This window comes from Aotus nancymaae, unplaced genomic scaffold, assembly GCF_030222135.1.
Source record: "Aotus nancymaae isolate 86718 unplaced genomic scaffold, 86718_ANA_hifiasm-v0.15.2.pri h1tg000040l, whole genome shotgun sequence".
In the NCBI taxonomy this organism is placed as follows: domain Eukaryota; kingdom Metazoa; phylum Chordata; class Mammalia; order Primates; family Aotidae; genus Aotus; species Aotus nancymaae.
In genome coordinates this window covers 78529025-78772817 of record NW_026988454.1, presented here as the reverse complement: position 1 = coordinate 78772817, position 243793 = coordinate 78529025, and the positions used below count along the sequence as shown (strand labels likewise).

General features: G+C 40.2%; 2 long non-coding RNA genes across 2 annotated transcripts; both read left to right on the top strand.

Annotated features, from left to right (window-relative positions):
• The first annotated feature begins 1904 nt into the window (after positions 1–1904).
• Positions 1905–134143, top strand: LOC105711490 (uncharacterized). Its single transcript, XR_001106017.1, has 6 exons — positions 1905–2012; positions 2151–2302; positions 5330–5331; positions 132257–132386; positions 133128–133237; positions 134070–134143. It is a non-coding gene; the product is annotated as an uncharacterized LOC105711490 (long non-coding RNA).
• Positions 134144–215768: 81625 nt separating this feature from the next.
• LOC105711511 (uncharacterized) lies at positions 215769–223328 on the top strand. Its single transcript, XR_001106027.2, has 3 exons — positions 215769–215873; positions 217895–218063; positions 223196–223328. It is a non-coding gene; the product is annotated as an uncharacterized LOC105711511 (long non-coding RNA).
• The last annotated feature ends 20465 nt before the right edge of the window (positions 223329–243793 follow it).

The window sequence follows — 243793 nt, the reverse complement described above, 5'->3', positions numbered from 1 at the left end:
TCTCGGCTCACTGCAACCTCCACCTCCCGGGTTCAAGCAATTCTCCTGCCTCAGCCTCCCGAGTAGCTGGGACTACAGACATGTGCCACCACACCCAGCTAATTTTTATTTTATTTAATTATCCTGTTGGCCATGATGGTCTCAATCTCTTGACCTCGTGATCTGCCCGCCTCAGCCTCCCAAAGTGCTGGGATTACAGGTGTGAGCCACTGCGCCCGGCTATCATTTTCTTTTTTCAAGGCTTTTGATTCTATTAATAGCAGTAAGGCCATTCCACAATTTTTAGACATAACTGCTCCCATACTTTTCAAGTATCATAGCCATTGCATATCTCATTGCCTCACCTTCTAGCTCCACTTAATTAATTTCAGGTGAAAGACAGTACTTGCGATATCATTGCATCTAGGAGTTTCCACCCCACTTACCACCAATGCTGGAAACTCTATTGCTTTCCGATCTCTGAGTAATCTAGCAGCAAAATCTCATCCTAAAGGTCTGCTCTCTAGGGTCACCTCTTGGTACCAACTGTCTGAGTGATAGGCAGGATTCTAAGATGATTCCCCAATGACTCTTGCTTTTGTATAATCCTCTTCCCTTCAAGTGTGAGGGTGGAATGTGTATGTTACATTATATGGCCAAAGGGATTTTGTTAATATGATTAAGATTCCAAGTCAGTGGACCTTAAGATAGGGTGATTATCCAGGTGGGCCTGAACTGATCATGTCAGTCATTTAAATCTGGGTCTAGGGGTCAGACACTGAGAGGTAAGAGAGATTTGTTTTGTTTTGTTTTTTTGAGATGGAGCTTCACTCTTGTTGCCTGGGCTGGAGTGCAATGGTGTAATCTCTGCTCACTGTAATCTCCATCTCCCGGGTCCAAGAGATTCTCCTGCCTCAGCCTCCTGGGTAGCTGGGATTACAGGTGTCCATCATCATGCCTGCCTAATTTTTTGTATTTTTTTTTTTTTGTACAGACAGGGTTTCACTATGTTGGCCAAGCTGGTCTCGATCTTCTGACCTCAGACGATCCACCCACCTCGGGCTCTCAAAGTGCTGGGATTACAGGCATGAGCCACCATGCCCGGCTGAGGTAAGAGCAATCTGAAGCACAAGAATGATTCAATGTGCCATTGCTGGCGCTGGCTGTGAAGATGGAGGGGGTCATGTGACAAAGAATGCAGGTAGCCTCTAGGGGCTGAGAACAGGCCCCAGCTGACAGCCAGCAAGGAAATGGGAACCTCTACCTTATAACTGCAAGGTATCGAATTCTACCCAAACCAGGTGAGCTTGGAAGAGGATTCTGAACTCCTGATGAGAACACAACTCAGCCTACACCTTGATTTCAGTCTTATATGAACCTAAGCTATAAACCCAACTGCACTGGGGTAGACTGACCTACAGAATTGTCACCTGATTAATACACAGGGATTGTTTTCAGCAACAAAGTTTGTGGTCATGTGTTACACAGCAATAAGAAAATGAATATATTCTGAGCTTTTGTTGCTTGGAAAGCAGTGCCTGAGGCCAAGGCTTGTGTACTATAATTTATTAGGGAGTGCAATTCCCTAGCAGGGATCAGGAATAAGGGAAAAGTAGAGTGAGGCAGGGAAGGAGGGAAATGCAATTGGAGGATGGCTATTAAGAGCAACTGATCCCTTGATCTTGGGAAACTGTTATTGAAAGAGATATATATGATTGCTTCTCGGGACAGTCCTACGATGTGTTAAAGGGAGAATTATTTGCTGGCTCCTGTTTCTCTTTGGTCAAAGAATCTTCCCAGTGAGTGTTAATCCCCCTGTACTCCTGGAAAGTACATATGCAGGAACTGCTTGTTCTATGGGGTCTCATACCCAGCATCAACAGGAAAGCTGCAGGACAGGGTGTCAGGGGTGTGGTGTGCATGGAGTGAGGTGCTTTTGGCACGCACTAAGTAAGGCTGGTTGAAATTTACACCGAGTTGGCTGCCACAGTACGGGCTAAGCTGGAACAAGAGGTCAGAGGCCACAGAGAAAGGTAAGGCAGAGAGGATCTAAAGAGGCAAATAACAGTTGACTCTTATGTCAGAATGGTCTGTTGCTGTTTGTGGAGAAGGCTGAAGAAGTGGTTAAAATTTTATTATATTTTGCTTTGACCTAATACTTTCTTTGACAGAGATCACCAACTGCAGTTGCGAAATCCATCATGATATTTGCTGTAAACAGGATATCTAATTCAGCTGGAGTATCTCCATAAGGATTGCTCTAGGCCTCTTTGGGGATCTTCAGTTTCCCAGAGCAAGCTCTTCACTGTCAACTCTTTTCTGAGTGAGCGTGATGGCTTTCTCTTGGAATTTTTATTTTTTCCAAACCTGGTTTCATGATTTTTAAATTTCCTATAGTGTTAGATTTGGAATGTCTGAAGAGTTAGATACAACCTTTGATCTATAAGGCATCCTCCAAGAGTAAACATAGATTTGTAATATCAACCCTTTTAAGTTCAAATTATGCGGTTTTTGCCTGTGCTTGCTTTGAAGAGTCTCCATTTCCCCCTTAGTCTCCGTGCCCAGCAAAGGAATAAACATTCTTCTTGTGGTTGTTATTATTATCAAAGAGAAAACATTTTCCAGATGTCTGTCTGCAGATTTCCCCTCATGTTTTCTTGGCTAGAACAGTATCACCTTTTTACTCCTAGCTGCAAGAGAGGCTATGAATGGCAGTATCCAGCATTTTCATAGCCTCTTATTGGAGCTGGGTTCTGTGAAGAACAGGAAAGGACTGGCTGTAGGAAAGGCAACCCAGCAACTTCCCTTCCTGCCTTGTTAATTTCAATCAGCCTTATTTCCCTGAGACTTTACCCTAGTTACCAAGACTAAGACTAGAGAGAATGGATCTTCTCAACCATACATTTACGGACCAATTACAGGACAGGTGATTTCTATTAATGGTTCATCTCATCTGTTATGTGTTGATTCCTACTAGGGTCAGTCTCAGAGGGTGACCTTACTGCATGTTTGGGGGTACCTTTCTCTCCCCTAAACATTGATTAAGAGGGGTCACAAGGCTGGGCACAGTGGCTCACACCTGTAATCCCAGTACTTTGGGAGGCCGAGGCGGGTGGATCACCTGAGGTCAGGAGTTCGACACCATCCTGGTTAACATGGTGAAACTCCATTTTTACTAAAAATACAAAAAATCAGCCAGGCATGGTGATGCTAACCTGTAATCCCAGCTACTCAGGAGGCTGAGGCAGGAGAATCACTCGAACCCAGTTATTGCACTCCAGCTTGGGCAACAAGAGCGAAACTCTGTCTCAAAAAAGGAAAAAAATGATAGGGGTCACAAATCTGACCTACACAATTTTAAAACAGCTTTGAGTTTGAGGTTTTATTGTGTTTTGAGTTTGAAACCCCAGACACTTTTCATATTTGTTACTTGTTTGACTCATGAAGCATTTGAGCTTATAACTTCTGGGAAAGAAATCAACTGCAAATTCAGTGGGTTAATTGCATATGCGGGAATACAGATTAATATTCCAGAATAGAGACATTTACTCCTTAAAGCACCAAATGTTTCTAATTTTAATTTTCTAGAATACGTGTCTTTCCCCTCTTGTTTCTCCTCTACATGGAGAGATTTTACAGAAATATTTAAGTCAGACATTTCCATTATGGTTTTTCACTTCTTCCTTCTGTCCTTGCATCTATGGTTTCCTCTTTCATTGCTGCATCATCTGCTTTGGCTTTAGAAAAAGGATCACTGAACTTGAAGGAATTTTGTCTAAAATAAAAGTGGCATCTGACTTGTGGATTTCTTTGTTTCCCAACGGTGTCTGTCTAGGATAGCTGCTAAGTGAGCTATGTCTGTGCTTGATTTCACCACTGTCTGGAAGAGACTCTCCTTGGGAAGACCCAAGGAAGAGGGAAAGCTTTGAGAACTTCGAATCAGCAGCCTCTATTTCTAATTTTATCCCCTTATTTGATGAAGGCCTAGAGAAACTTTGTCACACAGGCAGTTAGTGGAAGAGGTGGGAGGGACCTCAGGTCTTTGGTTATTCCATGCATGTGAAGATAAGCCTCTTTGGGCTGCTGTTGCTGTTTCTCCCTCATCAAGTAGAAGACCCATAGGAAAAAGGCAGGATTTTGTCTTATTCACAGCCACATTCACAGCACCCTAAATGCACATATTGGGTACTCAGGAATGATTGGATGACTGAATACTGTATTTTCCAGGTTCCTGGCTTTTTGGTATATTCTTACTGTTATTGTATTCTTCTGAATTGGGTTTCGTTGTGAGGGCATACTTGTGCGGAGCAAAGGACTATCAAAATTAAAGCCTAGGCAAATGAGTATCTTTGTATGTTATTGCCATATCAGGACAGAATTCAAGGAGCAGAATATGGGTGTGTTGATCTGAACCTGAACAAACCTGGAGAATCATACTACGGAGTAGAAGAAGAGACAAGAAAAGAACACTAGGGCAAGAAGATGTCTTAGCAGGACAGGGGAGTCAAGGCATTTTTGTAGAGCAATCCCAATGAGAAAATATTTTCTCACTGGAGATGCGACAGGGTGAGAACATTCTCTCCACTCTTTATCTTTCCCTGTGGAAGAACTTCAGGTAGAGTTACACTCTTGGCCTTTCTCCATCCCTGGAAGGAAAAACTGGGCATGCTCTATAGAGCCTCTTCTTTCCTCTCTTAAAGACCCTCCAGCCTATTCTGCTCTCTGTCATGTTTTAAGGGGCCTGCCCTTGAGAAACAGGCTTGTGGTGGGCCTTGTCTTAAGTCAGAGGTAAAATCATGCAAGCCTGCTGTGGCCACTAATCAATGCCATGTTCTATCCATGCCCTTATTGGTAACCAAATTGATGTTCTTTTTTTTTTTTGAAATGGACTCTCACTCTGTTGCCTAGGCTGGAGTGCAGTAGCGCAGTCTCTGCTCACTGCAACCTCTGCCTCCTGGGTTCAAGTGATTCTCCTGCCTCAGCCTCCCAAGTAGCTGGGGCTACAAATGCCTGTCAGCATGCCTGGCTAATTTTTGTATTTTTATTAGAGATGGGGTTTCACCATATTGGTCAGGCTGGTCTCAGACTCCTGACCTCAGGTGATCCACCTGCCTGGGCCTCCCAAAGTGCTGGATTACAGGCGTGAGCCACCGCACCCGGCAGAATTTCTTAAAATCCCTTAAAACTTTTCAGTGTATGTTTTGGCTGCTCTCCTTGTTGTCTGAGAAGCTGGAATTTCTTGTTTTAAGACAGAATTATGGTAATTATTACCATTTATTGAGAACAGGTCAGGGATCATGCTAAACATTTTATGAATATTATGTTGTTCTATCATTTGAGCAATACTAAGAAGTAGATATCATTATCACCCCATTTTGTAGATAAAGGAGCAGTTTTAGAAGGTTAGGAATTTTTCCACATTCAGCATGGCTAGTAAGCAGTGGAGCCAGGTTTTGAGCCCGCTGTTTTCTGATTCTTACTTCTGTTCTTAGCTACCAGCCTATAATGTCTCCCACAGCTATTCAAGTAAAGAACTGCGAAAAGAGAAAAATGTTTTGGATGAAGGAAAGAAAGCTCTGCAAAAGACAATGTGGGCTAAGATAGGGTATTCTCAGGCAAGAAAGATTGTCTTCTAGAACCCACTGGTCCAATTTGTAGGAATATACTGTTTGCAATTATTTCAAGGATGAGCCTTCTGTAAAAGAAAGCTTTAGGCTTATATTCATATCCAGGGAACAGTTTAGGTTTCAGGACGATTTCCTTCTTTTTACCGCATATCCCCCGATCCTCTTTTTTTCTTTTTTCTTTTTTTTTTGCCTCCATAATCTTTTGTCTGGTGTTGGTCCTCAGTGAGCAACCCTAGCTGACTTGTACTAGTTCTCTGTGCCTTTGAACACTTTGTAAAACCTTACTGTGACGAAGTTTCTCCATTTGAAACATGTAGAAAGATTGTTAATACTTCCTTATGGCAGTGTGAGTTAAGAATAATTATATACATTTTTCAGCATACTTTGAAGGTATGTGATTAGGTGCTAAAATTTGTGTTTGTACAGATTTAAGTATTTTTGTAGCACATATCCATTTAAATTTAAGGAGTATTTTTATTTTTCTAATGGGTTCTTTAAAATGTTTTAGAATCAGTTGCGTAATACTGACAAGTGGAATCTTCTGAATGAATCTCAACTCTAATTTCCCTTTCCCATGATTGTAAAATGTGGGACATTTGTAATAGTCTTTGCTGATTCAGTTTCCTTGGGGGAGGGATTGGTTTCATCATTTCAAAACATCCTAACAAAACTCCAGCCGATACACTTGCGGTAACTTGCAAACTAAGGTCGTTGCCCAGGGATGGGGCAGGGATCACAGGCACAGGCAGGAGGGGAAGGGTTGTAGTGTTGGGAAATGCTACCTAGAGGCTGCCAAAGATGGACCAGGTGGGAAAACTGCACAGCGATTCACATACCTTGAGCAAACCCAGCAGGCAGTAGGAAACAATAAAGAAGGAGGAATCCTCTGCAGGAATTGGGCATGAAATTTTTAAAAATAAAAAAAACAAAAAAACAAAAAAAGGAGGAATCCTCTCCAGGTACGGGATGAAGGATGGGTAAAAGCAAGACTGGGATGATTGGTTAATAAAGATTTGAACTTCCATCTGGATTCTTGTTTTCCTGCTTTGTTCAATAAAGTGAGTATTAAGCCTCTGATGAGCATGGAGAGGTCCAGTGGAAAGCAGTGAGTCACTCCTGGGAGCCGTGACGAAGGTCATCTTTGAGACAGTAGGAACCTGGGAGGTGCAATCATGATCCTGTAGAGAATTACAAGTTTTGCCACTGCCCTGCACCTCCTCAACCCTTGGCTTTCTATGGTATTGCTCTGGAGTCCAGCTAGTGTCACCAAATGATTAGTCTTGTTTTTTGTTAACCTTTATCCTAACCTTCAAGTCTGCTGAAGCAAAGATTTGTTTAAGGCTAGAGGCAAAAACATAAAAGTCCTCTCAACCTCCCAAATACCATTTAGCTTTTCTAAAATATTTGAATGTGACTGAGTAGTTGTACAGCAACTGAAAGCTTCCCATCACAACTCCCACCTCCTCTCCCTTCTGTTCTCCCTGGACCCAGTAGTTTAACTTCCTGGGTAAGAACTTACTGAGATTTATTTTCACAAAGTCATAGCATTTAACTGGTAGTTTGTTCTAGCTTTTTGAGCATCTGCTAATATGTGATGGGAGATCTTAAATTCAACATACTCATTTTTAATGAATGTCAAATAGGAACTAATCTATCATGATTACATTATTTATTCTCTAGGAGGGACAGCAATTTGTTATGTAGAGTAAGTACATCCCTCTCGTGATAAAGAAATAGATGACAGATGAGCAGGGTTTTTTTGTTTTGTTCGTTTTTCTCAGGAAACCAAGAGATCTTGGGCTTTGGATCTTTTCTTTTTCCTCTTCTAATTTTTTTATCATCACAATTTGCCTGGATTTATCTGAGTTGCCCTTCAGAATTATTTTTTTATCAAAATGTAAGTAGGAATTTAAAAATTAAAGAGAAAACAAAATGATGTGGTTCTGAATAAAAATGAGGAAGAGCTGAATGTGGTGGGGTTAGCAGGGCTGTGTAGCTGACCCCTGTAGGTAAGTGCTGTTGACAGAAATACAATGTGAGACACATATAGAATTTTAAATTATATAGCAGCCACGTTAAAAATGTAAATGAAATAGGTGAACTTGACTTGAATAATACATTTTCTTTAACGCAATATATCTCAAATATTATTTCAACGTGTAATCAATATAAAACTATTAACAAGGTATTTGACATTGTTTTTGTACTGTCTTCGAAATTTGATGTGTATCTTCCATGTACAGTGTAATCTCAATTTGGACTAGCTACATTTCAGATCTCAACATTCACAAGTTGCTAATGACCCCCATATTGGATCCCCTAACTCTGGGAAATTATCAATTCCCTTCCATGATGGTATTTCACTGGATTTGCTTTGGAACTCAGAGCCTGGATCTCTTATGAAAAGCCAGACTTTGCTTGTATATTTTAAAAGCAAACTGTTGGTTTCCTTCTTAACTTTAATCTTCATTTCCTCTTGGCTCAACACCCTTGGAATAATATTCTAGAAACCCATACTGCGTGAAAGGGTTTAGGGAAACTGGATTGTGTCAGGGAAAGGTTCAAAGCCAGGCTCCCTAAATGGATGCCTCTCTGTTTAGACTGGACATTTCTTTCTCATGTGGGAGGTCCTCCAGCTGGTCTACTGTAGAAAAACAATGTTTATAATGTAAGAAAGTCTATGCTTTAGTTCCTAGTCTGAGCACAATAATTCACATTGGATCGTTAATAGAAAAAATAACACTTTCACACTTTATTCTTCAAAAGCAGTATTCGCTTCCCACATAAAGTTGCACTTTACTGGTAGTGTCAATGGTGTGGAATGAAGGCTCCTCTTCCTGTGAGAGTTGATGGACTGATCTAACAGGAGTTAGACCACAGGGTCTTCACTGCACCCAACTGTTCAGAATTCAGGAAAGTGGGGAATCTCTGACTCTCTGGATCCATTTCCTTTTCTGAACTTTAAACTTCTAGGCAGGGAGCCCTAAGTGTTTCTTCTTCTTCTTCTTCTTCTTCTTTTTTTTTTTTTTTTAAGACGGAGTTTCACCATGTTGGTCAGGCTGGTTTTGAACTCCTGACCTCAGGTGATCTGCCCGCCTTGGCCTCCAAAGTGCTTGGATTACAGGCGTGAGCCACCACGCCTGGTGTGTTTCTTCTTTTACCCCCACCCTCATCCCAGGTATAAGATGCTTGTTCCAAATTCTTGAGCACCTGTTGATCACCTAGAGTGTAATTTCTGCAGCTTGGCAGGCAGCTATGCTGGAGGTGAATGAGCCCTTAAAGTCCAAAGATCTCATTTCTTTTTTTTTTTTTTTTTGAGACAGAGTTTCACTCTTGCTGCCCAGGGTAGAGTGCAATGGCACAGTCTCAGTTTACTGCAACCTCTGCCTCCTGGGTTCAAGTAATTTTCCTGCCTCAGCCTTCTGAGGTAGCTGGGATTACAGGTGCTGCCACCACACTCGGCTACTTTTTATTTTGTTTGTTTGTTTTGTTTTGTTATTTTTGGTAGAGATGGGGTTTCACCATGTTGGTCAGGCTGGTCTCAAACTCCTGACCTCAGGTGATCAGCTTGCCTTGGCCTCCCAAAGTGCTGGGATTACAGGCATGAGCCACTGTGCCTGGTCCAAAGATCTAATTTCTGTCATGTCTTTACTGCATGTTCTGTGCAAGTAACTTGATCTCTTTAAGCTTTTGTTTCTTTTTTCTCTTTTTAATTAAAACTTTTTTTTTGAGCTGGAGTCTTGCTCGGTTGCCCAGGCTGGAATGCAGTGGCATGATCTTAGCTCATTGCAACCTCCGCCTCCCGGGTTCAAGCGATTCTCGTGCTTCAGTCTCCCTGAGTAGCTAGGATTACAGGCATGTGCCACCACGCCTGGCTAAGTTTTGTATTTTTGGTAGAGACAGGGTTTCGCCATGTTGGCCAGGCTGGTTTTGAACTCCTGACTCAGGTGATCTGCCTGTCTTGGCCTCCCAAAGTGCTGGGATTACAGCTGTGAGCCACTGTGCCCAGCCTAAGCTTTTGTTTCTATATTTGTAGAGTGGTAGGAATGATGCTTATGTCACAGGCTATTGGGAGGATTAAATGAGGTGATGTGTGTGAAAGCATTTTGGAATCTGTAAAACTGTACACACTTCAGTTATCAATAGTATTCTGGTGAGGTTGCAAGATATACTCTGCTGAATTCCCTGGCTATTTCAACTCTTTTTTAAGCTTGTGGAGGTGCTTAATCCCACCCTATTCTGAATCTCAGCTCTGCCAGATTTGTTCACTCCTTTGCCAACTGTCTGGTTCCATAATCCTTGTTAAGTGGACAGTGGGCCACATGATCACACACCTATCCACACTGAGGGCTGGGGCAGACACCTAACCCAAGCTGGGGCATGTAACTTTTTTCTATCTGGGTATGGAAATTGGGACCAAGGGAGTTTATTAATCACTTAAATTGTCCAACTTGGGCAACATAGTGAGACCATGTCTCTACAAAAATAAAAAATAAAAAATTAGCTAGATAACAGTGGTGTGCACCTGTAGTCCCAGCTACTCGGGAGGCTGAGGTGAAAGGATCGCTTGAGCCCAGAAGGTCGAGGCTGCAGTGAGCCAGGATTGCACCAACAGAGCAAGGCACTGTCTTAAAGAAAACAGAAATAGACTGGGTGCGGTGGCTCATGCCTATGATCCCAGCACTTTGGGAGGCTGAGGCAGGTGGATCACTGGAGGTCGGGAGTTTGAGACCAGCCTGACCAACATGGAGAAACCCCGTCTCTACTAAAAATACAAAACTAGCCAGGTGTGGTGGTGCATGCCTGTAATCCCAGCTACTCAGGAGGCTGAGGCAGAAGAATCAATTGAACACAGGAGGCGGAGGTTGCAGTGAGCTGAGATCGTGCCATTGTACTCCAGCCTGGGTAACAAGAGCAAAACTTCATCTCAAAAAAAAAAAAAAAAAAGAAAAAGCAGAAACTTGAATTTGAAAGGTTTAGAATTCCAGTTCTCAAAATGTGGTCCATGGACCCCTGGGAATCCCGAGACTCTTTCATGGGGTCTAAGAAGTCAAAACTATTTTGATAACAATGCTAAGAGGATATTTGCCTTTTTTTAAAAGAGTACTTTTTCACATATGGAATAACAGCAGTGATGGGGAATACTGCTGGCATCTTAGCACGAATCAAGGCAATAGCACTTACTGTAGTTGTTACATTCCTCACTACCATGCACTCACAGCAGGAAAAAATAAGGAAAAAAGAAAAGCAAAAGCCAGTGTTACTTAATGTCCTTGATGAAGCAGTAAAAAGAATTAATTTCATTAAAACTTGACTTTTGGGTACTTGTCTTTTCCACATTCTGTGTGATGAAATGGAAAAAATGCATACAGCATGTCTACTGTATGCTGAAGTAGGCAATTGTCTGGGAAAATCACTTATGTGATTGCTTCAGTTGTGAACTAAAGCAAATGGCTTTTCTTCAAGGAGTACCATTATTACTTGACTGTACAAACTATGATTTCTCAAACCCAGGTATTTGGCAGACATTTTCTTTAAAATGAACCAAGTTATCCTGTCACTTCAAGAAAACCAACTACATTTTTTTTGTGTGTGTGTGCCAATGTTAGAATCTGAGTTTCCAAATGAAAGCTAGAATTTTGTAAAACTTGTATCTGTCAGTGTGAGCTTGATTGCTTTTCAATACTTAAAGACTTTTCTGATGGGATCAGTGGTGATATCAACAAATGAGATTTAAAATATATATTTGTATAAAATGTGTCAGCATTAGGAAGATAAGATGTATAACTCAGTGAACCAATATTTTACAATGACAAATGTACAGGTTAAAGATCTAATCAAAATGCAAGACAGACTAATGGATTTTAATGTTATGGTAAGACAATTTCTTTTCTTTTTTCTTTTTTTTTTTTTTAATAGATACAGGGTTTCACCATGTTGGCCAGGATGGTCTCCATCTCTTGACCTCGTGATCCACCCATCTTGACCTCCCAAAGTGCTGGAATTACAGGCGTGAGCCACCACACCCAGCCAGACAATTTCTTTTATTTGTATTTTTATTTATTTATTTATTTATTTTTGAGACTGAGTTTTGCTCTTGTTGCCCAGGCTGGAGTGCAATGGTATGATCTTGGCTCACTGCAACCTCTGCCTCCCAGGTTCAAGCAATTTTCCTGCCTCGGCCTCCCAAGTAGCTGGGATTACAAGCATGCACCAGCACACCCAGCTAATTTTGTATTTTTTTTTTTTTTTTTTTTTTAGTAGATACAGGATTTCACCATGTTGGTAAGGCTGGTCTTGAACTCCTGACCTCAAGTGATCCACCTGCCTTGGCCTCCCAAAGTGCTGGGATTATAGGCATGAACCACCGTGCCTGGCTCAAACAATATCTTTCATACAAATTCAGAGTCCACATTGCAATTAAACTTTAAGAAACTACCACATGTTGAGTTTTGGTGTATTATCAAAGATTATCCATAACTATGTGAAAAGTCTTTTAAAATACTTTACTCTTTTTAAGCTACATGTCTCTGTGAAACTACATTTTCTTTATATACTTCAACCAAAATAATATATCACAACAGATTGAATGCAGAAGCAGATATAGGAAGTAAATTGTTATTTATTAAGCAAGCCACTAAAGGGATTTGCAAAAAATGTCAAAAAATTTCATTGTTATCACTAGAATTTTTTGTTTGTTTTGGAAAAACAAATCAGATGTGGGCAGCTATGTTTGGCTCATGTATGTACAAGTGAAGAGAGGATGCTAGTATTTTGAGAGTGAGAGAGAAGAGAGAGAAGTGCAGAGAGCAGCAGAGAGGAGAGAACATGTGGAGAGAGAGAAAAAAAGTAGGCTTTGGTTCCTAGTTTTTGTACCTGGTTCTTGTCTCTCTTGAGGCCTGGCTGTGTTGCCCAATTTAGAGTCCTAGGAGATTTCCATGTATTTTTCCAATAAACTCTCTTATTTAAAAGGGATGTAAATCTATATATTTTTTATCTTTAAAATTAAAAAAAAATTTGTTTTGAGGCAAAGTCGTTCTGTTGTTCAGGCTGGAGTGCAATGGCTTGATCTCAGCTCACTGCAACCCCGCCTCCTGGGTTCAAGCGATTCTCCTGCCTCAGCCTCCTGAGTAGCTGGGATCACAGGCGTGTGCCACCATGCCTGGCTAATTTTTGTATTTTTAGGAGAGAAAATGTTTCACCATGTTGGCCATGCTGGTCTTGAACTTCTGACCTCAAGTGATCTACCCACCTCAGCCTCTCAAAGTGCTGAGATTACAGGTGTGAGCCACCGCAGCTGGCCTCTTTTCTTCCCTGTTTGGCTTGCTGTTCCTGAAGGGTAGAGACTCTTGATTACTTCAGACCTCACCATGCCTAGTCTCTACTCAATCTTCAGTAGCTGAAGAGTGAGTGAGTAGCTCTGCCTGAGGGAGCTGAGGAAGGCATCCCGAAGGATGAGCAGGCATTTGTCAGGCAGATGACGGGGAAAACATCCTAAGGAACAAGCTTGCGTGAGTTCAGGAGCCTGCTTAGCCCTTGTGGGTGTGGTCATGTTTAAGGACAAAGGAGGCATGATTAATGCAGTGGCATTCACTTTTGCCCTGGGGGTTATGTGAGCGGAGAGACTATCTCACAAACGAATGCCAAGGCCACTTCTCTGGGTCTTTGGGTTAATGCCAGCCCTGTTAGGGACTATCCAGTGAATTAAAAAGGCCCTGCAAACCCCAGGCCAGGGTTGGGAAGCAGTGTTAGTAGCACCTGGGGGACTGGGGATGACTCATCTCACAGATATCATTAACCCCCATTCATTCACTCATTAATGGAGAAACAAGAGCAGGAATTTTGCAGAGGGACAGTTCTAGACTGAAGTCCATCTCTGACTAACTGGCTGAGTGACCTTAAACAGGCATCTAACTTTTTTGAGCCTCCATTTCTTTACCATTTCTGTAAAATGGTAATCATAACACTTACCTTGGAGGCTTGTTGTAAGAGTTAAATATGATCATATACATTAAGCATCTTATATAGTAACTGGTACAGCTTGGAGACGAATGCATGCTAATTCCCTTCCTTCTTTTCTACAAACATTTAGAGGAGCTACTGACTACAAGGCATTATGCCAGGAAGGGAGGAAACAAAGGTGAATCCACTGTACACAGATTGTGTCCTCTGGGAACCTGAAGCCCACTCTCGCCCCGCCACCCGTATTGGAGGAGAGAAAGTAAATGGTAAGTGCACAGGTAGTTATAACACAAGACAGAGTGTGAGGTGCTGTGAGAGAGGTGGAACCAAGATTGCAACGGGAAGGCCATGTCTATGCCCATGTGTCTGTGTGTGAACTGACCTTCTTCATGGTTGGCAGTGCCCCTTACTGGATTAAAGCATGTTCTATTTTGCTTGTTACATGTTGGTGTCTCTAATTTGGATGTTAAAAGAAAAAAGAACACAAAGGACTTTTTGCTTCGAGAGGGGTAGTCTATCAAAATTACCCAATACCATCCCTGACCTAGGGATGAGGACACACCTGGCTCCCCCGATCTTTGCGGGAGAGTCAAAGCCTCTTGGGGGCCCATCAGGTCCAGGTGCAGCAGTAGCTGGCTCTTTGAATCAGCGATATTAATCTGCTTTGTTTTATCTGCAGTGTCACAAAGTTTAGTTGAATGATCTAATAGAAAGTACAAACTGGCTGGGCACGGTGGCTCATGCCTGTAATCCTAGCACTTTGGGAGGCTGAGATAGGAAGATTGCCTGAGCTCAGGAGTTCGAGACCAGCTGGGCAACATGGTGAAACCCCGTCTCTACTAAAATACAAAAGAAATTAGCTGAGTGTGGTGATGCGCGCCTGTAGTCCCAGCTACTCAGGAGGCTGAGGCAGGAGAGTTGCTTGAACCCAGGAGGCAGAGGTTGCAGTGAGCTAAGATGGTGTCACTGCACTCCACCTAGGTGACAGAGCAAGACTCTGTCTCTAAAAAAAAAAAAAAGTCCAAACCACAGTCTGAGTCTGAGAATAATTGGGAGGAATCCCCTGCTGTCATACACCGGGAATCAGAGCGGTGAATCCTGCACTTGCAGGGCCCCGAGGCTCTAAAAGCACCATTTTCCCAGTTGGAAGCATATATTCTGCAAAGGTTTTTCTCCAGGCAGCGCTACAGCCTCCTCTTCTGGCACCACAGAGACTGTTGTTTCTGTCAGGATTTCTGGCACCATCAGAGGTGAAAAGGAACAGGACCAGCTATGCTTCCTTGAGCAGGGTGGGTCTTCTGGGCAGCACCTTGGTGAGAATACACACCACTGAGCAGCCCAGGCTAGTGCTGATTAGGTGAAGGGTGGGCGGCCAGAAGGACAGATTCTGTGTGTGTGTGTGTATGTGTGTGTGTGAAGCATAACTCAATGCTTCATCTCCCCTGCCTACATTACGTTCACACTTCGTGAATCTGACAACCTGTGGGTTTGGGCTGGATTTGCAGCTTTATTAGGCATTGCAGCAACTGAACAGGCTTTTCTTCTTCTTCCTTTTTTTTGAAACTCCAGCTTCCCCTAGCTAGTGTTAAAATTTTCAGGCTTTTCTTTTCTTAGCCCCCCCTCCCCTTTGTAAAAGTTGTGAAATATGATACAGTGATTGACAAGATTAGAGAATAAATGTACAGAATGTAGCAGAATGAAGGGAATACCCCGGTGACCATCACTCTGGTCAAGAACACAGCATCTCTAGCTCCCAGAACACATCCCTCCTCCATACGCCCCTTCCCAGTGTCATACTCCTTCTCCACCCCGATTTTACTTTTTTTTTCCATTTAAAGATATTTATGTATATATTTTTTATTTTTTTATTTTTGAGTGGAGCTTTGCTCTTTTTGCCCAGGCTGGAGTGCAATGGCATGATCTCAGCTCACTGCAACCTCCGCCTCTTGGGTTCAAGTGATTCTCCTGCCTCAGCCTCCTGAGTAGAGTAGCTGGGATTACAGGTATGTACCACCACGCCCACCTAATTAAATATTTTTAGTAGAGACAGAGTTTCACCATGTTGGCCAGACTGGTCATGAACTCCTGACCTAGGGTGATTCACCCACCTCAGCCTTCCAAAGTGCTGGGATTATAGGCATGAGCCACCACACCTGGCCTTGAATTTTTTTATACAGTTAAAATGCGTGGCCATTTTTGAGAATAAATACACAAAATATGGACTGTTGATGAAAAATATATCACCCATGATTTTTCCTTACCCAGGGTCATGTTAACATTTTGTGGAATATCCTACAACACATTTAAGTGTTGTATGTTTATGCTTTCTATAATTAAAAATGGACCACACGAGAAATTTTCTCAATACTATTTGGTGAAAATATTTGCATTTCCATATAGCTCTGCTGCAAGGTATTTGGTGAGATCCAAATCCCGGGTGTGCTGCTAGAAACCATTTTTATAAATAATGTTGTAATGAACAGGTTTGTGTATATCTTGAAGTACTTGACTGATAATTTCCTTAAGATCAAAAGGAAATTCCTGGATCAACCAGCATGAATTTTTATGAGACATTTAATTTACATTGCCAAATTGCTAGATGAGTGCATTTATATAAATTTCAAAACATGGCTAAATTAGAGTGTTTCTTTGTGAATACTTAGGTAGCAAAGGTAATGGAAATGATGAAGCAATCCACCCTCCTACTAGAATTGTGCGAGAATGCCTCTTTTCCTACATGTTTGCTAACGTTGGATATTATTTTTCTTCATGGAAAGTCTTTCGTTTCTTCTGAAGGCGTGAAGCCCTTATCGTTCCTGATTTTAATGTAATTGTTTCTTTGCATCTCTTATGCTTTTGCTGCTTAACTATTCACTTAGAAACACTATAGTCTTTCTGTCATTATTTAGCATTTATTATTTTATCCCTGGCTTCTTTCATCCATTATTATGCCTGTTAAATACACCCGTGTGGTCATATGGAGCTGTGTCATGTCCATTTTCAGGGATATATATTATTCTATTGTTAGAACACACAGCAGTGTATTCATTCTATTGTTGTTGGACATTTTAGCTGTTTCTAGCTTTTGACTCCTATCAAGAATGCTGCTGAGAACCTTCTTACAGAGGTCTCCTATGCACAAGCTCTTTTTAAAAGGAAAGCTGTGATTCCACTTTATGTGACTGGGAATTGGAGCCTTTGGCAACAGTGAGATGCAGGGATCTGTGTACTCAGGATCTGCTCCAGCCCATTTCTTGCCTGCCACAGTGTATGTGGTTGGGGCCAGAGGTCATTCTTATTAAAATTCTCCCTAAAAATCAAGGCAGAAAGAAGCAAGAACTTTCTGGGCAAGATAAAGGGGACAACTTGAAAGGGTACTGAATGGGAGATCAAAGAGCCCTTCATGCTGCTGGCTTTTGATGTTAGCATGAACTGCACACACTGCGGTCATTAATTAACTCGTGTTCAGAGCTTGCTGCATTCCCCCACCTACAGTCTCCTAATCAACAACCCTCCACTCAAGGCCAACATCATCATTATCAAGTTCTGGGACTTGGAGTGAGGGTGCCTTTGGCTGCTGTGGGCACTCGGTGCTACTGGAACAGCCCTGGGGAAGAGCTTTGAAGCACACTTACAGAGGCTGTAAAATCAGAGAAAGCTGGGACTGGAAGTCCTGCCTACTGGATCATTGTAGACAGACTCCATGACTGTTTACAGCCTTGTTGGAGAAAGTGGAGTTTCAATGAAAAATAAGTGGTGCTTGTTTTCATTCCATGTAGTTGGTAATCAGGGCATGTTCAGGGAAGAATCCCTGTTCTTCTCCTATTCATACTCCCCTTTGTCTTCCTCGGCTCCATGCCTCTTGTTTTAGAAATTAATTTATCAGTGGCTTATGCCTGTAATCCCAGCATTTTTGGGAAGCCAACGTTGGTGAATCACCTGAGGTCGGAAGTTCGAGACTGGCCTGACAAACATGGAGAAACCCTGTCTCTACTAAAAATACAAAATTAGCTGGGCATGGTGGCACATGCCTGTAATTCCAGCTACTTGGGAGGCTGAGGCAGGAGAATCGTTTGAACCTAGGAAGCAGAGGTTGCAGTGAGTCGAGATCGCGTCATTGGACTCTAGCCTGAGCAACAGAGTGAAATGTCGTCTCAAAAAAAAAAATTAATTTATCTATGTAGCTTTGGGGAATACATATACATATCTCTCTAATGAGTCTTTGACAGAGGTGCCAATACAGCCATAAATGTAACAAGGGAAAGCAGAGGACTGAAAGTTGGGAAAGGAAACATGGAAAAAGATGGGTGTCGACATGTAAAATTAATCTATGGTGACAGAGGCAAGACAAGTGGCATCAAATGGGAAGGAACACTAGGGAATGTTTTGGGGGAGCCAGAATATTTTAAATCTTGATCTTGATGGCCGTTATATGCATAAATTCATTTAGTGTGCACATAGACCTTTGCACTTTACTAAATGTAAGTTATACATAAAAAATGAAGTCTGCAAGGGAGTTTCGCTTTCACTGGCCATCTGTACTTTTACCCTCAGCTTCCTCCTTTATAGTACAGGTGTTATACGTATTCCACAGACACGTGGAATACACAATGATGATGCTATGAGTTTTACTTTCAACAGTAATATGTATTTTAGAGAAAATGAGAGAATAAAGATTGTTTTTTATATTTACCCATATTGCTACCATTTGTGAAGAACGTTTTGGGAAATCCAAATTTCCAGCTGCTATCATTTCCTGTTAGCCTGAAAACCTTTCTTAAGCATTCCTTGTGGTACAGACAACAAACACTGTCAGTTTTCATTTATAAGAAAATGTCTTTATTCTGCCTTCAGTCTTGAAGGGTCTTTTACCTACATATAGAATCTTAGTTCTAGGTTTTACATTTTTCCTTTTGCACCTTAAAAATATTTTACACTTGACTGGGCACGGTGGCTCACATCTGTAATCCTAGCACTTTGGGAGGCCAAAGTGGGCAGATCATCTGAGGTGAAGAGTTCAAGACAAGCCTGACCAGCACGGTGAAACCCTGTCTCTACTAAAAATACAAAATTAGCCGGGCATAGTGGCGGGTGCCTGTAAACCCAGCGACTCTACTCGGGAGGCTGAGGGAGTAGAATCACTTGAACCTGGGAGGTGGAGGTTGCAGTGAGCCGAGATTGTGCCATTGCACTCCAGCCTGGGCGAAAAGAGTGAAACTCCGTTTCAAAAAAAAAAAAAAATTATTCTCTTCTGGCTTTTTTTTTTTCCTGATGAGAAATCAGCTATCATCTATATCATGTTTTCCTGTATATAATGAGTCCTTTACTCTGATGCTTTCAGGATTTTCTTTATATCTTTGAGTTTCAGCAGTTTGGCTAAGATGTGCATAGGTATAGTTTTCATGTATTTATCCTGCTTGGGGTTTACTGAGTCTGTAAATGTGTGTCCAGGTTTCGTAATTTTTCAGTCATTATTTCCTCAAAAATTTTTTATGCCCCATTCCTTCTCTATTCTCTTCCTCTGGGACTATAATTGTGTATATGTTATATCTGTTATTCTTTGTTTTCTCACAAGTCCTGAGGCTCTCCTCTTTTTCTGTTTTTATTTACATTTTTAAATTTATTTTTTAGACAAAGTTTCACTCTTGTTGCCCAGGGTGGAGTGCAGTGGCATGATCTCGGCTCACTGCAACCTCCACCTCCCGGGTTCAAGCGATTCTCTTGCCTCAGCCTCCCAAGTAGCTGGGATTAGAGGCATGTGCCACCATGTCCAGCTAATTTTATATTTTTAGCAGAGATGGGGTTCATCATGTTGGCCAGGTTAGTTTCGAACTCCTGACTTCAGGTGATCCGTCTGCCTTGGCCTCCCAAAATGTTGGGATTACAGGCATGAGCCCACTGCGCCTGAACTGTTTCTTTTTTTAGATTGGGTAATTCTTTTGCTCTATCTTCACATTTACTGACTATTTCCTTTGTCATTTCCAATTCATTGTTAAGCCCATCAGTGAGTTTTTAAAAATTGCAGATATTATATTTTGTAATTCTAGTATTTTCATTTGGTTCTTTTGTTTTCTATTTCTCTGTTGTGATTTTCTTTCTGCTCATTTTTTATGAGTATATTTCATTTATATATTTGAGCATAATCATAATGGCTGCTTTAAAAGCTTTGTTTCTTAATTCCAACATATAATTCATCTTGGGGGTCTCTATTGATTGTCATTTTTCTTGTATATGAGTCATATTTTTCCATTTTTTTATGTCTTGTAATTTTGGATTGTGTTGTACATATTGTCACTGATACATTGTAGAGACTCTGGATTCTCTTGTGTTACTCTGAAGAGTATTAAGTTTGTGTTTTAGCAGGAAATTAACCCAGTTGATTTCAATTTCTAAAGTCTTTTTCCCTATGGTGTGTAGCAACTGAAATCTGTTTAGTTCTTTTAGCTTTAGCTAGGCTTCTTGGTATCTATCCAACATACGTGTATTTTAGAGGCTGGCCAGAGATTTGGGCAGAGTTTATATGTAGAATTGAAGTCTCTCTTCTGTGGCTCTTTCCTTTCCACTGTTTCTCCTTTTACTTTTTTGCTGTTATGTCTCTGAATTTTGTCTTCTGATTTCTTAGCTGGTAAGGTTTCTGTGCAAATTTTAGCCACCTTCTTGTGGGACCAATTGGGAGTACTCTCAGACAAAGAAACAGAAAAAGTTGACAACTATATAGTGCCTTAGTGCCTTTTTTTTTTTTTGAGACAGAGTCTCACTGTGTTGCCCAGGCTGGAAGTGCAGTGGCATGATCATAGCTCTCTGTAATCTTGAACTCCTAGGCTCAAGTGATCCTCCTGCCTCAGCCTCCCAAGTAGCTGGGACTACAGGTGCATGCTGCCACACCTGGATAATTTTTTTATTCTTTTATATTTTGAGGGGAGACAGGGTCTTTCTATGTTTCCCAAGCTGGTCTCAAAATTCTGACCTCAAGCCATCCTCCTGCCTTGGGCTTCCAAAGCACTGGGATTATAGGCACATTGAGCTTGGCCATCTTCCTCTAAATATTGCCACCTCTAGTTTTGCCTGCTTTTAGATACTCTCATGGCTTCAGATTTGTGTGTGTGTGTGTGTGTGTGTGTGTGTGAGACAGAGAGAGAGCGTGTGTGTATGTGTGTGTGTGTGTGTGTATGTTTTCCAGGGTTTATAATTGTTACTTTGGGAGGATTGGTGTATTATGAGCTACTCTGCCATTTCTAGAAATGGAACCTTGTCATCTAATCTTGCTCAGTGATTCTATGGTTTGCTTTTAAAATTTGTTTTGTTAAAATAATATGGTAAAGCCACTGATAAGAAATACATCAGGAGCGCTTCCAGTGTTTAAAGAATTGTTCATAGTAATGATAAAATAATTATTTTAAAATCATGATTGTAAGAAATTTGTTCTAGTTACAAGGACCTATGGATAATGTTTCTCTGAAAATTGGGTAGTTTCTACAGACAAGAAACTTTAAAATAACTAAAACATTTTAATGAACTTTAGTTATTTTTTCTATTTCCATGGAAAAATGAAAACTCTTCTTATTTTGCCCATTTCTAAACTTCATCCTGCAGAATCCTCCTTATATTAATTTGTTCAAAGTGTGGGTGCTGAAATAGATTATAAAGTTTTTAGAAACTGTGGCAAAAGAGTAGAGTTGGGTGGAAAAAAATAGAGAATTTTTATTGCTTTATGACATGATCTTGGAAGGATACTCTTTGTCTTTATTTTTGGTGCAGACCAGAAATAAAATGTTTAAGAATTTTTCAAAAATCCCATTCTAGCTTTCTCTACATTATGTAACACCGTCCCATAGAAACTGTAGATTCATCATTCCATTTGATTGATTAGCATTTCGGTCCTCATGGACCACTAGGGTTAGTGCCGTTGTTGGGAAACAGGGAGAGAAGATGCTGACATACTTCGTGGCTCTGCTCAGTAATGAATCCTGATTTGCTAAGGCTCCCCAACTTTTTCTGTATTTTAAAATATAGAAAATGAGCAGCGTCCTGGTATTTTTACTGTGGTTAAACTTGCTTGGGTGACAAAGATTTGTGGCCAACTCTAAGCCTATATCCTGACAAACGACTGACCCAGGAGAAGCTACAAGTTGTGGACTTGCCATTATGAAAAGCATCTAACAAAAATGTGAATCTTTTGTCTTTATGACAAAGATAAAAATCATAAATAAACATTTTATTATTAGAGCTGAACATGAACATTTTAATTGGCTTATCAGTGTGTACTTTGTTAGGCTGCTGATTACAACTTTTTTCAAAATGTTGTTCTGATTTATATAATTTTGGGTTGATGTTTTGTTGCATTCCCTTAGTAAAGTTAAGCAAAGATACTGCATTTTAGTTGTTATATTTTAAATATTTTAGAGGGAAGAGGAATCTAAATATTTCTTTATGAAGCTTATGGGAAAGAGCTTTAGAGTAAAAAATAAACGAAGAAAAAAAAAGTCTTCAGGTTGGGCACAGTGGTTCACACCTGTAATCCCAGCACTTTGGGAGGCTGAGTTGGGCAGATCACGAAGTCAGGAGATCAAGACCATCCTGGCTAACACAGTGAAACCCAGTCTCTACTAAAAATATAAATAATTAGCTGAGTGTGGTGGCATGTGCCTGTAGTCCCAGTTACTTGGGAGGCTGAGGCAGGAGAATTGCTTGAACCCGGGAAGCAGAGGTTGCAGTGAGCTGGGATCACACCACTGTACTCCAGCCTGGAGACAGAGTGAGACGCCGTCTCAAAAAAAAGAGTCTTCAAATTGAGTGATCATAACTTTTGAAAAACCTGGGTTATTTCCTGGCTTTTTATTATAGTATGTTAGGACTCAGACCCTTGGTCAAGGTTTGGCAGGATATAGAGGCAGTCGGACCTGGATAAAACTTACTGTGGCCACATAAGATGATGTCTTCTCTTTCTGCCTTCTCACTTATGCAAACATATTGCCTCTTATAAAAGACTTGTTATATGTGGCCACCTGGCATGTGCTTTAAGAAAATGCTTTTCGGTTTCATTTTATAAGAAAATACTGGCATTGGATAAAGAAAATTAAATAGCTTATGTATTTTATATTCTCAGCAAAATATATGAAATGAGGGTTAAGAAAGTCAGAGATAAGCCAGAGAGCAGGGGTCAGGGTTCCACTTCCTTGATTACTTCTTATTTTATATGAGAATTGATGGGACCTCCAGGACTACACAAGAAATTTTAATCCATGTCTTGTTTATGTCCTTATTTTCTGTCAATTTGGAGCAAAGATGAAATTTAATAGCATAAAACTGGCTTTCCTAGTAACCAGTTAGAAAGCTTTTTTTTTTTTTAACCAAAAGGAAAGTTTCACTTAAGGCTTCAAGAAACAAATCTTTATGTCAAGGAACAAAATAAAAGTTTGGGAATGGGCCAGGCGTGGTGGCTCATGCCTATAATGGCAGCACTTTGGGAGGCTGAGGTGGGTGGATCACCCGAGGTCAGGAGTTCGAGACCAGCCTGGCCAGCATATAGTGAAATCTCATATCTACTAGAAAATACAAAAAGCAGCTGGGCGTGGTGGCTCCCGTCTGTAGTCCCAGCTACTTGGGTAGCTGAGGCAGGAGAACGGCTTGAACCCGGGAGGTGGAGGTTGCAGTGAGCCAAGATCGTGCCACTGCACTCCAGTCTGGGTGACAGAGCGAGACTTCGTCTCTCAAAAAACACCCTCCATAACCTCTCAGTGAGACCAATCCTTTCTAAACCACCACATGGACAGAGGGTAACCTCAGATTTCCTTCTCAAGCTGTACCCAGAACACTTGTGTGGCCCAGTAACTATCTTAGTGGGGTAGTTACTTAACACGTTTTCCAGTGGGGTAGGGACACCTAGGATACAAAATTTAAATCATTACTTGTAGGACTAATTCTTCAAGCACAAGAAAAGATTCATCTTTAGTGGCTGTGGGCACAGATATGCTAAGTAACAAAAAATAATAAAAACAGTTAACATTTTGAACACTCACTGTATCAGGCATTATGCTAAGCATTTATTATAGTGTCCCATGAAACTCTCATATCCCATGAGTAAGTATCATTGTTATGCCTGTTTAAAATGGGGACACTGGCAGGTGTGGTGGTTCACGCCTGTAATCCCAGCACTTTGGGAGGCCGAAGTGCATGGATTACTTGAGGTCAGGAGTTCGAGAGTAGCCTGACCAACATGAAGAAACCCTATCTCTATTAAAAATACAAAATTAGCTGTGCATGGTGGTACACACCTGTAATCCCAGCTACTCGGGAGGCTGAGGCAGGAGAATTGCTTGAACCTGGAAGGCAGAGGTTGCAGTGAGCTGAGATCATGCCATTGCACTCCAGCCTGGGTAACAAGAATGAAACTCCGTGGGAAAAAAAAAAAAAAAAAGGACACTGACACTGATGCCTAAAGGACTTGCCTGAGGTCATGTAGCTAATTTGTGGAGGAGCCAAGTATTAATTCACCCTTCCACAAAGCTTTTCAGTAACTGCCATATCCTATTTATTAATCCAATTTATCAAATTCAGTTGATTCATAGATTAATCAAATTAATCAAAATAGTATGATTAATGTAGCAAGTGAAACTGGTTGTGTTAGTTAATATGGAGGCAGAAAGAAGCTACTCCTATAAAATCAAGATACTTTAAGTGTTTTCTTACATGCTGATGGTAGGCAATCTTTAATGTAGCAGTTCTCAAAATGTGGTCTGGAGACCCTTGGAGGAAAACTCTTTTAGGTACATGTGTGGTCAAACCTATTTTTTTTTTTCTTTCTTTTTTTTTTTTTGAGACAGAGGCTCACTCTGCTGCCCAGGCTAGAGTGTAGTGGTGTGATTTCAGCTCACTGCAACCTCCACCTCCTAGGTTCAAGCAATTCTCCTGCCTCAGCCTCCTGAGTAGCTGGGATCACAAGCATGTGCCACCATGCCTGGCTAATTTTTGTATTTTTAATAGAGATGGAGTTTCACCATGTTGGCCAGGCTGGTCTCGAACTCCTGACCTCAGGTGATCCGCCTGCCTTGGCCTCCCAAAGTGCTGGGATTACAGGTGTGAGCCACTGCCCAGCCTATAACGTCATCTTGAAAGATACATTTCTCAGTGGGAGGTAGCTGTGAAACCTCTGTACACATTTTCTTGGTATGGGAGACACCTTTTGGATGACAATGCTTCTCATAGTGACTGGACCTTGGTGGACATGTTTGGCCCTGTGCACTGTTAGTTGGAGCAGAGTACAAAGTGAGCCAATTAGATTCTCACGCCCAGGAATCTGATGCTAGGATTCAGTGATGGCTAGTAACTCTTTACAGCTGGAACGGAGGTGGTGAAAACTCAAGCAGTAGGGGAGCACTCACAGAAAGATGGTGTGAAAAGACAGAAGGAAGAAGCAAATGCACTGAGAAAAACAAGGCACGGAGAGGGAACACTGTCTAGGTTCCCAGGGGCTCTCCACGTCATTTTCTGAAGCCTGGCTGCCTTCATGAGTTTTGTGAGTTATCCCTGCGATCTTAGAAAAAGTTCTTCCTTCCAAATAAGCTAGCTCAAGTTGATTTTTATTGTCAACCAAACAATAACTAAGACACTCAGTTTCTGAAAAGCTGAAATTATTGTGGAGGCTGGACATGTTTCTCTTGTTTAAAAGTGCAACTGAAAATATCCTAGAAAAAATTGAAAATAATTTGTTAAAAGAGAAGGAACAGGGATATTAATAAGGAGACAGATCAAGCCATCCCTACTTGAAATTTTAGCAGTGTTTAGAGCTATCACTGGCTTCAGAAGGACAAGCAAAACCTGGTAGGTGGGCAGTTTGCCAATGGAACATAGGAGAGTCTGTCTTTTATTGCCTTACCTAATTACGTAGAGTCACTACTTTGTTGCATTGGAATGTGGGTGTGTGAATACACATCATGTACAGATCTTCTGGCCTAACCACCTCATTTTAGTATCACCATTTTAGTTTTTACTGAATTCTGCACGGCCGTCCACATCCGTCATGTTCCCAAGTATATTCCTAAGGACTTAGAGCAATGTCTGGGACAGTGTGGACACTCAGTAAATAGTTGCCGAACAAATACATGATTGTTTTAAATAATCGTGGAAGAAGTTTACTAGATCAAATGTTGTGTGAGCTAAAATCTTATTAAAGTTTTATTTTGATTTGTGTTTATAAAGTTCAAATTTGAAATACAATTTTCACTGTTATAAAAGTTTTTTTTTCTCTCATCAGCAGCTCTTTTCTAGCAAGTTTTCCTCTCTCCTCTCTCTGTCTCTCTTACACCATCTGAAGTCTTGTTGAAGGAAGCAGTATGGCACAATCTCGGCTCACTGCAACCTCTACCTCCTGGGTTTAAGCAGTTCTCTGTCTCAGGCTCCCCAGTAGCTGGGATTACAGGCGCCCACGACTGCACCCAGCTCATTTTTGTAGTTTTAGTAGAGACAGGGTTTCACCATCTTGAAACCTGGTCTTGAACTCCTGACCTCGTGATCCACCTGCCGTGGCTTCCCAAAGTGCTGGGATTACAGGCGTGAGCCACTGCGCCCAACCTCAGACTAATTCTTACAGAGTTTTCTTTTTTTTAATGCCTGGGTTCCGTGTAGTTTCCTAGTGATAAGATGCCATCATTGCTTACATGTAAAGTAGCAGAAAATTAAGACAGAAGAGACAATTGAAACCAGATCATAGAGAGATTTCAGGTCCTTGTTGAAGAGTTTGGGCTTTATCTGGTGAACATTAGAATGCCCAGAAGAGTATTCTAAGTTCTTCCTCTCTATGAGCTCTTCTTGTCTGGAGAAATGCGGCTTTCGAGAGGATTAATAAGATCTCAGTGTGCAGAATGGATTGGAAACCAAGAACCAGTGGCCAAGGAGGCCAGTGAAGGTCTATTACTGTGGTGTGGATATGGAGTGATACAGACAATGAATAGTTTCTTCTGACTGTGACTGTTGTAAAAGGTTGTTGGCGATTCTTCTTCTATCTTGAGAGTACAAAAAAAGAAGTATTATGCTTCCCTTAAGACCCCTGTGGGCTGAGCATAGTGTAGGCAAGATATGTAAGAACTTAAAAGCTGTTGTAATTACAGAGTTTCTGCGTTGGTGAGGGCTTCATGCCTCCATGCTATCATTACTGTTTTCCATCAAGCTGGAATGCCCTCATCCTCATTCTCCCCCACCTAAAATCCTTCTTATTCTTCAGGTCCTTTTCCTTACAGTCACCTTCCCTAATCTGCTAATTCTCATTAAGTCTTCATCCTCTAGGCCTGCCACAGAAATCGTTTCTCCAATAGTCCTTTACTCCGCTGTGCCTCATATAATATCCATCTCTCACTAGAATGTGGGCTCCAAAAGAAAAGGGACCACGGTGGACCCGACTTTGTGTTCCCCACAGATCCATGGCTTTGCACTTAGATGAGGATGAATTTTGCATAGCATGTACTGTGAGGCATGTTTCTGAAATGAAGGTGGGGTTTTGCCTATGTTCTTGGTAGCTGAGAAACCATTAGATGAAGTATTTTATTTATGCACAGTTGGTCACAACATTGCCAAAATGTAAAGCATTGCAGTTAAAGGTGTGAAAATCATATACTCTGTGTTCAACACCTACTAGTCTCCAACCTACTGGGCAGCCTTGAATGACTTCCGTGGCTATTCTCTTTTCTGAATGTTAACGGAACACCAAGATTATAGGGTAAACGTTTAAATGAGTGCTTTGGAGCCGTATCCCACCTATTCAAGCTCCCTGCTTCTTTGGGACGTAAAATGACATGTAATTTCACTGTATGGGACTAGCATGGTTTACAGTAAATGGTGTGCATGATTTGGAAAGGTTCATTAGTCAGATCTAACAACTTGACTACACCCTTCAAAGCATGACTAAGACTCAGGGAAATGAATTGGTACACAGGAGTGGGTTCATGACTCAGATGGTATAAGTGCCTTTTACAAGTTTTTAGCAGAGGAAAGGGAGCAACAGCGGTAATGACTCTCGACTTGGGTTTACACAGTCTTTCATGTAAGTATTGTGCCTTAAAGCACTTTGCCCCTCCAACACAATCACCTGCCATTTAAATACACCTGCCCCTTCTGGGTGGAGTGGAAATGAATGTAGACTCTCATATGAGGTTGGCTACACAGCAGAAACCTGTTACTATACTCATTTGTCTCTTGGATTCAGAGATCCTAACTCTTTTTTTTTTTTTTTTTTTTTGATATGGAGTTTCACTCTTGTTGCCCAGGCTGGAGTGCAATGGCACTATCTCAGCTCACGGCAATCTCTGCCTCCCAGGTTCAAGCGCTTCTCCTGCCTCAGCCTTCTGAGTAGCTGAGATTACAGGTGTGCACTACCACACCTAGCTAATTTTTCTATTTTTAGTAGAGATGAGGTTGGTTTCACTATGTTGGTCAGGCTGGTCTCGAACTCCTGATCTCAGGTGATCTGCCCGCCTTGGCCTCCCTAAGTGCTGGGATCCTAGGCGTGAACCACCACTCCTGGCCTGATCCTAACTTTTTATAAAGGATGAGGAAAATGGCATTGTGCAACACTATCCAATTATTTTTTTAACTTGTTTCCCAGGGCTTGACAAATCTGAAAGAGAAAAGACTCCTAAATAGCAAGGCTGAAATTGGAACACCCTGATGGTTGGAGGCAGACTAGAGTTTAAAATTTCCTCCTATCTCAAGGAAAGGAGAGGAGGGGAAGGTCTACTTTCTGTTTCTCCTGCCTTCTGTGGGAGAACTGGGCCTCCTCCTTTGTTCTCAAATCTGGGTTGTTTGGGGGAAGCAGACTATAGATGAGCCCAGAAAATCCCACTGTGGACTGTTTCTTGGAAGCAGTTAACGTCTGGTGCTCTCAACTATCTCACTATCATAAACACGATGGTTGTGAGCAGTTAGGTTTGTCTGTGGGAACAGAATAGGAGGTTGAGGGAACAGATGTCGACCTTCTCTCTGCAACTTGACAAAGGTGGTGTTGCCTTATAGTGAGAAGACCCTCAGCGTTCATTTGGTTCATTTCAGCCTAAACACTACTTTGTCCTCAGTTTAACAGAACAAATGGAACCACTGCTACTGCTTTTCAAGAGCCATTACTGCTGGGATCCTAATTTAAAGTATATGCAAATGATTTTTCCCCTCCCGCTTTATTGAGGTAAAATTTACCAATAAAAATTGTATGTTTAAAGTGTACAGTGTGATGATTCGATATACATATACATTGTGAAATGATCACCATATCAAGCTAATTAATGACACCTTACACAATTGCTGGTTTTTTTTGTGTGAAGAGAATACTTAAGGTCTACTTTCAGAAAATTTTAAGTATACGTACAGTATTATTAACTCTAGTCATCATGCTGTTCATTAAATCCACATAACTTATTCATCTTGTATTTGAAAGTTTGTACTCTTTGATATATTCAAACTGTTGATTCCAGAATGCTGTAAATAATTTATGGAAGACATTAACAAATAAGGTCACTATCTTATTCTAAACATTATTAGTTTATCTATTCATGAATGTATTCATTCAAGAAGCATTTTTTAAGGACCTACTGTGTGACCAATACTCTTCTAGGTGCTGGGGATACACTAGAGAACGCAAAGATTTAGCTCATATGAACCTTGAAATGCAGATTAGAAATCAAAGGCAGATGAACGATAGTCTAGTCTGACTTCTTATTTTACAAATGGGGAATCTGAGCCCCCCATCCTTTGGGAATTGTAATTATGGATAAGAAACAGTAAGGTGGGCAGCACACAGGTGGCTTGGGGAACGCAGCCGATAACAAAGTACAGGAAGGAGTCAAACTAAAGAATCATCTCCTTTAGACTGAGTCTAGTTTAGAATCAATAGGGAGCATCTCCTCTTACCTGTAATGCCACCAAGTCCTTTTGCACAGCAGAAAGAGACAAATTGTATGTTGATGCTAATACTAATAGTTGGCTTGTTTGTTTGTTTTTGAGACACAATTTCACTTTGTTGCCCAGGCTGTAGTGCAGTGGTGTGATCTTGGCTCACTGCAACCTCTGCCTCCCAGGTTCAAGCGATTCTCCTGCCTCAGACTCCCAAGTAGCAGGGATTACACGCACACGCCACCACGCAACAAAGTGAAACTGTATCTCAAAAACCAACCAACCAACCAACAAACTAACTATATATATGTATGTATATATATACTCTCTCTCTATATATAATTTGAGCATTAGTATTAGCATCAACATACAATTTGCCCCTTTCTGCTGTGAAAAAGAGCTTGGTGGCATTACAGATAAGAGGAGATGCTTCCTATTGATTCTAAAGTTGGCTCAGTCTAAAGGAAATGATTCATCAGTTTGACTCCTTCCTGTACTAGATTTTTGTATTTTTAGTAGCGATGGGGTTTCACCATGTTGGCTAGGCTGGTCTAGAATTCCTGACCTCAGGTGATCCACTCACCTTGGCCTTCCAAAGTGCTGGGATTACAGCTGTGAGCCACCATGCCCGGCCTCAAATCATATTTCAATAGCGTCTATTAAGTTGTTACTAGAAATATAGCTAAGTGCTTTTATCTGTATTATTTTATTTAATCTTCAACCATCCTATGGAATTATAATCCTCATTTCACAGCTGGGGCACTGAGTCTAAGAGACTTTCAACAATCTGGCAAATGCATTCTGAAGTCATGCTGTGGAGGCAGGGTTTCCAGTGCTAAGTCCTGTGCTGTTGGCACTGCATCCTGTGGTACAGTACTCCTGCCGCCCAGACATTGATCAATTCATTGTCTTGACAGCTTTTCAGGGCATGGCACTTTGAGAGGCACTATAACAACTCAGATCTCAAAAAAACAGAACCTCCTTCCAATAACCTGAGAATTGCAATACAGTCTGATAAATGCCTTGGCATGGATATGCCAAGGGTGTAGGGGGCTTAGAGGAGGCTCCTTGCCTGTCTGGAGATAGTCAGAGAAAACTTTCTGAAGGAAGTGATGCTTGAAGCAGTTGAGACAGAACAGGGACTGCTCTTAGGGGCCTCTGGGCACCTAAGCATGGAAATAGGGGACAATCTTGAGTTTCTTCAAGGAACAATTCAGGCACCTAGCTAGTCCTAAGAAGTAAGTGAGCAACTTGATAAGCAAGAAGGTAATAGTAGCTTAAAACAATAGACAAGTAAGTTAGAATCACAGATGTTTTGTTCCTTACAGAAACTAAAGATAACATCTTAGCATATGTCCCTGAGTTGTTTTCAGAAACCCAGATCCCCACCCAATGGATACCCTGGCATGGAGGCATCAGATAAGGGAAGACTGAGGACTGAACCCTGACTGCTGTTAGTTCTTGGTTCTAAATTTCTTCTTGAGGTACCTGGAGGAGATCATGCCTCCTGGCCAGACCTAACATTCCTTCCTACCGATCCCAGATTTTCAGACAAAACTTCATCTCCTGAACCAACTGCAAATCAGAAAACCTTTGAATCCACATTATGACCCGTGTGCCTCCTCACTTCAAGGTATCCTGCTGTTTTAGGTCAAACCAAGTGTAACCTCCATGTATTGATTTATGCTTTTGCTTGTAACTTTAAAAACCCTTACTTGTATGCCATCAGGGAATTGAAGCATTAGTTGTCTGATTCTCCTTGCTTGGCGCTCTGCAATAAATGCCTCATTTTCTCTCATTGCAATCCTGATGTCAGTGCCTGGCTTTGCTGCACCGGGCAAGTGGACCCCAGTTTGGTTTTATAACACAGTTGCCAAGTAAGAAGTAGCCAGGTAAAGAACGGGTGGTGCAGGATGGCACAGGCAGAGATACCAGTGTGGGTAAAGGCATAGAGTTTTCAGCAAGTACAGTGCAATTAGAGAACTGTGAGTAGCACAGCGAGTGGGAAGCCCAGGGCATGAAGAAGATCAATGCAGAATCGATTTTCAGTGAGAGGACTGTTGAAAACCATGCTTTCAAATTAGTTTCATGGCCCGAAAGATTTTTTTTTTTTCATGACAACATAGCTGCCCTCAATTCAGAGTTTAGGATTGCCCATTTTCTGGCTCCTCTGAAGAATGTGTCTGATAGTGTCTGGTTATAAGATTCCCCAGTAGCATCAGAAAACCTTACACTAGATTCATCAACAATCAATTGTTGCCAGAGCCTCAGATCTCTTCCTGGGGCTTTTCTGATCTTTTGGAAAGTTTTGCTTTGGAGTTGCAAGAAAGAAAACTGAACCCTCTATGAAGTGGCAGCAAGCTGATTTCTAACAGAAAGTTTATGATCAATGACTTATTGACACATATGCCTCAAAAGCAGTATTTGTTTGTTTGATGTTTTCTATTATTCACCATGGCCTATTCCTTTAGGACTCATGATGTCCAAAATGTATTCTAAAATATGCATAATTGAGCTTTTCAAACCTTCTAAAGCAGCGGGGGATGCTGAATCTTTGCATCTACCCAAGTGGATAAACCAGACTATAGAAGCCAACTTTGCTGCATCTGAAGAATGCATTCAGACTTAACCCTAGCAGTGGAAGCATTAACCCAATTTTGGCTCTCTGATTTCAACTTTAGGAATATTTTTATAAGAAAAATGTTTTTTAATATATATGTATATTTTTGATTTTTTTTTTAAAGAGACATATTCTCACTTTGTTGCCCAGGCTGGAGGGCAGAGGTATTTTCATAGCTCACTGTAACCTCGAACTCCTTGGCTCAAGCGATCCTCCTGCCTCAGCCATCTGAGAAGCTAGGCCTACAGGAATGTACCACCATGCCTGGAAAAACAAAACAAACAAACAAAAAAACCTGTAGAGACACTGTCTCCCTGTATTTCCCAGGCTGGTCTCAAACTCCTGGTGTCAAGTGATCCTCCTGCTTCGGCCTCCCAAAGCACTGGGGTTACAGGTGTGAGCCACCGTGCCTGGCCTCTACTACAAAGCTTTCATACTTGATCCCTATCTCAGCCGGACAGTGGGTAAATGAGTAAAAATCTGTGGGCTTGGCACAGTGGCTTATGCGTATAATCCCAGCGCTTTGGGAGGCCGAGGTGGGTGGATCATGAGGTCAGGAGTTCGAGACCAGCCCGATCAACATGGTGAAACCCCATCTCTACTAAAAATACAAAAAAATTAGCCAGGCGTGGTGGCACATGCCTGTAATCCCAGCTATTTAGGAGGCTGAGGCAGGAGAATCACAGGAACCAGGGAGGTGGAGGTTGCAGTGAGCCCAGATCACGCCATTGCACTCCAGCCTGGGCAACTGAGAGAGACTCCGTCTCAAACAAACAAAACAAAAAACCCAAAAACTCTGTTAGGAAAGAATGAAAACCTGCATTAGTCATTAGTGTTGACCCACATACTTTCGCTTAGACTCTTCTGGTTGCACTGAGATGCAGAAAACTTGAACAGAAGCACTTCCAGAGCTTCTCAGGAAGGTGGAAGGGAGACTAAAATGACTGCTGGGCCATCCACTCATTTCCTTTTATGACCCATAGAGGCACTTGCCTGACAGGTCTTCATAGAAAATAGTTTATCGAGCAGGTGCCAGGAGGTAGACCATCTTAACTGGTCCTAGTCATATAGGAGGGAGGTTTCGCTGTTTTTGTTATGGCTTTCTTCTTGTATTTTTGATACTTGCATTGGGTGACTATGGGGACTGCATATACAGGCACATGTTCTCTGCATTTTGGTTATGTTTCTGCTGCATAGTTGCATAATTCCAGAAGTATTCCTTTAAACCCTCATTGCCTGGATTCTTTCAACTGAAAGATGAGGATAATATAATGGAGTCATTTTACAGGATTAATTTTAAAAGGTCAAACTAAAATCATTCTTTAGGTGAGGGACATTCTTGGGTTGGAGCAGCTTTGCTGTCAGTCCTGCGTTCTTTTATTACTGAGGTGCTGTTTCCTTTATCTTCTTGTCCTTAAAACACGTGTTCAGTATATCAGCGAGGATTAAGTTAGCCTACCTATGACATAAAACCCCAAATAACAGAAGATTAAATAAGACAGGATTTAATTTTTCTATCATGTAAATAAAGTCTCAAAGTAGGCAGTGAGGCTCCACAGGCATCCGGAACACAGGGCGTTGTCTTCTTTCTATCTCACTCTTTATTTATTATTTTATTTTTAAATTTTATTTTATTTTATTTATTATTATTATTATTTGAGATGGAGTCTCACTCTGTCACCTAGGCTGGAGTGCAGTGGCATGATCTTGGCTCATTGCAACCTCTGCCTCCCAGGTTTAAGCAATTATTCTGCCTCAGCCTCCTGAGTAGCTGGGACTACAGGTGCCCGCTACCACTCCCAGCTATTTTTTGTATTTTTAGTAAAGATGGGTTTCACCATGTTGGCCAGGTTGGCCCCAGTCTCCTGACCTCGTGATCTACCTGCCTTGGCCTCCCAAAGTGCTGGGGTTACAGGCATGAACCACTGCGCCCAGCTCTATCCCACTCGGTCTAGTCCATGATTTTCATTCTCGAAATCGCCTCAGAATCCAAGATGGCTGCTGGTGGACTGGAATCATAACTGTGATGCAGGCCAGAAACAAGAGGAAAGGCAGAAGGGCAAAAAAGATTCTACCCTACTGAGAATTCCCACAAAGCAGGATTCCCAGAAGTCCCAAATGATTCTTCCACTTTGTTTCATTGGCAGAAAGTAGACATGTGATCATACTCAGTCGCTAGAGGTCCTGGGTATGTGGCTTTTAGCTGTCTACTTTGCCATCCCAAAAATAATACTAAGCAGGGAGGGGAAGAAATGTATGCAGGGATAGGGAACTAGCACTCTTTACTGTAGTCTATTCCTATTCAGGAGACTGAGGCAGGAGAATCACTTCCCAGGAGGCGGAGGTTGCAGTGAGCCAAGATCATGCCACTGCACTCCAGCCTGGTGACAGAGTGAGACTCTGTCTCAAAAAAAAAAAATAATAATAATAACTTGTGTTGGCCGGGCACAGTGGCTCACGCCTGTAATGCCAGCACTTTGGGAGGCCGAGGCAGGTGGATCATGAGGTCAGGAGTTCAAGACCAGCCTGGCCAAGATGTTGAAACCCCGTCTCTACTCAAAATACAAAAATTAACTGGGTGCGGTGGCATGTGCCTGTAATCCCAGCTACTCAGGAGGCGGAGGCAAGAGAATCGCTTGAACCTGGGAGACAGAGGTTGCAGTGAGCCAAGATTGCGCCATTGCCCTCCAGCCTGGGTGACAGAGTGAGACTCCGACTCAAAAAAAAAAAAAATAACCTGTGTAAATCTTTGTGAGTGAGTGGCTTTTTATTGCAAGAAATAATTATGGAGGGCACACGAAGAATATAAGGCCTGTGGGTTTGGCTTACTTCTTCAAAGTGCCCTGGTGAATGTAAGGAAAGAAAATAACAGTCTCAAGCTTTAAATTCTCTGCTCAGTAGTTGACAAGAATACCAAGAAATTTTTAACATTATTCTAGAAGAATTTTAAAAATCTTCTATAGCAAAGGATTTATATAGCTGAAAATCATACCCAGAGTCTAATCCTGTGAGTTGCTGAATTATGATATAGGTTGAATTCAGTCTTGCCCACTCTCTCAAGTAAACATAAGGGAACTGATAGGGAAGAGTAGGACCCGTAGGATTTGAATGTGGACAGTTGGGATGAGCTGATGACTGAGAACCCCAAACTCATAAACTTTACTTTTAGTACCAATTACTATATTGTTCAAGATTCTTAATTGTAGGCAACAGAATGCACATTGGCTAATAGGGCATGACCTAGAAGTTGCACTACTTATGCTCACATCCCATTTGCCATAACTCAGTCACATGAACACACCTAGTTGCAAGGCATTGTGGGAAAGGTCTTTAGCTAGATAGCTGTGTACCCAAATAAAACTTCTATTACTGTAGAAAGAGAGAATGAATACTGGGGAGGCAATGATGTTTCTGTTAACTAGCTGAGGAATGCAGGAAGAGGAATGAGTTAAGATGGGAAGCTGTGAGGATGAAGAAAATAAGTTTGGCTTAGGTAGTGTTAAGTTAAAATGCTTGTGAGACATCTAGTATGACATGTTCAGTAAGATGGTTAGGGAAAAGGAATCTTGTCTAGAGACAGTTTAGAATAAGCAAAGAAGAGCAATGTTTGAGACAGAAGTGGAGGAAGAGGGGTCTCTGGAAGAAACCAGGAAAGAGCAGACAGGGAAGTAGGAGGAGATTTAGGAGAAGGCAGTGTCTTAGAAGGCTCTTGACTTTTTAATGAAGCTTAATGAAGGAGACTGTTATTAAAAATTACATGCTGCTAAGAAGACAAGTGGGAAACTGAGGAAAGGTCATTTGATTTGTCCATTGTTCATTCAGTGGAGTGGTGGGGAGCTGAAGACAAATTATAGTGTGCTTAGTTGTGGATAGGAGGTGAAGCGGAGGTGTGAAGGGTAGAGAGGCAGCTAGAATAGGGCAGCAGGTCTGTTGAAAGAAAGCTAATTTTGGCCACAGGAACTATTGATCGTGCCTGTAGGCTGACAGCGTAGATCTAGGGTAGGATAGATTAAAATGCAGAGAAGAGGGGGGAAACTATTGGTGTGATATTTGTGGGGTGGATGGGGTGATATAAAGACACAGTGGGATGGGTCATTGAGAGGAGTAAGGGTGCTTCTTTGGGACAAGAAGGAAGATAACAATTGGTAAAGGAAATGAAGATATGTTGAAAACTTGCAAAGAAACTTGACAAGTATTTCGGGTAATTTCTACTATGATTCAAATTGTAGAGGTTGGTGCTATGCATTTTCAGTGTTTGTTAGGCACTCAGATATACATGGAGACCTAGGTTTAAGCAGCTCAATTCCCCAGCATAAGCTCCAGCTTTGAGCTAAGGATGATCTTCAGTCTTGAAGCTCTGCAAGCAGGATATTTATAAAACGAGAGGCTAGGGACATCTCAGAACAAATTCCAGTATGTACAAAAGGGCAGAAGCAGCAGCAATGAGTGTTTTTCAGGAGGCATCTTGGCTTATCAGACTGTAGCAGCTGGTCCTCAGAGGGCTTTGAGTGTGAGGGACCCGCCGACCCTGAGGCTCTTCAGGGAGACACAGTAAGGAAAAAATGGAGATCCTCCCAACAAATAATCTCAGCAATGGATTAAATTTGTTAAATGGAACTTAAAATTTTTCTGGTGTGGATGGTAAAATAATTATTGGAGGCCATCAGAGGGTTTCTATGACTCACTGTTTAATGATTTCCAGTAGGATTACAAAGGATTTAAAAGTAAGCTTGAAGCTATTGAGAACAAATAGTGTGCCAAGAATATCAGAGTGGTTTGGGTTTTGGACTCTATGAAAACTGTATTGTTAATTTAGAAAAAAAAAAAAAAACCCACATTGGATTCCTAAGGCTCTGAAAGTCTGTTATTTTCCTAATGTTATTTGTCTTGTCTCAGCAAGATATTTGACATTTCAGAAAAATGCTAAGCAGAGAGAGATAGCTGTTTAAAATCTTGTTGACCAGATCATTTCAGAAGAGTTTTGCAGAGTCGAGAAGGAAAAACTTGTAGAGATTTGGGTGAGCTGCTGAGTAGATGGGTGAAAAAAGCAGAGTAAGGTGTAAGGAAAGGAACAGAAATGGCCGCCCTTACCCCAAACCCCTGATGCACAAATTTCTTTTTCCTAAAAGGGCCATAATTATTTCCCTCTCTAAATCCATGACCCTTTGCAATGTAACTGCAGCTACTCCCGTGCAAAGATGATGTCTATGTCCTTGACCCTTGAATTTGGCTGAACTTGTGACATGCTTTGGCCAATAGAATGCTAGGGAAGTGAACTAAGCCATTTTTGTGCTTAGTCCTCAAGGGACCTTATGTATTTCTGCTCTTCCTCTTGGAACTATGCTGAACCATCTAAGAACAAGTCTAGGCTAGCTGGTGAGATGATGATGGGTCAGATATCCCTGCAGCCTTTGCTGACCACCTTAGCCTCAGAAATAGAACCACCTAGCTAGGAGCAGCATGACTGTAACCCAGTTGAGTCTAACCAAAATTGCTGACCAATCCATAGAACTATGAACTAAATAAATGGCTGTTGTTTGAAGCCACTAAGATTTGGAATGGTTATTACATACTGAAAGCTAACTAATACACAACTTTAGGCTTGGTAAGGTGATGATGTAGGGGAAGAGTACAGAAGACGAGAGATGGAACTTGGGAAGGCATGCCACCATGAATGTGCTCCAGTATAAATGCGGAAGCAAGATTAAAATTGACTGCAGAACTGTGGAGCAATTCCTGTAACTGTGTCTCCAGGCTTCTCCCTCCTCCTTCTTCTAGTATCAGTGCCCTCTCTTCCTCCAGCACACATAATGAACTGTATACTGTTCAATCAATCTGCCTCTTTAGATGGGCCCGTGTTTGGGTTTATTTCAGGGATACCAAAAAAGAAAAAGAAAGAAAGAAAACAAGACAAAAGGCTGCTGTTTCAAGCAATCTTTTTTTCTGGATGGCTTTCTGAAGTTTGTGGTCAAGTTATAACTCAGTAAGAAGCTAGTGGCTCAGCAGCTTAGGCGGTAGTAGGTACTTTTAATTGTTCATCAGTATTTATTTGGGAAATTTTGTTTGTTTTTTCTAGTCTTTTATCAGAGACTCAATTTATGCCACTCAAATCCTTCCAAGGCAATTCATGATTCTTTGAAAGAAACAGGCTTTCTCTTACCCATTTTTCTGCTCAGCGTATTTTATAAAAATTATTGAAACACTTTTGGAAGCTTAAGGTCCATCTCCCTCCCTTTGTTAACCAGGAACTTTGCGGGAGACAGTGCTGATGTGAAGTGCTTTCTTTCCAACTACCCCATCAACCAGAGGTTCTGAAGGCTCCTCCCGAGAATGGGGCTTCCTGCTCCTCTTGATATCCTTATTAGAGGCCATTGTGGGAAACAGAAGCTCTGTGGAGCCTTTCATCCCATGAGTTAAGATGGGAAGCTGTGAGGAGGAAGAAAGTAAGTTTGGCTTGAGAGGTGTTAAGTTAAAATGCTTGTGAGACATCTACTATGACATGTTCAGTAAGATGGTTAGGGAAAAGGAATCTTGCCCAGGGAGGGTTTAATATAAGCAAAGAAGACCAATATTTGAGGATGAAGAGGAGGCCTCAAAGCCCCAACAAAACCCAGGTAGTCAAAGTGCAGCACTGGCATTTTCTTTTTTTGTTTTTTTTTTTGAGACAGAGTCTCACTCTCGCCCAGGCTGGAGTGCGATGGCACAATCTCGGCTCACTGAAACCTTCGCCTCCCTGGTTCAAGCAATTCTCCTGCCTCAGCCTCCTGAGTAGCTGGGATTATAGGCATGCACTACCATGCCCAGCTAATTTTTGTATTTTTAGTAGATGCAGGGTTTCACCATGTCTGTCAGGCTGGTCTCAAACTCTTGACCTTGTGATCTACCCGCCTCGGTCTCCCAAAGTGCTGGGATTATAGGCGTGAGCCACCACGCCCGGCCCAACATTGGCATTTTCAAAGCACTCTGCCGTCAATTGGTTAAGTTATAACAGGGCTTTGGGAATTAGATATGTCTTTGCCCCACTTTTTCTCATTTGAAGATGTTTGTTAAGATGGAGGCCAGATAGGGTGGCTCATGCCTATGATCCCAGCACTTTGAGAGGTGAGGAGGGTGGGTCATGGGATCAAGAGATTGAGACCAACCTGGCCAACATGGTGAAGCCCTGTCTCTACTTAAAATACAAAAAATTAGCTGGGCGTGGTGGCGGTTGCCTGTAGTCTCAGCTACTCGGGAGGCTGAGGCAGGAGAATCGCTTGAATCCGGGAGGCAGAGGTTGCAGTGAGCCAAGGTCATATCACTGCACTCCAGCCTGGTGACAGAGCAAGACTCCATCTGAAAAAAAAAAAAAAAAAAGAAGATAGATGGAGGGAGAATATCTGCCTCTCAGAGCTTACGTGGGTGAGGTGGCAAGCCATGGTGGGAAGAGCATGGGTTTTACAGTTGGACAGTCTGGGGTGGAGTCCTGGCTGCTCCTCATCGGGGATATAACTTTAGGCAAATTACTCAACCTCTCTGAGATGCAGATTCCTGATGTGTAAGGGGGGACTTACACATTTTAGAGAGTTATGTGAGATTTTAAAACAGATTATATGTGTATGTAAACATGTGAGTACATGATATATGTATACATAACAAATGGTAACTGCTGTCATTGTGAACAATAATGCAAGGGGCTTGAATCTTCTGTGAAGATACATCATAGTTTTCTGTATTACTCACGCAAAACCAGCTTGAGCCCTAGTCCTAGAGAGCACATTGCTGCGCCTTTCCCATTTCCCAATCCCATCTACAGTTATGATGAATGATCCCCTCCCATTTCCTCCTTCTTTGCTTTGGGTGAGGGGTTTCTTCTCTCTCACTCTTGCCAAGGAACCCTTTCTCCATTCCTGATTCAGGCAATCCGTTATCATGGCGTCCATTGGTTTTCTTGGTTTCCACTTCACTGGGGACAGGCCTGACTTTTAGAACTCAAAAAGTGAAGAAATCCTCTCTTCCTGGCCACTCTTTTTTTTTTCTTTTTGCTTCTTTCCTCCCTTCCTTCCTCCCTCCCTCCCTCCCTCCCTCCCTTCCTTCCTTCTGTCCTCTCTCTTTCTCTTTCTTTCTTTCTTTTTTTGAGACAGGGTCTCACTCTCTCACCCACGCTGGAGTGCAGTGGAGGGATCTCGGCTTACTGCAACTTCCACCTCCCAGGCTCAAGGGAAACTCCTGCTTCAGCCTCCTGAGTAGTTGGGATTACAGGCTCATGCCACCATGTACAGCTAATTTTTATATTTTTTGTAGTGATAGGGTTTCATCATGTAACCCGTTGCTCAAACTCCTGGGCTCAAGCGATCTACCTGCCTCAGCCTTCCGAAGTGCTGGAACTAGAGGCATGAGCCAGTGTGAGACCCTGAAAATCACTCTTACTGCTATGAGCACATAACTTGCTTCGCTGACGTTGAAAAGTTGTGCAAGTCTTCCCAATCTTTCCTACAGTGTGGCATGCAGAGAAAGGAATAATATTTTTAGACAAACTTGGGTAACAGATGAAGTTACTTATGGATAGAGGTCTGTCTAGCTGCCCTGAGGACTCAACACTGTTCAGGGCACATTTCTAAGGTCGGCTGGGTGTTGCTGACCATGAGTAGCTTCATTCAGCAGATTTTTATTTCTCACTGTGCTAGCCCTAGTTATATAATGATGGACAGAATTCACTTCCTGTCCCCCAGGAGCTGTATTTCCTTAGTACACATGTTAACAGAAATGTTGAGGTGGCAAAATGTAGTAGAAAGAAATTGGTGTTTGTGGAATCTGTCAGTCTTGGGCTTAATTCTGGTTCACCCATTTGCTAGCTAATGTGAACTCAAGCAAATTACTGAACTTATGTTATTTTTAGTTTAGTTTTTTTTTTTGTTTTTTGACAGAGCCTTACTCTGTTACCCAAGCTGGAGTGCAGTGGCACGATCTTGGCTCACTGCAACCTCCGTCTCCTGGGTTCAAGTGATTTTCCTGCCTCAGCCTCCCAAGTAGCTGGGACTTCAGGTGTGAGCCAGCACACCCAGCTAATTTTTCTATTTTTAGTAGAGACAGGATTTTGCCATATTGGCCAGGCTGGTCTTGAACTCCTGACCTTAAGTGATCTGCTTGCCTTGGTCTCCCAAAGTGCTGAGATTACAGGCATGAGCTACTGTGCTTGGCCAAATTTCTTATTTAGTAAAATGGAGGCTATAAATCTTCCTGCAGGCTTGAAGGTAGGGAAGAGGAGGAGTTTAAAGAGAAATGTTAATTTTCATTCCTGTTTGTAAATGGGACATTTATCTGCAAATAGCCAGTTGAGTTCTTTCCAAAAATGGCTGAACACATTCTGAAGGCCTAGGACAATTTTCATCTTGACTGTATTAGAATATAAATGGATATCACCTCTGACTCCAATTCAGAGAAATATTTGTTATTACCTACTAGAATTATAGATTTCCTCATTCACTTATTAATACAAATAACTATTGCATTATATGTCAAGATGGTGTGCTCGGCTTTGAGAATATCATAGTTTGTGTTAAAGTAGGGTCTCCACAGACCAGCTAATCAGCTGGACAACCAAGAGCCAGAACTCAGCTGTTCAATTTTCTCACCTTGTGCTTTCCCCAAGTTGTGCTATGATGCTATTCATTACAGGAGACGAAAGGATAAATAAAATACACCCCTGCACTTTTGCGAACTGAGAACCTGACCAAGTTAAGGTTTTTAAGCAACTTTACTTTGATGAATTAGTCAGCAGCACTAACTTCTCTAGTATTAGGGAGGGTTTTTTCTGCATATCTCAAGTTAAAATTAATAATATTATGAATTTGGAATGACCCTAAATATTTCCCCGAATTTTAAAATAAATTAATCTGACTTCCAGTTGCAAATGGGCAGATTGTCTCTCCCAGGGCTTGGTATTCTTACTGTCCATCTGTTTCTCTATCTCTCTGCACACACAGACGTAAACACAGACACACTTGAGCTAGTGCTAAAGGTCATATACAAAACGTTTGCAGTGAGAAGAGGAAAAATAGATAAAATACATGTGTTTTGTTTTTTTAGCCTACTATCTTGAAGGCCAGTTCTTTAAGAGAAATTCACTGATTTGCTTAGTCAAAGAATTCTAAAAGTTTTGTAGTTTGCTCAAGATCTATGTGAAACAAATCCTCTTTCTGTTCTGTTCAAGGTAGAGATTTTATTTACAGTAACAATTTGCCTGAAGTCAGATAGAACTAATAGAAGCATAAGTCTTTAACTTGCAAACTGTTCTTTTATAGATAATAACTGGTGTTTATATATGAAAACTTAGGACTTTCTCTATATTTTCATAGTCAGACAAATAAACTGAATATATAATATCTTCCCCAAGAGAAAATAAGGTGGTTTTTGGTTTCTTATGGTCTCAGATGAAGTAAGATAGCATGAGACCAAAAGCTATATAGATCTTATCTTTTCTACAAATTGATGAAGGCTCAAGTGAGATAATTCTTAATTTATATGAGGTTTACATAGAAAATAATGTCTTGGTTTTCTCTTCTTTCAAATGTGGACAAGCTAATTAAATGTGTTGTGTAAGACATTTAAAACAATGTTTGGCAGATATTAAATATTCAATAAATATTAGCTATTATGAGAAAATATTTTCAAAAGTACAAATCTTTATACAAATAAAAGATACTATTTTATGGATAATCGCTATTGAGGAAAGGTCTTATACATTTTACGATGTTTTATATCACACATCTTTCAGTGATGAATGAAGTGAAATGACAGTCATTGTGGCCACCTTTGCAACAGAGATACTAGTTTCTCAGTTGGCTTCTAAGAACCAACATTACTTTTTTGCACATATGATAAGAAATAAGTTTGGAACAAATAGTTGATGGTATTATGAGTGGTATGTAATTTCAAAGGCACAGGTGTAGAAAAACAAAATAATTCAAAGTCAGCTTGGTTTCTAAGGTTTCTCTTGCTTTTGTCTTACCATCCAGTGTGTCCCCTGCTTTAGCCAGAGGCCAAGAGTGCTGATAAATGGAAGCAGGTTTATTGGCCCATCTTCAGACACGGGGCCATAAAGGAAAAAATCCAATGTAGAGAAATTATAATTATTTTAAATTTATTTTTAATTAATTAATTTATTTTTAAAGATGGGGTTTCACCATGATGGCCAGGCTGGTCGTGAACTCCTGACCTCAGGTGATCCACCCACCTCGGCCTCCCAAAGTGCTAGGATTACAGGCGTGAGCCACCGCGCCCGGCCAATTATTTTTTAAATGCATGAATGTTTTAGTATGTCATGCAACATAATTCTTGGATTAAAAAAAAATCCAGAAGGTTGAGGCAGAATAGTATTTTGTGGTGTTTGTGTGTATTTAAGGGTGGAGTGGGTGGGTGACAGAGAGTATGGAGACTCATGGATTTCAGACACATATGAACAGGACTGCTTTCCCAGGGCCGATGGACATTTGACAGATTGGTAAATATCATTGTACTGAAATGTATTCAGTCAAAGCATTTGTGAAAAGGAAAATGAAATAATTCCAAAAAAATAAAAGAAGTATATATTTAAAGTTTGGGAGCTTCTAATTAACTTCAGGGAGTCTAAGGGATTTCTTAGGCAAAAAAAAAGAATTAGATAACTACAGTTTGTCATAGCTGTGTAAAATAACATTGAGGCTGGGCGCGGTGGCTCAAACCTGTAATCCCAGCACTTTGGGAGGCTGAGGTGGGTGAATCACTTGAGGTCAAGAGTTTGGGACCAGCCTGACCAACATGGTGAAATCCTGTCTCTACTAAAAACACAAAAATTAGCCAGGTGTGGTGGCACGTGCCTGTAGTCCCAGTTACTTGGGAGGCTGAGGCTGGAGAATCGCTTGAACCTGGGAGGCGGAAGTTGCAGTGAGCCGAGATCGCGCCACGGCACTCCAGCCTTGGAGCCAAAGCTAGATTCCATCTCAAAAAAACAAAAACAAAAACAAACCAACATTGAGTTTCAGCAATGGAAAACCAAATTGGTACAAAATTCTTCTTCACCATCGTCATCATCATCATCAACTGTGTTATCACATTAAGGGTGAGGTTCTTTCCTAGGTTGTTTCTTGGCTGTTTCCAGTTCCTTCCCTTATTTTCTCTCTCCTTTAGAGGACATCTCTTTGGATGTCACAAAGTCACAATAAGAGGAAACTGGAGAGAGAAGAGGAAGAGAGAAAGAGTGAGCTCAACAGTTTCTAGAGCCTTGAGAAAAGCTTTGGAGATGTTTCTGTCAGGCTTAGTGCACTCATGAGAGTTGAACAAGTTTTGTGATTATGTCTGTTACAGTGAGATCTGAACTACACTTAACCTCCATTGTCTCCTCAGACACAGTGAGCTCTGCATAGATATTTTTTAGTGGATTAAGCAAGGAGTCACAATTGTTTGAATTCATAGTGTGAATAAAAATGAAACTTCTGCAATTCAGGGCAAGTTGAACTTGAAAGACCTGAAGAAGTTATCTCACTCTAAGATTCAGCCATCAGACAGCACTCCCTAAATTGTTTCCAGTGTTAGGAGTCAGAAAACGACTTCAAGTACCAGTTTAACTGTGAAGTGACCTTGTTACCTTGTCAAGTCTCTGCTTCCTCCCTGTAAAATGAGAAGTTTAGATTAGGTTGGTACTCTTCCAGCTCTCATATTCTGTGGGATTCTATGAAGCATGAGTTCCACCACCCTTGCCTGATGGAGAGAGAGTCATAGAAATAGAGCTTCTTCACTGATATTCAAAGGCATTCATGAAAGTGTATCGCTCCTGAGCTTGGATTGGACTATAAATACTAAAAGTAGAGAGCAGATTTTTCTCTTTGCTATATGTACCTTGGTCCCTGACCCTTGGAACAACCTCATTAATCTCTTCTTTATTATTTGAGAGCTTTGAGTGTCCCTCAGTGTATGTTACCAGGCTCTTGTTCTCATGTTTTAAATGTGGTATTGTACACTTTGTGAGAATAACGAATAGAGGAAATACATGAAGTGTATGGATAGGAAGTGGTTTCCTTAGCAACGGTTGCAATAAACAAAATATATCACATAATGTGGATTTTCCCCTACTTTGATTACTCCCAAATTTAGTCCCTAGCCTATACTTCATCTTTTCTTTTATACTGTAAGACAATACAGAATCATGCACTCTCTCTTCTTTTTTTAAGACTAGTCACATGCAGTAGTGAGATGGAAGAAAGCGTAGAACAAGGAGTTTGATCTGTGACTGTGAACAGTCAATTGAGATAACTCACTACCTTTGGACCAACCTATCTTAAGAATCGATTATAATTTGGAGGATAAACTGGGATTCCACATATGTTCATCACACAGAGGGGCCTTCACTGCTGTTTGGGTGCTGTATTAAATCACATGTATTTATCTGGCTTACTTCTTCCTTGGAATTGTTCAGAAATCTGAATGACCTGTAAAAGTTGTTTTCCTTTACCTTTTCTGGACTTCTATGCCCTTAGGCCTATTCCTTTAACGTCATTTTGAAATACAAACATCCAAAACCATAGAAACCACAGTGTGTAAATGTTGAGAAAATCAGATGTTTATTTGGAGCCATAAGGACTAGGGGAGAATGTGAGTCTTACTGTCATTTTATAAAGTAATTGCTAGCCCCTGGCTGCCCACTTTGATCTCTTTTTCAAGCAAACCTTCTGCAATATGAGATAACTATTTTAACTTTTTACTTTTGGGGGATGGAGAGGAGAATTAGCACAACTTGCTAGAATTAGTTTGCTAAGTCTATAAAGCTCCAATAATAGGCCGGGCACCATGGCTCACATCTGTAATCTCAGCACTTTGGGAGGCCTGGGCAGGTGGATCACCTAGGGTTGGGAATTTGAGGCAAGCGGGGCCAACATGATGAAACCCCGTCTCTACTAAAAATACAAAAATTAGCTGGGTGTGGTGGTGTATGCCTGTAATTCCAGCTACTTGGGAGGCTGAGGTAGGAGAATCTCTTGAACCCGGGAGGCAGAGGTTGCAGTGAGCTCAGATTGTGCTACTGCATGCCAGTGTGGGCGACAGAGCGAGACTCTGTCTCAAAAAAATAAAATCAAATAACATAATGTTCTGCTATGATTTGGCATTGCCTAAGCTTGCCCTTCTTCAAATTAATTTAGTAAGAAACCAGAAGAGTTCCCAAGAACATTCTGGTTGAAGTTTGAACATTCTGATTGAAGATTCTGAGGATAGTCTCTCCTGCGTAATTGCTTCAGGAATGAGAGCACAGTAGACTGAGAAAAGCAATATTCCTGGTATATTCTGGGCAGTTATCCACCAAATAATATCGATCCTGATTATTTTCTTAATTTTTACCTTCTAAACTGCATAAGAGACAGAAGTCATGAAATAATTTTTTGTTTGTTTGTTTTTTTAGTAGAGATGGGGTTTCACCATGTTGGCCAGGCTGATCCCGAACTCCTGACCTCAAGTGATCTGCTTGCCTTGGCCTCCCAAAGAGCTGGGATTACAGGCATGAGCCACTGCACCCAGCCCATGAAACAATTTTAATGGCATTTCCTTAACCATTATCTTCTTTTAAGACATCATTACTAATGAACTGCACATGACCTCCTTCCTTCTGGAGAAGGAAGCTTCCTGTCACCATCCCATGCTTCTGTGCAGGAGAAGGGAAACACACTTGACCTCCATTGACAATGCATGCGTTTCTTTGGTCCAGGGAATGGAGATGTGCAACTTTCTTTCCCACTCCTATAGAGTGCTCTGAATTTTTTGTTTCTTTTTTTTTTTGAGATAGTCTCTCTCTCTGTCATCCTGGCTGGAGTGCATTGACATGAACACGGCCCACTGCAGCCTCCCAAGCTCAAGCAATCCTCCTACCGCAGCCTCTTGAGTAGCTGGGACTACAGGCACGCACCACCATGCCTGGCTAATTTTTAATTTTTTTCTAGAGACAGGATTTCAGTATGTTGCCCAGGCTGGTCTCAAACTCCTGGGCACAAGCAATCCTGCCATGGTCTTCCAAAGTGCTGGGATTATAGTGGCTGAAATTTTTAATAACAGTAAAACAATTGGTGGCCACAAAGCAGAAAAAGAGAAACAAGTTGGAGGCTGAAGGGTGATGTCTCTGATTTTCTGGAGTGGTAGAGAAATGGTCAGGTGAAATAGCAACTCAATACCAAATGGAAACCAAATAAAGAGAGGCTTCCAATTTTGGGTCTTAGGTGCACCCACAGCTGAGGTCTGTGGTGAGAGGAGATGGGGATTGTGAAGGATGGTATTGCCTGGTGATAGAGGCCAGAGTAAAAATGAGAAGTGTGATCATAAGACTGGCTAGAGGGAGGCTGGGCGCGGTGGCTCACGCCTGTAATCCCAGAACTTTGGGAGGCCGAGGCGGGCGGATCATGAGGTCAGGAGATCGAGACCATCCTGGCTAATATGGTGAGACCCGTCTCTACTAAAAATACAAAAAGTTAGCCACGTGTGGTGGTACATACCTGTGGTCCCAGCTACTCAGGAGGCTGAGGCAGGAGAATCGCTTGAACCCAGGAGGTGGAGGTTGCAGTGAGCCGAGATTGCGTCACTACACTCCAGCCTGAGTGACAGAGTAAGACTCCATCTTTTTTTTTTTTGAGACGGAGTTTCACTCTTGTTACCCAGGCTGGAGTGCAATGGCGCGATCTCGGCTCACCGCAACCTCCGTCTCCTGGGTTCAGGCAATTCTCCTGCCTCAACCTCCTGAGTAGCTGGGATTACAGGCACGCACCACTATGCCCAGCTAATTTTTTGTATTAGTAGAGACGGGGTTTCACCATGTTGACCAGGATGGTCTCGATCTCTTGACCTCGTGATCCACCCGCCTCGGCCTCCCAAAGTGCTGGGATTACAGGCTTGAGCCACCGCGCCCGGCCTGAGACTCCATCTTAAAAAAAAAAAGACTGGCTAGAGGGTTCTGACATCACCCCCCTTGATCATCATTTACTGGTGGTATCTTTGGGAGCTTCTAAGGTCCATGGAGTAGCCCAAACAAGCATTGACAGTGAAGCCCTGTAGTCTTCAACATCATATAATTATTGGGCATTGCATCACAGGAACTGCAATGTGAATTGAACAAAGACCCATTGCAGGAGTGCGAAAGAGCAAATAATGATGACCTGTTTCCTCATAACTGCCTGCCTTACCTTTAATGTGCTCCTCCATGCCCTTGTTCCCCAGTCCGCGGCCTATGGTCTGAAGTAGAAATGTTTTCTGTATTTATTCTGTCTGGTACTATTTCCTCTGAGATTGACAGATAGTTCAAATTTCATTTTGAGCTATGCCTAAAGGATAAAAAGTCCACCCCTACTTCTTTCCTTTCATATTTATATCTTCTTTCTTCCTCTTTTTTTCCCCTCTCCTCTCTTCCTGGTATCTTTTTACATTTGCTAGGTCCAATTTCCCCTTCCCTACTTATTTTATCCTGTATCTCAGTTTCCTTTCACTTCCTTATCTATTTTGTGGGGAAGATGATTTACTTTGTGCAAGGGTATATAACTTGATTTCTGACATTCAAGAATCCCTTTCCCTGCCCATTTTTGACTTTAAAAGTGTTCAAAGAAGATGATTTCAGATAAAAAGTTGAGACAATTTATCTATCAAAATAAAAGTCTCCCAGATACTTTGCTTCGATTAATTACTAGGTCTTTTCTGTCTTGCGTATTTGCACAGAGAAAGAATTCTTTTGGCCTAGATGCTGGGTTACTGCCATAATAAGAGGGACTTCTATCCCCATCACTCCATTGAAGGGGCTTTTGTCAAGGCTACCTGTGACCTCTACATTGCCAACTTTGATGTCTTCTGTGTCCTCTCACTGACCTCTCTCCAGGGTTGCCTCACTTGTCTTCTCTCCTTTCTGCTGCTGGCCACTTCTGCTTCCTGGCTTACACTTCCTCCTTTCTCTGTTTCAAATGCCTGTGCCCTAGAGTCAGACTCAGGCTTCTTCTTTATCCAAATTCTCTCCTTAAGGATCTTATCTTTAAATATCACTTATATCTTGACGACTTCCTCCTCCTCCTCCTTCTTCTTCTTCTCATTCTTCTTCTTCTTTTCCTTCCTACTTCTCTTCTTCTTCCTCCTTTTCCTCCCCTTCCTCCTTCTCCTCCCCCTTTTCTTCCTCTTCCTCCCGTTTTTCCTCCTCCTCCTCATCTTTCCTCTTCTTTCCTCCCCCACTCCTCCTTCTCCTCCTTCTCTTCCTCTTTCTCTTCTTCTGAGACAGGGTCTCACTCTGTCACCCAGGCTAGAGTGCAGTGATGCAATCACAGCTCACTGCAGCCTCAAACTCGAGGGCTCAGGTGATCTTCTCACTTCGGCCTCCCGAAGTGCTGAGATCACAGGCCTGATCCACTGCACCTGGCCTTGAAGACTTCTAAGTATAAATCAATAGCCCTAACAAAAAGAGATCTTGTGCAGACAGCTCCTGACATCTCCTCCTGAATGCACGTAGCAAACTGTGTCATGACCAACACAAACAGAAATGATTCTCACTGCCACCCCCTCCAAACATGTCTTTCTCAGCCTAATTCTGGTAAGTGGTATCACCGTCCACTTAGTCGCTCAGTCAAAAGTCACACTCCACACCCACCTCTAATCTGTTACCATTTATACTTGTAAAATAAATTGGAAATTTTATTTATCTATTTATTTATTTATTTTTGAGACAGAGTTTCACTCCCACCACCCAGGCTGGAGTGCAGTGGTGCAATCTTGGCTTCCTGCAACCTCTGCCTCCTGGGCTCAGGTGATCGTGCTGCCTCAGACTCTTGAGTATTTGGGACTACAGGGGCCCACCACCATGCCTAGATTTTTTTGTGTGTTTTGTAGAGATGGAGTTTCTCTACATTGCTCAGGCTGGTCTTGAACTCTTGGGTTCAGGTGATCTGCTTGCTTCAGCCTCCCAAACAAAGTGCTGAGACTACAGGCTTGAGCTGCCACACCTGGCCCCATTCCTTTTTTACAACTCTACTGCTATCACCCTTGTCCATGCAACTATATTTTATGGCCTGTAAGACTGCAGTCGTTTCCAGAGAAGTTTCCTTGTTTCTACTGCTGTGTTTACTGTGGTATGTTCTCCACACAGCAGCCAGAATAATATTCAAAAATGTAAATCAGATTGCATCATTCCCTTTCTTAATAACCTCTAGTACTGCTCCTATGCCTGCTCCCCCACCCCATAAAACCCTCTTGTTTGCATTCTATTTTTATTTTTTTGAGATAGAGTCTTGCTCTGTCGCCCAGGCTGGAGTGCTGTGGAGCGATCTGGGCTCACTGCAGCCTCTGCCTCTTGGGTTCAAGCAATTCTCCTGTCTCAGCCTCCCAAGTAGTTGGGATTACAGATGCATGCCACCATGCCCAGCTAATTTTTGTATTTTAGTAGAGATGGGGTTTCACCATGCTGCCCAGGCTGGTTTTGAACTCCTGAGCTCAGGCAATCCACCTGCCTCGGGCTCCCAAAGTGCTAGGATTACAGGTATGAGCGACTGCCGCCTGGCCTTCCTTGCATTCTTTAGTGCATTTCTTCCACTATAGTATTGACCTCCTGAGAAACTCAAGCCTCTTTATGCTATCTGGTTTCTTTCCCACAGATAAAATAAGAACAAAAATATTTATGAATCTGAAAATTCTTTAAAGTATTTATTACTGTACAGGAGGTAGAAAACTTCCTAGGTAAACTCTCCTTTAAAAAAAACAAAAAACAAAAAACAACCCAAAGACTGGAACTTCAGGTACCAGTCGTGGTGTCTGGTTTTCTACAATCTGATGAAGGATACTGAAGAGAGTGAAAAAAATAGTATAGATTTGGGGAGAAAGAAATGAATTCGTGGGGGAATAAAATGGGAAAGTAAAACACAGTGGGGCAGGGGGAGTGAAAAAGAGAAGGACCCAGGATAAATATTTTCCTTGCTTTATAATTCATATTATAGTAAAATTAAACAAATTGAGTGTCGAAAAATAATAAAATGATATTAATTAGCATCATATTAATTATACGATTTCTCTCTGAATTTATATAATCTTTCTGCAAAGAGCTCAAAATGGCTTAAAAAGCTCTAATGATATTATATTATTGAGCAATATGTCTGTAATAGACATTAATGATATGGTATTAAACCAATCCACAGAGCTTTCTAAAGGTACAGTAGGCTAATATAACACCAGAAACCTAATTGCTACTCTCAGAATTTAGAATTGAAATTAGCTTAATGATAGGAAATTTTTTAATAGAAAAAGCTATCCACAAACAATTGCTATCCTCATGTCATTTTTCAGTGTAAGGAAAATTTAAAAAATCAATAAAAACAAGACGATTACTCAGACCTTGTTACATAGATATCGCTGTTAAATGTCCTCCTTTTCTAAATAACCTATTGTGTGGTTTTCAGAGCCTTTTATAAGTCAGCCACTAGAGAGCAAACTTCTTCTTTTTATCAGGCTGTAGTTTTATTTAAAAGAAAAAACACACCACATATATATTGGGAATCTCACGATGACACATTATCTCAGACTGTAAAATCTGATAATGTAGCTTTTAGAGGCCTGGGGCAGTGGGCATAGGGGATGAAGTGGGAAATTTTAAGGCTGTGTATATTAAAAACACAAGAAAGAACAAGATAAGATGTTGTAATGTTGAACTACCTTCCTGGAGTGAAAATGAAACCTTCTGCTAATGGAGCATGAAGTCTTACGTTTCATCCCACGTAATAAAATATGATAGGCATTGTTTGGTCTGACAGGCATCTTGGGCCATTTTCCAGACTAGGGTCTCCAGGGAGCTCAAAGACATGATACTGTTTCTAGGTGAAATGTAGATAAATTACATTGTCAGCTACCTCTGCTGCCTTTAGTTCCAGAGGCTCTAGTCACACAAAAGAAAGCTGCCAGTTCCAGAACACTCTCATCTAGTGGACTGACCCCCCACTATTGACATCCTTTCTAAAGGTCAGGATGGTATCCAGAACGTCGGTATCCAGGCAGATCAATCTGCTAAAGGGTACCAGGGAACAGAAGGATTTATTGCACTTAGAAATTCCAATTTTTCAGGCCCCAGAGCGTCTCAGCCAGCTTTTTGGCCAAGAATGGGAGATACTCAGCTAGGTAAACCACTTTCTCTTCTGGTGGCCTGTTGGCAATTGGCCCTGTTCTCACGACCCTAGGGTTTCATGACTCAACAAAGTTGTCAGAATCAAGTTTCATCTCTGTTATTTGGGCTTTGGGATATTTGAGAGTTTATAGTTTGGAATTTGTACTTTTGGGGTATTTCAAAACAATAATATTGGGTTGGTGCAAAAGTTAATTGTGGATTTTGCCATTACTTTACACCAACCTAATATTAAGAGCTGTAGGTAGATTATAAAAGATATCCAAGAAAGGAGATTTCAAAACCTTCCAAGGGAATACTTTCCAGGGTTTATTGACTATTCCAGTTAGGTTATTTTTCTCTTCTCTTTTTTTTTTTTTTGGAGACACAGGCTCACTTTGTCACCCAGGCTGGAGTGCAGTGGTGTGATCTCAGCTCACTGCAACGTCTGCCTCCCAGGTTCAAGAGATTCTCCTGCCTCAGACTCCTGAGTAGTGGGATTACAGGCGCCTGCCACCATGCCTGGCTAATTTTTGTATTTTTAGTAGAGGCAGGGGTTTCACTGTGACCTCAGGTGATTCACCCGCCTTGGCCTTCCAAAGTGCTGAGGTTACAGGCGTGAACCACCGTGCCCGGCCAGGTTATTTTTCTTTTGTTGAATTGGCTTGTATGAAATTGTCAATATTTGAACAATTTGGCTTATAAAAATGGCCATATTACAGGGTTCAACCTAATACTTAATGCTACAGGGCCTTCTGTGAAGAGGTCTCATACAGGCATTGTTCACCATTTCATAATCAATCAACAATCATTGCCTGCCCGCTAAGCGCTCAGCACAATGTCAATGCAACTCAACAAAGATGTATTATTGACTCTCTGCAAGGTGCTTCGGTGAGTACTGCAGCAAACATTAAGGTCAGCCAGATAAGGTCCTGTCTTTACAGAGCTTATGTCCCAGTGAGAGAAGGTAAAATTAATCACTTGGGCAGTGTAATGTTTTCTACAGTTAAAATGCTGTGGTGGTATGAAAGAGGATGAGATTCATTCTTGACTGGGGGAATCCAGGAAGGTTCATTGCTGGGACGGCACCTGCATGGCAAGGCTGACACTTTACATGGAAGAGGTACTCATTGAATTGGGACATGAAGGATGCCTAAGATTACTCGTATAATTTCCTGTCAAATGTCTGTAGCGGTGGTTGTTGTTACCAGTAGATGGTAAAATTTCTGAGGGCAGTGGTCTCTCTGTAATCACATGGCACCTAGCACAGAGTTAGAGACTCCACTGTACACTGCCAAGTCAGTGCAGTATAGCAGGTAAGACACTTGGCCTGAGTCCAGGCTGCTGCATCACTAGCTGTGTGACCTTGAGCAATGTATTCAACTTCTCTGTGCCACAGTGTCTTCATCTATGAAATGTGGGTACATAATAGCACCTATTTATGTTCTCCTTTGGAAATCAGACATGACTGGGCATTTCCACAGTTCTGTAGGGGAGCCCAACTAAATTCTTTTCATGGACACACAAGGAGCCCCCAAGGAAAGAACTCGAGCTAAACTTAAGGAAGAGGGTATCAGGCTGGCATGTCTGGCTCTGCCTGGAAGCTCCAGGGAAGAAGGAGAGGCAAGACACAGCATCTGTCACTTTGGCCCAGTTCTGTGTCTTGGTTCCTGCAGTGGTGTGTGTGTGTGTGTGTGTGTGTGTGTGTGTGTGTGTTAGAGATATTTCACCTAAATATCTCTAAGACCCCAAGGGTCTCAGCAGAATTGCTTTTATAGCCCTAGATAGATTGTAGCCCAGGATGGGTGTACGGCAGAGATTTTGGAGGATTGACAGGGCCACAGGTCAAAACTGTCACATCCAGGTCCCAGGGCTTCTGATAGGTGTCAGAGGTCCCTGGCAGAACACTCCAGAGAGGATTGTTCATGAGGACATTGAAGGCAGGCTTTCAGAACACCCAGGAATTTTGGGTGGGTGGGACTTCTCTGCAGAAGAGGAGTCTCTTCTGCAGGCAGGGAGAAAATCAGCATAAGAAAGGTTACGACCTAATGCTACCCAATTTGTATCCTTCAGTTTGCTGTGGTCTGGGGCACATCAGAATCCTGACTTCAATTTGGCAATTTCCATTATAACTGAAGGTCTGGAAAGTTCTTAAAAAGTTTACTTCCTGCCTAAGAAAGTAGTATATCTTATTGTGGGTAGTAAAACAGAAAGAAAAACATGAAAAGTGAGATTAAAATCACCATTAGTTTATCATACAATGAGATTTACTTTTGATATATTTTTAAAAGGTATTTTAACGTATTTCCATTTAGTTTTTTTTTTTTTTTTTTTTGAGACAGAGTCTTGCTCTGTTGCCCAGGCTGGAGTGCAATGGTGAGATCTCTGCTCACTGCAACCTCTGCCTTCTGGTTTCAAGCGATTCTCCTGCCTAAGCCTCCTGAGTAGCTGGGAATACAGGCCCATGTCACCATGTCTGGCCAATTTTGGCATTTTTAGTAGAGACAGGGTTTTGCTGTGTTAGCAAGGCTGGTCTCGAACTCCTGGACTCAAGTGATTGGCCTCCCAAAGTGTTGGGATTACAGGCGTGAGACACCATACTTGGTTAGATTTTTTTTTTTTTTTTTTTTTGAGATGGATCGGATTCTCGCTCTGTTATCCAGGCTGGAGTACAGTGACATGATCTCAGCTCACTGCAAACCTCCACCTCCCAGGATCAAGCAATTCTCATGTCTCAGCCTCCCAAGTAGCTGGGATCACACGCATGCACCACCATGCCTAGTTAATTTTTTTGTATTTTAAAAAGAGACAGGGTTTCACCATGTTGGCCAGGCTGGTCTCGAACTCCTGACCCCAAGTAATCTGCCTGCCTTGGTCTCCCAAAGTGCTGTGATTACAGGTATAAGCCCAAAGTGTTGGGATTACAGGCATGAGCCATCAAGCCCTATCACTGGTTAGATTTTAAACTAACAGGAAAGATGCATATTTGGAATTTGCTAAATTTATCTAAATAGCTATATTGGCTATAAAAATTTTACCCATTTTTATTCTCCCTTTTTCACTTAATATCCTATTTTGAATATTTTCCTATATTATTAACTGTTATTGAAAATATTATTTAACATACATATTCCATATGGGTTACTCTAATTTTTTAAAGTAATTTTTATTAAGGTATATTATGCAAATATTGCATGCAAACATTCCACAAATGAAATAGTGCTAAATGGCATAGAAACAGAATGAACGATGCTTTCTCTACGCATTTTCACCTGCTTTGTCCTTGTCTCAAGAGGAGCTACTTTCAGGTTTCACTAGCAGCTTCTTTTGAAATTTGCCTCCATATTTAAAAATATGATTAATATCCTATTATTTCTTCATTTACCAAGTTTAGTACCTATAGTGAGAACTTCTGCTCACTTTTACCTTCTTTTCTTTCTTGAATCTTCCTGATGTAATTATGTTTTAATTTTTAGCTAAGTACATATTCAGTATGTTCATGATTATTACTTTGTGAATATTGTTCACTGTCAACCTCTAAGTGATATACTATGATTATATTTTCTTCTGCATTTTTAATTTTTTCTTGGAGTTAATAATTGCCATTTTTTGCTTGCTTAAATTTCTTTGATGCACAATGTCTCCCTACTTTCTAACAGCTCTGTAAAATGACTCTACATCATTTTCTACACAGTCAAATCTGTCATATAATTTCTCAGTTCTATTTTGTTGTGTAAAATTCTTTCTGAAGCCCTCTGACCTCCTGCTCCATTCTGGACTTGTTCTCCCTAGGCCAGGTATCTCTAGATTTTTAAATGATGGGCTGTTATCAATTATTTTAAAAAGCACATGCCTCCAATATTTGTATTATTAATGTTTATAAAATATATCCTTTTTCTGTAATAAAGTAGAATGCACATTGTGAAACACGAACAAAATTAGAAATTTTAAAAGGCTGACATATTCATCTTGACTTTAGATAATCTGATGAAAAAAAGGCTGACATAAAAATAAACTTTAAAAGATATTACTTCCTTCTTGTACCCCAGTGGTTGTCTTTCACTCACTGTGGTGGGAGACCAATGCTCTAGGCTTCCTCACACTGACCGTCTTGGGATTTTCCTTTGCCGTCAATCTAGAACTTCCTTTAGCATATTTTTTGTATTATTTCTAGGATTTAATGTTTCCTTCTTAGTTCTCACCCTCATTTTGTTAGAGCACACCCTCTAGTAGCTTTGTAAGAAAAAGTTTGAGGGAGGCAAATTTCTGAGATATTGCCTGTCTAAAATATCTTTATTTTTAGAAGAATAAAAATAAAAGTAACGGATTGGAAGAAAATATTTATGAAACACATATCTGATAAAAGACTTGTATTCAAAATATACAAAGAGCTTTTAAAACTCAACAATAAAAAACCCAAACAACCCAATTTAAAATGGGCAAAATATCTGAACAGATATCTCATCAAAGAAGAAGATATTGTATACAGGTGTCAAATAAGCATATGAAGCTTGACATTGCATGTCCTCAGGGAATTGCAAATTAAAACAAGAATGAAGCTGGGTGCAGTGACTTATGCTGGTAATCCTGCACTTTGAGAGGTTGAGGCAGGCGGATCATTTGAACCCAGGCGTTTGAGGCCAGCCTGGCAACATGGCAAAACCCCATCACTACAAAACACAAAAAAATTAGCCAGGCATGGTGGTGCTCTCCTGTAGTCCCAGCTACTCAGGAGGCTGAGGTGGGAGGATCACCTGAGGCTGGGAGACAGAGGCTGCAGTGAGCTTACATTGTGCCACTGCACTCCAACCTGGGTGACAGAGTGAGACTCTGTCTCAAGCAAAAACAAAAACAAGAAAAAAAAAATGAGATACTACTACACACCTATTAGAACCTGAAAATTTGAAACACTGACACCATTAAATGCTGTTGATGGAGTAGAGCAACAGGAACTCCGATTCATTGCTAGTTGGAATGCAAAACAGTACAGCCACTTTGGAGAACAGTTTGGTAATTTTTTACAAAAGTAAATATAGTATTACTCTACAATTCAGCAGTCATGCTCATTGGTATTTACTCAAATGAGTTGAAGATTTATATCCACTCAAAAAAACTACATATGAATATTTATAGAAGCTTTATTCGTAATTGCCAAAACTTGGAAGCAATCAAGATGCCCTTCAATAGCTGAATGAATAAACATACTGTGGAACATCTATACAGTAAAATGTTATTTAGCAATAAAAAGAGGTGAGCTATCAAGTCAAGAAAAGCCATAGAGGAAATGTAGATGCATGTTGCTAAGTGAAAAAAGCTAGTCTGAAAAGACAATACACTGTGTGCTTCCATCTATATGATATTCTGGAAAAGGCAAAACTATAGAGACAGTAAAAGCATCAGTGATTGTCAGGGGTTCAAGAGAAAGAGAGAGAGGGCTGAAAAGGTGGAACGTGGGAGTTTTAGGCAGTGAAACTACTCTGTATGATACCATGATAGTGGATTCATTTGATTATACATTTATCAAAACCCGTAGAAGTGTACAACACAGAGAGTGAACCCTAATATAAATTATGGACTTTAGTAAATAATAATAATTTAAATAATTTTAGTAAATAATTCATTCATCAGTTGTAACTAATGTATCGTACCAATGTGAGATATCAATAATGGAACAAACTGTGGCAGAAGGTGGGGGAAAAGGGTAGGGAAAGGGATGTATGGGCCTTAATTTCTGTTCAATTTTTCTGTAAACCTCATAGTGCTCTAAAAATAATGTCTATTAATTTTATCTTTATATTGCATGAATAATATGATTGGGCAGAGAATTTGAGACTGAAATAATTTTTGTGCAAAACTTTTGAGACATTACTCCATTTCCTTCTAAATTTGTGTTGCTGATAGAAATCTTGTGCCATTTTAAGGTGTGATTCATAGTATAACCTGTTCTCTCTCACATCCATTCACTAGACCTTTTCAAAGTCTTCTATTTTTAGTGTTTTGAATGTTTGTAGTGATGCAGCACTATCTTTCATTAAATGACTTTTTAATCTGAAGACTCATGACTAGTAGTCCTAGAAAGCATATGATGTCTTTGATAATTTCCTTCTATTGTTTTCTGCTTTCTTGCCTATTAATTTAGACCTTTGAATTAATTTTCTAATTATCTTTTTTTAATGCCAATCTCTTTGTGTGTTTATTTGCTTTTTTGTTGTTGTTGAATTCTTTGTCCTTTCCTAGACCTTATTTTCCAGTCCCTCAATTGAGTTTGTCCTTTTTGCTATCATCTTTTTTTCTCTGAAGCTATTAATGGTAGTATGTTTGAAATTTTCTTCTTCTCTCAGCATTGTTTCACTTTCCTATGTACCATTCCCCTCACCTACCCCGCTCCCCCATTGTTTATTTTTTTTTTTATCTTACATTGGAGGCTTTCCTCAAATTTCTGGTACAAAAGGATCTCCCTATTTATAGTTAGGAATAAAGCACTAAAAAGCTGATTGGAAGCTGTGTGTGCATGTGTGGGGCTGGTTGCTGTGGAACAATTGATGAGCATAGAGCTTTCGAATTGAACTCCTTATATGTTAGCATCTATTGGTGTCTTCAGTTTCATTGTCTTCAGGGAAGGATACTCACCATCTCCTGCCTGGCATGTAGATTGGCTGCTTGTGCTCTGGAATTGTCAGTGAAAAATCCAGGATGCAGATTTTCACTTGGTCCCTCTGTTCTCAGTATAGTACTGCGTCTCTACCCTCCTTTTTGCCCAGTTTCTTAAGCCTGAAGACTTTCTGGTTCAATTTCTCTGTATACTATAGGGTAAAGAAGGGGTAGCTACCTGACCATCCAGAATAAAAATGAGAAGCTAATTTAGGAGTAACTTAATTGCTCTTTATATATAGTTATCAATGAATCCTCATCTTCAGCTCATTGGTTCATACCTGTCCTCAAAGGTGTCTAGTTCTCCTATTTTCTGAGCTCTTCCAAGGTTCTGTGCACCAAATCACCACTCCATTAATGTTAGTTATTATTACTATTAGTATTGTTGTTGTAATTTATTGCCATACACTGTAGATATTTTGGTTTGACCTTCTTTTCTCCCTGCAAGGTTTTTATCATGTTCCTCTTTTTAATCTTTATTTATAAAAGGCTGAGATCTAGTTGTTGTGGTAGGCAGAAAAATGGTCCCCCAAAAGATATCCAGGTCAAAATCCTAGAATATGTGAATATTATCTTATTTGGGAAATATGTCTGCAGATGTGACTAAATTAATGATTTTGAGATTAGGAGATTGCCTTGGCTTACCTAGGTAGTCCCTAAATGCCACCACAAGTATCCTTATACAAGAGGCACACAGAGTAGAAGACAGATAGGAGGAGAAGGAGACAATGTGTCCACAGAGGTAGAGATTGGAATGATGCCACCACAAGCCAAGGTAGGGCTGAAGCCACTAGATGCCAGTGAAGCAAAGTGTGGGTTCTCTCCTAGAGTCTGTAGAGGGAGGCAACCCTGCCAACACCTTATTTTGGACTTCTGGCCTAGAGAATTGTAACAGAATTCTTTTTTTTTTTTTTTTTGCAGATGGAGTCTTGCTCTATTGCCCAGGTTGGAGTGCAGTGGCTTGATCTCAGCTCACTGCAACCTCCACCCCCAAGGTTCTAGTGATTCTCCAGCCTCAGCCTCCTGAGTAGCTGGGATTACAAGCATGAGTCACCATGCCTGGCTAATTTTTGTATTTTTAGTAGAGATGAGGTTTCACCATGTTGGCCAAGCTGGTCTTGGACTCCTGGCCTGAAGTGATCTGCCCGCCTCATCCTCCCAAAGTGCTGGGATTACTGGTGTGAGCCACTGCACTTGGCCCCAGTTCTTTTTTAAGCCACCTAGTTTTGGTAATTTGTTACAGAGTCCTAAGAAATGAATACAAATCACCATCTAGTTTTGTCAGAGATGGGATTTATGTTTCAGTTTTATGTTCTTTTGGTTGTTATGAAAAGGGAGCACTTATTGTTCGTCTTGAAACCAGAAGTAATATATCATACATTTCTTCAATTTTTGAACATTTTGGTTGCTTTTAGTCTTTACTATGATGACTCACAGAGAACATTCCAGTGATGGAGAACTTAAAAAAATACTAGTTGCTTGTATTTATTACTCAATAGGTCTTCTTTTTTTTTCTTGAGGAGTCTTACTCTTGTCACTCTGGCTGGAGTGCAGTGGTGCAATCTAGGCTCACTGTAATCTCCACCTCTGGGGTTCAAGCAATTCTCCTGCCTCAGTTCCCAAGTAGCTGGGATTATAGGTGTGCACCACTATGTCCAGCTAATTTTTGTATTTTTAGTAGAGACAGGGTTTCACCATGTTGACCAGGCTGGTCTCGAACTCCTGACCTCAGGTAATCTGCCCGCTTTGGCCTCCCAAGGTGTTGGGATCACAGACGTGAGCCAACATGCCTGGCCTAGGTCTTCTTTTTATATCCTTTATTTAAGTTTCTGATTATTTCCTTTAAATGGTTAATAGAAGGTACACAATAACTTTACAAATCAAAGGGTCCTATCTTAGTTTTAATGTCTGTTGATAAAAAGCTTGCCTGAAAGTTTTGTTGTTGTTGCTTTAATGGGAGAGTCTTATTATTACTCAAATCAGTCTCCAAAAATCTGGAAGCCTAGGGTTTTTCAAGGACAGTTTAGCAGGTGGGGGGCCAAGGATTGGGGAGTACTGATTGGTTGGGTTGGAGATGAAATCACAGCAGGTGGAGCTGTCCACTTGTGCTGTGTCAGTTCCTGGATAGGGGCCACAGGACTGCTTGAGGGGTCTGGGTGGAGCCATTCAGTCATCAGAAATACAAAAACCTGAAAAAACTATGAAAGTGACATTATTTGCAGGAATACTTGGGGAAAAATGTATTTATATACCCACTAGAGGTATGTCAATGCCAGTTTAACCCAGATTTACCAACAATGAAAATTATTGAAATAGCTGCTAATATAATACATAAGAAGAACATCTTATTTTAGTTTGCAGTTTTTTTTTTTTTTTTTGAGACAGAGTTTCACTCTTGTTGCCCAGGCTGGAGAGCAATGGTGTGATCTCCACCTCCTGGGTTCAAGCGATTCTCCTGCCTCAGCCTCCTGAGTAGCTGGGATTACAGGTGGTGCCACCACGCCCAGCTAATTTTTGTATTTGTAGTAGAGATGGGGTTTCACCATGTTGGCCAGGATGATCTTGCTCTGTTGACCTCCTGATCCACCTGCGTGGGCCTCCCAAAATGCTGGGATTACAGGTGTGAGCCACTGTGCCCGGCCTTGGTCAAGGTTTTAATATCTTCCTTGTTAATTTATAAGTCAAGAACATCAACATTTTGTCATATTAGTCTCAGACATTTCATAGTTTTATTATTTGCCTCGGAATTTTTTGGTGACACTTTAGGATGTGTAGAAATTTAATATTTTTGCTTAGTCTAATCTATTAATATTTCCCTTTGTGATTTCTTCCATTGTTTCATTCTTAGAAAGTTTTGCCCTAAACAGGTATAGAATTTTGTTTTAATGATCTAAATTATTACATTTATTTTTGGAACTTATTTTGGTATCTGATGCAAGTTGTCAATCTAACTCTCCTCCCATTATAATAACAAATTGCCCTAAACCATTTATGGAGTAAGTCTTTCTTTTTCCCAGTGATTTGTGCTGTTATTTTATATTAAATTATAACATACACTGATGTCTATTTGTAAAGGAACAAAAGATAATGTAGCAAATACAATTTTACTTACTATCCAGCAATAAAAGCTGTAACATCTTAAACAATTTATATTTAAAGATTAAAAAAAAAATCAGAAGGCAGAGAAGGCAAGGAAACAGATTCATCCAGAGCCTCCTGAAGAAGCAGCCCTGTGGATACCTGGATTTTTTGCTCAGTAGAACGCTTTTCTGATTCCCGAACTCCAAAACTAGTGCTGATTGAATTGGCTTCTCACAGTATTTTTCAAGGCTGGAACAGACAATGGCACTGCAGAATCTTACATACTGTACAGAAGAAATCTACAAACATTCGACAAGGGGAGGATTTAGTTCCATTAGATGGGCTTCCTGACGTAATCGCAAAGGAGACTTGGGCTACAGAAAATTCATAGAAATGCTGGAATGCTCATGGAAATTTTATGCCTTGCCTATTTCTCTCCACCCACCCACCCATCCACCCATCTACCCATCCATCTATCCATCCATCCATCCATCCATCCATCCATCCATCGACTTATAGTCTGACAGCTATAAAAGAGGTCATATGGATTATCAGATGGCAGCAACATTCTTTAGTGCCTAACTGGTAAATTTCTCTGTTGCTCAGCAAACCTCTGGAGAACGTGCAAGTCCCGTATGCTTAGTCTTCGCTCTCAAGTTGACATAGTACCTTTACTGTGCTATTTATGTGACTGCCTAGCTTTGTGAGTCTACTATTTATTAATGAGAATAAATGGCTTTCTCTGTTGTATGGAAAAAAAAATCACTAGTAATGTTTAAGATATATATTATTTTCTGTTCCCCAGAAGCCAGTTGTATATATTTTATGGGTATCCAATCTATGTTTTATATCTTTGCTTATTGCGAGTAGATGTATTTGTAAAGAATTGTGTTTTTCAAAATAACCTACGTTACTGGTATTATAATTTTAGTAACGTAACACAACTATTGACTAGTTAATCCTTTTCCCCATTAATTTTGACCACGTGTACTAATTTCCCATATATACGTAGGTCTCTTTCTGTACTTTCTATGCCGCTTCCTTAACCCATTTATCCATCTTTGTGCCAATATCCCACTGTCTTAATTACTATGGCTCTGTAATAAATCTTGTTACCTAGCAGGGAAGAGTTCTTTCCTCAGAATTATCTTGGCTTTTCTTAGACCTCTAATTTTCTATACAAATTTAGGATTTATCTTGTCACATGAAAAGTCTTGCTAGGATTTTGATTGGACTTGAATTATGTTTGTAGATTAATTTGGAGGAGAATTATCTTTTCAGTACTGACTCTTTCCATCATATATCTACCCATTTAGTTTTTTTACATATCTGGTTTTTAAATATTATTTTCTTTTTAAAAGTGAATTAAAGCTAATTAATTTTAAATTATCTATATTGTAGAACTAAAATAAAATTTACTAATACTATACTCTTGCAGTTTAGTTACAAATGAAAATAAAACTTGTTAAGTAAAAACAAAACGGAAAATAGAAAAAAGTTTTATGAAAAAATATAGCTATCCACAATAACAGCTAAACAAAGAATATTTTGGGGGTTTTTATCTTACTGAACTTGCTGATTACTTATGAAATTAATTAAAATTTGGAATCACTGGCTAGAAATGTACACAATATACACAGGAGTCACTGGGGCTTTCATATCATCAATATCCATCAGGGTTCATACTTCTAATTGCCTTTTTCTTTTTGGATTTGGATCCACATAAGTACACATATTATTATTGGCTGAAATATCTCTTAAGTTTTTGTTTTATTTTATTTTAGTCTATAGGTTTCCCCTCCAGCTTTCCTTTTTTTCTTTCTAATTTACATTTGTTGAAGAAACCAGGTTGTTTGTCCTGTATAGTTTTCAGCCTGGATTTTGCTGATTGCATCCCAAGCATGTTATTTAACATGCTCATCTGCCCCCTGTACATCCTGTTAATTAGTAGTTAAATCAGAAGATTTGACACAATTCATCTTCGGCTACCTGGGCAAGGCGCGTTCATAGGTGGCATTGTGTTAGGAGCCCTATAATATCTGCTGTGTCTCTTTGTGACATTATTATTTGTTGGTATCAAATGTCTAGACCTATTAATTCATTAGGGATTGGAGAATGCTGATATTCTAATCCTGTCTTTTTTGTTAGCTAGAATATTTTTTTTGTCTGATTGTTAACTAAATAGTTTCATAGAGAGAGATTCACCCTCATCCACTTTTGGTTATCCATTGATACAACTCATATAGGAAAGGGGATACATGCTTGATTTTTTCCCCTTTATTGACCAATTCTCTAAATAAAATTTGGTTCCTTAGCATTCTTCAATAGGATTTGTTTTCTTCTGTTTTTTCCCCCACAGTATGTTAGTAAACTCATAGATTTAAGAATTTTTAATGTTTCAATATGTTGCCATTATTATCCTCATTGATGCTCAAAATTTCCTCTCTTTGGCCAGTAGGAGCCTCTTCAGGTATATTCCTGGGTCCTTCGGACACTCCGATAGTCTTCGATAACATTCTTGCTATCTGTATTGACAAGATGTTTCAGGACCAATTTCTATCTTTCTTGTTTCAGACCTGGAATCAAATATTTATCCAAAGAGCCCTGGTTCACTTTAGTGTAAAATTATATTTGGAGATAAAAATATGGTGTTAGGATATTCATTGCCACTGAAGTAATCATTATTTTGGGCATTTTCAGTGGACAGACCTAGGAAATATAGAAAGAAAGAAAGAAAGCCAGGGGTGGTGGCACGTGCCTGTAGTCTCAGCTATTCAGAGACTGAGGCAGGCAGATCCCTTGAGCCCAGGAGTTCTGAGCTATAGTGCTCTATGCCAACTGGGGGTCCAGACACTAAGTCTGGCATTAATATGGTAACCTCCTGGGAGCAGGGGACCACCAGGTTGCCTAAGGAGGGGTGAACTAGCCCAGGTTGGAAATGGAGCAGGTCAAAATGCTGGTGCTGATCAGTAGTGGGATTGCGCCTGTGAAGAGCCACTGCACTCCATTCTGGGCAACGTAGCGAGAACCCGTATCTAGAAAAAAAAAAAAGAGAAAGAAAGAGGTTGGATCTGAGAGAGATAAAATTAGTACCTCGTAATGATATTTCCAATTCAAAACCAGGAAAACAGATCTGATCTGACATCTATACTGTAGATATACATCTATAGTGAAATATCTTCACTATATTTTTATATTAACCCTCCTTTTCATTTCATTGGCATCATAATAACCAGGCCCTTAACATCCTATACTTGAATAATAAGATATTTTTCTAACTGGTTTTCTTCTATCTTGACCTCCCTGCCTCCAAGCCATTCTATATTTCATAACTAGATAATCTTAGAATACCTATTTGACCCTGTTATTTCCCCATTCATAAAAAATCTTTGGTATTTCTTACTGTCCAAATAATAAAATCCATATTTCTCATCCTGTTCAATGATCCCTACCAACTACTTTGGTCTTATCAACCATCCTTCTGACTCTTCTATGCAAACTTATACCTTCAATTAACCTACCGTGTAAACACAATTTTCATATTTTTCTTTCATATCTTTGCATAAGCAATTTCACTTCCTAAAATGTGCTTTTCTTTTTACATCTAAATTATATCAGTTTTCAAGACTGTTATAAAAACAGGACTGGCTGGATCCATTACCTAATATTTGGTTCCCATCCAAAATTTGATTTGAATGTCAAGATCGATGATGCCACATACTTACCAAGAGGGTAGAAAAGGTTCATTACTCACGTAATGAGGCTTTGCATGGAAAGCTAGCAAGGCTCCCAAGCTAGTCCAAAAATGCATTGAGAGAGCAGGGAAGGTAGACTGACTTGGATTTTATTGTGATTAGGGAGTGGGGTTGGTTTTAAGGTTCACACATAGGCTGGGGCTTGTGTGGTTTGAATTTACTGCCAACAGCAAAGGAGGTGTTTCTCTGGGCAAGCCAAGTTTCTTGTCGGCTTGCCCAGATGTGGGGCAGGAGAGGTATAGGAGGGGACTGAAAGCTCTCAGCAGTCAAACATTAACAATAGAGTCAGACTACTTATTATTAAGACCCAGTCCAAATCCCACTGACTTTCCTAGTTGTCGGTCATCATTCTTTCTTTTGAATTCCAGCATTCAGCATTTGCTGCCTCATCTTATTATTTACCTTTCTCTATATTCAACTGTGGAAATAAATTTAATGACTTTAGAGTCATACCTCCATGGGGTGAATCCAAGTTTTATAGGTCCTGAGGCTTAAACATTTTGGAGTGTGGCATAAACACTCCACATTTTCATAAAGTTTCTCTTTATGACAAAGAATATGAAATAGGTACCAGGCTTTGAAAGGAGCTGTGTTTGCGAGAGCCCTGAAGCTTTAGCTTCGTTAACTTTATGGGAAATCTGCTTCTGCATTCCTCTTTTGCATTGAAAATTAAATTTTTTTACATGCGGTAAAATTGACTTTTAGTGGTTACAGTTCTATGAGTTTTTGCACATGCATACATAGGTTCTTGTAACCACTATGACTGACTGTGCAGAGCATGGTTCAACACAGCAAAGAACCCCTTGTGTTGCCACTCTGTGTCAAGATTCTCCCAATACCTTCTTGTATATTTTGAATCCTCCACCAGATTTTATTAGGTTGGTGCAAAAGTAATTGTGGTTTTTGCCATTACTTTTAAATTGCAAAAACTGCAATTGCTTTTGCACCAACCTAAATAACATCATGAAAATAGCAGCTTTATTATAGTGTATTTCTCTAGCACAGTGCTCTATAGGCAGTGGGCACCATGTAAAAGCCAATTGTTGTTGATGATAATGAGGATAAAGATGGCGTTTTGTTTTACAGTAAGATAAATGTCTTGTAATGAATAACGATGTTAAGTATATTCTGATAAAGATTAGATAAGAAGCTTTCAATTAAATGAAAAAATTCACAAAATTAAAAATATTACCATGTTTTGTTTGAGATCCTCAGTGATGAAGTTTGTAAAATTCAACTGATTTTAGATGCCTACTTTTGCTTGACATTTGGCTTAATTGTCACAGCATCATGCCTTGAACATGTAGATGTTCAATAAATACTTGGCGATTTAAATTGGTGAGCTACTATAATCGCCTCAATTAGAAATTACTGAGGCTAAACTCCAAGTAGCATTAAAAAAACACACACCTTTTTAAATGAAGCAAGTTGAGAAGGGAGAAGAAAAGGTCTTTTGCTGAGATATAAATTGAGATATTAAATAACTCCTGGATAGCCTCAATGCCCCAGTACCCAAAACGATTTTATAGAATTCAGATGGGATCAATTTTCACCAAGCTCGTCTGCAGTGGATGTATACCTGACTTACTGACTACTGCTAGACCTTAAATCGCCGCTACTAGACTTTAAATTTTCACTTAATGTGAAATTGAAAATGATTTTCCAAACAAGAAAAGGAGGAATTGAGATGCTCTTCTCATTTCCTTAATGCCTAATGATGAATTGTTTTCAAATATCACTGTATACCTGACCTTCACAGGAAATAATTGTACTGTGGCTGGCTCATTGCAGAGCAAGGAAAGGGTCATACAACTGAGCATTCCAGATAAAAGTCCAATTAAGCTCAAAATAGTTCCTCGCAGAGTAAAGAAAAAAGGTTAAGAAGGCATAGGCTTTAGCTCCCGATTGCATCTTCTTTCTTTGTGATTAATTATATTAACCAAAAATTAGCCTAAAGAGACTGAGGTCAGAAGTTCTGGTTCCTTCTGTCTTCCTGCCTCTCACCTGAAAGTCTTACTGTCAGAGTCTTGTCAACAACCAGGTGGTTTGCTTGTTTAACCGGAAAACAAACAGAAGTGCTGTGAAACTTTCAAGAAAAAGCGGTCTTAGCAGCAGCTGGCAGCCAGCCAACATAGAGTTCTCTAGAGAATCAAAGACATTTTCATCCCCATCAATAGGCCTAGGGATTTGAAACAGTGTGATCATTCCCAGAAGCGGAGCACAGGTTTACAAAATGCTGTCTTTAGTGATAGTGCCATATAATATCTTTTAAAGCTGGTTAACGGTTGCTTTATTCACCTTTATGCGAAAGATTTATCTGCATAGACCAGACTTCCAGCTATGGATTATTGTCCATTGTGTCTAAAAATGATAAGACTAGTTACTTCTTACGTTCAGCCCTTGTGAGGAATTAGGTGGCCATTCCTTTGCCTCTTTGGTTTTACTCTCCTTAATTCCCAGGCATTTACAATCATCCAAATTGGGTTTGATTAGCATAAGCTAGATTTCCCACAAGAGTCTCCTAATACATTTCTTCTGCAGTCAAGTCCCACTAGGACGCAGTAAGCTCCTCTTGTTCATCCAGTGTGTCATTCAAATAGATACCAAAGAGAGATGCATAAGATCATTGGCACGTGATGATGACAAAGGAGTGAGGTTGCAGCATGAGGCTCAGAAACCAGCGCAGGAACAGTAAAGAGAATGGTAAGTTGAGCCAGCAGAGCTCTGCTACTGCTGCTAAGATCCATGCTCTTAGCCACTGTTTAGAAACAGAAATTGATACTGAGGGAGTTGTGGTTTGTTTTTTTTTTTTGAGACGGAGTCTCGCTCTTATTGCCAGGCTAGAGTGCAATGGTGCGATCTTGGCTCACTGCAACCTCTGCCTCCCAGGTTCAAACGATTCTCCTGCCTCAGCCTCCCGAGTATCTGGGATTACAGGCATGTGCCACCACGCCTGGCTAATTTTTATGTTTTTGTAGAAACAGGGTTTCCCCATGTTGGGTAGGCTGGTCTCGGAACTCCTGACCTCAGGTGATTTGCCCACCTTGGCCTCCCAAAGTACTGGGATTACAGGCGTGAGCCACTGCACCTGGCCTGTGATTTTTTTTTTAAGAACAAAATTTCTGTAAAATTTATAAAATAAGGGAAGATTTTATCACATTATTACAATGAATCTCATGGCTGTCCAAGGATGGGGACTGCAGGGTGAAGAAGATTCTCTTTCAAGCATTACATGTTTTTTTTTTCTCTCTCATGGTGTCTCTTTGTGTGTGTGTGTGTGTGTGTTTTGTGATTTTTGCCTGAGAGCTGCTTATTCTTTTTTTTTTTTTTTTTTTTGAGATGGAGTTTCGCTCTTGTTACCCAGGCCCGAGTGCAATGGCGCGATCTCGGCTCACCGCAACCTCCGCCTCCTGGGTTCAGGCAATTCTCCTGCCTCAGCCTCCTGAGTAGCTGGGATTACAGGCACGCGCCACCGTGCCCAGCTAAGTTTTTGTATTTTTTTTTAGTAGAGACGGGGTTTCACCATGTTGACCAGGATGGTCTTGATCTCTTGACCTCGTGATCCACTCGCCTCGGCCTCCCAAAGTGCTGGGATTACAGGCGTGAGCCACCGCACCCGGCCAGAGCTGCTTATTCTTTTGGAACTTTATCTGTAGAATCCTTTTGAGACCTAGGTTGAAGTGAGACTGCCAAGCCAGGCACTCTAGGAATTATATTCTGTGCTTAAGATATTTCAGACTAGACAGACAGCATTTGGATTGCAAGCCATGTGAGGACTAGCTTGTGGTTCTGAATACACATAGGAGATAATTTAACCCTTTGCTCAGCACTGAGATCAAGAGAGACATAATTCCTTGCTGCTAACTTCTGTAGATCAGGGTCTGTTTTTCAATTACTTAAGCACTGGAGGTATAGACCTCTGGGCTCCAATATTATGTGGCGGTCATTATTCGATTACCCATCTTGGGGCCGGGCATGGTAGCTCACGCCTGTAATCCCAGCACTTTGGGAGGCCGAGGCGGGTGGATCACTTGAGGTCAGGAGTTTGAGACCAGCCTGGTCAACATGGTGAAACCCTATCTCTAAAAAAAAAATTTTAAAAAAAGATTACCCATCTTGGGTGGGTCCCCATAGCTCTGTGCAACCCCTCAAAGCAGAAGCTCAGATCCTTCAGGAATTTGCAGAAACTTTCAGGATCAAAGCCAGCTTTGGAGTTCACTTACCAGTCAGGGTTCCTGATCTGATCTTATTTTGGCAACTAAAGAATCCTTTATTTTATGCCAGCTCATTGATGCATTTAAGTCATTTCTAAAAATATTAGGTGACATTTTAGTTGTCTCATCTGGGGAGTTTGGAAGCTCAAGAATTAATCTTCCAGTGTCTCTTATATAAACATCTCTCTGTGCTCCTTCTCTGCTAGGTCAGCTGATCCTATTTAGTCAGTTCCCAGCCTTCCAGAATTCCAGCTTACTGTGGCTTTCCATGACTAAGGCCTCTTTGATTCTGACTCTACTTCAGTTTCTACTTTCACTGCCATTTGCCCCTGTCACTCCGACTCCCAAATGAAAATTAAGAGAGGAATCGAATTTTCAAGTGGAGCCATTCAGGTTCATAGGTCCTTGGTTACTGCTGTTATGTCAGTGTGTAGACTGGGTTCAGTCAAGTGTGGTCAGTGGGTGTGGGTGTGTTTAGGGGTGAAGGAATGGTAGGGCCATGTGCTAAAAACATGGCCACCATTCCTTAACAGGGCTGTGGGCAGGTTGTTTCTCATAGAGGAGGGTATGGGAACGAACCATAAAACATTTCTAGTACAAAAATCTTTCAGAACATCTTTAAGAACAATACTCCTTCTCCCCTGCCTTAGAAAGCACACAAACACACCAAAAATAGTTGGATGAGATCCAAGGTAGCGAGGGTTCCTATTAAATTCTTCCCCACGATGGTGAGATGAATGGTTATTGTGAGGTGGTACCATGATAGCCAAAGGAGAATCCTGCATTAGGACTTAGTTATCAGTGGCTATGGCCCTTAAGCTCAATTCTCTGCTTATGCCATGTTAAAGATTATTATTGCAGTTACTACATGAAAATCACAATAGACTCAACAAAAACAGCTTAGGAACGACAGTAGCAACTTTTATTTATTTATTTTTATTTTTTATTATACTTTAAGTTCTGGGGTACATGTGCAGAATGCACAAGTTTGTTACATAGGCATACACGTGCCATGTGGTTTGCTGCTTCCATCCCCCTGTCATCTACATTAGGTATTTCTTCTCATGTTAGCCCTCCCCAACACCCCCCTTGCTATCCCTCCCCTACTGCCTCCACCCCCACTACAGGCTCCAGTGTGCGACGTTCCCCTCCCTATGTCCATGTGTTCTCATTGTTCAACACCCACTCATGAGTGAGAACATGCGATGTTTGGTTTTCTGTTCTTGTGTCAGTTTGCTGAGGATGATGGTTTCCAGCTTCATCCATGTCCCTGCAAAGGACATGAACTCATCCTTTTTTATGGCTGCATAGTATTCCATGGTGTATATGTGCCACATTTTCTTTTTCCAGTCTATCATTGATGAGCATTTGGGTTGGTGCCAATTTATTAAAAACTCAATTTTAAATGTTACCAAATGCCCAAGAGATCATTTAAAATACAGATTTGTATTTTCCCATTAGTGCAATCATTGAATAAAGTTGGGTACAGTGCTGACCCCTTCTTTTCCTCAAGCTACGGTTACTTTGCAGCTAACCTTCTTGAAAACATTGTCCATAAGCACTGCCTCCACTTTTCCACCTCCTATTTTCTCCTTAATTTACTCTAACTTGTATCACAACCATTAACACTACACAGAAACTTCATGGGAACAGAGAGCTTGTCTGTTTTATGCATTAGAGTAGCTCTAGCGTTAAAGAGAGTGTCTAACACATAATGTTTTCAATAAATATTTGTTAAATAAATAAGTGCAATGGAATGCTAACACCTATTAAAATGATAATACTGATGGAGTTTTAATCATATGGGGAAATATTTAGGATAAAATGCTGAACAGGAAAAAGGATAGAGAAATATATATTTCATATGATCTCAATGATTAAAATGCATGGAAAAAAGACTGGAAGGAAATACGCTAAAATGTTAATAGTGGTTTTCCGAAGTGGGATTGGAAATGATGATCTTTTCTTTTTGCGTACTTTTTACCAATTGTCAAACTTTAATATGGGTAGCTTTTATAATTAAGCAAAAATCATAACCAAGCACCAACATAAAGCACATGGCATTGTATTTCAAAGTACCTTACTTTCAAGCTCAAAGGACAAATATTGTTGTACCATAGTACTTTCAAGCTCAAAGAACAAATATTGTTGAAGATACTGTACCATATGAGATCACATTTGCTAAGTGTAGATTGTTCAGATGATAATAGATATTGTTACCTATCATGTAGTTTTTTCAGTCTCATCTTTCCAATCATGTAACAACCACCTTGCCACAAAACCCACAAGAGCAAACCATTTATTGGGTGGTTACTGTGTGAGGCACACGCATTGTCTCATTAAACCATCACACTAATCCTCCGAGGGAAGATGGTTATTACAGTATTACCGATTTTCAGATGAGAAAACTGAGACATAGAGTGTGCATGGAACTTGCCAAGGGTCACGCTGCTAGTAAATGGTCCATATCAGGGGCAGTTATTAATTGGGGATCTGGGAACCTTTGGCTTTTATTGATTAACACTTTCCAGAGTAATTTATCCTGTGCACAGAAGCAAGATGCTAGACACACAGTCTACAAATGTTAGCCAGGAACCTGCCATTGTAGCAATTTTCAACGACTGCTGCACACATTGCTGTAGGTGTGTTATTTTCCCACTGTGGTTGGCAGAAGTAAAACAAGAATTTATGGCTGGTTTGCATCAGGGTGGGTATGGGGCTAAAGTGAAAAGTACCTAGTGAAAATAATTTGGAGATGTGTTGTCATTGTTGAAAAATGTATAAAAGCAAAGAATGTTCCATCGAAAAAATATGCTTTAGAAAATCTGTACTTCACATAGATAAATGGGAGCCACATAGGCTGAACTGGGCCAGCACACTGCGTGTTGGCTGCTGGGAGGGCCAGGTGTGTGGGAGGACAGGATGCATAGCAGCAGTAGACGTGGCCCTTGGCTTCAACAGTCTCTGGGTATGCCATTAGAAAATAAAAGGACTTTCCTTTTTTTTTTCAATCGAGAAAGTTACATGCACATGGTTAAAAATGTACAAAAGAGAATACAGTGAAAAATCATCTCCAACCCACAACCCTCATTTTCTCTTCCCAGAGACAACCATTGTTACCAATTTCTTGAGTGTTCTTCCAGAATTTTTTTTTTTTTTTTGAGATGGAGTCTTGCTCTGTTGCCCAGGCGGGAGTGCAGTGGCGTAATCTCGGCTCACTGCAAACTCCACCTCCCAGGTTCAAGCAGTTTTCTTGCTGTAGCCTCCCAAGTAGCTGAGATTACAGGCACCTACCACCATACCTGACTAATTGTTTTGTATTTTTAGTAGAGACAGGGATTCACCATGTTGAACCTGGTTCAAAACACCAGGTTTTGAACTCCCGACCTCAAGTGATCTGCTCACCTTGGCCTCCCAAAGTGCTAGGATTACAGGCATTGCCACTGTGTCTGGCTTCTTCTAGAAATATTTTAAAGATAAAAATACATATTCAATATATGTGTGTATGCACTTTGGCATCAAATTACACTTATCTCCCTTCTTCCCTCTTAATATGTCTTAGCAGAGTTGCCATATGTAGTTGCACACAGGCACTTGGTTGAGGGAAGAATGGAAGCTAAAATTGAGTAAACTGTGTTCTCTGGCAGGGCCTGGGCCTGCCTGGAAGAGGGCACTTTTTCTCAATTTGCACAAAGATACCATCTTAGGCTCTGGAGTGTGTCCATATCAGCATATAGAGATCTACTCTACTCTTTTTCATTACTGCAGAATATTTTGTTGTAGTGAACAAGCAATATGTTAGCTAGTTTCCTATTGGTGCACATTTAGATTCTTTCTAATTTTTTCCTCTTAGGTAAAAAATGTCCCTGTCTAAACATTTTTGTGTACCTGTGTGAGCCTGTCTGAGTAGTAAGTTTGGGGACATCATTTCTGAGATTCTGAAACAGGTGGTTTCAAATGAGAAAGAATATACATTGCTTTTTAAAAGATTTGAACTTCAGAGTTATTTTTCTTTAATTTTTATGAACACTATTTCATTCATTCATTTATTCATTCATTTGAGACAGAGTCTTGCGCTCTATCACCCTGGCTGGAGTGCAGTGGCACGATCTCAGCTCATTGCAACCTCCACCTCCTGGGTTCAAGTCATTCTCCTGCCTCAGCCTCCTAAGTAGCTGGGATTACAGGTGCTCGCCACTACCATGCCCAGCTAATTTTTTTTTTTTTTTTTTTTTTTTTTTTTGTATTTTTAGTAGAGACAGGGTTTCTCCATGTTTTCCAGGCTGGTCTGGAACTACTGAGGTGATCCAGCCACCTCAGCCTCCCAAAGTGTTGGGATTACAAGCATGAGCCATTGTGCCTGGCCTAAACACTATTTTATTTAGTTAATTAATTAATTTATTAATTAACTATTTTTTGGGGATGGAGTTTTTGCTCTCTTGCCCAGGCCGGAGTGCAATCGTGCAGTCTCAGCTCACTGCAAACTTTGCCTCCTGGGTTTGAGTGATTCTCCTGCCTCAGCCTCCTGAGAAGTTGAGATTATAGTCACCTGCCACCAGTCCTGGCTAATTTTTGTATTTTTAGTAGAGCTGAGGTTTCACCATGTGGTCAGGCTGGTCTCAGACTCCTGACCTCAGGTAATCCACCACTTCGGCCTCCCAAAGTGCTAGGATTACAGGCGTGAGACACTGTGACTAGGAATGCCATTTCACTGTGGCAGGAATGACTAGGGCCCATGAGAAGAAAGCAAACACTTCCCGTAGTAGCTGGAAGTCAGCTATCAATCCATTTCTTCTCCTGGGCCCTAGTCATTCACAATGATGCCATTCTTCTTAGAGCTGTCCTTCCTGCTCCCAGAATTTCTGTATCAGCAGGGCCTAGACTTGAGCAACGCTCTCCCTTGTTCTTGGGGAAGTTCTTGTTCACTGAAATTCCGAAGACTAAGAATTTCCCAACTGATTTCCATGAAAAAGTGTGGTTCGTTGTCACACCTCTGAAGGCCTTGGCTTTCCTGCTATTAAATGTCAATAACTCTCTGACTCTCCAAAATACAGAGAGAGTATAATGCTGAAGCAAAGAGATTTACATGAAATAATTTTTATTCTTAGAGACAATATAGTATAGTAAATAGGGCAGGGCCTATAGAATCAACAGACTAGGGATCAGAATGCTCGATCAGCCATGCTTGATCATGGATGTGTGAAAAGCAATTTGCACATAGCAGGCAGTCAGTAACTGAAGTTGATAAAGATGATGACGATCATGATCATAATAATGAGGCACTCAATGTGAATGAATAAGGAAATAGAAACATGGTGGGCCTTGTGCTGGGTGTTCCATAGAGGTTAACTGATGTTCACACTGTGTGGATAAGTGTCATATCTCCATTTTAAACACAAGGCCATAGAAGTGGAAAAACTTGTTCAAAGATTTGCAGCTACTAAGGAGAAGGGCTGGTATATAATCCATGCTCCTCCACGTGCCCATTGATCTTCCTTCCCTAGATATACATACTAATTTTTTTAAAAAGGGAAGTAAGCAATGTTTTCATGGGTTCTAAATAGTGAGTTATATAGGTTCACTCTTTCTGCTTTGTAAAGACCATTTTTTTCCAGCCATTCTTTTTTCTTTTTTTTTTGAGACAGGGTTTCACTCTGTCACTCAGGTTGAAGTACAGTGGTGCCATCTTGGTTCACTACAACCTCAACCTCCTGGACTCCAGTGATCCTCCCACCTCAGCCACTGAGTAGCTGGGACTACAGGCACACACCACCAAGCCCGGCTAATTTTTGTATTTTTTTATAGAGATGGAATTTCATCATCTTGCTCAGGCTGGTCCTGAACTCCTGGGCTCAAGCGATCTTTTTTCCTTAGCCTCCCAAAGTGCTAGGAATACAGGTGTGAGCCACTGTGCCAAGCCAACTTATATAAAACATTAGAATTTTAAGACTAGCTTTTGCTCAGTAACAATATAAAAGATGGATTGTTAGGCCAACAGATTTACTAACAAAAAGGCTCAAGTATCTGGAAAATTAGTAAAGAAGTCGTCATGAAGAAACCTTTGATCCACAATTCTATAAAAATGTATTTTCGCAATGAAGAGGTGCTTTGCTGATCTCTACAGCCTTAAATATTTTACTTGTATTATATATTTTTCTTAGTGTGTATTTCAGCTTTAAAGAAACTTTTCTGTATTCTTTATCCTCTGCATTAATCTTTCCACTTATGAAATACATCAGGTTCTTAATTCCTTTCTCCATTGGTAAACCAGAATCTAGACAGCTTATTTCTCTTATCTCGTTCCAACTCTATGGTGGTAGATTTTCCTGTTTCTTATCTTCTTTTTTTTGAGAAATATAACTTGTACCAACAAACAACATTTTGGAGTAGGAGGAAGGAAGATAAGATAGCCTTGCAGGAAATGAGACCATGAAGCTTTGCCTGTTTGGAAAGCTACAAGTGGAGGTTGTTGCATGGCCGACAGAGGCCTGCTCTCTGACCTGGACCATTGGTTCTAAATATCCTTATAATGAGGATTGAAGGAATCACTTGATGAATGCTGCTGTTCAAAATGGGCAAATGTCCTCATTTACTCTTTTTTTTTTTTGAGACAGAGTCTCTGTTGCCCAGGCTGGACTGTAGGGGCATGATCTTGGCTTGCTGCAGCCTCCACCTCCCGGGTTCAAGTGATTTTCCTGCCTCAGCCTCCCAAGTAGCTGAGATTACAGGAGTGCACCACCACATCTGGCTAATTTTTGTATTTTTTGTAGAGACAGGGTTTCACCATGTTGCCCAGGATGGTCTAGAACTCCTGACATCAAGTGAACCACCCACCTCGGCCTCCCTAAGTGCTGGGATTACAGGCATGAGCCACCATGCCCAGCCCCTCATTTACTGTTTGTAAACAACATCTTTCATCTTTTTAGCTGGATCTACTCATGTTAAAAGTCAGGCTAAAGGATGAAATTTAATATTTTTGTGCTATCTATTGTAAGGTTTAACTTTCAGTGCAACTTGATGCTGTTTAAACTCTGAGTGAAAGTTATTCACAGGCTGGGCATGGTGGCTCATGCCTATAATCTCAGTACTTTGGGAGGCCAAGGAGGGTGGATCACCTGAGGTCAGGAGTTCAAGACCAGTCTGGCCAACATGGTGAAACCTTGTCTCTACTAAAAGTACAATAATTAGCTGGGCATGGTGGCACATGCCTGTAATTCCAGCTACTTGGGAGGCTGAGACAGGAGAATTACTTGAACCCAGGAGGCGGAGGTTTCAGTGAGCCAAGATCATGCCATTGCACTCTAGCCTGGGCAATGTGAGCAAAACTCAGTCTCAAAAAAAAAAAAAAAAAAAAAGAAAGAAAGAACAAAAGTTATTTACATACACCCAAGATAATCATTTCTGAGATGCTCATAAGACATGGTATAAGGTGGGTGTGGCAGCTAAAGGAAGGATCCAAGTCTATTGTGGATAGGGTTGCCAGCTAAAATATAGGACAACTGATAAAATACAGGATAAAATTTGAATTTCAGATAAACAATGAATATTTTTAAAAAGGGTATGTCCCATGCAATATTCAGGATATACTAGTAAGTGATTTATTATTTATCTGAAATACAAATTAAACTGGTATCCTGTATTTTAATTTGCTAATTCTGGCAACTCTAATCATGGGAGACTGACATATGAATAAATCATCACATGACAGTGGGTAAATGCTGTGATAGGGGCACACAAAAACATTCCAGCAGTTATTTCTGTGGTGTTTGCAGAGAAGAAACTCTGGTTGGGTTGGTATGCAACAAGATTAAAAAACAAAACAACAACCAAACTCTGGTAGGGGATGATGGGGCAGCCTGACCAAAGGACACATCTCTAGGCTGGCAGATTGGAGAACAGGATCCTCACAGTTCCCTGGTCTTTGATCCATGGGGAAAATGAAGCGGGGATTTGTGAAAATGCTTTGTAATTCTATATGTACATTAATTAAAATTCTTCCCACTCTAGCTCCTGCCTCCAAAGATGGTCACCCTCAAGAAAAGCATTGATGTTGACATTTTCGGTGCCTACTGGATCAAGCATTTATCTGGACAGTTTAGTTTCCATGTCCTTTTATCTCTAGCTATCAGAAAATGGCAAACACTTACTTGCCAATTTATTTATTTAACTGCAAATCAATGGCAAATTAACTGTAAATAAATTTGCCATTGATTTGTAGTTATTTTTTCAATAACTATAGTGTTAAAAAACAGTATTCTTGCTCACCTAGGAAGGATAGAGGGAAATGCAAGGAACAAATGGTGCAAAATAATTAAAGAGACTCGTGCTCTGGATCAACCTGCTGTGTGTATGTGTGTGCTTGAGTGTGTGTGTGGGCGACGTCGGGAGTGGGGGTGGTAGGTAGCAGTAGAAATAGGGGCTGGAACTAGGAGAACCAAGAACCAAATACTCACATAAAAGCTGTGTTATTTCAAGCAATGTTAAAAAGAACCAAAGTCTAGCACAGTCAAATACCTGGAATTTACTTTCATAGGATTTGACCTTAATCTTTACGTGTTAAGAAAGTGGTGTGAAGGCTGGGCACAGTGGCTCACACCTGTAATCCCAGCACTTTGGGAAGCCAAGGAGGCTAGATTACTTGAGCCCAGGAGTTTAAGACCAGCCTGGGAAACATGGTGAAACCTTATCTCTACAAAAAATACAAAAATTAGCCAGGCTTAATGGTGTGTGACTTTTGTCCCAGCTATTTGGGATGCTGAGGTGGGAGGATCACTTGAGCCTGGAGAGGTTGAGGGTGCAGTGAGTCGTGATTGTGCCACTGCCCTCCAGCCTTGGCAACAGAGTGATACCCTGTCTCAAGAGAGAGAAATTGAGAGAGAAGAGTAAGTTTCATCCAGCAAAGTTACCTGGCAAAGGTGTGTTTGAGTTCTGTCTTGAAGGCCTAGAATTTGAGTGGGCACAAAGGATGAAAAGGGCATTGCCCACAGGGAGAAGCATGTTTTTTAGAAGAGTGTTTTAATGTGTTATGTGTGCATTTGTGTGCAGCAGGACTGATGGGGATGGTCAGCATGAAGGTTAGAGGGTGAGAAAATTCAAGAGGACTTAGAGTTGGCAGTGGAAAGGTTATTTGTTAATATGTTAACTGAGTAGATTTCAGACTCAATGAGAAAACCAAAGGAATTTATCTCACTGAATAGGAAAATGGATACGTGCAAATTTCTGGGGCATGCCTATAAAAGTAGGGCAAAGCAATGGTTTGAGATAACATCTTGGATAACTCAAGGGTTGTCCCACTTTTGACTGAATTACTCAGGAATTCAGAAAATTGCTTCACAGAAGTTGTGTTCTTGCAATCATATTCTGCCACGGGCTTCCAGCAGGTGGTATATTAGGAAAAATATTTACATAAAAAAGATAAAGAGTCATTTTATTTTCCTCCTAATGCACATTCTACCTTAATTGCCTTATGGAAAAATTCTGTTTGCTTGGCCCTCTTTCTTGCACGGAAATATAGATCATGACCATTGGAAAATGGAACTGCAGTCTTCTGCCACAGCAGGAAAACATGTTGTTGGGTTGGGTGTTTCATTAAAGGTTTCTACAGAAGCTGAATATCTTTATTTAAAATTCACAGGAATGCCTCAGGCCAAGATCCTAAAAAAATGAGAATTATTGACCTGGAATCTCCTTGGTTCTCTCTCTGTTGCTCTTTTTCTTTGCCTTTTCTTATCTTGCTGATTATTTTACTGTGGTTCTGTACAGCCATAGAATTCTCTGCTAGTCTACTACTTTTAACCACTCTCGACTCAGTATCAGAGTGATGAATTGTTTGTTTTTTTCTTTTCTTGTGGAGATGAGGAAGGGTAGAAGATTTATACCTAAATATTCTTTTTTCTGATTTAAAAAGGAACAATGGTCTTGAATTCCCAGGAAAAGATAATTTGGAGAATCCAGACCAGAACAAGTGTTCCAATGGAGATGTTTTCTTTGCATGCTGATTTCTTTCTTGTAGGTTATCTTTTTATTGCAGAACCACAGAGGTTGGCGGGGTCTCCAGAGGATGTCTAAGATGAATCACTGCCTCAGGCAGGCACAGACCAAAGAGTGATGTGAAGTTAGATTCTGGGCCCAAACAACCATTCCAGAAAGAGCTCTATGAACTTTCATTATTAATAAATAAAATGATTCTGAGATGTTCTGCTAAGTTTTATGGTCAACTTTTTTTTTTTTTGAGACAGAGTTTTGTTCTTGTTGCTCAGGCTAGAGTGCAACGGCACGATCTTGGCTCACGGCAACCTCTGCCTCCCTCGTTCAAGCGATTCTCCTGCCTCAGCCTCCTGAGTAGCTGAGATTACAGGTATGCGCTACCATACCCAGCTAATTTTATATTGTTAGTAGAGACAGGGTTTCTCCATGTTGGTCAGGCTGATCTTGAACTGCTGACCTCAGGTGATCCACCTGCCTCGGCCTCCCAAAGTGCTACGAGCCACCGTGCCTGGCCTTAATAGTCAACGTTTATGGCCAGTTACTAAATTACCACTAAAAGCTTATCATAGGTCCATTTCTAAAGATGCATATTATCTAACAGGGTGGTGGTTCTTATTCACATTCCACTTTCGCACTTAAAATAGATAAAACACATATCCATGTTCCCAAAGGTTTGCATCTGTAGTAGAGTTAAAATTGCATATATACATTTTTCTATAACTTTGTTAGTCTTAGTGTTGAATACCAAACTTGTCTTTATACAGGCAAAACACACCTAAAGTTGTAAGCACTGTCTGGCCATTAAAACTGTAAGCACTTCTATTGACAGACCCAAATAATTGAGGAGAAATTACTTTGGGGAACTTTATTACCTCTTTCCATTTTCTTTTCATAAGGAAATAGTTCCCTGTGTCCAATTTGATTATAGGGAAAAAATGATGAAGTTGGCCTCAGACATCCCTGGCTTCCTCCTTTTGCCAGGCTCTTACAAAATACTCTAGACTATGTGGCATAAACAACAGACATTTATTCCTCATAACTCTGGAGGCTGGGAAGTCCAAAATCAAGGTGCTGGCATATTTCGTTTCAATAAGCACCTTCTTCCTAGACTACAGGCAGTCACCTTTTTGCTATGTCCTCACGTGGCAGAAAGACAGAGACCAAGCTCCATGGTGTCTCTTATTATTATAAGGATACTAATTACATCACAAGAGCCCCATTCATGACCTCATCTAAACTCAATTATCTCCCAAAGGTCCTGGCTCCAAATACCATCACACTGGGGATTAGGGCTTCAGCATATAATTTTGTGAGGACAAAATTCAGTCATATCATATAGAATACAATACTATTATAACTGCACAAATTTTAAGTACAGAGCTCAATAAATTTTTGCAAAGTAAACAGACTTGTATAACCAATGTCTAGATCAAGAAACAGAGTATCACCAGCACCCAGGAGCCTTCCTTCCCTGCCCAACAGTATCACTATTCTGACTTATTGACACCATCGATTGGTTTTGCCTGTTTTTGTACTTTTGAATATTCTGTGCAGAATATTTATGGCAGCACTCTTTACAATAGCTTAAAGGCGGAAACAATTTTGGTGAACATGCATCCCCATTTCTGTTGGGTACAGACCTAGAATTGGGATGGTGGAGTCATCAGGTATGTGTATGCTCAGCTTCACTAGATACTGCCAGTTTTCCAAATTGGACCGATTTAAACCCCCATGTGTTTGTGAGTGCTTATTGTTCCACACCTTCACCAATGTTTTGTATCATCAGTCTTTTTCATTTTAGCCATTCTAGTGGTATGTAATTGTATCACATGTGCTTTAATTTGTGCTTCTTTGGTGACTAATGAAGTTGAGCATCTTTTCCTATTTTTAAAATTACTGGTGCTTTTAATTAGGATACCATGACTTCTAAACAGCTCCACCCTACTTTGTGTCATCTGAAGGATTAAGCTGTGCATTGTAATTCAAGCTTTCATCTTTCATTTCGGTGATTCTCTATGGTGCTTGGACTGACATTGAGCCACGGAAAATTATGCTTTGGTCTGGCCTTTGACCATTTAGGTGTTAAACCATATTTTGATAAGTAATGAATGAAAATATGTAGACTAGACTTGAATCTCTCGAGAAAATTAGCTCTAATTCTGTCTCCTTTATCTACACAACATGTAGATCAACCCTTAGTAGAAGAACTACCTCCCAGGCTGGTTCCTCACAGATCCATGCAAGGTTATTTGAACCTGGTGCTTCTCTGAGTCCTGTCAAATAGACAGTTTGATGATTTGTCCTTGTGTCTTCACAGGAATTAATGTTAAAGGATGAGTTATAATTGTCGCTCTCATGTGTCTTCCTCCTTTTCCTGAAGCTGTCAGGGCAGTGGGACTCTATACTGACAGGAGGTTGGAACATTAGTTGCCTTAACATCACCATTTCCAAGGTTCTCCCTCTCAGATAATCTTGCCTCTTTTAAGTTGTATCTGTTTAAAAATTCCAAGCTTTTCAGATGGTCAACATCCTCTTGATGCTGGTCAGTTTGCTGTGGTCCACCAATGGAGTTGATTATGAAATTCAAGGTAAGGATGCTGGCTTTTGGGAGGTGTCCCCAAGTATCTGCTTGGTAATCTTATGGAATGATGTATTATAATTTCTCTCAAAAGGAGTCACTCTAATAATACATTGTTCAGGGAACTTTGAGTTCATTTAAAAATGATGCATAAGAACCACTGTGAACTTTAGAAACTACATGTTCTGGAAACTATCTGTAGAGTTTCCTTAAGAAGTATGTTATTTGCTATGCTTTTTAGTTGGTATATCTTTTTTTAAGAATATTGATCCTAATATATTTTTAAAACTTGCAGATTTAGACTTATCTCTGAGTTTTGTACTTAGATTTGCTATCACACTGTCCTTGGTTTTAACATTCAAGAGAAAATCACATTGAACAACACAATCTCCCTCTACCAGGTAGTTTTTTGGACATCCAGGATTTGAAAAGGTGCTTCACTTTGATTAGAAGTGTGTTCTGTTATTCTCTATTAACCAAGCACCAGATAATTATTAGGAATCTTCTAGGGGTGGGTGAGCCTTTCACGGGTGGCTGATTCATTTTGGGATCCCTGCCCAGAAGGTCATTAAGAAATGTTAGCCAGTGAAGAACTGGGCACCTGCTCTGCTTGACATGAATCAAGACAACTTTATTTCTCTTGAGCCAAACAAACAAATGAAACCCTCTCCCCAACCTTCAACAAAACAACAATGGAGGGAGAAGTTTGCCTGCCAAGCAGTCTAGGCTTGAACCAACTGCTGCTCAGTAAACACCATTCCCTGGAGGCTGTCTCTGCCCACCCTCTGATTCTCTTGACCCGTCTTGTTCCACAGTAGACAGCAGGTTTGCTATTGGAGCTCTGTTTGATCTTCTGTCACTAACTTATACCTGTGGTTAATTTTGATTGTCCTGCTGCTTGAGATACTTGTGTTCAGCTGTGGCTGTCACATGCTTGCTAGAGGTAATGGAAAGACATGGCATTCAGTGATATTTATCAATGTGTATTCGGAGATCTGAGATTTTTAGGTAAAAAACTCAAGCAACAGTCAACTTTTGTGAGATGAATAAATGTGGTAATTTAGACGTTTATAAGCTACTGTAAATCTTTTCTGCATAATACTTTAAAACATTGTTTTTAGATTTTCTTTCTTTCCATAACTCCTGAATACTTGGACATAATTGATTTTCAGTGATTACCCATAGCTTCTCCAGCTTATATAAAGTGTCATCTCAAATCACATTTTCCAATTTTAAAGAACCAAAATTCACATTTTGATGTAATTTGTCATTAGCTAAGACAAATCTTGGGTTTCTTTTCTGTTTTTGTTTTTCCTTTATAGACCACATTGGAAGTTTTCACTTGGACGTTCATATGTTATTTTCTCAGAGGACTTTGTCAGTATGCAGGAGACAAGTTAGTTTGCCTTGAGAGTATCTCTCAGTTACTACAGTGCAGGAGAGGGGCATGCTGGCTAACCCATGGCCCCTTGCTAGTCATTCTTAAACTTTAGTGTGCATCAGAGGTACCTGGGGATCTTGTCGTAGAATATAATTCTTGGGTCCCACTTCTGGAGATCCTGATTTAGTAGGACTGAGATCTATCTATATATTGTTGTGATCTATATTTTTTAAGCAAGCATTGCAATACCTTTATGTGCTTACTACAGAATCACATTGTATGAAATACAGACCCAGGGCTTCTTATTATACCACGAGGAAAGTTGCTGAAGCAGGTAAGAAGACTGGTCATGACAAACTCCGTTCATATCATAATTAAGAGAAAGGATGCCTCTCTATATCTAAAGTTCTAACTATATGTCCTACGCTGGGTTCCCTAGGAGCAGAGCCTAAGACAGGCAACATATTTATTGCAGGGGTCTTAGAAGAAAGGGAGTAAGGGAAGTGGGCGAGGGCAGGACAAGGAGCTAAGCAAGGCTGTGGTCTCAGTTGGAGGCTGGCTTTAGCTTGATTCCATGGGGAGCACTGGGGCATGAATTCCACCACACAGACCTTGAGGAAAGTCAATCAGACTTTTGTATCCCATGTCAGTCACTGATTACAAGCTGCTCTGGGATGGAGGGGGATGTAACCTCATGGATGAGGTGACCCCCATTCTGCACAGGGCAGCTCCCCTGGGAGGAAGCCTCTGGAGCCACTAGCAGCCAACACTCACTGCAGCTGGGGGATGGGTGCACCAGCCAGATGGAGGGGCCCTATGAGGGGCACCATGAGCATTCATTATAACATGACAACATGGAGTCATGTGGGAGGCTTTTCACAATGTGGCTCCTGTTCTCAGTCCCTCTGACTGCTCTTGCTGTAGTAATTTACTTAATAAGCTTGCTGTTATTATGATTCTTTTTATAATTGCAAGGGAAAATATGGACAGCACACATACTTGGCTTTTTTCTTTGTCATATTTTTCTTTGTGTGCTTTAGTAAGGATTGTCATCCTGCAGCAAAGTGTAGAAAATATGGCAACCTCCTTTGTCAATTTTGTTTCCTAATCTCAATGAGAGGAACAATGACTTAACTATTGAATTATGGATCCTCAGGCTGTAATGAAATCTTAATGTGTTTGACTCAAAACTTCATTTGCAGATGATTCTGTCTCATGCTTCTTGTAATGATATTGCTTGCGGGGGAGTTCCCTTGTTTAGGACCTTCAATGAGAAATTTGATGTTCTGGAAACGATTGAACTGGTTGTCATTGGTTACTTGGCTTTATTAAATAAAGCAGACTCTTAAATTGTGTTCTGTGGAACACTGGTGTCTTTTGCGCTGTGTTCTACAAAAACAAGTTCTAAGCTCGAATATTTTTGGTGGCATTCTGCATGTGATATTCCCCTCTTGGAGATTCACAAAGCACTTTGGCCCATGAAAGACTAAATATTCTGCAGGAATAAAAGTTCTTCCCTTTGTTTAACTGATTATTTTTTAAATCTATTTGCTCATGGAAGAGCTTCCTGTCATGGCTGCCTCTGTTTTTTTTTTTTTTTTCCTCAGAATATACGTTACCATCTCACAGAACACAGTTTGAGGAATACTGATATAAAACCTCATTCCTCATCATGTGTTACCAGAGCATTGGTAAGCAACAAAGAACTAGTTCCACCCTTTTACCTTGTAAACCCAGCCCTTGCCATCTTACATGCAAGGCAAGTGCAAAGCAGATTTGGGGACTGGGCAGTCTCTGGAGGACAAGGACAAGTTATTTGTTTTCTATGCGGAAGGGGCCATAAAAACAGTAACATACTTAATGAGGCCTCACTGTAGATATATTAGTCTCCATAAAACATCTTATTCAGCTTAACCTACAATTACTTAATGGACAGAGAGTTTTACAAACAGCTGGTCTCCAGTCTCAAATGTTTATTAAGTGTCTGTTTCTTTTGGAGTGACTTTTCTAAGGAGAGTCATGCAAGATTAAAACGATAGAATATTAAAAATTCAGCCAAGACACACCAGGGCTACCCTGATGATAACAACTGTGGTGTAATGTTTCTGAATTTATATGGATTCCCATGTTCTCAGTAAAAGATAGCCTGCCATTTCCCAACGTTCTTTCATTAAAAAATTATTTGGACCATCATGGGTATTTGGCATTTCCTTTTTGCATAAGACATATCCTCTGTGAGTTGTGTTTTTCTAAGAAATGTCGAGTTGTAAAAGATAGAAGTGAATGAATATTTATTTATTTTATACAGCACTTTGAAGTTTACAGAAAACTCCCCCTCTATCATTTCTGTACTTACAAAAATCAAAAGTTGTTTATTACAAAATAACTTGTTACAGAAACGAGTTATTTGTTTTCTTATTTGTACTTAGAAAAATCCCGTGAAAATGGCAGTATTTCAAGCACCAAGCACCACAAAAATCCCAACTGTCCCTCATCCAGCAATGTAAAACCGGATACCTACACAGAGATTTGCAGCAATAAAAAGCAAGGCTTTTATTGCAGGGCACCAAGCAAGGAGAACCAGGCAGCTGAATGCTCAAATCTTAACCTCCCTGATGGCTTGCAGGCCAGGATTTTTAAAAGCAGGAGTAAATTACAAGAAAGCAGAAGTTACAGGCAAAATTATTAGTCAATACCTGGAGATTACATATTGGTTTAAACATACTGGTTAAAGGGTGGGATAGAGAGGACATAGGTAGGCTTACAAGTCATAGGTAGATTCAGAGACTTTCTGATTTGTGATTGGTTAGGAAAGAAAAGCTTTGTTGTAAAATTTGAGGTCAATAAAAGAATGTTAACTGGCTACAGGCAGTGACCTTTTCCAAGCCCCCCAGGAAGTAACTTAGAATAAAGAATGATGGTTAAAGTTTAGACTTGACTTCCCCATATCTGAGGTCTGTGTGCCAGGGTCCTTCGGTGGGAGTCCCCAGATGAGGTCTGAGTTTCTGAAAGACAACTCGGGAACATATGCTAAAATGTTATCTTTGGGTTCTATAGGGAAAGCAAGTATATCTGGGACTCTTAACTTTTTTTAGGTGTTGTTTTAGACTACTCTTCCCTTCTTGTTTAACAAGTTATTTATTTACTTTTGGGACTAGTTAGGGGCCCAGAATATTTTTCGAAGGAATTCAGGACTTTTCTTGATTTCCATGGTTTGGTTCCACAGGACCCTAAAAAATAGATCCCTGCCCCATCTCACAAGGACTCCTGTAAGGCTGGCCAGAGCAGCCTTACAGATTTCAGAAGCTTAATTGTTATTCACTTTGGTCAGTATCTTAAGTGACAGGCTTTCCTGGGTTTTTCTTTTTGCATCGTAAGAACATTCTAGAAGCGAATCACAAGACTTTCCTTCCTTGCCCTTATTTCCCTCCTGCTTACTTATGCTCTACCAGCTTAGCATCCAGACCCAGCCACAGCTTCCTTTTCTGCTACCTGATCCATTGCTTAGCAATAGTTACCTCTTGGGTCATGGGAGGGTGGTAAGTCTCGTGTGTGTGCATGAGTATGTGTACACATGTAAAAGCTGGTGGGGAGTGAAGTAGTCAGAGGCCATGTTTAGACAGAGTCCTGTATTCTCTGCTGAGGAATATGGATTTTCTCTATTAGGAAGCCCAAGGAATCTAGGACCATGGATCCTTTAGATAATGTAGGAAATAGTCTGAAAACACAGGAAGGTGTTTCATGAACATGGCAGACAGATGGTGAGGTCTGGAAAAGGGGCATAGATGAGGTAATAGAAAGGACAGGCCCTATTTGAATGAGATTTCTGAGGCAGAATAAACTGGGCAAGGTAGAAAGCAAGACACAGGAACTAAAGATATCTATGCGTGTTCTCGGGTGGACTCTAGTCCACCCAAAGAGTGGGAAGAGAAGAATGGGGAGAGAAATGAGTTGGTGGGGTAGGGCAGGGAGAGTCAAAAAGATAAAGTCACTTTAAGGAGATGCTAAGTTTGAAGTGACATGTTTAGAAAGCAGTTTAAAATACTAGTCTGAATTACAGTGAAAAAGAGCAAAACCTGAGATTTAGATCTGGCACTAAATAGCATATAAAGACCTGAGCATGGATGAGTGCATCCAGGAAGACTGGTGCCAGAATACATCATCCACACAACTCTGGTGTGTTGGAAATGTCACATGTCTTTATGACTTATAAATCAACTTCACTTCATGCTGAGCACCCCTTTTTTTGTCTAGGGAACACTTAATTTCATTGATTTGCGTTTACCCTCCTTTTATGTGGTGCGGAGTCTTCAGAGTGCAGATTGGTGGTCTGGTCTTTGGTCATCCATATATGGAGGTTACTGCTAAAGCTGCCACCACCCTCCTGGGTTCCTTCTTCTCTGCCATCGCTACACCATGTGAGGCTGCCTGTGGTTTTGTCTGCCTGGCATACGCTCCACCCAGCCTTCTCACTTGGGGTTTTGCTGTTAACGTTGTAGACCGAAAAGGAGCATGGGCTTCTCTGGGACCCTTTGGCATGTCTCTTCTCCTTCCTCCCTCCTCTCATGCAGGGACATCTCTTGTTAGTCTGGAAAAGGCAGAGAGGGAAGAAAGGATGAAGCCCCCATCGTATTCTCACATTGGCTCCCATTTTCTCCCCAAACCACCAAGTTTTCTTAAGGGCTAAACCTTGTTTTTCAGGGAAATAAAAGCCAGATGGATTTGCTGGCTATTGCTGGCTTTGCCCCTGATGGATGCTTCCTGAGATTATGGAGTATCAAGACTGACACTGGCTTGAAGTGGAGGAAGGAAATAAATTCAGGGAGGAAAAAGACTAATATCTGAAAATATGATCTAGCCATAGAATTAAAGTAAGAAGAGCAGGCGAGCAGGCCTGTGGGCTTCAGAGTGTGGATCCAAGAAGGAGCAGAAAGGTGGCAGCAAGGGTAGAAGCCAGAAAGCTCCTAGAGAACGACAAAAGCACCATCCTGAGGATGCCAAGGCACAGGCAGGGTCCCACATGAGATGCAATGGGATGGGAACTGAATGTGCCGGAGGGGAGCAGAGCCTGGTGTCTTAAAGTATGTCTATGGCCTAGTCTGTGGTTGAGAGGTCAGACTGGGTTCAGATGGAGTCACCTCTATCTTGTGGGTGATTATGTCATGACACAAAGTGTTTTCCTCATCTTACCTCTCTTACCTGTTTCTCTAATATCTCCCACCCTGAACTACAAGTCCCTTGTGGGCAGAACAATGCCCTGTGCATTCTTATACCCTCAGCCCTTAGCACAATGTCTGATGCATAGTGGATTCATAATTTAGAAGTAATGAATGACTATAGGCCAAGGTTTTCCAAGAAGGTCAACATTTTATCTGCCTAGCAATAGGGCTGAAGTTAACCAAGATCTCAGAAGAATTTCCATCTAGTTCTGTGCTAGACTGTGGCAAGAACTCTGCGGCCCTTGCACTTAGGCCTAGTTAGTAATCTGGTTTCCGGTGATAAAGGTGGTTAGCAACATTGGTAGTGGAGTGAAAGATAGGGTTTGGACATTTGCTTCTTTTCTCCCTTCACTTGTACCTTAATGCAGACATTGGGGTCATAATATTTTGGAAATACTTTAACTCATGGATGCAATTCAGAAATAAAATCAATTCAGGCCAGGAACTGTGACTCAGGCCTGGCACTGTGACTCAGGCCTGTAATCCCAGCACTTTGGGAGGCCAAGGCAGGCGGATCACTTGAGGTCAGGAGTTCAAGACCAGCCTACCCAACATGGTGAAACTCTATCTCTACTAAAAATACAAAAATTAGCTGGGTGTGGTGGCACATGCCTGTAATACCAGTTACTCGGGAGGCTGAGGCACGAGAATCACTTGAATCCGGGAAGCGGAAGTTGCAGTGAGTGGAGATTGTACCACTGCACTCCAGCCTGGGTGACAGAGTGAGACCCTGTCACAAACAAACAAGCAAACGAACAAACAAACAAACAATTTATCACTGCACAAAGCACTATGAGAAATGCACACTGCACAAGGCACTGTGAGAGATACTGCTGTAAAAAGAAAAGGAATACAGATACAAGGCCTTGTTTTTTAAAAAACTCCCGGTTAGGAAGTTAAGACAAGTTAGTAAATAGCTATAATTCATAGAAAAATAAAAATGCAAGTGTTGAAAAAATAAAGGAATGTGGGAGACAGGGTTTCTACTTAATTAAAACTATAGATTATTTAGAATTTCCCATTTATTAGTTATCTCAATTAAAAGTTATTTCACAGCCAGGCGTGGTGGCTCACGCCTGTAATCCAAGCACTTTGGAGGCCAAGACGGGTGGATCACCTGAGGTTGGGAGTTCAAAACCAGCCTGACCAACATGGTGAAACCCTATCTATCTTTAAAAAAAAAAAAGTTGTTTCACTGAATCTTCCAAGGCAGAAAGACACTTAATTTGTATATTATACTTATCTTTTGCAAAAAATCTTGAAAGCACAAAATAAGAAAATTTTGGGTGGAGTCTACGTTATGGCAATGGCTTATTTCCCAACAAAAAAAGGTTTAAGAAGGAAAGAGAATATTTTTGAAAAAGAGCCAGATTCACCGTTTCCATTTATGGAGAAGTATATGATTTTTGCCAAGGAATTACACACGGCAGACTGAATCCTTTTTTAGCTTCTATATCAAAGTTGGAGAAATACACAGTTTGGAATTATTTCAGCTGTGTTTGAAGTTGCTCAGGGATCCTTGGGTGAAAGGTGGTGTGTAAATCCAAATAAATATTCTTGTTATTCCATTATTGTTGTGATGAGTCATGTTGTCAGGAACGCAGACTGCTGGAATCAAACTGCGAGCACGAAAGGGAATGTGCAGTCACCTAAAGATTGTATATCACAGCTGTAAACACCCAAAAGAACTTCTGGCAGAGAATCATCAGCTGTAAATTTACAACCCGCACAGGCATCCCAGCTGTGTTGGGAAAAAAACAATCTCCTGAAAATATGTTATTCTAAACGTTTGGCTTCTAAGAGAATCTTACTTACGTATTTTTAGTAAGCACGGGGGTAGAAAGGGGTTGAAAAGGAAGGAGGGGATCTCAAAAGCACTTTGAAGAACCTGTCGATTTTTCTTTGTTTTCCTCCTCTCCTCCAACATGACATTTTCAGCTTCCTTATAAAGCTAGCCCTTTGGGTTGAAATAGCTAGTGAAGTCATTTTTATTGAGCACTAGCTGGGCACTTGGGCTAGGGCTGGTGCTTTGGGGACTTTAGATGTTTAAGGTTTGGTCCTTGCCATTTTGGAATGTTGAGCTAAAAGAAAAAGACCACCCTATGGAAAAGCATAAGGGCCCTTCCTCAGAAAAGGATCAGTGATTAAATGCTGGACATGTGGTTTGGAGTATCTGGGCTGGAGAGGTCAGGGCAGTGGCACAAATGAGGGCTCCCCAGTGTCTTAGAAACTGAAATGACCTTTAAGGGGAAAATTCTCCTTGTCTATCGTGACAACAGAACCACCAGAGGAGGGGAAGAGGCACAGAAGTGCTGCTCTGGCCTCCAGGAAGTGATGGGAAGGGTCTATACACAAGGAAGCAGTTCCCCACTTGAAGGCATACAATGTTAGAGGGATTCCAAGGTGGGGCTGTCTTTGGTCTGAGCACCCTATAGAGTTCTTAGTGAATTCGCTCTTGTGATTTTTGCTTGTACCTTCCCTTCCATAGCCCATAGGCAGAAGTTCAGTGGGGAGGCTGAGAGGTGAGAACAGTTTTAAGGGATAGCCTGTGTGTGGTGAAAGGGGTGGCACTCCTTCCCCTTATTTGTTTTGCCAAAGTATATGCATTGAGGCTTTAAATGAAAAACTATTCTGTCCCATCCCACCCAACCACAAGTCCTAACCCTAGAGGTAACCATCATGAATCTGTCTCTTGTTTTCATTTGCTTCATTTTTGTGTACCTACTGCCATTTTCCCACAAATGCCTCCAATGTCTCTGTCACACATGCGTATTAATATTTTCCATATATGCAAACAAATCCACTCTGCTGTTTCCCCTTAAAAATGTTTCTCCTGGAGCTCTTTATTATTTCTCCCTAATCTGTATGCATTGCTCTATTTTTGAACCTCACATGCATCTCTTTTGACATAAATCCCTTGGGGGGGTGTGTGTGTGTGTGTGTGTGGTTTTTCTTTTTGGTTCCAATGTCTTCCTTTCACGGTTTGCTAGAATAGTTTACTCTTCAGCAGCCTCCTAAAAAGTAACATAAGAAAGTAAAATTTCTGAGATCTGAACACCTGAAAATGTCTTTATTATACAATAAAACTTGACTGATAGGTTGAATATAGAATTTCATTTGGAAAATCATTTTTTCTCAGAATTATGAAGTCATTGCTGCATTTTTTTCTACTTTACATAATTGCTGTTGAGAAGTCTGATGCTATTTTGATTCATAATTTCTTGTAGGTGTCCTGTTTTCCTCTGTGGAAGCTTAAAATATTTTTTTCTTTTCTTTTTTTTTTTTTTTTGAGACGGAGTTTCGCTCTTGTTACCCAGGCTGGAGTGCAATGGTGCGATCTCGGCTCACCGCAACCTCTGCCTCCTGGGTTCAGGCGATTCTCCTGCCTCAGCCTCCTGAGTAGCTGGGATTACAGGCATGTGCCACCATGCCCAGCTAATTTTTTGTATTTTTAGTAGAGACGGGGTTTCACCATGTTGACCAGGATGGTCTCGATCTCTTGACCTCGTGATCCACCCTCCTCAGCCTCCCAAAGTGCTGGGATTACAGGCTTGAGCCACTGCACCCGGCCAAAATATTTTTTTCTTTATTCTTAATATTTTCAAATTTCACAACAATGTGCTTCAGGGGCAGGAAGGTGTGATCCGTGTTGTCATAGGAGTCATGGCCAACGTTCCTATAACAAAAGATGGGTTAACAAGAAAAAAGCGTAAAAAATGTATTTAATCAAAGTTTTATGTGACAGAGGAACTTTCCGAAATGAAGACCGAAAGACCCAGAGAAAACTGTTTTTATGCTTAGGTTCAATGAAGAATAGACAGCTGTGTAGAAGTGGGATTGGACAACAGTATAAGGTCTGATGGTAACACACTGGGGGGATCCCCTCAAAGTCTGTCTGCTCAGATACTTCTTGGTTTCTCTGGGTAGCATTCCTTCCCCATTGGTATGAGGTGGCACCCCTCTGGAATGAGGGTCTTCAAGGGAGAAGAGGGAGGGAGAGTGAACTTTCTAGGTTTTATGGCTTGCTTTGGGAGAGGGAAGGTCTAGTTTCTATGATTTGCCATGGGGAAGAGGAATTGTGGCTTCTATGACTCATTTCAGGGGAGAAAGATGGGAAGAAGGCAAAAGGGCACAAGGAGGGCAGAGAGATCTTGCTTTGGAGGCCTTCCCACCTCCTTCAGTTCAAAGTACTCAGTAGGCTGAGCTGCCATACTTTGGGGTATGGTGTTATGAGTTCCCATGGTGCCTTGGGATTGATCTTTTAAATTTTATTATGATCAACCATTTTAATTTACAGACTTGTGTTCTCTAGTTCTGGAAATTTTGTTATGAGAAAATTATGTCATTTATAATTTCCTACTGTTTTTTTCTGTTTTGTTTTTCTAGAGCTCCTATTAGTCAGATTTAGGGCCCTTGGATTGATTTTTTAATTTTCTTACCTTTCTCTCCATTTGTCCCTCTCTTTATCAGTTTGCTCCTTTTCCTCTCTAATTTCTTCACTTTATTTCCCAACTTGTTCATTCTTGCTATTATGTTTTCAATTTCTAAGAACTCTTTATATTGTTCTGATTCCCCTCCCCAATCCCACCCCAACATATACCCTTTAACTCTTTACAACATCCTGGTCTTGTTTCAAGGATTGCATAACTTTGCCTGTCTTTCTGAGGATATTATTTGTGGTTTCTGTATGGATTACCACGCTTTCCTATCTTCTATTTGCCTATTTTGGTCCCTCTCCTATTGAGAGACCTTCCTCAAATGTCTGATCACCCTAGGCTGTCCATTCAGATTTAGAGTGCCACTTTCAAATGTGGATGAGGGCTCTGTGTGTACTGGGTCATGTGTGTGTAAGAGGACGGGGTTGCAGACTCCTGGACCTTCCTGTGTAGATTCTGGTGGTCAGAAAGTCAGGCTTGACGCTGGAGACCTAATTATTCCCCCCACCAATATCTGAGGAGTTTTTTGCTCTTATTTGCTTTTGCTGTTGACATTTTTTGGGTTTGTTATTTGTTTCCAGCTTTTCACTTTCTCTAGGAAAAGATCATTGCATTTCTTGCCTGGGGAGTTAAGCCTGGAGGGTGGTTTACTGGAATCAGTTGGAAAAAGAGATTGGGGAGTTTGACGCTTCACAAGTTAACCTCCCCATTTGCACTCATGTCTACCTTCCTCCTCCGACATAGAATGTGGTGACCGCTGAGACTTGGGATCAGTTTCCCCAGGAAAGAATCCTCTGGTTTGTGTGTGGAGGGTAGGTAGGGAGTAATACAGGGAAGGTATAGTTGGCTGGTTGCAAGGAGTGCGAGAATGATGGAAGATTCTCATCAGGTTGTGGGTAGGCTTGGCCCCATGTGTGGTGGTCTGCTCTGAGATGCCGTCCTGCCTCTTCTGATAATTTGCACCCTATGTCATGGATTTACTGCAGTTCTGTGCAGTAGGTGCTCTTGTTTCTTTTTAGTATTCCCCCCTCTTATTTTTTAGCAACCTGTATGTATGTTTCTCCTCCTTACTGAATCAAAACCATACTTCCATTCCTTTGTCATTTTTCAAACATTTGTTGAAATCTCTGCTCTGCTAATGTCTTCTCAACTGGTCATTTTTCTTGTGGGCTAAAATCTTTTAAATTCCTTTATTTTCGGTTGATGGAGTTTAGGACACTGTCAACGTATGCATCAGTCTGGCATGTTTAAACTGCTTTACTGCATGTGGAAGACCTTGCCTGACTCATGTTCTGTGAAAGAGCCCAAGTTCCTGCTCATTTCCAAACTAGCTGTGTGACCTTGAGTAAGGTACTGCAACACACTGGGCTTTCAGTTTCTCACTTGTAAAGGCAGCAGTAAAAATCTGTATACAGCAAAGCGAGTGCCTGTCTTGCTAATCTCGTGTTGCTATGTGGCTGAAATAAGATTGGGTATGTGAGAATGCTCTGGAAAAAACAAAGGTGGGATGAAAATGAAAGGCATCATGAGTAAAGCTAAAAAACAGAATCTTTTTACAAATGGCAAAGAGCCCCCTTCTCCCTGATATCTTGGCTTCCTCTACGTTGGTGTGAGCAGCATATGGATGAGGGGGTTCAGCTCAAAACTTTCTACTTGTTTTGATCCAAATTCCTTTTCTTTCACATCAGTACAACTCATCTTAGCATGACTTTTGGGTTCATCCCCTCTATCACTCTTGGGTACCTCAAGGAAAGTATCGTCTGTGTCTAGTGTGGTTTTTTTTTTTTTTGGTCTCAGTTTGAGACCTCTCAAAATTTTTCTATTTAATTGCAGATTTATGTTCTAACACTGCAAATCCATGTCCTCCTACATTGTCTGTTGGGTTATATTACTTGTATAAATCCAGAAAAGCAGCAGAGAGAAATAAAAATGAAATGTGAAGCACAGTCATAATTTTGTAACATAAATTGTAACTTGCTGGCGTCTGTGGCATTATTAGACTATACCCTCACAATAAATTATCGTAAGCATAAAATGGTAAACCATAAAGGTCTACAACAAATACAAGGCATTGTTACTATCATTGTTCATCTCTCTGGGCTCATGATGAAGTGAAATTGTTTGCTCGTCATGAAGTGAGTTGTTAAGAATTTCAGCTCTGCCATGGTGGCATAAGCGCTCTATATCCCGTCCCTCCAACTGATTGCAACTAAATCTTCAGGATAAAATTAAACAACAACAACAGCAGCTACTCAAGGGCTCTGAAAAGCATTATATGTAGTTGAAGGAAGCAATCACCCACATAGTATATTGAGGAGGGACCCCAAATGCAGCCCTACTGACGGAAATCTCCAGACTTTCTGTCCCGTGCCTGAAAATATGACTCGGAGGTTAACTTTCAAGAAAGAGTGTTAAATATAAGAAGACAAAATAGAAATACTCTCTGGAATGTTAACATCCTTGTCTTCCCCTATTAATATTTCATCATGTGTTAGTTCAACAGAGGGAACCTGAATCCTGTGATCCAACCCAGATATGGGCTCCACTTTGTCGGTTTTATGGATCAAACACCAAATAGGATCCTGTTTTATGCATCTAGCTGGGAAATGCAACAAGATTTAAAAGTCTTAGAAGTAATATTCTTCAATCACAAGTTGGTAATATAGCTTCATCAAAGTGGCCATTTCCTGCTGAAAATAAAAAAAAATATTTTCTGTGGGCTTTTAAAATAAAAATACTATTTTACACTCTTGATATTCCATCCCAGGAAGTTAGACGTTTTCTCCATTAAAAGAGAAAATTTAAAGAACCCTAGAACTTCCATAGTGTACATAAGAATTAAAATGTTCCTTATGTCTAGGAATATTATTTTATGCTTTTATAAATCCAAATGGTTTTATGCCCTCTCTACATTAAAACATATGATATCAATAAATGTTTTCAATCTTTGTCTCATATCAGAAAATGTTGAGGTGGGTTTTATTACTTATTATACTCATTGAATAGAATTTTGTTTTCCTATTGGTGTTTTAAAAAGCAAAAAAGGGCTGGTCTAACTTTCAAGAGTCATTGTAATTCACCATATCAATAAGCTAAAGAAGAAAAATCATATAATCTTATCAGTTAGCATGGAAAAAGCATTTGACAAAATTCAACACCCATTCATGATTTTTTAAAAACCTCTCAGCAAAGTAGTAATAGAGGGAAACTTCCTCAACTAAAGAACATCTACAAAAAACCTAAAGCAATGGACAGTGTGGTTGAGTGGGCAGTGCCGTTTTGCCAGGGGAGTAGTGAGCTGGCATTGCAGGAGCGAGGGGTGGGGTGGGGGTAGAGAAAGCACTGACCATTACTGGAGGAGACACTAAAAATGGAAAGCAGAACATTGAAACGGTGATTATGTTTGGTCAAAGTCACAACTGATTCAAAATTGTGGTTTGTTACTGCTAAATCCATCTTGTGAAGAAGTGTTTATTCCGTTGAAGGAAGCCTTAGACCTAATCTAAGTAAAGCGGAATTGTGAATGCCACCTGGACATAGCATTGTTGTGATACTGGTGTTGCCCTCTGGCCTGGACATGACAAATTATGTTGATAAGCCCATGAAACAGAAGGGCCAGTCTCCTAGGTCTATCCAAACTGGCTTTTCAGGATTGATTTGACCCAAGAATTCTGCTTGTATTGTCAGTATTTACATGTTAACTTAAGATAGTGAAGATTACATATGCAATGTATAACATTGATACCAGCAGAGTGATCTGACGGTGTTCAATTACGATATGTCTGATACACCTAAGTTTTTCTACTCTATGGCTTCTCTTACAGACACTGTTGCATGTTTTCCCCGGATTTCCCTGAATATCTCTCGTGGTCTAGCCTTCTAAAATCTCATCCTCATTGGACAAGAGATACGTTTTTAACTCAAAAGCTCTACTTATTAGGAACCACATCTTACATGAGAATAAACTTCAAACCTTATTTATCTTCTTTGATGTGGTTCATATACTGACTCCAAAATACTGCTGTGTGATGACCAAAGGATGCTTCATAAAAATCAATTATAATATGTTTTACAGCAGGGTAGACTCCTTTAATATATCTTGTTTGTAGTATTGCTTCAAATACACAGGGAATGTTGACATTACTAGATTTTTAGGAGATCTGTCAAAATAGAAGCATTAGGACCATAAGTGGGGCAAAAATTTCCTTTTCTATTGTAGAGATCAATTATGTTGCAAGAGGAAAGAATAAATAACTTTTTCCTGCCTTCTTCAAATACAAGGAAACAGAATCCCAACTCTACATATTCCTTGGGAATTCTCGGCATGTCAAATTTCAAGGCTTTTGTTTTATTTGTGCTCCACCATCACTATCAAAATTTTGTCCTCAATATCCCTGAGTATGAGATTGGCTGCAATACGTTGGAGCTAGGCTCTCTGGCTGCTCATGTTCTCAAAGTGGCAAGCAATTTTGCTTTCTTCTTTGCTGTCATTTTACTTAAGGCAACCTTTAAAAATATATGTTAGTCTTACTTTAGACATTAGGTACTGAGATCAGAAACTGAACTTACTACTAAAGGGCTTATTTAACCAGAAGGACTGTGGCTATCACTGATTTAAATCTGATACTCTCTCACAGACACACCAGATGTTTTATATACCAAATCATCCATTGGTGTTGAAACCTAGATCTTACTGACATCCAAATATTGCTATTGCAAGTGTTGAAATACTCCCAAGTTTAACATGTGTAAGGAAACCAAACCTTTTCTCCAGATAAAACTAAGCAATCTCAAACTATCCAAAGGGGTATGATTTATTTCAGGGATTGCAAATGTGTGGTAAGGCATTAAAAAAACACCATATGACATGAGGTGTTTAGGTTATGCTTAACATGTTTATTTTCAGAGGTTCAAACATCATTAATCCATGACAGGTGTGGGGTCTATGATTTGAAACAATTGTATGTCAAGCTATTCATATCACTTCTTAAGTGATGACTTCATTCTTCCCAGTTACCATATGTCCTAACCATGCAAATGAGAAGGAAAAGAACATCTGGTGGACCATTGTTGTCTCGCCTGTCGTGCAGGACATGTGGTATTGCACGTGCCTCTCATCAGGCTCTTTTGGGACGCCAGCATAGTGGATGGTTTCATATTTTACACAGCTGGTGCTTTTAGGACATACCATCAATCTTAGCTCAGTAGCATCCTTACACCTTTGGGTTTTTATTGGGCTTTTGGCGATGAATCCTTTTTCTGGATTATGCAAACTTCTCTCCTGGAGCTTCAAGTGAGAGTAGCATATTTTTGTAACAGCATTCTGTATAATTTGACTTCAAATTATACAGAACGTATAGTTTTGGGGTAGAAATGTGGCCTAGGAAGAGAAACTTTTCTGGAAATTTTCCGTTAGGATATCTATATCTCAGTGTTAATACTGACTTTATTTTAGCAGTGTTGGAATGAATTCACTAAGCTTTTTGCATCTTTATTTATTGTAAAATAGCCACCAAATAATCATCCTGGCATTGTGTTAATCATTGATGGAGGCTATAAAACCCATGAATGATATTATTTATATGCAAATCACCCCCTTTTAGGCTCCGTGTTTTAGGGATAGTTTATTTTAAAATGCATAATTTGAGAATTACAGCATAAATTTGGTAACATTTGTTTACTGTGATACCTCCCATTTGGCCAATTTGGTCCTATTCTGACTTGCCCAGGGATCTGACAACAAATCCGGGTGTCATGAGATGGTTATATTTTCTTGGGCTCAGTGCCCCATTCTTTGCTACTGCTAAATCCATCTTGTAGAAAAGTGTTTATTCAGTTGAAGGAAGCCTTAGTCCTAATCTAAGTAAAGCATACAGAACACCAGGACACAATCAATATCCCTGGACTTACATATTTGTTATTCTTCTGAACTCAGAACAATTTTATTGCTCATTTTTTTCCCAAGCCTGTGTGTTTCTTGAACAGTGCTCAAGTAAAATTATTTTTACAATGTGAGGAATAAGTACAGTGAGAACTTTCATTTTAGATGCAGATTCAGACACAAATATGGATGCATATAAGTAGACGGAAACCAAAAAATTAAAAGTGAGTAACAATCCAGATTTTTAGGATGTGTAAATAATGGCTAATATAAATACAGAATGCATTTTTTTCATTATTTTTTCCCCATTGGTATTTACATGATGGAACAAAAAGAGTTCTTTTTTTCTTTTTTCCCCCTGCATAATAAATTCTTTAAGAAGTTGTGAGAACTGAATTGTATTTTCTTCAGCCTCTGAATGCCAACTGGCACACTGGGGACAGTTTAATAATAAATAATAACAAATACTGGGTTTATTGACTCTTGAACCCTTGAATCAATCAATTAATCATGATACTATGGCAAGATCAAAGGGGTAAAATTCTAAAACTGACTGCAAGATGCAAATGAATAAATCTCCCAGCAGGAATAATTGCAAACCATTTTGATCAAATAAAAAATGATGATCAATTATGCTCTTTAGGGTCCAATAACTTAGGTTTATTTAAGTGCTGTAAAGTACATCCCTCCAGGATCTAATGAGCTCCTAAATATCACTTGTTAGGATAAAACATCATAGTCCAATCATTCTAATCACTGAAGCCACGGATTCAGAGTGGTGAGTACTACTTTATCACAATTTCCCTTAAAAATGTCCCTTTGCAATGTACTGTTTGGATATTTCAATAAGTATTACAATCAGGCCAGTTTCTCCTGTTTGCCTTGAAATTAACTCTCCTTTTTCCTAGCAGTTTCTCCTGTTTGCCTTGAAATTAACTCTCCTTTTTCCTAGTCCCCAACCATTGGTTACTAAAGTAAGAAATCTTACATGAACATTTTGATCAATCTACAAGAAGCAATGTAGTTGGTACTAAGAAAAACAATGAGACACCAGACAGAGAAAAAAACCTCAAGTCAGAGCTTGCAATATACAGCAATAATACCCCACTCTAATAACCTGCCCAAGGATCTCCCACATGGCCACAGGGCTCCAGAAGAATAACTGCTGGAGATTATGCTGGCTGTAATAAATTTGTTTTCTGGGTTTACTTGTGTACCTTTTGAGGAGTGTACCAGATGTTTAGTCGACTCCCGGGGTAGACTTTCTCAAGTCCTGAGAGGCTGATGACCAGAGAACCCTGGTGAATTTTGCCAGAAGATGTAGTCTTTCCAACAGGCTGCTTAGAAGACAAGCAGCATCCATAGCAAGATAGTTTCTTTAGGATAATTGAGATGCTGTCTTCAGAAAATCTATTGTCTCTATGATTCTGGGATTGTCTGATTGTAAATTGGGAAATCCCCAAGGCCTCAGGAAGTCAGTATTCAGAGTTGAGATCTGAACCTTGTGTTCTGAATACAAGTAAGGACTAGATTGAATTCATTTGTTCATTCATTCATACAACAAATACTTGCTAAACATCTACTATGTGCTAGTTACCACAGATTTAAAAAGGCATAGAATCTGATCATTGTACTTAAAAATTCACAGAACTGTTACCAAAACACCAGGGGTCTTATCTAGGTCCTGCTGCTCACTGCACAGAAAGTCAATCACTGAGACAATAAGTATTGCCAGGAAAGAAGACTTTAATCAGATGCTACAGCAGAGGAGATGGAAAATCAGTCTCAAATCCATTTCCCTGACTGACTAAAATTAGGGACTTACATAGCAGGAGAAAAATGTATGGGAAAGCAGGAGTTTGGGAGGGGTAAGGAAGAGAAGTTAGTCAAGAGGAAGCAGGTGGTCAGTTAGACAATCATGATGGGTGAGAAGTCTGGTGTCTCATTGTCCAGATACAGTGTTCTAGTAAGTTTCAGCTCGTTTATACTATCTGGGAGGCCTGATGGTTAGTTTTCTGAGAAAGGAACTTATATAAGACAAATATAACTTTCTCAAGTTTTAAAACTGGGATGACTGATTTGTATGTTTATTCAAAGAAACTATAAACATCAGTTCTCAGGAACTATTGGGCTGGTTTCAGAAACATTTCTTAAGAGTTGAGTGATGTTTTCACCTCCATTATTTCCTTAATCAATTGACTATCCTGTGAAAGATATATGTTATTTTAAGATACACACAGTATGGTTCAGAGAAACCACAGTGGTCTGCCTGAGGTCCTTTAGTTAGCATCAGAACATGGACTTAACAGAATTCTCCTCCTTCTCCATCTGGTGTTCTTTTTTCTAAATCATAGCATATATGGCCCCTGTGAGTTTCTTCTATAAATTAAGGCAGAGAGACTACAGTATTTTGTCAAATTCTTTTCTCTGTCTCTAAAATAAAGAAATCTATGTTTTAAACATAACCAGAGTTTGGACACAAATAATTAGATAGGACTTTAATTTTAGCGATTCATCAACACCTTGGGACTTTGGTAAACCAGTTGGCAAAATACCTTCACAATCCTGAGGCCCCTCGATTCTGGTGTCAGTTTTATCCCTCAGGGCTTCCTGGTGTTAGTCTTCTATGACCTCCCGGAACAGCCATTAGGAGGTGGGTCTGGTGCTAAAGACCCTTTGTCCCCTCCTTTTATAGTTTGTCCCTTCCAGTGTTTGTTTTCTAAAGGCCCTTGCACAGGGTCACTGTGACTAAGTGGTGCATTGATAGTGCTTGCTAGGAATCTCCTAGCCCTTCTCTTCCTGAGCTGTCAGTATTACAGCTCTCGTCCTCATGGGTTCCTCAAAAAGTGTCCCAAGATGCTGGGAGAACAGAATCTTCTAGAATAGACACCACCTAACCCCTTGGTAGGTTGGATCATATCCCCTTAAAACTTCAAATGTCAAAGCCGTAACCCCGAGTACCTCAGAATATGACCTTATTTGGAAATAGAGCCATTATAATTCCTAGAGTCATTACAAGTCATACCACAGTATGACTTCATCCTAACTTATCTAGTTATAATTGTAATGACAGTAGGATGTGCCTTTAATCCAATATGATTAGTGTCCTTGTAAAAAGGGAAAACCTGGACTTACCTACACACCCAGAGAGAATGCCATGTGAAGATGAAGGCAGAGCTTAGGGTGCAGCAGCAAAAGCCAATGAGAATTCCAGCAAATCCAGAAGCTAGGAGACAGGTGTGGAATTGGTTCTTCCTTATAGCCTCAGAGTGAACCAACCCTACTGACATCTTGGTTTTGGACTTTTGGCTTCTAGCTGTGAGACAATACATTTCTGTTGTTTAAGCTACCCAGTCTGTGGTTCCACAATGGCAGCACTAGCAAATGAATACACCCCTGATACAATAGGACTGGCTGGAAAGAAAGGCATCTCTTGAGCTCAGGATGACATCCCTCTTAATTCTCACTCTTAATAGAATGCACGCTCATTCCTTTCTAGATGGGGCTATGAGTCTTCGAGTGACCGAATAGTTCTGCCAGTTGTCCAAAACCTTATGTAAATGACCTGGACATTGGCCATTACTTCCTCTCATACGTGTTCCTAAGGGCCTGCACATAGTGTTCCCTGGGGGGCCTTTCTCTTATACTCTTTGACCCCACAGGCCTTCGGCTACTTGAGTTTCTAATGGTGATTGTGCAAGTCTCAGTGCCCTTCTCATTATTGGCGAAAGAAGGACATACTTTAATTTGCAAAAACTCTGTTACTAATTAAGATGCTACTTTCCTTCCTCCTGAAAAATACCAGTGAGTGCCCTTTGTCTCCCTTCCAAACTGAGTCCATGTTCCTTTCCTTCATACCTGCTCATTCATTCATTCATTCATCTATCAACTGTTTATCAAAGACCAACTATATGTTGTCCACATAAAGAAGTAAACTGTTGACCTGTCCCTGAAGAACTCAAAGTCTAGTGGGAGAGACACTCAAACTCTAGTGGGAGAGTAAGTTACGGGGGGAACTGTTCTGTAACAAGCCCATGGTAGGGTGTTTACTAGATTAGGCCAGAGCCAAAAGCATGAGTGTTCTCAAGAGAAAGCTTTTGGAAGTCTTCATGGAGGAAGTGACTCTTGAAGAATGAGAACAGATTGCTGGCATTTGGAGAAAAGGCAGGATGAAGACTCGGGATGGGGAAGGGATCCTAGGTAGAGGTGACAAGTGGAAGGTCCATTTTTTTTTTTTTTTTTTTTTTTAACCTGGCTCTGGCTAGAGTGTATGTAGAAGGCACATAAGCATTTGGCAAGAGATGGGGCTCAAAAGCAAGGTTGGGAATTGATAGTGGATGCTTTTCTATACTTTGAGTGGAGCTTGCTATAATAAGAAGCCACTGATAGTATTTATGATTTGAAGTGATAGAATCAGGTTTGTTATTTAAAACAATTGCTCTGGTGGCAGAGTGACATATGATTTAGTGGGGACAGAGAGGACTAGAGGTCATAGACAAGTAGGGAGGCTGTATTTCTTGAATCAAAAATTAGAACAAGTTCAACAAGTACTAATGTGGTTACAGACACAACAGAACAGAGCATTTAAAATTGAGGTCATTTAGAAACATTTACAGAAGCTCTAGCTCAGGGCTATGCAGGAAAGAGAGAATGACAGTGTAAACCAGGGCAGTATCAATTAGAATGGAGAGAAAGGGAGGCACTGATGAATTTAAAAGGACAGAGTAGGTGACATATTTATTATGGGAGTAAAGAAGAAACAGGAATCAAAGGTGGCTTCCAGATATTTTATTTGTCCATAAAGATAATAATGGCAGGTGGAGATACTAAGATAAGGAAAAAAACAGAGTAACACATTTCCTGAGAATGCTAAAGTGTTCAGTTTTGGAAATACAGAGTTTGATGTATTCATAATGGTTATCTAGAAAGAGATATCTAAAGGCAGTTGAAAATATTTGATAGGATCTCAGAAGAGATATTTAAATATAATAATTATCATAACAAAATATCAACAATTTATTGAACTCTTATGACATGCTAAAGACATGTTCACACTGCTGTGTGCATTATTTCATTTCGTTCCTTCAACAATCCTGTGAAGTGTTCATTTTATAGATGGCAAAACAAACAGCCACACAGACAGTAGGTGAGTTGGGAGTCCAATGGAGTCTGCCCAACCTCAAAGCCTATGTGAGAACCTCCCTTCTTTGCCACCACTGCATGCGTGTCTGTGAAGATGTCAGCTAGACAAGGCCATGCAGTGCTGTGCAGGAAAGGAAATCTATAAATGTCTGCTAAATAACTGAATGAGGCTCTGGATACCACCTAGGTTTGCTAGCCATAAAGAAAGGGTTGGACATTTGACTCAAGGAGAGCTGCAAATAACAGACACCACTAATACAGAAAAAGGATATAACAGAACAGTCAGCTGCTACTACATGGAGTGGGAGACACAACAGCCTTCTCCCTGCTGGAAGGACAACTTTCCCGGCCCCCATGCCCTACAGAAGCCTCCACTGAAGATGGTTCCACCTAACTGGGGTGAGGATTCCTTAGGGCATTGAGACCTCTGAGGCTCCCATTGCAATTCTCATGAGGTGGTGTGTACTCTGTTGACCATACCTCAGCTGTCCAGAAGATGGGCCACAGCCTGCCTGTCTCCAGGAAAGCAATATTTAATGACCCCAACACTTTTCTGGAGAATGGGAAGATTGAAAGTTGATTTTCCAGACCACTTTTCCTGGTGAGGGGGCAATCCTGGTATAATCCCCCAGAAGGCCCAAGATTTACATCTCCCTCACATCTGATACTATTAGGTACTCCCCTGCCCATCTGGGCCGATGGAATTAAACACACCATACCAAGTCTCTTGAAAAGGGCCTATTTACTAGGGATGCAATGGACAATAAAAAAGAAGAAAATACTGGAACTAATTTTTGCCATTCCTCTAATCTCCCACCTATGACATGAAGGTGCCATGAACTCACTCCCTGGACATCTTTGATCCTCAGGGGTATAGGTGGTAATATACATGCTGTTAAATTCTTCCACTGCTTGCTCAAGGGACTAGTGAAGGGTGCAAGTTAATCTCTATGTGTTATCTGAATAGGCAGACTTAGATGCACATTGTGGTAACTCTCTCTTGGGACTTAGATTCAACCTTTTAAGGATCTTTCCCCTGACTTCCATTTTCAAGATATGGGTCCTGGAAGTTGCTCTGTCAGAAAAGAATGCTTTCTTCTTACAAACTTATTTACTCTCAAGGTCCATTTGTTAGAAGTGCACATGCATTTTCTTTTCATTTAATTGCTTTTCATGCTTGCCAACTTGCAGCTTAGGATGGCTTTGAATGCAGCCCAAAACAAATTTGTAAAATTTCTTAAAACATTATGAGTTTTTTTGTGATTTCTTTTTTTAACTCATCAGATAGTGTTAGTATATTTTATGTGTGGCCCAAGACAGTTCTTTTTCTTCTAATGTATCCCAGGAAAGCCAAAAGATTATATACCTCTGCTTTATATAGTCTAAGAGCTGACTACTAAAAGTGGACCCCCAGACAGAAGCATCACCATTACCTAGGAACTTTTTCAAGATGCAGAATTTTGAGATCCACTTCAGACCTACTAAATCAGAACGTGCCTTTTAAAAAGATCTCAGAGGTTTAGCTTGCACCTTAACATTTGACAAGCTATCGGTTTAGAGAATCCAAGTTCAGTAATATGAGAAATTAGAACATCCTGGTCATCAGGAATGACAAAAAGAGCTCATTAACTTTTGTTTACTTATTAGATTTCCTGTCCATGAAACACATGAATATATGTTTCCCCATCCTCACCTTTCAAGACCAAATAATCACTATCAGAACTTTCTGAAGCCCTCTGTGCAAGCAAATAACTAGAAATTAGGTTTGCAGTGTGAGGATGTGAATTGGATATCCAGACTTGTTTCTGATTCAAATAGATCAAATGTATGTATCTGAAATCCTACAGAGGTTACCAAGTTCTTAAAAACCTATGGCAGATTCTCTCTGAAAAGAAAAAAAGCATGTTTTTGGTTAAGCAACTAAAATCAATGGAATTATTCAAAACAAATAAACATGATCTTTCTGGTTCCAGCTACACTTATAGGATTTGAGATGTGGATCATCAACATCTGAGAAACCAAGATCAACCAATTAAACTATGAGTGAATAAGCAAAGAAAACAAGTAGACACCAGGCTGAGTGCCACTACAAAGTAAAGGAGGTAGGAGGGTGAACACTACAAGATGCAAAGTGTCAAACACTGAGTGGATTGACAAGAAAAGTGAGTTCCACGTGGGTTGATTTTCCAAGTGGGTTTAAGACTGAGATCTTGCTATATTTCTGCATAGATGACAAAGAATCAAGGTGACTAAAATTCTAAAGAAACTAGAAGCCAGCATTAGAATCTTAAAGTTTGTGCTTTTCACAGCTTAATCTAGATTTACATAACAGGAAGACTGGAAGTTTGGAGTTTCGTTCTGATACTAAGGATCTGATACTGAATAAGTTACTGTGTTGCCACCAGGAGAAAAGCTTCCCTTCTGAAAGTCATTTTTTCTCACACAGAATAATGTCAAACCTAAAGACATTCACATAAATGTCAGTGTTGCCAAGAAAATTTCTTAAAAGATGGGAATACCTTTGTGATTTTTGTGTTTTGATGAATCTGTTGTTAAGAATGTGCCTTAAAATGGCTGGATGCAGCAGCTCACACCTGTAATCTCTGTACTTTGGGAGGCCGAGGTGGGTGGATTGTTTGAGGTCAGAAGTTTGAGACCAGCCTGGGCAATATAGTGAAACCTCATATTTACCAAAAATACAAAAAATGTAGCTGGACATGATGGCATGTTCCTGTAGACCCAGCTACTCAGAAGGCTGAGGTGGGAGAATGGCTTGGGCCTGGGACATTGAGGTTGGAATGAGCCAAGATCATGCCAATGTAACTCCAGCCTGGGTGACAGAGTGAAGCCCTGTCTAAAAAAAAAAAAAAAAAAAGTTCCTTAAAGAATATAAAATCTTTCAAAATTCTGGATCGAGAATGATTTTTACAATCTATTCACTTTTGGGAGAAAGGAATTGAGGTCTTATAAAAAATTTAGGTTTGTATAACTAAAGTTAGCTTTGAAATAAAAGCTGACGTTGGGGAACTTTGTGACCTGTAGCTTTGACGTACAGTTACCACTTTCTCTTCTGGACTGTCTAGTTTAACAGCACGATCTTTTACAAGAACGATACTCACGGAAGCAGTAGAAACTGTAGCACTCACAGGCCACTTTGATTGAATAGGTGTTTTTATTTTAATTCAGTAAGTAAATTAAGATTAGAATTTTTGCTGTGAGCAATGTTTGTCTTGCTACAATAGGGGTGTAATAGGTTATGTGTGAGATCTCGTGCTTCTTTTAAAGAAGGATATTTCTTTACAAAGCCCCATTTAAATATTTTTTATTTTTCTGACCTTTGTACTCATTCCAGGCTAAAAGAGAATTCCATAACTGAATAATTGTAACATATTTCAAACAGCTTTGAACTATAATTATTAATATTATCTCTTAATTCCACAGATGATTACTTTTGCTTTGAATCATGCTGACCTGGGATTTATTTTTTTCTTCAATTAAATTAACTAAAATAGACTTTACAATCAGAAAGACACTAGCATACAAGTACAGATTACATATATTGCCTAAAAAGTCCACAACATGTGCCTGTATGTCAAAATTTCTTTGAGGAAATAGTTACTTGAGCCTAGAAATTTCTGGTATTTATGATTCTCAATCTTTGAGGAATAGGTATTTATAGCCATTGGAGTCATTCATTTACTTTTGGTGAAAATAACTGAAAACTCTTGAATAATTTTGTGATCTAGGGTCATGGTCCCCACATTTCAGTGTATGTATCAGTCAGGGTCCAGGCTGGAGACAGAATCAACACAGTAATTAGAACATAGAAAGTTTAATATAAAGGATTATTAACTACTAATGGGGCATCACTATGAAGGGGTAAAAAGAACTCAAAAATAAAACCAAACCAATAGAGAGAGATCCAAGATGGCCGATTAGGAGGAACTCGCGATTGCAGCTCCGAGAGAAAGCGCAGAGGGTGAGTGGACGCCGCATTTCCAGATGGATATTTACTGCCCACAGACCAGGAGATCCACAGGGGGTAGAGCACCACAGGTTGCCAGTGCTGTTGGCTTGAGTGGCGCGGCCGCTAGGCTTGCACCCTGAGGCAGGGAGCAGCGACTCCTTCTGCAGAGTGAGTGCGACCGAGTCCCCTGTAAGCCAGCAAGGGGAGCTGAAACAGGGAGTCAAGCCAGGAGATTCCCCGGGCAAAAACGCGCCACGAATCTCAGAGCCGCCACTTCAGCTGACTCAACAGCTCACTGGGCAGCAGATTTTTACTGCCCACAGACCAGGAGATTCACAGGCGGAAGAGCCCCACGGGTCGCCAGTGCGGCTGGTTTGACTGGTGCAGCCGCTCGGCCTGCACCCTGAGGCAGGGGCAGTGGCTCCTCCTGCAGAGTGAGACTGAGTCCCCTGTAAGCTAGCAAGGGGAACTGAAACAGGGAGTCAAGCCAGGAGATTCCAGAGCAAAGAAAGCGCCACAGGAAACACAACTGAACCTGGGATGGTCCAGCTCTGTGGGGGAGGGATGTCCTCCATTAGGACACACCCCGCAGTTCCCAGGGCAATTTGCCATAACCAAGGTAACCCGCCACTACAGAGACTCCGTCACTACAGGGGCGGGCCAACATAGCGGAAGCAGTTCTAACTACACCCATATAAACAGGACTGCAGGGAAGTTCACAAGGAAGCTGGGCGGAGCTCAGCGAAGCAGCTCAGCGAAGCCTCTGCAGGCTGAGTGTGACTAGGCTGCCACCTTGTGGGCAGGGAAAGCAACAACAAGACAGCGGAAAATCATAAAGCCCTAAATCCCTGGGACAGAACACTGGGAGGGAAGAAAAACGGGGTTTATGAGTTCTGCTGCTGCAGACTTAAAATTACCAAAATTAGAAAGACAGCAACTACAAAGTCGATAGGCAGATAAATCCACAAAGATGGGAAGAAACCAGCGCAAAAAGGATGAAAACACCCAAAATCAGAACACTTCTCCTCCTACAAGGGAGCACAACTCCCCACCAGCAAGGGAACAAGACTGGATGGAGAAGAGTGTGATGAAATGACAGAATCAGCTTTCGGAAAGTGGATAATAAGAAACTTTCGTGAGCTAAAAGAACATGTTCTAACCCAATGCAAAGAAACTAAGAACCTTGAAAAAAGACTTGACGAAATGCTAACAAGAATGGACAACTTAGGAATATGAGTGAATTGATGGAGCTGAAAAACACAACACGAGAACTTCGTGAAGTATGCACAAGTTTCAACAGCCGAATTGACCAAGCAGAAGAAAGGATATCAGAGGTAGAAGATCAACTCAATGAAATAAAATGAGAAGGCAAGATTAGAGAAAACAGGGTAAAAAGGAATGAACAAAGCCAACAAGAAATATGGGACTATGTGAAAAGACCTAATCTACGTTTGATAGGGGTACCTGAATGTGACGAAGAGAATGCATCCAAGCTGGAAAATACTCTCCAGGATATTATCCAGGAAAACTTCCCCAACCTAGCAAGGCAGGCCAATATTCAAGTCCAGGAAATACAGAGAACACCACAAAGATATTCCCCTAGAAGAGCAACACCGAGGCACATAATCATCAGATTCACCAGGGTTGAAATGAAGGAGAAAATACTAAGGGCAGCCAGAGAGAAAGGTCGGGTTACCCACAAAGGGAAGCCCATCAGACTCACAGCAGATCTCTCAGCAGAAACCCTACAGGCCAGAAGAGAGTGGGGGCCGATATTCAACATCCTTAAAGAAAAGAACTTTCAACCCAGAATTTCATATCCAGCCAAACTAAGCTTCATAAGTGAAGGAAAAATAAAATCCTTTGTGAACAAGCAAGAACTCAGAGATTTCATCACCACCAGACCAGCTTTACAAGAGCTCCTGAAGGAGGCACTACACATAGAAAAGAACAACCAGAACCAGCCACTCCAAAAACACACAAAATGGTAAAGAGCATCAACACAATGAAGAATCTGCATCAACCAATGGGCAAAACAGCCAGCTAGCATCAAAATGACAGGATCAAATTCACACATAACAATATTAACCCTAAATGTAAACGGACTAAATGCCCCAATCAAAAGACACAGACTGGCAAATTGGATAAAAAGCCAAAACCCATCAGTGTGCTGTATCCAGGAAACCCACCTCACATGCAAGGATACACAAAGACTGAAAATAAAGGGATGGAGGAAGATTTACCAAGCAAACGGAGAGCAAAAAAAAGCAGGAGTTGCAATTCTCATCTCTGATAAAATAGACTTTAAAGCAACAAAGATCAAAAGAGACAAAGAAGGACATTACATAATGGTAAAAGGATCAATGCAACAAGAAAAGCTAACGATCCTAAATATATATGCACCTAATACAGGAGCACCCAAATACATAAGGAAAGTTCTTAAAGAATTACAAGGAGACCTAGACTCCCACACAATAATAGTGGGAGACTTCAACACCCCATTGTCAATATTAGACAGATCAACGAGACAGAAAATTAACAAGGATATCCAGGACTTGAACTCGGACCTGGAACAAGCAAACCTAATAGACGTTTACAGAACTCTCCAGCCCAAATCCACAGAATATACATTCTTCTCAGCACCACATCACACCTACTCTAAAATTGACCACATAATTGGAAGTAAATCACTCCTCAGCAAATGCAAAAGAATGGAAAGCATAACAAACAGTCTCTCAGACCACAGTGCAATCAAGTTAGAACTCAGAATTCAGAAACCAACCCAGAACCGCACAGCTTCATGGAAAATGAACAACTTTCTCCTGAATGTAGACTGGATAAACACTGAAATGAAGGCAGAAATAAAGATGTTCTTCAAAACCAACGAGAACGAAGACACCACATACCAGAATCTCTGGGACACATTTAAAGCAGTCTCTAGAGGAAAATATATAGCAATAAGTGCCCACATGAGAAGCAAGGAGAGAACTAAAATTGACACCCTATCATCAAAATTGAAAGAGCTAGAGGAGCAAGATCAAAAAACTCAAAACCTAGCAGAAGACAAGAAATAACTAAGATCAAAGCAGAATTGAAGGAGATAGAGAAACGAAAAACCCTACAAAAAATCAATAAATCCAGGAGCTGGTTTTTTGAAAAGATCAACAAAATAGACAGACCACTAGCCAGACTAATAAAAAAGAAAAGAGAGAATAACCAAATAGATGCAATAAAAAATGATAAAGGGGATATCACCACAGATTCCACAGAAATTCAAACCATCATCAGAGATTATTACATGCAACTCTATGCACATAAACTAGAAAACTGGGAAGAAATGGATAAATTCCTGGACAGTTGCCTCCTCCCAAGCCTAAACCAGGAAGAAGTCGAAACCCTGAATAGACCAATAACAAGGGCTGAAGTCGAGGCAGCAATTAAGAGCCTACCACCCAAAAAAAGCCCAGGTCCAGATGGATTCACAGCCGAATTCTACCAGACATACAAAGAGGAACTGGTACCATTCCTACTGAAACTATTCCAAATAATCCAAAAAGAGGGAATCCTTCCCAAATAATTTTATGAGACCAACATCATCCTAATACCAAAACCCGGCAGAGACTCAACAAAAAAAGAAAACTACAGGCCAATATCCATGATGAACATAGATGCAAAAATCTTCAATAAAATACTGGCAAGCCGATTGCAACAGCACATCAAAAAGCTTATCCACCATGATCAAGTAGGATTCATCCCGGGGATGCAAGGATGATTCAATATACGCAAGTCTATAAATGTAATTCACCACATAAACAGAACCAAAGACAAAAACCACATGATTATCTCAATTGATGCAGAGAAGGCCTTCGACAAAATTCAACAGCACTTTATGCTAAAAACTCTCAATAACTAGGTATCGATGGAACGTATCTCAAAATAATAAAAGCTATTTACGACAAACCAACAGCCAATATCATACTGAATGGGCAAAAACTGGAAGCATTCCCTTTGAAATCTGGCACTAGACAAGGATGCCCTCTCTCACCACTCCTATTCAATATAGTATTGGAAGTTCTAGCCAGAGCAATCAGGCAAGAAAAGGAAATAAAGGGTATTCAATTAGGAAAGGAGGAAGTCAAATTGTCTCTATTTGCAGACAACATGATTGTATATCTAGAAGACCCTATCGTCTCAGCCCAAAATCTCCTGAAACTGATAAGCAACTTCAGCAAAGTCTCAGGATACAAAATCAATGTGCAAAAATCACAAGCATTCCTATACACCAATAACAGACTTAAAGAGAGCCAAATCAAGAACAAACTGCCATTCACAATTGCTACAAAGAGAATAAAATACCTAGGAATACAACTAACAAGGAACGTAAAGGACCTCTTCAAGGAGAACTACAAACCACTGCTCAACGAAATAAGAGAGGACAGAAACAGATGGAGAAACATTCCATGTTCATGGTTAGGAAGAATCAATATCGTGAAAATTGCCATACTGCCCAAAGTAATTTACAGATTCAATGCTATCCCCATCAAGCTACCAATGACCTTCTTCACAGAACTGGAAAAAACCACCTTAAACTTCATATAGAACCAAAAGAGAGCCAGCAAAGCCAAGTCAATTCTAAGCAAAAAGAACAAAGCGGGAGGCATCACACTACTGGACATCAAACTATACTACAAGGCTACAGTAATCAAAACAGCATGGTACTGGTACCAAAACAGAGATATAGACCAATGGAACAGAACAGAGGCGTCGGAGGCGGCACAACATATCTACAACCACCCGATCTTTGACAAACCCGACAAAAACAAGCAATGGGGAAAGGAATCCCTGTTCAATAAGTGGTGTTGGGAAAACTCGCTAGCCATATACAGAAAGCAGAAACTCGACCCCTTCCTGACACCTTACACTAAAATTGACTCCAGATGGATTAAAAACTTAAACATAAGATCTAACACCATAAAAGCCCTAGAAGAAAACCTAGGCAAAACCATTCAGGACATAGGCGTAGGCAAGGACTTTATGACCAAAACACCAAAAGCATTGGCAACAAAAGCCAAAATAGACAAATGGGACCTGATCAAACTCCACAGCTTCTGCACGGCGAAAGAAACAGTCAATAGAGTGAATCGGCAGCCAACAGAATGGGAAAAAATTTTTGCAGCCTACCTGTCTGACAAAGGGCTGATATCCAGAATTTACAACGAGCTAAAACAGATTTACAAGAAAAAAACAAACAAGCCCATTCAAAAATGGGCGAAGGATATGAACAGGTACTTTACAAAAGAAGACATACAGGAGGCCAACAAGCATATGAAAAAATGCTCATCATCACTGATCATTAGGGAAATGCAAATCAAAACTACATTGAGATACCATCTCACGCCAGTTAGAATGGCGATCATTAAAAAATCTGGAGACAACAGATGCTGGAGAGGATGTGGAGAAATAGGAACACTTTTACACTGTTGGTGGGAGTGTAAATTAGTTCAACCATTGTGGAAAACAGTGTGGCGATTCCTCAAGGACCTAGACATAGAAATTCCATTTGACCCAGCAATCCCATTACTGGGTATATATCCAAAGGATTATAAATCATTCTACTATAAGGACACATGCACATGAATGTTCATTGCAGCACAGTTTACAATAGTAAAGTCCTGGAACCAACCCAAATGCCCATCGATGATAGACTGGACAGGAAAAATGTGGCACATATACACCATGGAATATCATGCAGCCATCAAAAACGATGAGTTCGCGTCCTTTGTAGGGACATGGATGAACCTGGAAACCATCATTCTCAGCAAACTGACACAAGAACACAAAATCAAACACCACATGTTCTCACTCATAGGTGGGTGTTGAACAATGAGAACACATGGACACAGGGAGGGGAGCACTATACACTGGGGTCTGTTGGGGGGGAGTGGGCGGGACAAAGGGTGTTGGGGAGTTGGGGAGGGATAGCATGGGGAGAAACGCCAGATATAGGTGAAGGGGAGGAAGGCAGCAAATCACACTGCCACGTGTGCACCTATGCAACAACCTTGCATGATTTACACATGTACCCCAAAACCTAAAATAAAAAAATAAAAAAAATTAAAATACTATTTCAAATTAAAAAAAAAAAAATGTGTGTGGCACCTTCTCCCCCTTCTCTCCTGCCTGGCAATGTGACGTGCCTGCTCCCCCTTCAGCTTCCGCCATGATTGTGAATTTTCTGAGGCTTGGCCAAGCAGATGTCAGCATCATGTTTCCTGTACAGCCTGCTGAACAGTGAGCCAATTAAACCTCTTTTCTTTATAAATTAAAAAAAAAAAAACCAAACCAATGTAAGGAGCAGCCACTCTTGCTAGGGTTAAAGTAGAGTATGATACATAGGGAATGAACAGTTTGAAAGATACTCCTTTCTCCACTATTACCACAGCTGAGAAGCCTCTTTGGAGAGGACATAATCGAGGCCTACTGGATGGTGAGAAGGTCACTGAGGTGCCACAGCCGAGGGAGTGGGCTGAGTGTTTTAGGCAAGAGCATCTGCAAAGACCTTGAGGCAGCTTAAGAACTTACATTCATATAAGCATTAGAGAACACTTAGACTGCTTCACTGACATCTAGCTTTTAAGGGGAACTTTTATAGATGTTGCAATAATAGGAAAAATGTCTTACATTTGTGTAAAATTTTACACAGAAGGTTTCGTATGTTTTCTCATTCAAAACTGACAGGCCTAGATACTTTGATATGCTCTCTCTCATTATTTCCTAGGGATTAAGGCCAAATTTCTCAGAATGACTTATATGCTTTCAGAACATGGATCCAACATATTTCTCTGGACTCATTTCTCATCTGTTCTTATGCTCTGGTTTCTAAAAGCTGTAAGAGACACTTTTCCTCGATCTCCATTTAAATCCCTTATTGGATTTAAGTATGCTTTTTGTAAAACATACTAACAGATGTCTCCAGCCTGCAAAATATACTCAGCTAGCAGGACACTCTCCAGTATGCCCTAAACTTCTACTTATACCACTTGGAGTTGTACGCTTAAAAGAATGAGGGGTGTGCTTGTGTGTTTCCAAATCTGTTTATTTTTGTTAAACCTATTATAATTCCAAAATTTAAAGGAAATATAAAGCACTAAAATATTAGTGCAAAAAGAGACTATAAGAAATAAAACTGAGACTTTCTGGTTCCAGCAAACTCACAAAGCAATCTGAAAATTCTCCTCTAATAGCTTTTACACATACAAGATGAAATACAATAAAAATTTTTAGAAATGTACAACTGTTTATAAGAAAACGGAAACCGCCAGTTCCTGGGGATAGAGAGGAAACTATAAATCAAAGAAGTATGAATCTGAACTGATGCTAAACCATCCCTGAAGATTGGGGCAGGAGAACTTTCAAGCTTGCAAGGGAAAAGAAAGGAGGACTGGTCCTATATAGGCAGTGGGTTTGAAATAAAACCCTTGTATAATGCCTGGATTTTGAAAGACCGTACCTTCTGTGTAAAGATGGACCAGAAAACAATCTGTACACCCACACAGGAGATGATGAGAAAGCTTATCCATCTGTGGGTGAAGAAAAAAGAACAGGAAAATTTCTTAGAACCTGAGACTCAATGAAATTATGATATCCACATAGTCTGGGCACCCTTAATCCAGGAAGTTCAATAAAAATTGTGAGCTGATGATGTCCCTAGGATACAGTACAGAAGCAAATGTAAAATCACTTTGGAGGACCATATCTTCACCCCTGCAGCAGAGGATTTCAACAGAATAAAACTTGCTAAAGATGAGCTCACAAGCCACGATTACAATATAAGTGAGGAAACAACATATCACAATTGAGAGCCACCTAGCACAATAAATAGAATTAATTTCACAAACTTTCAGATAATAGAAAGCAAAAGTGGAAATAATAAAATAAGTACATACATTTAAAACAATAACAAGTGTTATAAAAAAGCATTAAAATGGCCAGGTGCAGTGGCTCACACCTGTAATCCCAGCACTTTGGGAGGCCAAGGCGGGTGGATCACCTGAGGTCAGGAGTTCAAGACCAGCCTGGCCAACATGGCAAAAACCCGTTTCTACTAAAAAAATACAAAAATTAGCCAGGTGTAGTGGTGCATGCCTGTAATCCCAGCTACTCAGTGGGGCTGAGGCAGGGAGAATTGCTTGAATCCCAAAGGTGGAGGTTGCAGTGAGCTGAGATTGTGCCACTGCACTCCAGCCTGGGTGACAGATCAACACTCCATCTCAAAAAAAAAAAAAAAAGCATTAAAATAAAGAAAGTAAGATACAATGAAAAGATCAGACATTTGCAAATGAATCAAGTATCAATGGCCACTATAATCACTGTTAAAAACAAAGCCAATGGTTGAGTTGCTGGGTGCCTACAGCTGTGTCAGCTATCAAACCCCTAAAAGGCAAATTCTGCTTTCTTTTGCCATTTTTATGTACTTTACATGGTGTGACTGACTATAACAGGGGTGTAAAGATTATTCCAAATATAATATGTTATTGAGGTTTGAAAAGCTTAGTTCTATAGGTGCCAGGAGCCACACCTCAGGGTGCGTGCTAACTGTAGAAGGGAGAAATCCCTTCCCTGTCATCGAATGCAGTAGCATTGGAAAAGCTGAAGAGATTCATGGTCACTTGGGTTGTTGTACCATGGCTAGTATTATGATGATAACAAGACTTTAATTGATAAAGACAGTGGAGACCCAAGACTATTGATTCACCTACAATGAGAGAATGACGGTGGAGAGTGTGACCTGTGCTGTGTCCGAACTAGCTCTGCAATTTGGAAAAAGGATTGAAGCTCCAAGTGCCAAATCTCATCCCGTTGTAATTGTTGTTTGGAGAAGTTTTTGAGAAAGAACCTCAGCTGTTTTACATGGAGACTTCAGGGATTCTAGTACAATACAGTGTTCAAGCAGTTGGCTTTTCCTTAGAACATACACAGAGTTTCTTTTAAAAGTCGATTATAAGTTTATAGCACTGAATGAGGTGTCATATATTTACTTGTCATTCTCAAAGGACACTGGCCAAGAAGTTAAATGTAAATTACATAAGTTACCTATGGTGCTGAGACAAGAAACTTCAAATACAAGTATAAATGAGAAATTTAGAAATAGTGAAGATGAAATTAGAAGGTATGAGGTAGGTCTAGTAAGAGTTCCAGAAAGAGAAAATAAGAATAATAATGAAGAGGCAGTCCTCAAAGATATAATGGCTGAGGATTTTCCAAAATTTATATCAATTTATCCTGTTTCTTATATGAAGAACATGAGTTGAAAGCATAATGAATACAAGACAGAATAAATAATACAGAAGTAAATCTATAAGCAGACACGTTATAGTGAAACTAAACAACAAAGAAAACAAGGAAATTTTACAAACAACTAATAAGAGAAATCAGCTTACAAAAGGAATCAACCATCAAATGAATGGCAGACTTTTTAATATCAACAACTGAAGCCTGAAGCCAGTAGATTAATATATGAAATAATGAAAGAAAATATTTGTGATCTAGAATTATAAGGCTAAATTTTCATTCAAAGGTGAGGACCCAGAGATTTTTAGAAAAACAAGGTGGGGTGAGTCTAGCATTCATAGAGCTTCCCCACAGGAACTTACAAAGAATTATACTTCAACAAGAAGGAAACTCAACTAAAAGGAAGAAGTGGGGAGCAAAGAAGAATTGGTGACCCAATAAATTCCTGAAATGTGAATAAATGTAAAAAAACTTGAACAATAATGATGTTGAAGATAAATTGTGGAGGGAGCTTAAAAGCAAGATAGAATTTAAATACTGGACAAAACCATGTAAGACTGAAGAAGATATGAGAGTTAAATTATTTCAAGTTTGGCCAGGTGCAGTGGCTCATGCCTGTAATCCTAGCACTTTGAGAGGCTGAGGCAGGCAAATCACTTGAGCCCAAGAGTTCAAGACCAGTCTAGGCAACCTGACAAAACTCCATCTCTACAAAAAATACAAAAATTAGCCAGGCATGGTGGCATGCACCTATAGTCCCAGCTACTCAGGAAGCTGAAGTGGGAGGATCACCTGAGCTGGAAGGTCGAGACTGTGGTGAACCGTGATTGTGCCATTGCACTCCAGCTTGGGTGACAGAATGACATCCTGTCTCAAATAAATAAATAAATAAATAGCTGGGCTCAGTGGCTCACGCCTATACTCCCAGCACTTTGGGAGGCTGAGGTGGGAGGATCACTTGAGGTCAGGAGTTCAAGACCAGCCTGGCCAACATGATGAAACTCTGTCTCTACTAAAAATACAAAAATTAGCTGGGCATGGTTTGTGCATGCCTGTAGACCCAACTATTTAGGAAGCTGAGGCAGAGGAATTGCTTAAACTCAAGAGGCAGAGGTTGCAGTGAGCCGAGATCATGCCACCGCACTCCAGCCTGGACAATAGAGTTAGATTCTCTCTCAACAAATAAAAAATTCCAAGTTGCTTGCTATGTTTGGGAAAAGCTAAGAAATATTGATTAATTTTATAATTTGTTAAGTCCAATATACATTAAGGAATTTAAGTGTAATAATTAAAAATAGCAACAGGTGGTATAATTTCCAAACCAATAAAAAAATAAAATAACTAATTTGACAAAAATTTAAACAGGAATTTTTTTGCAAATATCAAGTCACTGAATGGTTGTTCTCCCTTAATATTGTAGTCATTTTTATATATTAAATATTCCTGTATTCATGAGATAATCATATTTGATCACTGTCATATATTTTATATTTATCTATATTCAAAAGTGAGAATAACCTATATTTTTTATTCAGATACTCTAATTTACTATCAAAATTTTATTAATCTCAAAAAATACTTGGGAGCTTGCTTCTCTTTTTATGATATTGGGGATATACAAGTCTTGAATCAAATTGAATTGAATTGCTAAAGTCTTTTAGCAATGTTTTGAATAGAACAAAACTTCTTTAATTGATAAAAGTATTTAACAAAAATGTATAGTGAATATTATACCTATCAGAGAAGCATTCTGGGTAAGAACAAGAAAAAAATACTATCTATTCTTGCTCATATTAAGCATTGTATTTGAAGTCTTATTGCAATAAGAGAATAAAAAGATTGATTGGCACATATCATTGTTAGCAAATTATGAGTGTCTATACAGAAAATACAAGACTTGAAAAACTATTAGAATTTATCAATAAGGCAAGCAATACTGCTTGCTTCATCAACAGTATCAAAACATCCAAAGTAGTCCGTTTATCCCAGCAGGGAATAATTAGAAAGTATAATTTCAAAAATATATTATTTATAATAGCAAGAAACATTCTTAGTTACCTAAGAATAAATCCAACAAGAGTTGTGTGTAAAGCTTTTAGGAAGAGAATAATAAATTTAATGAAAAGAAAAGAGACACAAATGCATGGAAAACCATATGTTTCTGGATGAATAGATTTGGTATCATAAATTATTCTCTAATTAATATTTGTATTCAATATGAATAAAGTCAAAGTTTATGCAGGATTTTTCAGGGAAATTGATAATCTGCCAGTGGATCTTAGCTTGCTGGGCTCCGTGGGGGTGGGATCCGCTGAGCTAGACCACTTGGCTCCCTGGCTTCAGCCCTTTCCAGGGAGTGAATGGTTCTGTCTCTCTGGCATTCCGGGTGCCACTGGGGTATGAAAAAAAAAAACTGCAGCTAGCTTGGTGTCTGCCCAAATGGCCACTCAGTTTTGTGCTTGAAACTCTGGGCCCCGGTGGTGTAGGCACCCAAGGGAATCTCCTGGTCTGCAGGTTACAAAGACTATGGGAAAAGCATCGTGTCTGTGCCAGAGTGCACCATTCCTGACGGCATAGTCCCTCACAGCTTCCCTTGGCTAGGCTAGGGAGTTCCCCGACCCCTTGTGCTTCCTGGATGAGGTGATGCCCTAACCCTGCTTTAGCTTGCCCTCCATGGGCTGCACCCACTGTCTAACCAGTCCCAATGAGATGAGCTGGGTACCTCAGTTGGAAATGCAGAAATCACCTGCCTTCTGCATTGATCTCACTGGAAGCTGCAGACTGGAGCTGTTCCTATTCGACCATCTTGCCAGTCACCCCCAAAATACTTTTATCTATAAAAAACTGAGAAAAAAGGGGTCCCTTTAGCAGAAATCATCTTCAGTTTTCAAAAGTCCGTTGTATACTCCTGGCACCTCAAATCAGTCTCTATTTACTGAGTATCTTCATCTGTAGAGAAATTAGGGTAAAGAGGGCTGCAGCTCCTGTTAGGAAAATATGCAAATATATCCTGCCAACATCTAAGAAATACTGGAAGACCTGAATTTTGCATGCAAGACCTGAATTTTGCATACATTCTTTACCTCTTTTAAGGCAGGGACTGTAAATTACCCTTCTTCTTTTGGCTACCACTTTGTCAAGCAACTCTGTTTTGGCCAATTCTGGTCTAATATTCATGATAAAGATACACCCTGTGTGTCTAGATGAGACTTCACATCCTAAGGTACATGGATTGATGAGATGGCCTTACTAACTGAAATAAGATTTTTCACAATTTATGCATCATAAGTGGCATTAATTGAACTCAAAAAAGAAATCAAGGGGATTCATGACTGTAGATTTATAAATTTTCTTCTTTCTGCATTTAAATTATACTGGCATTTTAATTGCATTGTAATTGCACTTTAATTGCATGTATTTGTATAAATTAAAAAATAATTAGAACTCTGCAGCTCAGTGGAAAACTAATTTATGCATATAGACCTTTAAAGATGTACACTTGGAGACTGATTTTATAGTTCTCACTATGTTAGGCACTTTAAAATTGTCCTCATGGAAAGGTGTAGAGTTATCTAGATTGATGGCCTTCATACTCCTTTCTGGGACTGAGACAGCAAGACAGACAGAGCTGGAGCTTGAATGGAGAGCATCGCTTGGTATGCATGGGACTCCTGGCTTGCATAGTCTTTTAAATATTAAAATGTCTTTAATATCTATACATATTTTCTAGTTTAGCCCTAGGAAGTTTCTTGGCTCTGATTGCATGTGGGTGGAAAGGATAGAGGATGAATCACTACATTAGGGCAACCAATGAAAAGTATTTCTGACACAGGTTATTATGGCAAAGTGTATGTGTGTGTAGGGGCCATTCATTCAACAAACATTTATTGAATGCCTACTGGGTGTCTGGCACCTCTGAGATATGGCCCCACCCTGTTTCATAGGCCGTTTACCCAAGCTATTTGAATTTTCCAGCCTTCGTTTTTAAATGTTTAAATTTTTTTTAGAGACAGAATCTTGCTATGTTGCCCAGGATGATCTTAAATTCTTGGCCTCAAGAAATCCTCCTGCCTCAGCCTCCCAAAGTAGTGGGATTATAGGCATGAGTCACCACACTCAGCCCAGTCTTCATTTTTGTCTCCTCACTCAGTATCTTCTTAGCTTTCATTGGAAACCTGAGCATCATATAATCTTGGCAAACTGTGGGTTGGGCTCGCCTGTATCCTGATTCTCTACTTCTTCAGAATATGCTCTTCCCTTCATCTACCCATTATTCCAGACAGTGCTTAGTGGCAGGTTTACTTTTTAAAAATTGCATTTTTATCTTTTTGGAAAGGAAAAAATTAAGAAGCTTTATTACTAAGAGTGTACTACTCCCTTGTCTTGAAATTACGGCACTAAACACTTTAGCAAGCAAGAGGATCCAGCATAAGTTTTCTGTCCTCTCTTATCCCAGGGCCTGTGCTGGAGCTATTACCTCTGCCTGCCGTTCTGGGTACTCCTTCTACACACATGACCTTCATTCTATCTCTCCCCAGAAAACTTCCTGGGTACCCCATGTGGAATTACCCATTCCCTCTCTCTTGCTCCTATAGTACATTCTGCATCCTTCTCTTTTGTAATACTAAGAATTATATTCTGTGCATTCCTGAGGATTGAGGACCATGTCTTATTTATTTTTGAACCACCTGAATGCCCCAAATGTGAGACTTCATCTCTTTTTTTTTTTGAGATGGAGTCTAGTCTCACTTTGTCACCCAGTTTGGAGTACAGTGGCAGGATCTTGGTTCACTGCAAACTCCATCTCCCAGATTCAAGTGATTCTCTTGCCTCAGCCTCCTGAGTATCTGGGATTACAGGCACCTGCCAACATGCCCAGCTAATTTTTGTGTTATTAGTAGAGACAGGGTTTCACCATGTTGGCCAGGCTGGTCTCGAACTCCTGACCTCAGGTGATCCACTTGCCTCAGCCTCCTAAGGTGCTTGGATTACTGACATGAGACACCACGTCTCTTATAGATATAACCCGAGTCTGGGATTCAAAGGGCAAATATTTTCAGTATGTGTGTGTATGTGCGCATGGATGTGTGTGTGTATGTTGATCAATTACAATTTTCTATTAAAATCCTCAAGAGTTGTTTTTATTGTGTGAAAACACATTCAGCATTCTCGAGAATTTTTAGGCTCTGCTCTGGGTTGTGGCTGGGTTCTCTGGCCTTATTCTTTTATAAAGGTGATTTTTGCAAAAGGCAACTCATCAGGTCTTAAATCATTCTGCAGGCAGGTAGTGTCCCAGGCTTTGGAAGCAGGGCCCTCTCTAAGAGGCATATGATGGAGAAGGAAATGAAGAGAACATATATCTCCTCTGGGCATTATCTTTAGTGTGTCCTGGAGAGAAGAACATCCAAGAAGGAATACTTTTTATTCAAACCAGGCAAAATTTATGCAAGAGTCCTCTGTCCGTTGCTAACACCTAGTCAGAGTAGAGTGGCCTCTAGGCTCCTGCCAATTAGACCTTGGACTGGGCCTTATTTAGACACAGTTGTTTCCAGGAAATACAGCACTTACCTTTGGCTTAGCCAAATACATGAGTTAAAGTAGTGCTGGCTACTGTTACAAATGTTAATAGATCCCAAGATCTATCTCAGATGCAACAGAAGTTTATTTATTGCTAAGGTAGCAGTCCAAAGCAGAGGTTCCTTGTTGTTGGGTGTCTTTTTTATGAAATGATTCTGGCTCCGGCTTCCCGCATCCTGTGGCTCTGTCAACTGCTAGGGGTTGGCATCTTCTGCATCTAACTGGTCGACGGGAAAGAGGGAGTGATGGCACAAGAATTGCTTAAAAGCCTTTGACCAGAAATGACACACATCATTTCTGTTCACATTATATTGTCTCTAGATGCAAGAGGGTTAGGAAAGTAGTCCTTGATTCGGCAGCTGCTTCCCAGATGCCAGAGACAACTCACAACTCTGTACCATAAAAGAGGGATTCTGAATTTTGGGTTTGATTAGCCACCGAGATTGCTTTGCCACTTTTCTTGCATCATTTATCATGCAGTGGCCCGGATGTCGATCTTTCATCGAATGGTTTTCTGCTGCTCACTGCACACCATTCATCTCAGTGCTGTTGAAACACCGAAGCAACCTTTGCTTCCCATTAGATAATTGGTAGGTGTCAATAACATGCTCCTGAAACCAGAGAGTTACCTGACTTCCCTAACAGGGTGTGGCTCATCTGTTCCACTACCATGTGCTCAGACCCTTTATTGGAAGAGGAGCATGCAGATGAGCAGGTGCAAGAGCCAGGGAGAGTGCTTTTGGGCTCTGGCCCCATGGTAGTGTCTAGGGGTGGGTGCCTGCAACTCCCGAAGCCCCAGTGGATGTGTTACAGTGCTCTTTTAGCTCTGCCATCCACATATGGCTTAAGTGTTTACCAGCCCAGTGCCCTTTTGGTACCCAGGTTCTTGTCCGGTGTCCAGGATGAATCAGGTCACACCAACAAATTGAAGGATGGTAAATGTAGGAGATTTTATTGCTCAAATCAGTCTCCCCCAAAACTTGGGAGTTGGGGTTTTTAGGGATAATTTGGTGGGGAGGGGAGTCCAAAAGTGGGGAGTGCTGATTGGTCAGGTGGGAAGTGAAATCATAAAGAAGTCAAAGGCATCCTCTAGTGCTGAGTCAGTTCCTGGGTCAGGGCCACAAGACCGGAAGAGCCAGTTTATTGATCTGGGTGGTGCAGCTGATCCATCAAGTACAGAGTCTGCAAAATATCTTAAGCAATGATCTTAGGTTTTACAGTAGTGATGTTATCCCCAGGAGCAATTTGGAGAGGTTCATAATCTTGCGCCTCCAGCTGCTTGACTCCTAAAGCATAATTTCTAATCTTGTGGCTAATTTGTTAGTCCTGCAAAGGCTGTCTAGTCCACTGGCTAGAAGGGGGTTTATTTCAGAAAGGGGTGTTATCATCTTTGTTTCAAAGTTAACTGTAAACTAAGTTCTTCTCAAACTTAGTTTGGCTATGCCTAGGAATAAACAAGGACAATTTGGAGGTTAAAAGCAAGATGGAGTCGGTTAGATCATAATTGTCTCAGTTATGAATTTTGCAGAGGTTTGTTAGGCCCCTGACCCTAATCTCTTTCTCCTTGGTCTCTTCAGGCATCCTCTTTTACAGCTGTTGGACGTCACAGCTTATAGCCTACCTTGGAGTTAAAACATGTTTTATTTGATTGAATTTCAAGGTTTTCTTGCAAAAGGGAAGTGTTACATGTTACAGAAAAGAAAACATTTCATAAGAATTTTACTGAGCAAGTACCATGTACTGTGTACCATGAAAGGAACTTTGAGAAATAGGAAGGCACATTCATTATGGTCTCTGCTTAGCAAGAACTACTAATCACCCAGGAAATAAAAAATAGTATAGTGAGTAACAAGGCACTAGGATATAAACCACAAATTAGCTGAATTGAGGGAGATATCTTTGTTAAGTGTCCTTCCTGACAGTCTTCCTTGCCATCTTTCATTTGATAAAATACAAAACTAAGGCTGCATTTTGCTTACCCTTTCCAAGACCAGTTATTTTAGTTTTAAAAAAGAGAAAATTTTAAACTGTTGTTGTTACTTTATCCTTTAACTTTAAAAAGAGTGTCCATTTTTTCCAAATCTTAGAAATTGTACCCACATTTAAGTTGGACTTAAAATTTTTCTAGGATTAGAAATATTAGAAATATTTATATAATTCTTGCTCATTGTAAAGACATAAACAGCATTAACATGTTTAGAGTGAAAGCAAGTTTTTCTTCTATGTGCCTGAGACTAGAATGCAACCACTGTTATCAGAGACTCCTCCACTTCCAGAGGCATTCTGTGAGCTACATGCTGGGCATTTCATTGTTTTTCTTCCAACTTCTTCCTTTCCATTTGTTAGACCAGTAGTTCTCAAGTTTTATTCTACAAAACAAACACTAGAGGAATTTCTTAGAAATGCAGATTTCCTAGTACTTTTCCCAGAAATTCTGATTCAGTGGGCTTGGGTGAGTTCCAGGAATCTGTGTGAGTGACTGACCAGGTGATGCTAAAGCACGCACCCTACTTGGAGACACTGTTTTGGAAAATAATTAGGGTCTTACTGCCCTGAAGATGAATCTGGTTGAGATATAGGAATCTCTTATAATGCCATGTCTACTTTTCCAATATTTGACCTTTACCGGGGCCACCTTCCCTTTGGTCTCCATGGTGACGCACAGAGGTCTTCCACATGTAATTAGTTGAAGGATCTTGATTTGTTCCATCACCTCTCACTGACTGTTCCAGTGCTGCACTGGAGTGTTATTAGCACGGCTGAGAAAACTCAATTTGTTTTCTTTCTTCCTCCACTCGTATGATTCTAGTTAACACTGATTTTCTTATATCTCCAAGGAATAAGTAACAGTTGCAAAACTGCAGACTTTTGAGAGATGACAGTAACTTAGACATTGTTTCAGCCAGTCTTTAGATAGGGAGACTGAGGCCCAGAGAAGTTAAGAAACTTGCCCAAGATCACAAAATAAATTAATGGCAGAGTTGAATAGAAACTTAGTTTACTAATTCTACATCTGGTGCTTTTCTTCTTATTTTAGTGGCAGCTAAAATCTCAGGGTCCCTGAACATTATTCAAACTGTTCACCTGCCACCTTGAAATACGTCCTCTGTTCCCTGTCTCCCCAGATCTCTCGTGGGCCACACCAGCCCTGGTTGGTTCTCTTGCTCAGTGCAGTGATGGGGTGAATTATTGCTGCATTCTTGAACATAGCAAAACTCATCTACTTGAACCTCAGGTCACCAAATATAAAGCAATTTTGAACTGAAGGGGTTGTGGATACTTTAAGTCTCTGTGGGAACACAGGCACTCACAATTCTTATTCTCAGCTTCCTCAAACAAAGACCCAAGGAACAGTCCTCATTACTTTTCAGAGGTTGGGGGAGGGTTAAGGTCAGGAAAAGGTTGCTGAGTTTACAGTCTCATCCTGTTTCCCTCCTCCTATTGACAAGTCATCAGGATGGTTTATAGATTACTGCCTTACTTTAAGGTCTGTTTGTTGATGTTTGGAGACATTTATCCAATCTCAAGAAACTCAAGGGACCTGATTTCAACTTTAAATTATATATTATCTATATTTGGAATGGAATGGGCAATTTTAATGGGAAAAAAAGTATCAGTCAGGCCAAGGAAGAGGAGGGCTTTGATTTACTGTGTTGAAATCATCATTGATTTGAAAATGTTAAAATTCCTATGAATTTAATATTTTAACCTGAATATGATTCTTAACAACCCTCTTTCCAAATTGTATTCTTCTATTTTTTTTAGCCTTTGGTGAAATACAAACTTACTGTACCATGCATTGATAATGTCCCCAGAGGTTAGCTGGGAGAAATATCACTGTGTCCTTGGAGAGCTTGTCTGTCCTGATGCGAACAAAGACTCTACGGAAAAAAACGTTCAGTTCCTGAAATAATTACAGTAACTTCAGAAAGGAAATTAAGTTCTATTGAAAGACATATTTAGTAGAATAGTGACTTCTACATATTTAAAATTTAGATACTATATTCAGGAAAAGGAAATTTACCAGTGTTTTTGGATATAAATGATGAGAAATTAATTAGTATTTGCAAGCCTGTAAGCACAATAGAGTTTTGTGCTTATGTAATTAGAGCTGTTGGTGAATCACTCTAATGTCACAACTGATAGCCATAGTCCTTCAAAGGGGTATGCACAGTAAGCCTGATCATAGGTACAGACATGAAGACAACGTAATTCATTTTATCTATTGTAACACGTAGCAGTTAATTACCTTCCCTTTAACTTAGGCTGTGAAATTATGCTATTTAGTTTATGTGCATTATTCTTGGAATTCTGCATTCCTGAGAAAAGGAATGTCAAAGGTTGTGTTAGCTGTGCAGTGAGGCAGCACAGCATGTCCAGGCACTTACTCAGGTTGAAACCCTGCTACACACATCTGCTGTCATTACCCTATGCATCTGTGCGATAATTTTTAAGAACCAAAACTGTACATTGCTATTTTTAGTCTACTTATTTTCTGTTGGGGGTGATGGTCATTATTCTGACATTTTGTTGCATATATGCCCATCCTCTGCTCCCCCCACATCAAAATAGATGTTTTCCTACCTACTACACAATCTCGCTGGGCTCAACTTGCATTTAGTTCTCTGGGGAGAGTTAATAATTTTATTTTCAAAAGGTCACTTGCTGACACACAACCTATAAAATAGTTAGCTACCCCAGATTCTTTTCACTCATTCCTCAAATACTCAGTTGAGTTTGGTCTTTTTAATTCACTACTGTAAGTCCATTGCCTCTAGGAATTTCAATATTGCATTACAGCATAACAAACTATCCAATATCACTAATGGCCTATTTAGGAATGAAATGCTTTTTTTTCCCCTGGTTTTAAGCAATTTCTAATTTTGAAGGGGATCAGACACCGTCTACAAGGATAGAGTTAATAGCTCCCTGAAGGGACACATCACTAGCCAGGTCATAAAAATCATGCATGCTTTGCTCTTTCAGCAATAAGGCAAGAGGAAAACAAATACGTCTATTTTCCCTCTGCATTACCTTCGTGGTCTGAAGATGTTTGAAAAATTAAAGTCATTATATTATTATTATTATTGCCATTTTTTACAATGTGTCTGAAATATGGATTTTTATTCATGTTTATTTATATCTGTTATTTATCTATTAATGTCCTTTCCTCAAGAATTTACTCTCTAAGATGTCTTCTTTCAAAATCATATCCCAAACAGAATGCAAGTGCTGGGATGGATATAGTAAGATATACCATTTGAGAATTTGCCAGGCAAAACTGTTAAGTGGAAAATTCAGGCAAAAGAACTAGTTAGTGAGGGAAGAAATCACTCAACATATTTATTTTGGCTGCTGACATCCATCAGATTTGTGAGATAATAGCTTTAATTCCTTGTGATAAAACACACCAATCCTCCCCGATTTCTGTATTGCAAATGTGCCCCAGTTTAACTAAGACAAAATCAATCTAAACGCAGTGCATTTGCTTTGTCATTGTAAATGGTGCTTGGGTAATGAGCACCTCAGGGATGGATGTGAGAGAACACAGCAGTAAGGAGGAAAGAGGAGTGGGTGGGCTAAGGGCAGGGTTTATGATCCAACCCAGAAAGCAGAACGAGGGAAGACACTGAGAAAACATATTCGAAGAGAGAGCCAGACAGTGAGGTGCAGAAGACTCAATAGAACTGGACTTAAAGTGGGGAGGGGGAAAGATGTCATAAAGGTGTTTAGGAAGCTCTCCCTCTGAGGCTGCAGGCACAGGGAGAGGTGTCTATTATTAGGTGGCTGCAGGGAAGCACCTTGGATTCAAATCCAAAGTCTTCAACTGAAACCCAGGCAGATTGGGAAAGGACTTAATTGTTCTTAAGAGGAAAGGAACTAGTGTTTTTTGAGCTCTTCCAAATGGGCCTGGCCTTCCACAGATGTCATCTCATTTAATTCCGCACAGCATCCTTATGAAGTAAATTACAATAATAATAGCTAACATCTTTTACATGCTTAGTATGTGCCTGGCACAACACACTAAGTGCTTGTTTTGCATTGCCTCTTTCTAACAGCCCTTTGTAATTAAGGAAATGATTTGAAGATGGGGGTAATTTACTAAAGGAATTTAAATCCAAATATGTTTGGATCCAGGAGCTGGAATTGACATCCAAATATGTTTGATCCAAAGCCCAGACTTTCTGGTATACCATGATGCTTCCTCAGTGAGTGTGAAAACCAATGGAGATGGATAGAGAGCCAGGTTAAGTGTCAATTTGTGACAAATTGTATCTGGTGGGTGAGCTGAGTGCCCGCCCTTTACTTGGATAGGCCATGCCTTTTTCTAAATCTCTCAGAATGAAGTCAAGATTATGGTCAAAAGAAGTTTTTAGGGTGAGGATTTCCATGACTTATGCAGGAGCAAGAACAACGAGTGGAAATACAGCCAGGCCCATCCCTAGGTTACCATCTAGTGATGCATAACCAAACATACAAAAACGAAAGACTCCAGACCCTCAAGTCTTTGAGCTGCAGTAATGAAAGGAATCTCAGGAGAATATGAGAAGACATAATCAGATGATACTTTGGAAACTGTTATTTCATTCAGCATCCCACACTGCCTCTGGGCTTCACAACTGCCACTTAGAGAGGAGATAATTCTGCTTTGTAACTGTCGCCAAATGTGAGGAGAGAAGGTCTTCCTGGAGAATGTCTTTCTCTTGAACTCGAAGGTGGATCTGCTCTCCCCATAGCCTCCACAGGCTACTGCAGCAGTATTTGGAGATATGGCCTCCAAATACTGCTGGAGGAAAGGTCAAAGAAGCCAAAAACCAGGGGATCAGTAGCTATAGCAACACAGTCCTCTTTCCCACCATAGATGCCTGTGGGATCAAGAAAAACTTTCATCACTGGATTTTCTTGGCTTCTGATGATCCTGGATGTGGTTGTGGTGTGTCTGAGTGTGATTATTTTGAAATTTGAGGTTTAGAACCAGCTACCACCAAGTATGCTCAGTGGGTGGCATTGCTTGTGTTCTTTCAGACATAAATGGGAGATGTGAACTCAGAAAGAAGCTTTTGTATCTAAAATACAGTATTTTATGATTAAATTATAATTTTTATAAATGAACCTTAGTATCATTAAGCTATATTATCTCCTGGCTTTCAGCTAGAATTTTGTGATGTGCTTTTTAAAAAAAACCTGCCATACATGAAGTCTATAAAATGAACTTGCTAAATACTGAACTTCACACAACTTTTTTCTCTTCAAAATGCCCCAAACTTCATGCTATACTTTTAATTTATGATAAAGACTTTATTATATGCTATGATGGAAAGAAGAGAGTGGCATATGAGTTAAGACTTCTGGTTATCTGAGCTTCAGTTCAAGTTAATTTCCCAAACTGCAAGCTGTACCTGATGCCCTGTCTGCTACATGAGGTACAAAACCACAAGTGCCCCCTAAGGAATTATTTAAAAGTAAGGAATTTCAACAACTCCTTGGGACAGAGCACATAAGAAGAGGACATAAAAATCAGCTCCCATTTCAAAGTGAGTGTTGAAAAACCAAAACACACTAAAACACATCCTGAAACCATGCAAGAAAACAAAGTTCCAACTCAGAAATAATTAGGATGGAAAATAAACATGTCCTGGCTAAAGCAAATGGCTGGGTTGGCAGAGGAGGGGAGTGAACAGCTGTCCAGCTGTTAGAGGTGTTTAGGAAAATGTGCACAGTAGGACTATGCCCTTGAAGCTGGGCCAGACTTTAGGTTCTTAAGTAGAGATTGTCTCCTGTGGCATAATTTTTTGATTAGGATTCAAAAATGGAGCAAAATATTATTTTGGAGGACAAAAGAAAAACCAGCCCCTAGAATTATCCATGTGGTAAAGTGTCAGATACCATGGCTTAGACAATAACAGGAATTTTCTGTTTTGCCACTTTCAGACTTAATTTTCTTCTTCTTTTGAATCAAGAGGAATTACAAAAACCTTTTATATCAGATTTGCAAATACCAATAAATTACCCACCCCTACTTTTTTCTTTATCAGCTTGCCCTTTTGACAGCCTGCACAAAGTAAAATGAATAAATTCAGCACATTTTCCTGTTCACCAAGCATAAATTATTACTAACTGTGGTGAGAGGCTATTTGAAAAGCTGTTTTATTTGAGAGAGGATGTTTCTTTTATCTATAAATGATTCTGTTTGAAATCAAAGTAGATATTGTCTTATCTTTGCGACCTCAGGAAACTGAACTATGACATATTTCCATTCTAAAGAGGGCAATGAGAGGATGCAGGCATAAGTTAAATAAACTCGACTAATCTATTCCTGTTCTTGGTTCAGATTCCCAGTTTTTGAAATACTAGGAGAATTACCATAGCATTAGTATGTGATATGACACCATTGCATGTTATCTGGGGTGTATTATAACTGGCAGGCTTCAGCTCTGGGTGGAGGGATTGGACTTAGGGGTGAACTCAGAAATCCCTTCCAAGTGAAATGCATTACGTGTCTCTCATACGATGGCCCTTTAGTAATGGGCTGTTGCTCTATAATTTTTGCTGGTCTTTCAGCTTGTATGCATTAAGTCCTGATTTCTATCAAAGAAGCTCTGTGATTCTCACACCTGAAAGCATTGTAGCAATTTGATGAAGTATGAGTTTGAAGTAGCACTGACAAAATATATATCTACCAAATGATTATAGCTTTTATTCAGTGACAAACAGCATGGAATTCATAGATAGTTTTTATGCAGTAGCACATTTATTCTGTCCTCATTTCATTTGATGCCTGTCTTCTGCCTTTCGACCTAATAAATTGGGCATCGAACCATGAAGCTGGCATTTAGCATTAACGTGTTATGTTGTACCGCTTACCATTTTGCTATTTCCTTGATTGATTTTTCTTTCTTTCTTTTAATTTATTTATTTTTTATTTTGGAGGAGTAAAATGATTTCAGGCTCAATGATTTCTGAAAATGAACATTTTTAATAAAGCAGCTCTGGACTGTGACTCTAACTATTAGGGCACTGGCATTAAAGAAAAGAGATTGGACATTTTGAACCTTGTGTGGTAAGGCAAAAAAATAACACTGAATCAAAGTGCCTTGGCTCTGAGCAGGGCTGACTCATAACCTTGGCTCTCCAATTCAGAAGGAAGCAGTGCTTTGGGGGGACTGAATCACCGGCCCAGGCGGCACGTGCATGAAGTTGAGCAGTGAGACCAACTGCTCGACAAGCCATGTTGGTTGTTCTCTCAGTGAAGAGAAAAGCGTGTGAAAATTGCTCATTCTCATACGTTAGGCCTTAAAATAGTCTGCACTGTTGATCCGTTTTGAGAAATGTGCAACCAGTTTTCTTAGCTCACTTGGGTGAAAGTTCAAATAACCAAAACCCTGTGTGGTAGAAACACATTTGAAATATAAAACTTTAGGGTCAACTTTGACTACTTTTCCTTTCCTGCCTGGAAAGAATTTGTTTAGTCACCCCATCTTTGTCCCTGAAATGCTTCTTATGGAAGCAACACCATGACCCTTGTTACTTCTCACCTCATCAATGTCATGGCCTTTAAAGGGCATGAAGGGGTTAGGATTCCTCAGTTGCAAGCAACAGAAACCAATTCTAGCTAATAAAATGGAATTACTGGGAGGACACAGACTCGGCAGGAGGACGGACAGTTGGTCTGCCCAGAGGAACAGGGCACTATGCAAGGCCAGGAAGCAGGAAGCGTAGCATCTGCTTCATACAGGTTGAGTCTGGCTGGGGCCAGGACAACTACGGTCATTTCTTCTAACTTTCTATCATTGGTTTATAGTGTCCAAATGACACTTTTTGTCCCTGAATGGAAAGAAGGAAAATCTGATCCTATGGCTTACTATACTCCAGGAATTATCATCCCACTAAGACCACACATGGTGGAAAGAGGTAATTATCAAAAAGGAAACTGGAGGGGCATGGGGAGGTGAGAAAGGAAGCTGGGTGACAATTGTCTGTGAGGAGACATTATTCCTCCTCCAACTTTTCATCTCTCCAACTCATTTCAGTTCAATTCAACAAACATTAAGTTTCAACTCTGCACAAGACATTGTGTAGAAAAGAGGTTGTCTACACTTTGCTGCCAGTCATGTTGCATTTAGTGGGGCCATGCACGCTTATGGCTTTTCATTGAGGAGTGGAGATGAAGGGTTGCCACATCTGGCATTCCATCACTGAAACTTTTAGTAGAGCTGTGAGCCATGTGAGGCCTTTGACCTCTTCTACATTTCCCACCTGCTCCTCTCTGGTGTTCTTTCTCCTTCTAAGGCTCACTACTCCCTCTGCGTCCCTTTGTGTCTTAGCCTTACTCTTAGCTATCTGCCAAACAATATCACTAAGATGTTAGCTGGAAACAGGCATGAGGGATCTTATTGGGGTGCTAGAAATGTTCTAAACATGAATTATGGTCATGGTTACACAACTCAGTAAATTTACTAAAAGCCAGTACATTTTACATTTAAAACAGGTGAATTTTATGGCAAGCAAACTATATTTCAACAGTTGCTAAAAAGATGTTAAGTGATGATCAAAGGCCAGAAAAGGCACTTGTTTGGTTGGAAAAGACTTTCAGAAAGGAAAGAGTAAATTTAGAGTGGTGGAATGATGACAGGAGTGTTTGATAAGCCAGCCTAGGGCACCAATGGTCCAGGATTGCAGAAAACCAAAGCTCAGGAGCAGCCCAACTAGTGACTGCTTGATTATCGCCATCACTTTGCTTCAGGAACCTTGGGGCTCAATGGGGGCTCCCAAGGAGTACCCAGATGCTGGTCCATGAGCTGAGACTCGGCACCTCACTACGGTAGCTCTCCTAAAGACAGGCTGAGAGCAAGACTGCTGTTCCATGACCTCCCTTTTCTTCCCAATTTCTCCCCCTTCGTCTTTGGAAGTTCAACTGATGGAAGTGGATAATATCATACAATTTGAACTTTATTATTATTCTGTATTTTTCTTTTATTTTTTTCTTGTTGAATCTTATTCAAGTTTAGTGTCCTGATCTACAAAGGTAGGAACTCTTCCTATTTCTTTGGCATCTCCCACACCATCTACAGTTGTGTTAGGACCTTAAAAGTATCCTTCTATTCTCTGCTAGCCTCCCTAGATTTCACTGAGCTGTGATTTGTGGGAGGAGAATATTTATTGGCCCCTGTGCCACGTCTTAATGGAGGATGGAACTTCTGCTGTCTTCCCAAATACAGGTGTATTGGAATCAACCCTTCTTCCTGACACTTTCTCTAATCTCCCTCTTGCTCCTCCTCTTTGGTGAATGAATGTGTAATGCAAATGGTCAAAGATTGATATTTCTTTTGGATAATTATAAAAGCATAGGAGTATGTACCTCCACAGAGAATGGACATATGTCTCTCTCTCTAAAAAAAGAAAGAAAGAAAAAAAAAAGGTGGGCTCCACCTCTTCTTCCTTCATTGCCTGCCTCATGTATCAGTTAAAAGGGCCATCTTGTCTTTGCTTTCTATACCAAAGTAGGCTCTTCCTATATTGATGGTACTGATGAGGGGAGACAGGGATTTTCACTTTCTGTTCTAGCTTTTCTACCTACAACTAGGGGACTACTCAGGTCTCCCCTTTTCCATCAGTCTATCTGTCCTCGATCTGAGATAGGAGATATGTAGCCAAACCTCATTCTCCAGTCTAGCAGTTCTCAGGAAGCTTAAACCTTGGGCAGAGGTGTATTTAGATAGTTGCTTAGTCTGTTATAAGGCCAATATTTGAATTTTTGTTCAGATGTCTGTTTGGGCATGTCTGCTTTACTGGCCACAGCAATGGAGGGGAAGGAGAGTGAGTGGAAGTTTGGGAGCCCAGGCACTACCTTAAACCCCTAACATAAGATAAGTCCAATATCCAACATTGGGTTAACCAGATTTTTGTGTAATTTTAGTTGAGACTGCCCTATATCAAGTAGTAATGGTCTGTGTGGGCATCGGTGCATTCTGTATGTGTGTGTGATAGAGTTTTTGCTCCATGGCTATACAGAGTCACAGTAGGGTGAGATTCTCAACTAGGTTATCAAAACTGTAGACCCTAAAGCCTGCATTGAGTTTAGAGTCAATTTGTGCAAGACTTGCTAAGAAGCTTCTGAGTTTGGCTGGGCGCAGTGCTCAATGCTTGTAATCCCAGCACTTTGGGAAGGCAAGGTGGGCAGATCTCCTGAGATCAGGCCTTCGAGGCCAGCCTGGTGAATATAGCAAAACTCCATCCTTACTAAAAATACAAAAAATTAGCTAGGCGTGGTGATGCAAACCTATAATCCCAGCTACTCAGGAAGCTGAGGCAGGAGAATTGCTTGAACCTGGGAGGCAATTGCAGTGAATTGAGATTGTGCCACTGCATCCTGCCTGGATGACAGAGTGATACTCCATCTAAAAAATAATACTTATAAAAAAGAAGCTTCTAAGTTTGTATCCATCTTTATTATTCATCTCCCTCCAAATCCTCTTGGCCAGTCTCAGTCATTGCTGAGCTCGCACTTACCCTGTGGCAAAGCCTACATTTGCAATGTGTTTCACTTCCTGGTTTTCCTCCAAAACACGTTAGTGACATGTTAGCAGCATAGTGCTGGAAGAAAGTAGACCCTAAGTTAGTTACTATCCTTTTTAGAGGTGAAGGATGCATTTCAGCATACAGCCTCATGCACATAGCTATATCTCAAAATCGGCATTTTGTCCCAAAGGTCACCCCCACAACACCTTCACACACCTAATTCTTCAAAATACAGCTGGCACCTCTCTAGCTTAGTGGTTTTGTGTCTCTCACTAATTATTCCCTATATGGGAAACATTTCTCCCTTTCTCCCTTCCTGGTGGCAGCCACACAGAGAACTGAGATTGTTCAAGATCCCTGTGAGGGCCTCCTCAAGTCCGTGCCTGCTCCCCAACCCAGATGGTTCCATGTGGAAAAGAGATAAAGAGTGGGGACAGAAAGGGGCCCCCAGTGTGCCTTTAAAGCAGGAAACACATTACTGGGTTTTCTTGGCTGCCTGGCTGAGTGAGCTGTTTATTTCTATGAATAAAACTCCATATTCATTGCAAAAGTATAACAACACCGAATAATAATATACTGTAAGAAAGACTGTGTCGTCTAAGGATGCCATTGCTCAGCTCAGGCTTCTGTTTTTCTGACATCAAGTAACAAAATGCACCCTCTCCTTTTTGCCCCCTTCTCCCATGGTGGTGAATGAGCTTTGAAACCTTTTTGATTCTGAATAAGCAGCAGAATGAAAGGGTCTTCATTTAAAATAGGGAGGCTGAGCCAGCTTGCTTTCTCTCCAGCTTCCTCCGTGAGCTTAGCAGCCGACCTTTTGGCTCAGCGACGGGCCTGCTAGTTAAATGCAACCACTGAACAATCACTTTACAGGATTTCCACCTTATTAAAAATCGAGTGTGGCCACCAGGGATTCCAGCATAAAGGTAATAAAAGAGCACCTAATAAAAACTTTAAAACGTGTTAAAACACACACATTCCAAGACTGGTAGGTAGAGCGATCTTTAACCTCCACTAACCCCTGAAGACTAGGATTCAAGAACCCGAGATAAAAAAATGAAACTAGAGCTACAGAATTGGAATTAGAGGACACTTTCAAACCCTAAACTTTCTTTTTTTTTCCTCCAAAAAAATTGTTTCCTAAATGGTGGAACACTCATGCTGACTGCATTGTTTATACCTCATTTATACTTTCTCTATTTCAAAATGTGGGCACTAGTTATATAAATCTGTAAAAAAATGAAAACATTTGAACATTTGATGACAAAACCATGTTTTCTAATTTTGATTAATGAATTAAGATTTACATGGAGAAAAATCAGTGTCAACCTCTATAACCTTGGATGACATATATCTTACGTCAGAGCACAGGCACAGTTTCTCTGTCACTATCCTCACCTGCTAATAAAGAAAATATATAAAAAGTAAATTTTCTGAGCACTTGCTGACATTGTCTTTTTGCTATTCCTCTTAGTTTTTTCTTAGGTAACTTCAGAAGGGATCTGGTTTTAAATTTAATGGAACATGTAGATGTTCTCCAGTGCTGACGTATAAGTGATTTTTCTTCTTGTCATTCAGCTTGTGCACGTTTGCATTTTCCTCTGGAAAAGCAATCCTGGTTCCCCTCATAGGGAACACAGTGAGACTGTGAGTGCCATATTTATTAGATTCATTTCTGAATGTGAGTAGAGTTAGAAAGAGGGCAATGCAGAGGATATGGAATTATCCTCTCATTGGCCAGTGGTGACTAGCAGCTGTAGCAGAACAGCTAGGAGTTGGATTCTAGAAGCCAAATTTTCCTTATAAGGTGGTAGGATGTGATGGGGAAGGCCTAGAACCAGCAGGCAGCTGATCCAGCTTGTTCTGCTTCTTCTGTTAACAACTTGTTTAGCTTTAGACAAGACATGGCACACCTTTCTCCCTCAGCCTTGAGGGACATTTCATCTGCAAAATGGGTGCATATGTGTGTGTGGAGGATTGGGGGTGGGTAGGTAATCTCTAAACTCTGAGCTTTCACACTCTGATTATTTGATTATATGGAATCAGAACAATTTGAAAGGCCCTCCTAGGATTTGCTACTTCATTGCCTTGTGTTATAGCAATTTTACCAAAAGCACTCGGGATAAAGGCAACCTGGTCTAAATCAATGCTAAAATAACTCATTTAGGGAGTGCTTTCTCTGTGGGTTTCCAACAAATGTAACTAGGATAAAGATCTTCAATCTTTTCTGTCCAGAGGATGGGGAAGAGGACTCCCCTTGCTGAAAAAAATAGATTGTGCCCTGTAAATTATGCCCTAATAAAGGCAAGCGGCTGTGCGGGGTTTTACTCACCATTGTATTCTGAACACTTAGCAAGGTGCCTATAGGCACTGAATGAATATCTGTTGAATGAATGAATAAAGGAAACATTCATCAGGGTCTATGTGTGACTAAGGATTTTAAAGAGATATCTGATTTTTAATGGGGCAATTTTTCATGCTAGGAAAGCTCAATGGACACAATTTATAAGTGTGGGTAAGGCTTAGGGAAGAACAGATAAAGGAAAGAAATTACACTGCTTTGAACAATAATATGGTTCTGTCTTTATTGTGAGTTAAGACTGAGTGGGGAAAATATTTCTCTTATGCACCATTGGTTTAGGGCGTTAGACTTTCTGAGAATGCTGACCAACAGGGATAGGTGTGTCTTCAGCTTATCTCTTGAAGATAACTAAATCAAGAGTCAACATCCATCTAGTGTTCTGCTGCAGGACTTAAGTGTCAAAACCAGAACACACTCCTTGGGATGTGGAGTTGATAGGGACAGGAGGCAGAGAAATTTTGGGCAGAAAAGGGTGAGGCCCTTACCAGGGGGCCCCACCCTCAAGCCTGAAACAGTGGCCCAAAGTGAAAACTTTACATCCCCATTTTCTCGCTTGAATGTTGTCTTTTCCAAAACCACCCCTGGTCCTCCCTGCCTCCCATCCTGTATCCACAGAATCCCCAGGCTTCACTGGCAGAGAGCAGAGAAGGGGAGAGAGGAGAAGAAGCTGAACGTTAGAGAATGTGATTTGATGTAGAGAGAACCAGCTTGACTTCAGAGAAATGACTTGACAGAGAAATTGCTTCAGAAGATCACCTTCCCACTCCATCCCACTTTCAGCTCCCCTTCCCACTGAGAGCCACTTTCATTGGCAACGACATCCTCTGCATTTACCACCCTTCAATTCATTTGTGTGACCTAATTTTTCCTGGACATTGAACAAGAGCTCGAGTTCCATGGGTGGGGGCTCTAAAGGCTGTCACACTGACCCTCTGCCATCACTGAAGGAGAGCAACCACCTCATGGGGAAAGGCAATGGGCCCACTGAGCTGTTTAACACTTACGCTGCCTGCAGGTGGCAAAGCTAAAATAGCACTGTAACACATGCCCTCTGGGGCTTTGGGGGTTGTGGTTACTCCCCCCAGATGCTGTTGCAGGCCCACATGGAATTTTGCTCCTGCCAGCACCCCAAAGCACTCCCTCTGGCTCCAGCACCCCCTCATCTGCATGCTTTCCCTCCCACAAGGGATTGAGAGCTGCAAGCTAAGTGAGGCCCACAAAGAGGTCAGGGCAAATTCCCTGTTTCAGTGTCAGGCCATTGTGATCTATTATCCTCAACGCCTCTGGTTCTTACTCCAGACTGAGAATCTCAGACCTGGGAATTGTACTGCTGCAGAGGAGGTAGATATCATAAATAGAGAGGGGTTTCTCAAAAGGTAGTCAGAGAGGAGTGCAGGTTAGAAGGAAGTTGCTCTTGAAGACATGAGGACATGGGACCCAAGTTAGGATCTGAGATTTTCTGAGGTGGCTTTTATGAAGGATTTAACTTCTGGGGTATTTTTCTTTTGGAACATAAAAAATTTACATTTAATGCAAGGTTAAAAACTTTCTTTCCTTTCTGTTGAAACTTCCCTTAATTATTTTAACCGTTTAGGAGATTCTGATAGTTTCACTTCTCTTGCCTTTTTAGGCACTTAAAAGAACTAGAAAATAATATATAAGGGTGTTTTTATTTTAGAGAGACCTGCCATACTTACTTTTATTTTTTGTCAAGGAAGCAGAATCCCAGAAACTAAACTTAGGTACCCAGGAAGGTCCTGGGGAAGCCAAATTATGCAGCTGAGTCACTGTGCCAAAAGACCACCTCGGTTTGCCTTCGTTATGATAATACTTCTTTGAAATGAATGTCTTTAATGGGGCTCACCAAATTTTTGAGCATTTAACATTTTCATCATGTAATCAATAGCATAAATGTGGAAAAAGCAGCTTGGCTTTGTCAAGGACCATGTTAGCTCAAATAGTTTGTATTACAATAGGACCATTATTATTTGCCCAGACAACCTTGAATGCTTCTTTGCGGTAATTGGTTAGTCAATTGGACAAGAATTATCAGCAACAAAAGTAGCACAGAAATATAAAGATCACACATTTGTTCTCATTTCCAGAGGAAACATTTTGGAAGACAGATTTTCTGGAGTGTCTTTTTTTCCCTGGTCTCTAAATTCATTACCTAGTCCTGAATTCTATGATCGCTGTTACTTACTCATAGATCGTGATGACTCGGAAAGGAGTAGCTGCCAGTCTAGAAAACTCTGCTTTTACCTGGTAAGCCAAAGACCACAGGATGCTGGAAGCTTTAAAGTGCTATTCAGGCAGGAAAATAAAAGTTAAGTCAGGCCTAGACACTCATAGTTGGTTTTTCAGTCTGCAAAACCATTCTTCCATAATTACTGAAGCCAGAAGTTGTTTAAACTAGAAAAAAATTTAAATTTTTTCTTCATTTTTATTGTTGTTATTATTAAGATAGCTTTTTATTCTTTTAGAAGATAATACAGCCACATCTCAGTAGCTTAATTTGGATAATTTTTTTTAAAGGGTTGAATTACCACATTTTGTTTATAATTATAAGGATCAATGGCTGCTTCAGGCCCCTGTAAAGCCAAGAGTCCATTTGCTGAGAAATAGAAACAGAAAACTAAGCTGATTTGCCTGGAGAACTTCCACGGGCTAATGGTTTGAGAGAGGTTTTATCTCTCTAACGAGGGTAATATTAAAATTAGGTGGGTTCAAGAGGTTTTATTTTTGCAGTATTTGAACTAAATATATATAGACATCTGCAAATGCCAATCATATGACTTATGTGGGCACAATAAGTTGTTTGTGCTAACACATATGCTGACAGCATTTGTTTTATGCACCTGCTTCTTCTCCAGTTCCAGTTTGCTTCGATCTTTTGATTTTGTTTTAATGTGCAGGCGTCTGCTGAAGTGTAACCACTTATAGAGCATCTGGGCTTGTATGGGTTTTCAAACTGAATCCACGTTTTAACAGTTTCTCACCTCTCTATCTGGATTAGAAAATAACCGACATCATGGTAAGCAATATTAATCGTTCTTTCACATTCCAAAGTGTTTACATTTGCTTTTTAGTTATAATCCTCAATTTGGAGTTTGGCTCCTTGCTTTGTCTCAGGTTCCCTTGGGCCTTACAATAATGCTTATCATTTGCATAGCACTTTTAAAACCCCTTTCAATTGTTAATTAATTAATTCATAAAATATCCTTTCACAATCTCCATTTAATGCATAAATAAGCAAACTGAGCCAAACAGAGGTTAAATGACTAGGCCAGAACCGGATGTGGGTTTGGCTAAGTCCTTTCATTAATTTTTTAAAAATTTCCAGAAAGGAAGACACATTTTAATTCAAGGGCTCACCAAAATTTGCAACTTCAGCATCATCCTATAGGGTCCGCTCACAAATTTGGATAATCTGGGGAAATACTTGCTTTAGTATAGTGTTAGGTCTTCCAGTGGAAATGAGATGTCCTGGGTAACATCTTAAGATCATGGGATCCACTACGATCTACAGGCTCAGGCCAAGCCTTTGAAAAGGATGAGCTCTCCAGCCTTTTCTTAAAATTAAGCTGTTTTTTGATGTTTTCTGAAATGTAAGAATTACTGCCCTGGAATGCAATATTGCTTTGGATAGTACAAATACAAAAATAAGATAGAAAAGGCTTTTCTTACTAAATGCCCAAGAAAAGTGTGCTTTTTCTGCTCCTTGTCACTCTTGGGATCTACTGGGCACCTTTAGCATCTGGTGTACTGCAAGACTTCAGTAAAGACCTGCTTACTTGGCTGTTACCCTGAGTTCAGAATAGCATCTAAGCTGAGAAGAAAAGCTCCTGCTCTAGAAAAAGAGTAAAGGAAAGATAGAAAACAGAGAGCTGGTTGAGAAGGTGTCTGTCTGGGGGAAATGGATGGGGGAGAAGGGGCAATCCACCAGAGAGTAGTGATTACTTCTGAAATGGTCACTAGGTTTCCTGTACCCAAGTGCCATGAAAGCAACTAAATGGGATATTATCTCAGTTTCCTAGGGCTACTGTAACAAATTACCATAAACAGGGGGTTTCAAGCAACAGAAACTGATTCTTTCACAGTTCTGGAGGCAAGAAGTCCAGAATCAAGATGTCAGCAGGGTTGGTTCTCTTTGCAGGCTCAGAGGGAGAATTCATCCCATGCCTTTCTCCAAGCATCTGATGGCTGCTGGTCGCCATTGGCGTTCCTTGGCTTGCACCTGCATAGCTACAGTCTCTGCCTGCATCTTCTCATGGCCAACATCTCCCCGCGTCTCTGTGTCTCAAACGTCCCTCTTCTTTCTCTTTCAAAGACACCAGTCATTGAGTTTAGAGCTCTCACTAAATCTAGGATGACTCATCTTTCTTAACCTTAATTATATTTGCAGAGAGCTTATTTTCAAATGAAGTCTTACTCATCCGTCCTAGAGATTAGAACTTGGGTATATCCTTTTGGACACACAATTCAACCCACTACAGATACCATTTCTCTAACCTCGGGTCTGGGGAGAAGCTGAAATAGTGACTCGGGTCTACTGCACCCTTGGGTTTCCAGACGGAGATGGCTAGTGAGTGTTTCTGGGGATACCTGACACATGCTTCCTTCAGCCTCTCTTCATCCAGCTCGAGGGAGGAGTTGCTCTGCAGCCCCAAGTGTCCCCACTGTATCTGGTGTCTATGGGAGAAAGTCTGCTTTCTGGGTGGCAGAGACAGCCTGCATGCCATGCATATGAACAGGCAGACAGTTGCCCTTTCTCCTGGCCCTGATCCTAATGATGATTCCTTAGGCATCTGGGAGAGAAGGGTAGCTCTATAACTCCTGGGTTCATGAACATTGTAAATGGGAGATATCTCTGCTCATGGTAATACATGGGAGACAAATTTGGGTACTCTAGCAGTGTCTTTGTGCTGACCCGATCCTCTTGTTCTCTCCCCAAACACCCCAAATTTTCTCTTTAGGGGTCTCCACAATCTTCTCATCACCTAAGTTAGTAACCTGATGTATCATCCTGGATGTTCCCTCTGTCTCACCTGTTATACCGAATCAGCCCCTGGATCATATTGATTCTCCGGCTTTCCATTTCCTCATCCAGTCTTTCCTTTTCATCCTCATCAGCTCTCTTCTCTTTCAGGCCACCATCAGCATCTCCTGAACTACTAACCTTAGCTGCTTTTCTGGTTTGTGTTCCTTCAATTAATTCTTTCCTCCAATCTTACCTGCTACTCTGCTGTGATATTGACACTTCTATCAATTTTTAGGTACTCTCCTACTTTAAATCTTCTGCTGGTCTCTGTGACTGATAACACCCAAACTCTCTAGCAGGCCACAAACCTCTTCATGATCTGATGCATGACAGATACAGTTGGACTGCTGGGTCTGCTGACAGTGCTGCAGACATGACTTCTGCTAAAAGAACCCCTGGGTGCCACAGTTGTGAGGCAGGTGCTACGGTACATAGCAGACCTCTTCACCCAGCCCAGTGCTTACCAAACCCACACACCAAGATGCTAACAACCAATCAGCAATACTCAAGAGAGTTTACTTTTTAAATACAGAGTGTGGACTCTTGGCTTTAAAAAACCTATCTTGTTTCTTCTTCTCCTGAAACCTCGTCTCCCAGAGCCTAGATAGACTCTGTGCTGGACTCAGTTTCCTGCTTGGCAGTAAAAATCTTTTCCCCTGAGTATTCCGTCATTGGCTCTTTAATTTTTAAACAAACAAACAAAAAAACCCTCCATCTCTAAAGCCTCGTATTTCCTCCAAAGTCCTCTGTATTCTAACCATTCCAGACTTCTTAGAATTCCCCGAATAGCCATGCTTTGATCCCTCCATGCACTGTTCATGGTGTTTCCTCTTCTGGGAACACCAAATGCCCTGTGTTCACCTGACTGTCCTTCCAGCTTCAGTGTTTGGTCTGCTGATTCTCTTAGGCAGGCCTCGGAGCTCTTTTTTTTGGCATTCCCATAGCAATCTAGTAAATGATAATAGAACTTAGTGTACATATCCAACACCAAAATAGAGCTTTTAAAACCGTGGGTCAACATCTTATTAGTGGGTGGTGAAGTCAATTTAAAAAGTAAAATAGAACATAAAGTATCAGAGTATATTGCATATAGTAAGAGTCTGGTATGTGAACTTTTGCTTCTGCTGGTGTTGTTGCTGGGTGGTGTGCGTGTGTGTGTGTGTGCACGTGCATGTTTGTGTGTGTGTCTGGGGGTGTTTGTTATTGTGGGTGATGGGCACTAGACTGTGGGACACTTTAGTGCCAGGATCTTGCCTCAATCATCTTTGTATGCCTGGGACTCAGCCCACGGTTGGCATAGTGTTGACAGCAAATGTTGAGTGAATGGAAGAATCAGTACAAATGTGACAGTACTGTAAAAGGTCCTCAACATGTTCTCAGGAGGCCAAGAAGGGTGATTGGCAAAACACTGAGAATTGCAAAACCCATTTGCTAATCCTGCCCATGTTTATAAATAATCAAAGCCAGAGGTTTGGAATAAGTCAAGCCCATGTCTTCTGCAGATACGGACTCAGATTCAGCTAATACTTAGTTAGCATCTACTTCTTTGCCACATGCTATCTTATTTAGTCTTACAAAAAAAACTGCAGTCCTGATTTTTCCTTTTTTGGTTCTGAAACGAAGGCACAGAGAGGGTTAAATGTTGCTTTAAGCAAGAAATGTGCTTGAATTTACATCTTTTATCAGTTAGATAAGTGTTCTTTTATGTAGGGAGATGTGCAAGTCAAGAGTGTACCAGCTTCTGGGGGGCTGTGGAGGAGAGTTGGGGAGGACCAGGGCAGCACAGGACCCACACTCGGTGATAGCTCAAAGGAAACAGCCACACAGAGAAGAAAAACATTAGCATATATTTGTGACAAAGACTCATAAGGCCTGTGAAGAAGTGATTTGAATAGGCACGTCAAAGGTCCATTAACCAAAAAGCAGAAGACACAACTCTCTACGTGTGACAGGAAGTATTTGTCATACAGTTGTACTGTCACGGATGGGAGCCACCAGCAGCTGTTGTGTGCTGTGTGCACATTAACCACACAATCATGGAGATTGATCTGGGAGCCTGGTCCCTGCCCTGTTCCCCTGTCAGCCTTCACCTGTCTGCTCCCTCCTCCATCATCCCTACTCCACTGTACACTCACCCCTGCCCTGGCCCACCTCCTCTTCCATCTGGATGCCTCAGAGCAGATGTGGACAGAGCCATATGGAACATATGGCTCTGTCTAATGCTGTTATGCTTCTAGATTGACTGAAGTTGGGTTGTGATTAGTGTTTACTGTTATTATCACCAGGTCAGATAATGGTGATGGTTATTGATTTGCCCAGTGCAAACCTCTTTGTTTATTAGGAGCCTTGTACACAATGAAAGGAACATATTGAAAGACAAACAAAAAATATTTGTATTTATTTATTGAAAATGGGCAGTTCAAGACTATGTCCTTGGCTCTGTCCTGTTGAACATTTTCATCAGGGACATGGATCAAGACTTAAAAGACCTGCTGATCAAATTTGCAGCTGGCACAAAGCTGGGCAGGATGGCTAATAGGCTAGAGAAGAAGAGCAGATTTTAAAAAGATCTTGACATTTGGGACAAAAATCCAAAAACAACAGAAAAAAATTTAATAAGAAACTTAAGGTCCTGTACTTGGGTAAATAAAAATCTGCTTCAAAGTTATATAGGATAGGAGGAAGAGACTTTTCGTTATAGCAGTTCTAGGGAAAACAACTAAGGACTTTTAGTAGATATTGGCTCTATCATGAGTTAATGAAAAAGGTGATGCAAATTAGGCTGTACGAATAGAGGCACAGTGTCCAGTCCGGGGCCCTGCACAGATCCCTACATCTGCAGGACTCTGAGTGTCTGTCATGTTGAAGATAAAAATAAAAACATGTTTTTGATTGAAAAAAAAATTAAATTCTTCTGTAAAAATTATCAGAGGCCAGGCGTGGTGGCTCACACTTGTAATCCCGACGCTTTGGGATGCTGAGGTGAGTGAATTGCTTGAGGCCAGGAGTTTGAGACCAGCCTGAGCAATATGGTGAAACCTCATCTCTACAAAAAATACCAAAAAAATTTAGCCAGGTGTGATGGCACACCTATAGTCACATGTACTTGGGAGGCTGAGATAGGAGGATCACTTGACCCCAAGAGGCTGAAGTTGTGGTAAGCTGAGATTCCACCACTACACTCCAGTCTGGGTGACAGAGTAAGACCCTGTCTCAAAAAAAAAAAAAAAAAAAAGAATCGGAGTAACAAGAGTTAACCACAGCTAATAAAACATTATAGGTATATTTAAAAAACTATATTCTTCCTTTTAACATTCCCCCAAAACAGATAACTCATGTTAACTTCTTGGTGTGTATCCTTCCATGATGTTACTCATGCTGAGACAAACATACCAGAACAAAACCACATGGATATAAGATTTTTGTTGGGGTTTTTTGTTTTTCATAAAGTGGACAACCCATTTTCTCCAACTTTCTTCACTTAAGAATACATCATTGACACCTCTCAAAAATTATTATGAAAATGCTTAATGTTCCAGAAATATGGATGTGGTATCATTTATTCATCCCTTAATCAATGTCACATTTAAGAGGGATATCAGCCAACAGGGCAGGGGGTGATGTTCAGGGCAGGATGACAGAAGTGGAGCCAGAAGCCATGACATAGAAAGAAGGACTGATGCCACCAGAGGGGTTCAACTGGGAGAATAAAAGGTGGGTGGACGAAGTGGAGGGGTGGTTGGGTTCATTAATTAATATTGGGGCTTTGCTCAGACTGAGGTTGAACAAGTTAGTAATCCTGTGGTTCGTATTTGATTCCTTCTGAGGACAGGTTGAGGGAAGGGGAGAGGATGAAGACTCTATTTCATTCAGTGATTGAAGGGATGTGCAAAATAACAGCCTTTGGGTCACCAAGCGTGGCCCACCCTATCCCCAGAGAGCCGGCGGACTCTGTGGAGCAACCTCCACCGTGAGCACATTATAAAAACATTAGGCGAAATAATAAAAATAATGACATTAAAAAGAAAAATTGTTGTAGAAACCAAACAAACCCAGACCTACAGCCGAGGCAGGCACCAGCCAGGATGTTGTTAGCATGCTTAGGAGAAATTTGATTTCGATGAATTTCGTTGTCAGTGTAACCGGGGCATGAATCACCCTCCTCCGCCCTTTCTCATCATTCTAATACCAAGATTTAGAGAACATGGCATTAGAGAGATAAAGAGGTTCACAAACAGTAGCAGCCAGGAGCCCCCTGGGCTCCAAAGCAGCTCTGGGCTCAGCCAGGAGGCAGCTTTCTGCTGTTAAGGGCTTATAAATCTGAAGGCATTTGAACCCCTGCAGGATCTGAAGCCATCAACCTTGAGACCAGAGCCGTCACCTTCTCTGCTCCCAACCTCTTCCTCCCACCACAGTCCACCTGACTAAAGGTGTAGAAATGAGGTTTCCCACTGGAAGCAAGTTCTGGCAGAGCAGGGGCCTGGCCACACCAGTGCCGTAGGAAGCAGCTTGCACTGGCTTCCAGTGTTTGCATCTGTGGTGGCAAATGTTCTCTCCTGAGGTGGCTAGGAAAACCCACCTGTCCTGCCAGACACAGGGATGCAGCGCCAGTGTAGGATCTGGAGGATCCCACATGCAGCATCGGGGCCGATGCTGACAGCCTGGTGACTGGGGAATCCCGATGGCCCTGAGACCACGCTCTCAGTTTTATTTTTAACTAACATGTACTTGATCCTTTCCCACGTGCCAGGCACAGTGCTAGGCCCTTCCTGTGGATCATCTCTATCCATGTTCTCAGCCCTCTGTTAGGTACTGGTGCACACGTGCTTTTTTACACATGAGGAGACTGAGGCTCAGGGAGATGAAGTTACCTGGCCTAGGTCACTCAGCTAGCCAGGAGTGGAGCCAGGGCTTGAACTGAGGTCTGCCCACTTCCAGCATTTATACCCTTTCCATGAAGAGTTGATGATGCCTCCTGGCCGTGAGGAGGGACTCCGGGGAAAAGTGGGCCTTCCTAAAGCCTCTGTTTTCTCTCATCCAATTACAAATCCAACCAATTTCTTGTGTTCCAATTCAGAGTCCTCAACCTACCCTCATTTATCTACAGTTCATCACAGCCCTCAAGACTGCCTAAGGGATGGTGGACCGGTTCTACTAATACCAGTGCTGCAGGTTGTTGCTACTCACACAGGTGACAGAAACAGGAACTGGAAATCAGAATTAGAGAAATCCGCAAAGTGCTGAGGTTGGCTGTCTCATGGTGGCGTTTTTCAGACACCAGGGGCCCACTGATTTATTTCCCTCATGGAGAGGCAGTGAAAGACAGTAGGAATATTGTCATTAAACATGGATTCTGGATTTGAGTGATCTGGGTTCAAGTCCTGGTTCTGGCTGTGACTTTGGGCAAGTTACTTAACCTTGTATAAAATAGGGCTAATAAAAAGATTACATGAGCTCTTGTATACAGAGTTGTCAGCTTAGCACCTTGCACAAAGTATGTATTCAGTACATACTATCCATTGTGGATATTACGTTGTTCCCAGGCACAGCAGGGACATTGCAGGAGCACTGTCATTAAGGCATGCACTTGGAATCCTTTTTCCTGTAGGGGGAACATGCTTCAGCCAACTGATCTCTGCTCACAAATCTGGCATCTTTTGGGAAATCGTTTGAGAACTGCGTGGCCTGGGTAAAAAGAGAGATTTCCAGAAGAAAATAATCCCAGGCTCAAAGAGAGCTGATTCACAGTACCAGTTCTGCCAGTCACTACTGGGGCCTTTGTGCAGTCACTCCATCCTCTGAGCTGTGACTGAAGGATTATGAGAGCCACCTTGGCTAGGTCATTGTCCACATGAGATGAGGTCACAAATATAAAGTACCCAGAAGAGTGTTTGGTCCCCAGATGATGCATGGTGGTAATTGGTCCCCTTCTGCCATGGCCTAATCACCATTTCCCAGACTAGATCATTGGGGAGTATCCTCCAGGCTTCTTCAAACCTGTTTCTGTTTCTTGTTTCTGTCTTGTCAAGGACATGACACCCTAAGGCACTCAGATGACCTCCCTTCCCAGAGAAACCTGAGCTCACACACAGAAAAGCCCAGTCATTAGAAGGGAATTCAGTCAATGAGCAGGACTAAAACTAGGTAGAGGAAATCCTTTCATTAAGTATTTAAATGCCTTTTGAGATCTAAGTTTATGTGGAAATCATAGAGAACTCCTTGTTATTCACTTCTATTTCACAAATATATGGCTAGCTGGTTCCTTTTCCTGACTGCTCCTTGGGGGATGGGTGGGGGGTTTGAGGCCACGTGGTGGGGACCCTCTCATTGGCCTTATCTTGACATTAATAGGAATATGTGCACTCTGGCAGGCCAGGACTCCCTACCCAAGTCCTCAGAGTCCTCTGAAAATGGAAAATCTCCAAGGCCTTCTGATCACCAGGAGTCTGAACTTCTTTCTTCTTTCTGCTGAAGATTCCGCTAAGGCACTGCATATCTTAAGAACGTCCCTGAAACCCCCTACCCTCAACTCCCAGAGATTTTCCACTCCCTTTTAGGAGCCTTCACTCCATTGGAAATACACTTCTTTGAACCTTCTGCAAAGCTTTCCTGGTCCTGTAAGTTTATCTTCATGAACGCCCTATAGCCTATGCAAACCTCAAAAGTGGGGATTATGTTTGTGTTTAGTCCTGAGCTCCCAGCCTCCAGTTTATTGGCTAGCACATAGTAGGTGTTTACTTATGTTGAAGGAATATCATGTTAAAGAGGGGGTACTTTAATCCACTGTAGTTCATCTATGCTCACCCATAACATGGGGATAATAGGAGTACTTATGTACCTCATAGAGTTTTATGAGCACTAAATGAGACAACCCATTGTTAATGCTTAGTAGCACAGTGTCTAGCACATAGTCATCATTCGGTACATGCTAATCATTATTATATAATACTATCAACATTCTGATTCCAATATTTCTGTCCCCATTTTAAAAACAGTTAATTCGGATGGGCGCAGTAGCCTATAATCCCAGCACTTTGGGAGGCTGAGGCGGGTGGCTCACCTGAGATCAGGAGTTCGAGACAAGCCTGGGCAACATGGCAGACCCCCATCTCTACTAAAAATACAAAAATTAGCTGGGCATGGTGGTGCGTGCTTGTAATCCCAGCTACTTGGGAGGCTGAAGCAAGAGGAACGCTTGAACCCAGGAGGCGGAGGTTGCAGTGAGCTGACATCGCACCGTTGCACTCCAGCCTGGGCAACAGAGCAAGACTCTGTCTCAAAAATTAAAAAAATAATAATAATAATATAAGAAACAAAATGTATTCCTCTGAGATACAGAGGAAATGTGCTTGCCCTCAGGAGAAGCCAGAGGACCAAGCACAGTGCCAAGAAAAATGTTAAAATCTTTATTTCCTGTTCAGATCCTTAAATACGATACTTATGAGATTTCTGCCTGAGGGCCCGTGGTTTTCGACTTTGCTCAAACCTGCGTTTAAGCAGGAGCTCAGCAAAAGGCAGATGGGGAGGGATTGTCTTCCTCAGTATTCTTCTGGCCTTTGAGGAAGAAATAAAAAGAATTCTGTAATGGCTTCCATGTATAAATTTTTGAGCCTGAGGCTCAAGAAAACAGAGCAGGAAAGATATTCAGGAGGGAAATTATTTTACACAAAGGTAACATTTGGCAGGTATCATCCTGTGTGAGAAATAAAGACTTCTTAAAGCAGAAGGCAAAGGCACATGTTTCTGGAAATTTAGAAGTGTTATTTAGTGATCTAGATGAAGACTATATGGGAGGAGACATGAGAGGCCTCTGTACAGAATCATTCATGTAAATGTTAGCCCAGAAACCCAGCTGACTGAGGCCATAATTCACCCTCGTAAACTGCCAGAGAAGCTCATTGGATCATAGCTACAAGCCGAGAGTTGTTGCTAGCGAATCAATACTACTCTCTCTTTAAGTATCCATTTTATATCTTTGTGACTGCATCTAAGTTTTAATAAGCTTGTAATCAATGATTTTTATGATTTTATTATTTTAGTATAAATTTCCAGAAAGGCTAGTTCAAGTTAAAAAAAAATCCTGAGCATTTTCAGCTAGAGAGTGTCTAGGAATAATTACATGTATATTAAGCAATATTTTTCTGGTGAAGATATATATTTTTCTCTCCTTCCCTCCTTTTCTTCCTACCTCCCTCCTGTTTTATTTCAGAGAGACTGCTATGGGTTTACCAAATACCCGAATAACCCTATCTTGTTTTATCTGACCCATTTGTCTTGTACATGTATTTATTATGATATGAGCACGGAGACTTTTGCTTTCTTTCTTTTAAACATCTGTTTTTGGCTGTTTGGCGAATTGCATGGTTAAAGAATGCTTTGACTAAGAATTCCTAAACCCAGATTATGGCTTTAGGAAGAGATATTTTTCCAGTGCTCAGGTTCCTCATCTCCACTGCTGATGTGCAGTCAGGATGAACTGATTCACACCCCAGTCTAGACAGCTCGGTCACTTCGTGCAGACGCTGTGAAAAGGCCGCTCCTTCCCTTTCTTCAGGCACTACTTGGCACTACTCAGGCACTTGGGAAGCAGTGACTCAGGAGACCAGCAGGTGGCACATGGGAACTAGACTATATACTTCTGTGGCCCAGGACAAAGAGATGGAGGAGGAAGGATTTCGTGCAAGGCCAGCTGGCTGACTTCCTCAGTGTTGGCGCATATTGAATACTGCCCATAAGGACTACAAAAATCTTCAAGGACTGCAGGACCTCAGTGATTAAAGACAGGGAGGCAGGGAGGAGGGCAAGACCAAGGTGACACTAAAGGATGGGGACCTTACAGTCTTTCAACCTCTGCTAATCCTCTCCCTTAACCTTGTTACCTTACCTCATAGGAGGGTTGTAAGCTGAAGGACATATTGTAGGTAAAGCAACAGGCCTGGTGAAGGAGCTGTCAACATCGGTAGCTGTTAAAATAAGTATTATCTGGTTGAGTTGAAGACAATCCAGTGTTGTTAGTTAGGCATTTTTGACTATGGAGATTGTATGCAGGTGTTTCTGATTCATTCATCTGTTCATTTGTGTCCCAGTGAATATATATGGAGTAGATTCTTTTCCATTTGTGTGGCTTAAGGACATGAAGGTGCACAAGGCCCAGCTTCAGCTCTTCAGGAAAACAAGCCACTTTAGTGAAATCAGTAGGAGGATGAAAGATAGGTTGTATGGAAAAGCCAACAATTAACCTGATAACCAATGCTCTAGGCAGAGTAGTTAGGTTTTGGGATGATGGTTTTGATGGTAGGGAAGCTAGGACAGAAACATGAAGGAAAAAAGGACCATTTGCAACTATTTACAAGGAAGGGGTATTTATAAACCAGAATAATTTCTAATTGTTAAAATAATCACTGTGCTCACACATTCTATTTAACCTTCCTCTTTTAGCTGGATCTACTGTGGGACTTTTATAGAAAGCAATACTTTGAGGGTAATTTAGCTACTTTGAAAAAAGAATATATACAATATATGAAGGGTTACTTTTACAGAGAACAATGCTCAGGTACTCCCTGTTCCAGAGTAGAAGAGGAAAGGAGCTTTACCTAGAGCAAGAAAATAGAAATGGCTTTTTAACACTGAGAACTGTTAACTCCTGGTGAGTTATCCTCAGAAAATGTTGGCATTGTTTTGGTTGAAGGCCTTTCAGGAAGAAAAGATTAGCATCTATCTGGATTAGTTGAGACATGGGTCTCTTAGTGAAAAGGGATAAAAAAAGTAATTTTTTTTTTTTTTTTGAGACTTGCTCTGTCACCCAGGCTGGAGTGCAATGGCACGATCTCGGCTCACTACAACCTCCGCCTCCTGCGTCTAAGCGATTCTCCTGTCTCCACCTCCCGAGTAGCTGGGATTACAGGCGTGCACCACCATGCCCAGCTAATTTTTTGTGTTTTTAGTAGAGACGGAGTTTTCCATGTTGGCCAGGCTGGTCTCAAACTCCTGACCTTAGGTGATCCACCCACCTCAGCCTCCCAAAGTGCTGGGATTACAGGCATAAGCCACCAGGCCCGGCCCACAAGAATGATTTTTAAAGGCCCTGTACATACTTATGATGAACAGAATCTGTATTTTTTCTAGAGAAAAGAAAGATATATAATGACTTAATCACTGATTTTCAAATAAATGAAGGCCTATCAACTGGAGAGAAACTGTTAGGTAAAAGAGAGAGAACTAAAATAAGAGAGCTATCGTAGGAGGAAGCACCGTTTTGATCCTAAAGACTGTAGGAGACTCCTGGGGTAAGTAATGAGAAACAATGGAATCTTTTAGTTTGGGGGAAATAGGTTCTCTTCCTCTTGTGTAAATGAGCAAATTTTTGGTCATAATTTCAGTATGTACTTATTGGATGAGTTGGGTGGACTGTTGACAAGGTCCCCTCTAAGATCTTCATGCTCTGGAAACTTCCCAGTGATGGAGTAGACCTCATTTTTAAGTTGGCAAAGATGGTGAACATCTAAATGAAGCCTTTGGAATGATCTAGGCTGTTACAGTCTCACCACAGACTAAAACCCAAATTTCCACAAGTCATTTAAGAATAATGCATCCAGCTACAGGTGAAGTTCTAAGTGGAAATGGACCACCTTTGCCTTCGGTCTTTGCCAGCCTAAGACTAAAATGGTAGAAAATACCTGAAGCTTTTTATAACACAGAGTATGGATTTTACTCAGAGTGTGGAAGAAAGAATTGCACAGGATCTGAGGGCCACAAAGTGATTTTTATTAAATATTCAACCACTGTGGGAGAATTCTAATAAATAGTCAAGGTAGAGAAATTGGTGTCTAAATCCTAAGACTCATGCTCCCTTCTGAAAAAATTATATTTGCAAAGATCAGTAGCAAAATGAAGACTACTAACCATATTTATTAACATCTCAGCAAGCTCCCAATTACAGCGATACTACCCCACTTGCCCCATGAAGAGTGTCTCTGGTTAATTTGAAACCTAGCATGTGGCTTAGGCTGAAGGCCACAGGGGAGCCAAAGAGCTTCTTCTTAACAGGGAAGGTTCCGACTGTCCTGATTCCCACACAAGAACAAGAGTTCACAGAGCAAGAAGCAGACAAAGAGACACAGGCCTGCCCTCGCAGGCTGGTCCTTCCTCAGTCAGCAACAGCGAATGGAAGACGGGGTGCTTGCAGCTGCCTATCACTGTTCAATGCTGTGCCCTTACCCGATGAAGGTCAGGCTCTGGAGAGCAGATTAGCAGCTCTTCCTCTTGTGTAAATGAGTAAGCAACAGGGTGCTGTGTGTATAATCAAGATGGAAACAAGGAGATGGGAAGAAAGTCCTTTCAACCAAATGCCCTCCTTGACATTTCTGTTACCACTTACATAACCCAGAGCACTGTCCATCTGACTAAATCTGGACGTTAACCAAGAATAGCTTCATTTTAGCAGGCTTAAATGAAAATGAACTCTGGAAGGAGAATTTGTAACACTTATTCCTGATTTTTTTTTTCTAGTTGAGCTTTAAAATTCTTAAGTTGGATCTCATTTTAGATAAGGACTGAGGTTGAGAATAGGTTCAGAAGTCTAATGGTCTCTTCCTATTTCAATACAAGACATTTCCTTCCTAGCATGGGTCAGAAAAGTACATGTCAAAGTGAATATGGGAACTATAGAAACTTTAATGGCAAGGAATGAGGGCAAAATACTGGGCTAAGAATTCTCCTCAGTATCACCTGGACTGTCAGTAATTGCAAAAATAAGTTTGGAAAGACAAGGTTTGTGTCACGTATACCACAATCAACCAAATCATCAAATATTTCTCTTGCCTGTGATCATGACATTCAATCATCAAGGGAGGGTTTAATCTAACAACAGATTGATAAGGAAAGAAAAATAGAGAAAAGTAGTCCAGGGAAACTGTGTCTTTATGATTATGGCAGCTTCCCCTTGCTGGGTCATGTTGTCCTTTTTCAGGTCTAGATATCAGATGCTACTGTAGCAGGTGCCAGACCAGCAGCCCTTCCCCCTCCCCCACTGTCATCATCAGCACCCTTAACTCCCTGAACATCAATGTTGTGTCAGTAACTGCCTCTACTTAGGCTGACAGTAACAGAAAAAAATGTTAGTCCAGAAGTAAACAAAGCACCTGGAAGAAAGCCAAAGCTGGGCAATTGCTGTGACCGACTGATCTACCCTTCCTGAACCTTCTGTGTCCCATAGCTTCCAGCAGCAGTACCTGGGCACCCCAGCATCCAGGATGTGGAGGGCTGGCCCACTCTGAAGGCAGTCATACACGTGTCAACCCTCCTTCTGTCTCCTGTGTCCACTGTTTTGCCATATCCACGCCCCAGCTGGCCTCCTGGCCCACCCTATCCCTGCCTGGTCTCTCTGCCTCTTGCAGATGAGATGCCTGATCACACATATCAACTTCCACCCCAACACTTTGGCTCCAGCAGGCACTGTAGCTTTGTAGCCATCATAATCAGCCTACCCTCTGCCTCTCCACTGGGCTTTGAATTTTCCTTCTAGAATGATTTCTTTAGAACTGTATTTCTGTGGCTTATTAAAAATGCAGAAATGCAGTTTTCCTGAACTACTCAGTCAGAATATCTGGCAGTTGGGCCTGGGAATTAGTACTCTACCAAGTCCTCCAGGTGATCTGGAAGCACACAGAAGTGGAGAAACCTGGCCTTGGGGAATAGCTGTGGTTCCCTTACATGTTCTGTGATGCAAGCTGTACCACAGTGACTGCTGTTGAACATGTTCATCATATCTTCTAGAGTGGAAGGACAATTCCCCAACTGTGAGCCTGTTATAACCCTTCCCCAGCTCAGGAGAAATATTTCTTGTGTCTTTTTTTTCTTTTTTTTTGAGGCAGAGTCTCACTCTGTTGTCCAGGCTGGAGTGCAGTGGTGCAATCATGACTCAGTGCACACCACCACACTAAGCTAATTTTTAAATTTTTTGTAGAGACATGCATCTTGCTTTGTTGCCCAAGCTGGTCTCAAACTCCTGGCCCCAAGTAATCCTCTTCCTTTGGCCTCCCAAAGTGCTAGGATTACAGGCATGAGCCACCATGCCTGACCCTCTTGTGACTTTGACTATCCTTTCTCTCCTTGGAATAGCTCTGAGTGTCTTTCTCATCCCAAGTATACTCCCACTAACTATAGCTAACATTTATTGAACACTTGCTATGTGCCAGGCAATGCATTAAAGGCTTTCCATGTATCAACTTATCTACGCTTAAGCAACTCTATGGAATAGGTACCATCAATATGCCCATTTTGCAGATGAAGAGATGAGCTTTGAAATGTCAAGAATTTGCCCAAGGTAACACAGTTAGCTGGCTGTGGAGTTGGGGCTTGAACCCAGGTTAGCCTAACTCCAAAGTTTTTACTTTGTTTTACTCCCTTTCCCAGGGGATCTGGATCATAAATACCAAGCAAATGGAATTATGAAGCCCTAGAATTTAAAAGTGGTTTTAAACATTTTCACTACTAAAGCTGTCTTTATATTATTTCTTCCCACTGCCATTAATTAATGCATATTTTGATAGATTACTAATCTGAAAATTGAGATGAAATATATAATTTTCAATGACTTTTTGAAATGTTGAAAATAACTCATGAGCTTCTACAATTTCCTTTGAGCTCCCAGGAGTTTGGAAACTAATTATCACCCTCATTTTACAAATGAGGAAGCAGAAATCCAGGGAGGATAGTGGCTTGCTAGTTACGGAGTCAGGAACAGATATAAGGTTTCCTCTTTCCTGTCCAGAGCCTTGTTATTCAATATCATGCTCAATCAATCAATCCATCATTCAAGTTGTTACTGAGCACCTACTATATGACTGGTAGGTAAGACAATGTGGGGGATACAGCAGAATTGCCACTGTGGCTTCTGTATTCAATAAATTTACAGTCTATTTGGGGAAACAAGGCTTAGACGTAAAAGGCATTACATAAAATCACAAGATAGCATGTTTCTAAAGCAGTGTTTCTCATCTTTGGCTGCATATCAGAATCACCCAGGGAGCTTTCCAAAGCTCCAGAAGCTTCTAGAATAAGGATCTTCAGAGGTGAAGGCCCAGGCATGTGTATTAAAAAAATAAAAAGCTCAGCCAGCGTTGAGAACTGCAGTTGCAAAGTACACATTTCACTATAGCAACTTCAAAGGCTCCGGGAGTAAAGGCAAGATCAGGGTGGGCTGCAACAGTCAGGGAACCTCTGGGAAATAATGAGACCTTAGATTGAATGGAAAAGGTTTGGCTAAGTGGATGGGGGTGGAGGGAAACCACACGAGGAAGTCTAGAAAGGAATCAGGGGCTTGAGAAGATAGAAAAGTGGGGTTGTTGAGTGGCCAGCTTCAACTGGTGGGGGTTCCTGGAGGTAGGTATGGAAGGGAAGGGTGCAGTCAAAGTAGAAGGGTGGGAGCTCTCAAGTCAGTCATGGGAGGTTTTTTTTTTTTTTTTTTTTTAATAACTACTTGCAGGTTCTGGAATAAAGATCTTATATAACTGAAGTGCAGGATTAACCATTCAGAGAAGCATTTTCTTTCAAGCGTCCAGGATATCCGAATGATCTTGCAGAAGTCCTCACTCTCTAGAAAACGGAAAGCACTGGATTCTCAGATGAGCGGACTGGAGTTGGGAGAATGGATTTAGGAGGAAACAGGAAGCAGGGCAATCTCTCCACCTGGCACCTGGAGCCGCAGCGCCCCAGAGCTGTGCGTGGGAAGGAGAGAAACTGGGTGCAGTAAAAGTGCTTGGTGCAGGAGAGAATAAAGGGCTGCACAGGGCAGGTCTCCGCCTGGAAGTGCCTGACCAGGGTGCACCCAAGAGGCGATTCTAAGCTAGAGAGCGTAGGATGGGCCTCCCGGGCCTTCCTGGGGGCAGAGTTGCAACTCCTTGCAGCTCCTGCTGGGGGCCTCCACCAAAGTATGGCTGGCTTGGAGACAGTTGCAGTAACGCATGAGCAGGTGCGGGTTCTCTAGGAACTGTGCATACTCTCCAAGGATCCCAGTGCGGTGTTGGCAACAGGGGAGCTGGAGGCCATGGAGAAGCAAAGGAGATGACCCTGGTATTGTCCCATCTTTTGAGCCAGAGGGAGAAATTTATAGGGGCTGAAATTTATTGCTTTGTACCCTGATCATATTCCTCCGTTGAGGGTTGAGAAAAACTGTTGAAGGGAATAGGTTTACAGAAGTTTTGGTGGCAGTGTCTAACCTAGAATGAGGGTGGCGAGGCAAATCTGGACCCCTCACCAGACGGATGAAGTGAAGAGGGCTTGGATGAGGCAGAAGGCAGTGAGAGTGGGGAAGGAGGCCTGAAACTCCAGCTACTGCCTTTTCATATGGAAAGTGTCACAGAATAGATCAGATGAGGTACATAAGTGTACGCAGACCTAATGTAAGGATATATGTGGCTGTCTACTAACACTTTATAAGTTTGTTCAAAACTTATGAACCCCACTGGTTCATAGGCCCCTAGAATATGATGGAGATGCAGGGTTAAGGGTCTTTCTGGGCTGGCTCAGAAGATCTTGGAACAAGGGTGTATTAGTCTTTTCATGCTGCTAATAAAGGCATACCCAAGACAGGGAACAAAAAGAGGTTTATTTGGACTTACAGTTCCACATGGCTGGAGAGGCCTCAGAATCACAGCAGGAGGCGAAAGGCACTTCTTACATGGGAGTGGCAAGAGAAAACTGAGGAGGAAACAAAAGAGGAACCCCCCGATAAACCCATCAGATCTCTTGAGACCTATTCACTAACGGGAGAATAGCACAGGAAAGACAGACCTCCACGATTCAATTACCTCTCCCTGGGTCCCTCCCACAACACGTGGGAATTCTGGGAGATACAGTTCAATTTATTTGGGTGGGGACACAGCAGAACCATATTAAAGGGTGAGACAACAAGAACACTGCAGGCACTCTCCAAGGCCATTCCAGGACAGGCATGGCACTCTTCTGCCTGTGCTGGGGAAGAGGGATGCTGGAGGCAGGAGGGGAGGAGTGCATTGTAAGTCAGAGGAAGATTTACCATGAAGCTAATAAAGCTCAAATTTTAGGGCCTCACTTGAACAGGTCTATGTAACAACCAATGAGATGAATCCAAGGACTTGTACTTAATTTTCTCTTTTTAAAAAAAATTATTATTTTTTCATAAAAGTTCTCCCAAACTGTATAAGCCTCATGGCCTCCCAAATCCTGCATCTGCCCACAGTCACCCATATAGCATATCTCCTTGCTACTCTCATACCTCAAAACAGGATTTATTATCCCACCACTTTCTGTCATGATGTATTATAGAAAAATCAGCTATTGGCTTAACCAGGGCTTCCATCTTACACAACCCCAGGGGGCCGCTCGCTAGCCTATTTAATTGGGAGCCCCTAGAGTTTGTGCTATGTCTATATGTCATTCTTCTGTTGCTTGCATTTTAGATTTTTTTTCTTTTACGGTTTTCGGTTTCATGATGGGTATCTAGGTGTGATTCTTCTTATTTATTCTACATGGGACTTATGGAGCTTTGTCAATCAGCAAATCAATATCTAGCATCAATTCTGGGAAAATCTGTCATATCTTTAGATATTGCTTCTGCCCCATTCTCATCTTTCTTTTAGGAATTCTGATTAAACATATGTCAGACCTTCTCCTTCTATCTTTCTTGTTTCTTAATATTTGTTCCTCATTTTGCGTGTTTCTCTTTTCTCTGCTTTATTTTAGACCAGGGGTTGGCAAGCTACTTCCTCTGAGCCAAATCTATCTCCTGCCTGATTTTGTAAATAAGAGTTCCACTGAAACACAACCACACTGCTTTGTTTACGTCTTGTGTGGGGCTGCTTTCACATTCTAGTGACAGGGTTTAGTAGCTACAACAGAGACCCCACTCACTATCTGACCCTTTACAGAAAAACTTTGCTTCCTCTATTTTTTTTTTTTTTTGAGACTGAGTTCTTGTTTCCCTGGCTGGAGTGCAATGGCGTGGGCTCACTGCAACCTCTACCTCCTGGGTTCAAGCAATTCTCCTGGCTCAGCCTCTCTAGTAGCTGGAATTACAGGTGCCCACCACCATGCCTGGCTAATTTTTGTATTTTTAGTAGAGATAGGGTTTCACCATGTTGGCCAGGCTGGTCTTGAACTCCTGACCTCAGGTGATCCACCCGTCTCAGCCTCCCAAAGTGTTGGGATTACAGGCGTGAGCCACAATGCCTGGCCAGTTTGCTCTCTCTTGTAGACAACTTCTTACCTTCCAGTTTACAAATTCTCTCTTCTGTCTTTATTCCACTGTTAACATTGTCCACTGAGTTTTTCATATTGGTTATTGCATTTTTTATTTTAAATGAATCCTTTACATATGGCAGGTCATTATTATTATTATTTATAATTTTCTATCCCTGATAATATAGCTTTTCTTTAAAAAAAAGTATTTAAACATAAATTACAAAGTTGTGAGAGACTGAATATATAAACAATGTGATATGTCTAATATCTTTAGTCTTCAAGGTTGGTTTCTCCAGTCTGCTTTTTTTTTTCGGAGAATATGAGCACAAATCTTGTGAATTTAAAGGGTACCAGAGGTATCATTGCCCTTATTTCCAAATACTAAAATTTTTGATTTTTAAAGGGCAAATCTAGGCAGTTAAATTCAGTTCAGTAAATATACAATTAGTCTGTATTATGTCCAGAGTAATAAATATAAAGTAAATATATTTTCTTTATATTTCTTTTTGCTTTATTATTTTAGTTGTATATAGCTCATTGTTCTTGAAAAACTATCTGTGGCAGTTCTTTGAAATCTGAGATTAAAAGATGTTTCTCCAAGGAGAACTTGTTAGTGATCTGCCTGGTTCCTATACCAAATTTTGAAGGTTCCCTGGACTACCCAACCTGCAAATCATCTCAGAGATGGTTCATGGCAAGAACATCTCAGGAGTATTTTTCCCCCTTATTTTTCCTTTAGGTAAAAAGATGAGTGTTGTGTTGGAGAAATTCTGCTCTAAACTGTGCAGTCATTAATAGCAGGAACTGGGTCCTTTTCATCATTGAGTTCCTGCCACCCAGCACAGCACTTGGCCTAATACTTGTTGAACAAGTGAGTGAATAAATAAATAGGTTCCACTGATTTTGCTTCCTAACTAGTTCTCAAATATGTCTTTTCATCCTCTTTCCCATTCTCATAGTCCTGGCCCTCATCACATTTATCTGGACTGTTACAATGTAATCTTCCAATTGAGCAGTCCTCAGCTGAGGTCATATTTTAGAATTCATGTGGTATATCAAAAATACGTACGTTTTTTAAAATCTGGGGTGAGTTGAGGAAATCTCTAAAGTATTCCACAGAAGATTCTAATATGTACCTTCAGTGAGAGGCACTCTACACCAACTTGTCTTCGGTTTTGCCCCTCTTAAGTTCATCCTCCCTACTTCACTCTCCCAGAGAAACAACACTCCAGGGGCTCTTTATCGCCTGCAGAATAAAATCCAAGCTGGTTAACGTGGTTTACAAGGGCTCCATGCCCTGCCTTGTACTCTGTGCTCTAGTGGCACTCAATTTGGTGCATTACTGTCTTGTCACATCCCATCTTGTCTCCCACGTCTTGCTTTTGTTCAAGCTATTCTCTGTACACATAGTCCCCTTTTTGTCTTTATTCACTGAGGTTCTCCTATTTGCTTTGTAGGACCCAGCTCAGCTTCGGGAAGCCTCCCAAGGCCCAAAGACTGGGTTAAAGCTTCTCCCTCCTAGTGCTCTGCTTCATTAATTATGTAACCGAGTCTGTCGTATACAAAGTATAACCTCCCATTAGAGTGGGAGTTCCTCAAGGAACTTAAGGTACTCATCTTCGTTCGCCTGGCACAGTGCTCAGAAAACAGTAAGAATAACATAGGTATTTACTACTCAGGACATAATACAGATTTATTTTATATTTATTGAACTGAATTGAGCTGTCTAGTTTGCCCTTTAAAACCTGGTGTCTTACTGTTTGGAAATATGGGCAATGATACCTCTGGTAGTCTTTAAATTCACAATATTTGTGATCATATTCTCCAACTAAATTCGGTTGTTTTCAGTTGCATTAGGGAGAAGACGAGATATAACTTGGGGGTTAAAAAATAAATCCCAGGTGAAATAGAAAACGGAATGATTTTCAAATGAAGAGGGAGAAATGCAACTAGTAAGAATCCAAGACTGGGCGCAGTGGCTCACACCTGTAATCCCAGCACTTTGGGAGGCCAAGGCAGGTGGATCACCTGAGGTCAGGAGTTCAAGACCAGCCTGGCCAACATGGTGAAACCCTGTCTCTACTAAAAATACAAAAAACTAGCTGGGCATGGTAGCAGACACCTGTAATACCAGCTATGCTGGAGGCTGAGGCAGGAGAATCATTTGAACCAGGGAGGTGGAGGTCTCAGTGAGCTGAGGTCACACAATTGCACTCCAGCCTGGGCAACAAGAGCAAAACTCTGTCTCAAAAAAAAAAAAAAAAAAAAAAAAAAAAGAATCCAGCACAATCCCACGAATGGGTGCTGTGCAAAGGTTGATCTGCCTGCACAAGTCGCATGGATGAGGGAGGCTCATTTTTCTGTGGGAGTCTGGTCTCTTTCCCATCCTTCTGTCCTGCCTAACATCTTGCCCAAGCCTCCTGGGGAGGTGATGAATATTTCTCCTAAAAGAGTCAGCACTAGAGAAACAACCAGGAATGACAGACTTATGTGCAGGTCCTAAAGAAAGCAGGGAGAGAGTGGAAGACTGTCAGAGATCCCGCTCACTGGGATAGAGAAGGTGATGCCCCCTCTAGTATCAAACTGGGCATCACTTAATTTTCTGATCTCTTCCAGTCCTATTCTATGTAACAACCAATGAGATGAATCCAGCTTTCCTCAAACTGATCCCAAATGAAAAAGAGGATGAAGTCTTCTGGAATTTTGCTGGGTGGCAACAGATGAATTAGAGCTGGCCATACCGTATTTGGCTGCCAAGTTCTTCTCAGGGGCACCTTGCCCATAAGTTGGAGCTGTAACCTCATGCTACTCCCAGCATTCATGTTACCTTGACTTCCTCCTTGATTTGCAGCATCTACATCCTTCTAACCCAGATCAATGTCAGAGCCATAATCCTTGGGAGAGAACAAAATCCATAGTCTGTTTGGTATCATGCATCAGCGAGTATTTAATAAATGTCAATTGTTAATGCTAATAATCATGAAATGGAGAAAAATATGTTTTTTGGCACTGTCTCGAATAGATGTAATCTCTACCCTCTGCTAGAAAACAGAAATGGTAATAATACCAAGATTCCCAGAGAGAAAACAAAGAGATGGCAGAGATAGAACCTCGTTCAGGAAGCTGCAAACTGAAAGGGTCTGAGTGAGGACAGCAGCTACAGAATTCCACGAACTCTGCAGGACTTTCTGCCCTTTGAAGGAGATGATGGCCAGACATCAGCTCGAAAATCATAGCAAGCTCAGGCTGGCTGAAGAAGGAAGAATGAATGCCCATGGTGAAAAAACAATCTGACACATTGAGGAATAAGCAAAGGCTTCGATATACAGAACTGCTCGTCCACACAGATTCCCTTTCATTCCTGGAAACTACTGGACACCCAGATGAAAAACAAAATTCCCCATCCTAACATGACTCATCCCTTTAGCTCAGTCTACTAATTGGTACTCTTCCATTGCCATAAAATAGGGAAGGGAGGATTTGATGACAGAAAACCTGGGTTCAAGTAAATATGCCATTTCTGGCTACGTGATTTTAGGCAAGACACTTAACCTCTCTGAGTTTAACTTCCTTGTGGGTAAAATACAGAAAATAGCAACATATATCAGTTATGATAATTAATTGAGCTAATGTATGTGAAGGTGTATTTTGCCTCTAGATGGTCATGCAGTTTAGGACATTCTGTCTTTGAATGGGCTGGGAAGAGAAGACAGTGAAAAGAATGCTGCTAATGAATAAAGCTGCTTCCAAACCCCATCCCCTCGGCAAGAACACACAGATACATCCAGATTTATGCAGACTGGTGTCAAAGGCTGCATTCATTAGCCAATTTAAATAATTTTATATCTTAAAATAATTATGGCGTTTGCAGTAGTGTTTTCCAACACATACGAGGTCTGAAGCAAAATGCTCCCAAAGACAACCACATGCAATCATTGCATTCATTTTGCATTTGTAATGAGTCTCCCTGTTCCCAGAGCTCCACTGCAGTTCCCAGCAGCCCGGGTTCTGTTTTGTGTTCCTTCATGGGTACACAGGGCAACCTGCCTGTTTTCTTGTCTCCATATGCATTTTAACTTCATCAGAAGACAGGATGTGGAGAAGTAATCTCCTCTCAGGAGGTTTTTCTTTCTACAAATTACTAGCTACAAGTATCTTGTTAAAAAAGCCATACATAAGATAAAATAGGAGTATGTGTTTGTTTCTTGCCTAAAGCAAGCAGTGCAGCTTTTGCCCTACTTGCTTACTGTGGATTTAGGGACTGAGAGTAACTTCCCTTCCTCGAGCCTACAGTTCCTGCTCTGCCCTCCATATTCAGAAAACAGTATTAGAAGGGAGAGAAGGGGCCAAACATCCCTGGATTCATCCAGATGGAACAATCCCACTCCTCAAAGCAATCTGAGCTATAAGTAATTTAATAAACTTGCACATGAGCACCACTGCACTACTAGTAAAGAATTTGGCAACATATAACACACTTAGGGAACATATACCGAACTTACACGACCTATTTCTGCAGCATGTAATCTTTGTTTAGGCTGTAACTGCTATAAGGACTTTCCCATCTAAAGTTGTATTAAATATGAGCCTTACCATAATGCTGTTAGGCCAGGAAGGCAAGTATTATTGCTAACGGTGGTGCACAAGATCCCTTACCACTCTGCTTTCTAGGCTCCATCCACAGCAACCTTTCTGTTTCTTGAACACATCACTCTGGTTCCTGCCCTAGGACCTTTGCATTTGTTGTTCCTTCTGTGGAATACCCTTCCCCTGGGTCTTTAAAATGATAGTCTCCCCACCATACAGCTATCAACTGAAATGCCTCCTACTCAAAGAAACCTTCTCTGGTCACTTTAAAGAAACACAATCCTCATCTACCCTACCCCAATACATGCTTCTCTATTATCTTACCTTGTTTATTGTCTTTAAAGGCTTTACCATTCTCTGGAATCATTGCCTTTATTTATTTGTCCATTGCCTCTGTTCCCCTATAGAATGAAAAGTCCATAGGGAAGGGACTTTGTCTAGTTCACTGCCAGGTTCCCAGCATCTAGAACAGTGCCTGGCACACAGGAGACACTAAAAAAACTATTTATTGAATTCATTTCGGTTTGGTCAATGAGGAAACCAAGATTACAAAGATGAGGTGACTTCCTGGGATCTAATTAGGCCAAAAGTGGGACATCTCTTAACTTTCAGACCCAGTGCTTTTCTCTCTAGGCAAGGAAGTTACTACTTGCCCGTTGGATAGCCCAGAATTAACACGTCTTTTGGCATGACACAGGAAGTTGAGATTTCTTATTTTCAGAAGTAGGAATGGACAGTCATCCTGTCAAGATATGTGTGTGTAAAAACTTAACCCAGGGCCCAAAGGTGCTGATTTTGCCTTATTTTCCTGGGATTTGGGGATTTGGGTCCCATCTAGAGTGCACTAATTTTGAGAAGCAGCATGAAGGGATAGAAACAGAAAAACCTGGCTTGGTCCTGAACAGGCATTTATTGCTAGGTGATATTGGACAAGTCTATCACCTTCTCTTGAAATTAAGATAACGTCAGCTTTTACATGACTGCCCTGAACTGAGTAAGCCTGAACACATAAAGTACCCAACCCAGGTCCTGGGGTACAGGACACATTCAGTGCATACTTTGATGTTTCTCTTCATCCAATCTGCTGTCGCTTTCAGAGACAGGATCTTATTCTGTCACCCAAGTTGGAATGCAGTGGCATGACTGCAGCTCACTGTAAACTTGAACTCCTGGCCTTAAGTGGTCCTCCCACCTTGGCCTCCCAAAGTGCTGGGATTATAGGTGTGAACCACTGTGCCAGCCCTTCATCCAATTTTTGATTGAAGCCTTTTCCTTTAGGATATGAGCTGAGTTTCTCTCTGTCTCAAGCTTTCAACATGCCTTGAAACCTGCTTTACTATAAACATAAGTGGCTGATTGATATCTGGTGATTAACTAATGATGACAGAAGGAGGGAGCTGACTCTCTGGGGTGACTAAAATGTTTACCCTGGGTATTTATCATGCTGCAGTTGAGCTGGAGATATGATCTTGGGGAGAAAAAGGACTAAAAATGTGACTGCCTCAGTGCAAGTCACGGCTAGACAGCGAGCTCTGCATGCCACTAACACTGACCTCACGCCGCCGGCTCTCAGCACGGAGAAGGCCTGTCAAGATGTGCCAGAGGCTCCATCATCAGACCAGGGCGAGAGGGTGAAGATAAAGCATCCTGTAAGATGTAAAAGAAGAGAGATCTAGGAGGTGAGTTTAAATTCCAGGTCCTCCAGGTCAAGTTTTGCAGAAAAGGTTCTTTTCTTCTGTTTTCCTCGTATACTTTGGAGTTTTTAAGCATAGTATATTTGGAATACAGTTACCACAGGAGGATACGGGACCTCCAGGGTGAAAAGAGAGGCAAGATTTAAGAAAATGTTATGTTCTGCCTCTATGAAAAAGCTTGACAATGTTAACATGGATCAAACTCAATAGGTGTAATAGGTCATGGTGAACTACACCCACAGGCTCCCAAACAGCTCTTAGAATAATACCTGTTTTTCATTGAGTTACAGAGAGAATCAGTATGGGAAGGTGTTAAGCTCTAAGTCACTCCATAAATACTAGGTGTTTTAATGATGACAATTTGGTGGTGAGCAGGGTCAGTGCAGGGAAGATGTCAGAACAAAGTAGGCTGATTTTCCAACGCTCCCTCCTGCATTAGTGTCTGGCTTTTAGAGCTCAGTAACTTACTCAGCTGTAAATAAACTCTGAGATGCAGCAGCTCAGCTTCATTCCCTCCCTGCCCCTCTCTTTTGTCTGAAAACATCAAGGGATTGGATGGAAACAAACCATGCAGCAAAAATGTGCTCAAGAGGAAAGTGACTTGTTGTACACTTGAAAATCGCCTCTAAACCGTACTTCTCGGAGGTAAAACAGTTTCAAAATATCTATATATAACATACATTGAATCGAATAGCAGAGAATCCACTGAGCATTGGTATAGAGCCCGTTCCTCATCAACACACATGGTCTGTGACAAAAGTATTTATTTGACTACATAGGATTCAGGGCGGAGAAATAAAACCTGCTCAGTTAATTGAAGGAAGGCAGCAGCCTTTGTTCTGGCTCAGACTATGTTGCTTGATGGTAGCATGTAGACATACGAAAATAAAGATGATCAAACAGAAGAGTGTGATATATAGACGTAAATTTTGTGAGAGAAAATCTGGACCATTCTGGAAGAGATGATTGTAAAGGCTCCAGGTGCTGCCGCAGCGCCTGGGTCCACACATCATATGACTTGACATCTTCATTTACCATTTCAGCCCTCTCATCATTTCCTCTCCATCTCTGGCTCTTGGGCTTAATTCTTTGGCGGACATGCTTATTTTCTTTACTAACAGGCAGTCAATATTACATCATCCAGTTCTCTGTGATTCCTTTCACACGATGAGATATATTTGAGCAAATTCTGCTGGGACTTGTTTTTCAACTCCACGATGCCTGGCAAAGTGAGGCAGTGAGAATGCCATGCAAAATACTGAAACTTGATTGGATTGCAGCCCAGACGGCGTGACTACAGCAACATGCTTACCCTTCTTTATGTGAGCTGGTGGCTGTAAGACACCCATATGCTGTTACTTGGGCTTCCACCCAAGATGAATAAAGAATGAATGAGGGGAAAAAAGATAACAAATTAATTAGGATTGTCTGTTAATTGAGAGGGTTTGACACGGCTACCTTGTGTTCAACAGTTCATGCAACCAGCCACATATTAGTTCATTATCAAGAAAGCAGAACTCAGGGTGAAAAAAATAGAGAACAGCACTCCAGCAGGGTTTCTTAGTCTTAGCACTGTGTACATTTTGGGCTGGATAATTCTTGGTTTGAGGGGTTTGTCTTTGGCATTTAGGGTGTTTAGCAGCATACCTCGCCTCTACTGACTCTTGCAGGGAGATGCCAATGGCACCCTTCTTGCAAATTGTGACAATCAGAAATGACTCCAGACATTAGCAAATGTCCCCTGGGAAGCAAAGTTGCCCCCAGTTGGGGACCAAAGTTGCCCCCAGTAGGGGACCACTGCAGTACGGCAAAGAATACACATCCTATAGCCTCTCTTTGTGCCTCATATCTTCCCTTTCCCAGTGACCTACTTGACAGGAGCTTGTTGTAAAGCTGCAATGAGAACATGATACTTCAACATGAGGCAGAAGTGAGATGGTAGTTTACGAGAATAAAGAGCGTGACACTTCTTCAAATCGTCGTGACTTAACCATGTCTTGCCATACGTGAGGCTGTCTTCCCTGGCTCTGAACATTCAGAAGAAAGCGAACTTGCTGAAAGCCTAGCCCCTATGGAGGGGTTTTCAGCTGTTTCTTAAGAAAAACTGACCTTTAAAGATAATTTCTCTTCCAAGATTTTTTTTCCTTCTTGAATTAGTTCTTGCCTTTCACTGCAGCAAAATGGCACTTAATGGATCTTTGAAATTTAATATGTGATAATATTTCAAACTCTCTGAAGTTTAATCATAGCCCTCTGAAATGGTTTAGAAATGGGATTTGAGAGGACAAAGCGTTTTATTTTTGTTTGTTTTAAAATTTTTCTCTGCTATTTTAGTGGATGAGCAATCTGATAGGCTCCCCTCACCCCTTTTTTCTTCCCCTTATTCTTAGTGAAGGACACATGGATAACGTTACAGAACTTCGCACATACTTAGCAATTTATCAGCTGTAACCCACTCATCTATAGGGACCGGGTAGCAGGAGGCAGACTTGTTATTGGATTGATGGAAATGATTCCCAGATTTTCTCTTTTTACTTCTGTAGACTGACATGTTGTATGTGGCACACCACGGTTCTCAAAGTACCCCTCTTGGAAAACTGATCTCTTAAAGCATTACTACCTTTTCCATCAGCAGACTCACAAAAATCTATGCGTGCCGGAAATATTTACACTAGCTCCATTTCCTTCTCTGAAGCTTGGACTGGACACAGAGTAGTCACCTAAACCTATGTATTAAATGGAATTAAACAGAACACAAGCAGCTACCCTGACCACCGCCACTCACCACCAGCCATTAGCACAAAGGACTTTCATGTGTGTTTTTTTTTTTTTTTTTTTTTTACAACTTTGTGCTATAGAGGACAGAAAAGTATGTTTCTACCTCATTTTACAAATGAAGAAGCACCATTTATGGAGGCATGATAATTTGCCTTTATTCTTAAGCAAGTAAGTGTTGATGCTGGAATTAGTTAACTTAAGTATCACCATTCAGTGAGAGATACCAGGTCTCTCTTCTGTTGTGGGTTTAAAATAGCTTATCGGATTTTCTGAGCCCTGAATACATTCCTTAAACCCATTTTATACTCTTTTCTCTGCTTTACTAGCCAGCAAGGAAGCTTATAATTACTAATATAACTAGGTCGAAACTTCCAAGAGAACAGAAATCACTCTTATCTTATTTGCTAGCACAGAACCTGGCACATAGCAAGCACTCAATAAAAATTTGTTAAATAAATCGGTTGAAAGAATTTGTATATTTAAAGAACCTTAGAAACTTTGATATGAAGGAAGAGGTAGCTTAGAGAGCAGATACAAATATTTCAAACCGTGAGAGGCATATTCTTCACTTCATATGAATATAAGTAAATATTCTGACTGGGCTCATGCATCTGTCTCTGGTGAGTTTAATTAGTTTAAGTTGGTCCATGTGATGTGCATTCACTTTAGGAGCACTGACAAATGTATATTTTTCAGTCTATAAAGGTGAAGACAGTTCATGGACCTTGATACCTTTATGAGGCTTTGAGGAACCAAAACATTATTAACATTTCTTCTAAGTTCAACATGCACACCATAAAATGCAGATGTAAATTGCAGTTATTTTTGTGGATATCCTCACTTCATTCCTACTGCCTCAACTCTGTGTTGGAGCCAAGTGGCTGGAAACCTTTGGCATTCCTGTGGGTGGAACAAAATCTCCAATGCAGGGAAAGCTTCCTGAGGTTGACATTTTCCCTTTCCATACCTCCCTGCCCTCATGGGTGGATGGTAGAAGTCAAGGCCTCCTTCCCAGTGAAGACCATCACCCACAGAGAGTGACTGTGAGAGCGACTACAGCTCTGGGTGTTGCAATCAAGCCAAGAGGAAAGGGAGGAAGACCACTGACTAAGCAAGGCACCTCTTCCCATGTTCTACTATTCCTGATTTGGGCTAGAGAGGAAAGGTGCTGCCCTTCCTCTGACGATCTTGTTCCTTGCCCAGGTCTTCATTTTTTCCAGGGTCTGGGGAGCAGCATCTTCTGTGGTGTGTAGAGTTCCATGCTGCCTGCCTTGCCCAGATGGCTGGGAGCCCACGCAGCCTATATCTATAGATATAAACGTACGTGGTTCCTCTAAAATGGTGGTTCTCAGCTATATGCAATTTTGTCCCCAGGGGGATGTTTAGAAAGATCTGGAGATGTTTTTGTTTGTCACAACTGGGGCAGGGGATGTGCTACTACCATAGATGGGTAGCGCCCATGAATGCTGGTAAATATCCTATAGCACACAGGACACTTCCCTGTGAAATGCAAAGCAAAAGAAAACATCAAGGCAAGCCCATGAAGAGTGTAGTTGGTTTAGGTTTGCTGAAAGGCTTTTTAGTAATAAGAATGTCAAACAGCTTTCATCTGAAGGCCCCTGCTTTACAGTGAGTTCACAAGGCCTTGGGTCAGCAAGTGCAGGGCATTTGGGGGTTGATCCCTGTGGTTTAGCCAGTGTCTATGGCACAGTGTCTGGTGCTTGGCATGCTTCATGAATATTTCCTAAAGTAAGCATTGTAATCGGGACTGTAGTGTCTATAATAGGAAATTGACTCTTAATTAACTGGTAAGCAGGGGACAAGGAAAAGTAATGTTGAGAAATTTGAGGGTAGGACACAGCCGGCAGGTTAGTTAGGCTGTAGGACTTCATGGAATTCGTTGTCCAGAGAGTAGCCAAACAAGATTTAAGGATCAGAATGTCACCACTTAGGGCAGCTCAACCTGAGAGGAAAGTGTGGTAGAGGCCATAGAGCCCATAGACTTGGTCCTGGCACTTTCCCTACCCCTGACCTTCGACCTTCATTGAGCCTCCAGTACTAAAGGCTCATACCTTCAGCCCCTCTTGAGGTGTCTGGGGGAGGCTGGCTCATTAGTTCTTAGGAGCCAAGATCTCAAGGTCAAAGCCTGGTTTTTGGCTGGGCCTGTCTTGCTATTCTGGTCTCTTTCCCTTTTCCAACATTTTAGTTACTATTTCCAGGTTAGTTTTTCCAAGTTAGTTCTGACATGTCGACCCCTTATTCAACAACTTCTGATGGTTTACTAAATTAAGTTCAAACTCTGCTTATACGGTGTTCAAAGCTCTTTCGATTCCAGCTCCTCTCTGCCTTCCTTGCCTGCATTTTCTCCCTCCTGTGTTCCTTTCATCCCTTCCATTCCCTCCTGTTGCACTGCTTCTCTGTACACACCCAGAGCTTCTGTCAAGCTAGACAATTTGCTTTTCATGAATGAGCCCATGCCCTCCCACCTCAGTGCCATTGCCCTGGGGCAGACAAACAGTGTCATCACTGGCCATCCTATCACCTTGATGGTGGCTAACCTCACTGCTATGCATTTTTCCTTTCGTTAATTTCAGGGGTTCTTCTGCTCCCATAAATATGCAAATTATTCAACACTAATGGAGTCAGAATCCCAGAATAATACCCACTTCCTATCTACTGCTTGCATAGAGAATGCATGTGAATTAAAGAGATAATGCTATCTGTGAAATGCTTTCATCTTCCTACACTGAACTACATGCCTTCAAAGTATTATTCAGATTTCACATTGGCTCCCTCATGTGCTTAGCATAGCAAGGAAGACCCCACCCGCTGAAAGCTGAGGTCTCAGTGCTTTGCTGAGCCATGCATGGTCGGACTAGAGATCGATAGTGAAGGTGCTGAAAATGCTCTTGAGTTTTTCATTTACTTTAGATGTAAGTGTTGGATCTAATCAAAGCTTTTCTTTGCCAGGCTGCTGTCCTGTGTTAGACACTTTTCTCCCTTCAGGAGGTAGAGGCTTTGAGGGTGCTAATGAAACCCCAATTTTATGGGGGCTTTGATTAGATTTGTTATCACTGTTGTCCATTATGAAAATAAATTTTTTTGAATATGAAGAAAATATATCAGCAAACTTCAGTCCTTCGGAGAAAGTGTGATGGATGGAGAAAATGGGAAAGTCTGCAATATGAACAGGAGTTTGGGTGGCCTTGTTCAACAAGAACTGCAATAAATACTCCTCAAAGATAGAGGCACAATTAAAAGGAAATTTTCCTTCCCACATGTAACCTTTGCTTTGTGGCCCCCTAGCCTAGATATTTTCTTTTTGAACAGTGAGAAAGAGGAAGGGTTGCCACAATAGCAATAAGAACAATATCTTTTTACCTCAAGCAACCACCACCTAGAAGAGAATTTTCAAAACTTCTTTGAAGCTCTTTTTTTCCAACTCCTCTTCCGTTTCTGAGTCTTTCTAGGGATGTCTCATGTACATTTATGGACAAGTTGCTGTAACCTACTTTGTTGTGTTTTCTGTTTTCACCCATGCCTGTGTTTGGGCTACTGATGCCTCCTGAGCTAGGGATGCATTCCCACGTGGGCACCAGGCACCAGCTCCCAGGCTGAGGCCACAGATCTCCCTCTGGAGAGCTGTAACTGCTGCTGCTAAGGGGCCCAGACCCTCCTAAGCTGCACTGGGTTTCCTGCTGAAGAACGGGGCAGAGTCTTTCTCCCCATTGTGGGAATTCCTCAGTTACTGGGATGCAGAACAGTGCTGCTTCTGTACCTAGAAATCAAAGAGGTTTTTTGTTTAGTTTAGTTTTTGAAAACAAGCCTTTTATTTCAATCCCCTCTTCAGAAGATTCAGAATGGGCTTTGCAACAGATGCTTTACTATCGCACTAAAATGTTCAGCATCTGCTCTCTACTGAGCATTGTTTTTGAACCAGACTTTTATGCCTTAATTTTTTCTTTCCTTAGGATGAATTCTTTCCCAGGAGGCAATGAGGCTTCTTATAGAAATAGATACACAGTAGATTGGCCCCACCACACATATCTCAGTGTTCAGCTGAACAGGCCTTAGGCCTAAGATGGAACTCTTGCTACATATAGAAGATGGCAATCTGTGTGTGTTAGTCCCAGACACAGTGTAGGCTAAAAACAAGTCATAGGCTTATTAGTTCTATTCAGAACTTGTTTGATAGGAACAGGAGCTCACTTAAGCTCACAGACTAGCAGGTGACATCGTAATGTAGGCACTGAGGACAACTAAGACCCATGGGAGTTGTATCTGGGCAAGCTCTGGGCACTGAAGCTACTCTCTCTTACAGACTGCGTGGTCTTCTCTCTGCTTTTACAACCCCTCTCCCTCTTGCTCTCTCAACCCTCTCTCCCACGTTTCCCTGCATGGCCCCAAGTGGCCAGCAGCCCAGGTCAATGTGTCTTCCATAGGTCCAGCTAAATACAGCCCCTGTTGATTCTTGTTTTTTTTGAGAGAGAGTCTTGCTCTGTCACCCAGGCTGGAGTGCAGTGGTATGATCTTGGCTCACTGCAACCTCTGCCTCCTGGGTTCAAGTGATTCTCATGTCTCAGCCTCCTGAGTAGCTGGGATTACAAGTGTGCACTACCACACCTGACTAATTTTTGTATTTTTAGTAGACACAAGGTTTCTCTATGTTGCCCAGGCTGGTCTCTAACTCCTGGCCTCAAGTGATCCACTTGCCTTGGCCTCCCAAAGTGCTGGGATTACAGGGATGAGCCACTGCACCTGGCCAGCCCCTGTCAATTCTAATTCTTGAAGAGAGTGTAATTAGGCACCAGTTGGCCATTGGGGGATTCGTTTTGGTTTGGATGTTCACCTTGCTTAAATCAGCAGTTCCTAGGGGCATGCTGTGTATGTAAACATTGCTTTTTACCCTCTAACAGGAGTTTTGAGAATGAGGCCATGGGAAAGACAGGTATTCCCAATTCCCCAATAGTTACTGTGCTATGGAAGTAAGAGGCTTGTGTTGTTAAGAGTCTTAAAGTACCCTGTAATCCCAGCTACTCAGGAGGCTGAGGCAGGAGAATTGCCTGAACCCAGGAGGCGGAGGTTGCGGTGAGCCGAAATCACGCCATTGCACTCCAGCCTGGGTAACAAGACTGAAACTCCATCTCAAAAAAAACAAAAAAACAAAACAAAAAAAAGAGTCTTAAAGTACTTTATAATTATTGACTCACTTAATCCTCATAACCTGTGAGGTAGGTAAAATTATGTGTATTTTACAGATGAATGCACTGAGGCTCTGAGTGGCTAAGTCCCATGCCCAAGGTCACACAGCTAGTCAGTGACAGAGCTGGGGTTTGAATGCAGGTACCCTGGCTCCAGCATCTATGCTTTGCAATCCTATGCCATGCATAGTGATTCACATTACTAATATCTTTGTCAGGCTAAATTTATCAAATAACTTTTCAGTATCTGCCAGAATACAAGGGAGTGGGAGAGTTGGTAGAAGCAGAAACGCAGTGGGTCTTGACTGGAGGAGAAGAAGGATGGGAGAAGAGGAAGAGTTATATAGAAAGTTAGGTGAGGAGACTTTCAAGAAAAATCGAGGAATGCTAAAGACAAGATTTATTCACCTCATGGTTTTGCTATCGGCAAGCTCCCTGATCCCTAACATTTTCACAACAAAGTTGGACAAGTGTATGATATCAACAGAACCCTTTCAAAATGGAAGCTATGTCACACCCCCAGATTAGCCACCATTTGTACACTGTTCCCTCCACTGGACTATGGTGCTTGTATAACATAATGTATTTTCAGATACAAACCTAGGTTTATTCCCCTTGTGCATGTCCTTGTATTCTTTGCCTTTCACTTGGTGGCATCCATTGCCTTAGAGAAGAGCTACTATAGGAAAAAGAGGGAAAGAAAGTACCCATATGAGCTTCAAGAGTCAAGACATTTTAAAACAGCTTTATTGACATAAAGTAAATCATACATATTGAAAATATGTGATACTATGAGTTCCAACATATGTAAACACGCATGAAACCGTCATCACAATTAGCAAAATAAATATGATCAAAAGTTACTCTGTGCTTTTATAATGCTTCCCTCCTCTCTCTCACCCTGGCTTGTATTCCTAGACAACCCCTAATCTGCTTTCTATCACTGTAGATTAGTCTGCATGCGTTCTAGAATTTTATATATACAGAATCCTACAGTATCTATTCTTTGTCTGGCTTTTTTTCCCTCAGCATAATTGTTTCCAGACTCATTCAGGTTTTTGTATCAATCATTTATTTCTTTTTATTGCTGAGTAGTATTTCGTTTGTACTGAGTATAACCTCATTTGTTCCTCCATTTACCTATTGATGAACATTTGAGTTGTTTCCAGATTTTGGCTATAATAAATAAAGCGTCTGTGAACATTTGTGTACAAGTCTTTGTATGGACACATGTTTTAACTTCTACTGGGTAAATACCTAGTAGTGAACTGAGTCATGTAGTAGGTGCATGTTTAATTTTTTAAGCATCTGCCAAATTGTTTTCCAAAGAATTTTCACCATTTTGCATTCCCACGAAGACAAGAGCATTCTAATGGTTCCACATCCTTGCTGACACTTGGTATGGTGGGTCTTAATTGCAGGTATTATAATAGGCATGTAGTGGTATTTAATTATGGGTTTGCTTTGCATTTTCCTAATGATTAATGGTTGTGGGCATCTTTCATGTGTTTATTTGCCATCTGTGTATCTTTTTTGGTGAAGTGTCTGTTCACATCTTTTGCTCATTAAAGATTTTTTAAAATTAATATTGAGATTTCTTTAAATATTCTGGGTCCAAGTCCTTTATTATCTATATAATTAGCAAACATTTTCTCCCCATCTGTGACTTGGTTGTCTTTTTATTCCCTTAAAAGTGTCTTTTGAAGAGCAGAAGCAGAAGTTCTTAATTCTAATGAAATCCCATATATCTATTCTTTCTTTTATGGATAGTGCTTTCAGTTTTGTATCTACGAAATCTAAAAAATCTTTGCCTAACTCAAGTCTACAAAGATTTTCTCTCATGTTTTCTTCTACAAGATAATTTTAGGCTTTACATTTAGGTCTATGATCTATTTTGAGTTAATTTTTGAACATAGTGAAAGGTATAAGGTTTATTTATTTGCCTATGGATATCCAATTGTTTCATTATCACTTATTGAAAAGATGATCCTTTGTCTACTGAATTGTCTTTGTCAAAAATTAGTTGTCCCTATGTGGTGAGTCTCTTCTGTTCCACGGATCTATAGTAGTCTCTCCTTTTCTGTGGGGGATATGTTCTAAGACCCCCAGTGAATGCCTCAAACCATGGATAGTACCAAATCTTATGTATACAATGTTTTTTTTTGATCTGATTACCCAGACGGCTACTAAATGACTAACAAGCAGGTAGCGTCTGCAGCATAGATGTGCTAGACAATTCATGTCCCACTCAGGACGGAGTGAGATGGCACGAGACTTCATCACATGACTCAGAATGGCATGCAATTTAAAACTTATGAATTTATTTCTGGAATTTCCCATTTAATATTTTCAGACTGTGGTTGACTGAAAGTGACTAAAACCATGGAAAGTGAAACTGTGGGTAAGGGAAGATGATTATATTTGTCCATATTTATACCAATACTGCAATATCACACTGCTTTGATTATTATAGTTAATTAAATCTTGAAGTCAGGTGCTGTAAGCCCTCCAAGTTTCTTCTTCTTTTTTGTTTTTTCTTATACTTTAAGTTCTAGGGTACATGTGCAAATGTGCAGGTTTCTTACTTAGATATACACATGCTATGGTGGTTTACTGCACCCATCAACCCATCATTTACATTAGGTATTTCTCCAAATGCTGTCCCTCCCCTAGCCTCCCAGTGTCCGACAGGCCCCAGTGTGTGATGTTCCCCTCCTTGTGTCCATGTTTTCTCATTATTCTACTCCCATTTATGACTGAGAACATGTGGTGTTTGGTTTTCTGTTCCTGTGTTAGTTTGCTGAGAATGATGGGTTTCCGGCTTCATCCATGTCCCTGCAAAGGACATGAACTCCTTTTTTATGGCTGCATAGTATTCCATGGTGTATGTGTGCCACATTTTCTTTATCCAGTCTATTATTGATGGACACTTGGGTTGGTTCCAAGTCTTCATTATTGTGAACGGTGCCACCGTAAACATATGTATGCACGTGTATTTATAGTAGAATGATTTATAATCTTTTGAGTATATACCCAGTATTGCTGGGTCAAATGGTATTTCTAGTTCTAGATCCTTGAGGAATTGCCATACTGTCTTCCACAATGGTTGAACTAATTTACACTCCCACCAACAGTGTAAAAGTGTTCCTATTTCTCCACATCCTCTCCAGCATCTGTTGTTTCCTGACTTTTTAATTATCACCATTCTAACTGGTGTGAGATGGTATCTCAATGTGGTTTTAGTTTGCATTTCTCTAAAGACCAGCGATGATGAGCTTTTTTTCATGTTTGTTGACTGTATAAATGTCTTCTTTTGAGAAGCGTCTGTTCATATCCTTTGCCCACTTTTTGATGGAGTTGTTTGTTTTTTTTTCTTGTAAATTTGTTTAAATTCTTTGTAGATTCTGGATATTAGCCCTTTGTCAGATGGATAGATTGCAAAAATTTTCTCCCTTTCTATAGGTTGCCTGTTCATTCTGATGGTAGTTTCTTTTGCTGTGCAGAAGCTCTTTAGTTTAATTAGATCCCATTTGTTAATTTTGGCTTTTGTTGCCATTGCTTTTGGTGTTTTAGTCATGAAGTCTTTGCCCATGCCTAAGTTTCTTCTTTTTTAAAGGTTTTGTTGTTGTTGCTTGGGGTCCTTTCTGCTTCCAAATGAGTTTTAGGATCAGCTTGTCAATTCCTACAGAAAGGTTGCTGTTTTTTTTAAATTGGGATCACATTGAATCTAAAATTTAAGAATAATAGACATGTTAACAATATGAGTCTTCTGACTGTTGAACAAGGTGAATCTCTCTCATTTTGAAGAAATAGTTCTTTACTATTATTGAGCAATGTTTTATAGTTTTTAGTGTACAGAAAAGCACATATTTTGTCAGGTTTATCCCACAGCTTTTCATACTTTAATGCTGTTATAAATGGCATTTTAAAAAAATGTCAATTTCTAATGTTCATTGTTACTCTGTGGAAATATTAAATACAATTAATTATTATTATTATTTTTTGAGGTGGAGTCTTGCTCTGTAGTCAGGCTGGCGTGCAGTGGCACAATCTTGGCTTACTGCAGCCTCCGCCTACTGGGTCCAAGCAATTACCCTACCTCAGCCTCCTGAGTAGTTGGGACTACAGGTGTGCACCACCATGCCTGGCTAATTTTATTTTGTATTTTAGTAGAGACAGGGTTTCACCATGTTGAGTAGGATGGTCTTGATCTCCTGACCTTGTGATCTGCCCACCTCAGTCTCCCAAAGTGCTGGGATTACAGGCATGAGTCACCACGCCCAGCCTACAATTAACTTTTGTATATTGATCTTGTATCCTGCAACTTTCTTAAGCTCATTTATTAGATTTCTACATAGACAATCATGTCACTTGTGAGTGAAGACAATTTTATGTTTTCTTTCCAACTGAATGGTTTTTTCCTTTTTTTTTTTTTTGACTTATTGCACTGCCTAGAGTTACTAGTGTAATGTATAGGAATAAAAGTATTTATAATATTCTCTTAATATATTTTTAATGCCTGTAGAATCTGTAGTGATATCACTTTTCTCATTCTTAATATTGGTAATTTCTATCTTCTTTCTTTTCTTTTCTTTCTGATCAGTCTGGCTAGAGATTTATTAATATTGATATTCTCAAAGAGCATGCTTGTGATTTATTTTTCTCTATTTTTCTATTTTATGAGCTTCTACTATATTTATTATATGCTTTCTTCTGTTACTTTGGATTTAATTTGCTCTTTTTCTTCTTGTGTCTTGAGGTAAAAACTGAGATCTTTTCTAATATAGGTGAGTAGTGCTACAAATTTCCCCATAAGTACTGCTTACCTGCATCCTTTAAAGTTTAATAGATTGTGTTTACATTTTTATTCACAATATACTTTCTAATTTCCCTTTGGAATTCTTATTTGACCAATGGGCTATTAAGAAGTGTGTTATTTAGTTTCTGTAATATTTTGGAATTTTTCAGAAATCTTTCTATTTTTCTATTATGATCAGATAACATTCTTTGTGTGGTTTGAATAATGTTAAATTTATTGAGATGTGTTTTATAGTTCAGGATAGGGTCCATCTTTGTAAATGTTCCTGGTGCACTTGAATAAAAATGTATATTCTGCTGCTTTTGGGTAGTGTGTTCTGTAAATGACACTTAGGTCTAATTGGTTGACAGTGTTGTTCAAGTCTTCTATATCATTACCGATTTTCTGTGTAATTGTTTTATCAGCTAGTAAGAGAGTAGTATTGAAGTCTCCATCTGTAATAGTGGATTTGTATGTTTCTCCTAGTAGTTCTATCTGTTCTGCTTCATGTTTCTTCAGGGTCTATTATTAGGTATATAAACATTTAGGATTGTCATATTCCTTTAGTAAATTTGATTCCTTTTATCCTTGGTAATATTCTTTGCTCTGAAATTTACTTTATTTGATATTAAAATAGCCACAGTGGCCTTCTTTTGACTAGTGTTGACATGGTATATTTTTTTCACCCTTTTAATTTTTAACCTATTTGCATATGCTTGTAAAGTGGATATCATTAGGCAGCAAAGACTTGGACTTGCTTTTTCATCCAATAGGGAAATCTCTGCATTTTAATTGTGACATTTACAATATGTACATTTTGTATGATTATTGGTATATTTGTGTTTAAATCTATATGATCTTGCTATTTGTGTTCCATTTGTCCCATCTGTTCTTTGTTCCCTTTCCCTCCTTTTCTGCCTTCTTTTCGATTGACTATATTTTATGATTCCGTTGATCTCTTCTGTTGGTTTATTAGCTATTACTAATAGTTTTTTGTGTTGTTGCAGTGGTTGCTTTACACTTTGTAATACATACGACAATTGACCACAGTCTATTGTTAGGTGATAGAATACCACTTACATATTGCATAAGAATGTTATGGCAACATACTTTCATTTACCCCTTCACAGCCTTTATGCTATCATTGTCATGCATTTTACTTTTATACATTATAAACTTAACAGTAAATTATATTCATTTTACTTGATCAATTATCTTTTAAAGATATTTAAATAATAGGTAAAAAGTCATTTGTATATGCTCACATAGTTTTCTATTTACTCATATTTCTACATATTCTTTTGTTTAGTATTATTTCATTTAGTATTATCAGATTTCTATTTGGTACTATTTTCTTTCTGCCTGAAGGACTTTAATATTTCCATCACAAGTGTAGGTCTGCCTTTGATCTTTTTTATTTTTTTCAGTTTTTGTTCTTCCGAAAAAGTCTTTATTTCATTTTGTTTTCAAAAGATATTTTAACTGGGTAAAAAATTCTATGTTGACAATATTTGAGTTTTATTTTGTTTTTCCTTTTGGTATTTAAAAATATTGCTTCACTGTCTCTGGCTTGTATTGTTTCTAAAGAGAAATCTGCTGTCATCCCTATTTTTGTTTCTGTGTATATAACTTATTATTTTATTTTGACTGATTTTAAGATATTTTCTTTATTGCAAGTATTAAGAAACTTAGTCATGATATACCTTGGTATAGTTTTCTTTGAGTTTCTTGAACTTGGGTTTGTTGAGCTTCTCAGATATGTGGGTTTATAGTTTTCATCAAATTTGGATGATTTTTGCTGATTATTTCATAAAATACTTTTTCTATTCCTGCTATTCTCTCCTTTTCTTTGAGGACTCCAAATTCGTGTATACTGGGATACTTGAACTTTTCCCATGAGTCCCTGATATTTGTTTTTTTTTTTTTTAATTCTGTCTTTTTCTCTCTCTGTTTCATATCTGGATAGGTTTTATTACTTAATCATCAAGTTTACTAAGCTTTTTGTCTGCAGTGATTAATCTTCTTTTAATTTCATCCAGTGTATTTTTAACCTCAAAAAGTATAGGTTTCATCTCTAGAAGTTTTATTTTATTATCTTTTAAAAATATATTCTATGTCTCTATTTAACATGTTTAATCTTTCTTCTAGTTCTTGAACATATAGAATTCCATTATAATAATATTTAATATCTTTATTAATTCTATCTGTTTTATTACTGAGTTGACTTAGATTGCTAATTTTTCTCTCATTATGGGTTATATTTTTGTGTTTGTTTGCATGCCTGATAATTTTTGCTTGGATACCAGACATTGCCTATATTACCCTATTAGGTGTGGGATTTTTTTTTTTTGTTTGTTTGTTTTTTAACAGAATTCCACTCTTGTTGCCCAGGCTGAAGTACAATGGCACAATCTTGGCTCACTGCAACCTCCACCTCCTGGATTCAAGTGAGTCTCCTGCCTCAGTCTCCTGAGTTGCTGGGATTACAGGCGCCTGCCACCACACCCAGCTAATTTTTTGTATTTTTAGTAGAGGTGGGGTTTCACTATGTTGGCCAGGCTGGTCTCAAACTCCTGACCTCAGGTGATCCACTCGCCTCGGCCTCCAAAAGTGCTGAGATTACAGGCATGAACCACCATGCCTAGCTGGAATGTGTTTTTATTTGCAAATATTACTTAATTCTGTTCTAGGGTGTAATTGAGTTACAGAAACAGCTTTATGCTTTTGAGTGTTGCTTTAGGCTTTTATTTTTAAGGTGAGACTAAAGCTGCCTAAGTAATGTGGCTAATTTTTCCCCATTATAGAGACAAATCCTTTCTGAGTACTCTAACTGTATGCCATGAATTATGAGGCTTTCCCTACAGCGAGTGTGAACAGGAATTATTCCTAGTCCTATGTAACCTGTGGGGATTGTTTCCCATGCATCTTTTGCTGGCTCTATTCCTGGCCTCAGGTTGTTTCCTTACACACTTAATGCTGATCAGTATGCAGCTGAAGTCTTGAGGGGACCTCTTCATATTTTTTCAGTTCTCTCTTTGGCAAGCACTTTTCTCTGTATTACTTGGCTCTGTGAATTCTAACATTTGGCCTTTGTGAAGTCCCAGCACTGTCTCTTCAAATTACTGAAACATCCAGACTCTACTCGAATCCCCAAGCACTCATGCATTGTAGCATGGAAACTCTCCAGTAAGTAAACTAGTACAATTGTAGAAGTTACTTCATGTGTTTCCCACATCTCAGGGATTACCTCCCCTTTTCCTTGATGTCCAATGTCATAGAAACCATTTTTTATACATTCTCATTTTTCAGTTGTCTCAGGAAGAAGAGTAGATCTGTTTCTGTTATTCCATCTTGGTCCAAAGTGGAAGTTCAAGAGCCAAGGCTTTTGATTTAAAAGTGCCTGAGTTTTTGACTTTCAAGGTCTAAGCTCTGATAGACTCAGGAAATAAAGCATAAAATATGGAATTAGACATGTGCTTAATTGTGTGGGTCAGATTTCCTTTCCCTAAGACAACAAGAATCCCTGTATAGGAGAGAGGAGGATACTTAGAGTGGAGGAAAAGAATGATTTGCTGGTTTTTGGCTCTGAAAAAAGGTCTTCCTCCCTGCCTCCTCCCCTTAGAACTGTCTTCAGTGGTGTAAGGGAAGAGTGCATACTGTAGAAATCTTACTTAGCTTTAGGGTTCCAAGAACAGAACAAACATGTGTGTCTTTTCCTAGGTGGAACACAAGGAGGTGCAACATTCGTGGATTGCTCCACAGATCAGCAACAGAGTTGAGATCACTATGTGGAGTGTTACAGACTGAGTGTTTGTGTCCCCTCCGAAATTAATATGCTGGAGTCCTAACCCCCAGTGGGGCTGTATTTGGAGATGAGGCCTCTAAGGAAGTACTTAGGGCTAAATGACGTCATGAGAGTGAGACCCAGGTCTTATAGGATCAGTGTCTTCATGAGAAGAGAGACCACCAGAGCTTGCGCTCTCTCTCGCTTGCTCTCCATATGCCACAGAAGAAAGACCATGTGAGAATGCAGCAAGAAGGCTACAAGCCAGAAAGAGAGCCCTCACCAGGAGCCCAGTGTGCTGACACCTGGATCTGGGACTTCTAGCCTCTAGAACTGTAAGAAAATAAATTTCTGTTATTTAAGCCACTCAGTCTGTGATATTTTTTATGTCAGCCCAACTAGACTAAGACAAGTATATAGACAGACCAGATTAGGAGCACTTTGCAGAATTTCCTCATACCCAGAAGGATACAGGCAGAAAATATTTACCATATGCCAAGGGGTATTGGTATAGCTGAGAGAAATCCTGACCTGTCGAGGTCTCATAGTTTGGGCCAGGCTAGCAATGATTGTGAAGATGATAACTGTGTAGAGTCCTGATAGGATATTACGTCTCTGTGAAATCTAGCAGTGATAAGTAATAACAATCAAGAACTAATTGTTCCTTTATGTCTTGACCCTATGATGTCAACTGTAACATAAATGACAGCAAGGGATAGAGTAAGAGTTGAAGATGGGGGGCCATGATAGAGAAGCTTTGGATTGATTGGGATTAAGTTTTTAAAATAGGTATTTGAGATATAAATTGAGTTTCATAAAAATACACTCATAGGCTTTTGTGTATCTGAGTTTATGGCCCAAAGCGTTTACCCATTACACATGTTTACTCTGTGGTTGAAGTCCCACAGTAGGGAATCCCTGGGGCTTGTTTGGGTTTGACTGCAGTGAATGACCTAGGGAAGATCATTGGGGTATATGTCAGAAAAATATATATTTTTTCTGCTAACTAAAGTAAGTTATAAGTGAAAAGTATAAGTGATTCCTTCACAAAAATGTGCAAGTGGACCCTTCATGCAAGTTATTTCTTACAGAATAATGAAGTTGGGTTGAAAAGGTTTACTTTACATCTGCCAATGTCCCAGAATTTTAAATTCAAATTCAGGCCTTATGTTGCAGATCTTTGAATTTTCTTCTAAAGAGTAAAAATTATAAGGCCAGGCGCAGTGGCTCACGCCTGTAATCCCAGCACTTTGGGAGACCGAGGCAGGTGGATCACCTGAGGTCAGGAGTTTGAGACCAGACTGACCAACATGGTAAAGCCGCATCTCTACTAAAAATACAAAAAAAAATTAGCTAGACGTGGTTGCATGTGCCTGTAATCTCAGCTACTTGGGAGCCTGAGGCACGAGAATCACTTGAACTTGGGAGGTGGAGGTTGCAGTGAGCAAAAATTACACCATTGCACTCCAGCCTGGTGATAAGAGCGAATATTCATCTTAAAAAAATGTGAACTCTGAATAATAAGAATCTTCATTATGTTTACTATTCAATATTTTATCTTTTAAAGTACTTAAGGAGTTGCATTCTTATTGCAAAGATGACACACCTGCTGGAAACATTTGCAGAATTCCTCTGGCTGAAATTTTCTTCAGAGATGATGGTTCATTCTGTTAAATCTTCATGTTAATGACTAATCTTTATTCTCTGAGCAAAGATATGATTTTTTTTTTGGTAGCCTTATGGTACTAGAATGATTTTGAGTTGATTTTCTTAACATGTAAAGAGCTAATAAATCAGTAAGAGAAACATTCTACGTCCATTAGAACACTAGGCAAAGGATATGAAGACAGTTCACAAAGAGTAAATACAAATGGCTCTACAACATATGAAAAGGAGTTCAATCTCATTTAAACAAAAAGAAGTCAAAACTACAATGACATATTATTTTTCACTTATCACCCTGTAAAACTTTTTAAAAAATTGATAATACACTTTGATAATACACAATAACAGGCACTCACTGTTGTAGTAACCTCTATGAAAGGCAATTTGCGATATTTACTAAAATTAAAAAACAAACATACCATTTGACCTAGCAGTTATACTTCTAAGTATGTAGATATGCTCATTTACAGATATGCTCACCTTCTGTTAAATGACTTATTTATTGCAGTATTGTTTGTATTAGCACAAAATTGGAAACAACCTAAACTTTTATCCAGAAAGGACTAAATGAATGAAATCTGGTGTAGTAATACAATGGAGTGATCTGCAGCAGTTAAAAAGAATATTTTGATATGGAATGTGCTCTAAAGCATATTGCTAAGGAGAAAAAGCAAGGTTTGGAGCACCTTGTATAATATGCTATCATTTATGTTTAAAAATCCACTTTTACACGTATGTCTGTATTTGGAAATGCTTGGAATATATCTAGAAGTTACACTAAAACATAGTGACAGTGGTTGCCTCTGCTACTAGGGGACAGAGATGTAATGAGACTTACTTTTTCCTATGTCTCATTTTGTACTTTTTGAATTTTGTACCATGGACATTATTATTTATAAAACTTGAATTAAAACTCATACCAAAGCAAAAAAGCTCATGAGCACATTTAAAACAAATAGGTTAAAAAACATAGATAATTTAATAAAGTATATTATCTCTGAATAATAAATAGCAAGCAAAATGCCCCAAATCTGAGGTTTTTGAATAGCCTACGTGGGTATAGGAGTGAGAGATGAATCTTAAAAGCCTCTGATAGATGAAATTTTCACAGTAGTATATTTCTTCCCAGCCAAAATCCCTCAGGGAAATCAGCTGAATGCCTTACACTATAATTTTAGTTTTTCATTTCCTGTGTAAAAACACCCTAGGAGCCTTGCTGCAAGAAGGAATTCCCTGGGATTTTAAACCACCATGGTTTAGCAAAGTCTTAACTTCAAAGTTAGGTTCCTAATGTACTGTCCACGGGTGGCATCTTTCAAAATGAAATAATTGGAATTCGGTGGAAGTTGTGGTATCTACACCTGGAGTTTGATGTTGGAATAAGCAGGAAGTGTGGTCTAACACCCAGAGGCACAAAGCTGTTACAGAGAGCACTGTCAACTGAGTGTGTCCTTGATCAGTCTGAAAGGATTTTAACATTGACTTTAATATGTATATGCTTTGAGACTAAATATTAGGAATGATCTCACAAAGGTCTCACCAGGGGATGGGAGAAACCCTTCCCACTGTGCTGAGTGGGATGAGGATACTGCCAGCCTGCTGCCTGCTAAGCTCCCCTCCAAAAAACCCATGATATGGAGGAGAGTCATGAGTGAGCTTCTTACAACATGCCTATTCTTGCAGAGTTCTCTCTCTTCTGTCCTAGCTGCTGGGATTGTGTCAACCTCATCTACAAGGTAAAATTGAGGACCTCTGCTTTAAAACATCAACTCCATTGCTTCTCAGCCCACCGTTTTGGCCTTTATTTTGGCAGCTTTTTTGATCTCACATTTTCCTCCTTCCCAGGAGGGATCACACCTTGAATTCTAATTACCTTAGTTAAGAAGAAACATTGAAAAGATTTGTTGACATTCAGTCAAGAGAAAAAATGTAGAAGGAGTTGGGGCAAAGGCCAAAGACTCACTGGCCTGTTTCGTCTAGCACCCTCTTGAGCTCAGTGCATTTTTTTTTTTTTGAGACGAAGTCTTGCTCCATTGCTAGGCAGGAGTGCAGTGGTACAATCTCAGCTCACTGCAACCTCCACCTCCCGGGTTCAAGTGATTCTCTTGCCTCAGCCTCCCAAGTAGCTGGGACTACAGACATGTGCCACCACACCCAGATAATTTTTATATTTTTAGTAGAGATGGGGTTTCACCATGTCAGCTAGGATGGTCTCGATCTCTTGACCTCGTGATCTGCCTGCCTCAGCCTCCCAAAGTTCTGGGATTACAGGCATGAGCCACCATGCCTGGCCTTTTTGTTTGTTTGTTTGAGATGGAGTTTCACTCTTGTCACCTAGGCTGGAGTGTGATGGTGCGATCTTGGGGTTGGCTCACTGAAACCTCCACCTCCTGGGTTTCAGTGATTCTCCTGCCTCAGCCTCCTGAGTAGCTTGGATTACTGGTGCCCAGCACCATCCCCAGCCAATTTTTGTATTTTTAGTAGAGATGGGGTTTTACCATGTTGGCCAGGCTGGTCTCGAACTCCTGACCTCAGATGATCTGCTCATCTTGGCCTCCCAAAGTGCTGGGATTACAGGTGTGAGCCACTGCACCTGGCCAAAGTGCATTCTTATTGATTAACTCTGTTCTTAACTAATTTACTGATAACGTTTGACTCTGTGTTCCCATTCAAATATCATCTCGAAATGTAATCCCCACATGTCAAGGGAGGGACCTGGTGGGAGGTGATTGGATATGGGGTGTTTCCCCTATGCTGTTCTTGTGATAGTGAGTTTTCATGAGATATGATGGTTTAAAAATGGCACTTTCCTGCTCGCTGTCTCTCTCTGTGCGCCGCCATGTAAGACGTGCCTTGCTTCCCCTTTGCCTTCTGCCATGATTGTACGTTACTTGAGGCCTCCCCAGCCATGTGGAATTGTGAGGTGATTAAACCTCTTTTCTTTATAAATTACCCAGTCTCAGGTAGTTCTTTATTTATAGCAGTTCTTTAATTTATAGCAGTGTGAAAACAGACTAATACCTTTACTCTCCTTAAAAATGGCCATAATTAATTTTCAAGTTCTGGAGGGAAGTTGTAACAGAGTTTTATTTCCAGTGAGGCCCAGCACTTGAATTTTTAGAGGCTCACTTTATCTTCTACCGTTTGCTAAGGTTTTTCTCAGTTCATTAGTAAATCTTCTTAGAGGGAATGAAATAAAGAGGGGATCAGAGGAAACTTGCCTTTGTCAAAATAGTTCTGGTGAAGGATTTTGTCAGCCAGTATTTGTAACTGCAGGCTTATAAGAGGTTTGAGATTAACTCTGGATTTAATTTGTCTAAGCTATATATTTCCCAGTCCTCAGTAAATGACCAAGAATTGATTCTGGGTGGTGAGAAATCCATACACTATCACACTGGAGTGTCCCTTGAGGATTAGGCAAGACATTTTAGTCCTCCTGCTTGCTATGGTTGGCTATGAATGCACACATGGAGTGCGGAGACAGTTACAGGGCGGGCTGTCTGCCTCACACAATCCCTTCCCATGCTGTCTGAGATTTCTGAGCCCCATTGCATGAGCAGTCACTAGATCAACTGGAATTTACCCCAACAAATTCAAGTGTAGACAAACCTTCTGATATTCATGCCAGTGTATGTGAAGCGTCTGCACTGATACCTGGCTTGTCAGTGGTGGCTAATGCCTTGAAAACCTGATGGAGATACTGAGCTGATTTGGAGGCACATGTGTCAGCTATTGATCAAGGGCCTCTTTTGCTCTTGGTTGGGGCCCCGTAAGCCACTTACTTGCTTAGACTAACTTTGGCTTCTTTCTTCACATCAGGAGCCCAATTACATCCTTGCCACTGGCTTATGTTTAATGGCATTCAAATTAACTTTTTCTAGCATCAGTTTAGATCATCCTGGAAAGGCTGACCCTGCTTTCAGGTCTCCAAAGGGTGTTTTTCTTCCGACACTCCACTATTTCCTGAACTGATTATTGTGGCTTTCTCCCTCTTCACCTCCTGACTTGTCTTTTTAGTCTAGTCCCATGCAGCAACTTTTGGTTTCTTAAAATACTTAGCCAGTTGAATGTTTTTTATCTTAGCAAATCGTGGCGTAGTTCTGTGGTCATTAATGGACTTTAGCCATTTCTCACTTTCGAAGCGTGGCATGGTCTCAAGCTACTTATGTCTGTGCCCAAGGCACCATTGTTGTACCAGAGCGAGTATAGAAAATCAACAGCAAGACAAAAGTATGCCAAATTGCAGGGTCTTTATTGCTGGCAGCCATGGAGGACTCACGTCTCTCCAACCTGTGGCCCCGAGCTCAGGGGGAGCAGGGTTTTTAAGCTGAAAAACCACCTCCTGGTTTTAGGACCAAGAGGGTAAGGGGATGCAGGGCAAGCAACTTTACAGAAGCTCTTTCTGGCAGTTTCTGATAAGCAAAGGCAAGCAGCTTTACACAGTGGGCTTCCTGGAATTTGGGGAAATTCTAAGTGGTCCCTGGTGGAGAGCTGCAAGTCAAACATTGCAATAGAAAATGTCTTCTCTCTTTCTTTTCAATCAGCATTTTTCATAGCAAGCTAGCTGTTTTTATTTACAGAAGCCAAGGTCAGCAGTTATTGCAAGGAAAAAGGGGCAGCACTTACAACTTATTTTTGGAAAAACAGCTCTATCTTGTATAAAATGGCATTGCTTAGGTTCTAACTCTAGGCCAGCTATAGCACACCATCCTACTCCCAACTCCTTCATTTGTCATCTCCAAATCTAGAAGGTATGATTTTCATCATTCTCACTTCTTATAACCTCAAAGCTCTCCAGTTAGCAGCTTGGGCTCTCCCTAGAACCCCACTTCCATGCCCCCTACATAAGGGTCCTAGAAACCTACCCAGCATCAAAACTTGGCAGTCCCTATGCCTGTCCTTGTCCTGCAAAACCACATCCAGGAGTGAGGAGCTGTACCTTAGAGCATTTTACCATTCCACACATGGCACCTTTCTTGAGCTCACTTTGGCACTCATTATAATGAGCCTGGAATGGAAGGCAGTGGGTTTGTGGAGCCTTCACGTAGAGGAGTGCTAGCTTTTTCTACGATCAGACAGAACAGGATGAAACTGAAGTGGCTATGCAGATATTTTGGTCTCACTAGAATTCTTGTTCCATTACACAACAACTTTAGGCAGTCAAAATTTCAAATCTGAGAAGGAGGCAAGAATTTTGTCGTGCAAGGCTCATGCCCATTTTCTGCAGCAGGTTTGCTTCAATTAATTTCTGACATATTCTTTCCTTTGTGAAGGTACAAAGAAAACACACAGAGTCCCAGGGCTTTTTCAAAGGTACAAAGATTTGGGCAATTTGAGGGAAAATACAAGGAGGAGAGGAGAGATTTACTCTACACCTCCACACCCCAAAATAGAGAAAGCCAGACATGTGTATTATCTATCTGTGTGTGTGTGTGTGTGTAGGTGTGCACACGCATGCATGAACATGCACACACACAGTGTGACTCGTGACTCCAAAGTAATATAGCAGATTTTCAGACCTGGTTTTTGGAACCTTTCTTATTACATTAATATCTTGGCCTGCACATACATGCATTCCGCGCCTGTAGGTGTACATGCGCCCAAACCCAAAGCTCACAATATAAGACCCAGAGTGCTAACATGACAGACTCTGCAGCTGATGAAAAGCAAGCATTGAGATTTGTGTTGTATATGTTTACATCAAGATTTTGAATTCAGGGACCTGCTGTTTTCACAGTCGCTGCCATTCTCTGCACAGCCTGTTTGGAAATGTTACAGTCCCTGAGAGACCGGCTCCCTCATGAATAGGCAATTAGATGCCTCCTCCCTCCAGGCTGCGAGAGATGCTGCCTCCCTCCTGGAATCGTCTCTACTTTTAGAAAACGCGTGCTTAACTTGTAAATGTAGTTTTCAGTGCTGGTAAGAATATTTTTGTTTTGAATAACAATCGCATTCTTTTCCACAGCGCAGGCACTCTGCTGAGGAGCACGGAGCCCCTCCCAGCCGGAAGGCTTTTGCCGTGCGAGCCGCGCCTGTCTCAGAGCCCCTCTTTATCAACACCGGGCTGCACGACCAGCTTCTGAAGTATATAGTAAACATAATTGTTCTCACATTAAAAAGAAGAGGAAAACAAACAAGGCGCAGATATGTTCCGCAGTTTTCGCAGCACTACATGGAGCTGTGACACGCAGGCCGCCTGGGGGACCCCTCCTCCCCCATCTCCCTCTCACTAGCTGGGGAACCCTGGACGGATGCGGGACTCCTCTGGGTTTCAGTCTCTCCCTCTGAGCAGTGAACCTCCTAGACTGTTGGGTGGATTAAATGAGATACTCTGTAAAAATGCTTGGAATGACTAGCTGGTGCAGGTCAGCTCTCCATACTGCTGCTGCTGCAGCTCTTGTAGAAGGTAGGTTTACCAGGAAATGGGCCCTCGATATACAGATTCAAATATAAATGTGAGCATACAGATTCCTCAGAAAATGCAGTCCTGTTCTCCAGATCTTGGCTTGACCTCCTTTTTCTAGCCTGTGCTAGTATTCTTTAAAAATCAGAATTGAGTCCACTTTAAGAAAATCCAATTTGAGTGTCAGAACCTTAGCCTTGTTTAAAACTCTTTACCAGTTCCCTATCATCTATAGGAAAAAATCGAGACTCCTTAGTAAGGTCTAAAGGGCTATTTGCAATGTGGCTACCAACTACTTCTCTATCTTCTTCCCATGAGACACTGCCATATGTGTTTTATGCGGCAGCAGGAATGAATTGGCCACAGTCCTGCTATGCCACTGTATTATTTCATGTACCTGGGCCTTGGCAAATGAAATGCATGAAATTCTCCCTCCCCTTCTTTACTTTCTGGGACAACTCTGCTCCATCTACGTGTGTCTTCTCTAACGTCCATGCTCCCCTCAATTAAGGTATTGTCTCCATCCTCCATTCTTTGCCCATATTTTTAGTCTTGTACATGTACATATTACCTGGGGTTGCAATGTATTTGTTTATTAGTTTGTCTTCTGCTTGTGACTCTGAGTTCTTTGAGGAGACAAACTAGGTCTTACTCATTTCTGTATTCTAGCACTAAACAAACAGCACAGACTCAGTGACGCAAAAAATTGTTTCATGGTTAAATTGAAATAGAAAGTAAATGTTAATATTATTAAAGCTGACACTGCAGAGATTTTTGTTGCTTTTTTTTTTTAAACAATACTGAAGTCAGCTCTTGTATTTAAAATATTTTGTAGAACAAGGCCCATTTATATAAATTAAGAGTAGTTGAAGCAACAGCAAGAAGCCTGGTGTTTCTAGGATTAACTATATTTGATTCAACAAGTGTTGTTCTAAGTGCTAGGGGTAATGATGAGGATGGAATAAGATACATTATGTTTCCTCAAGGAGCTTTCAATCTGGAAGGGGATAAGGTAAACAGAGTAGAAATCGGGCAAAATTCATGCCGTTAGAGGTGAACACAAAAGAGTTCTGGAAGTTTGAAGGGAGAATTAGCCAAATGTAACTGGGGATTAGGAGGAAGTGTTGTATGAAAGTGGCAGTGTTTGAGATTGGCCTTGATGGACTTGGCAGAGATGGGCAAGAAGGACATTCCAGGCAGGAGGGACAATGTGTGTAAAGATCTAGAGGTGACTAACAGGATATCCACTTGGAGACCAGCAACCGTCCACCAGGCTCCATCTTATGCCCAGTACGGGGAAGCAGTGGGAGAAAAGGCAGAAAAACAAGTTTGTGGCTATTTTACAAAAGGTACTTAGTCCCCGAATGGGAAAATTTGACTTAAGTTAGCAAGCACTGGGGAGCAATGAATACTTTTAAGCAGAAGAGTGATATAAATAGAAGAATACTAAAGAAATTTTGGATTGTTAGCATATATGGATTGCCCGGGAAAAGGAGAATTTCACAGTAGAGATAGGAGAGGAGATTGCAAGGATGTAGATGGGAGGTGCTAGCAGTGGAATATAGTATCTGGGAGACATTGAATTTTCAGGGCCTCACTTCATCTTCTACCCTTTGCAAAACAGAGAGGGCATGCGTTCATTTTGATGTGAGGATGAGTAAGAAGAAAGAGTCTCATGTGATGCTCAGGTTTAAAGCATGGATAGGGGAAATCATGGAACCATTAACAGAATTCAAGAAATCAAGCAGAGGAAGTCATAGTGGTAGGAATATTGTAAATTTGGTGTGTACTATGTTGAGTTCAAGGATCTTCAGGTAGATCTGAAACTTAGGAGAGAGGTCAGAGTTAAGAGTTGCATACTGACAATAACTGACATCAGGGGATAGATATTATACTGAGAAAAGGAATACGGAGAGAGAGGAGAAATCTTAGATAGCACCTACTTGTATTAAAGAGAAAAAACAAATCCATAAGGGAGAACAATGGTAGTAACAGAACCAGGATAGCTAGTGCAATCTCACGGAATTCAAGTATGAGTTTTGAGGAGGAAATCATTCCTGGAGGGGAATTTCAGTTCACTGACTCCCTGACATGTAGTATAAAAACATCTCAATTTCCAAAGCTTTTTGGAGCTCATATTCCTTTGTAATTATTTGTTGATATGTCTTTCTTTCCTTCCAGACTGGGAGCTCCTCCAAAGTGAAAACATGTATAACTTGTGTGTTTCCAACATTTAGCAGAGTACCTGTAATCTAGCTAGGACTTAATGATTGTTTGTAGAGTGAGTAAACAAACAAAGTAATGGGGAAATGAAGACAAGGAAAGGCCCACAGTGCTAGAGGAAGAGGTATAGCTCCTGAAATAAAGGAATCGAGTGTTCAAATAATTTCCTGCTCTTGATAGAGGAAGAAACAACATCTATGAAAAGGCAATTCAAAAGCAAACACTTAGAAAACTTCTAGGCCCTCCACTGTAGCATGAAATTCATCTACATTTTCATAGATTTAAGCTTCATGATTTGTGAGGTATTGCAATGAAATTATCTAGGAAGTAAAGAGTTCTATAACATTCCAGCTGCTTGAATTCAACTGGCCACATGATTAATGACATTGCTAGGCACATGCAAGGCCTTTCATTTCCCAAGCACTTTATGAACATTGAGTAATCTCACAATACCCTTGTGAGATATTATCATGTTCATTTTCCATATGGTTAACTGAGCCAAGGAGGTTAAATGACTGGCTCAAAGGCCACACTGGAAGTCAATGGCATAAAACGTTCAGAAAGAAGGAATCCCCAGGTCCCATGCCTCACTGTAGGTTGCTGAACCGAATCTCACTCCATGTACTGTTAAGAAGCCTGACAGGCCAGTACTGTAACAGATTAGACTTTATAGTCAAGATAAGTGAGGATTAGCATGCTGTCTCTGGCAGGTCAGGGCTGGCCCCTGGAAAGAGAGAAAACTATGTTCTGCAGGACAATGTGATATAAGATGTGCCTGGAAAAGGAAGAGTGAAACCCAACATGTGTGAAATCACCCCTGTGAATTTCCAAAGACATTTAGTGAGATAGGAATCCTGATGAGGGGGAGAAAGACAGGCTTAGAAAATCTTGGTTGATGAGCATCTTAAATCTGAAAATTGAGGCCTTCTTATTTTTCTTAGAAATATTTGCATTATTCTTTACCATTCAGTGTTGATTTTAATAGTCTTTTTTATACTTCTCCTATCTCCATATTTCTCAATCTGATGCTCCTTTGATATAAAAAAATACCAAAATATTCTCATATGTCAACTCCTATGCACATGGCCTTTAAGAAAACCACAAACTTCTGATGAATTGGAAAGGTGCAATTTGACAGTCCCAGTTAGCTCACTAGGTTAGGATGTATGTTTCTAATTTGCAATCATGTATTAATAGCCAAATCTTGAAAAGTATTTGTGCCTTAGTTTTCTCCAAATGAAGAGAAAAGTATGGTGTGGATGCTGTTCATGTCTTGTGCATATTCTCCTGGGCTCCTTATATTGGGAACTCAAAGACTCAATGGCTTCTGCTGTAGGCAGCTGTGACTTTTTGCCTGAGGACTTTCTCTGACTGCTAGAGCATGCTCAGCCTGAGCTGGGGAGGTTAGAAGCCTGGGCTACTGGTGTCCCAGGAGTAGATCTCAAGGAAACCCGATGGGAATTGGTGGAGCAGGACCTCAGCTCTCTCAGGGTGCCCTGTCTTCTATGCAGCCTCACTTCCAGCAGTCCTTAGTAGGACTGCACCTCAGTCATCAGCAGAAGTAGTTTGTTTGGTAACACATTAGCTGTATTGACTTCTTTTTTCCCTGTCTCTCTTTCCCACTCTTCTAATTGTGCTACCTGGGATTACCATCCAAAAAGACCATTTGCATCCAAATGCCTGCCTTAGGGTCTGCATTGGGGCCATCCCAACCTGAGGCCATTATAAGGGTTATAAGAGTATCAAAGGATAATGGGACTTTGAAGTCCAGATAATAATCAAGAGTGCATATCACTATTTACAAAGCACTTTCTTTTTAACTTTTATATGCAGGTTTATTACATAAACTTGTATCATGTGGGTTTGTTGTACAGATTATTTTATCACCCAGGTATTAAGCCTAATACCTATTAGTTATTTTTCCTGATCCTCTCACTCCTCCCACCCTCCACCCTCCAAAAGGCCCCAGTGTGTGTTGTTTCCTTCTACGTGTCCATGTTTCTCATCATTTAGCTCCCACTTACAAGTGAGAACATGTGGTATTTGGTTTTCTGTTCCTGCGTTAGTTTGCTAAGGATAATAGCCTCCAACTCCATCCATGTCCCTGCAAAGGATATGATCTTGTTTTTCTTATGGCTTCATAGTATTCCATGGTATATATGTACCACATTTTCTTTATATAGTCTATCATTGATGGGCATTTAAGTTGATTCCATGTCTTTGCTATTGTGAATAGTGCTACAAAGAATATGTATGTGCATGTGTCTTTATGGTAGAATGATTTATATTCCTTTGGGTATATACTCAGTAATGGGATTCTTGGGTTAAATGGTATTTCTATCTTTAGGTCTTTGCAGAATTATCACATTGTCTTCTACAATGGCTGAACTAATTTATGCTCCCACCAACAATGTGTAAGTGCTCCTTTTTCTCTTCATCCTCACCAGCATCTGCTATTTTTTGGCTTTTTAATCATAGCCAATCTGACTGGTGTGAGATGGTATCTCATTGTGGTTTTGATTTGTATTTCTCTAATGACCAATGTTGTTGAGCTTTTTTCATATGGTTTTTGGCCTTGAATGTATGTCTTCTTTTGAAAATAGTCTGTTTATGTCCTACAAAGCACTTTCATACTCAGTTTCTCATGAGATTCTTACAACCACTGGTGAGTTAGGATGTCAATTATTATGTATATTTAACATCAAAGATACTGAAGTTCAGTGGGGCTTAATGCCTTGCCAGGAGCCAAAACTAGGAAGTGGTGCCTTTGGCCTTTAATTCCAACCTCTTTCTCCAAATCCCCACCTGTTTCCACCTCTTCACTGTATTCTCAAGTGCTGCTAACCAAGAAGACTTGTACTTTGACTTCTAATGCTTCTGCACACTGTATACTCCATTAGTGTAATCGAATAGCTGTTGTTTAATCTCTACATGTATGTTAAATTCCATTGAAATATGTTAACTATATATCTATCGGAGAACTTTGGTTAGCCACCATTGTGTTTTATAAGGTAAACTAAACATTTAGATTTAAATTATATTTGATTCTTTTTAGAGAAATGTTAAACATCATCAAAATCAGTTTTCCTCTAAACATTTTTATAAATTATTTTTGCAATTTATGTATATTTTTTCAAATCATAGATTCCTAGAGTTAGAAGAGACCTTAAAATGTGGAGATGCTGAAATCGTATCCACAGCATCCCGGACAGATGGTCCCCCAGCCTCTGCTGTCATATTTCTTATAATGAGATCACCGTCACACAAGAAGACTCACTTCATTGTTGAAAGTTCTGGTTATTTAAATTTTTTTCCTTTTATTGAGCCAAAATGGCTTTATTGTAACTTCTCTCCTTTTAGTTTGGTTAAAACATCTGTAAGTAAACAGAACAAGTTTAATATTTGTTTTGGCTTGAGTCTCTTTCTACATGAAAATAATTCTTTAAGCCCATCATCTTTTCTTGTGTCATCATCTGTCTGTGTAATTTTGTTCTTATTAGGAGTGTCTGTGCTAACACTGTGAATGCATTATTAGTTCTTTATTTTTCACAGTGGTTCTTTTTACAGGTGATATTTTCATTCCTCTATATTGGTCCCAGCATTCCTGGCACCTTTTAGTTACACTGGCTCATTCTTTACAGTTATCATTTCTCCTTAGGTCTTGTTTGAAACCATGATGCTAGTTTACCCTTGACTGTGAGTTTTCACTTGCTTATTGTTGGATTTCTTCTCTTAGTTTTGTTAATTTGCTCTTCCCCTATGGTTGTAACATTACATGTATTTATTGAACTCATATTTAATTTGAGATTTTCTTTTTGTCTTTGAGGCTCATCTTGTGGGTCCTGTTTGTCCTTTTTTTCAGCTGTAGATGTGGGGGACTTGTTGTTAGAAAGAGGTGTAAAGCTCTCTGATTTTCCATATTTCTGCCCTGGATAGCCTACCTGGAGAGAGATTTTAGCCTCTTCCCTCTTCCTCAGCCTTCTCCCGCTCCTCACAGTCTTCTTTCTCTGGCATCCACAGAATGCAAAGAACATGAATTTTAGATTTAGTAAACATAAGTTTTAACTAGGCCTCTACCACTGTATTAGTTTCCTTGGGCTGCATAACAAATAGCCACAGCTGGGTGGCTTCAAACAACAGAAGTTTGTTCTCTCACAGCTCTGGAGGTCAGAAGTTGGAAATTAAGGTATCAGCAGGGCTCTGCTCTCTCAGGGGCTTTCGAAGTGGATACAGTACCTTCCTTGCCGCTTCCATCTTCCAAGGGCTGTTGGCATTTCTTGGCTGTGACTGCATCTTTCACTGCTCTGCTTTCATGTCACCTTCTCTGCATGTGTGGTGTCACCCTCTGCCTCTCTCTTACATGGACAATTGTGTTGGCATCGAGGGCCTCCCTGACAAACTAGGATTATCTCCTTATCTCCAGATTCCTAATTTGACCACATTTTCGTCTTCTTCTTCTTCTTTTTTTTTTTTGAGACAGAGTCTTGCTCTGTCACCCAGGCTGGAATGCAGTGGTGCAATTTCAGCTCACTGCAACCTCTACCTCCTGGGTTCAAGCAATTCTCCTGCCTCAGCCTCCCAAGTAGCTGGGACTACAGGTGTATGCCACCATGCCCGGCTAATTTTTGTATATTTAGTAGAGACGAGGTTTTGCCATGTTAGTGAGGCTGGTCTCAACTCTGACCTCAGTGATCCACGCACTTCAGCCTCTCCACATGCTGGAACTGCAGGCATGAGCCACCATGCCTGGCCTTGATCACATCTTCTAATGATCTTTTTCCAAATAAGAAAACATTCACAGGTTCTAGGATTGGAACCTGATATCTTTGGTGGACATCATTCAGTCCATTTCAACCTCTTATTGTTACTATGATGTTGAGGAAGTATACGTGCCTCGATTTCTTTCATCTATAAACTGGAACCAACAATTACCACTTACAGTATTGTTCCGAGTTTTAAGTGAGACAGCATATATAAAGGGCTCAGCACATATTAGGTGCTCAATACATTTTAGTGACCTATTCTGCCTTCTAGACAGGTTTTTTTAGGTGGATTATTCAGGATAAGTTTCTTTATCTTTCCTAAGTTTAGTTTTCTGAATCTTTGTGCTTGGGTATTATTATTATTTTTTTTTGAGATGGAGTCTTGCTTTGTTACCCAGGCTGGAGTGCAGCGGTGTGATCTCAGCTCACTGCAACCTCTGCCTCCCGGGTTCAAGAGATTCTCTTGCCTCAGCCTCCCAAGTAGCTGGGACTACAGGTGTGTGCCACCACGCCTGGCTAATGTTTTGTATTTTTAGTAGAGATGGAGTTCCACCATGCTGGCCAGGCTGGTCTCAATCTCCTGACCTTGTGATCCACCTGCCTCGGCCTCCCAAAGTGCTGGGATTATAGGCATGAGCCACAGCGCCTGGCCATGCTTGGGTATTAAAATACTTATCCCGTAGCATCTTTGGGAATATCAAATGAGATAATATATATGAAAGTGCTTTGCCAACTGTAGACTACTATAAAATTATCAGTTGTTGCCATCTCAACATTAATATTAGTTTATGTTAAAGTGTGGGCAAGTATAAGTTCCAGACATTCTTCCATTGAGCTGCAGTCTAGTCAACTCTCTTGCAGTCTATAGTTATTTAATTGATTTTTTTGAAACCAAATGTAGGATTTTATATCCTATGAAATTTAAGCTTGTTGGTCTTGGCCCAGCATCCCGTCTGTCAAGTTTACTTTGAGTTTGTATTCGAGAGTTATTTATGTTATCCCTTCAAGCTCTGGGGCTGTTGCTGGCAGGCACACTTTAGACTATAATGCATTCAAAGAAGAGTCAGAGTTCTAAATTCCCCCCCATTACCACCCCCACCTCACCTCCTCCTCACCTCCTGACTTTGCTCAGTTTTAGAAAGACATAGAAACTCCCAGTTTAATTTTATTTTGGATTGAGTATACACATTAGAGGACTGACTGCTCCCACTTCACCAGAATTTTCTAAGAGTTGATGGCTTTATATAAAGGGCTTGAAATGTAAAAAAAACAAAAAACTCACAGTATATACATATCCAGGGACAAAGCAACCAGAAAATTGTCTTTCTTGTTCCTAATGGAAGACCAGAAAGGTATTTGTTAATTTTTTTAAACAATTCACACACACACACACACACACACACGCGTACACACACACACATATCTTTCATCATATTTTTGACATATCATAGGTCTATAATGTTTTAAAATTCTATTTGTCATAAAATTTGGTTTAAATAGTGTTTGGGTCCTTTCATTCTTTTTTTTTCTTTCATTCCGTTTTAATAGTATCCTTCTAATGATCACACCGCGACCCCCACTCCCCCGACACACACACTCTCACATGGACATGCAAGCAGAACCCATTTAATGTAGTGTCTTCAGCAAGGATGAATTTATAACTCCCATCACAACTCATCACATTTATATGGCAACAGAAATTGTAGTGCTTCAATCTGACCTGGGGGCCTGGAAGCATTACAGTTTATTAGACAGAGCTTTTACGAGACCCTCATTTGCAGAGATGTTTCCATCAGAGCAATACTAAAACGTCCTCTGAACCAAGAAAATGGGAATAGCTGTGAGCTTGTCAATCTTTGTTCTTTCAAACGCAGCATTTCACAATTCTGTTATCTACTGCGGAAGCTTAGAGAGGCTCAAGTCTGATGAATATCTTTCAACTTCTATTAAGATCAAACTCAGCAGTCTGTACCTTGTCAACCATCATATTCATGAAGAGCGACAGATCACCTTTGAAACCTTTGAGAATAAGTAAGATGGTGGCTAGATAAAGGTTATTGTGCCACAGTTGAATATTTAATAGATTCTGCTGGAAATTTAAAATAATATTGCATTATATGTTCAACATTTTCCCCTGCAGAATTGTAGACTGAGGCTGAAGAGATATTTTCAGAGTTGTAATTACTGCACTTGAAATTGATGTGGATATGCATGCATATGAAAGGAAAATGAGAGACATTTTTCCCTCAGAAGAGAACCATTTTTGCCCATCACTATATATCAGACTAAAGAAACACGATAGTTTCTTTAAACTTAATGTCATACCCTATTGCAGCTAGTAACACATTCATCTGAATTAAGTTTTAAAGACAAAACTCCAATCAGCAGTCCCAGTCAAGGCATTATTTTAATCAAAAGATTTTTTGAAAAGTGGTTGATTAAAAAATAAGTTCAGAAATATAAAGAAGTAGGATAGTTAAAAAAAACTCTGTGAGACTTAGAAATGATATTTTAGAACTAAAAAGAAGAAAAAAATGAAATGTTCAAGTACTCCAAGGGTGCAAAATTTTTAAAGACATTGACAATTATTATGGCTTTAATATTTAATTCCGCCTTGGACCAATATCATTCTCCTCCATAAGTGATCACAATAAGAGAGTGATCACTTCTGCAGACCATCTTAAGGCAGAGGAGGTGTGACTTTTAGGGGACAGGGAGGAGGACAAGCTAAAAGATACCAACCCCCTCCCTAAAGAAAATATTTCTCACCAGTCTTTAAAATTTTAGCCTTTACGTTTATGTTTTTAAGTTGAGTTATTTTATCTCTCCAAAGCCTCACTAAGAAATGAGCTACCTGGAAATGTTAACAGTCATTGAGCTAGGGGTTCTCAAACTTTAATATGCAGGAGAAGCACCTTGGGAGCTGGGTGGTGATAAAGTTGCTTGATTTTGACCTCAGAGATTCTGATTTGGTATTCATGGAGTGGGGTTTAGGGATCTGCTTTTCTTTCTTTTTAAAAATCATCTTTTTTTTTTTCAGAGTAGTTTTAAGTCCACAACAGTTGATAAGAAGGTATGGAGATTGCCTATATACTACCTGCCCAGACACATATATAGCCGTTTCCATTCTCAACATCGCTCATTTGTACCTTTGTTACAATTGATGAACCTACATTGATACATCATTATCTGAAGTCCATAGTTTACATTAGGATTCACTCTTAATGTACATTCTATGGGCTCAAACAAATGTATGTGTATCCACCAGCATAGTATCATATGATATAGTTTCATTGCCCTTAAAGTCCTCTGTTAACAAGTTTTCGGATGAACTCCTGCCCTTGTCTATAAGCAGGTCACAGTCACAAGCAATTTTTTTTTTAAGTAAAGAACTGGAGAAGTAGGGAGGGTATAGCAAGAAACAGGGCATAAGAGATAATGTGAGGAGCCTGGCTAGAGCAGTGGAGAGTAAACTTAGGGAAAATAAGGAAATACTTGAGGGTCCTGGAAAGTAGTGACACCTTATTCCACCAATGTCTTTTTACAAAAGCTATGTAAATCACCCACAGACATGAAACTTGAGTCTACAAGTTTATTAATTAAAAAGTTTAATCTGTATCCATATTACTTCCCCACTCCCCCCACCGAACCCTGCCAACAGACACACACACACACACACACACACACACACACCATTCATTGCAGTTTTTTGGCACAGTAGGTTCTAATTTTCCCTGTCCCTCAAAGGGTCACCTATGGGTGAAGCTGTTCTTAATGATCATGTCTATATGATATTGAATATCCAGCTGAAAATAGGGTAGGAAAAAATCAATAAAGCTGGTTACTTTAAATTATGTGGACAATTCGTTCTACTCCTTGTACCCCAAAAGTTTTTTGATTTCAATCTTTTTTGCCACTGATTTTCATTTAAACTTCATTATATTAACCTCAGGCAATAAATTACCCTAATACTGACATACCTAAGGGGATGTTTTCCCTTTTCCTGGTTGATTCCCTGCAAGTGGGAGTGAGTAGGGGAAAAAGGCATTTCTGAATTACTGACCTCGGTCTGACTACAGCATTTTTAGTTTTATGTTTTTTACTCGAAATTCTGTACTTAAAAGTGTGAAAACCCTACTAATTATAGAGAATGGGGAAACTGCCCATTTTTCTTCCTAAAAGATTATAATTGCCAAAGCAATAAACTCTATTATAGAAAATTCAGAAGTGAACAACATCAAAAAATATCAGACATAGGAGAGATAAACCCTGTTAGCCTTTCTGGCATGTTTTTTTTAGTCTGTTTTGCTTGTTTCTATGCATGTGTTATATATATTTTAATAACAACATGGCATTATATCATACTGACAGTTTTAAAACTTGCTTTGCCCAGTTAAAGATACTTCATGAACATTTACCTATATTGATAAGGGTTCTATTCATGATTTGTAATGGCTACATTTATTTTCCAGGCTCTGGATATAGCACAATTTATTTAACCTTTTTTTCTGCTGCTAGCTGTTTAGGTGATATTTAGTTAGTATATTTCTGCATGTTGTAAATAATGCTCCAGTGAACAAGATGGGACATAAATCTTTGTGTACATCTTTGATTATTCCTTAGAGCAAATTTCTAAAAGTAGAATTTCTGGAACAAATTTTGTGCATGACCTTAATGCTTTAGAAATGTATTGTCAAATTTCTCTCCAGAAATAGTGTAGTAATTTACACTCACACCAGCAGTGTGTGAGTGACGGTTTCCCTGGACCCTTACAGGGAATTGTTATTTTAAAACATCTTTGTCGATTTCCACTTTTAAATTTATGATGATTGTTATTAATGCCTGAAAAAGGTATCTTTTTAAACAAATCTATTGATTTCTAACACACATTTGCCATTGATAATCAAGTATACAATATCAAATATAATTCACTCCTGGTTTATCCACTAGACCAGTGGTTGACAGATTTTTTTTCTGGAAAGGACCACATAATAAATATTTTATACTTTGTGGGCTATATGGTTTCTGTTTCAACTACTCAGCTCAGCTGCTGCAGTGCAAAAGCAGCCACAGGCAAGACAAAAATCAATGAGCATGGCTGTGGTCCAATAAAACTTTATTTACCAAAACAGGCAGAGGGTTGGATTTGGCACTTGGGCCATAGTTTCCTGGCCCCTGCTTTAGGCATAATGAAAACTCGTTATGTGTTAGCTACTGTCCTAGATAATAGAGCATAGAATCTAGTACAGAAAGAGAGTGTGACAAATACTATGACAAACAGATGCCCAGGTGCTAAGGGTATCAGAGAACAGGAAAGAGTCAGGTCTTGAAGGCCAAGTAGATGTTAGCCAAATGAAAATAGGAAGGTTTGGAATGTGGGGGGCACAGAGTGGCATGCAGGACATCCAAGGAAGAGAAAAGAGCAAACATGTGCCAAGGCCCAGAAGAATAAAAACGAATTCTAGAACCTATACATAGTATCCTACACATGAGTAGAGATCAGGTAGTGTCCATTAGGGTTTGCTATTTGCTAGAGGAACCAAAGCAATAGGAAATTATATATATATATATATATATATATATATATATATATATATATCTGTTACTGTTAGTATATCACTATCTCTATATCTATCTAACGATTTATTATAAGGAATTGGCTCATGCAATTATGGAGGCTGGGAAGTCTCATGATCTGTTGTCTGGAAATTGTAGGCCTAGATAAACTAGTGGTGTAGTTCCAGTTCAAGTCTGAAGCTTGGAACCAAGGGCACCAGTGGTGTAAGTACTAATCTGAGGGCAGGAGAAGACCCATGTCCCACCTCAGCAGCCAGGAAGAGAGAGTAAATTCTCCCTTACTCCACTCTTTTGTTCTATTCAGTCTCTCAACAGTGTAAATGATGCCTAATGCCCACTCATAATGCAGAGGGTAATCGTTACTCAGTCTACTGATTCAACGCTAATTTCATCCAAAAATACCCTCATAGATATGATTAGAAATAATGTTTAACCAAGTATCTGAGCATCCCATGGCTCAGTCAAGTTGACTTGTAAGTTAACCGTCAAAAATAGAAAATCAGTGGAAGACAAAGCTGAAGAGGTGGGAGGATCAGACTGTGGAGGGCTCTATAGCCATACCAAGGAGTTTCCATTTATCTTGAAGGTGTTGGAGGCCCATGGGTGAATTCTAAGCTAAGAAATAACATGACAGGGCAGGTCACGAGTTCAGGATATTGAGACCATCCTGGCCAACATGGTGAAACCTCATCTCTACTAAAATACAAAAAATTAGCCATGTGTGGTGGTACATGCCTGTAGTTCCAGCTACTTGGGAGGCTAAGTCAGGGGAATCACTTGAAACTGGGAGGCGGAGATTGCAGTGAGCCAAGATCGCATCTCTGCACTGCAGCCTGGTGACAGAGGAAGACTCCATCAAAAAAAACAAAAACAAAAATCAAAACAAACAAAAACAAAACATGACCAGATTTCAGTTAAAAAATATCCTTTAGCTGGGAGGCAAATGCAGGTCTGCAAACAGAAACATCTGGTCCTGCTTAATCCCAGTGGCCAAGTATTAACTCCACCAAGCCTCAGTGCTCTGCTCAAGGTTCTCTCAGGCTACAGGGCAAATGTATATCCATGAATATCTGTGGGGCATAGCCTCTGGCTATGCTTATCTTGAATGGTTCCACAAGAATCCCTGAGACCTTGCCCAGCCTTTAAACCTAGGATGCAGCCTTGTCCAACTACAGATTACAAACAGCAATGTCACACAGCCAGGGATGACAGCCTGCCACCCAGGCTGATCAGAGGCAATTGCAGAGTTCAGTCAGCAGGCCCACCTTATCAGAATTCATCCATTGATATCACCAAATTGTGGAGCACATCCAGTAGTTCTGCTCAACTTCTGAACACAGACAGTGGCTCAGCCCAACTAGAGAACTCAATAGCAAGGTCTACCTGCCTGGAGTTGCATCCAGTCCCAGACTAGAATAAATAGTGAAGGTCTATCACCACTGAAGACACCTGTAAGGCTGGAAGAGGCAGCATTTCCTCAAATGTACAGATACCATTGTAAGGGCACAAGAATATTGGAGAACCAGGGAAATATTACATGATCAAAAGAAACTAATAAAGCTCCAATAATGAATCCTGAAGAAATGGAGATCTATGAAATGACTGACAAATAATTCAGAGTAATCTTCAGAATTCTTTGGAAAACTATAATTAAATACAAATAGAAATGAAATTTGGAAAACGTTCATGAGCACAATGAGAAGTTTGATACCCTCTTCAAAAAGCAAAAATAGTAAAAACAAACACAAAACAGGTAGAAATCCTAGATATTTGTTCAAGAGAATGAATCTTTGCATAATAGGAATTCCATAAGGAAAGGATAGAGAAAAGGCCCCAAAATAATATTTTATAAAATAATGGCAGAAAATTCCCAAATCTAAGGACAGATGACAACATCCAGGTATAAGAAGCTCAGAAGTCTCCAATAACTTTCAGTCCAAAAAAGATTTCGCCAAGACACATCATAGTCAAACTATCAAAAATAAAAGACCATAAAAATATTCTGAAAACATAAAAAAACAAGAAACATATAATATTGAAGACAGTTCCAGTATGGCTGTCAGTAGATTTCTTAGCAGAAACCTTGCAAGCCAGGAGAGAGTGGTATGACATATTCAAAGTGGTAAAGTTAAAAAACTGGCCGGGCGCGGTGGCTCAAGCCTGTAATCCCAGCACTTTGGGAGGCCGAGGCGGGTGGATCACGAGGTCAAGAGATCAAGACCATCCTGGTCAACATGGTGAAACCCCGTCTCTACTAATACAAAAAATTAGCTGGGCATGGTGGTGCGTGCCTGTAATCCCAGCTACTCAGGAGGCTGAGGCAAGAGAATTGCCTGAACCCAGGAGGCGGAGGTTGCGGTGAGCCGAGATCGTGCCATTGCACTCCAGCCTGGGTAACAAGAGCGAAACTCCGTCTCAAAAAAAAAAAAAAAAGTTAAAAAACTACCAAGCAAGAAGGCTTTACGTGGAAAAGCTATCCTTCAGAAATGAGGGAGAAATAAAAACTTTCCTGATAAACAAAAGCTAAAAGAGTTAATCACCACTGGGCCTACCTTATGTGAGTTGCTATAGATAGTTATTTAAGTTGAAATGAAAGACTGATAAAATAAAACAGGTAAAAGTAAAAAAAACTCATTGGTATAAGTAATATGTAATCATCCAGAATATCCTAATACTTTAAGTGTAGAGTATAGATCAATTTAATTTCTACTGTAAGGGTTAAAGACAAAACTGTTAAAAACAGCTGTAGCTAAAACAAATTGTTACAGTACAAATAATATAAAGACATAAAGTTTGACATCAATATTATAAAAGGTTGAGAGAAGGGAATAAAACTGTAGAGTTCTAACATACAATGAAAGGTAAATTGTTATCAGCTTAAAATAGCCTGTTATAAGATGTTTTATGTAAGCTTCATGGTAATTACAAAGAAAACGTGCATAGTAGTTGCAAAAATATAAAAAGAAAGCATTCAAAGCATACTATACCAGAAAACCATTAAACCACAAAGGAAAACAAGTGAGGAAGAAACAAACTACAGACAACCAGAAAACAAATTACAAAATGGTATTAGCAAGTCTTTATTTATCAGTAGTTATCCTGAATGTAAATGGATTAAATTCTCCAATCAAAAGACATAGCATGACTGAATAGATTAAAAAAAAAAAAAAACTACATGCTTAGAACAAAGAGACTCACTTTATTATAAGGACACACATAGACTGAAAGTGAAAGGATGGGAAAAGACATTTCACACAAATAGAAATCAAAGGAGAGCAGAGGAAGCTATATTTATATAAGTCAAAAACTAAAAAGAGACAACAAAAGTCAATTCATCAAGAGGACATAACAATTGTAAATATATATGCACCCACTATCAGATCACCAAAATATATAAATCAATTACTATATTATCTGAAGGAAGAGATAGAATGTAGTACAATAATAGTAGGGAGACTTAATACCCCACTTTCAATAATGGACAGATTATCAGTAAGAAAACAGAAACTCAGTAAGAAAACATTGGACTTGAATTACACTATAGACTAAATGAATCTAACAGACCTGTAGAGAATATTTCATGCAACAGCAACAGAATACCTATTGTTTTCAAGCACACATGGGTCATTCTCTAGGACGGACCTTACGATAGGATATAAAATGAGTCTTAGCAAATGTAAGAAGATGGAAATCATATCAACAACTTTTCTCTAACCCAATGGCATGAAACTAGAAATAACAGGAGGAATCTTGGAAAATTCACAAATATGTAAAAATTAAACAAAATTCTTCTGAACAACTAATTTGTCACATAAGAAATCTAAAAGAAATTTTTTTAAATGCCTAAAGACAAATAAAAATGGAAATACAATACAGCAAAACTTATGGGATGCAGTAAAGGAAGTCCTAAGAGGGAAATTTATAGCAATAAACACCAACATCAAAAAAGAAGAAAGATCACAAATAATTTAATGTTATACCTTAAGGAATTAGAAACAGAAGAACAAACTAAGCACAAAATTAGCTGAAGGAAGTAAATAACAAAGATCAGAGCAGAAATAAATTAAATAGAGACTAGAAAAACAATTTAAAAAACTAATAAATTAGTTCATTTTTTAAAAGATAAATAAAATTGACAAACTCCTTAGCTAGACTAAGAAATAGAGAGAACACTCAAGTAAATAAAATTAGAAATGAAAGAAGAGACATTATAACAGATTCCATGGAAATACAAAGGATTTTAAGAAATTACTGTGCCAACAAATTGCATAACCTAGAAGAAATGAATACATTCCTAGACACATACAATGTACCAAGACTGAATCATGGAGAAATAGAGAACCTGAACAGACCAATAGTGAGTCTATTGTTTCCATCAAAGAAAAGCCCAGGACCAGATGGCTGAATTCTACCAAACATTTAAAGAAGAACTAATACCAATTGTTTTCAAATTCTTTCGCAAAATTGAAGTGAAGGGAATACTCATTTTACAACGCTAGCATTGCCCTCATATCAAAGCCAAAAAGGGACACTACAGGAAAGACAAACTACAGGCCAATATCCCTGATGATCATAAATGCAGAAATGTTCAATAGAATATTAGCAAACTGAATTCAACAACATGTTGAAAGAATCATTCACCATGATCAAGTGGAATTTATCCTTTGGATATAAGGATGATTCAACATATGTAAATTAATCAGTGTGATGCATCACATTAACAAAATGAAGGATAAAAATCATGTGATTATTTCAATAGATGCAAAAAAGCATTTGAAAAAATTCTACATCCTTTCATGATTAGAAAAAAAACTCATAATGGATTAAGTACAGAGGGAATGTACCTCAACAAAAATAAAGTCCGTATGTGACAAACCTATAGCTAAAATCATACTCAACAATGATGGGTCGAAAGCTTTTCCTCTAAGGTCAGGGATAAGGCAAGGATGCCCACTCTCATAATTTCTTTTTAATGTAGTGTTTATTCTAGCCAGAGCAACTAGGCAAGAGAAAGAAATAAAAGACATTCTAATAGAAAGAGAATAAGCAAAATTTTATCTCTGTTTGCTGATTACATGATCTTATGTACGGAAAACCCTAAAGGCTCCACTAAAAACTGTTAGAACTGATAAAGTAATTCAGTAAAACTGCAGAATACAAAATCAATATACAAAAATCAGTAGCATTTCTATACATTAATAACAAACCACCTGAAAAGGAAATTAATCCCATTTACAATAGCAGAAAAAGCAGCAAAAATACTTAGGGGTAGAAATTTTAAGCAAAGGGGTGAAATATCTGTATACTGTAAACTATAAAACACTATGGAAGGAAATGGAATAAAACATAAATAAATGGAAAGACATCCTGTGTTCATGGACTGAAAGAATTAATACTGTTAAAATGTCTATATTACCCAAAGCAATCTACAAGTTTAATGCAATTCCTATCAAAACTCCAGTATCATTTTTTCACAAAAATAGAAAAAGACAATCATTAAATTCTTATGGAACCACAAAAGGTCCCAAATAGGCAAAACAATTTTGAGTAAAAAGAACAAAACTGGGCACATCACACTCCCTGACTTTAAAATATATTATAAGGCTATTTTAACCAAACAGCTGCCACAGTACCAGATATCAACCAATGGAACAGTATACAAAACCTAGAAATAGGTCCACATATTTACAGTCAATTGATCTTCCACAGAGGTGCTAAGAACACATAATGAGGAGAGGACACTCTTCTATAAATGGTGCTAGAAGAACTGGATATCCACATGCAGAAGACTGAAATTAGATCCTTATTTCACATCATATATGAAAATCAACTCACAGTTGATTAAAGACCTAAATATTAAAGACCTGAAGCTGTAAACATACGAGAATAAAGCATAAGGGGAAAGCTCTGCAATATTGATCTGAGCAGTAATTTTTTATATATGATTCTGAAAGCATAGGAAATAAAAGCAAAAATAGACAAATAGGACTATATTAAACTAAAAAGTTTCTGCACAGCAGAGGAAAACTAGCAAAATGAAGAGACAACCCACAGAGTGGGAGAAAGTATTTGCAAACCATACATCTGATAAAGAGTTAATATCTAAAATATATAAGAAACTCGATAGAAATAAAACAAATAACTTGATGAAAAAGTGGGCAAAGATTCCTATACATGAACAACAATCAAGCTGTGATCCAAATCAGGAACACACTCCTATTCACAGTTGCCACAAAAAGAATAAAATACCTAGTAATACAGCTAACCAAGGAGGGGAAAGATTGCTACAAGGAGAGCTACAAAACACTTCTCAAAGAAATCAGAGATGACACAAACAAAAGGCAAAACATTCCATGCTCATGGATAGGAAGAATCAATATCATTAAAATAGCCATTGTGCCCAAAGCAATTTACAGATTCAGTGCTATTCCTATTAAACTATCATTAAGATTCTTCACAGAACTAGAAAAAATCTATTTTAAAATTCATATAGAGTTGAAAAAATGCCTTAATAGCCAATGCAATCCTAAGCAAAAAGAACAAAGCTGGAGGCATCATGCTACCCAACTTCACACTATACTACAGGACTATAGCATGGTTTTGGTACAAAAACAGACACATTGACCAGTGGAACAGAATAGAGAACCCAGAAATAAGGCTGCACACCTACAACTATCTGATCTTTGACAAACATGACAAAAACAAGCAATGAGGAAAGGATTCCCTATTCAATAAATGGTGCTGGCTAGCCATATGCAGAAGATTAAAACTGGACCCCTTCCTTATACTATATACAAAAATTAACTCAAGATCGATTAAAGACTTAAATATAAAACGTAAAGCTATAAAAACCCTGGAAGATAACCTAGGCAATACCATTTAGGACATAGGCATGGGCACAGATTTCATGATGAAGACTTCAAAAGCAATTACAACAAAAGCAAAAGCTGACAAATGGATCCAATTAAACAAGAACTTCTTCACAGAAAAAGAAACTATCAGCAGAGTAAATAGACAACTTATAGAATGGGAGAAAATTTGTGCAAACTATTCATCTGACAAAAGTCTAGTATCTAGCACCTATAAGGTACTTAAGCAAATTTACATGAAAAAAAAATCCATAAATAAGTGGGCAAGGGACATGAACAGACACTTCTCAAAAGAAGACATACATATGGGGCCAATAATCATATTAAAAAAAAGCTCAACATCACTGATCATTAGAGAAGTGCAAATCAAAACCACAATGAGATACCATCTCACACCAGTCAGAATGGCTATGATTAAAAAGTCAAAAAATAACAGATGCTCGCAAGGTTGTGGAGAAAAAGGAATGTTTATACACTGTTGGTGGGAGTGTTAGTTCAACCATTGTGGAAGACAATGTGATGATTCCTCAAAGACCTAAAGATAGAAATACCATTTAACCTAAGAATCCCATTACTGAGTATATACCCAAAGGAATATAAATCATTCTGTCATAAAGACACATTCATGTGTATGTTCACTGCAGCATTATTCACAATAGCAAAGAATGGAATCAACCTAAATGACCATCAATGATAGACTAGATTAAAAAAATGTGGTATACATATACCATGGAATACTAGGCAGCCATAAAAAAGAATGAGATCATCTCCTTTGCAGGAACGTGGATAAAGCTGGAGACCATTATCCTTAGCAATTAATTCAGGAACAGAAAACCAAATACCGCATGTTCTCACCTGTAAGTGGGAGCTAAATGATGAGAATACATGGATACGTAGAGGGGAACAATGCACACTGGGGCCTATCAGAGGGTGGAGGCTTGGAAGAGGATGAGGATCAGGAAAAATAACTGATTGGAACTAAGCTTAATACCTGGGTGATGAAATAATCTGTACAACAAACCCCCGTGACACAAGTTTACCTATATAACAAATCTGGACATGTACATCTGAACTTAAAAGTTAAATTTTGTTTTTCAAAAGGGGGAAAAAGAAGGCAAAGGATCTGAACAGATACTTCTCAAAAGAAGACATACAAATAGGTACACAAAAAAATGTTCAGTATCACTAATCATCCCAGGGAAATGCATTTTAAAATCGCAATGAGATATCTCCTCACACCCGTTAGAATGGGTGTTATCAAAAAGATGAAAGAGGCCAGGTGCAGTGGCTCATGCCTGTAATCCCAGCACTTTTGGAGGCCAAGGCGGGTGGATCACCTGAGGTAAAGAGTTTGAGACCAGCCTGGTCAACATGGTGAAACCCTGTATCTACTAAAAATACAAAAAATAGCCAGGCGTGGTGGTGCACACCTGTAATCCCAGCTGCTCAGGAGACTGAGGCAGGAGAATTGCTTGAACCCAAGAGGTGGAGGTTGTAGTGAGCCAAGATGGTGCCATTGGACTCTAGCCTGGGCAACAAGAGCGAAACTTTGTCTCAAAAAAAAAAGAAAGTTAACATGAATTGGTGAGGCTGCAGAAAAAAGGGAATAGTTGTACATTGTTGTCGGGTATGTAAATTAGTACAACTATTATAGAAAACAGTACGGACGTTCTTTACAAAAACCAAATTAGAACTACCATATGATCCAGCAATCTCATGTTTGAGTATATATCCAAAGGAAATGAAATCAGTATGTTGAAGAGATATCTGTACTCCCATGTTCACTGCAGCATTATTTACAATAGCCAAGATATGGAATCAACCGAAGTACCCATCAATGGATCCATAGATGAAGAAAATGTGGTGTATATACACAATGAGATATTATTCAGCCTTTTAAAAAAGAAAATTATCTTATTCGTGACAATATGGATAAACCTGGAGGATATTATGCTAAGTGAAATAAGCCAGGCACAGAAAGACAAATGATCTCACTTATATGTGGAAACTTAAAAAGTCTGACTCCTAGACATAGCACAGAATGATGGTTACCAAAGGCTGGGAGGATGAGGGAGAAAATGGGAAGTTGTTAGTCAAAGGGTAAAAAGTTTCAGTTAGTAGGAATAAGTTTTGAGATCAATTGCACAGCAGGGTGACTATAGTCAATATAATGTGTTGTATATTTCTTTTTCTTTTTTTAAGATGGAGTCTTGCTCTGTCACCCAGGCTGGAATGCAGTGGTGCAATCTCGGCTCACTGCAACCTCCACCTTCCAGGTTCAAGTGATTCTCCTGCTTCAGTCTCCCGAGTAGCTGGGACTACAGGCACCTGCCACCACATCCGGCTAATTTTTGTATTTTTAGCAGAGACGGGGATTCGCCATATTGGCCAGACGAGTCTCAAACTCCTGACCTCAGGTGATCCACCTGCCTTGGCCTCCCAAAGTCTTGGGATTACAGGCGTGAGCCACTGCACCCAGCCATGTATTTCTAAAGTAACTAAGAGTAGATTAAAAAATGACTCACCACAAAAAAATGATAAGTGAGGTGATGGATATGTTAATTAGCTGGATTTAATTATTCTAGTTTGTGTACATACATGAAAACATCACATTGTGCCTCACAAATGTATACAATTATGAATTTTCAATGAAAAATAATATTCATTTAAAAAAATCCTTTAGTGATTGTATTATAGTCATGTAAGAGACTACAAACATTTCCTATTAACATTAGGAAAAGCTGGATGAATGGTTTATGGGAACTCTGTACTGATTCTGCAACTTCTCTGTAAGTCTAAAATTGTTTCACAATTGAAAGTTAAAAATATCCTTTTGGCAGCGGTGCAGAGGATGAAGTAAAGAAGTAGGCTGGAGGAGGGTATTGTGGTAATCCGGGGTAAGGAGGGTCTGAAATCAGACCACAGCAGAAGGCCTGGAGGACACAAAAGGGTGGATGAGAGAAATTTAGGAGTGAGAGGAGTCAGGATTCAGTGACTGGATGAGGTTTGGAGATGAAGCCATTACAGGGACAAGGCTTGCTTGGAGTGATAATATTCTTCCTGTAGCAGGAGAAAGAAGGTTAACTTTGAACCAGATTTGAGATAAGACCAAATGTTAGAGGTTATTTGAAGAAGTTGAATGACTCCCTTCTAGCTGAGTAAGATTTTCAAGTGAAGTGTAACTCAGTGTCCAACCCTGTACCAAAAGAGAATACACAGCAGGACTACTGCTTTCAAGACCAGAGGAGGTGGCCAGAGCTTTTTATGTGAGCATCATGAATTTGTGTATGAAGTAGGAAGAGTGTGAGTGGAGTCGCTAGACCCTGCAGGAGCTCACAATTTTTCAGGCATGTGATGTTTTGTGTAACTCTGAATGCTTCTTTGAAAATGGCTGAATTTATATAGTAGCCTTAAGAAAGATTCATGAAGCGAGTTTTGTGTTAAACTTTAGTCTCAGAGTGTTAGTTCTAAATGATTCCCAGCCTTGGGTAAAATCCCATAATGGTTTTTTTCTTTATCATTTGATCAACTGCAGTGACCCTAAAGCTATCAGCTAGATTGAATTAGAGGGTTACTCTTCCTCAAGGAAGACAGGTGGAAACACACTGTACAAAGCCATTTCCCAGGGAAAATTTATTTTCTCCTTTAATTCATGGCTGGCTATTTGATGGTAAGCTAATTGGCTGAATGTGAAATATTTAGATGTTTTGTTTCATATGATATCCCAAACTGATTTATTTCACAGGCTGAATTTACTGAATTAATCCATTATGTGACTGTCCTGCAATTATTTTTCTGTCAATCATTCCAAAAGTGTGAACATTTCCAATAACACTAATTCCTTTGAAAAGTTTGATGTAGTTCGTCTTTTAAAGGGTGCTTCAGAGCAGATAAGAATACAAATACATATTAAAAATGTAAATACTGTATTTCACATTATTTGGTGCATTTTTCTAATGATTTAAGAGATTAGATGAAAACTACTTTGGAAGCTATTGTTTCCCAAATCTTAGGCTTGGTAATAAAAGAAGAGGTAAACACAGCCAATTAAGAATGCTTTCTGGTTGGGCACAGTGGCTCATGCCTGTAATCCTAGGACTTTGGGAGGCCAAACTGGGTGGATCACCTGAGGTCAGGAGTTTGAGACCAGCCTGACCAACATGGTGAAATCCTGTCACTACTAAAAGAATACAAAAATTAGCCGGGTGTAGTGGCAGGTGCCTGTAGCCCAGCTACTCCGGAGACTGAGACAGGAGAATTGCTTGAACCCGGGAGGCAGAGGTTGCAGCGAGCCGAGATTGCACTACTGCACTCCAGCCTGGGCAATGGAGCGAGACTCCATCTCAAAAAAAAAAAAAATGCTTTCTGTATGCATAATACTATAGATATTGTTAAGAGAGTAAGATAAAAAGAGAGGAAAGAAAAAAATCAAAATGAAAGAAAGCATCATCCTGGCCCTCCAGGAATATAGACAACAAAATGAAAGCATAGTTGTCTATCTTATCTGTCTATAGAAAAGGAAGAATAGAACTATGATTTCATGATCAAGGGAAATACAAATTGAACAATTTCAAAGTATGCATTTAAATACTAAAAATGGGCTAGGTGCAGTTGCTCACGCCTGTAATCCCAGCACTTTGGGAGGCCGAGGTGGGCAGATCACTTGAGGTCAGGAATTCAAGGCCAGCCTGGCCAACACGGTGGATCCCCGTCTCTACTAAAAAAAAGAAAAAAGAAATACAAAAATTAGCCAGGCGTGGTGGTGGCGCACCTGTAATCCCAGCTACTCAGGAGGCGGTGGCAAGAGAATTGCTTGAACCAGGGAGGCAGAGGTTGCAGTGAGCCGAGATAGCACCACTGAACTCCAACTCCATCCCAAAAAAAAAAAAAAAAAGCTAAATAGGAGCAGATTTGTAAACACCCACAATAATAATGCCTTTTTGTTTTCTAAGGTACAAAGAAGATGATAAACTATAATCACGAAGAGTCAGATGAAAACACAAGCCTCCAGGAAAGCTGCAGCCAACCAATTTCACAAGCTTGTTCCAGGAATGCCTGACCCAGGTAATAACTTTGATTCACAACTCAGCCATTAGCAAAAGCAGCCATGGAAATTAATCTAATGGACAACATAGTTGCTTGAATTTTTACATCAGAAATGTCTGACTCTCCATCTCCTTAAGGGAAACAGTTCGGAGGCAGTCATACTGACAATCGTAGTACTGAAACCTGTGTTGTCCTTTCACCAAACTTTAAAATGTAAGATGTTTGGAAGACTAACACATAAACTGGCCCCAAACTGGTCAGGATGATTATTTTCCCATATTTTCTTACCATGTTTTAGTCTATCAAAAAGAGCTGTAGTCCGCTTCTGGATATAAAAAAAGAAGTTTTTTGACAGACTATCACAAAACAGCTATTTTAGAATGAGCAGTAGATTTTAATCTTAGTAGACTAAGGGTGGCTTTTGTCACACACTTTTGACTACTTAACTTGAAGGCTTTCAAAAGGAAAACATTCAAAAGAACCCCCAGTGAGTCAGCAAAGACTTTGAAAAGATTGTGTATATTTTCTAAAGCATATTTTAAAAAAAAAATCATGTACAGGGGGAAAGTGTAGAACATGTACCCACAAGAGCTAAATTTAAAAAGTGTGCGTACAGTGAACACATGCGTAGCATATGGATGCGGCTGACGGAAGAGGGCCTGGCCTCCATTCAAGACACCACTCATAGCAGATGCACCGTCATAAATTTGAGCTACACAGCCACATCCTTGCTGGTCAGGTTCCAGTCAGTTGTCTTCAAATCTAGTGTAGTTAATGCACCCTCAAACTCCAGCTTTCATTTTGGTTGGAGGGATGAGAAATTCCTATGTGAAAAAGCCAAATTGCACATATCCCAGACTGATAAATAGTCATTCATTCCCCACCTCTTGTGAGACTTTGGCAAATAAAATCCCTGGCAACTTTTCATTTCTGCGTTTTAGCCTAACAGATTTTGCCCATTGTCTGTCATCTGATTCCAACATGCGTCAAGGATGGACAGTCAGACATGATAGGATTACCACATTTTCTAGTATATTCCTCATACAAAGTAAAAGGCTCTGAGTATGACAAGTAGTTTACTTTTCCTTTTATGTTCTCCCTCACCACCCCCCCAGAAAAGTACTACATTCATTTATTTGCTGGTGGGGTTCTTGGGCGTTCATTTAAAATGGTGACACGTGCTTAAACATTTTTAGCATATTTATAAAATATGTAAATATTTTACAATTCAAATCAAATGTTTGAATTATCTCTATATGGACCTAAAGATGCACTAGTTTATTAGAGTTCTCTGCAGATTAATTCAATAACTGAGGACTTTGATGATGAAAGGTGCAATATCTAGCCAAACTAGCAACTAGTAAAATGTACCATCTCCACAAATCAAATAGATGGTCATCTTTGGTTCTCACTGGATGGATAGAGCAGATGTTGGCAAGGAGGGGCCTGCTTTGCACAACTCTTTGGACAAATAATTTGATAACTTTGGCAGAATTGAATCTACTAATTTGATTCTTAGAATTCTAGGTGGTGGAACAGTACCAGATGCCTCACAAAATATTAGCAACCATGTTTAACTGCTCCTCATCACATCCTCTTCACTCCTCTTTGGGGAGCTTCATTTTAAATTAGATGCAGCTGCAGAGTGAAAGATTTATTTCATGTTCCTATTTAGTATGAAAACAATAGCAAAAATAAACAGTCAATTTCCTAACTTTTAGGAATTCTTCCTTTGGCTTTGACTTTTTTTTTTTTTCCTGTTGGGAGAGGGACAGTTTGATCACGGTGCTGTTTTAGGGACCATCTAACAGAAATTCCATGGAGAACTACTCATTTTTCACACTCATCCAGCAAAATTCACGAAATGTGCCTGAGGTGCTCATTTCAAAAATTGCATATAAGCAGGTTATTTTCTCTAATTCTGATAAGTTTCAATCACATATTCAGTTCATTTGATTCATTTTAGTGAAGTGGACATTAATCCTACCCTGTTTAATTTCACTGCTCAAGGAATTAATTTGTCATTTGTTGGTTACTAGGTTTTTAAAGAGAAGGGAAAACACTTAGAAAAAATGGAAGTTTCATCTCTGGCCCGCATTACAGCTTCTGGCGTACTTTCAGATGCCAAAAAGTAATGTCAAAGAAGCAGCTGTTAAAATGATCCTGCTTCATAGCCATAAAGAAATGAAGACTTCCACAGAGAGTTTTGTGAGTATACCTGGCATGTGTATCATTCTCTGAGTTATTTCCAGTTGATAATCAGAGAAGTTTAATTCTCCTTTCTCTCTTTCTTATTCTCCTCTTCCCCTGAGTTTTCTTTTCTTTCGTCATGGCCTTGCGAGTTGCAAAGAATTGCTGTTTTTCAGCTCCCTACAGTGAAATAATGGAAAACAGGAAGTCTACTCTCTCTGTCATTTGGGATAACTTATTTTGGAGTTTGTTTCTTGAGTTACATTTGCCTATAGATACAAAGTAATCTAAAGGGCAAACCAAGAAAGGAAGGCCTAGAATAGCCTGGTTGTCTGGGGCCTTTTAAATCTCTGCAGTCATTAATACTTTATCGACTACCTGTAGAATAAGAAATGTCTGGGTTGGCTGCTTCTAGCAAAAAAAGTTTCTTTTCCCTTCAGATCAGTCTCAGTGGAGCTGCCATTTCCTGCTGACTGAGAGACAAGATGGAGTGCCAGATTGTCATTTAGTTTAACTCTATGGAAATGAGGCAAGGGAATCTGACCATGACTAAACTTTGCATCCAGCAAAAGAACACAGGGCAATCAAGGAAACCTTCTGCTGGCCCTGGGAGAACAGACTGCTGGTAGGTTTGCAAGATGTGTTAGGCTGGCAGAGGGGCAGTCCCCAGGAACACAGAGGTAACAAAATCTCTTAGCATTTATTTATTCAGACCTTCCATTATGCCAGAATTGAAGCACTTCCTTTAAGGAGATTGCCCTAAAGAGATGGCTAGCTTTTATGACCAAGAAAAAGTAAACAGAAAAACAGACCCACCAGCCACCAGAGGAATGACCAACCACAATGCTCAGGAGAGGTCTAGCACAACTCAAACTCAACGATTCCATCTGTTTTCCTGACTTCTCTGTGTGTGTGTGTGTACACAGGTGTGTGTGTGTGTGTGTACATGTACACACACACCTTTGTCAACCTGTTTTGCAAGTCTCTTGTTCAATTGCCTGTATAGGACTTAGAGGAAAGAGAAATAAGCATCAAAATAAACTTCTTTCTTTCTGTCTTTCTCTCCAGTTCTTAATTCTTAAATTGCCAGGTTTAAATGAAACAATTTTAAAAGGCAAATTTACTTAAAGCAATAATAGCAACTTAAAAAAGTTTGTAAAGTATCTTTTAAAATTCATTATAAAACGACATTTTACATGACAATTTTGCAGATAGATTTTAAAAATTTCTGGGTTCCCCAAAACATTTTTGTTTGTCTTCTCACATTTGCTCATGATATGAGTAATATGTGTAGCCACAATGTGGACCTAGCCGTTATGTGCACCTAGCCCTAAAAGTGTATAATGTGGTTCAAGTTTTGTGGGTTGGATTTTAATTTCCAGAAATTATCTTGCTCAGAGTCCAATTTCTGTTAAGCACCAATTTAATTTCTTGCAGGTCTCAGGCTTGTGGCTTCATACTAATTGTCAGGCTGCTGGTGTCGTATTGATTAAGTAGTTATATTCTTAAGGACTTTTCAACTAATAACAAATTTATATTTATTAGTTAGCTGGACAGAATAGGAATACTCAGCATGTTGCCCAAGTTTCAGTTTAGCACTTCATTTTGCAAACTCTTTTGCACTGCTATTTTTGCAAATTATTTCTCACAACGGTCCTGTGAGATAGGCTAATGATGTTGTCCAGAAGCTGTCTAGGTTTTAGAAAGGGCACATGATATGTCCTGAGACAGCAGCAGAGCCAAGATTAGAATTCGCAGTTCCTGGGGTTCAGGCAGCCACGCCTTGCCACCCATTCAATATGTCCACCCCTTATTTTAATTATATTAAATTTCAGTGCCACTGCAGAGTAACAGATTAAGAGAAAATAACACCGTTCAAATGGAAATGGAGTTCATGTCCGTAAAAGCAGAGCCTGGTGTTCAGTGGCCTGAGTGGTGCCTCTTGAGGGGCTCGATGCTCCATTTCCTCTGGAGTAGCCTAGAGAAATGGCTCCCTGACAAGCCCTTTCTAGTCCTCTTCTGAGTCAGGCTGTTTGAACTGAAAGATTATTTAGTTCAACTTCTTGTTTTGCAGATAAGGAAAGCCAGGGCTGGAGAGATTGAGTTTTGCCCAGGGCCTCAATGCAAAATTAGGTCAGTGTCATGGGAAGCACCCAGATCTCCAGATGCTGCCTTCAGCACTCTTTTCCCTGAACGACCCTATTTCTCAAGACTGGCTCCTTCCTGAACCACTTTCGATGGAGTTAGAAAGTGAATAGAAGTATCAGCCAATGTTTATGCAGCGTGAATTTGGGGGGTTTTCTAATTTAAAGGAAGCTTAGAGCTTGACATAGCTTGTAGACAGAAGATGAGGTTAAAGTAAAAGAACTGATAAGTAATATTTTCTATTTCACCAAGTAATATTACCAGCTGTATAATGAGAACTATGTCTACAAAATCCAGAATGAATTGGAGACTTCAAATTGTCACTGCAGATAGCTAAACCAAACTAATTATCCAGGCCTTAAATAGAACTTTGTGGTCTGAATGAGAAAGAGAATAATTTGTTCTCTAAGTAAATTCTATTTCTTCATTGTGAGAAACACACATTCACCTGTCCAAACCCAAAGGATGGACTCAGAGACAGGAACAGTACTTACATTTATCATGCCTTGAAAATGTACCATTTAGAATGTTTTCTCACATTCATGATAATCGTTAATATGTAAAAATGTTGCGTGAGAAGGCCTGAGTTAGAAAAAATAACCCAGTGCAATCCATGCTTTTGAAAATCTATCCTGGGCCCAGGGCTTTCTATACGCCAGTCATTCTCATGCAACTGCCCCCATTTTTTTTTTTTTAACCATAGCTGCATGTTTCCATTAAATTCCTTTTTTTAATATAAGTAAATGTATGAAAAAAGAAAGCTTTGTAAAATGATAAAATGGAAAACCATTATAATTTGCCAAAATCAATTAAATTTTCAATTATTAAAATCTTTAAAAGTTTATATGTGCTTTTACTAGAACCATCTCATGCATGACGGGCAGTGTGTATACTGTGCCTTGGGAGACATTGATCTAGGCTAGAAGTTATCAATATTTTTTAGAGGTGGGAGAGGAAACTCAGGAACCATTGTATTTGGCTTCACACAGATAGGTAGTTGGAAAAGAAGTATGTTTTCATCATCTTAGAAAACTGTAGATATTTTCTTTGATACTACAACAAGGCTTAAGATAAAGACTATGAAACTAAGTCAATCAACTTTTACTTCAAAATCTGTTGGTCTACCTTGCACTTTGAATGAATTTCTTTACCCATGTCTGATTTTGTGTAAGCATGCATTGGTCATTTGGAAAACATTGTTTCACTGGGCTATGCAGATCTTCCAAATTTTGGCAAATTTATATTTTTTAATATCACCACCAGCCACATAAGGAAAGCATTTAAACGCTGGAAGTCTGTTAATCTCATGGTGGCAGATACAAGATTCCAAAATTCAAATTTTTACCTGAAAGTTCCCATTTTATTATTGATGACAAATACGAAAAAACAAGGTTTCTTTTTTTCCCTTCAAATGAGAGGTCCACTTAGTTCATTTTCAAGAAAATGTCATTACGTTCCAAAGTCTCAATAATCATAGTTTGCCTGCAAGTTAAGCTTCCTCAAATCAAAGTTTGTAAGTCTGTAAGTCTTAACAGCAAACTGGTTTGTGCTTTGTGACAAAGGTGGCTAGGTCAGCTGCAGCTCAACCACACAGGTGCTTGTCCTTGAGACAATGGTCATACTTTGGTATGAAGCAGTAATTCATGTGTGCACTCCATTTCATCATACAAAATGTTTAAAATACATGTATTCAAGGGTTGAAATTTAATAAAATCAATAACTCTGCTTCATCAAAGACATTCTTAAGGTAAATTGGTGCTTATTTTTTCCTTTTTTTACTGCGAATGTATGATATTGAAGAATACAATGACTGTAAGCAAAGTTTGGTGCCACTGCCTTGATGCGTATTAAGGGACCAGTGGTTTTACTCACCATTGCTTTAGCACTATCAGTGCAAAAGTCAACCTTGAACAAAAGGCAAATAACATTTTGGTATTAGTGTGAAAATAGTTCTAATCTCACAAATCCCCTGAAGGGATCTTGTTGATCTTCAAGGATCTGTGGCCACACTTTGAAACCTGCTGAGTAAGGCCAATTTGCAAAATTAAGGGAAAAGGAAAGGAATCTCATTTATTATATACCTTATAAACATTATGTTATGAACTGAATTGTGTCCTCCCTAAATGTATATGCTGTAGTCACCGCACCCCCGCCCCCACCGAATTTAACCATATTTAGAGACAAGGCCTTGAAAGAATTTAAAGGGAGGCCATTAGGGTGGGGCCCCAATCCAATATGACCAGTGTCCTTATAAGAGGAAGAGACACCAGGGACATAATACACAAGGGACAACCATATGGAAAAGCAGCAAGAGGATGGCCATCTGCAAGCGGAGTGGCCTTAGAGGAATCTAATCCTTCTGGCACCTGGATCTTGGACTTGCAGCCTTCAAAACTGTCAGAAAATACATTTCTGTTGTTTAAGCCACCTCCTCTGGGGTATCTTATTATAGCAGCCCTAGCAAACTAATACATATATGATGACGTTATGATACATACATGATGACAGTTATGATGCTATTAGTCATCATAAAAACTTTGAAGTACATATTGTCATCCTCATTTTATGGAGGAGGGAGTGGAAGCTCAGGGAGGATAGGCAATTTTCTAAGCTCATGCAGCTAAGAGAGGAAAAAGCCAAAGTTCAGATATGACCACAAAGCCAGAGGTCCCAGAGCCAGTGCATGAGTGAGCTCGTATAGAAACTCAAATTCCAGTGCTCTGTCTGTGACATCAAGTTGCCCTGTAGAAGTGAAGATGTTATTTCCTACTAATGATCCTAATAAATAGAAAACCTAAATTATAAATAAACAATTTCTACTAACAGTACAATGTAAATATTACTCTAATTAATGATTTTGCAAAATTTTATCTCTGCCATATAGACAATGCAATTTTTTTAAAAAACAATAATTATAAATAGGCAGAGACCAGTGTGGCTCAAACACAGAGTTTTATCACAAATACGAACTACGAAAACCAACCCCACCCTTCTTTCTCTAATAGACATGTCTGGAGGAGCTAAACCAGCAACCTAAAGAAATAAAGAAATGACCTTTCTTTGCCTGTTCTTGTAATGTGCTATTGATTGGCCAGTCGGAAGGGACACTGTTTCAGCAGCCTGCTGTCCATGAGAGAACGACTTCTTCACTTGGTCAGTTGACCCCTCAGGAGGTATGGCTGAAAGTTCAGCATCAAATGGCTTTTAACACCTAGGTTTCATTCTGAATCTCCCTCAAGTCCAGTAGTAATGAAGCAATTGTACATCCTGCCATAATAAATCTGAATCAAAGTGAAGCCAGTACCCTCTTTCTTCCAGGGAGCAGAGTGGATCAGAGTTTAGACAGATGAGGAGCATTTTGTGTAGTGCCCTATTAGAAGGATAGAAGCTTCATCCTTTGGCACAGAGCAACTGTGAGTGCTTTTCCTGTGCAGGTTGCCATTTGTATTAGAAATTTGACTGCCGAGGAGTTTAAGCCTTATTGAGGAATAGGAATCTATAATCCTTTATTTCAGAGTTCTTGCTTCAGTGATGTCTTATTATTATTATTATTATTTTGCATTTAGAATTAATTCAACTGCAAAAAAAGTACACATCTACTAAATATCAAGCTTTGCATTAGATACCAGGGGTCTTAGGGTAACTACGACATGCATTGCTTTTTTTCTTAAAGAACTTTCATTGTCTCTATTGTGTTATCTGAATTCAGAATGCCATTGCCTCATTAGCCTATTTCATTTTATTTGTAGTGTTTGCCAATGTCAGATAGTCTTTTATTTTTATTAATGTACTTGTCCATTTTACCAACCAGAATGAAGCTCCTCTGCAAAGGCATGTATTGTGTCTGCTTTGCGTATCACTGTGTTATCAGACCTGGAATAGTGCCTTGACACAGTGTAGACATCCATTAAAAATGAATAATCTACAGCTAACTAACATTGGTACAGTGTACTGACTAGGTCTGAGTAGTTTGAGAACATTAAGTCTTTTCTTTCTTTAAGGACAGAGGTATAATGACTAAGTTTAAAGGATGGACACCATCTTACCACATATACTTGTATTTTGTTAGAAGAGATCTTGTTTCAAGACAAGCCTGGACAACATAGTGAGACCCTGCATCTATTAATATTTAAAAAACCAAAATGAAGAGATTTTGGAATATCTGTTAAAACCCATCTGAAGTCTCAGTGTTTTAATAGCTAAAGTGATTTTCACAAATTCTCAGTGGAGCAAAGAATTTCTTTCCCAAGAATTCTTTTCCGAGAATCTCTTTAACCTACTTCCTTGAGTTGAAAAAGTAAAGTAGTTTTCATAGGGATGAGCTGTGTAAACCTCGTATCCAAAAACATCTGACACTCTTATCTTGAATGATGCAGTAGAATTTAAAGAACTTGTCATCAAGTGGTCCTTGACAAAAACCTCTGTGGAGAGTATCTTTGCCATTTTGAGAATTTTCACAATCAGAACTTGCCCCCACCTTGACATGACTTCTTTCACAAAACTTCCATCTCCCAAGTCACCTTCTCTGCACCTATTGAGGAATATAGATCTCCTCATGGTTTTTGGCATTGGAGTAAGAAAATAAACTGGTGATGGGTAATGTGATTATGTATTCTTGGACCTTTCATCTGTATTATCGATTCAGGTATGTGTGTGGGTGTGGGTAGAGGCATGTGTGTTGGCCTTTTGCAGAATGAGATTCTGTAGTTTTCTGCAGTGAACATTTCCTACCTTTGGCTGGCCCAGATAGTAAGAACACTATCTTTTCTGGCTTTGATTGTTGAGAATTTTAAGTAGGTTTCATTATTTACACCCTTTTTTTGGACTACTAAACATGTCAAATTTGGTGTAGACAAGAGGCACTCATAGAAAGGGTTTTTTTAAAGATCTCTGCATATAAGATACTTCCATAGCAAGTCATAGAAAAAATTCCCAAGTTTCAGTGTTGACAGATGGTACTGCTCTGCAATATAAGCAGCAATGTCCTCATGAGACTATTGATTTTGTTTGTGAATATAAATCCCTAAACAATGACAGATAAGCTGGTGAGAAGTGTTTCTTTAATAATTCCATAATTTCATTAAATGATCTGGTCCTAAGTAAAACAGAGGTGGTGAGATACCTGACCATGGACTGTATTTAAGTCTCACATAAAAATAAGATCATGGTCTACTTTTGTTCATGTTTATCTATTTTGTCTGCTTCAAGATAAAAGGAAGTCTTTCAGTGTGTGAATTCTAAGAAATAGGGCAAACGACATCAGATTCTTCCAACTGTCTCATAGCAGCCATTTTAAGTTCAGGCTCTCCACATTCAAGGCAATGGCTTGGTTCATTTGCTTACTAGGTAAGCTTGAACATTGATTTATTTTGCCTGCTGCTACTTAGCTTTCTGTTTTCTTAGCAGGTTCCCATCTCAATGGAGCATGGACAGTTGTAGGAAGTAGAAGCCAATTTGATTCCAACACAGCACTTTATTACAGCTAAGAAGGACATATTACCCAAAGCCGTCTTCCGATGTGCCAGAAGCAACAATCAGGAAGAATTCTAAGGGGCAAATAACCTGAAACTAAATCACAGAAACTTTTGGAAACACAACTTGAATTAGCCCAAGTGTATCCGTGCATTTGTGTATTTGTTGTTTATGCACGACAAAGTCCTATAAAATCAAATTGATTTACTTTACCTTGATTTACTTTAGTAAAAAATTTTAAATATCAGCAAATTCATATTTATGTTTGCCTTCACAAAGGAGTTATAAACTTAATATTTTGTATATTTAATTTGTTAATTAGGGACTCGTAGCTCATCAAAGAGATGTTAAAATAATACAATCAATAGTCATAGAGTAACACATGTACAGTTTAATTTTTGGCAAGGCTCAGAAAAAACAATTTGATATGTTAATGGATCCTAATGGGCAATAGCTATTAATTAAATAAGTAGCCCATTAGACTGAGAAGTGAAGTGTCAGTACAAGGACAATCTACTAAAATTGCTGAAGAATAGCAATTAACTTACAGTATTTAGTGGTGGCACAGATATTTATATTTGGTTTTGTAGATATTTGTGTCAGCTACATCAAATTAATTAAATTAAACCAGCAACTATTTAATAAATCTCTACAACGTGTGCAATGCTATGCTAGGCACTTGGAATAAAGCAAAAAAGTAGACAACGTGATCTAGATTCTTGGGGAAAATATAATTTAGTAGGGAGAGGCAAGATGTAAGTAAATTTAAAATACAGTGGTTGTACATGTTGACATACTAAAAATGTTTTAAGGTATTACACCATCAATTCTTTACCATTTTTATCACTGTCCATCATGACTTACTAACAATTGTTGAGGAAAAATAATGCTGGGGATAACCAAGAAGGTGTAAGTCCTGGCCTCTCCACAGGAAGCCAGTGATTTAATTTGGAAGATTGATTGCTAAATGAAATCTTTGCCAACACAGGAAGCCCCATGAATAGGAAACAGAGAGAGAGCTGAGGACCAGGATATCCTGGCAAGTGTGTAGAGGAGAACTGGATCTTGAGGTGCAGGTAGAATGTGACTAAACAGAGAGGGGAGGTGGTGGCTCAGGTGGGGATGATGGCCAGAGCCAGCTTCATTGTGGGGCATTAGGGGTGAGGCTGGAGAAGAGATTTATGTAATGAAGCCACATTGTGTGCATGCTGGTGACTGAGGAATTTGGACTAAGCTCTCCTGAGGAGAGTGACATAATCAAAGTGGTTGTAGGAAGATACTGATCAGATTGAAGGGTGCCGGGGAGACCTGTGGTAGGGAGTAGGAGCTAAAAGGCAGCAAGACTGGCTGGAGGCCTTTGTGAGGGGTAAGAGATGAACATGATTTCCTAAACCAGATCACAGCCTTCTTAAGGGAAAGGGAAATGCCTTGCTTTTCCTTTGTTTGCTTGTTTTTCCTGTACATTCAGTCCAGAATGTATAATTCAGTAGAATAACCCCTTGTAAAGCCGCTGACTTATGAGACTATCTAAAGACAGGTGCTGACCTTTGCCACTGATAACTGTATTTGGCCTCCTGGAATAAGGGCGCCTCATGAATAAAACAAGTTAGAGAAACCTAAGGAGATTCAAGCAGAGGTCACTCTATAGTGAGGTGATAAATTTTGTGACCGATATCGAGGCCTAGCCTAGTTGCAAGCAATCATTACTGAATTACCTGGTGATAACAACAGGAGGCGAAGAAAATCTGCATTCTAAGCACAGTACAAATGCAAATCGCTAGCTTCCTGGAGATCTGATCAAATAAAACTTAAGTTTTAATTAAACTGTGGCCAAATGAATTAAAAGTTACTATATTGTGTGATAGATAATTATCAACTAGAATGTTAGTTATTTTGCTGCAGCATCCTGATTTCTTTATCTTCCTGTTCTAAAAATGTAAAAATCCTTTTAGTCTTTTAGTTGAGTCACAAGCAAAAAAAAAAAAAAAAATTAAGTTAGCCGGATGTATTAAACATTAAGCACAATCATGCAAACCTAAATTTTTCTTTTTTCTCTAGCTACATTTTAAGTTCTTGAGATAATCTTTACGGTGGTACATCTATTTTTTTTAATAAGCTTTTAATAAATTTGGTAATAATAGCAACTGATAATGTTAACAATAATAATGATAACTGTCATTTCTCTCTCCTCAGGATCATTTTGTGCCGAGCATTCATAACTGAGTCATAGCTGTCTATATTAAAGGATTGTTCCTAGGTTTTATTTATCTTGTTCAGCCTTTTAATTCAATTGGTTTCTTGGCTGATTTGTCTCCTGGTGTGATTAATCAATGGGAACTAGGGACCCAATTCACGTTTTCACTTAAGTCGATTGAAATGTTGAGTGTAGTTATGATTGTTTAGGAGATAAAATGGGATCACTGACTTAAAGATCATTTCTTCCTGGTTTTGTGCCTTAACTTTATTTTCCCTGGCAGACTTTCTGGTAACTGATTCTCTGTTATGGAAGCCTACAGGGAGTGGAAAGGTAGGTAGAGATTTCTCTTCAGTGACGATTTCCATTAATTTTGTTATTTCTCATCAACAATTGATGTACCCAGAGGTGATCAAAGTATAAGTAAATGACTAGCAATTGGTTTCACTTCAAATCTAATACTTTCCAAAAAGCACTTTGTTGCCAGTAACTAAGAGAAGTTTAATAGAAGTCAAAGGCTGGAAGAAAATGTGGGGGCTGTGCCATTTCCTCCCAAGCTCTTCTCCCCCATCTAGCATTAGATAGACACTGCCACTTCTCTTCTCAAGGTGCCCAGACAGGACGATTCTGCAATAGCCTTTAGGAAATTCATTTCAACGTTAATATCCCTCATGGCCAAGAGAGAAGTAATTTGGCTCATATATAATCTGGTTCCTCCTCGTCTGTGTTGAAAGCCCTTAATGACCTCATGTCTTCCCTCAGCAGGGCTGAGGGTATTCTGTCAAAACGCCATGATGGATTATGTGCTTGGTGACCTTCTGTGACTTTTTGCAAGGCAAGGAGAGTAGAATGAAAAGGTGGCGAAGAAGCAGGGGAATACCCCTGTTTACCAGCCTGCCATCCCGGCAGCAGGAGGAAGGTTTCCAGAGGAAAAGCTGAATGAGATCCTTCCGCTGCTTCCCCTCCTCTCCTGCCATTACGTCCTCTACTCCGAAAGCCTAACAGGGGAAACAATTTAGGAAAGAAGAGAAAACTCTCTCCCTTTGCTCAGCAGCTGCCATTTACAGACAACTTGCAAGTTTAATGAAAGGGAAAACTGGCCCTCTTGCGCATCTCCTGTAATACTTCCTTTGGCATATAATACAAATGAGAAGACATTCAATGTTAAATGTTTGTGTGCATTTTGTTTCTTATTTGGCTTGAGAGTTCCCTTACAAAACAGCTTTTTTAAAAAAGCAAATCATTATATTTAGAGGGGCTTAGTAAGAGACTTTGACAATTGAGTCAAAGGTTTGCTATTGGAAATAGATGCTTGGTGTCGCAAAGAAAAATTAGCACTGAGACAAGGATCTTTCAGCAACGCAATTTTTACTTCCTGGACTGCAGGAAGGGTACCCTCGCTAGCCGCTGTGCCATGAGAGAACAGTGAACAAAGGAAAACACACAAATTTATCCCTTACGCATTTGGGGTCATCCTTACTGCTGTGTCTGATCTCTGTTGGCTGGAGCCAGACCTCACAATCTAAACTAAAACCGGATTAGCTAATAACTCAGAACTTTTCTAAACAGGTGAAAGCAATGGAGGGCTGGGCCATGCCTGTGAGCACGTCCAGCACAGATATCTTTGTTAAAGTTCAAGGACATAGACTGTACTACGTACCTGTAAGCATGGCCTGTCTAACAGCTACATGGGATAGGGCTTAACAAAGTTATTAGCACACTTATTCTTTAACAAGAAAGGAAACTTTGAAAAGGAACTTTTCTACTTCCCACATTTGCTCACCTGGAAACTGCTCAAGTAAAGAGAACATCTTTTTACTGTAAAAGAGCATTCCTTAGATCCCTTTAAGCCACCCCAGAAAATAAAGACTAATTTCAGTTTGTTCAGAAGTAACCTCAGAATTATAGACAGGGGTAGGGTTGCAGCACTAGCCAGAGCCCACGTGCTGCATTTGTAACCCGCTTATTTGCAAGAAACACCACCGACAAATCATGCAACAGCATATTCCAGATAAAGTTTAAAACTTCTATGTCTGTGCTATCCTAGATTGGTGTTCCTATCTGTGAGGTACCCTAGCTACAATGTATTATGTGTCCTGTCTCCTCATCTAGATTGAAAACCAGGTCATATCATTCCTCTTAAATCCCCAGCACCTGGCACAGACGCTGGAAATGAGTAGGTACTGCTAAAACAATTGTGGAATGAATAAATGAACATAGAAACTGCCTTTTTCTAATACGTTTATCTGAAAAGACCAGTTGATTCTTTATATGAGTTTTGCTCTAGCGGCTTCTTAGAGAAAAAAAAAGAAAGTGTAGGTTTTACTCAAGACTATTCTTGATGAGGCTATAACAATGTATGGACAGAGAAAGGCGAGGAGGAATGTGGGATAAAAAATGGGGAGAATCGGGAGGCCGAGGCGGGTGGATCACGAGGTCAAGAGATCGAGACCATCCTGGTCAACATGGTGAAACCCCGTCTCTACTAATACAAAAAATTGGCTGGGCATGGTGGCGCGTGCCTATAATCCCAGCTACTCAGGAGGCTGAGGCAGGAGAATTGCCTGAACCCAGGAGGGGGAGGTTGCGGTGAGCTGAGATCGCGCCATTGCACTCCAGCCTGGGTAACGAGAGCGAAACTCCGTCTTAAAAAAAAAAAAAAAAAAAAATGGGGAGAATCTTGCTGGGGATTTTTGGGCTTCTATACAGGTTCGTTTCTTCTGGGCACTGCCTGAGATAGATTTTGTGTGGATTGCTGAGTGAGGGTCTAGAAATAAGTTCATTTCATTGTTTAATGTGTAGAAGGCTGGAAGTGTGAAGTACAAAGTCAAATCACGGGGAAAATGCAAATGAAAGTCATGTTTCCTTGAACATATTCTGTAGCTCTTAATTTCTCCGGCTACCTTAGACTTGGGGCAGTTTTCTCTCTGGACCAGTATGTCATTTACTTTGGTTCTACGAAGTCACACACCACTGAAATGCGATTGGTCTTCTTACCAACCCAGAACCATCTGCTCCTTTCTAGACAACAGCTATTCTGTTCCGGCTTTCTCCAGCTCCTGCTTCTTTCAGTTTTCTCATATATTTTCAATCGTATGCATTCTTTTCTTGGTGAATAAGAGACAGTAAGTGCCTGAGGAATTATCTCCTTGGATACAATTTCTCCCCTCATAGGCACTGGATTTTTAAATGCTTGTTTGTTCCCTTTCTGAGTTTTGATCTTCTATATGCGAAATGAAATGTTTATCTGTAACATTGGCAAAGGGAAATGTAGTCTTCCGGAAAAGCCCTATAATCCTTACATAAATCATGAGTCACTGTTTAACTGGTGACCAATTAATGTCATAATGTTTCCTCTACTCAAAAATCAGGTAGCAAAGATAAATAGTTTCCAGAGGAAGTGAGAGGTAACTGATGAAGAAAACAAATCAATTTTGGTGTAAACTTAGTTTTGCTCCACTCCCAGTGTGGCTGATGACAGGATGCTCAGAAATGTTCAAGGCATGTTCAGTTACAACTTTAGAGCAGCAAACTCATCCCCTGGCTGGTGTTGTTTACCTAGAACGTGTGGCTTTCATGCCTTGATCAAATTTCATTTCTCATCTATCTATCTATGTGGTTTAAAGGAAACTTTGTCAGACTTAAAGTAAGGGGATGTGGTTTCAAATCCAATTCCATGCAACTTGTAAACCTCTGAATCTGAGCTTCCTCATCTGTAAGATGGAATTAATGACACCTACACTACAAAGGTGCTAGGAAGATTAACTGGGACAGCATATGGAAAACCTTGGAATCAGCTGCTGTTCAATAAATGTTGGCTGAATTTTAATCTGCAATTACTAAAACGAAGTCCAGAAATGAGATAATGAATCTGGATAATTCATCCTTGCATCAATTATTTAGACTCTGCATAAAGAGAAAGGCTTGGGGATTCAATTATCTGTATACTTACTCAATTCTGTGCTGCATCTTTTATATAAGCTTGGAATTTAACACATAATCATATTCTTTCTTTAGGCAATTAGTTCCAGGGATGAAAAGGTTAAGGAATTGTCCATCTCATTTTGTTCAAAGATTTTTTTTTAAAGGCACTATTAGAAGAGATGAAATCTAATGTAAATGTCAGCCCCGTATCAAAATAAACTTACTGTTAGAATCCAAAATTCTCTGGGTTTATTAAGATGTTATGAATTTAGTAGGATTTCCATCACTTTTCCCTCTATTTGTAGTGACCAAAGCATGAAACCATTGTTAAAACCACCTATTAATCAATTTGCTCTTCTGCTTTTCAGTAATGGAGTTTCCCAGATGAAGCAGTATATCAACTTTAACCCTTTTCTAGTAAATTAAAGGTTTTCTTTTACCAGCCAGGACCATTAATGCCATTTTGTTATCAAGAAATGTTCATGCTTATGCTGTTAATCATTCAAATAATTGCAATTATTTTACCTAGGCATCCTTTAGTTTTCAGACTCTTTTAAATCTTTCTGCCCTAATAATACTTGGAGTCACCTAAGGCTTTAGGTATTCCTTTAACTGAGCATTTTCATTTTGATACATAGATTTGTGATTAACTTATTAATGACAAAAAGGTGAATTATAAAAATATCCCCACCTTCTAGCATTCATTATCCACAGTACATCATCAGCCTTCCCAGGCTTCAGACTAGTTCCCCTTTAGCTTAATTTTATTACTTTATCAATTTTAGGTATCATGATCCATTGACATTTAAATTCATTTGGTTGAAACCAATAAAATACCATATAGTTGCTGTCAAGTTTTCTTTTAAAATGCTATCTTTTATACTTAAAAAATTAAGTGGTATATTTTATCATTGCTTTTCTTCATATTTATTATATAATATCTGTTGAGGTCCAATATTGTGTTCTTTAAGGGTCTCAATAGGAAAAAAAAATAGCACACTCAAATGAAATAATTGAAAATGTTTGTTTGTTTGTTTGTTTGTTTGAGATACAGTCTCTCTCTGTCATCCAGGCAGGAGTGTAGTGGTGTGATCACAGCTCACTGCAGCCTTAGCCTCCCCAGCTCAAGCTACTAGCTCAAGTGATTTTCCCATGTCAGCCTCCCAAGTAGCTGGGACTACAGGTATACACCACCACACCCAGCTAACTTTTTTTATTTTTTATTTTTTGTACAAACAGTATTTTGCCATGTTGCCCAGGCTCATCTCAAACTCATGGGCTCAAGTGATCTTCCTGCCTCAGCCTCCCAAAGTGCTGGGATTACAGGCGTGAGCCACTGTGCCTGGCCTGAAAGAGTTTTAATAAATGAACTATGTAAAAAGATGCGGTCAGAGTTGAGGGAACCCAAAAGATATAGGAATGCATTCCAGAGCCAGCCATGATGGGGAGCTATCACCTGTCTTAGGCATGAAGGAGCAAGGGGTGGGAGCAACTACTGGAACCTGAAGAGAGTGACTGTACTGTAAGAGAGGTCTGACTGACGGGAGCTGTATCTTTGTTGGAGGAAATAGCCAATCCAAGGTGACCTTGCAGCAAGGGACCTAGGGTCCTGAACTTATTTTCCTTCTGCCCTTCCAGTTTCCACTGAGACTTCCCACCAAACACATCCAACGAGTAGCTAGAGGCAAGAGTGTCTTTTGATACAGTTCACACAGGTCCACCTTCTGTGGCACAAAGCAGGGCAGAGAATGGTGAACATGCCCCTAAAGGGACAAAGGGCAAATATTAGGTACTAAGCAAATGGGTGTCAAACACTTTCAGTTTGTGATTGTATTCATTTTAACTGAATACACATTGGTGGAACATCTATTAGAGGAAAGCCACTTTAGTGGCCTCTGAAGATATGAAGACAAGTAAGCAGGACTGGACTAGGGTCAGGCAAGCAAGGTGTGTAGGGCACATTTGCATGTGCTTGAGGCGACCTCCTTAAATTTTGTGCTGAGGTTCTTCACTTGCTTCACCCTAGTCTCAGCCCTATAAATAAGACTCAATACCCATCTTCAAGGGTTTTTCAATCTAGCCAGACAAACATGAATAAAAAAGAACCATAGCACAAAAAGTCCAATTACAAGTGCTGTGCCAAAAGTACAAGAAGTAATATGAAAGCCCAAATTCCTGACTAATAAATTTCAGTGACAGGATCTGGTATGGCTCCTCTGAAGACAAGTCATCTAAGCTGGGTATTCAAAAACAAGTAAGATTTTGAGAAATTTGTTTGTTCAACAGATATCTACTGAGCATTTACTATATGCAAATTCCTGTTTTAGATGGTAGGGGAAGAGCAGAGACCAACACACAGAAGGTCCCTGATCTCATGAAGCTTACATTTTGGTGGGAGCAAAAGACAATAAAAAAATAAACAAGTGAGGGAATATGAAGTGGAGACGAATGGATGCTCAAAGACAATTCTGCTTGGGTGCCTTGCATTTTTGCATGTTTCATGAGAAGAAGCTCTAACTGTCTCTTTGTTTTGAAGTGTCTTTTCATGGATGTTTGTATAGCAAACAGCCTTGGAAGATAATAGTGTCCCCCTCAGGAGCAGGTGGTAGGTAGCTTTGTTTACTGTCTACTATAAAAGGTTTGGGACACCTGAGCTCATGGTTCCTCAGCCACAGTGTGTGTGTGCAGCATTCACCAAGGCCCCCCCCCAGCTCACTCCTAATTTGAGGGTCAAAAGGAAGCAGCATAAATATGAAGCCCATGCCATCTGCTGTGTTGTGAGTGATAAGGTGCTATATCTTTGAACCAGGAGACCAGTGTTTTCTGCTCTCATCCATGAAACCATGGCTGGCTACTTTGTTAATCTGCAAGCAGGTAAAACCTCAGACCCTTGGTAGTTCTCAGCAGTTTTTGGCGAGAGTATAAGATGCTGACAGAGACATTGCTTTCTGAAAAAGAAAGGATAAATACCATATGGGTCAGCCTCAGGAATATGAAAGGACTTTCTAGAATCCAGTGTTAACAGTCTTACCCAATGGGTGAGCAAGGATTGTAGGGGGATTAGTAAGGGTCTCCATGGTCCTACCTGTTAATATGTTTTACAGCCAGGTGAAGGGGCATAGGAGTAAAACAAGCAATCAGAACAGTGTTTTTGTCATTGCTTGCTTACCTCAGGTGGGAAGAAGAAGAAATGCTATAGTGACAATGAGGAAGCAAGCCCTGTGGCCAGAGCCAAAGGACAATATGGCTATAGCTACCGAGGCAATGATGCTGAAATAAATGGTGTCAGCAATGAAGATACAGAGATTTAGACAGGCTAAAGGCATTAGAAGTTCATTTGCTTGCACTGCACTGTGACTGCTTAAAACTGAAAGTAAATGAAAAGCCTTGATTTCCGGTGCAGAATCACTCTTTTCCTCTGCACCTCTGCTATCTCTCCCTCTCTCTTGACCTTGATTTCAGCTGCTTTAAAGAGAAGGATGACTGGGGCTGGGCCAAGGTCTCCCTGTCCCCAAGGGCAACTGGAAGCCATATACACTTATCTGAGTATGTTGGGAAAGCTTGGCTAGGGAAGGACCTCAAACTTATAAGTTCTATTGGACATAGACAACCCATCCCAAAGTCCCAAGTGACAGGGGTTGGGTTGGGTATACAGTAGGGAAGGGAAGTTAACATGACCTTGTGGATAGGGTGAATCTATAGTATGAATTGATGTTTTATACTCCTGTACATCCCTGACCCAGAAGTTGCCAGAGGGGATTCTCCTGATCAGAGAGAGAGGCTCATGTATGGAAGTGTTAGTAGGATAAACCATCCTGATATTTGCATCCAGTGGGTGAGTTGGGATTTAGCCTGAATGTCTCCATCCTCAGATGCCCAAAGTTTTCACTCTTCAGATGACATCCTCCTGGGTAGCAAGTCAGAAGCCTGAGTAGGTCCTGACCGTGGTATTATCCCACATCTGCCAGCAGGGGTGGCTGAAAATGATGAGAAAATTCAGAGGCTTGCTCACTGAATGAAGGTTTTGGGGACCATGTATGGATCCACAGTGTTCAATCTCTCCAACAGTCAAGAAAAAACTACTCTCTCTAGCTAACCACCACCAAAAAGAAGACCCGGCACCTGATTGTACTTTTTTTGGTTATTAGAGACAGTATGTTCCTCACTTGGCCATTTTTCCTGGTCCTGTACACAGGGTAACTTGAAAATCAGCACCCTGTAAGTGAGACTCAAAGAAAAAAAACAGTAACGATCACCACCAACAAGAAGTCTATTTTTATCCCTGTGAGCTACAAGTCTCCATGACTGATGATTTCGCTGATGGGAACTTCTGGTAAAGAGAAGCAGCCTTTATCTAGAGGTGCTCCTGGGGATTTTGGTCTTGTTTACCTCACTGGCATGGATACCAGGTACATTTCTATTGAAAAGCAGCTGTTAACTTGCTATCTGGCTCTTGTCAACATTGAATGCCTAATTCATGGAGACTTTGGGATTTCCAGTCTGACATTCTTATTGTGGGGGTCAACTTGGACTCAACTGCTAACAAGCTGTGAAGAGCCTAATAACCTTTGTTTGTCAAATAGATACAGTATATTCGATAATGCAGCCACCCTGGCCCCAGTAGCATCTCGGCTTTGCTTGAAAAACTGGCAGGTAATCCTCTGGGAAAAACTATCTCCTCTAGTCTACCATTTGAAACAAAATCACTGGCTAAATAGGGCCTTCAGTTCACAAAATTTTCCCCTCAACGAGAAGTTAGCAAACTATAGTCTGCAGGCTGGCCACTTGTTTCTTTTTTTAAATAAATAAAACAGAACTATTTTTTTGTGATAAAAATAAACAGTGCAAAGAAGCATATGAGGGAACATGCATTTAAAAATATTCCTTTAAAATTTTTTTAACTTTTATTTTACATTCAGGGGTATATGCGCAGGTTTGTTATATCGGCAAACTCATGACTTGGGGGTTTGATGTACAGATTATTTTGTCACCTGGGTACTAAGCATAGAACCTGACAGTTGTTTTTTTTTCCCCTGAACGTTTTCCTCCTCCCATCCCCCACCCTCTGAGAGGCCCCAGTGTGTGTTGTTCTCCTCTATGTGTCCATGTGTTCTCATTATTTAGCTCCAGTTATAGTGAGAACATGCAATATTTGACTTTCTGTTCCTGCATTAGTTTGCTAAGAATAATGGCCTCCAGTTCCATCCATGTTTCTGCAAAGGACATGATCTGGTACATATTTTATGGCTGCCTAGTATTCCATGGTGTATGTGTACCACATTTTCTTTATCCAGTCCACTATTGATGGGCATTGTGGCTGATTCCACCTCTTTGCTATTGTGAATAATGGTGGAATGAACATATGTGTGTGCATGTGTCTTTATGGTAGAACAATTTATATTCCTTTGGGTGTATACCCAGTAGTGGGATTGCTGGGTCAAATGGTAGTCCCATTTTTAGTTCTTTGAGGAATCACCACACTGCTTTACACAATGGCTGAACTAATTTACACTCCCACCAACAGTATATAAACATTCCCTTTGTCTCTACAACCTTGCCAGCATCTGTTATTTTTTGGCTTCTTAATAATAGCCATTCTGACTGGGACCTAATTAAATGAAATGGTATTTTTGTTTTGATTTTCATTTCTCTAATGATTAGTGATACTGAACATTTACTCATATGCATGTTGGCTGCACGTATCTCTTCTTTTGAAATGTCTTTTCATGTCCTTTGCCCATTTTTGCCTACTTTTTAATTGGATTAATTGCTTTTTGCTTGTATGTTTGTTTAAATTCCTTGTAGATTCTGGATATTAGACCCTTTGTCAGATGTATAGTTTGCAAATATTTTCTCCTATCCTGTAGATCACCTGTTTACTCTTGATAGTTTCTTTTGCTGTGCAGAAGCTCTTTAGTTTAATTAGGTCCCAGTTGTCAATTTTTGCTTTTGTTGCAATTGCTTTTGGCATTTTTGTCATGAAAGCTTTGCCAGTTTTTAATGCCCAAAATGATATTCCTTAAGTTACCTTCCAGGGTTTTTATAGTTTTAGGATTTATATTTAGGTCTTTAATCTATCTTGAGCTAATTTTTGTATGTGGTGTAAGGAAGGGGTCCAATTTCAATCTTCTGCATATATTGTCTAACAGCTAGCCAATTATCCCAGTACCATTTATTGAATAGGGAGTCCTTTCCTCGTTGCTTGTTTTTGTCAGCCTTGTCAAAGATCAGATGGTTGTGTGTGGCTTTATTTCTGGGCTTCCTAGTCTGTTCCATTGGTCTGTGTGTCTGTTTTTATCTCAGTACTTTATTGTTTTGGTTACTGTAGCCTTGTAGTACAGTTTGAAGCCAGACAGTGTGATTGCTCTAGCTTTGTTCTTTTTGTTTAGGATTGCCTTAGCTATTCAGGCTCTTTTTTGGTTCCATGTGAATTTTAGAATAGCTTTTCCTAATTCTGTGAAGAATGTCATTGGTAGTTTGATAAAAGTAGCATTGAGTCTGTAAACTGCTTTGGGCAGTGAGGCCATTTTAACCATATTGATTTTTCCTATCCATGAGCATGGAATGTTCTTCCATTTGTTTGTGTCATCTCTGATTTCTCTGAACAGTGTTTTGTAACTCTCATTGTAGAGATCTTTCACCTCCCTGATTAGCTTTACTCCTAGGTATTTTATTATTTTTTTGTAGCAATTGTGAATGGGACTACATTCCTGATTTGGGTGCTGTTAGTGTATAGGAATGCTACTGATTTTTGTACATTGATTTTATATCCCCAAATAACGTTTCATTAAAATGCAATTACACTCATTCATTCCTGTGTTTTCTATTTTTATTTTTTTCTTTATGTGGACAGAACATAATGTGTTGTCTACTTTGGTGTTACTATGGGAGAGCTGAGTAGTTGCAAAAGAGATCACACATCCGATAAGCCTAAAATATTTACCATCTGGACCTTTAAGAAAAAGTTTGCTGATTCCTGATATAGATGCCTAGGCCTGAATCACTGATGGTCTGGCAAAGCTGAAACCCAATACTGTCTAGTGGGCTGCCATAGCTAGTCAGCTATGCAGAGGTAAAATGGATGCATTTGGTCTTATCAGTGGGGCAGAATCCAAGGTCTTCTCACAGCTTTGTGTAATATTCCCCTTGATAGACTCTGTTATATTTTTACTGACTTTTGGGGTGTTGCCAATGGCCTAGCTACCTGGTCTGCCACCTGGAAAACCAAAGGCTGGCAGATTAGAGATATCCCTCTTTGGGATCATGAACTGTCTTAAAACAGTCAGGCTCATTCATGTAAATATTCATCATAAGAACCCATTCTTTGATGAAATCAACTGAAATCAAACTGCTGATCAAGCCTGCACAGCTTGGATTGCTACCATTGCTGCTAGAATCCATCCTCATACCACATATATGGCAACACATCCACCATCATAGACTGGGAACAAAGTAAAGGATCCAGTGTTTCTGAGGCTGCCACTGCATGCTAGACCTGTGAATCCTGCCATAAGCTCATCCATTTGTCTCATGCTGGAGGCTGCCACACTGCCATCCATGCACTGGCAATTGATGTACTACTGCATTGGATCTTTGACCCCTCTATTGGGCTATCAGTGGTGCTTCACTGCTGTAGATACTCAGGTTACAGTGTTGTTGTTGCAGTCTGGTCAACAGACTCCAGCTACACTGTTGTGGCCCTTGAAAATAATATGCATAATGTGTTTGGCTTTCCATACTATTTGCAGCCTGATAGTGATGCATTTGTTATCATAAAAGCCACTCAAGAATGGGCTAATAATAGTTATCCAGTGGTCTTTCCACATGCTGTATCATTCACAGGCATATGGTATTGTTAAGTATTGGAATGGCCTCCTCAAAAATTGACTCAAAAAGATTGCTGACTATATCTTTGTGGCAGATTAAATCCCCCACAAAATAAGTGCAAGTCCTAATACTGAGACCCTGTGAAAATTACCTTATTTGGAAAAGGGGTCTTGGCAGATATAATTAAATTTAGCATCTTGAGATGAGATGTTTTGAATTGCACAGGTAGGTCCTAAATTTAATGACAAATCTCCTTATAACAGAGCAGAGAAGAAACACAGACAAGGAAGAAGACCAAGTGAAGATGGAGATAGAGAATGGAGTTATGCAGCCACTAGCTGAGGAATTGTCTGGAGCAACCAGAAGCTGGCAGAGGCAAAGAATGATCCTTCCCTAGGGCCGTCAGAGGAAGTACATCTCTGATAACACCTTGGTTTTGGCCTCCAGAACTGTGAGAGTAGAAATTTCTATTGTTTTAAGCCACCCAGTTTGTGATAATTCATTAGGGCACTCTAGGAAGCTAATGTAACCTCCCTTACCTCTTCCTGGTCCACACTCCTTAGTAAGGCAGTTGGTCACCGATATGGCTGTCCCCAGACAGGGATCTTCTACTTTTGGCAACTTCTTGGGTAATGATCATGATGAAAGGAATGGGAAGTGTATAGCTCTATTTTAAGATTTTGGATTATGTCCTGACCATTCCTGGGCTTGATACTTTTTTGTTCCCCTAATGGCAACCACAGGCCAATCTGGTTGGTGAACTCTTTGGTTTGCAGACTGGCCAAAAGGTGGCCTAGAACATTCAAGCTAATTCTGTTTTAGTCACCTGGATTCTCTTGCTGGTCTGATGTGGGCCTAGATCATAAGGTAATGACAATTTAGTTGAATATGCTACATGCTAAATCTCCCTTTTGTGGGGGTAGGTGGCTCACAGGCCAAAGTAGGGAACATTGTAGATCTCTATAAGTTTTAAAAAGTGTCCTTTTTCTTCTTATACATGACCCCTATCAGATGAAAGATCTGGGATGATTAGAGAAAAGGGGATGTTGTAGCTATTGTAATGGGGCACAATGATTTTTGAAACAGTGGAGGGAGAGCAAGAATCCAGCACCTGGGTAAGGAATATCGATAGGGTTTGACTATGTCCCCACCCAAATCTCATCTTGAATTATAGTTCCCATAATCCCCATGTGTCGTGGGAGGGACCTGGTAGGAAGTAATTGAATCATGGGGGTGATTTCCCCCATCCTGTTCTCATGATAGTAAGTGAGTTCTCACAAGATCTGCTGGTTTTATAAGGGGCTTTCCCCTTTGCTGGACACTCAGTCTCTCTCCTGCCACCATGTGAAGAACATGTTTGCTTTCCCTTCTGCCATAATTATGTTTTCTGAGGCCTCCATAGCCATGTGGAACTGTGAGTCAAACCTCTTTCCTTAATAAATTACCCAGTCCCAGGTATTTCTTCATAGCAGCATGAGAATGGACTAATACAAGTACTTTAGACCCTGAGGGTGCAGAGGAGAAGGGCACAAATAATCTTTGTTTTTTAGATTCACCCCATGAGCCTTCCTTATGAAGGAAGACACTTGGTATATCTCTCCTAAACTGTTACAAACATTTCTCCTTTAGATGATTCCAACTGCTATTTGATCATCGTTCCTTTTAAATTGTCTGAGAAGTCTACCAGAAACAGTAGGAGATTGCCCTAGCTCCTGCACTTCTGCAAAAGTATCACCTGTTACCTCTAGATGTCTTTTCTGCCTGTTTTCTTGGTCATTCCATTAGGCAGACTGGTGATTTGGAAAACTAGAACAGGTTGGACTGATTGCTTTCAGCCAGTCTTTCCAAAAATTAAGAGTCACATAAATTATTCCAACTAAATTGGGCACCCCAAGGCCTGCCAGTTGGCTATGAGGCCACATTGGAGACCACTGTCAACCTGTGCTCCTGACTGATGGAGGAAGCCAGCATTAATGTGCCTCTCTCCTGAAAATACAGTGACTTGTACCTTATGGATAGTCATAAGAGACCTTCAAGTATTTAAGGAAATGCTATTTTAGCCCTGGAAGGCATTAAGGTAAGCCTTAATTCACTGGGCATGGTTGCTGAGAATTACCCTAAACTTCTTCCCTACAGGCCATGGTGAAATATGTGCTATTGCCAATACATTCTAGTATACTTGGATTAATGCTTCAGACTAAGTACAAATGTCAAAATGAAAACTTAAAACCACTTGGATTTCTGGTGTAAACCCTGATGACTTATAGGATTTTTCAGCAGGTTGGGTCTGGGACAATAGTGGGACATGGTTGAGATTTATGCTGCCAGTTGGTCTTATCCTTTATCTTGGAGTTCTATTGATAATACTTAAGTAATTACTGTTGAGACAAATTTAGTGGATTTGATCCCAGCCATTCTTGCCCAAATTGTTCACAGTGGCTGATGGAGCAGTATACTCTTGGGAAAATTCACCAGAAGTCAAAAAAAAAAAAAAAAAAAAAAAACAGTGAAGAAATGAGGGTTGGATATTATTGGGAAATAATTCTCCAAGGTTCTCTAAAGTTTTTGCATGTCTTATAAGCAAAAGGGCACAAACTGCTCTTTTGTTCTAGAGTATATTTTTAAGGATGTCTATATGGCAAACAGCCTTGGAAGATAAAGCTAGCATCTCTCTGGAGCAGAGGGTAGGCTTGATTACTGTTCAGTATAATAAATAATTATTAAGATGGTTAGATAGGTTTGTTTACCATCCAGTAAACAAGATTAAACTTCTAAGTACTAGGTTCCCTAGCTATGACAAACCCACTGTGTGTGCAGTATCTCTCTGGGTCACACTCTTTACCCCTGGAACTTGAATAGCCAAGAAGTACTGATATCAACATAAAGCTCATGATTACTTGTGCTGTGAGTAATAATTTACTCTGTTTCTGATCCAAGAGTCTTGTGTCTCGTGTTGGCATTTACTCTGTTTCTGATCCAAGAGTCTTGTGTCTCGTGTTGGCATCCACGAGATGCCATGGCAAGCCAAGTTCTTAACTTGCAAGTAGGGTAACATCTCAGATCCTTCACAGTTCTTGACACTGGGAAAAAGATCCAATAGGGAAGTAAGAAATAGTGAATGGCAAAGAAGGAAGCATCAGATCAGGAAGTCAGGGAAAGACTTTCTGAGAGAGGTGACGTTTAAATGCAGACTAGGCTCATAAGAAGGAAGTGAAGAGCAAGACAGAAACAAACATTAATGCAAAGTTCCAAGGCAGGAATGAACCTAGAATGTCTGAGAAGAGGCAGGGAGACCAGTGTGACCAGAGGACAGTGAGTAAGAAGGCCAGTGTGGGGAAAGGAGATTGGAGAGGAGGGCAGTGGCCAGGCCATGTGGAGCACTGTGGGCTCTGATAAAGTAAGTTGCTCTTGCTTGGGTCTTGACTAACAACGGTGTCCAGTTCTTTAAGAAATTAACAATACTGAACCCCATTTCACACTTGTTCCCCTCCAATCCATTGATCTTGCTTGTCAGAAATGCAAATCTGACCACATCCCTCTCCTGCTGAAACCCTTCATTGGTGTCTCAGTGCATGTAGGACAAAGTTTAGACCCTTTAAAATGGCACACTATAATCACAATCATGTTGCTTTTCTAAAAACAAACAAACAAAAAACATGGCACACAAGGTCCTCTCTGATGGGCCCACCCCCTATCACTTGCACCAAGCCTAAGATCCACCCCAAAACTTTATTGCATGGAACCATTTCTCAACTGTATTCTTTCAGTATGCTTCTTTCTGGGTATGGTATGAATACCCTTTCAGCATTCTTACACCCCGGGCTTCCTGAGAAGTTCACACTCATCTTTCAAAGCTCAACTGAAACACCTTCTTGGTGAAGCTTTCTTTAATTACCTGAAGCAGAAGTGGTGGCTCCTTCCTTTGAACACTCACTGTACTGTGTACTCGCTTTTATTACAGACCCCATTACCTTGTATGGACATTACTTGTCTATAGGCCCACATCCTTCATGAGACTAGGCTCACTGATGGTGGGAACTATGTCATGTATCCATTAATCCTCACCACTAGGATGATTTTTACCACACAGCAGGTGTTTGGTGAACACGTTTGATTCTGACCCAAGGATTAATTCATCTGATGAATTAATTAGTTAATGAATCATATTCCAAGAATGTGATTTTTA